Source organism: Orbicella faveolata, unplaced genomic scaffold, assembly GCF_042242905.1.
Source record: "Orbicella faveolata isolate gen_17 unplaced genomic scaffold, um_ofav_v1 contig_1, whole genome shotgun sequence".
In the NCBI taxonomy this organism is placed as follows: domain Eukaryota; kingdom Metazoa; phylum Cnidaria; class Anthozoa; order Scleractinia; family Merulinidae; genus Orbicella; species Orbicella faveolata.
In genome coordinates, this window is record NW_028301536.1 from 13797774 (window position 1) to 14050000 (window position 252227).

Here is a 252227-nt window from a genome sequence, read left to right on the forward strand (position 1 = left end):
GCTGACCAATCTCCCGTTCTGTCTTACATTGCATTACTTACGAATTAATTACTATAAATTTTACACCTGCAGCAAGCAATATACTGGGAACGACACTCATCCCAACTCAGTCTGTATGTTGATAAATCGAACTTACACACATATCAAGTCATTCAGGTCTCATTAAATGAGTAAAATGCCAACAAAATAAGGGATAGTTCTACGTGTTTAGGCTTAGGAGTCGAAAGTACAAGGCTTAGTCTAGAATTGTCCATACCAATGAAAACATCTTGCCTTAAGCATAGAACTTGCTCGTAAAATAGTGGAAATGACACTGAAGTGATAAGAGAGGTCAAGCAACACGAGCAATCACTTAGTGGGCCACGAAAACCACCTGCATCCTTAACAAGTGTTTTTACTAAAAATACCAGTGCAGGCGACACAGACCTTGTCGGTACGTGGCGCTTGTCGTTATTTATGCAAAATATATTAGCTTTGCGGAAAGTCAGTAAGCACAACGACCACTTACGAACTGTGTGGCATTGCACAAATGCAGTGAAATATAAAACGCTCTCGTAACGGTCTGTTTCAGTAACTATGTGATTTAGCTGGTCGTGTCGGCACTTACTCCCGTATCACTTACTTATCACGCGACTTTGTTGCTCACACGATCCCATGGAATGATCACCTCATTTAAAAAGTTATTTTTGGTCTAGCTGTGTGGTAAAGGTGCTTAGAATAGTTACGACTTTTGAGACCTTTCCCAGTCGTAACTCTTGAAATGAAAAAAAAAAAAACAAAAAAAAAAACACAGTACCATTCTGTATCGATCGCGTGACCTGATATATGGGCTCTGGAAAAAGCACCAAGGAGAGCTCTTAACTGAATAAGAATACGTGTTTCCGAAATACGCACTATCTTGTGTTTGTAAACATAGTATGGTAGATCAGTTGAGAAGCGGACAGCACGTGCTTTTCGAAATACGCACAACTTTGTTTGTAAACAAACTTGCGTAGACCGTCGCGTAGTTAGTTGGCTGCTCGGAAGTCTTTATAATAGTATTTCCTTGTGGCTAATACAACAAGCGGTATTTTGGTAAGTTGCACTGCAGTGGCCCGCAAAGTCAAATGACAACAAACCGTGTGTGGCCTTCTACGCGGCCCCATCGACAAAGCTTTACAGATACCCCTTTAGAGGAAATAGCTTGCGTACCTTCCGCCCGATAATCGATGACCGGAAATACGGTAAAAGCACGTATTGATTTAGCGTGCGCAAAGCGCTATGACGAATGTGCCTCTCTTCCCCGTCAAAATATTGCGCAACACTGCTATTACTCAGCATTGCGCAGCTTTTTGGCGGGAACGAGAACACGTCCATAAACAAAGCTGAAAATGACTTGATCAGGTCCAGCGCAAGCCAGTTTTACTTAGAAACTTGACGAATGCACTCCATTAACTCCATTAATCTGTGATACCTGTACCGTTATATAATTGGTTGAGCTCAGATTAGGACGTTGTTGCCATGTGTAGAGTCACTTTCACTTTTATCCATTTAGAAACTGAAGACACCTTAGTAAGGAAACGCGATAGTGAATTATGATAATGATTAGAAAGTTGAGGAAACACACACATCTGAATGATGTGTGTAGCGGAACAATTCCTTGCAAGATATCATAGATGTCTCCGGCAACAATCTCAGTCTCAAGCATATAAACTGTTTCCATGATGAAATCGAAATCGCTGTTGAAAAGCGTTACTTTGAACATACCTCTAACATTCGATGCTAAGCCATTTAGTACAAAAATTAACGGCAGCTAAAAAATGTTTTTTATTGACGGGAACGGTGTGTCTTGACGCCACTGCCTTGAAGAACGTCACGCACAAGCAAGAGAGCACACAGCCATACTCATTCACGGTGTTATAATTCCCGATATTGACCTTACTACTTTCCTAATTTGATAATTTTTTAAGTTCCAAGCCTCCGCACAAAATAACGCGATCATATATTTGCGAGCTCTCTCAGGTTATTCCTCGACCCCACCCCTACAGCAGCATTTGGCGCCGTAAGGATTTGTCATTTTGTTTAGCAGCTCCGTCACGATAATTGTGAGTAAAATAGTATTCTGGCAAACTGGCATCTGGTTAACCCAGAGCTGGGTTGAACAGAGAATTGAGATATTTACAGCATACGAGGATCCTCCAAGTTGCTCTTTAGCTCTAGTTACTTCCCATATATCTACAACGCCATACTGTGGACATTGTGTAGACGGACTAAACATATTTATTTAGCATTAACCGAGTTGTTACCGGAAGCTACAACCACAACACAGTGCTGCGTGTGGGAGGCGATTTACGAATGTTTTTAAATAGGTGAAGAGTGTTTTTTTTTTTATCATCAATAATTGAGTCTTGCTAAGTTGTAGGTAAATTTTGACTACAGTAAATATAATAGTAGTTTCTGAAACCTTTTATCACATTTTGTACTATTTTTCATCACATTTTGAAGTGACTCTCGTCCCATAAATATTTAAAGTTGCACTCCTGTGTATTAGCAGTTCCATGGGAGAAACGTTACGCAACAGTAGCATATTTTATCAATAGCAAACGTGAATAGCATGGTCGCTTAAGAAAATATCCTACAGTAGATCTCCGTGCCACCTGTCATCCATCAAGGGGTGTTTCCGCCTTACCGATCAACCCTTGGGGGATCCTCTTTATTCAGAACGGGCCATTCAGCGCGTCAGCTTACTATGAAAAGAATACCGATTGAACTTTGAAAGAGGGATTCACTATTGACAGAGTTGCAACTGCTAAATTGATTTTCCCCACCATATCTAGTCTATTTTACGTTATCTGGGGCGCCATACCACAACGTATGGTATCGATTTTCGGCATACTTTGCGAGCCGCCAACTATGTAATGCCACAAACAAGTACACCTATAATTCAAAGGATCTCTTATTTTAACTCAAGCATCTCTAATTTTTATCCTCCTTTTCCTTTTGACTGGGAACAGTACTACTTTTTAAAAATTGGTATAACAAGAAAACAAACGTGTGGATTTTGCCGCTAAAATATTAAAGTACTTCAAATAATCTTCTGGTGATTGATGTTATCTTCCTATATGCCGTCATTATCATTTTTTCCGCACCTTCTGTATTCTAAATTTTGAATGTAAATATTTTAGGTGTTATCAGGTGTCATAAACAGCTCCGATGAAGGCCACCATTTATGCTCAGTTCAAATACCTGCTAAATTTCCCATCACTAACTCATTGATTGAATTCTAACCCAAACTAATTATGGCACAGGAATCTACTAGGAACTTTGGTGTTTTAAAAAGGTTGGGTAGGTAATTTGGGATGCATTCACGCACACAAACCTTGGCCAAGAACAAGTATTTGGTTGTTTTTGACGGTCATATTGATAACACTACGAGCTAGTAACACAAATAAAAGTTCAAATAAGTTTCTTGAACCCTCGTTAGGGTCCCGTTAGAGTAACAAGATCTGTTATCGCTGTATGGCTAGCATACCACACAATTAACGTTTAATTGATCAGATCAAAAGCAGGCTTGATCGGTCATTATGATTTAGTTTATGAATACGCTCGGGCTCGAACAGAGCAAGAGAGCGGGTGCCCGGATAGAAAACACTGCCCCACGGCTGCAGCCTCACAGTAGGGACCTTCACGGCGGTTGAAACCCAGAAGCCCCGAAAAGGTACGGTGTTTATGACGTGCAGTAAAAAACCATGGACACTGCAATTAGAGTTATGATCCTCTTGGTATAGAGGCTTGCAGCATGAGCAGTTTGAAATGTTCAGATGCAACAGTCAAAAAGCAATTTGTCGTGAATATGTTACACTACGATAAACGTTTCAGCGTTAACTTTACCGTTTCGTGCCAGCTGTTAGCAATTATTGGTGTTTCGACGTTTTGCCGCGCTTAGGCAGGCTTAGGGTATGCAAATTAGTGCATAATTATTAACAGACTTTTAAGGTTTCTCTCCCAGAAATAAAAGACTCTTCATTGTCCACACTCCTCATTTGCCACTCTTCTTGTTTTCCATACTCCGCATTTTGCACTTGCCGTACTCCTCTTTCCTTTCTTTCGTATAAGGCTGGTAAGAACAAACACATCATTTTAATTGGTTAGGACACTTGTGTACAATGTCACCGATAGATCTTGAATTGTTATTACAGACCAGAGTATGATGATACTGGTTTCATAGCCTGCATAGCAGGCTTTCATTTCCAAAAGCACACAGAGGATACGAAACTGCAAGCGAGTGCGAAACTTTTAAGGAGCAGGGGAAGGGGATCGGGGCAAAAAAGTAATTTTCCTATTGGCCTCAAACTGCGATCTTGATTAAAGTGAAAGGCCTTATCCCAAAGAGCTGATTTTAGGTTAAAAATGCGCTATTAAATACTCTCAATACTATCTGCAATATTTATTATTGACATGTGCAAGCAAATCAGTAAGGGACATTAATTAAGATGAAGGGAGAGAGAATATACGGACAAAAATATACATGTAAACAAAGAAGACTTTTATTGACAACAGGAGTCCAGATTGACAATAATTTCTAGTGGGTGGCTGAAATTGTAGACAAATTTCTATTACCTTGCTGAAAAGTTTCATTGAAAGCCTAGAGAGAGGTAAAATGCGAATAAAGTGAGCCTGTTTTGATCCACCTATCAGATAAAGCCACACAGACTCCTGGGAAATAAGCCGCGGGAGAATTATGCTAACAGCCAATAAAACCCTGTGTTGTAACATTATCCCCACAGCGAAAGCCGCGTCGCCAATACTTAATTGAAGTCACTCGTTGATTTTATAGACTTCAAGTGAGACGGGTATGCACAACAACGACACTGGAAGACTTTAAGTGGAATAAATCAAACGACAACACTGAAACATGGAGTTAGAAATATATCAAGTGGCAATTTTATTGACGACGCTGTTTAGCGGATCTGACACGAGGCCTGCCGCCTCAAGACAAACTTCAGTGATTCGACTGCAATCTACAGTAAGTATAGTGCTAGTTGTAAATATTGAAGTTTAACAGGGTCATGATTGCTGCCGCAGTACTATAACTGAATGACATGGGTCATGATCGCCTGACATCACGTCAAAATAACGTTCATAAATTGCTCTGATTTAATCCGATTTAGGAAAATCAACGTAGCTTACAACTTCAAAACCTACAAGAAAACACATCCAGACATGCACGCCCGCCAGTGGTGGAGAACACCATCCATAAATCATCGATCTTGAGACGAGCAGTTACACAAAAGCTAAAAAGATCTGGAAATTTACGTTCAGAATTTTTCTTCTCCTCCAAAACTGGGCGCATTTTACCGAAAAGAAAGATAGCCACACAGAAGAAATTGCATTATCTGGCTAAATTCAATCGGCGAAAAGCCACCGAAAATGTGGTTCGCAATGGAAAATTAAGACGCCGTCGTTATGTGCTGCAAGGTTCCAAGTGGCCTGTGGGGTCTTCAGGCAGAATTACCTGGAATATCGTTCAGTGGAGCGCCAGCCTATCTAATAATGACGTTGAGAGCACTCTAACGAAAGCATTCAGGAAATGGGCAGAAGTTTCTCCACTTGTATTCCGAAAGCTTGATTCATCAGCCACTGCCGACATAACAGTAAAGTTTGTCACAGGTAAGGAAGGATCTTTTTGTTTGATAAGAATTTCCTTAGCCGAATAATTATGCAACCAAGTGCAGCGTTACTGACCTACGGTGTATTTGTGCCAAACGCGAACCTCATACCGCCCATCTTCTCCTAACCTTAAAACATCAGTTATTGGTATTTTTGCACACTCACTGAATCAGTCCTTATCATAGTGCACGTAGCACAAAGAAAGGCCAAACATGCAAAGCAGTCAAATGAATTGTCCTGGCATCTCAAACCTTATGCCTTTCTAACGTCTTTCAATAGCTTCAGTTGTTGGCTCAACAAGCTTCTTAATTATCGAAACACCTTTAAAACGACAAAAAACGGACGAATCCAATAACTTCAACTGAGTTTTTTTTCACTGAAACGTTGAGTTTTTTTAGTTAAAAGATAAAGTTTCTTTATACAAATCTATGACATCTATGTTTGTTGTGGTTTGCAGTTGCGACACGGTGTAAATGTCTCCGTTTCCGTTCCCGCCATGAAGGTATATCCCGGTTAGTGTTTTGAGACCCGATATTTCCGTTGTTATAATACGGTCGTTCCGGCAGAAAATCAAAACCATTTCTATATCTTCATTTCAATCATAACGTTTTCTCGAAGTTTGCAATATTTTTCTCGCTGTCTTTCCCACGCCCGTTTTACGATATCACACTAAGAAGAAACTATCTTTGCCAACAGTTTTATTTCAGTTTTCTTTCACAGCCTGTAAACGCCCACTTTCTTAACTTTGTGCGATGAATGATGCAATAATCCGGGAATGAGGTTTTCCTGAATGCAAGGATTTCTCTTGCTGACCTGAAATATTTTGGAACGCAGGATACTTAACTAACAACTAAATCACTAATACCACAAAAATATTGTCTAACGCGTTGTAGGCCTTGCCAATCATTTCGGAGTGTTCTTAATAACCCCGCCCTCTGTCCAGTTACGCAACAATATTGCCCTGTGATGTCTCTGTATAACATTTTTATTTCTCGACGGGAAGTCTCAAAATACGGAAACCAGCACGAGAAGCCCTTTTCAAATACACATCAAGCCAAGTTGATGGTTGAGAAAGATTTCTAATTCTAGCTTTTATATCCGGTAGCTAATTCTTCAGTCTGTACCCGGAAATTTTCTTAAACAGTTTGTCTAAATGCCTTGTTATTTTATCCAAATCCCTTCATCGACGTCATCAGCAGAGCCATGAACTACTGCTTGGCACCAACGTGAGGGCAAAACAGGGCAAAACACCTTTTTTCGTGTCATCGAAAGTATATCCCGGTATTTATTAGGTTTTCCGATATATTGTAAAGAAAAAAAAGCGCCAGCCTATGACGTGAAAACATTCATCCTCTTTCCTCGCCCAGTATAATCTATAACCTGGTAAAAACTTCTGGATTGTACGTTGATACTACCTAATCGCTTGCATTCTTTCACGATTTGCGGATTTCGTGAAAACCATGGGTAGCCTGCGTCAGCTAACGGGGTAGTGGGGGGATGGAGGGCAAGAAAACGCCACGAAACTGAGCGCTTGTTGCGAAAGCTACGCATTCCAGGCGTATTACTCTTGACTATGTTCAACTAAGGTGTAAGCTCTACATATTGCATAGGAGATAAATATTCTCAATTTTTGCTGGATAAGTAAAGCAACTAGATTTCTATATGATTACTATCTGTGCTAATTTTCTTCATAATTGAACACAGTGTATTGATCGTTTTAGTCTTTTATTACAAAGGTATGTCAGAAAAGGTAACCATGCAAAGAACCCAGCAGTTCTCAAAAACCGAAATTACGTTCTAATTTGCTTCGCTCACGCGAACGTATAAATTATTTTACCCTTAGATTCCCTTAATACAATTAAATCAGACAAGGACTATGGTAGGATGCAGCACACGCGTAGTAAGTCAAAAAATTGCGATTGAATGCGGAATAGCTTTCTCGGAAATACGCCTATTTCTCGAGAACCCCACATTAGAATTTCACGAAATTTGGCACGAAAACACTTTAGGAAATAAGTAACTGGAGTATTGAAAAAAAAAAAAGAGAACTTTAACAAAGTAAATTCTCGATATTCCGGTGAACCTTCAACAAGGGATAATTAAAGATCTCTCTGCTAAATTATTATTAAAATAGTGTTAGCTTGTGAGCATCATTACAAGCTTGTTGCATGCACATTAATTATAATGAAAATCTAATGACCAGATTTTCTGCAAATTAACAAAACTGATTTGAAAAGCCTGTTTATATTTATGCATGTGCCATGGCAATGGCACATACGTCAGCTTAACTATAAAAAAACCGATGTTGTGTTGTTAACTTACTTGCTGCCATTTTTGGCGACCAAAGGATCAGGAGTTTTAGAGAAAAAGGTGAATGAAACACTGGTATCAAAAACTATGTTCAGCCACTATAACATTTTCTGGAGCGATCGTAGAGAACATATGGGAATCAACCTCTAGCTAGCTTCTTCACGTCAAAACGCGTATCCAACTCAGTGCAACACTAATTAGCTTTCAATCTGTTAATCAAATTTATTTTCATGTCGGTCAATACATGTTACATTAAATTGAGACAAATATGAATAAATGAGGACTAAAGAAACCTTTACAGGCCTTTACATCATCACATCGTCACATTTTCAAATATGTAGAGCAGGTGTCAAACTGCCTTCCCGCTTTATTTACTATATTTGGCTCGAACTCTCCCGCACCTTTTATCGTATAGTTATAGTCATAATAATATAATTATGGTTTCGAAAACGCAAGGAAATTACTCACAGACACAGTTCCCATATCTTCCGGTTTTGGGTAGGTTTTATCAAAACTGGCAAATTGCTACGTAAAGTATTTTTTCTTCTCAAAGCTGGATGAGATTCAGGATTACCGGTTCCGATCTCACTTATGCACATGTGTTGTCAAAATCAACCTGGCCCAGCTCCACCGACTTTGTTGCTTAACAAGTCTGGTCGCTTCAGACGGAAGCAAGCCTCGCTCAGGAAGCAAGTATTTATATCAAACAATAGCTAGATATAATCATTTGCACAAGTGTCGGAAGCAGTCTTAGTATGGTGTTACTAACCGCTCTGTCTATAATAATCCCTGAGATTCTGTAATAACGATATGAAAAGTGTTGAATAATGGCATCTTGCCATTGACATCTTCATTCTTTCTCTCCAAATACCTTTCTGTTTAGCTCGCGTATATGTAATATGTAATATTCCGATTGATTCGAGTATGAAATCAAAATAAATCTAGCCTTATTTTTATCCAGGTCAGACTGCTTCTTACCTTATTTCGAACTACGATTTTAGAACCACGGGAAATGAGTGATACGTTATTGATCTGGACTACACCGTTGCCATTTTTGAAGCTTGAAGAACACACTCAAACCTCAAGGAATGTTTTCAAGACCGTCATTAAGCGAACCCACATACACTCTTTTTCTTTGTATAAGAACATTTAATTTTGGAACTGAGTCTGAACGTTCTTATATTTTTTTTTGGGATTTGAGGCTGAAAACATTCTTAAGATGTCCTTAAATTTACGTGGTATAAAAATAATGAGGACAGGTCAGCACGGACTCCCCACATGATAGATGTGATGTGATTACATGTCTCTCATAATTTGGCTGTTACGAGCTTGTCTTGGAGAGATCTACCTCTTTTGTAGGCTATGATAGGTGGATTTTTGAGGATGGGCTGATTTTGTATTAATGCCCCTAAGTATTTGGGTTAATTTACATTTTTTTTTTTTTGCTACCTTTGTCTTATGCTTGTCATTTAATATACAGATTAGCAAAATAAAAACGTTCTTAATCGACTCTCAACCTGAGGAATGTTCTTAATACGTTCTTAAAATTTTGGTTAATCTCAGCCTCAACGTTCTTATAAAATAGGTTCTTGTAAAAAGAAAGAGTGTATATTTACTGTCATCAGTGACTCAAATCTTTTTCTTTTTGTTAAACCACCCAGTTTGATATATGAAAAAAAGCTAGAGACCTTGAGATTGGACTGAGGACGAGTATGAAATCGAGCCGATTAGTACAACTTTCAGTCTTGTTTTGTTCTCACCCAGAGTGCTACTCCTCTCTGCCAATCAGGATCTACTGAAATTTCGGTCTAGCTGGTCGCCAATTCGACTGAAAATTGACTGTTGGCGACCAGAATTTCAATCACTGATGCTAGTCGCCAGCAGACGACTATCTTTTAGCATCTTTGCCAATGTTTTGGACCGGCGCTCAAGGAATTTATTTCGTCTTAAATCAACAAAATTCGTGCGGAGTAACCAGCAAGAAACTTATCTCTTGCCTGGTTGAAGTTTTGAACCTCCAAATATTCCCGCTTAATGACCTTCGCAATCTCGTACCTCAAGTCCTTAATGCGCAAGCTTGACGAAACGAGTGACTACCGAGAGATCTGTTACAGGCTCGATTTTGATTGGTTTTAAAAACAATGGAAATGAGCGGAAGTTAAACACCAGCGTCTCGATTGAGCCACAGCTTGGGCCTGCGTAATTTAACCGAACGACCGACATTTTCGGACTTCCAATCGCATCTTGTCGCTCGTTTTCCAACTGCTGGTAAACATTGGAACGAACTTGTGAGCTCCACAGTTCAACAGTTGTAATCAACGCATGTAGGCATAAAAAAATTAATTTCGGACACCGGTGTTAAGGACACCCTAGACTCTACACTAAGCTTAAGGAGTCAATCAATCCTGTCGAAGAAGAACGAATGTTTTCTTCTGATTCAGTGTGTATTTAGACACTCCCAATTTGCAAATTGCGCATACTTGTGTCTATCAGCGTGATTTCGAGTAGGGTTTATTGTCTTCCTGCTAGCTGTCACAAAGTAATAAATGTCAATAAAGCATTAAATTTTGATAAAGAAATGAAAACATTTTTTATTGAGCCAAAAAAAGTTTCCTGGTTCCTTCAACAGGTGATTAAACATCCATTCAACCTTAGATTAAAATTGGCTCGTTCGTGTTTTCAATGGTGATGAAGCCAATGGCCGTACCAACGACACTTGTTTGTCATATGAGCGGATTCGTTATATTCCAGTTTATTATTCCCGTGCTGCACTATGTTAATTTCCGCATAAGTGGGTCAACAACCAAACTTTTGGAAGACTCGGGAATTACATCATTTTTAGTTGAGACAAACAAAGTCCGGCATAGATATGACCTTCCAAGAAGCGAAACGAGTTGCTTTAGTTTAAAAATATATCTCAAATCTTTCCTTAATTTATGCTGTTAGGATACCACGGAGACATGAAGGCTTTTGACGGCCCGGGCGGTGTTCTAGCTCACGCTTTCTACCCCAGTAGTGGAGGAGATATTCACTTTGATGATGACGAGACGTGGACTGTCGACTCTTTACTTCCGATTGCAGTACATGAGATAGGCCACAGCCTAGGACTGAATCATTCCGATGTGCCTGGTTCCATCATGACTTCATCTACAAGTAACTTAAACAGCAATGCCGTACTTTCCAGGGACGACGTCGACGGTATACGTGCGATATATGGTATGTAACACTCCAGTTCTCGAACTTCTTTATGTATGTATGCATGTTCTTGAACTCGCGTCACTTCCGATTGGAGAAATGTTGGTCTTTTTTTTTTTTTTGGCGAGGTGCTGAAGCAAATTTGTAAGCCACGAGAAAAAGAGAGATTAATATATAATGTACCTTTGGTTGATCGTAAACAATTGTCTGAATCATGCTGAAATCCACATTGATAGAGTGAGACGCTCATGGGCCATAATTGGACACGCCTAACACGAAATATCAATTCCGGTTCGGGCTCGTTTCACCATCAAAAACCTTGCTTGAAACGATGTTTTATGGCAAAGCGTTATTTGATTCAAAAGTGCTGCGCTGCATATGGCATATTTTGCATACATACATATTTTGTCAGGTCTAAGAAGGTGTTCCATTCTTTCTTTGAAGGTTATTGCAACCCTAGTGTGACTGCCATTGAATCCTGGATGGGTGATGGTAAAAGTTACATTTTTAAAGGGGATCGTTTCTGGCGCCTCAACGACGCCGACGCAGAGACCGATCGTGGTTACCCCAAAACGATATCTTCGAAGTGGATAAACGTGCCAGATGACATCGATGAAGTTTTTCTTTGGGGTCACAACTGGAAAACCTATTTTTTCAAAGGGCATCTGTACTATAAATTTAACGATCGACTAGGTCAGGTGGACAATCGGAATTATCCCAAAAGGATCTCCGAGGGATGGCCTGGACTGCCGGTAGATGGAATTGATGCCGGGTTCAGTTATAGCAATACACAAAGCTACTTTTTTAAAGGCGATAAAGTGTACTTATACGATAACTTCTTGGACCAAGTCAATCCTCATTACCCCAGCGACGGCAAACTAATTAGTGACGTATGGCGCGGTCTCCCTAACAACATCGATAGTGCTTTCCGGTGGTATTGGGATGGTATCAGCTACTTCTTCAAAGATGATAGTTATTATTGGTGGGATGATTCTATACAGAGTGCACGTGGTCCTTTTCTAATCGGGGATACGGCATGGAAGAACATATGTGACGTTTAGGTGAGGTTCTACCTCGTTTTAATCATATTACGTGCGGTTACTACTTCATTTAATCTTATATATTCTGTGGTAAACTGTCTGAATAATGCTGAGTTGCACGGTCTGCTGATGAAGCTCAGGAGTACCAAAGCAGCCTTCTAACTGTTGGATGCTAGCACTGAATACTTTGAAAAAGCCTCTCTCATCAAGCCAGGAGTGTAAATGAGACCGGTGAGTTTTTGGGAAAACCCAAAGCTAGGGGAACGTCAACGACCCAACTTTTTTACTTTTCAATCATAATTTTCCAGATCAATTACTGGTCTTTCTTTTATTACAGCTAAGCGTATGCTACTTCTTTCCTTTGAATAATAACACACAAGATGCGTTCGACATTGCATGAACATCTGATGCTAACGAATTCAGGAATTCTGACATTTTCGTTCAGGAAAACGGCTTTATGAGGTTTATAAGAAGTCATACCGTCTTGTAAGTTGTTCGTCTATTGCTGAAGGGAGAGGCTTATACAGAGGAGTTATGGGATAGTATCTCGAGGCATACCCACACGTGACTTGAGGGTTTTCTTTGTACTGAAAAAATCATGTCACACAACCTACCACAAGAAAACATTGCGTAGCCATTAATTAGGAGTAAATTAGTTAAGTGAAGTGAGGGATGCAAAGGCAATTTTTTCCCAGTCATCTTCGTTTTCTAGAGGTTTTGGCAAGAACTCTCCGGACTAATGAAATTCGATTTTCCTTCACATGAATACGCTCTACATTTCTGTCTTATATGTAAATAGTGACACTCGTTGCGAGGCAACGTAAGAAGACTTTCATCGAGATTTATTTTATATAACATCCTTAACAAAATATCTTAATATGAAAACAATTGTGCCATGGAACTCCCGAGAGGTTCATCAGATTACTAAGACGACGCAACAGTTTCGTTGTAAGTTGACGCTGTTTCTAATAAGTGGCAGACCACTTCTAGAAACAATAGGTTATTTCAGCCATAAGCAGCTAAATATTCGGAGAAACTCTCCGTCATTCAATTGAATATGCCTAATACCTTATTTATCTAAACAACCGACGAACGCAGATTCTGCGAAAAAAAAAATATAAGAATCTCAGGCTGTGGGTATCATGCAATACTCAGGGTAACGAATTATAACTGAACAAAATATGTTTATTTAATTAGCGAAGAGTGATTCGTTTTGCTGACAGTACTGAATGAAGTATGATGCAGAGTAGTGATGCATTTCAAATAACGAGTACAATTACGCAGCAGTTGTACGATGCAAATTTCCAAAGCATTGACAGTTCAGTTAACATCGTCACAAGAACAAAGTTTAAACAAAAATTCAAGGTAACGTCTTTTGAGGTTAACTCTTAGTGTTCTTCGACAAGAGTAAACCATTAACATAACGCTTCATTTAAGTCACATAAACAATGTCATTCATATGACTGATCTAAGTATTAATTCGGATATGCACATTTTATGGCAATGTGTTTTTTGAACCAAGAATAAAATCGATCTGCGGACAGTTCAAGTAGAGATAGCTTTAAATGCCCATGAAATGTTCACAATGCCTTTGTGAGTTCATATGTTTCTTTACTTTGTAGTAAAAACAACTCAAACTGTTCGTAGATTACAGACGACAATTGGAGTACAAACCTTTTCTAAGGTCGTTTCCTCCAGCTATTTCATACATATATTTAACTGCTATTTAAACACGTTAACGCTAAACCTGGGCATTGGAAAAACAATTTCCATTGTTTGCAAAAGCCGACTGGACTTCTGTCGTTTACAGTTGCCATTCATATAATAAAGCGATTATCTTATGAACTATCGATACAACTTCTATATTCAGTTTTTTTCTATAGTCTGTTTACACTGTAAATAGCTTATTTATGTTCCAGTAATCACTTATTGTATACGCACATGTATTCTGATAATTGTACAAATAATTACAACTTAAATATATTGTATACAATTAAAGGAGCTCAGTCAAGGTGCTTTGAGTTATTTTGGCCAAGTACAAAATTACATTTTTAAAAATTGAAGGAAACCTGGAGATAGTAGTTTACTAAGATAGAAAAACACCAATGGAAAGAGATAACAATTAACTAGACAGGGACAAGGCTGGTCAAGGATTGTGAAAGATTGACACGGATTACAAACGACGAACTTGAAAAATTTAGCCTAAACTTTTCAAGGTGCGCAAACTGTGACGTAGCTCCTTTAAGGGGTGGTTTCATTTATGTTTACACATTTTATGGGCAATGAATTGATGCATTAGTAAGTGGAGAGGGACGTTTTCCGAACGATATCAAAATGACTTTGGTTTTGTTATAACCTACACGTCAATATAAACCTTCAATACTGTATCAGTAAAATCATGGTAACTTTTAATCAAGTCTAATGTTGTGTGATTAGTACGTTTATGATATTATAAATAATCATGTAATTGCGAATTTATCTTTAGGCTTTAGGCTTTAATTCACAACGTTCATATGGCGATGCTAAAATGAGGGTGGTAAAGGGTATTTTCGTGATTCGTGAATGGCCTAATGTTTTTCTCGTGAAATGTGAAATGGCTTCTTTTCCCGTAAATTGTGAAAGGACCAATTTATTTTCCGTGAAACATGATCTTCACCCCCCCTTTACCACCCTCTAAAATATTTAAAGCGATATTTACCCATCTTAGTTCTGTACAAAACAATGTATCTAGTTACTATTCTTATCCCAAATTAAATATTATGGAAAAGAAAAAGACCAATACGTTGTCTTGTCTGAGTTATGTACCAATCAGTTCTTCAACACCACTTGGCAACCCTTGACCATTTGTTTTTTGAAGTTTCGTTGTTCAAATTTCCATCTACCAAAAATTCGTGGAAAAAACGCTCATGGAATAGACGGGAACCCTCCCTCGCGTCGAATGCCCGATATGAACCTCTAAAATTTTCGAACAAAAAGAGTAAAAGGAACCAGAATTTCACAAGCAAAACTGTACATTTGCCTTCAAACATAGCACCACCATTAAAGGCCCTTCTTTTCAAGCCATACTATTACAAAAGAACGGAGTTGTTTCTTGACGTCTTCAAGCTTCTTTCGTCACATGATTTCAAGGCAAGTTGTCCAAATACTCACAACCACGCCCCCCTCCCTTCAATTTGGTGTCCAAATACAACCCCTGATGTCAAATTCTTACCTTTCTGGGCACACTGCAATGGTTACACGCCCGAGTAAACCCGGGGGATATTACTGAGCTGTCTTGCTTTAAGGGGGAAGGAAAGTGCCTGCGCTGACCATTTGTAACTTATTAAATATTTAAAAAAGGCTGCAAGATCTTGCTTCTCGGCGTTGTATACCAACGCGGTTGGCCTTTGGGTTGTCACCTTACTTGTTCTTTTGCGTTGTATACCAAATAGTCTGCTTCTGTTTTCTCTTTGCAATTGGTCTTTGGGTCGTCACGCTTCTTGCTTCTTGGCGTCGTATAGCAAATAGCCTTCTCCTGTTGCCTCTTTGCAGTTGGTCTTTTAGTTGTCACGATACTTGTACCTTGGCGTTGTATGTATGGGTTATTGACCAAGCTTGTTCGGTCAAGATGGCTGGATACTGGCCAAGTTGTTTTTTTGCAAGTTTATGGACCAAGACGGAGTCGAGGTCCATAAACTCGCAGAAAAAGAACGACGCCAATATCAAGCCATCTTAACCGAACAAGCTTGGTTAATAAAGGATTTATTATATAGCTTTCACGGAAAATTTTCTTGCGGGTCACGGCGGGTAGTCCCGTGCGGGCAAGATAGCTCCATCTTGCCCGCTCGGGTAGCCAATCACAGCGCAGGATTTGATTCACCTTGCCCGCTCACGGAGCTAGCCATATAATAAACCAAATTATCTACTGCTGCTGTTTCTTTGAAGTTGGTCTTCGGTTTGCCACGCTACTTGTTCCTTGTCGTTGTATACCAAATTACCTACTGCTGTTGTTTCTTCGAAGTTGGTCTTTAAGTTGTCACGCTACTTGTTCCTTGTCGATGTATACCAAATTATCTACTGCTGTTGTTTCTTTGAAGTTGGTCTTTGGTTTGTTTCCAATAATCTCGGTAAAAAGTTTTAGCCCACTTGTTACTCGAACTTTTGGTGGATTCCTTAATGCCTAAGCTAGCATATAACTATAACTAAACTGAACGACTTTAATCTGCATTTGATAATGGCGACAAGATAACGCCGAAACGTCAAGTTATAGCATTTATTTTTCTTTTAAAATAATTTTTCTGTAACCGAGTATCTTTTGGGATTTGAGAGACAAAAGAAACTTGAAATTTTTGTCCTGAAATCCTCGGAGACAGTGCTAGAATATTGATATAAGGTATATCGAACGTGACCTATTACCTGCCCGTTTTGTTGAACACGTCCATTTACACGAACAGGAAGCACTTTTTGACCAAAAGATGAAGTATACAGAGCACGTTCTTGGTAAATGGTTCTTCGTAATATGTCCTTGAATCTCCAAAACCCTAATAAATTTGAGACTTGTCATATTGTCAGATGGCGATCGACATGAACAATGGCTTACCTCTCCAGAAACAGTTGCTGTTCATTCATGCTCACATACCAGTTCAGAATCTTAACAACGAACTAAAGTACTAATAGGTACTTTCACACCGTATCAAATTGGGGAAAAAGCAGAACGTTTGCGAAAAATCGACACCTTCTTGAAGAATCCAATATGGCGGACGGAGTTCCAGAGAGCGTGGTAAATGTATGCCGGCATAAATTTACATGCACAAATGTGACACCAAAACGGAGAAACGGAGCCCAATCCTTAATTCATGGCCCATACTGCGCATGAGTAATCATCTACTACCGTTGTTTCTTTGAAGTTGGTCCTCGGTTTGTCACGCTACTTGTTCCTTGTCGTTGTATACCAAATTATCTACTGCTGTTGTTTCTTTGAAGTTGGTCTTTGGGTTGTCATGCTACTTGTTCCTTGTCGTTGTATACCAAATTATCTACTGCTGCTGTTTCTTTACAGTTGGTCTTCGGGTTGTCGAGCTACTTGTACCTTGGCATTGTATAACGAATTATCTACTGCTGTTGTTTCTTTACAGTTGATCTTTAGGTTGTCACGCTACTTGTTCCTTGTCGTTGTATACCAAATTATCTACTGCTTTTTGTTTCTTTGAAGTTGGTGTTTGGGTTGTCACGCTACTTGTTCCTTGTCGTTGTATACCAAATTATCTACTGCTTGTTGTTTCTTTATTTGAAGTTGGTCTTTGGGTTGTCACGCTACTTGTTCCGGATCGTTGTTTTCCAAATTATCTACTGCTGTTGTTTCTTTGCGGTTGGTCTTGGCGCTGTCACGCTTGAATATAATAGGCTGCTGCTCTTCCCCCTTTGCAGTTTAGTGACTCTCCGAGTCTCTCGTACGCACGATCTCAGTTTAGATAACTCCAAGACTACCCAAGCAAATAAATTCACGCAAGTTCATTTATGTTACATAAGAAGCTATAAGACGGGTGCAGGTTTTATTTTTCTCGCTCCGAGACAGGTTAAATCGAACGAGGTTGACGTTTTGATAGCTATAAGCCTAAACTTTTGCTGATCGAAATTTTCAATTTAGTTGAAATTATCGAGCGGATGAAAGCACTTCTGCTGCCACTAAGTATTTGACATTTCTCAATGTCCTGATATGTTGGTACCTACCACCATACGTTCGATTATATAAATTGGTTTTGGCAACGTCTAGCACTACCTATAAGGAACAGAATAAAGCGAACGCGAAGAATGCGTAAGGTGCAGAGGAAATTCGTCCGCCGTAGCGTCATTAAGTTCGCATTCCCCTTCCTCTTTGCCAAGCGCTGATTCGTAATTGATCGTTTTACACTTTAGAGTATTCATACAAACCATCGCACAATAAGTCAGGGACGGCGTGGATGTTTTGTAGATCACGTGGTAGAGAAGGGCTCTCTGCTCGTAATTGATGAAAGTCTGTTCTTTGCTCATCACATCCCTATCTAAAGACAAAAAAAGAGAAGCTTTTTATCAGGCTACTCATGGAGTACAGTGGAAGCCCGCCTTACGATCACCCCGTTGATACGGCCACTTTATTCTGGCCCGAACCAAAGCTCAGTCAGTCATTTTTTATTTATTTAAATGACCCCTTCAGTTTAATACGGCCACCCCGTTAAATACGGCCAGCTAAGCCCATAATTATATGTTAATAAATGTTTCTCATAAATAAGGAAGGACCACACTCATTTGAACACGCCGTAAGCACCTTTTCCACTCAAGATAAAGTGCGCCTCAGTAACCTAAATTCCTATTTTACCACGTGTATAAAAATCATCTTAGACCAACCTGAAAGGAATCTCGGTGATTTTATCTGGATGTTTACTATATTAATTTCAGATTTTTTTCCGTTGGGTCGGGGGAGGGGGGGGGGGGGGGGGGCGTGAAATTCGATATGAGATGAAGGTAGATGGGATCGGATGGGATGTATACATATAGTAATGCTCCCTCAAGGAGAAATAGAAATAATGTTACCTTTCCCTCCTAAAGGTTGCGCGTCTGTGAATTTACACATGAACTCATACCACATGATACACGGCGTGTCATTCCATTTGCCACTCGTTCCTATAACAATCACGCAGTCACCCATGCCATAGTCATCATCTGGTTCACTAGCTTCCCAGTTCGTATACGTAACAGTGCTTCCATCGACCCACACAAACGTTGCCTCGACATCACTGTCACTAAAGCCAACGAAAACATCTCTATTCCCTAACAGACTTCGAACAAATTCGTTTTCTTGGGCGCTGTGTATTGACACAAGGTTCGCACTGTCGTTTTTACAAGTAGCGGAGGCTTCCGAGAAAGGTTTTTGATCAGTGAATAGTTTATAGCAAGCGTCATTCCATTCCTGCCATCCTGTTTTGCACTGGATTGAGTTGCAGCCCCAAGAGAATCCAAGAACTGTGAGAGAAAAACAAAAAGGTGGGAGGGAAGGAAGAGGGAGAAATCATTTAATGGTGAAATATCCTCGGAGGGGGTACTCCGAAAGACGTTGGGTGAGGGTGTGCGGACTGCAGGCCAAACCCTTTCCCTATTTATGACCACAATCACTTTCCCTACTCTATTGTGACCGGACCATAGTTTACACCGATGTTAAAGGCATTGTGAAGTTCCTTTTATTGATCGATCTTATCGATGATGATGAAAAAGTAGCTTTTCTAAGAAACATACCGAATTCAAGACTAGAGTGCAAAAACCATACCTTGCTTTTGACCAAAATGACTAAAATGAATACCCTCTTTATGACCAAAGCGGCTGAAAACATACCCTTTGGGTCCGCACATACCTTTTTAGTCCATACAAGGGATACCCCAACCTCGTTCCCAGGGTCTTTTCCCTGGCCCCAAGCCAAGGAAAAGACCCTGGGAACGAGGTTGGGTATGCCCCTGGGGGAAATATCTGACTTGATAATATTATGACCAACTAAAGTTTTGCTATACGGAACGCTAAGACTGGCCGAATGGATTTCACCTAGTTCAATGTTTTATCAGCTTGTCGTATAGAAGAAAGCAGTTTGTTGGTCAATTGAAATCTTTCTTGAGCATGTCTGGCGGATAATTTCGGCTGGACGTTTACAAAAGCGTCCTGTTGTATTATGGCACACGGGTACGCCAGAGTTAGTAGGTGTAATAGCGGAAATGAACTGGTATAATAGAATCTTTAACGAGCTGACTTGTTTGTGTTGCTGTTTTAAAGAATACTGCCGGGTCGTGTTTTTTTTCCTGTTGAGTCCATGGATTTGGATAAAAATAACCACCAATACTGACTCCACGCTAGGTGGTTTTTACATCCATGTTACGACTGGTGTGAACAGCTTGAAAAGATGTTAAAGGCTTGTGGTAAAATGTGAAAAGCAGAGTGACTAGATTCAGAGAAGTTTAATGGTCTGGAGTTGATATGTGCCCAAACCCTAAAATCTAAATAAAGCCATGTCAATTTAAAGGTGCCGACCTGTCGAAATATATATTACAAATCCAAACGGATCGTTTTAAATGTTTTTCGGCGATTCAATCAAGTTATTGAACTTGCTGAGATCTTATTAGGGCGAGGAAAAATGATAACAATGACAATAACTTGAGCTCGGGTAAATCATTATTAATATTTAAGGTTTTCTAGGTTTACCTAGGGCTAATATTTTATTTCGCCACATCATCCGAGAAAACGAACCTCTGTAGCTAAATTGTAGTTTAATCTCTCACATCAAAGGAAACCTTTACTCAATTTAGATTTAGATCATCCGTTTAACGAAATACTGTAAAAAATTAAAGCTAAATGTGGTGAGAGTGTTTGATGAAAATCTGAATTTGTTTTTTCTGTAACAGGTGATAGCTGAGCTATTTTCAGAACCCATTTAAATGTCTCCGGCCAAATCAAGAAAATCATTTCAAGGCAAAGAAACTGTCACGTTGAGGGATCATTTAACACTTATAACGATCAAACGTGTTTTAAATGTTGTGCAATTTTATTGCATCGATGCTAGAACACTAAAATGCAAGAGTTTTGCACATAAGTATGTATTTAAATAAATCGAAAGTCTGTATAACCCAGTAGTCCCATTTTCTTTCAACAACAAAGTCTGTTCTGAATAACTGGAATTGCGCTGAGTGTTTAAAGTAGCACTCAAAATCGTTTTTCGAGGAAACACTTTGCTCTCTTTGTTTCAATCCATTCATGACAAGCCTCACGCACTTCAAAAAAGAAAGCACAATACAAAAATACTGGACTCAGTCACAATATCTAGCGATTATGCATTTCTTCTTGTTTTGAAAGTTCTCTCCCTTTTATAACTAGAGAATCGCTATCCCCTGAGAACAAATGTAAAGTTAAAATGCGTCAATCACAAAAATGTCTCATTATTTTTACAGCAGGGTATCATTTTCCGGAAGAAGTGAGACAAACGTTTACCAAAATTAAAAGGAACCCTCGAGAAGTTTTGCTACACTGAAGAAACGAATCGATCCTATCAATATATACCTCGAACTTAGAATCTGTGTTCTTTTTGATTTTATACCGAAAATATAGAAATTACCTATTAACGTCTGTACTTGCCTGTAACTAAGTAAAAAAACTATTGTACAAATTCGTTTGGGCAAAACACGGCAGATGTTTGTTCAAGAAAAAATTTGGTTTGCCCAATTTTTTCGCCCTTGTCATCGACGGAAATAAACTGTTGTTAACTGATTTCTCCGTCGGGCACACTGTTCGGTTTTCCCAGGTTAATCTCGTGCATAGGTTCAAATACTTTTGAATTACTACGCTTACTTCGTTTGTACAAGCTTGCCAACGATCTTTTTGTTTCTAAAGAAATAGCTTCAAACGCAAGTCATTTTTTCTCGGATTTTTACAACTTTCCGAAGCTCTCTAACATTTTTAACAGAAACGCAATTAGATATTTTTACGGCGCATAGTTGAATGAAACTTATTCTTAAGTAGGGAAAACATTTAATTTCAAGCAATAGTAAATGAAGGAAGTTTAAAAGCTGAGTGCAATGTAAAAAGCAATAATAAAAATTCTTACTTGTAATCACAAGGCGAGCCACTGAAATCCATGTTCGCCGAGCCATCCTACCTTAAGGAATGACCTTCGCTCTAAATTGAACAACTCGCCAGATCATTTCAAAGTGAAACAAAATCGTCCTGCTTAATCTGCATGCTGAATTAAATTTACAAAGGAACCGCTTGGGTTTGTAACTAAGACTGAAATGTCAAATATATTTCTGAAGTACCCGCTGTCGGAACATATTACAACGTTACCATTAACAATACTTGAGGTAGCTGACGTCATTGGCTAGTAATCTTTTTCATTTTTAAATTCTTCGTTCCTGTCTCTCTAAACTTTTAACTGCTTTTGGTCAATGTACTTGAATTTGAACAAATCGTAAAATGTATGTATTTATGAGACGCGTCGTCAATGCACATTCTCCACGGATGCAAGCAAAAAAAAAAAAAGACGAACTAGGCAATTAAGTTGAGAATTTTAATATCAGGTAATAAGAATATAACGCTAAGAGGAGATTAGATAAATCTTTTGTTCCTTCCGAACAGATCATATTAAAAAAAGAATGGGAATAGCATAGTAAGATAGTAGTTAGGTAGTAGTTTGTTGGGGAGCACTAATAGAAACTACCCCCTCCCCCACCGCCGTTCTCCCTCTTTTAAAGGCGCCAGAATGAATTTTTGACATCTTAAAGTTTTGGCAGCACGCCAAACTCGCACCCAAAGCCCCTGATTACGGGACTCGTAGCGTGCAAGCAATCTCAGACATCTTAGAGCACACAAACCCAACCACCACCGTTAAAACATGTCGGCGCCAAATTTCATCCTCGACTTATACCCACATTGTTAGAGGTTAGAAGTTAATCTCAATCGGAAGGGCTTCTGTAACCACCGTCGTAAAAAAAGCCTTTGTAAACACATTTCAACGCTCAAACACGTTTCACGTCATTTTAGTGAAATCTTTTGTGACTCCAGTCGTGGCGCATGCGCAGTTTTCTAAAAATATAGCCGCCAATTGATGTATTTTTTTCTATTAAGACGGAAGATTTTCTTTGCGTCAATAGCTAGTTTCCGTGAGAACTTTGAACCACTCATTAATTGGTTATGCTGGTAGTTCGCTAGATTTTCCTTGTAAAATTGTCTTTAACAGGTCCAACTCAGATTCAGATTCGGATTTTTATTGTTTTGCACTATCTATTTCCATTACTTTTTACAATCAATCTACATCTTTACAATCAAGTTATATCTCAACGTGTGTAAATCAGAAAAACAATCCAACATTTTAGCGGTTGCGCATCGAAAACCTTTGCTGGTTTGAGGTACTCATTAGACCCTTCATAGCATGTAGTGCTGTCGCGGCTAGGGCGAACACTCACATGGAATAATATTGTTTTCCGTTGGTGGGTCGTTGGCAGCGTCTCACATTTCTCTTTCATTAGCTGTTGACTTCGTAAGCTTAGGTCAGCGGTTTGACTGAGGTGTTCACAGCACAGGAAAGTACATGAAATGACTTTTCTGTAATAGTTACAAACGAATTTGTATTTGCTCGTCAGTCATACGTGTATATAAACCACAGTAAAATGAGATAAAGGAGCAGCATATGAATTCCCTGCATGCTGCCACTCCGGTATATACGGCGCGTTCCTTGGAAACGGGGAGGGCGGGGGCGGATAGGGGAACTCTCTGCTCATTCTAAAAGTAATATCTGGGGATTGTCGAAGGGTCATTTGTGGCATCTGCCCAATAACTAATCACGGACACAATGGGCGCAGGCAAGACAGCCTACCCTCTGATCAGGGAACATAGGCGTGATGAGCGGAGAAGCTGGGGTCCCGTTAGCTGCAGTATGTACAACCCACTGGTGTGTGGATATGCTCTGCTGCTCATCAACCCCAGTCAAGAAATCGTCTTCGCTTGAAAGAATCTTATATTTAAAACACAATTATAGGAGAGCGATGCGATAATTCCCGTTCGCTCTTACAACTTCTTGTCTCATCAGACATAAAGCCCATAAATCATCGATCTTAAACAAACAGTCGCTCAAATGTCTCCAGTAGGCGATCGAGCGCCATAAACGCTCCATATCCGAGTTGCAGATGATGTGTATTCCTGTAGGTTTAAACGCGGTAATACCGTCGATCTTTCCAAACTGGAATAATTCTCTTAGCCTGCCATTTCACAGAGCGTGTGATTCACTTTGAACTCAGCGGTGCTCAACAACCACCCACTAGAAACTTTTCTCGATAAAACATTTCTTGTTTTTATTTTTGGCACCAGTGGGATAACTAATACCCTACCCTCTGATCAGGGAACATAATTCTGATGACTGGAGAAGCTGGAGTCCCGTTAGCTACAGTATGTACAACCCACAGTGAGCATATGCTCTGCTGCCCATCAATCCCGGCAGTCACAAATATAGGTTAAGGACGTTCGTGCGAAAATGTTCTACTCGATAGATTTTCTTCAAACTTCTACTGCAGACAGATAATGAATTGCTTGTTTCAGGAATGAAAAAAGGAAAATGGAAATCGCCGAATTCGTTTCAGAGTTAAAGCGTGTGGAAAACTAGTCTGATTTTGAAAAATTGGCGCGTGTAAATCAGCATGGTCTCCAGGATTTTAGCTTAAAATATCAAAGATAAATCAACGGAGACAAACCATCCTAGTAATATTTTATGAGTGAATTCGTTGCGTTAATAATTCCAAATGTTGCCACCGTTTTCACAAAACTTAACCCTTCGAGAGGCATTTGAAACCGCCGCACAGATAAACGAAGAGCTAAAAGGAACGAAATTCGATGGTGCATTTAGCAAAAAACTCAAACTTCTTGGGCTCCTGCTTTTAGTCGATGGATTTTCTTATGGATAGAGAAAATGATCCATCAAAATAAAAACAGGGCTCATCGAACGTCCAAGATCGTTAATTCCAGGCAAAGTTATAGCAATGGCCATCTGCCCTATCATTGTTCATTTATTACTCAACGCGCGCTCGATCCATGACGTGGCGTGTGAATTTGCGTGCGCAGTAAGGATGCGTAGAAACAATTAGCACGAACGTCCTTAAATAGTCGGAAAGACCAGCTTTGTTAGCTGAATAAAGGCAGCTGATCTACTAAAGGGTCACTCAGAACAAAAACCTGACTATGACGTGCTGAGGAGACATTCCCACACAGTTCGGACGGCAGAGGGTTGACGGCCTACTCCGGTGCGACTTTATCCTTGCAGAAACGAGTACCACTAACCAACCTCAACGTGATGAGGCAACTACCTGCGGTGACTCCTCGCATGACGCTGAAGGGAAGACGCCGTCTTGATGGAAAACTGCAGAAGGGAAGGTGCCGCGCCCGTTGGAGAGATACTGTACATTCTGTCTACAAAACTGCAAATATTATTCAATAAAAGCATTAACTACTTTAGTTTGAGATCTTGCCATAATTATCCAGTCTTTTAGCCAGAAAATTTTACTTGAGGGCCAAAGTGGCCCCTGAAGATCTTTTTAGGAGCCAATTTTTTAGGAAAGGGGCCACTAAATTGAAAGCTACAGAAGGAAAAAATGCATCAGGGTACCAAGGGAAATAAAACAGTTTATTAGGATCTATGATAAAATTTAATAGCACGAGCTTTTTGAAGGGTTTCTACTCAATAAAGTTTCTTTTGAACCAGATACTAGTATGAAGGATCCGTGCGTTACAAGAGAACAATCCTTAGGCCTACATGACGTAGTCAATGATCAAGGGTTTGCAATGCATTATAAGGCGATTTCAAACACGGTCAGCCATTTGGAAGTTTTCCGATATGAGAGAACCAATACATCAGAGCAAAAGGACGGATTGACTTCTTTTCTTATGATGAATGTTTTAGAAGCAAAGATCTTTCAATATGATTTTTCTAGAAGGACATAATGTGTGACAAAATAACCGTTATTGATCGTCAACACAGAGAAATGTAGTCGTCATTATGCCGTATTATGGCGACTAAACCAGAATTTTTGGTCGCCAAGGATGAAATGCTTGTTGCCTTGACGACCGTATCTATCACAGTTTCGAGCCCTGGGATGGCTTTTAAAATATTATGCCTGCGTTAGGCCTGCAGTCTTGTAAAAGGAAAAGGGCCAAATTGGCCCTTTTTTCGTTTTTCTGGGGACCATCTCTGATTGTAACGCGGGATTTCCGCAATGGCGCGCTCTGGCGAAAACACTGATTATCTATCAGACTTGAATCAGCACGGTCACTAAATCGGCATAAAAAATCAAGAAAATTCCTTGGGCTTCTGAAGACCTATCATCCCACATAGCCTGACTCGCCCAGCATGTGCATTCCCCCAGACTCATTGAAGTTAAAATTCCTTTTTTTAAATGAGAATCCATCTTTTCTACATGCCATATATTAAGACACATTTTCCTGTTTCAACTTTCTATTTCTATATAAAGCTTAAAATCAACAACTGAAAATAATTTAGGCTTATCTATTAAATCTGAGCACTCATCTCCAGTCAATCCTCTAATCTGAAACAAGCAAGAAATCGCCTTTGCTTGAAATAATAAATTAATCTTACATTTAAAAGCGCAATTTTAAGAGAGCGATGAAAAGCTCTGTGTGTAATTATAAGTTTCCTGTTCTCTTTCACAGCTCCTCGTCTCTAGATTGATGACTTAGAACATGAAGTCCATAAATCATCGATCTTGAAACAAGCAGTTGCTGAAATTTCTCCTGGCAGGCAAAAACTTGGGAATAGCGTCGAACTTCCAAACTGGATTGTATGCACAAGTCATACAATAATAAATTGTGTTGATACATGTAGTCTTAAAAGTTTTTAATAGCAACCGCTTTCGCCAGAATTTTCTGAACGGAAATCTCAGGTTTTAAAACATTAAGAGGAAATACGCCTTCTTCATTAGAAGCGTAAATCGCATGATAAACGCCAAATATTATCGCTACTTCAAACAACAGCAAACTATGATTTGTAAGAATAAAAACCTATTTTCGCTTTTACCTGACTTAAATCATTAACTGACCGTGACATGCTAAGTTGACACGACAACTCAGGCCTACAATGCGTAAGGTGTTGTGTATTTGTGATTTAGTTGTTAGTTAGTATCCTGCGTTCCAAAATATTACTGGTCAGCAAGAGACATCCTTGCATTCAGGAAAACCTCATTCCGGGATTGTTGCATCATTCATCGCGCAAAGTAAAGAAAGTCATCGATTATAGGCTGTGAAAAACACTGAAATAAAACTGTTGGCAAAGATGTATGGGTTATTGACCAAGCTTGTTCGGTTAAGATGGCTGGATATTGGCCAAGTTCTTTTTTGCGTGTTCATGGACCAAGACGGAGTCGAGGTCCATAAACTCGCAAAATAAGAACGAGGCCAATATCAAGCCATCTTGACCGAACAAGCTTGGTCAATAAAGGTTTATCATATGGCTTTCGCGAAAATTTTTCTTGCGGGACATGGCGGGAAGTCCGGAGCGGGCAAGATAGCTCCCTTTTGCCCGCTCGGGTAGCCAATCACAGCGCAGGATTTGATTCATCTTGCCCGCTCACGGAGCTAGCCATATAATAAAGTTTCTTCTTAGTGTGATATCTTAAAACGGGCGTGGGAAAGACAGCGAGAAAAATATCGCAAACTTCGAGGAAATTTTATGATTGAAATGAAGATATAGAAATGGTTTGGATTTTCTGCCGGAACGACCGTATTATAACAACGGAAATATCGGGTGTCAAAACACTAAACGGGGTTAGCCTTCACGGCTAAGCTGACACGACAACTGGTGTTTTCCGCCCCTCAAGTTGGTTCCCTGCTGACAATTCATTTGACAATTCATTATTTTAAAAAGTTTTACATTTTTCCTTTCGTTGCTACGTGCTTTTTAATGACAGGGCCACCCAAGGTCTTCTCTCAAGAGGATGAATATTTGCACTCCACGGTATGCTATACAAAATATCGGAAAAACCTAATAAATATCGGGACATACTTTCGATGATACGAAAAAAGGTGCTTTGCCCTCACATTAGTGCCAAGCGGTAGTTCATGGCTCTGCTGATTACGTCGATGAAGGGAATTGGAAAAAGAACAAGACATTTAGACAAATTGTTTGAGGAAATTTCCAGGTACAGACTGAAGAATTAGCTACCGGATATAGGAGTGGCGAATGGTAAATGCGAGACTTTGCGAGACTGCGAGACCAGCGTTTTTCTTTGCGAGCCCGAGATATATTGACTGTTTAGATTGCGAGACCGAGACTTCAAAGTGTTTTAGGTGCGAGTACGAGGCGTTCAGACTCTTAAAATTCGAGCTAGCCCCAGAGATAGTTGAGAGCTATGAGAATGAGCTAGAATGTGCTTGTACAGAAGGAGCCTTGTGTCAAAAATACTTGTGCTTTTACACAAATAAGTTCTCCGACTTCGTGGGTTTCATCATGAGCGGTTGTGTGTGGCTTCTTGATTCCCCTTTTAGCCTTTTGGTCAGCTTCTGCAAACAAGCTGGAACTGGAAATTCGTCTATAACACACTACGTTACAATATCCTAGAACAAGATAAATGTTTTTCTGGCGCCAAACTGACGTTACGGTAGGTTTTGTAGCTTTTTGTGGAATTCAGACAATTTAGGAGAAGTTAGGATTAACCTTTTCTCGGAAATTTGAAAGTTGCTTTATTGAAATTCAATATCAGGAGACGAGAAGACGTCATTTATAAAAACAAACAAACGTATCGGGACTTCGATGCGTTAGCCTTGCAAAAATAGAGACTCCGAGAGAGCTTCGTATAAAAATGGAGACTGCGAGACGTACATAAACCGCCGAACAACGAGACTGCAAGACCCGTGAAATTCGACGAAAATTTTCCGAGAAGCTGAGATTTTGAAAGACCATTCGCCACCCCTGGATATAGAAGCTAGAATTGGAAAGCTTTCGTAACCATCCACTTGGCTTGATAGTTTAAATTAAAAGAAAGTAAGTAAGAAAATAATTCAGTAGGCTGAACACTTAAATCTAAGCATTTACCTAAAATCAAGCTATTTTGAATGTAAGAAATTGTCCTTGTTTAAAATAAAAAAAATCAATTTTTCATTTGAAACGCGATTTTAAGCGACGAGATGAAAACTGACAGTGAGTAAAGTCCACTTTCCGTTCTCTCTTGGAAATTTTGTATTGGCTAAAACGTATCGATCCCATTTAGACAAGAGCTATAAATTAAATAAGATCTAACTGGTTTGAAGTATGACTTTCAAGGATTACCATACAACTACATCACGTCGTCGATTGAAACGTGACATAACCCAACGAGCATTTGCAAGACAAATATCATAATAAATATTACCAGCAGCGGTTCGGAAAAGAAGCCAGCACTTCTCTTCGGGAGACAGGAACGGAGATTGGACTCAGAGGGCTGTGAAATGACGCTTAGACAAACCGGTCTACTGACAAGTTTCTAAACTACCTCCCCGGAAGGAGTAACAATTCTAGCCATGAGTTATCAAGCCGACCACGCTCCAACGAAAAGCTCACCAAGGAAGTCCTAAATCCGACCTCGACCGACGAAGCAAGAGTAGTACTTCTCTACTTTCCTACCTCTGCATTCTGCAGAGAGGAAGTCTTTCTACATTTAAAGTGAAAGTGAAACCACAGAAAGAAAATAGAGCGGTTTTCCTTTGAGCGACACGATTGGCTTATATAACCACAGGCAGCCCAAGCTCTCTCTATGAACCACACAAGCAACACAATATGGCATCGAATTATAAGGGTTTATATGGGATTTTCTACAAGATATCCATGGAAGAGAAAATTCTCAATAAAAATGGCGTAACTTATTCCATGCGTGTGTTGTTTGCTCCTGGTGTGGTTATTTTACCGATTTAACGTGATTTAACCGACTTTTTTGAATTCCGGTTTCCCCTTCATTAATGAGCTAATACTGTTAGCTTAATACTGTTAAAGACTACTCTAAGCAACTTTGTTTACAATTATCTTCAAAGATATTGCTTATTTCGAAACGCACGGGTTTTCCGCTTTTGAACTGATCACGCGATAGCCTACGATACTTTGTTTACAAACATAAGATAGTGTGTATCTCAGAAAGGACGTGTTCTTATTCAGTTAAGAGCTGATAAGCCCCAAGTACCTTACGAGCGATTGATACTAGAATGGCACTCAGTTTTGTTCTTCAAGTATTTTACGTGCGAAAGATCTGGAAAGTCGCATTAAAATATAGTAAGCTTTATTATCACACAGCTAAATCACAAAAATTCTTTAATCAAAAAAACTCTTTAAGGGGGGTGGACTTTCCATCACGGAATCGTGTCTATGTTAAAAGCTGCGTGATAAGTAAATGATTTGAGTGTAAGTGCCGAAACGGCCAGTTAATTTAAATAGTTAACCCTTCGAGGTAGGAGACAGTTATAAAAACGTGTAAGATTTCATGCCACACAGTATGCAGAGCTTCGGTGCTTGTTGTGTTTACATACACACTCTGCTAAGCTAATATTTTTCAAATGACTAACGAGAAGTATCGCATAAATAGCACGTACCGACAAGAGCTGTATCGCCTGCACTTTTCTTTTTTTTAGTAAAACATTTGTTAAGGATGCAGGTGTTTTTCTTGACAGCACGTCTACTTGGCAACCTGTGTGCAGACTATATCCGTTTGTTTCACTATTTCCGCGTAAAACACGGGAAATAGGGGTACTTGACCCCTCTTGCGTCAGTCATCATTTTCCATTCAATTCACAAGCAAGTTCAAATGCTCAAGGCAAGATATTTTCCCAGGTATTGGCAATACTTGAGTAAGTCTTCGTTGAGAAGCCGGATAAATTTGTTCATTTGTATCATGCGCGGTGTCTTGTTCATTTCGAACAGCGGGGCGACAGAGCCAAGGACGAGGCCAAAGTTTAAGTTGACCGCTAAAAACGAGAGGGAAAAGATTTTCTTTTCTCTCCCTTTGCTCGTTTTATTTTGCACAGTCAATTTTGAAACAGCAATGTTGGCAATTCATCGAAACTAAATACCTGAGGGCGGTCCGTACTAGAAAAAGTTAGACTGCTCAAAGAGCCAATCAGAATTCTCCTTTCCATCGGTGGCCAGTTCACCATTTAGTATTAAACAAGCCATATCTTTCTATTTTTTCTAACTTTCTATTCCTTCTTTTCTGAAACCAGAAACACGAGAAAAACCTAAGTTGGCTCTTAGAATTGCGCGCTGTACTATAGGAGTATTGGCCCTTGGTCTTTTTCGAGACGGATCTCTCTGCCTACTGTCAGGGTCTGTCAAGACCGGGGGCCGATATTCTTCCAGTAAGGACCAGCAAAGCATTCACGTTTGTTTTAACTTTGAAATTTAAAAGTTGAGTTTTGAACTTTTTAAAAGCTATATTTGCGGTATGTAGCTAAATCACGATTCGCTAAGCGACCTATGTACCCAAACGCAGAAAACGTTACCTGTTTCGACAAGAACAACATGACGTAACAACCTGATTGTTTTTGAATACGCTGGCCAGTGTTTCCGTCTGTTCATAAACAAAGATGGCGACCAGTTTTGGCTGGAAGAGAAAACTAGATCAAAATGTTGCTCGGAAAAGGGCAAGAGCATTTGATGAAAGTAACCAGATACCTGATGATGGTGAAGATGAACCATTTGAATTGGACTGGCGAGTCCTTTTAGTTAAAAGAGGAGCACTGAGCATCGAAGATAAGGTCGTCAAAAGCAAGCGACTTCAAGACGAAGGAGTTTCCCTCGCGGAACAGCAAAGGTTTGGAAGTTATACATTCCTCTGAAGTCTTTGTTTTTAGCTCTTCATTGGATTTCTCAGTCTGGCTTTCTCAGGATTTTACCAAAGGTAATAGGCCCTTGTTACCTAGGGTATACATTTGTGAAAAGCTTGCGCTGGGGTGTTAACGTTGGCGGGTTGGTGGAGGGGAAATTTCAAAACATTGCGAGGTTTATTCGGATTGGTTTCTATTTAATGATAATAATGACTTTATTACTGTGTCAATTACATCTAGCAGTGGAGAATCCCCACTGCTAATAAGAATTATCTAAAAATAATATACAGAAAAGTCCTACAAGAGAAATTAAAATTATAAGCTTATCATAGTTATTTAAGTGGGTATTGAGAGGAGTTTGTTTTTGCGCCTCCCTCTCTTTCTTTGATTACCAACATGCATGCCTGGTGATGTCCGGTGTGTTATCCAACATTTATATGCAACCCGCTGAACTAAAATTTCGCAACTTACAATTTGATTGCGTTTTTGATGTTGATAGGTACTGGGAGGCAATCACAAGGTGGAATGAGGCCATATCTTTGACACCGAGTAACGAAAAGCTTTATGAAATGAAGTCACAGGTATTAAAGAAATAGAAAACAATTTCTGTTTCTATAAAGTTAAATAAACACAAGTGAAAGTTAGAGTAAGACATGGTGCAGGAACATGAGCTTCAGGTGAGGGTGTCCACAGCCTTTTTGAGTTCTTCCAAACTTTTACTTGTGTTTCCATTTTATAACAACAATAGATTGTGAGCTCAAGATTTCTATGAGATGAGAGTTGATGACGCTGAAAAGAATCATTGCTTTAGTGGAATTGTAACTAAAGCTCCTTCAAATAGGGATTTCCAATTCTGTCCCTAAGTAGTATTTAAACTTCACGCTTTAGCAAAGTTGAGCAGTCAGACTTACTATTATTGTCACCTCAAACTTGCAATTGTGTAGGTGCACTCCTGAGTTTTTCATCAGTTTCAAGTTTTTAAATTCGAGAAATGGTGATAAGTATGCCCTTCTTTTAATCCTGTATGGTTCAGGAATTAGACTATCCAGTTATGTTTCAAAATCCTTATTGTGTGATGGTAGTAGTCATAGTAGTAGACTTTATTGGAGAGGGTAATATTTGACAGTAACAAAACTGATAAACTAATGGTCCTTGAAATAAACACAAAAGAAAATTAATTAAAATCACTCTGTACAACCTATAAATATGACTAATTTACAATTTCTAAGTAGTAAAAATGTAAAACTGCTAGATACTAATACATAATTGAGTAGTAAATTGACTTTTTAAAATTGATTTAAAAGGTGATCCTTTAAAGTGCTTTGTGCTTAGACTATGCTTAAGATTGACATTCAGCTTGTTCCATTCTTGGATTGCTCTTACAGTGAACGTCGGCCACCTTCCGTACATCTCTTGTAGCGAGGGCAGGTTAAATTTAGATTACAGTATCTAGTTGTTTTATTATGGATATCAGAGTTGACATACATGTAGATAATGATAATCATGGTAATGATACATGTAGATATTATTATTACTGAACAGTCATTGGGAACACATGCCCAAATAAACAGTTTTCATTGTACTGATAGGAAAATTGTTGTTGTAGTAGAAGAATTCTCCGTTTCTGACTCACTGAATGTTCTTATTGGGTAACCACAGCTGTATTAAATATTTGCAAGTTTAGAGATACATGAGTACCTGTGCTTTCTGTAAAGAGGTGGAGATGATTGATGTCTGCCAGAACTCAACTTTTTGTCTAGACTTTTCAGTCAGTGTGAAATGCAGACTGCAGACTGAAGAATAGACCAGGGGTAAAATGCAGACATTGGGTGAAATACTTGTTTCATACACAGTCAGGGTGTAAATGAATGAGATATCTGACAGGACTCTCTTTGCAAGCCGACAGTGTAGACTGATCATGGGGTGTCAAGTTTTTAACAGATTATTTTTTAAATTGCACAATATTATCTAGATACTATTGGAGTTGCATGAGTTATTTCCTGCTATACAAGCTGCAGAAAAAGCTGTCTCACTGAACCCTCATTGGCACATCGCTCACCAAACACTTGGCCGTGCACAAATGGGGTATGGTGATGTTGAAATGGTGAGTTTCATAATTTTTATTCTCTCAAGTCTGTCGTTTGTATTCCATGTTTTTCTTCTCCATCCTTGACCATCCTTGTTCCTGTATTGATTATTATCATCTCTTTGGTGTTTTCCTTCAATTTAAAGGACATTTTTAAGCTCCTTAACTGTTGCTCATGTCAAATCATGGTAAAAACAAACAAACAAACAACCAGACAGACCAGCACTGTGAAACAGAACAGGTGGGATGAAGGGATCCAACCTATCTACTTGGCTCCCTCCAAGTATCCATTTTATATTTTGTTCAGAACACTTGCTTAATTCCAATCTGTCGTATTCTTTTCCTCCTCTGGGAGAAACGTGCCAGCAAACTACATGCAGTGCTGGCATAAAGTTCTTCAAAAATACTAATCTCCTAAAATTTTCTCTCAAATTTCTTGATGCCATCTTGGGGCTCAATTTTCTTTGCAAATGTCAAGATTATCAAAAGGTGAATAATAATATAATTGTATTTTAACTTTTAACTTTATGGTAGGGTGTGAAAAGTTTTTCAAGAGCTGTCCTGTTACAACCTGATGATTTAGACGTAAGAAAATCTCAATAGTTTTTAGCAATCATGTTGTTATATGAGTTGAATAAATTAATGTTTACTTAATAGTTTGTGGAATTCTTAGACTGAAATTGCCTTTTAAATTTATTATTTTGGGAAATTAATTGAGGAGAACGTAAGATAATAATATTGACAAGCCATGTCAAAGATTTACTTGTTGCTTTTCCCTCTGTCAGAAATTTAAATACTGCTACATGTACAAGAGACTTTTTGTTGGACTGACTATAAATCCAAACTTTATTTTATACTTTGCATACAATTCTTACTGCAGATGTGGACTGAAGACTTGCACTGGGCCTGGAAACTGAGAGACCAAAAACGGAAACAGGAAAAAGATAACAGCAGCTCTAGATCTATTCAAGATACCCAGGAACTTCAGGAATTATATGCTGAAGATCTAGATCAAGATGATGACTTTCAAGCATTAATTGGATGCAATGTCAAGAAAGAGCCATGAAAGATGTTACCAGATGATAATGATTATTATAATCAACCATGTTTGTTTCTGGAGTGATAGGTTCCTGTAACAAGTACATTCCATTTGGGGATTTGAATTCAGGTCACATTTCAAGTCACACCATGACAACCTGGTGTACTTGAAGTCATGTACAGAAGCTTAGAAAGACATGTCATACCTGTAATCTGGTTGCAAACTAAATGTGAGACTTGTCATACTTGTAATCAGGCCACAGGCTTAGAAGAGAAGACACTTGTAGTCAGGATGTGTCACGATTTGTAACTACTTGACAGGAGAATTTAGCTTGTTACATAACAAGGCTGTGGTATAAAAAAAAATTGTGAGGTGCCCTTATATGAAAAAAGTAACTTATTCCAGTCACCCAGAGGCAAAGGTTAGTTACCTGTGGCATCCGGACACTTCTAGAGCACAGCTCTGCACAACATGTCACACTAACTTGTAATCAGGCCACAAGATTGGTTTAAGACCAGTCACACTATTTCTTGTGATCAAGTTGCAAGCTCAAATTGCAAGATGTGTCAATCTTGTAATCGGGTTGCAAGTTTAGTACATGACATGTCGCTAAGCCCATTGCAGGACCTCTCGCAGTTGTCGTTAGGTCTCCAGTGAAGTGCAAGACCTGTGTGTGACACTTGTACTCAAGTCTCAATCTTAGTGCAGGACCTGCCGCACTGGTAATCAGTTCAAAAGCATAGACTTAGTGCAAGACCTGTCACATCTGTAATCAGTTCAGGAGCTAAGTACTGGACCTGTCAAATTTTTTTAGGTCACAAGCTTGGTAGTGGGGGTTGCGTCAAATTTGTCACTTGCGTTACGACAAAGTTCATTTCTCTGTTATGGTGGTTTAACACACTTTTCAGTAAAATCCATTCTTTGTCTCTGTCTATTGAGAAAATCATGTGTGCTGTGTGTTAGCTACTCAAAAGTGCTTAGGGTATTAAATCTGAAGGTTACTCTTGGAATCAGTCACTGTTACGGTCCGGGTTATTAATGTTTTATGAATATCAACAAGAGAATGTGAAAGGTAACTTGCAACATCTGTAGAAATCTCCGGTCCTACAGGCTAGTTTAAGCTTGCCAGAAAATCACGATGAAAATTAATGGCAAGGCAAAGGAGGCCAAGAACCTCTGACTTTTCTTGCTCTACAATCTCGAGAGACTTAAAGTTAATTATACAACTTAAGGGCGTAGCTAGGGGTGTCCTGGGATGCCCGTGATCCCCCTTTTGTAAGCCTTTTTTAAGCAAACAACCTTCAACAGCTGGCGAAAATGCCATGACAATATCTTGGCAATTGTTGAAAAGTCAGTGTGACTCCGCCTTTGAGTAATCCTGGCTCCGCCACTAACTGTCACAAACAAGCTCATGACGAATGTAGAACACAATTTTTTGTGCAAATCAAACTTACATCTTTGCAAGCAAGTTCATTTTCAGTCTAAAATAGCCCCAAGGTTACTGATAACGTGAACTAGAAAAACAAACAAATCAGAGACAGTTCTGGCCTTATGACATTCTTTTATTCATTGAGTAAAACCATTACATTATGTAATTTTATCTTTTATAGTCTCTGCAGCGAAATAAAATAAAATTCCTAAGCTAAAATCTCCAGTAAAAAGTGTTGTACCAACTCTCAACAGAAGGTGAATACAGATGTCTTGTTTCGAGGGGTAACTCAGTAAATACAGCTAACTAAATTATTGCTAAGTTATACATTATGGTATTACTTCTGTCTCAAGATTAACTGAAATGATACATTTTTTATATTATTACAGATAATTTGTCAAAGAGGAGTTGCTAAAATTCACAATTTTTTTTAACTAATCAGGTTATTGGGTTGTGGTGTCATCTTTTCAGCAAACGTTTGAAATAAGCACAACACAAACATGACATCAGTTTATCTTGCACTGAAGCTTTCTTCATTTGTACACCACATAACACATGCTGTGAAACAAGTACAGAAAAAAATCAAACACATTTTTCCCTTTACTCAATGTAGTTTTTGATGCAAAAGAAAAAAACAAGAGTAATATAGAACACAGAATCTTAGTCGAGGTAACATGAAAAATACTGCCTGCAATTCCCTGTTGTGGTAATTGAGTAATTATAATATAAGGTAAAAATTACTGAAATGGAAGTTCATCTTTCATGCCATACTGTTTGCTATACAATTTTTCTAGGCTGGAATTTCAGACACTTTCGGGAATTAAAGATGCTTATGTTCAGATGTAGATCAGTGTTGGTCTAACAGCACACAAATAATCACATTTGTACGTGTGGCAGTGGTTAAGTCTTAGGGTGGGAAATCATTCTCTAGAGATGTTAAAAAACATATTTGTTGGCATAACTTGACTTGCACACTGGCATTCACACTTACATGCACTGTAGTGACATTTAATTTAACAAGCTCAATAGTAACGTTTAACATGTTACATGTATATATTTATGTATATCATAATCAAACTTCAAAACATCAAAGAAAAGTTATTGCATAAATCAAATCCTTTGCTACTGCCAGAACACTATGAAACAAACAACCCCCAAGAAGTCTCTTTTTACTGACTGAGACAAAGACAAAATGGCAAATTTTCCTGTTCATGGACATTGAGCCAGTCCTTAGATGCAAATAGCCTTACAAGTTTTACATAATACACTCTTACTCGGAACACTAAAATGGACATCAGTACCAGCCTGTCAATTCCTTACACTCACTAACTTAACTCACTCACTTAAACTCACTATCAGTTCATTGTTTAGTGTGTTGCATACCCCCTAACCCTTTCAGTTCCACAGCTCAAAATTAACATCAAAGTCTCCTTACAGAAAGCTACACATTTCATTTAATGACAGTGTTGAGAATTTGCTGGAGTGTCAAGATGATATCCCTTGTCAATAATAATTTTTGTCATTCTCATCACCTATCTTCTTGACTATGAATTTCTATCGTAAGAAAAAAGTCAGCTCTTGATAAGGCTTGGGACTATTAAGAGTTATGACTACTTTCATTTGCTCATGCAACTTCAAGGATAAAAATCATTTACGTCAAAAATAACTTACAATTAAAAAAAAGTTCTATGACATTAAAAAAAAGGTAAATCATATTTGATGCCTACAGACAATAATTGCAAACTGAAAATGCCACTTAAATTGATGAGAGACCTGAATCGAGAAAGACTTTGCTCACACAGATAAAGTTCAATTAGTTACATGTACCAAAGTCTGTACGATACCATGTTAACCATGCATTCTTAAAGAGAAAATAAAACTTGCATGGTTTCTTTTTCTTTCATTTCTGCATTCCATGTAACATTATTTTGAAACTAACTCTCTGTTTAGGTAGGTGCACGTCACTAACACATAATGCTGGGCTTTTAATTTCTCATCCCACAGGGGGCTTCATGACCCTTCAATAAGATTTTCAACTTTTTTACATTTCAAAACAAGCAGATTTCTTTGTTACTGTAATATTGCAACTAGTTGAGTTGCACTGTTAAGTCAGTGCCAAATAAAACTTGACCCTCGCTGTGTCTTGATCATCGGGTACTGGTGCTAATCAGCCTTCTCTCCGTCAGTCTTCTCATATTTAGTAGGTCGCTCACCCTTCTTACTGAACTTCTTCACCAAAGCATCTTTAAAGCTCTTCTTCTTCTTCACTTTTGTCCCCTTCTTCTTTGTTGGGCTCTCTGGCTCAGGGGAATCAGCATTGGGAGCCAAAAGCTCGCCATCTGCACCATCCTCATCTCCATCCTCTGTGTTCTTTTCATCACCAGCATCACCATTCACTTCTGTTGTGACCACAACTGTCTTCGACTCCTTTGTCTCATCACCATTGATCCCTTTCTCAACATGGACTGACTCTGTGATCACAACTTTCGATGACTTCACAATCACTTCTTTGTTTTCAGGGGTCTGATGAAAGAGAAGAATTAGTTTTTGATTTTGTGTACAATCTCAACCCCATTAGACAGTGCTTTTTCAATTCATCACACAAAATTAACAGTTTTTGTTTAGTAGAAATCTTTTTATATTTACCTTCATGTTTGGAGGACAATGTTCAGTTAAATGCCCAGAAAAGCAAAATGAGGTACATAAGTAAATGTTCATTTACTAAGACTGGATTGCGGAGCTATGCTTAACTTACCAACAAGAGTCATTAAATATATATATAAAAAAACCTTTTAATTTTCCATTTCAATTTTAAGCTTGTGTTGTCCGTATTGGATAATATTGGTCTCGTTCTTTCTTTTTGCAAGTTTATTGGACCTTGTGGCTTGGTCCATAAACCTGCATTAAAAAAAAAAAAAAATAAAAATAAAAAAAAAAAAAAAAAAAATAATAATAATAAGATTTTCAAGGCCAATATTTCTCCAATACAGACCTCATGCTACATGTAGTTCAATAACAAACATACAGGTGTATATCACCAACACTAAAGTAAACAAATTACTAGAATGGTCCAGGGGATAAGTACCTACAATCCCTGACAAAAGTAGTTGGGACAGTTGAGCTAGATCATGTATCCCCCATCCCCCCTAATTAATGTTGAAAAATGTTGTGTTTTTCTCAACAAAAAGGGCCAACATCACCTGATTATCAACATTGTAAGTGGGGGGAGGGGTGAATTTACTTTGTGTCCCAACTTTTTTGTCTGGGATTGTAGATTATTTTCCAAGCAAGCAACCAAACAGGCCTTTACCTGCTCCAAGTCCTTGTCAACCCTCTCTGGTATAAGATCCTTTATCGTAACAGGTTCATCACTTTCCAGCTCAACTTTCTCCTTGTCCTTCTTGTATTCAGTTGATTTTACTGGGGTGTTCAGCCATTTCACACGGTTTCTGTATGTGTTTGCCCGGCCAGTGGAGTGTGCTCTTCTGACAGATGTTCGTTCAATTTCTGGAGTGTAGTACAACTTTGCGCGAGTGGATGACACTGTTGAAGGAGTCGTGACCTCTCTTTCAGCTGGCTTTTCACCATGGAAAAGTTCTGGATTTCTGTAAATGTAACCCGACTTGTAGCCCTGCAAATTAGAAACCAGACAACAGTCAACAATTGAATTGTGAAAGTGACAGCATTTTACTACAATCTGGACATGAATTCCTCTACAAACTTCCAACAGATTGAAATGCTTTTCATGCCAATAGTCAATAACTGAAGTATAAATTAATTACAGTCTGTACATCACCCTTGGGCTCAAGTAACATTTTTCTACAAATTTTCAACATAAATGCTTGTCATGCCAACAGTGAATAAATGAATTATAAGTGATAAAATCACTACAGTCTACATTTTTCTTGATTTAGAAGTAACATTCCTCTACAAATTTTCAATAGAAATGGTACCATTGCCTTTGTATTCATGTACAGGTTGAAAGTTTTAAAGCTTGTAGGATCAATTTGGTCCACTTTTAACTTATGTACATGAACATTACGTCACAAATATAATTAAAGGGAGGGTTTCACAGTTCGGTGCATGTCTGTATTATTTATTCACCTGTGCACACTTTTTGGCACAGGTCCAGTTTTTCATTGTTTATGAACCAATCCTAAGCAAGTTACCTAATTTCCCATCTATAGATGTAAAGTCATCAACTGTAGAATAAATGGTATGGGTCAACACTTAATTCAACGGTTGACAGTGTCAGTAAAATCCACTGAATTTGGTCATCTGTCATCCTGCCTAAACTAACTATACCTGTAGCATGTGATTACTGAACTACATCTATGTGGGGTTTTTAAAGCAATAACATTGATAAGAAGTGCACAAAAGTAGTTTGATATAGGCCCATTCCAAATGCTGCTCCATTCATGCACCGAACCTAACTGATGAGTTAAGTATGGCAGAAGAGCGGTGTTTGAATCAGTTTGGTTTGGCAGGTTAGGTTTGGTGTGGCAAACAACATTAAATTTGGCAGGGTCTGTAGCACTATGCGACGTTGGAGCGGCAGCTGATTCATACGGCATTCTCCTCATATGTTGAACCTAAAGCATAAATTACTGTAATGTATTTTTCATACAATGGGACTAATGATTGCCTCAAAATTGAGTGGCATGACCAGTCAAGCATGAAGCTCAGAGTCGTCACTAAAAATACCAGTATGGCCTCGATTTATGAGAAATGGGACTGTATAAGCGAGTTCCTCTAGCGCAAATTCATTTTTTGCTTTTTCTTCGTGGTAATAGCTCAGCTTATGAGATTTCCCTTTAACAAGTCGAATTAACCGGGAGAAAACCTGTCTAAATACAAACAATGAACCTTGAGTTTGAATTTGCTTCCCTAAATATTGCTATAACAGCGAAATGTTAGTCACAGCTTTTCTATTTGGACAGAGTTCTTGAATATTCAGAACGCATATTTTCTCGTCGAAAATTGTTCCCACCGGCTTCCCGAATTAAGTTCAACACAAGTACGCCATCTGAACCAGTCATCGCTTCAAAGTCGCTCTTAAGTCGAACTTTATCAAGTTTGGTTCGGCACATGAGTAGAGCGGCATTTGGACCGGGCCTTAGAGACATGCACCGAACTGTGAAACCCTCCCTTTAATACTAATGTATGTCACACATGCGGCAGACCAAGGTGTACAGGGTTAGTCTGGCTTACTGCTTATTTACAAGCTGTATGTGACTGTTAGTAGGCCATATTTAATTTTGTATTCTTGGAATTGGACTGGACTGGCATGTAATGTAGGCTCATGTGGGGAAATAATTATCATTAAAAAGAGATTAAAATGTCAATTGAATTGAAAAGACACCCCATATTAGCCTCAGTTGGAAGCTAGTTCCAGTCTAATGTCAAGTAAATTACATGAAATATGAGCTGTTATATAATTGCCACATGTTTGGGATGAGGGGTTCCTTGCCTTTTAATGTGGAAGAACAAACTACATATATATGGGTTATTGACCAAGTGTGAAGTCAAGATGGCTGGATATTGGTCAAGTTCTTTTTTTGCGAGTTTATGGACTGAGATGAAGTTGAGGTCCATAAACTCGCAAAAAAAGAATGAGGCTAATATCCAGCCATCTTGACTGAATAAGCTTGGTCAATAAAGGATTTATTATATGGCTTTTGGGGAAATTTTTCTTGCGGGACAAGGCGGGTAGTCCCGAGCGGGCAAGATAGCTCCATCTTGCCCGCACACGGAGCTAGCCATATAATAAATGCATATACAGTGTGGCTCACATAGTCTACAAGATACAGTGTATACATGTACAGTACTCCACAAAAGTGGGTTTCACCAAACTTGCTGTACTTGAACATACCATAGAATCCAGTAAACGCATATATGCTTCAAACTCCATCTCTCCTCTTTTCCATTTCATTTCACTGGAGTTCACTCCCCCGCCACCTTCTTGAGTTGTCTCCTTTACTTGATCTCTTGCAAAATCTTCGCACTTAATCAGGTTGTCAACTCCAGCAGCAACAGCTTTCACCTTCAGATATATTATATAGTATTATGAAAAACTGGATCATAGGATAATGCAATTCAAGAGTTTTCATTGGCTTAGCCATCATGGTATACGTGCAATTATACCATGCTCTACAAATATGGTGAGCAAAAACATTTTTCGGGGGCGTTTTTATCTTTAATTTGTTATAGTTTTCTACATTTTGGGGGCGTTCTTAACAAAACAATTATTCCACTCGTGCTTGTTGGATACAAGTGTGGGATGATCATAGCCAACTTGGCACTGTGTACCTTGTAGGCTATCTATCATCTCAAATCCAATGCAAGCTTGTGGAATAACTGTTAAATAGTTTAAAAAAAAAACATACAAGTTGTCTATGTTGTGAATAACTATTCAAGCCACTGAAATTACAGTGCCACCCAAAATAACAATACAGTAATGGTGCATAATTTATCATGGTTTGCACGCTTGTGTCACTGACAAACCACAGGAGGATTCAGTTAGTGGAGATTCAACTTAAATGCAGTGGAGGTGCCCTGGCTCATGGTTAGTGTGCTTGTCTCTGGATCAAGCCGTCCGGGTTAGAGACGTTGTGTTGTGTTCTTGGTCAAGACACTTTACTCTCACAATGCCTCTCTCCACCCAGGTGTGCGAATGGGTACCAGCGAATTTAATGTTGGGGGTAACCCTACGATGGACTAGCATCCCATCCAAGGGGCAGTAGAAATACTCCTGGTTGCTTCATGTTATGGAAACTGGGACAAGCTCCTGCCCAATGGGCCACTTGGCTCGTATGCAGACTTTTACAACTATAACGTACATGTATCTTTTACTGTTTAGAGTAAAACTTTGCTACTTTCAGTGTGATCATCATGCAGTAACTTCCAATTTTTTTTATTTTTGGGGGGGGTATTGCTTTCTGAAATTACATGTACAATAAAGCCTAGTTTACACTAACAACATAACGACATCATGACACAACCACATAACGACATAATTGCCTTATGTCGGTAATGTGAACATCGACATGACTTTTAGCTAGATGAAAAATGGAGCTGGAGATTGCAATTGCAATAATGTTGCTTCTTTCTTCTTTTGTTCTTTAAATTCCTTCATACTTTTGACATATAATATTAGATAGCATCGAACCGCTTTAGCAACTGCTTCTTCATCTATCTGAGCTGTCAATATTTCCTGCCTGGCAACAGTCAATTCTTGCTCAGCTGCCGCCATTTTGAAAATAGTGCTGGTGGCAGACTGGGTTGGACAATTCTTGCGCCGCTCTGATTGGTTCTTTGTTATGTTGTTATGTCGATGATGTTCACACTTGTTCTAACAGAAACATAATGCCATATTGACATAGACATAATGACATAAGGAAAAGATCAGCTTTTTCCTTATGTTGCTATGTTGCTATTACATGTATGTCATTATGTCAGGATGTTCACATTGCCAACATAAGAACACAAGGTCCTTCTTATGTTGTTATTTCACTATGTTGCTAGTGTGAACTAGGCCTAAGAACTCAAGAATGCCAAGTCGTGAAGGTGCTAGTAATAGTACGCTTTTAGGAGACTGTTATCTGTAGAATTCTATTGCTGTGTAAGGTGTAAATCAATTTCTAGATTGTGTCCAGTGTCCCAGATAAGTGAGAGATCTCAGGTCAAAACCCCGACAAGATCAGCTACAAGACCCAACAAATTAATTGGAAATTTATCAATAATGATTTGGTGGGAGCAGTGGGAATTGACCTGTTGGAATTCCTTTTTGACACCCTACCTTAAAAATTTATCTGGAACCCTGATTGTCTCTTCTCTAATCAGCAGACAATGTTAATAGTGATTTACAAAGAGTGCAGAGTATATACAAGGACATAAATGTAATTACCTGGAATGAACAAGCCTTCACAGCACTTTGAGCCAGAGAAAATGCTTCTTCTATGGTCTCCCCACAAACCACAATACCATGATTCCTCAGAATCATAGCCTAAGAGAGAAAAGTTTGTTCAGAAGTGTTTGCTATAACACAATAATTAGTTCCAAGTGGAATTGATAAACTTAATAATAATGATTATTATTAGCTGCAAATTAATACAATATTGCACCATGTACAAAGTGCCCCAATTAGTAAAACAGAGCTGTTGATGAAGGGTGCCCACAACCATGCATGAAACAAGCTATTTTAAAGCAATTTGGTGAATCACTTCAACACAACAACAACAGGCTCCCTGGTGAATAACTGACTAACAATGTCAGTAGTTGAAGTTTGATGATACTTTGCTACCTACATAAACGTTAAAAAAAAGCAAAGCAAAAAGATGGAGGGATAATAGCAGGGGAGAACAAATTCCATTTCAAGGTCCACTCACCTTTCATTAAAATTTATAAAGTAAAAACCTAAGTGTATATTATAAAATAAGTAACATGATTTGCCGAAACAAATTTGCAAAATAAAATTGATAAAATACAAAAAAGAATTAATAAGTGCTAGTTTGAGTATAGGTAACTTCAGAAGGGAGATTTAAAGGAATCAATGCTTGATTTACACATGACATGAGAGGGGAGAGAGAGTTCTACTCATTGACATAACAATACCTTGCTTTCTTCACCCAAGTCTTTCACTATTGATTCTTTTTCTTCTTCATTAGAGAAAATGCCTCTAAAATCATGGTAGGCTATTTCACCCAACTGAAAACAAAACAACAAGATACCAGTCATGACACAGCAAATATGTCATAGCAACCACAACAGTGCAATTATCGCTTTACATTGACAATGTTTAGATTGTTTGCTCTCTCTCAAGAAACCAAGATGAATAGCGTTTATACAAGTATCTGCAGCAACATGAACAAAGTTTGTTTTCAGAGCAGTCATTTACATTAATGTAAATTTTACATTTATGTAGTTCTCATTTCTTTTTTTCTATTATTTTATACTTTCACCACTTATTTTGACCAATCGGATATAAACCAAATGATCACATCTGTGCAGGGTGCAAAGATTTTCAGGCTAGCCCTTTGGGCAAACTAACTCTAACTTACTAGTCTGAGAAACATTTTTATGTACCCCCCAAAATTACTCTCTTGCTAACTGTACTCCTGTGATTGAATTTTATTAAATTCTCTCAAGAAAATTTACTTGCTCTTGGAGCGAGTGAAGGATAGAATCCACTAACTAAATTGCAAAATCCACTAGTTTCAGGACACCACTTTCTTTGCATGTTGTCTGTCAACAGCACAACTAATGACAAGGACTTACAGAAAGTGCTTCAATACATATTGGTAGAAGTCCACATTTCATCGCCGACACCTGAAAACAGCATGAAAAACAACACAATTGAAACCTACCAGTCGAGAACAATTCAGCATTGATGTCAATGTACAAATTGATTTAATTGCTGATTTACAGACATTGTAGGCAAGGATAGAGATCTTTTAGCTTAAGTTAATTTAACTCCTGAGCATGCTCCCAAGCCCACATTTACAAAAGATATACAAATGTGTAGTTCCAGAAAATATCCATACCTCTCCCACCCCTCTGGAAATTCCAATTAAGCTTGAAGTATTTCTTTAAATTTTACTCGTTTTACAGAATCCCCCATCCCCTGAACATTCCAATCCTTGCTGCGTGGGGGGAGTATGGATATTTTCTGGAACAGCACAATGTATCATGGTCAAAGGAAGATAAGCATTTCCTGCCCTTGTTTCTTGGCTACCATGGGATTTTAACATTCACTTTCAATTTTGTTTTTCTAGCCTTGGGCTAAGGTGTGCCTTATTTTGTAGCAGAATTTGAAATCAAGAGAATTCCCTGGTTGGGACTTCCACTGATCATCTTGTAGAACAGACTCCAAAAACACAAATATGCACAAGAACTCAGGAAAATTTCTGTTCATAGGTGGGTGGCTGTGCAAAACCTTAAGCTTGTGAAGTATCTTTCTATGGTCATGGGCTATGTTATGGCTGTCAGGAATATTGAATACAAAACACTAACACTAACATTTAAATAGGGGCAAAAAGCATTTACAATTTTCCAAGATCTAACAAGTCTAAAATTAAGAAATTGAAGAAGCTAGTCATAAAAGGGGATAAGTGACGATTTTGGTTGCTTTTCTTTTTTCTTGCTCCAAATTAGCTGAATTTTTGCATGTGGTCTTCAATGTAATAGAAAAACGTGTTCCTGTATTTTTGCCGCTGGTTTTTGCTTCGCTTTATAAAGACGCCGCTAGGAAAACCGAGTGGTTTTTTGCATACGCAATATCCTGAAAACGAAGCAAGGTTTAGCGCAAAAACTACGGGACATTGCTAAACATACCTAAACAAAACTCTATGCGAAATTTGGAGCGTTTTCGACAAAGTTCACTTTTGATTAAAATACCTAACGCCCTTTTCCCGCCGAGGCTGCAAATAAACGAAGCCGGGCCTTTGTTATGATAAACAGAGCCGATCCTTTGTTATAATAACCAAGCCAAGCCTTTGCTATAAGTCGAAGTCTCGCCTCGGTTTATCATAACAAAGGATCGGCCCGCCGCGACCGCAGGGACTTTGATCTCACTTAGAAAGCAGCAAAATGTCAATTTCACGCAACGTATAAGCTCAAAAATGTTGATTTCAGGTCAAAAAAGGTTTAAATGTTGATTTCACGTTAACGCGTGACGGCAAGGATGTTGGTTTCACTTAGAAACCAGCAAAATGTCAATTTTACGCAGCGCATAAGCTCAATGATGTTGATTTCAGGTCTAAGTAGGTTGAAATGTTGATTTCACGTTAACGCGTGACGGCAAGGAGGTTGATTTCTCTTAGAAACCAGCAAAATGTCAATTCCACACAACGTACAAGCTCAAAAATGTTGATTTCAGGTCAAAAAAGGTTGAAATGTTGATTTCACGTTAACGCGTGACGGCAAGGATGTTGGTTTCACTTAGAAACCAGCAAAATGTCAATTTTACGCAGCGCATAAGCTCAATGATGTTGATTTCAGGTCTAAATAGGTTAAAATGTTGATTTCATGTTAACGCGTGACGGCAAGGATGTTGGTTTCACTTAGAAACCAGCAAAATGTCAATTTCACGCAGCGCATAAGCTCAATGATGTTGATTTCAGGTCTAAATAGGTTAAAATGTTGATTTCACGTTAACGCGTGATGGCAAGGATGTTGGTTTCACTTAGAAACCAGCAAAATGTCAATTTCACGCAGCGCATAAGCTCAATGATGATGATTTCAGGTCTAAATAGGTTAAAATGTTGATTTCGCGTTAACGCGTGACGGCAAGGATGTTGGTTTCACTTAGAAAACAGCAAAATGGTAGGAGCCCATGATGGGCTCCTGAAAATGGTAATTTCACGCAACGTATAAGCTCAAAAATGCTGATTTCAGGTCACAAAAAGGTGTAAATAAAAATAAAATGAAACAAATAAACATTTCAATAAACACTTTTTCAAATACGGCAACGTCTTCAATGGCTAAAAAATCACGAGATAAAACATAGTTTTCGACAAACGCGATCGTAGCTTTATGTCACGCACCGCCATAACTTCCAAGTTCAAAATGCGCTGGTACCTCTTATGCCTGATGAGGACAACAACTTTGGCGGCTGTTTAGTTTTGGATTTAAGAATTTGATGACTCCACGTGAAAACACTCTATAAATAGGGCTGACAGATTAACAGATTAACCCTTCTGCGCAACGTACGGGTCTCCATACATCTGCATGTCCCCTGATCCCAGAAGCTCAAAACACTACAAATCATGCCGATTTGAAATAAAATCAACGCAAACTGGATCACAGATCTGTTACAATCGATCGCCACTTGCTGGCCATTATTATGTTTAAATCTAGTTACCAGTTCGAGAAACGTCCGCAGAACGTAATCGCAATGCATGCCGGGAAGGGTCTTTACACCTCGTGCGCGGGAAGACATGGCGGTCGATACAAGACAAATTTTATAAGTCTAAAACCAGTTCTCGCTTTCCAAACTTTGACGCTAGCAACGCTTGGCAAATGGGCCACAACTCACCAGAGGGTATTTTTCTTGGGCAAGAACTGCTCTTGGACTTTGCTACCTGGCTCGATCTGACTTCGAACGCCGATAACACGATTATGGTATATCAGCTGCCTTCGAAGTTTCAGAACACATTTTGATTCTTTAAAATGTGCTGATGACTTACGGGTTTATCGAGGCTTTATGATGCCTCTCAACCACCAGGTAGGCACACAAGGTACTTTAAAACAATGCTTAAGATATTAGTTGACAGAGCTCTAATACGGCACATCTCTTTTTTGTTTGATGGCATTTCGTTTGATGCTCGATTGATTCACGTGTTGTGTTCACGTCACAATAACCGGTGTAAACAATCCGTTCCCAGATTTCCGCTCTATATGCTGTGGGATTTGGTTTTGACTTCATACACTATAAACAGTCTGCCTGTTTGCTGTTCAACAAACAAACTCCTAAAGACATGGCTAGGAAAAGCCAAGTTTTTTGCCTACGTTTTAACTCGAAAACAAAGCAAAAACCAGCGACAAAAATACAGAACCACATTTTTCTATTACATTGAAGACCACATGCAAAAATTCAGCTAATTTGGAGCAAGAAAAAAGAAAAGCAACCAAAATCGTCACTTATCCCCTTTTATGACTAGCTTCTTCAATTATACATGGCATCATGCACACATATATAAATTTCTGCATTTATAAAACTAAATAGATCAAATTTGGTGACACCCTACTCTAGGTTGGCTTAGCAAACTATTTCAGACATAACACCACAAAGAAATTGAACATACAATCTACAAAGAACATGCATTTATGTTTGCAAGCATAATTGCCACTGACATTTTAAAAACAAACAGGGTGTATAACTTTCAAATGAGACTAAAGAAACCTGTTGAAGTAACATTATCATCCAAGTTTAAATAGGAAAATGAGCTTTCTCTAGAGTTGGTGAGCTTACAAAAGCAATATCAAGATAAATAAAAGGCTAGTAAGGATTCCTCTGAAAAGAAGGCTTCCTTTAATGTACTTAGACAATTTGTCAACTAAAACAACTGAGCATAATAACTTTCAATCTAAAATCATTTACACTAAAACAAGTGTCAAATTAAAGGATGAAAAAGAACTTTGAGAACGTTCCAGAATAGTAATCAGCTGACCATCTTACAAATGAGACATGCCTCTAAAGATCTCTAGAAACTTTGCCAATTTTTTTTAAACAACGGACAAAAAAGCGAAGATAAACTTAAAAAAAAGGATACAATTTACAAACACAGAAATAAGAAAACTGTTTATTGAAGGTCTCGGCTAAGCCCACCTCGCATCCAATGTAGATGTTTAATTTATAGCCTTTTCCAAAGCCATGAATAGGAGATTTATTCAAATCAAGGAAGCCCCTGGTCTAGCCCTGAACAGGTGCTAAACGGTAAACAAGAGGGATTAAGCTTAAGGAATACTCCAGACTTGACCCATCCACGGATTGTACTGCAGCCAATACAGCCCCAACCGTGAAATATTAAATAAAGAATTTAGAACGGTGACGAGCTAGTTCGAGTGAAACATTCGTTATCAATATAATCAACCACAGAACGCCTCAATTCAACAGCATTCTTTCCAATCATTAAAGTTTCATTTTTATTAATCGAACTCGACATTTGATTCCTTGCCTTTGGTTCCACAGACATGAGTGATATCATTGCGACAGAGAATGCTCCTGTGTATGTATCGACCGTATGAAATCCAACCCATTATTTAATGGTAACATGATGAAAGCGAAATGTACTCGTACGTGCGACCGTTTTCGCTTTCCCCACAAACCAACCCTATGTTCGGTTTTATTGCTAGGTTTCGTCCGCATGAAACGCCTCAGAAAAGCCATAAAGCACGGGCAAATTGCTATCGATAAGAGAACATTTAATTTAGGCGTTTATAAGGCTTTTTTAACATGGGAATTACAGTAATGCTGCATAGAGTTCACCAATTTGTGACGCGCGTTCGAATCCAAAACGCGGTTACCTGCAAAAACAGTAGACCCCTGCCGCTGAAATCACAAAAAGTCACGCGAAAAGCAAAACTAACTTTGCTCTGTCTTCAATGGACATTTCAACAAGGTCGGGAAACAAAATGACAAAATGAACAACACTAATTTTGCGCACAAGGATATTGACATGAGCAAAAATATGCAGCGCATACCGACATGACGTATCATAATCAAGACTAGTTTGTCGAAAAAAACGCGCATAAAACAATGCAAACACCACGACTGTTGCAGGTCACAAAACTGGTTTCCTAAATTGTAGTTTAAAACTTACCGCCACTATAGCGTCTTGGTGTAGATGGATAATGGCTCTGGCATCCTTCCTTGCTCCATGGATCGCAGAATGGAGCAACATACCAGCTTTGTTCACACCGAGATTGGTGCTGCCTTGATCAACCACACTTCCATCGGGATTAACTTTGAGCAGACTAGACGCTGTCACTTCATTGTACAAGAGTCCAAAGGGATGAATCAAGAAGCTCTCTTGGTCAGCCGACGGGCGAATCTAGCAAATGAAACCGACAACGCTTATTGTTACAATCAATTTCTTACTATGAGCACGCTAGCGGCTATTCGCGACAAACAACCCTCGACAACTTCAGAAAATGTCTTATCTAAGTATTAGCAGCAGAACAAACGTAGAATTGTGCACAGCCCTTCGAGAAATAAGGAATTAACAGCTAAATTCAAAGCAGTCACGTCTGCGTCTGCAGCCATTGAAAACAAGCTATTGTGACAGAACGTCCGCGCGCGAGACAAAATAAATATTCCACTAAAATAGACTTATCCTAGTAGTACTCACAGTTATGAAACTATAAAGGCCGGTATTCCATCCAAAAAGATCGACTAGGCGGTATGTTGAGGCCAGTTTACAGCGCAATAACCTCTCTTGCTTGGAATAATTCAAGGTATCGGAGCCTCTGATGTCTGCTATCGGGGTGACAACGGCCGACATACCTCCTCCGTAGTAACTACTGGAGGGAATGAGAAAATCTTGATAAGTACGAACGCCTTCGCCGCTGGATTTAGGCCCATTCTGAACATAGGTTTGAACAAGGTCTTCCAGTTCATCGCGAAGAACTTTGTCATTCAGAACAAGAGAGACACGCTGTCGAAGCTTCAGACCACGGACATCGCGAACAACATCTTCCGGCCTTCGCACCGCTCTGCCTCTCGAAGGGGCGCTAAATCTCCTCGCTTTGCCATCGATGAGCGGTTTGTTAGCCTTCCCTGTCGACATGTTGGCAAATACGGCTTAGGTTGAGAGGCCAAACCGAGAAAGAAGCGTTTTCTGAATGGCGATCACACCTTCGTAAAACGCCCAAAGCACGCGCAGAAAAGTCGGGAATATTCACTGCTCATGCGTTACACTGGGAAAGAGAAAGTAAACTAATTTCATTGGCTAGAATAAGGGCACGTGGTCACGATCATTAGATCGCGCGCAGGAAAATTTCCAAACACGCACGAAGACTTTTTGGCTGAAAAATCGCGCTTTATGGAGATAATGCGATTACTTACCCAGTGTTTCTTAAACTGACTCGAAAAAGCAGATCAATTTCAACTTACTTTACTAAATTAAGACACTGCGATGTTTATAGCAAAATATTTGGAAATTTATTTGAGGGCTCAAAACATCAAAACCTCAAAACACCAAAACCACCAGATTAAATCCACTTAGTGAATTTCCGATATATGCAGCAAAATTGCGATTGCAAAAAAAAAAAAAAATAATAATGCTTTACGTATATATCTTGTGGATTATCTAAACCACGATGGACGTTTATATTTCCGGAAAAAAAAGAGAAAAAAAATTAACTCTAAGGTATAGTCCAGAAAAGGAATGTTTATCTTGAATTTCCAGATTTTATTAGCTTTTATTGCAGCAGATATCGATCTGATTCAAGCATTTTCCTTTATTTAACACGTAAATATAATGATTCTAAAATGGAAGCATCCAGGAAGTCCTTTGCGGCGCTGGCTATTGAGGTGGTCACATGCAATCAAGAATATCAAGGCTTAAGAATATTTTGACTCGCCCCTCGTCTTCTCTTTTCATCAATATCCTATTTCTGTGTTTTACATTCGGTTTACAATATTCCATATAGCTAATGAGGTTGTCAGGTCCTGAAGAAATCCTGGTGATGATTGCGAAGACCAAATTCCTGTGCATTGATTGGTGTTTTGCAATTTGCTTATTTAGCGATGTGAGACTTTAACAACCACTTCTTTTATGACCTTCAGTTGTGTGCGAGTTGTTTGTTTATTAATTTCAAAGATTTTTTGGATCATGTGCGCGTTATCTTCTACTATACTATTACAAGCCTCAGCAGATTGGATCACTCTATTATTATCTGTTGTTCCCGAAAGATCGCGAAAAATATGAACGGGTCAATCAGCCCTTGTTCACCTTTGACCACACGCGCGAGACGCGTTTGTCACGCAAATAGAGCGCGAGTATGCGAAGGGACCGCAATTCATAACACAGTCAAGAGAAAATGAGGGACCTGTCCCTCATTTTCTCTTGCACAGTCTGTCACTGGATGGAATTAATAGGAGGCGAACGAAAACAATTTGGTAGGTATTCAAACGCAATCGTGCGAGGCAAAAAAATTCAAAAATTGCACGTGAATGTTTCTTCAGGCATTTTAAAAAGAATTTACTCCGCATGAGGCCTCCAGTCGCTGAGCTCATCGAACACAGATGGGATAAAAAAAGGTCCGCTTTAGCCTAAAACCGTAGAAAAAGTGTATGTTTTGTTGGGTCGAGTGCAATTTTCCCTCAGACCGTTTCGGGTGACTTCGTCTCGTTTCAGTTTGTTTATAAGTCGCGACAAAAGAGAGGTGAAACTCAAAGCTATTAAATGAAGAGTACAGTCAAGCACGGATAGATATTCGAACCCTGCGGGTAGGCTAATCACTCTCAATATTATTTGTCGTGAGGGATGAGTCCCTAAGGACCAATTATGGAGTCAAACAAAGAGTAAGACGTGGGACGCAGAGAATGGACAATTAGACAAGACTAACCACAACTACTGTATTAAAATTATTGTTTTAACACGGCGAAAAAAGACTTTCCCTTCAATAACCGTAATTTTTTCGTCGTCATTATTTTGGCTTCCTCAGTGATCACCGCGTCGCTGTAGGATCGATTTCATGTTTATCACATTAAGCAAATTCAAGTCTTGTGATTAGACAGTATGAGCAGCTCTTGAGATTCAACGGAGATAAACGAAGCGAAAAAAAGAAGTCAACTTCTCGACAAACCGCCGAGGGACCAACCCGAAATCTTCAAACGGAGGTGGACGCAAATGGTTACTCATGATTGCAAGGTGCAGAAACCACATGTGACATGCATACCGACTCCTGTGGGTTTTAGTTTTGTGATTTTCCCACGAATAACGAAAGCAAGATACAGGTAGCAAAAACAATTCACTTCATGATATTTTACGCGAACTTCCGCACGAAATGCTTTCGCACCTTACGTCGAGATCCTAACAGACTGATTAATAGTCTGCTGGCGGCTGGTTTTTTCTCTAAGGGTCACTTAGACAGTGTTTAGTCATCGCGAGCGCAAAAGGGCGGAAGAAAGCGGAAGAACGCAAATATGGGGACTGAAGCCGATGGGAGTAGCGATAAGGACACTGCAGAGAAACAGGACGACAAGGAAGAACAGGCTGGAGGAAGCGCAGTGGATCCGGAAACAGATGCGCAGGTTCAATTCAATGTTGGATAACCCCAGCTGAAATTTCGGGACAAAAACAGACTGCCAGCAGTCTAACTGATTAAAGGCATTTTATCAGGGTTTTAAATGCGTGTTTTTCTAAAGAAAATCTGGATTTAATACAAAACAACACCAGCAACAAAGATATCAACTTCCACACGTAATAACTCATTTTAAGTGCATCAGTGATACCCTGTTTCCGTTATAGCTCGTTATCCATCCATCCATCCATCCTTAATCTGGCAATCATTCTTTTCACTGTGGGGGGTCTATGCAACCCCTCTTGAAGTGTTTTTATCGTATGGTACTTGAATCATAATTGAATTGCCCAAAACCTTTACATATTTCTACTAACAAAACCGAGGATAACCTTTGTAAGAATGACACCTAGAAAAGAGCTCAGTCAAGGTTCATTCAAAGAGGTTAACCGAGACATATGCATCAAGAGACTTGTCGGGGCTTGCGCTAAGGAACGTAATTGGTAATGATTTAAATATAGTGATTGCAGCTTACCATAGCATTTTTTTTCCTCCGAGGTAGCGGTAGTTTAGTTAGGCCCACTGGTCGCTCAGATCCGGTTATCAGCTAAATTTGAAAAGCATCCAAGACTTCAAAGCCAATGATTGAACGAACTATGATTGAACTACTTGATTGATGTTATTACTACCGGAGCAAACAATAAAGTACATAGCGTCCAATGTTGAAAAAATATTTGTTTTGCTCTCCGATTAAGGGTTAAATTTAAAAATCAGCTAGCACAAAAATTTTGCCAAGTGAAATAAAGACCGATTAAGATGGAATGAACGGAGCTGAGGAATTGAAAGGAAGACTAAAAAAATACTAAACTCTACCATTCCCTTGTGATAGAGTTACATGTAAAGGCTTGAATCGGCGACTGGATAAATGCACGACAAGACACTTCGATTCCACCAATTGTTGACAAGCTTGGCAAACACTGGGTGAAAACTGGCAAGAACCCGCCCTGCCCCAGAGAAAAACATAAGGTCACAAACTCCTGCAATCCAGTCTTCGAGGTGCATTTCCCAAGTATATCATCAGCCGCCCGACTCATATGCCAGACTCGATTTCCGCCGCTCTCTCGAGTCCGGCTACGTTCCTCCTCGAAAATAGACTTCGGGGGTGGAGCCCAGGTTCCTTTCCCGAACAGCGGCTGGTAATCAATGCGTGACTATGTAAAACCAGCAAGCCACCCTACTGTAGTGTTTTGTGCCTTAAGGGCTACAAGGACCTCGTGGAGTACCACGTGGTTAGGGTATTGTCTATGTGGAAAAACAATTAGTGTTAAGGACGGGTGGTAAAACGGTGAGACGGCAATGTTTTCGTGTGCAAAACAGCTACAAAACCTGCAAAACTGGTTCGATCACAATCACGATCTCAAGTCGGCGCACGAATTGAGAGTGTTCTGCCATAAAGTGGTATGTGATCAGCACCTTTTCTACGAACCACAAGAAATTGTTTTCATTCAACAAACTACTGAAAACTTAAAAATAAAATTGACTTTCATCCCGTCAGCGTGGAATAACGAGTTAAGCTACAAGCATCGGAACTTTCCGATTAGAGGGAATTTTTGCCCTGCATTGGCGCGGCTCTGGAAATCGCTCTGGATAAAACAAAACTTAAACAAATCGAGATTTTTTGTACACTCTTGAAACATTTTGAGTCTTCTGATTCAGTTGAATTTCAAAGAAATAAAATTGTAAGGTTAACCTTGGGAGGCGTGTTGGAGGCTGGGATCATGGCACTCTCCTTTGCGCGACGAACGCGAAACACGCTAGAAACACGCGCGATTACCTTTTGCCTCTATCAGCTGGCGACCCGCTGAACGCGAGATAAGTAAGTTAGATTGATCACGTGCTTTGCCGCAAAACGGAAGTTATTGTTAAGGTACAAAGGACTGATTATTACTTGCATGTATTCGGCTGTTTTAATTTTATAGTTCTTTTGTACAACATGACCCATATAATTATCAGTGGTACTGATATAGACGTGTTTGACATTATTGGATACCATATGCGGTCAGAAAAATAATTTTGAGGCGCTTTTGCATTTTCGCACTGTTGACGCCCAAAATGTTTTGTCTAGGACGAGAATTAATCCGTAGGATTACCTCTGTTGGCAGATCGCGAATTTTAATAATCCACAACTACACCCAACCTAAACAGGCATAGAATCAGCGGTATTGTAACCCATGTAATGTGTAGCACAGTTTTGTCAGGAGCTTAGCGCTTTCTTGAACAGTATCGTAAATACCATCTGCTGGGAAGCAAAATTGACTTGGCTTGACGTTCCATTTTCCTGTCAAAAAGGCGAATAATTGTTTAGAAAGACTTCCTAATATTTATTATGGCCCATTTGCAACTGAGAGCAAAAAGCTAATCAAACATAGCTTTAGTTGTAAACACAGATACCTATATAGTTGATAACGAATACTTCACGCACCTCATGTAGTTTGATCTGCCAGTTTTCTCTTGTACATCCATCAAGCCTGGTAAAAATTTTGGCATTTGTCCACAATGTTTGGTACTTTCTATGAAACATCCTATTTCGTACAGAAACATCTGTTTGTTGTTCAGTTGTCTTTTGTTGCTCTTGTCTTGCATTTTTACAGAGGCGCCAACATGGTCTCGGAAACAAGTGTTTGATTGATCGGTATTCCCGGCTCAAGTAGTAGCTATCGAGTCTATACCAGTATCTTCACAGAATATCTGCTGCTAGTGCCATTACCGAAATGGGCAGGTGGAGAGGGTAAGAAATTCGACAAGATAATCATGATAATAAGAAAAATTATTTATACAAGATAGCCTGTATCAATAATAACAACGTGAGCCGTGTTATTAATATAAGAGTTGTAGTAAGGTAATGAAATCAAGGGAGACCCTGTATATCCACGTTTGTTTTTACACATCTGTTTCAATAATACAGAACCTTGCATTTCATATATATCAAATGCAACCGCTATAACTCCTCTAAGGTTATTGTTACGTTAACGATTGCCACTGTGTTAGAGCGATTAGCACCTCATGTTGGGTGACATTTCACTAAACGTTTTCCTTCAATGCCGGAACGTTTGGCAAAGTTTTGTTTTCGATGAAACATTTTGCCCAACACTTTGTTCGACCCAATAATGCTGGAACGTAAAGACGGCTTGGCATAGCAACAGCCAATCACATTTAAGGTAATTCCCCTGAAATAAAACTGCACATAGATTTTTGTTCAAACTTTGTCCAATGAATATTTATCATATGAGAACTTTAAAAATAAAATAAAAAGGGGGGGGGGTACCCATGCTCGTTAAGGAGCAGCGAGGCATTGAAAATGTCCCATTTTAGCGTTATTTAATGCTTATTACAAAAACGCATTCCAAGTTACTGTAAACTCTTTGTGAGTCCAGACTCATAAAAACACGCTTCAAACTACAGCCAATACTTGTGTCGGACACAAATAAACTTTTTAAGTTTGATTTTGACAGACAGCTGAATCCTTGTTAAAATATTGGAACCAAATTGCTTGCCACGGCTATCAAACTGCAAAATACAAAAAAAAAAATATACAGTGCAGCTGCTGTTTTCCTTATTTATTCAATTTTCAGCAATAGAAATCAGATCAGTCTTTTCTCACGCAAAGCTAATGTTAGTTGATTAAAATGACTGGAAAAAAATTTGGGGTGCCCGAGCTCGTTAGTGAGCTTTAGCCATTTTTCAACTGACAGAACTCAATATCAAGGTAAATCCGCCATGTTTTCAATGTGCGCGTGCACGAAGCGCGCTAATGACGCCATAAAATTATGCGCAGTAAGGATGCGCAATGCAAAATTGGGGAATGACCTTAAGTACCCAGTCCCCAATCTGATAGAATTTGAGCTTTTAAAAAATTGAAGACTCGCAGAAACAAATAAACAAACGCAACATTTATAATTGCCGACGTGATGTTGGATGACGTGCTGCGCATGCGCCTCCAACAAATGTTGGCCAACAACGTTAGAACGTTCAGACGGCGCTTTAGTGTTTTGAAAATGTTCTACAAAAATTAGTAGCCCCCTGAAAAGTGCGTTAAAACTGGAAAGTATGTTAAAGCTGTTAAAACAGCTCAAGATTTTTTTAAGAGGGAACTGATCGAGTCGGGTGAAATCAATGCGTATTCAATTTGTTTTTTGAGAGGGTTTCAGGGGTATGGAGAAACTGGAGTTTGGTTTTAAAGACTTTCAGACACTTTTTCGTGAAATATTCCACCTCGAAATCCTTTTGGGATGCAAATTACCTTCGTATTCCCGGGTACAACAGGTTTGAAGCGTCTTGTTAACAGTTCAGGACGCATGGAGATATACTTTGGGAGAGTTCCACTTGTCTCGGGGCGAGATAAAAGGGGAGGTGTATTGAACAGAAAATGCAAGCTGATCTACAGATCAGACCGGGCTCGGGCTCGAAGGGTCTTACCGCGACTGGAAGGCCTGAGAAGGAAGAGAGCAAAATGGCCGATCGAGGGGAGAATGGGGTGTGGGTTGCTCTCCACTAAATCTTCGACTAGAGAGCCTGTTCACAGGCTAGGCATCGGTGGGATACAAAACTGTCTTCTTTTTCATAATTGTTCTCGTTTACGACATGTTTTGTTTTTTTCATCACAATCTGAGATTAAGTAATTCTGGATTAAGTAATCTCCTTAATATCACTGAGAGGAGTGGAGAATGGTCGAGGAGGTGAGGGGATATGAGAGACTGAGTGTAACAAACAGTTATCAAACAATACATTCATTTCAAACAATTTATTTAGCGCAGAAGGCGAAAAATCCTCTGCATTACCTGACTTGAGGAAAATTACTCCATTCTATAATTTTTTGCAATGTTTACTCGAAAAGCAAAAGTATGTACAAAGAATGTTTCGTTATTTCTTGTCTTTTTTCTTGTCTTTGCTGGACTCCTCGTCCATGGGCTCATCTTGGTCCTTGCTTTCGTCACTGTCCTGCTGAGCGAGGGACACCATGACCTTTTGAATGGCCTCGCTGCTGGGGTCTACGCCAGGTAACGTGCTAAGGACGTTCTTGATAAAGTCCGGATCGGACATGACCCCAGTGATGTCTTGAGTGTCATCTCCCTGTTTGCAACAACAATGCAGATAAAGATTGTGCTCTTTTCTATTAACTCTACGTTAAGATATCGCTGATTACTGTGATTGGTTCATAAAATGCGTGCAATGCGCTCTAACCAATCAAAGCTCCGGCCCAATCAATCGTCGTTTCTACCAATCAGGTGATTTGCCTACCAGCACTTTTCCCGCGCATGAGAAGATGGATCGCTTACAAGTTGACGTAGTTCAGAATGTTTTTTTCTGCATTTTCCGCTTCCATGATTGTTTTCGTAAATGCTTTAATTTACAAACCGCTGTAAAATTTGCAGCAATTTCGGTCACATTGACCGAATCAAGTCAATTATTATCTACGTCAGTTTATTTCTGATAAAGGTAAGAAGCTGCGCCAGGAAGCGGGTAGTTCAACCAAACATTTGTCGAAGCTATAAATTTGATCCGAAGCTACATGTACGAACACTATTACACCCAACATTTTAAATTGATTTATTCTCGTAAAAGACTTTTTGTTGATAGAGGAAAATTTTGAGATCTACACAGAAATAATACGTAACATTTTAAAGCACTTTTCAGCAGTCAAAAAACTGTCACAAAACAGGAATAAAAGCAAGTAATTCACAATTTTCCGACGCAGAATTGAATCGAACCTGTGTATCTGTTTCCATTGCGCTCGCTCCAGCCTGTTCTTCCTTCTCGTCCTGTTTCTCTGCGGTTTCCTTCTCGCTGCTCCCATCGGCTTCAGCGTCCGCCTCTAGATTCTGCAGTGACAGCCTCATGGCATACTCAATCTGCTGTTCCTCTGTCATAGCACTGAAGTCAAACACTGGCGTCTGGGGAGTAGACATGGACAGCGCCTGCTGCAGCATCGCCTCCTCGCTGTCAGCGATAGGAGCTTCAGGGGTGGGAGCCTCCTCCCCGCTGGCTGCTGTGACCCTGCGCGCTTCTTCCTCCTGCCGTTGCCGCTGCTCCTCCATGGACACACGGAGGGCCTGGAACAGAAACACATGTGCAAACACCCATTAAACCCTGCCGTAACCTTACCCAGGTCGACGTCAAAATTCTCCAAGCTAATATCATAGATTTTCATTAAGACGACTGTCTTGAAATAATCAGATAGGTCATTTGCAAATCTGCTTATCTGAATCACCTGAACATCCAAATTACGAGTTCTCCAAAACAACTGTGTTAGTTTTCATTACAAACTGTACAATGTCACACATGCAAGAAATCAAACCATCATCCTAACATCAAAACAGCAATTTTCTGCTTTTATCCACACCATTTCTACTATATTTAAGTCATACATCTGTGTAGAGCATGTTTCAGGTAACCATGCCCTAAAGCTTCCAAGTGCTACCTCTTGCCAGCCAGTGGTGACTCCTGTTTATCCATATGACAGATAGCATGAACACTCACCAGGGCAAGCTCAGGATCAGAATTAGGATCAAACCCGTATTCTGAGGCATATTCCATTCCAGGAGCGGCACCATCCTCCCCTTGCAGTATGGGTGATGATATAAGTGCATCAGACAGCAGTGGACCTGGCGGCACTGTCACCAGATGGCACAAGTTCCCGTCCTTACCATTAAGGGTGTTGATGAATATTGTTAACTTCTCTGAATTTGCAGTCTGAAGAATTGGAAAAAATTTCACACTTTTCAGTCTCAAGTTTTCAACCTCGGAGGTAATGTAAAGACCTTGGGTGTTTTCCAATCAAACAAAAATTAGGCCACATCCCTTGCGAGGTTGTCTTCTTTTCCGGAAATTCTGGAAAATGATGTTCCATTCGTCGATGGAAATTCCTGGAACTGCAAACTGGAATTTTTGGTTGAATGGAACGTGCCCCTTAAAAGTGGTTAAAATGTAGGATTTGCAAAGTCTGAAAATTATAGACAAGCACAATATTCCCATTCATTAGAGCTATTTGGTATTGAACATTTTCACAAGAGCAAACAAGTGCAGTGCGGTAGAAATGCTTATGACAGGGTTTCAGTCCTTCAACACAAAAGAAAAAAGAAAACAAAATTTACAAGCACACAGAGTTGGCCCCTCGGTGCACAGACTATCCCCTCTCAGAACACACTGTAACAGGTCATGCACTTTCTCAGAAGAGTAGTTTCTGGTATGACAGGCTAGACTGCAAGCAGTCTCTCTTTCGCTTGATGGGTAGAATGCAAGCAAATAAGAAGAGGCATGAAACCGCAAGACATGAGACACAGACACAGATCTTTGAGCAAAAGGGAGACTGCTTGCAGCCTAGTGACATCACTATAATTACCTCTTCACCAAAATTAACAATGTCAATGTTCACTTTTTCCTTTTTAAGCTTCTTGGCAAGTTTGACAAGCTAAATACAAAAAGTACATAGCAATAAGGTCACCAAGATAAAGCAAATTACTAATTCATTACATAATCAACCTGTTGTATAGCTACATGTAGAAAAGAGTACTGAACTCTCTATACACCCTGCTGCCATAGGAAAAGGGTAAATCTTGCACTCACAAAAGTGGCTTAGGGTTTCACCACTTCCCAAGATGGGCAGCCTCCAATGCAGGTGTTCTTTTGGCTCATCATTCACTCCTCCCCATCATGGAGGAGGAAAGATTGCATGGCAAGCCAAAATGATATCCTTGTGGATGCTGTTACAGGTGGCTTAAACCAAAGTCTAACACAATGCTAACTGGCCACTGTCACCCACAAAAATGATTCCTTGCCATCATACTACCCATCAATGGTTTATGTTCCAAGAAGAATGGCAAAACTCCCAAAAACAAAAACAAGTTGATAACAACTTACTTCCTTTTCATCAGCTTCAACGGGACTTCCCACAAACACAACAATCCTCATTTTGTGATTTTTCCCTTGTCTGTGTTTTAACACCAACTGAAAGGAAAGAGAACTCAATCAGCAATGAACTTAACCTATACTTGCTCAGTGTTTCAGCCAGAAAATTTTACTTGAGGGCCAAAGTGGCCCCTGAAGATCTTTTTTAGGGGCCAATTTTTTAGGAAAGGGGTCACTAAATTGAAAGCTACAGAAGGAAAAAATGCATCAGGGTACCAAGGAAAATAAAGCAGTTTATTAGGATCTAGGATAAAATTTAATAGTAAGTGCTTTTTGAAGGGTTTCTACTCAATAAAGTTTCCTTTGAATCAGATACTAGTATGAAGGATCCGTGCGTTACAAGAGAACAATCCTTAGGCCTACATGACCTAGTCAATGATCAAGGGTTTGCAATGCATTATAGGGTGATTTCAAACACGGTCAGCCATTTGGAAGTTTTCCGATATGAGAGAATCAATACAGCAAAGCAAAAGGACGGATTGACTTCTTTTCTTATGTTGAATGTTTCAGAAGCAAAGATCTTTTAATATGATTGTCTAGAAGGACATAATGTGTGACAAAATAACCGTTATTGATTGTCAACACAGAGAAATGTAGTTGCCATCATGCTGTATTATGGCGACTAAACAAGAATTTTTGGTCGCCAAGGATGAAATGCTTGTTGCATTGGCGACTGTATCGATCACAATTTCAAGCCCGGGATGGCTTTTAAAATATTATGCCTGTGTTAAGCCTGCAGTCTTGTAAAAGGAAAGGGCCAAATTGGCCCTTTTTTTATTTTTCTGGGGGCCATCTCTGATTGTAACACGGGATTCCCGCAATGGCGAGCTCTGGCGTAAACACTGCTTGCTCTGAATCATTTTGTCAGAAATGATTGATGTTGCTCTCTGTCAACTGATCTCATAGACCAACTGATTCATCAATAAAAAACACCAATAATAATGTTTAAAAGGAATGTTAATGATTATCACAATAATACTCACATGAGCTATTTTAACGGCTGTGAGGAATTTTATGTCTCCTTTTGATTGGACTCTGTGCAGAGAAGCCAGGATTTTACCAACATCTGTTGTTAACGTGACTAGCACCTCAAGACTGGAAACAGAAGGAGTAGGTTATTCAGTTCACTTCAGAAAATAGTGAAAAACAAACTTTAGAACAAGAAAGTACTGCACAATAGCCGTCATTTGAATGGACACAGGCTAGGGTTTCATCCTTAGACTAACACTGTTTGTTAGAAACCCTTTGTACACATACACCATGCAAGATTGTCCACTTTGAGATCCAGAAAATCTTATCTTTGGAAATCTAAACCAGAATTTTTGGTTGAATGCCTCCAGTGTTGGTCTTCAGCTACCTTACTGAATCTATTCTCTGTAACCCAACCACCTCTGGAATTCTTTTTAGATGAACTGATGGTACTTATCCCCATGGTGTTTGTCTTGTTTACAGCTTACAAGCATCAATGATTGTAGAAAAGCACTGATCACTAGTGATGACTTTAAGCCTATCGCAAAGAGATATTATGCTGTTTATTGATAGATTTGCACCAAAAATTGCAACCTCAGGCCGGACCCCACTTGTTGAGCATGTTCAGAGTATGAGTTTTGTGGACTCAGCCAATCAGATTTGTCAGATTTGGTGGGAGTCCAAGAATCGTAGAATTCTGGTCTTGGACCCCCAGAGAGTGCGCTTCTTGGTGCTGACCAAAGGGACCACAGCCTCTGGGAACGACAATATGATTCACCCTGCTGTGACTGCAAAGTTAAAATGGTCAACCAAATGTAGATGTAAGAGTTTGAAAACTGTTAATTAATTAATTTGAATGTGAATCGTCCGGCATCAATGCCTCACGTACCCACCTTGCTAGAGTCATTAAACCAACATTATTTTCTGGGTTTTGTCTAGTTTTCGAGTGACAAACTAAACTGACGGCATCTTGTTGTGCCTGTAACCTCGTTGGAAGGAAATCGCCATTCCTCATCCATTCGCTGTTATCAACGCTACGAAAAACACCAAATATTTTCAATATAAAACCAACTTCATTCAAGAATCGACGATCACGGGGGAAAACTGTTAGAATCTTACCATACAACTGTAGATTCCAGAACCATTCTGACAAGCAAAGACTGATAAAATTTTTACTTTTTATCGATTTTCTCTCGTCTTTTATCAATATGACTCAACGGATTTGTGCTCATACTTTACTTCGCGTAGCCGCTGACATAGCGTCTCATATTTACTGGTCAGCGGTATGCTCTTTTGTTTATTATTTGTGTTAAGAAATTTTACAAACGCGTCGGTGTTAGAGTTTGTGGTCAAATAATACTTGTTGCGTGGCGTCTAATGTGTGGAAAACGAGATTAGTGATTATGGAAAAGCTTTTTGACAAAATCGGAGACCATTTTAACAATCCCGAGATGTCTGACCGCATTTTGGTCGTGAAGATTCGAAAGGATGGCTGGGAAAAGTTGGAAGCCGCACGCCGGGTTCGAAGCATCACGAAAACCAACTCACAAGGAGGAAATGATGATACAATCTCCACACCAAGCAACAACCAGCAAGAAAAACCAGATGAGAACGAGGAAAATGAATCCACTGTCAGTACAGATGAGCAAAACTTCAATGCTGACGAATCAGCTACCACGGCTGCGGACGATTCGTTTAACTTGCCTTCGATTTCAGACTCTAGAACTGTCAGTAGCCTGAGCTGCGATTCGGGGATAGGCGATGCTTCATCTTCTGAGGCCAAAAGAACTATCAAGAGTAAAAAGAGAGAAGAATCTTGGATGGTCGTCGAAGACCAGGAACAAGAATCTGAGACTATGATGAATTCAGTTAGTGCTTGCAAGCACCTGCCGGTTGGCACCTCATCAGAAGTGGATTTAGACGTCACTTTCAGCAAGTTACTTATTGCAGACATTCGCTATGCTCATAAAGCTGGAGCTATAGGTCTTACTGCTATGAATTCTTTGGAGGACGGGGCCTCAGCGTTTTGTTCGTTCCGGTCAACAGATAACGGTGTCATGAGAACAAGTGAAGAGGATTTGACACTAGCTGACACAGTGATCCGGGAACACCAGCTGTATGTACACAGCTTTTGGTTGGCTTTGAATAGTTCTTATTTCAGAAGCCTGTTTTTTAGTTCTGGGATGAAAGAAACCAAAGTAAAAAAGGTATGATTTATAGGTAATGAAAAATGTAATCATCACAAAACCTTACACTTTAAACCCTCCCCTTCTATCCAAATATGTAGCTAGCTCAGGGAAAAAAGGACTCTGCATCCCCCATACAGAAGATCGATAGAGTGTTCTTTGAAAGGATAAAGAGGCTTTTCGAGATTGCAAACTTCATTTTTTTTCTGGAGTTTAATCAAACCAGTGGGCTTCACTTCAATCTTAGATATTGTAGGAAACAACACTGCAAACTACTTGTTCTAAGGTATATGTACATGTATGTGTACATGTTTGTGTAAAGACAGATTGGTTGGTACTACGATTATCAGTTGAGTAAAGCGGGACAAAACTTTGGTCACCAAGTTTTAATGTTGAAATCTTGTTGTTGTCACGAGCAACTGGCTCCGTATCCATTGGCAACTTGTCGGCCTTTGACATCATTGGCAGCAAAGCGCGCGACATTGTAGGCGACGTGACAGGTGATCAACGGCCATTGATATTGTTACAATGGAAATGAGGTGAGTTGCCCGTGACAACACCATAATTTTAAGGCCAAAACTTCGTAACCAAACTTCCCTCATGCCTTACTCAACTGATAATCGTAGTATGACTTAGCCTGGAAAAAGCTGTGTGGCACCACACCCATCACTTATTCATAGTAGTAGTGCTCACAACTCAAGGAGCATTCACCAAGATATTTTCAAAAGTATTGAACAAAATCATGGGCAGTAAAGGTGGGATTCTAAAATTGCTTATTGACAGAGATAGGTTAGACTAGATGGGTTGGGATGGCCATTTGGATATTTTCCATGAATGTAATGACTCTCAGTCCATGTTATGACCCAGAGACAAATATTTTCCTGTCTGGCCCTCACACTCAGTCAACAGGGATATAACAGAAAACTACAATAAAAAAATTTGCACCAGTCAGAACATACACAAAAACATGTAGGAGTGAAAGAGGGGGAGGAACTTTCTAATGAACATCATGAGGGTGATCATCAAAGACATACCTTTGAGCCAACAAATGGACTGAAATTTGAGGTTTGCAATCTATTAGCCAAGGGTATTTGAATCTAAAATTACCTCTACTTGTGTTGTCCCTGTATCTTTTACATAATTTTATTGTACAGCTCTAGGAAGAAAAAGGATGACAGGAACTAGTTGCCAGAATATAAATAATTATAAATAATTAAATTAATTAGTGTTGCTTATGGGTTAAAAATGAATATTTGGAGCCAAGCCCTCAAAACAACCAGCTAGGGCTTCATTCAAAATTTTCAACAATCATCTTTGTTGTTATACAGTTTATGGGTTCCACCTGCCATTTCCCCATTAGTTATACCTTAATGATTAAGCTAAGAAAAGGTGCCAACTTGAACACACTGGAAGGATAATACTGTAACATTGTTTCATTTTATACCTTTATTTAAACAGGTTGAAATGAACATCAGTGAATCCTTGTCGTCGATGTTCTTGCTGTTGATAGAGTCGCTTTATAAACCTGAAGTTGTCATGACAGAAAGTGTGGAGAATCTTCTTGTTCTTATGAGGCTTGCTCATGTTTATGATGCAGAGAGCACCCTTAAAACTTGTCAAAAGTAGGATATTGTTTATCATTTTTAATGTGTGGGTTGGACATCTAGTTTCTATTTACAGTTCTGATATTTTGCCATGCCGCTGGGTGATGAGAATTAGGAACATTATCAACTAGAAGGCCGTCAAAGTCTCTTGAAAGACTTGATCATAAAAAAGAAAAAGAAAACCTCACTTCCTTTACTTTTCTCATTGTTGTTTTGCTGAAAGTTTTTTTCCTACAAACTTTGTCACAAGTGCTTAGAGACTCAGTCCTTTAGAGGTAAAATTGTTGGTACGTGTAACTGAATGGTTCTGTGTTCATTATCACCAAATAACTATTGCATAAGTCTATTGTTGTGATCAATTTTCTAGACTCCTTGGGTCAGCTGAACTGACAGTTGAGATCTGTGACAAGTCACTGAATATGCAGGAACATGAAAGGTAAATAACATAACTTAACACAAATCCCTAGTATAAGTAAGGTTCTTATTAAAGCCGAACTGGCTCATATGTAGCACTTTGTTTTTAACTCCAGTTTCTGTAACGTGAAGTGGTTCCATATAGAAGTGTTGTTACTCCCCCCTGGATGGGATGCTATTATTTCAGGTTACTCCCCAGCAATCTGTCAGGCTGCCACGCTGATACCCAGTTGAACACCTAGTTGCCCAAGAACAGAACACAAAGACCCTGGCCAGGACTCAAATCTGGACCACTTGATCCAGAGTCCAGATATTGCTTAACTGTGTATTGCCGACCAAATCCCAGACAAAGAAATCTAGACATACATGCCAGTGGGAGTCTGTGAATTTCTGAACTAGAGATTTCCTGACCTGTACGATCTCGTTTTTTGTTTACCAAATGCATATGGGGAATAAGGAATTTAAAATGATTTGTAACAATGTGTAAATGTTGGCTGTTTGGTTGTTGCTTTTTAGACTCCCTGAAATGGCAGAGTTTATTAGCAGATGCGAAGAATTTCTGGTTGAAGAATTCAGTCCACTAGACTCTCAGTGGTCCAATGAAGACTTTCTCTCTTTGAGTTCTAATGGTCTACAGAAAGGTAATACTAATATCTGTGTTAAATGTTTGTTCCCTTTTAGAGTGTACAGTTACAATATTTGTAAAAGGAATTGTCTGTGTCAGTGACACACATTTGGAAAGAATAATATCCCAAACTGAAATTATCAAGCTGAAGAAGGAATCTGAAGGACTTAGTTAAAAATAGTGACTTTTTCGATATTATGAAAAGAAGAGGGCCTCATTTCAGATCTAACACTGGACAACAGTTCAAATAGACCCTTTTCAAAAATGGCTGCCAATTTAAAATTCTTTTGTATGCATTTAAATTAGCCTCACTAACTAGTTTGGGGGTAAAAATTCTTTTGAATTATCAACTCAAAAACGAGGTTAGTCAGCCTAATTTTAATACTTACAAAAGAATTTATAATTGGCAGCCATTTATGAAAAGGGTCTATAACATGTGAACAGACTCAGGTCAGGATAGGGTTAAGAGGAAGGACAGCAAGGGAGGTTAGGGTCTCCCCACTTCCTGCTGTTCTCTCTCCTCCTCCCCTCCCATCAGGTCTCTTTACTCACAGCTACCTGCTGCTCTCGCCTGTTCTTTCTAATATCCGCCAACAAGCAGGTTATATTTGAAGATCAGGAAGTCAGATCTACAATGTAAGAAAGGAGGGACATTTAATTCAAACAGCAGTGCCACTGTATTACATACAGCCTTTATTCTTAACAGGAAGTAGTGGGATATCTGTAAACTAGTCGTATGGCTAAGCATATTGCCACTTTAAATAAAGTATCCTTTCCATCCTATCCTATCTTCTCGAACTCATTAATAATTCATCAACATAGTAAACACTATTCACTTGACTCTGAAGATGACTTCCGCTCAGGTTGTCGAAACGTCAGTCACCAACAACTTACAGTTCTTTTCAGAACTACCCTCACCCGGACGATCACATTATACGAACTTATAATTCATCAAGTTAAAACAAAGAAAATCACAACCATGAAGGAGGTTTAGATACTTCTCCGTTTACTCCTTAGTTTTTGTTTCATTTGAGAAGATATCAATCCAAACACCTAGAATCTCGTCAAAAATACTCCGCTGCGCGTCGTATTTTCAACTCTCTTCTCGGTGTTTGGATATCCCGATGAAACACTGTCTCTCGTGTTAGATACATGATCATAATGATATTTATCCTAACCGGCAATTATTATTTTTCAGTTCTTTCCAGCAATGAGCTTTGTGTGTCTTCAGAGAACACTGTGTTCCTCGCTCTGATGAAATGGGCTGAAGTGAATGAAGTGTTTGATGATCAGCTTGAACCGCTGTTGGATCTGGTTCGGTTCAAATCCATGACTATCAATTATCTTCATGATGTCGTGACCAGTGATCATCCGATTGCTTCTACGGTTGTTAAATTTCCACTGTTATTTGAGGAAGCCGTGTTTTACCATGCGTTTTCAAAGGTTAGCTACCTAAATGTTTGTGTCAGAGCGCAATAAAAGGAATGGGTGGGGTTCTTTGTTAAGTTACTCTCCTTCCATGTTGTATTTAGCCTGACCAAGTTGCATTTGGTGATAGGAAAACTAAACTGCTTTCCAATGGTTTTTCAGGAAAGACAGCACGAGGAGGGCGAACCTATCGCCAGAAAAGCGTACGATGAACCTGTTGTGTTCAACTGGACAGTGGACATTGGTGAAGACGTTGAAGTTGAGAAGAAAAAGAAGATCATCAAGTCCCCGCATTTCTGGGTCAGCGGATATGAAATGTGAGCTTGACTTTTCTCCTTCATGTCATATATTTACCTGTATTGGGCTCTGTATTCTTAGACCACGTTTACACTAGAAGGGACCTTTCCGGATTCGTCAGGGTCGAGGTTTTTGTCGCTTCTGTATTGGACGGATACAAAATAAAACCGTCTTCGTTTAGTCACCTTTGTGGAGATTTTATATTCAAAATCTAAAGTGAGAACTGTTTATTAGGGTACTTTTAGATCGGGAATGTTTGATAAACGAACGAGCCACTCTTAAGAGTACTTTCACGCCGGCCCTGCTGCATCATTTGTCCAGCTAACATTATCGTTTTGTAGTTTCAAGATATCCCCCAATTACCCGAAGAAAACAACGTTATTACATGACCCCAGATTCATACATGCGTGGACAGATTCGAAGTTCATTACCTTGCGAAATCGAATACCCAAACTGCTAGAAATCTGGAAACGTTTGGGATATCCGAAATACTCTTCTCTAGTGTAAAAACTTTTTTTTAAAGTTCATTTTTATATGGCTTCTTGTACAGTCTCGAGAACAAATAACTAAACTTGTATAGTGTAGTTGCTATTCAGAGTATACCCCCAGTAGTAACAGTAAAGCGTGTCGGGGAAATAAGTAAGATAGTAAACGACAAAAGCCTTTGTCAACTTATGATTGGTTGTCTGAATAGAATTCAGAGGGAAATTCATTTTAAGGATGCATGACTTCAAAGACGTCAATTTAATTCAAAGAAAGAACAGGACTAATGCATACTTCTATTTATGGGCTCCTGGTAACGTAATGCTGCGTCTCAAATGATATGAAGGAACGACAAAGGTTTTTGCAGCGCGAGAGGCGAAGATTTTTACCTGTGTTTTCATAAATACTTTCTGTTATTTTTCTTGCAAAAAAGCTTTTTGTCCTTTGGTCTTTACATAATGTATTTGGACCATTGGGCTGAAAGTGTGTGAGGTAGAGAGTGGAAATAAAGTGGATAAAGCAGTATTATAGTACTTACTTACCAATGACTGTCGGCTTTGCAGGTTCTTGGAGCTTAAGCTGAGGACTTCCGGTTGTCAAGGTCTCTACCTGACCATAAGCACACGTGACTTCCGCCATAGCAGCAAGGGATTCGTTAAGCTGGCTTATTCACTAACGTCAAACTTCCCGAAGGCCACCCGAGTCATTAACGAAGCTGATGTGTTTGACAGAGAGGGGTCTGGGTGGGGCTACGAAGAATTCTTTCCATTATGCTGGGCGGAATTCAAAGACCAGCTAAAAAGAACTCCCTTAATAATTACTTCTCAAGTTAGTCTGCTTGAGTAGAGCCGGGATTCAAAATTACCGTCTAGCTGTTTTTACAGCTACTGCAGTGCCATGTATTGGTAGACATTTATTGTAAGCAGCCATTCTAACCAGTTATTTTCGTTTCTCTATCTTCAAAATAACATTTAACTAAGGTTGAAAAACTCCCAAACTGATAGTAACCTGCAGAGATATACGTGTCAAACTGGGTTAGATTAAAAAGGATACACTTATCCATTCGAGGAACTTATTGAGATCTCCCAGGTGCAATTCACGTTTAAAGAGGTTTTCTGATCATCATCGTAGAGTGAAAACCAAAACAATGCAAAAGCAGTCAGAGAGCTCCAAACAAGATTTTCTGGTCTTTAAATAAGCAATAGTAGAATTATAAACTTCTGGCAGAAGTTATGCATAGCTATAAAGTAACTAGATAAAGTAAGTAAATTCATTTAATGTCAATAATCATAGCTATAAAGTAAATAGATAAAGTAAGTAAATTTATTTATTGTCAATAATCATGGTAAGAAAATCTCAGGAGCTTTTTCAACTCTGTTTTACATACTTTATCTTAGACTTTGTGTACTAAAAAACGGTATAATTATATAATACTGATTGCTACTGGCTAATTCTTAGTCAAGCGGCAGCGGCGTTAACTTGCAAGCGATGGATGTCGCCATAATCTAGCTGTCAATAGAGATTTGATGCAAGGCGTTAGAGCGGTTTTCAACTGAGTGTCAAAAGCAAGCGGGCGATTACTTTGGTTTTGGTTTTACTACGGTTTGAGATTGGCCGTGTAGTCTAATTGGTAAGTAATTAGTTTGGTTTTGGTTTTACGACACTCAATGAAAACCGCTCTAAATTAAGGCTCTTATAGTGGCATGAGGCAACAGAGACCGTAACAGAAAGGTGTATATATAGATTACAAAACTACTTACAAAACATTCGTCTTTCGAAGTATAGGTGTTTTGGGTAATTCATAAGCATAGCTTGAGGTTTTTTTTCGCTTGCCACAAAACTAATGGTGGCCTAATACATTCTGATGAGAAAGATTTTGTAAAATATTCAAACTTACATATCTTGACAGAGAGCCCGCTCATCAAATTATTCAAAATCCAAATGTTCTTCACATTACTTGTCCATGGTTGTGCAATATCATTGTTCGCGTTATTTCTTAAACGAAGATTTAGTCACCCCTTAGGCCCATGATTGATCCAACGATATATGAAAATATAGTGGTCGCAATCCTAAGCTTCATCTAGCGCAAATACAATAATTCACATTTTTTTAGGTAAGAAGAACAGTGTAAAATTTATTTAATTGCGAAAGAAAAAACGAATTGGTCTACGATGTTTTGTTTGGCCCATGTGTTCAAAGACACTGAATATTTCTGTAAAATCGCTTGTCCAATTGTCCCTCTAATTCGCTGTAAGTCCGCTACTGTGCCCCACTATGATCTATTTCAGCTCTAACCTCCCTAGTGACTCTCACCACTTATTACCCTTCTCCCTTTTTCTTCCCTTATGATTCATGTAGACTTTGTCTATAACAATCCCCCTTCCCCTGTGCCTCCCTATTTCTAAGAATTGCCATTGACATTTTTCTTAGCATTACTCCTTAGATATTCTTTGCTGCCGACGCCTGCTAATCTATTTTCCGACTTGACTCTCACTAGTTTTCTTACTTTTTCTTAGCGGAATTCGAAAGAGACGTTTTCTCAGCTCATAACATGACTCGAACCTGGGAACTCCTGCTCTCGTTACGAATCTTCTTAACTACAACTCCACGTTTTACGCAGTACCCCCGACGTACTGATTCACCTCTAAATTAAAAACTTCGGCAAATTGTACACAGGCATCAAACGACGAAATTTTGAATTTGTTTTTCAGTTACAAGAAAGTCAAATTAACAGATCTCCACTTGAGCAGTGAACATGTATAACGTCAATCAAATTTATTTACAACGTTCAAACTTAAGGTCACTCTTGTATGTACATATGTTCATTAGCTAGAAGACAAAGGTGTCGCCGGGTTATTTCGTAGTTTATGAAAACAATGTAAGAGAAAGAAATCAGGTTGTTTCACCAAAGAAGTAAACCGACCCCGGGAACAAAACATTAAGTGAAGAATCATCTCTTTTCAGTTTTCGTTGCTCCATATCACGGAATTACAATAAAACTCGCCGGGCTAATAAGTTACAATTTATAAAAAGGCTTTCATCAAATAAATTGAAATAATTATTCGGTAGTATCTCAAAACATTCAGCGTAAGAGACAACAAAATTAAGTTGTCCAAAATATCATTTCTATTTCAGTCACACAACTCATTTCAAATGTTGTTGATGATTCTTTCTAAATCAACACGCATCCATTGAACTGTAATCTGTACGCTTTGCGGATCTTTGTTGCAATGGCAACAACATAACAAGGATCTATAGGCATAATCAATTATTCCTAGTGCCATATCGGTCTGTACGAGTATGCCCATTTATTAGGAGTCAGAAATGGTTCTTGCGTTATAGCCAGCACGTGAAGAGGCGTTTTGTACGGAATGTCCGGTCGCCGAAACCATTTGGTCGTTGTCGTTTCTAATGGGGCAGACCCAGGCTTTGCTTCGGGGTGTACCCGTGGGAACCGTCTATTCCGGCTGTTATCTTCCCCCTGAGAACCTTGATAAGACGCCATATAGCACGAGCGTGCGTCGTTATTTGCATTCCATGTTATCAAATTGTTGGAATAGTGTTGACACCTGTCGGGAAATGTTCTTCGTCCAAGTCCCTGAAAGTAGAATAACCGAATGAAAATATTCAGTACAAATTAATGAAAGATGCTGTAAATCGTGCTTTCCAAGGTAATGAGACTGGGTGTGACCCTTGATCAATGCACACTGGAATATTTTAAAGCAAACCAAAAGTTAATTACTATTTTTCTACAAGTTGTCAGCCTTTAATTAGCAGAGTCAGAGAAAACAAGGGCGCTCTGTCTGAAAACCGAAAGGCTGAAGAGATCGACGGTTTCTTCTTCAGCTTCCTCAGTAATGATCTTATGTACCGACTGACACAACTGAGTACTGGTGCGTAATGTACTGTCAGATCCAATGTCTTGTTGCGTTAACTTGAGATTAATGAGCTCTAACAAAGAAAAGGCAGGGACTGATTCGGCGAAAGCATTGAATTTATAAGGCTACATCTAAACAAGATTATTGCGTCTGGAATAGTCTAGACACGTGACCAGCGTTTTTGGAGCTCATTCTTATTGAGCCTTGAGACTCTCGCACAGGACTGTCGCGCAGGATTTGCATTCTACTAAGATGAAAACGAAGTAGAACAACTGGCGGAGAGAAGCTTTAATATAAAGTGGTTAACCAAATCCCTGGCCAAATGGATTTTTCTCGACGCCAATGTAAACTTTTTTTATGCTTTTTCCCTTCCCGTCCACACTGATCCACATTTTTGGTCACCGAAAACGGTACGATTAGAAAACGCATTCGAGAATGGACTCGGTCAATATCGAAAACATCTTTTCCTATTTTTGGAGAACAGTGAGGCGCAGCACCAATGTGGCCAGTGCTAGATCCAGGCCTGTTGTCATATGTGAGTTGAGTTTGTTGTTGGTTCTCGCCTTGCTGCGAGATGGTACGAGGGTTTTTCTCTGGGTCCTTTGCTTTTCCTCCTTCCTGAAAAACCAGCACTTCTAGTTTGACCTGAATAGAGGAACCATATGAGGGCCAACTAAGGCTGATGTGGCCTGCTCTCCAAATATTGTAATTTATTTTTTCTATCATTTATTTCATTGGCGTAGACGGGAGAAACGATGCCTTTCACAAACGCTAAGGTCACAATGACCATATGCATGTACTGTGTTCATAGCTTAAGCACTCGGCGCATGCTCAATTGGGACAGCACACCTTTTCATCTCGTTTTCAACTAGTTAGTGTGGACAGCAAAAATAATTTTAAAACGATGGCGTGGATATAGATTTTCTGATCCAGAAAAGAAAACGGACTAGTGTGGACAGGGCCTAACTCAGTGGTGGGCATATATAAATGTGTCTTGTTTGTTGGTAAAAACAAAAAGTGATTGCCTTACATTTCCAAAGTATTCTCCTTGATCTTGAAAAGCGTGTCTGTTGTCATGTGTGGAGAAAGCGAATCTTCTGAATGGAGTCTAGATAAAAATGATTAAGAGCATCATCATCATCATCATTAAAAGTTGCTCCCTTATAACATGATGCATTATTTATTGACTAAGAGGTCTTCTTTTTGGGCTGAAAAAGGAAAATCTACCTCATGTTTGTATTTGAAGTTCGCAGGTGGTGATGCTATTCTCTTCTCTTGTGGTTTGGTAACATCAAGTGTTCTCGGCCAGCGTCTTGTCGCAAACTGAAATGAATTAAGAAATGAAAATAATTTTTTTTTCCCTCAATGACTAGCAAACTTTTTGACAGCCTGATAACCTGCGATCAGACGTTTTTTTTCACAGGGGGTGGGGGGAGAAAAAAGGAACGAATTCTTTTTTTCTTTTCATTCTTCTTTTCATTTTCAGCGCAGTATAGTAGAGTACGGTAGGTTTTTTTAGTAGTTTTAGTCTAGTTTTCGTCCGCTGTGGTGAATTTGTTCAGCTGCCATTGTAAACTGACCAGTCATATGTATTGTCTTTATTGTTGCATGCAGAGATAGATTTCCATAAAAACAAAAACTTAGTTACCTTTTGTTTCGGTAATTTGATGTCAAAATGTGACTGTATTCTTAATTAGTTTCTTTTAAAAGAGAAAAATTCATGCAAATCGCTAGCTTTTCTAGTGAGCACTGGCAAATGTTGGCTCTCAAAATAAATTTTGTTTTCACCATTCAATAATAATGTCGTCTGTTGATTGATTCGGACTGTTTGTAAAATAAATATTAGCTTTAATATTCAAAAGCTTTTTCTGTGTGGTGCCAGGTGATGGCTTCCCGCGACATGGCAAAATTTGGGTTGATATATTCTTTAACATGTCTGTTAAGGGATTAAAAAAATTGCCGGCTAGTTTTCGTCTTGACATATCAAATTCCTTAAGAAGCTGATCTTGCTGCTAGGCCGTTATCAACTTATCAATGTCTTCTTCAGTTGGTTAAGTGTTAATGGACTTTTCAGCTGGATTCCCTTGACTGGCATTTGAGAACGTGATGTTCATTAAAAGTCGAAAGACTCACCCAATTTCCTTCTTTCTCTTTCGATGGAACAAATGTTCGGCCTTTTGCCATCTTACTTGTACAAAGAGGACGTCTATTTACTTGATCGTGATCGTTACATCCCTCATAAGTCTGCAGGGCCTAGGGGTAGATTGTACTCCGTTTGACTTACAGCTTCTTCAAGTGGTTTGTTTTGAGTGAGTATCAATTCCCAGGTTGCCAAGACGCCTTGGTAATCATGACCGCTGACCGCCATTAATCGCTGTCACGCCTGTTGATCAATGGCGGCCACTGGGGCAGTTATGTCTGCTTTCTTCTCTGTTTTTGCATGAAGCGGTTCAGAAATTTGTCTATGGAAGGTGTAGGTCTTGCTCTTCGGAGTGTCATTGCCCGGGTTAAAGCTGCGACGGCTAAGCGGTCAAGTGTAAGTGCAGAAGTTAGAATTAAATTCAAAATAATACCACTTCACTTGAACCCTAAATCTGCCTAAATACGTTTTTTAACTGTTTTTGAACTTTTTATTGCTTCCATCACTTGTTATACAATATAACTGATTAAAATGTTTTTCAGTAGCAAGGGTTAAAATCAAAAGTTACCAGGAGTCTGTAGAAAAGCAGAAATGCTTGAAGTAACACACCTCTTTCGACAGCCATTACATAAGCTTATAAACCCCTGCATAACTAAGTTGACTGCTTAGTGTTTGACAAATTATTCAATATGTCTAAGCTTATAAGAAAGTCAGAATGGTTCAATCGAGAAAATACGAATAAGCTCTCTCACTTTGCAAACTGTCATTGGTCATATTGATTTTAGGATCTTCCTAAAACCACCCCTCGTCTTGTTGCTGTCAGCAAGTTAAAGCCAGCAGATTGCATAATTGAAGCTTATGAGCATGGTCAACGACATTTTGGAGAAAACTATGTGAGTGAGTTTTTTTTGTCAAGTACTGGCAGCTTAAGCCACCACACTAATGTGTTTTTGAAATGACATGTTTCCAATGATGTGCTTTTGTATGACGTCAAAAGCTTTGCATTCATGTTATAATTTTGCTTTATTTTACCCATCCACACTAAAATGCTAAAAACTGCTGGTATGCCACTCTGGACAGCATTTTGAAATGTACGTAAGTAACTTTTTGATGAAAATGATGAGTGTGGATGATAGGCAAAAACTCATCAAAAGTTTGTGTTTTAAAATTTAATTGGATTCGTTCAGACTGGGCCTTATAGTCAGTTTATTTACAAATAATTTTTATTATAATCACCCACAATTGGAACCTGATCAATACAAACAGATATGTGGACAGATCTAATAGTATTCCAGTATTGTTTCTCCAGAATTCAGGTTCTGCACTCTAACTGGTTGCTTGACAATAAGCATTGTTAAAAGTAAACTTTGACAATCAAGATACTCAACATAATTTTCATCATGCAGCATACTTTTTTTTCCTAAGGGGGTGTCTATTTGATTGATAAACAAATTGTAGGTGAAGGTAGATTTAAGTATTACTGTGTTTACTTAATCATTTACACAGGTTCAAGAACTGATTGAGAAGTCAAATAATCCAAAGGTTTGCTATAAATGTTTTAGCTTCAAAGTTTATGACAATCAAAATTAAACTATCCTGCTTCGGGGTTTTGGATAGTTGTGGAGCTGTGTGAAAATGGCAAGTGAAAACAAATGGATGGGTTTGGAGCAACAGGATGAAAGGGATTGGCATGAAGAATTATAAGGGGGCCAGGTGTTTGGTTAGTTCTGAGCAGCACAAAAAAAACATTGGGCAAAAAAGGGGAGGGTTGTTGAACCACATGAACTTGGAACTTGGATTAGTGTGTAGAATGGTGATTGGATTCTTGAATTCAAGATGTTTGGTTAGTTCTAGAGCAGTGTCAAAGGACAAGTGAAAAAAAGGGAAAGGGTGTGGTGCAAGAAGGCAAGAGAATATCTTTCTGTCATTCTCTTGCCACAAAATCACTTACCCTTTTCTGCTTGCCATTCTTGATGCTGTTGCATTTCCTGAAATCAAGTTTCGTTCCCAATTTTTGAGTGCATACTATTATTTTTTTATGCTGGATTCCTAGACAAGTTTTTCATCAAGCCATGATTTAATGATCAAGTATGGAAATTATGTTGAATTTAATTTCCACTGATTAATTCATTACTTTGTAATTGAAAGGAACGTTTGACTGATACCGAATTTGTAAGATCCATTTTTATGTGAAATACATTCAATGACTTATAGGATTACTTGTGATTTATTTTTTGTAATGAATTACTTATTTCAGATTCAGGAACTTAAGGACATACGATGGCATTTCATTGGTCATTTACAGAGTAACAAATGCAACAATATTGTTGGTAGGAACTGAATAACATTATTGTTTCTGGCTGCAGTTCTAATACCAATTCTAACTTAGAGTTGATAATTTTTATCTTACTTATGCCCACAGGTGTCCCTAACCTTTTCATGATAGAGACTGTGGACAGTGCAAAGCTTGCAACCACACTCAACTCCTCCTGGGAAAAACAAAACAAAACCAAGCCCCTTAATGTGATGGTTCAAGTGAACACAAGCAAGGAAGAAAGTTAGTGTTCCCTCTCAAGATGAGACATTGGGTTTTCCAAAATTATCTTTCTTTTCTACAGTTGTTCTGCAGATTTTAGTATACTGTGTGTACAATGAGAAATGTGATTGGTATGAAAACAGAGAAGTTCCAAAGTGCATTATGCAAAGAAAGTCAAGTCTTACACCCTGCGATAGTGGTTTTAACAGCTGGGCTAGTGCATTCAAATCTTCACTTGTCTGATGGGCACTTAAGATACAATTTGAGGAAATTGCAGAATTAAAGAACTTATGTACAGAAGATAGGGTGGTGAAAATGACTGTTTGGCTGGTACATGATAGTTACTGCTTGTTGAAAAACTGATTTTTTTTGCATGATGCAGTGATTAATTGATTTTATTGTTGGCTGCTAGAACTCTCCAAAACACCACTCAACCATCCCACTTCTAATGATGATAACTTTGGTATGCTTAATAAGACAGACAATGAAACATCATGGCATACAAATCTAAAGAATTAGATGTACAATCATACAGTTACATGTACACGTGTTTAATGATTAAAACAATGTTACTAGCAAGTCTAGAGGCCACTATCGCCAGCCCTTTCATATATGTAGGTGCTTTAAAGAAGAGGGTGGGAGGAAGGGAGGGCTGAAAGGACCTTTGTAAGAAGGTGTGATGGGTGTGGGGAAAAAAATCAGTTACTGATTGCTTAAAATCAATTCTTTTTTTATATTGGGTACATTTCTCGTCTGGCCAGCTTGGTTCATAAGCAAGATCTACTATAAATAAATGTGTTGCAGTGTGTATAGAAACTCTACAGATTTCAATTGACATTTGATTGCTTGTTATTATATATCTTATATTTCCACTGATTTTGTTTTTTTGCAGGTAAGAGTGGATGTTCAAGTGATCATTGTGTAGAGCTTGTGGAACACATTATCTCGCACTGTCCTCATTTAAAGTTTTCAGGACTAATGACTATTGGTGAAATGAATTACGACTGGAGTCAAGGGGCAAATCCTGATTTTATTGTAAGCACAAAGTTGTTCTTTAGATTAATGAATTGTTGGGCCATTATTGTTATTTTAATATTGAACTGTTGTACAAAGTGCTGTTTCATGTACTTTCCACACAAAAAAGAGTAAGGATTGCCATTCATCATCAGCACATTTGGACCCTGGATTAAACATTCTACTCTGGAATGTAGCCAAGTTCCTGTTCTTAGCCAAAACACTTTACTCTGACTTATAGTGCTTTTTCTAACCCGGAGTATAAAAGGGGCAGGGCTTGAAAAAAAAACTTGAATTCCAGCGTGCCGTTGGGACAAGTACATGTAGCTCTCAAGTTTTGGTTGCCCTGGGCAAGTCTTAGTTTGTTCTTTTAATGCTTTAGTTGGCAGATAACTTGACTGATCCCTTGCCCATTATGCAAGTGAGAATGTAAGTTACTTGCAATTGCACAGTAATTGCAAGTAACTTTTGTCCCAGATGACTGCACGGCACCTTTCTTGAGTCCAGAGGGTGCCAACAACTTAAAGGTCAACCTGGTAAAATGCTGAGGTTAGCCTAGTAGCCTGCAAATATGTACAACCTTAAGAATGAGTATATTCAATACTTCTGGATGCTTCATGCTACAGAAACTGAGATAAACTCTTCTAGCCTTCTGTGCAGGTGTTCTTGCTGGTTGAGAACACTGGATATTTCTGTTCACCTATCAATAAGCCATCGCAAAGCTGTTAAAAAAACAAATAAATGGTTCATGTTGGGATGAAAGAACAAGAATATAGAGGGGGTGAGGCAATATTTTCTCTTCCCCTCCTCCTTCCCTGTCACTTTTCATTCAACCTTACTCCTGCTTCTCAGAACACATTTTTTTTCTCTCTCCAACCCTCCCCTATTGGTGCTAACCAGAAATGCACCTGTATTACAGGCTAAAACTCTGGTGGCGTCAGGTACTCAAGCCCCAATTAAGTTTACAGACGAGGGCAGCTGTTTTGTTAGTTCTCAACAAGTGATCTTAAAAAAAGTGTAAATCTACGATACATGTAAACCTGTGTTGTAACTTTAGTGTTCTTATTTTCTTTTCAGTGTTTAGTGGAATGCCGGAAAAACGTTTGTGAAAAACTAGGTCTTAGTCCAGAAGATGTAGAATTGAGCATGGGAATGTCAAATGATTTTGACAAAGCGGTAAGTGTATTGTTTGAAGGCTGTGTCCAGTCAGTTGAGTGACATCTTAAGGCATGTTACGGATAGTTGCAATTCTGTTTAACTGGTATTATTGGTATTTCAACATAAGGGCACATGAATGAAGTATATTTGTTTCAAGAGAGTCACTTGACTGTATCTGCAAACAGTCTTTTACCTGCTGAAGGAAGTTATAACTTTATTTTTTGTGGGCACGGGATAGAGACAAAAATCTGAGTCCCCGACAGACTGGAGCCCATGATCTTCCACACACTGGTGTGGTCAATGCTCTAAGCACTGAGATACAGGGAGACTCATGGCAAGCTGGAGCGAAAGCATGTCATGTTGTATGTGTTATTGAGTGCCAACTGTTCCAAAGAGGTTGGACAAACACTTGCTGTCAAAGAAGAAGTATTGTCAATTATCATTATCAATCAACACTAGAATGGTTTTTGATTGACTGTTCTCAAACTCATTAATAATTCATCAAGTTACAAAAGAAAATCAGAAGGTTACCATGAAGGAGGTTTGGATACTCGGGCTTAATTAGTACAGATTTTGACGAGTTTACTTCTCTGTTTACTCCTTAGTTTTTGTTTGGGCTGAGAAGATATATCAAACACTCGGGATAGTGTTTCATCGGCCATCCAAACAGCTCGAATTTCGTCAAAAATACTTCGCTGTGCGTCGTATTTTCAACTCTCTTCTCGATGGTTGAATATCCCGATGAAACACTGTCTTTCGTCTTTGATATATTACTTGAACATAAATAATAAAAATGTATTTTTTGGTCTTGCTTTTTCTGCTTGGGCTCTCTACATCATCATAATAATAAAAGATGGTTTCTAAAAACGAACTCCTGTATAAACATGCTCTAATTGTTCAGAAGTGTGAACAAACTAGTTTTTCACACTTGGCACTGGCTTCAGGATTTCTCTCTGAACTTACATTGGTTGTTAACGTTATACAAGTTCTTGTGATTGGCCATTTGTGTTGGATCATCTCTGATCATGTCTGGCCTTTCCTTCGTACTCCCTTAACTGTCCCCCAGTTCTAAACAACGCATGTTTCTTTTTTGGTAGATTTTAATGGGCAGTACAAATGTACGAGTAGGCAGTACCATATTTGGTGCAAGGCAACCTAAACAGCCAAGCAATGCCTCCACAGTGCAGGGAGCTACTCAGCCTACCCCCCAGGAACCAAAATCGACACCTGATGTATCACAACTCAACATTAGCGAGGATATGTTACAAAACTTGAACATAGACAATGAAGTCAAAACCAAAAGATGTACACATTCTGCGCACAGCAATGCAACATAGCGATAGAAATTATTTTGTGGAATTTGCTGGCGTTGATACCAGGGGTTCTGCTATAAACTGCAGCCAGGTCGTGCGACACTTCAACTCAAAGTCTACCATACTCTGCTCCTTTAGAATCATTTTTACCAGTGATTTTTTTTTTAAGGGCACAATGGTAAAAGTAAAAGAAAGCGAAGGACATAAAAATAATTACAATGCGTAACAAAATTGAAAGTAGCAGTAGTAATAATAAATCGTTATTGATAAGTCACAAAACTAAATGTGAATCTGAGGATGCTAAGTTTTAGATTGTGATTTAAAATCTAAAGATCATTCTTTGCTTAACACAGGGTTCGTATGGGTCCTGGAAAACCTGAAAAGTCCTGGAGTTTTGTTGTGGTGTTTTCCAGGATTGGAAAGCCCTGGAAAAAGGCTTCTGGTCCTGCATAGGTCTGGAAATCTATTGAAATTTACCAAATTCTCAGACCAAAGAAAATTATCTGAACTAACATTACAAGAATTGAATGGCAGACAGTAAGGGCAATTAATAGTGGGAGTGAAAGGGATTTATGTTAATAGTTTTTAAAATTATTAACAGAAATTTGAAAACGCAACAATCACCGGTCGTTTTGGATTTGTTTGAGCAAAACGCAGACAGGGAAATTACGTGATTATCGTAAGGTCTTTGTTTTGGTAGAGCTCCGTTTTTAAAATGTTTTCTACCCATACTAAAACGCAAAGCCGGCGTTTTCGAACTCCGTTTTAAAGAGCGTTTTTGAAAAGCTCCGTTTTCGTGACGGATTAGTGTGGACGGTAGGCCTAACCGTTGAAATAACGCTGCGTTTTCAAATTTCTCCGGCGTAGTGTGGACGGGGTTTAAAATTGCTGTGTATTTTAATGGAGAGTGTATTTTGACTGGCCTTGCTTGCCAAAATACAGGCCAACTCGTTTCATATACAGATATTAAATGTCTAATAAGATAGTGCATTTTTTGACATGCGTTCTTATCGCATCAGTCACAATTGCAGTCGATAACAAAACCGCGACAAGGTCTTTTCAGTTTATGGATTATGAACTTCTTTCACTCAGGGAACAGTTCCAAATGTGTAAAAGTACCAGCAGATAATATAAGCTTTCGAACAGAGGAAGCCCTAAGAAGGTGTGAATCCACTTAGTCATGTTATGTAGCTTGCATGACGCAAGGGAAAGTTTTTGGGGAACTGATTCCTGATTCTATCTTTCTCTGAATGCGGTATCGATCATTTCTATCTTCTATTGTACTTAGCTTGAAACGTAACGCTAGCACAAGACCGTACACGACACGATGTCACTGTTTTATACTCCGTCAATAATACATCTAACTTTGGATACAATATCTGATAATATCACAAACCATATGCAGAATTATCTTCCCAGACACAATAGTCTTCGATTTGATAGGTACAGTATTATTGAAAATTTAGTACAAAGCTTCTGAAACTTTTATATACCTCATACTTGATATGTTACTCTTGGTTTTCTCGTACGTGAGCGCATTCTGTTTTGAAACTTCCCGAGTGAATGGACTTCCCCGAGGGCTAAAAATATGTTTTAAAAATATTCATTTGGCTGGTCACGCAACGCTTGTCCCGGTAAGACATTTGAGGCATATTCTCCCGGCATATTCCCAAGGTTGTCAATTATAAAAAGCGTAAGCCTCTCATAAGATGTTCCATTCTTTCAGGCAATAAGAAATTGAATATTTTCTTGTTGGGAAATCCCGTTGAAACGTCGTCATATGATTATCACAGCCTCTTGCGGTAAATATGCAACGGGACAATTCCCTCTTTCTCGGAAGCTCTTTCGGTTTCTGAGAAATTATGATGCGATCTCATTGGCTCGATTACAATGGGGTGTTTTTGTTTTTTTAAACAACCAGCAAAATTTACCAGAAAATTGCCTTACTCGCTTGAAGAGTAACCGTTGTAGCTGAATACACGACTTTCACTTGGAACAATCTCAAAGAAGTGGATTACGATGGTTCAGAAATAATCGAGAAAGCGCCGACCAAAGTTTTGAAAGTCCTGGATGCTGGTGAAGCGGATCTATATATGCCTTCGTCGCCGGAGAATCGAGGTACGGCAATCATTGTCCTCGGTAAGCCTTATTCTATTTCTGTGATTTTATAAGATTCACTTAAGTTCGAATTTGGCACATACGGTGGCTGGAAAGGAAAACAACGAAATTTCTGCCTTTCTTAATGTATTTAATTCATATATCTTAAAAACAGCCGAGCCTGCAAAATGTTTCTTGTACCTTGATTAAAATGAGTTGCGTGATCGAGCGTGAAGCAACTAGTCTTTAATAATGTGCAACGAGCAAACTCACTTCAATTCTAGTTGCGATAACAGACCTTAAAGAAAGAAGAACCCAATTTGTCGATGTCTAAGGACTAACTTTGCATTTTAAACCGAAATAAAATACGATTTTCGCCATTTCCGTGTTGCGATTCGGTAGTCGCATAGATCTCGGTGACGTCACCTGTATTGTAGGTTACTATGGATAGTTTTGTCTAGCAAGTATCGAACGTTCGGAGTGCAAAGTCTATATTTTTTTCGTGGTGGGAAAGCTTTATAATGCCGACGCCGCAGTTGTAATTACATCAAGAGGAACTGATCTCAAAACGCCGGTAGAAAAAAGGAAAATAACATATTATGTTACATTAATATACATTATTATATCTCTTAGTTAGTACGCGCGCTGTGATTGGTCAATTTAGCGGGCCGTACTCTCCTGTACGGCCCGCTAATATTTAAAGTTGGTTTTGTTGCAAAACTCTTTTGTGATTTATCGCCAAGTGTTCTTAACTTTTATAGCAAGTAAAAGGTTAAAACTTTCAATTACTCTCAATTGTGTTGTAAAGCGTGCTAACGACTTAAAACGATTTCAGATTGACTCATTTTGCTTTCGAGGTGAGTCAGAAATTTGAAGTCTTTCCGAGTCCGCGTGAATAGAAATCGTTCTCGAACCCGTCAGACACACAATAGAGATATAATAAATATCTTATTAACCTCGTCTTCTCGGTCCGTACTGTACGGATCCTCGTTTTTTTCCCCTTCGATTTATGGCCCAAGCGCGAAAGTAAGAGGCAGATGATAAAGTCTGTTCCCGTTTTTCAAATGACGTTTATTTCACAAAAAAAGATCCCTCGGACATATGTCCACATTGTCCTATTAAAGGATCAAGTTTTATGTGTAAAGTTTTGTCATCTTTCGTCTTATTTCAGAAGAGTTGACCAGGAATCGAAGAAATAGAGCGGTCGCAGTTTAAATCCACAGAAACCTGTCGGGTGTTCGCTGAGAAGTCATGTTCAGCGGCTACAAGGATGAGAGGAATAGTGGAAGACCCGGAGGAGGGTTTCGTGGGAGAGGGGGAGGGGGAGCAAGAGGGGGGTGGAGAGGTGGTGCGAGGGGAGGTGGAAGAGGTGGTGGAAGGGGAGGGCGTGGTGGTGCCGGATCTTCGGGAAGCCAGCGTCCAGTTAAGCTAGGATTCAAAGCCCTTCAAGACCTGGAGACTAAAACCCCAGACGAGATCATTCTCGATTTAACATCGAGTCGATGCTTCCCAGCCACTGAATCTTTATTAACGGAACAAACGTTCATGAAAGAGGACTTTATTGTGTTGATTGTGAGCATTTTAAGCAAAGCTTGTGATTGCAGCTCTAAGGAATACCTTCTCAAGCTGCTAAACCTGCTGCCAAATTCGATGTTTTTCAACTTCCACCTGAGACCTCATCTCAACCGGTTATCTGCCAGCAGGATGCCCCCTTCTGACATAGCAGTGTTTTTGAGGAATGTGGTTAAAATAATGAATGAACTACTCCGAAGATACCCTAACTCATACGCTGATTTGCCAGTGCCTGACCTGTACTGCAGTACAACAATGCTTTTTACAGCAGGTCAGCTAGAGGATAGCGCTCTTGTGAATAATGTGGAGGAACTGATGAAATTAAGGAACGAAAAGGGCGAGGAACTGAAGAAAAAAGAAGAGGAAAAGCAACACAGAAGAAAACCTCGTAGAGATGGTGAGAATTTTTAATGTATAGGAATCGCTCTTTCTCTTAGAAATAGAACAAATGAATTTTCTTCGTGCACTAATGAAACAATTTCTTTTATGTAATTGTCAGCTGGTGAGAATGATGACCTTAACCCACCGAACGATTTCCGTGAGCTCAGTGTCATTCCCACACAGGAAGACATCTTGACAGGGGAAAGACCTTTCCTCAGGAGGAACAAAATTGATGGGAGCTACCACGATGCGGAGCACTATTTGGACGTACAGTTTCGACTCCTTCGCGAGGACTTCGTGCGGCCCCTTCGCGAAGGGATCGCCCAGTTGCTGGAGCGTATTGGGTCCGCTAGGATTGGTGCCTTACAGGACATACGTGTGTACAAAGATGTTCGCTTGTTGTACCCTCTATGCACGTCTAACGGTCTCCAATACAAAGTCCAGTTCGACAACACCAAACTCAGGCATGTACGCTGGGAGAACAGCAAACGGCTCATCTTTGGTTCGTTGATGTGTTTATCCAAGGACAAGTTTGAGAGTTTTGTTTTTGCAACCGTGGCCAACCGTGATCTTAAAGAGTTAAAACAAGTAAGACTTTATGATTTGAGGGTCTAGCAGTTAACCCTGGTACATATCTGATTTTGCATGGACATGCCAAACTCACGTCACAAAATAATATAATCACAAATTGGTTTCCATGGAAAACTGATTTGGAGCGCAGATCAGGCATAATTATTACATCTGCTGATAGGTGTGGGCCCAAACTCTTCATTCATGGAGAGTGAGAATCGCCCATGCCAACGGATAACAGTGCATGGGGTGTCACTCTGGTTTACAATTGATTGACTAGAAGAAACGTAATGAGCTAGAACTTGAGAATCCTTTTCGAAAACGCCCATCTAAAACATACTTGAGAAACCTTGATGTTCACCAGAGATTCGGTAAAAACTTGACAAAAGCAGGCGAAACGATTTATTTCTCCACTCTCCACTCTACTAAATGGTTAACAGCTCCACACCCGCAAAAGCAAACGTCCTTCAAGTACGCTAACCAAAGCAACAGGGTTTCCCGGATATCGAATACTTCTCTCAATTTTGTGGTCCAGCAACGGCTGCACCCACCAAGAGGGTGTAATGACTGATCATGGAATCGCTTTGAATTTTCCATGGCCAAGGGGGTCAAAATCTTACGAGAGATGCAAAAAAGTCACCAGGTCGGGTTTGACCAGGTCTGCTTCAGAGAGAGGCACGTCGAACCACCGCGTTGTATGTATACATACATACATTTATACACATTTCAAGTTTAGTAAGTAATTGAGCCGTCTTGTTCCTCTTTAGGGTAAAGTGGACATACAGTTCATCAAGGTTTCAGATAATGTAAGACTTGAGAAAGGTGACGTGTATCAGATGGTAGAGAGTACTGTCTACTTTGAAGCTTATCGTCACGTGCTGGAAGGACTCAAAGAAGTTCAACCACAAAAACTCCCCTTGCAGGTAACGGACTCGGTGGTTGACGCACCAAAATAAATATTGATCAGCAAGTAGGACTGGAATGATGGATAGTTTTTCATTTTCCACGAAGACAAACCTTTCCCGCGTTTTGCTTTTCTCATGTTGTGTTCTGTTATTCATTCACCCTAACTTAAAGAACCCCCTTTTTGCCGGAGTGGGTTGTCTTCTTCTTCTGAAATGCATTCTTTTTGACGTTTCGCAAATTATTGTTTTCTTGGTTCATTCAAAACAGAACTACATCGTAAATTGCCAGAAGCACGTTCGAGCTCCCGCCTACTTGAGGAACAGGCTGCGGGGACAAGTGACCTTTGATCTCACGCCTATCATGAAGAAAGGAAACATGAACAGCACTGGAAGGTAGATTAAATACACAGATACTCGACATACTCCACTGAATTTTCCACTGAGTAGAAGGGGCGGCGAATGATACTTGGGAAATTGTGATTCTCGGAACTGAACTTTTGATCCGATCTTAAAATCTTGGAATCCTTTGTGACGCGTCACGAAAGTCTCGTTTTGTGTTTTTCTCCCTTTCTCTTAGTCTGATATCGTTCAAGTCTCAGACCCGAATTTTCAACAAAGGAAATAATCGTTTATGTCTTGACGAGTCTCGGAGTCTCCCATTCGTCAACCCTAATACCTTTGAATAGCCTCTTTTTGTCCACCAACGACATGATGATAGATAACCGAGATCGGTTTTAGCTGGTGCTAATGCAGAGCATCTCGCGGGCAGCAACAGAACTGAGTGGTAGAATATGATCGCAAAGATTATAAGTGGAGATAAATGGCACTGCCACTGACATATTTACATTTTACAGCACTTCTACTCTAAGGGAGATGAGGTTACGGCTTGCAGGCTTGAACATAAGGGACGATGCTCGCAGGGGTGAGTCCAAGTTGCATTAAGATGCTGGAGCATGTAGTTGGTATTATTGTATTTATCACTGAAATGAGAGAAGCCATTCATTGTATTCTCTCAGGGATTTGTCACCTAGCTTTATCGTATTCTTTTGTAAATTATCCCTGCATTGAGACGTCGTTGGGTCATCTTTCATCTCTTTTTCTTAACCCATTCTCAACACCGTTTTCACTGATCTTTACTTGATTTTCTATTAAAGGAACTGATGTTCCACTTTTGAGCCCGGCCTCCTGGCCGTCCGCGGAAGATCTGGAACTGGATGACTCTCAGTTTAGGGCTCTACAGATGGCGCTGACCAAGGAATTCGCTGTCATTCAAGGACCGCCTGGAACTGGGAAGACGTACATTGGGTTGAAGGTAGATTAACAAACGTCCTCTCGTGAAAAGCTTTCATGTCTTTTTTCGCAAGAGCTAGTGGCCATTCCTCTTGTCTCCAATCTAGTCGTGTTATAAAGCATTTCTTGTGGATAGAAATAAGTTTGCCTTGCATTTGCACGTGCAAGGTTATCTTGAAAAACAGGTAACGAGCAACCTGGAAATGGTGACCAGTTAACGCCTTTAATCATACTCATCACAAAACTAGTAGATCCGGTTTATTCTGTAACACAAGAGGCCCAGACGTTCAACATGCCTAGTCCTATGCAGCAAAATGCTGAGATTTCAATGGAAATATTTATCGCTAGTCAAGATTAAAAGATGCCATTCGAATTCGATAATGACAGAGACCTCAAGAGCTTGCCTTGGCAGAATCCACAGAACCAATTTTGTTTGCTTCAGATTGCCAATGTTTTGTTACATAACAAGTTGAAGTGGGACACTGGAACAGAATTGCTTGGCGATGATGGTGACCAGGCCCCTCTGGTGTCTGAACGACGGCCCATCCTTGTTGTCTGCTACACAAACCACGCCCTTGACCAGTTTCTAGAAGGAATCCATCGGTTTCATCCCGAGGGGATTGTGAGGATTGGAGGAAGGAGTCAGAGCGAGATTATGAAGGCATGCAGTTTGTCGGAATTGAAACACAAAATGCACAAGGTGACTATACGCTGAAAGCTCAATGTTATTTTATCAGTGCCATTGCGATGAAAGATGCAGCCTATTAACGAGGGCTTTCGTTCCTCAAGAATAATTGGAGAAAATAAGGACAGAAAAAAATTAAGATGGGTTAAACTTAATTAGAGTACCTCTGGTCAATCCCGCCCGTCGTACCACGGTGAGTCGAGATGAGGGTTGATAGTCGAGAGGAATAGAAGCAGTCTGCATGAATTATGGGACACAAAGGTTATGAGAAAAGATGGGGTCTGAGAAAATGAAAACAAAATACAGTTGAAGCGGCTTTCAATTTAGTATGCTTAAAATTAAACCACTAGAAAGTAGTTACGTTTCACAGAGAGCTTGCACAACACAACGAACCAGTGAGAATTCTTGACAAATACACGTATAGCCGGTGCTAGACATGACTAAGTCGTTGGTATGTTTTGGTTTCGTATTTGATTGTCTGAGTATGTCGAGCGAGAGTGTAGTAAACTGGAGCAAAACCAAAGCCATTGACACTCAGTATTTCTTTTTTGAAATAATCTCACTTTGGTTTCTCTGATTTTTGGCGGCTCTTGTCTTGTTCTATATTCTGCAGGATAAGTCAGTTCCTCTACACATCAGAAGGGCTTTTTACGATGCTCATTCGGAAATGGACCACACCACGACAAAACTGCAAGGTGCAGCAGAAGATTTAAAGAAATGTCTTGAAAACGTTCTTCACGAAGACGACTTGCACAACCGTGCTCCTAGTATGACTGCTGCTCATTACCAGTCTTTAAGGCAGGTGTTTGCTGGAAGAGTTGGACATAAAGAGAGTGCAATGCTACACTGGTTACAGCTGTCTATGAACTCGGAAATTCCTGGTCAAGGTAATGAACGGATAAGTCAAGGAAACAACTATATTGTGCAGTGGTTTTAGGCTGGTTTTTAGTAGCCCCGTAAACATAGCGAGAAGAACAAGAATAAGTATAAAGACACGAATGATCATTGCAGTTATATGCACAACTTAAGCAACTGTGAAATTAAAGATAATATATGGTCTTTCGTATATTCAGTGGCAAGAATTAATATAAATTGATGACGAAAGGAGCGAGACAGTGCAGACAAAAGCTTAAAAACAACGAACACGCTCGTTCCTTACTTCGAATCACTGCGGCCTAAAGGCGGCATTGTTGCACTATGCAACTTGTTTCTGAAATTCAATGTCGGATTTCATTACTTGTTTTCTCAGCTTCCGTTCAGCCTGTTGCCATATTCCCACTCAACAAACATTGCGGTGGACTGGAAAAAACTTCACGAGCCAATCTAGCCACTCTGTCTCGCGGCGTTACATGGGCCGCTGAGTCTGATGGGATACACAATAAGCCACTACAACTACGAGGAACACCCGATTCATTCGTTGAGATTCCCAACCATCCCGGAAGTTTCATGGACACCAGGACGTCAATCACCTTCTTGATGGACATTTTCCCAACCGGAAACAGAGGATCAATCCTAAGCTTTCGAGAGTCGGGTGGGGGGCTCCAAATTTTCCAAGATGGCGTAGTGGATGGAAAAGGAGTTTTGACAGTACACTTTGCACGCAGGGATCTTTCCCAGACCCCCGCTCTCACAAAGGCGGTTCTTAACATGAACGCCTGGAACTTCATTGGCGCCTCTTATGATTATGACTCTGGGATTGCGCGCTTGTGGCATGATGGGAATGACGTGGAAGCAAAGTACATTGGGAGGAAACTGGAGCTAGCCACTCAGTTTTCTATCAGGATTGGCGCTTTAAACGTCCTTGCGCAGCGTTGTTTTGAAGGAAGAGTCACTGATCTACACATTTTTGCTGAATCACTTGGAAAAGAAACTGTGAGAGCTTTTGGCGGAATTGTCTCGCATGGTAAGCTAGTTTTTCCTCATGCATCGCTCGACGGATTAAAAGGCCAAACATTATCATTAATATTATTACAGGCACTGTGAAAAGTGACTGCCAAAACTGAGTTGAAAGAAACGCGATGAAGTTGGCAAGGCTGCTACTTTTGAGACCACTGTTATTAATTTTAAGACTTAATGGCGTTTGAAGATACAACAATTACGACAAAAAAGCTGTTTGTATGTATGTATAGTAATATAGCAAGTTTGTTGAAAAAAAGCGAAAACAATTACTGCTGCCTTAATTAAGCACTGACGCAAAATTCTCCAGCAGCCAGCGCCAGTAGTAGTGGTGGACGGGCATGCAGTTGCACAAGAAACCACTGAACAGTTGAACAAAACCGTGACCTTATGACTAGAGCCCTGACAGAGGCAATGTCTTGCAGCGCGACATGTTTACAACGTAGAGTTTTGCTTTTCTTTCAAGATGGAGCGGGAGCGGAAGGAGAAGAAGCTGAAGAGGAAGAAGAAGAAGACGAAAACCCGGATGTGCTGTACGAAGCGGATGTTATGCAGGATCAGAGAATCCTCGACGTTGATGACGTCAGAGTGTTCGGTTCCAAAGCACTGCCGGGAAAAGGCGGGAAACTCAGAATCGTGAATCCTTTTGCCTTTAGCGGAGTAACTGAAGACGGATTTCAATTCCAGAAGCCTGAGCGACTTAAAAAGAAATTGAAGAGGATCATGGTTTTCGAATTGAGCAGAAAAGATGTCATGCCTGATGAGAGAGCAAACGCGGTAAGCAACAAAAAGGTTTTTCAAAAAGAAAAAGCTTCAAATGTCGTTGTTTGTAGTGATCATTGCGCTCAGCTGCTCCTCGCTAGCTCACAGGTGTGTCACTTAAACTGAAAGAAACAAATATGTCAGCTGAACATAATAGGTTTAAAAATCCCAACTGGATGGAGACAGACCAGATTGCTATTCATCACAAACATAACCAAGGAGTTGAACTAGGGTCTGCCGAGGAAAGACTCCAGCTAAGTGGTCAAAGTCCGGCGCCCTGAACACTCGGCCACGCTGCCTCCTGATTTTGTTATTTGCTGTATTTGTAGCAAGTTACAGTGTTACATAGCAGACACACTAGTAGTCTGGGCAAACTATATTTTGGCCAGAAACAGCTGGTGTAAGTCCGGCTGCCCTCGTTCGATTGCCTCCTATTAACTCGCTAACTTTTGCAGCTTTGATATCTCTAACATAGCAAAGACCTGCTGCTCTAGCCAATACCAAATTTTTAATAAACCTCTTGACAGGTCCACTTTATGCTAAAGACGAATTATCCGCATAAATTCGGCCACTACCCTGACTATGTTTTATTTAATTTTATTATCTACCTGTTTTATTTGTTCTCAACTGCAGGTCCGAGATGTGTGGCACTTGGGCCTTAAAGATCGCTGGCGCCTGTATCGTCGTTGGCTGGTGGACGTGACTGAGGAGTACCGTCGCACTATATCGTTATTCCAAGAGCAATTTGAGGAGGGAGCCAGGCGACTGAAGGACATCAAAAACATGGAAGACTTCGAGATACTCAAGAAAGCTGATGTGGTTGGCATGACTACGACAGGTAAGCAAAGTTAGCGCAGTCCTCTGATGCCTGGTCTACGCATGGCCTATCACGCAGGTACTCTTGGAAAGATTGCGTGACAAGCCTAAAAAGAATCTGCGCGAGGCCCAGGTTTCAATATGTTAGGATTTTGGGTACTAGAGTGGTAGTCATGTTTCGTTCTCTAGGTTTCGCTTATGGGTTTAATAAGATTATTCTTTTAACTTTAGGCGCTGCCAAGTTTCGTAAGCTTCTGCAACGGCTTCGCCCGCGAATAACGATTGTGGAAGAAGCCGCTGAAGTATTGGAGTCACACATTGTTACATCGTTAACTCCCGGATGTCAGCACTTGATTCTGATTGGTGATCATCAGCAACTCCGTCCCAATCCCACAGTCTACGAACTCGCCAAGCACTACAACCTGGACGTGTCGCTGTTCGAGAGAATGGTGAAGAATGGAATGCCTTTTGAGCGACTACGTTTGCAGCATCGCATGCGACCTGAAATCTCCAAAATGCTGGAGCACATTTACGTCAATCCAAAGCTGGAAAATCACGAATCGGTGATGAATTTTGACAACATTAAGGGCGTGGCTCGTAATATGTTCTTCGTGGACCACGCTGAGAGTGAGGTAGGCAGCCAGGAATTTGCTATCGTTATGAAGTGATAGTTTTACCTAATCGTAACTCCTTAGTGAGCTTCGGCGCCATATCAAGTGAGTTTGGTGGAGCCAGGGTTAGTGGTTTGGTGGGAGGCATTCGAGCCAAAATACCAATATGCCTAGACTAAACGATCCGATGCCTTCCACTTGGTACGATTACGTATTTACCGCATCCAAACTCGGTCATTTATTTTGCCATATCAGGTCAGCGAGAGCAGGACAATAGACTCGGCTTCTGATTGACTGACTGTGTAGTTGAGAACAGTAACATTTTAATATGAGCTTTGATTGGTTGACAAGGGTACTTTCTTTCTTAGTACGCGATGGTAACTAGACTAGTTGTGGTGGGTAGTAACGTTACTGTAAATCACTCCGTTAACTTTTAGGTCTTACAAACTTAGGACTTGGCCAACCTATTCAGAAGGGTAAACAGATATTTCTTGGTAAACACATGGACATGCCTTGACCAGAAAATATTTTCGGGAGTCTGTTATATCTACTCGAGACAGTCGAGTGCAATGACGCCTCTCCGCTGACAAAAACGCCAGTAAATTGGACACGATATGGGGCCGATCAAACTTAAAGTACTTGCAAGGGAAGCTAAGAGGTGGGGGAAAGTCTCTCTGCTAGCTAGCGATATCACTCCATGGTGCTGTTTCGACTAACCTGGCTTCTAACTTTCTTCCCGTTTTTGATCACGCTACTGAAGGCCATCCTACTATCCTTTATGAACCAATGAGTTGACATGTTATTGGTATAAACTGAACACCTTTCATTCACTTCGTTTCAGGATTTCACCGAAGAGGGAAAGAGTAGGTCAAATGAACACGAAGCTAAGTTCATAGCCGCTCTTTGTCGCTACTTCATCCTTCAGGGTTACCAAAGAGAGCAAATCACAGTCTTGACAGCCTACACTGGGCAGTTAATCCAGCTCAAAAAGGAAATGCCCAAAGATTTCTTTCGCGGGGTTCGAGTCTGCGCAGTGGATAACTTCCAGGGAGAGGAAAATGACATCGTTCTTTTGTCACTTGTTCGAAGCAACGAAGAAGGCAAAATCGGTTTCCTGCAGACAGAAAACAGGGTTTGCGTGGCGCTGTCTCGCGCTAAGAAAGGGTTTTTCTGCATCGGTAACATCAGCCTTTTGGAAACTAAGAGCCAGTTGTGGAACGAAATTGTCAATGATATGCGAGAGCAAGGAAACGTTGGAGAAGCACTGATGCTTACGTGCCAAAACCACCCGCTAAACGTGATTCACGCGTCACGTGCTGAAGACTTCAAGAAGGCACCAGAGGGAGGTTGCACTGTGCCATGTGCCACGCGACTGGAGTGCGGTCACGTGTGTGACATGGTGTGTCATCCGACAGACCCAGAGCACAAGGAATACAAGTGTAATAAGCCTTGCGCTAAGACGCTGTGCGCTCAAAAGCACAAGTGTACCAGGAGATGTTACCAGGAGTGTGGGCCTTGCATGGAGCTCGTGACAAAAATCCTTCCTCTCTGTGGCCATGCTCAGAATGTCCCTTGCTCCAAGAATCCTGTTGAAGTGAATTGCCAATCACCCTGCTCAAAGATTCTATCGTGTGGCCATCGGTGCAAGAATAGGTGCTCTGAAGAGTGCAGTGTGAAGTGCACTGCCATTACAAAGAAATACTGGCCTTGCGGACATGAAAACGAGACGGAATGTCATGTGAATCCACTACACAGTCCATGTAGGGCACCTTGTGGTGTGACCTTAAAGTGTGAACACCCTTGTGCTGGTAAGTTCTGAAAGTGCCTTCTAACCGACAGAGGATATACACTGTTACAGGTTCCCAAATTGCAATCTTAGGATTTCGTTCACTGATAAAAATAACCGAGTAGAATATTCAGTAACAGTCCTGACCGGTTGTTTCGAGTAGTGAGACCCTTAAAGGAACTTCAGCTTCAATTTGATTTAATCATGTCTACATACTTTAAACTGTGACTTGTGTTTTCAGACAAAGGTTCCAAAGATGAATGAATGAGAGCGCAACTTTCTTTAAAATTCAGTAAATTGCTTTAAACATTTTAAAATTCTTCTTTTCGATCCCCTGTGGTATAATGTTAATTATGTTTATTGTTACCGCAATACAACATACTGTAGTTATAGTATTTATTATTGTCAGTATCTATGTATGTTACAGGAGAAACAAGATAGTAATTGTTCTTGGAACATAATTGACTGACTTGTTTGCGTCACAAAGTGTAGAGTAAAACCATATAATTTTATTAAGTAGTTCCTAATTCCTGCTTTACATTATAGGTGACTGCTTTCGTTGTCTCCGTGGTCGAGTCCACTTGCCATGCAAGGCTGAATGTGGCCGCACTCTCTTCTGTGGTCATAGCTGCAGTGAACCGTGCACTAAAAACTGCCCTCCATGCAAGGACAAATGCGGCAACTACTGCAAGCATAGCAAGTGCACGAAGAAATGTGGTGAGCCTTGTGATCTTTGTAACGAGAAATGCATCTGGCGTTGCGAGCATCATAAATGCACGAAACTATGCGGGGAACTGTGTAATCGTCCACGATGTGACGAACCATGTACAAAGCAACTTACGTGCGAGCATCCTTGTATCGGTCTCTGTGGGGAAATATGCCCAAAAAAGTGCCGAGAGTGTCACAAAGACGAAGTGACGGAGATATTTTTCGGAACCGAAGATGAGCCGGACGCAAGATTCGTGGAGCTGGCAGACTGCGGTCACGTGTTTGAGGTTAAAATGATGGATCAGTGGATGGACCAGGCGGAAACAACGGATGACGGGAAGCCTGCTGATGTTCAACTCAAGCTCTGCCCAAAATGCAGGGTTCCCATCCGCACCAGTTTAAGGTACGGTAACATTATTAAGAAGATTCTGGCAGACTTCGAACGAATAAAACAAAAGATTTTACTCGACAAAGGACGGCGTGACCAAGAAACCGCGAGGCTCAGATTGAAGGTGGAAAAGATTGACGAGTTCCCGGACGACAAGAAAGACATCATCAAGTCGCTGGATCATAAGAATCTCACAGATGAACAAGTCAATGTGGTTGAGAACCAGATCAACTTTTTGACTTTCCTTCAGCAACTCAAGGTAGTGATAGTTAAAGGAGAAGAGGCAGAACAGGCAAGACCAAAAAGCCATGAATCAAGATTTCTGCTTCAGGAGACGAAGGAAGACCTGGAGAGTAAGGTGGAACAACTCCGAAAACGTGTGATGAGGTTTCGAGTTCGATTTAGCGACCAAGAACTTGAAGAGCTCAACGAGGAAATGTACAGAACACGGCTTCTGATCGACTTCAGAATGCTGAAGATGCAACTTGACATCCGGGGTATTAAGTTGGGAGTCACTGACACTGTCAAGGTTGATCTTCTTAAAACAGCATTGGATTCAGAGAAACCAATTGGTAAGAGGACAGAAGTCAGTAAGTTTTTCACGCGCTATAGATAACGACTTTTTACCCGAGTAGGCGTTTTCTCTCCGTTTGTTCCTGCCTGTTTTATCCCTGTGTGTTCTGAACGCGAGTTACTGGAACTGCGTAGAATCTCAGTTCTGGTGTTGTTTTTCTCTGCTTGGGCAGTAAGAATCAGGGAAAAAGGGTGCGAGATTTTCAAGGAATTTCCAAAAACGACTCTTTTATCCTCCTTCAGGAAAAGTAAAAACCAATTTATTTCGCTATTTGCGAAATGTATTCTCTTCGCTGCACTCAACGATGTGCAAGATTGTGGATAGTTAGTGACTCAGTAATCACATTCATTTTAAATGACTACTTTGCAACATTTTCAGACAAAGATCATCGAGAGCGTTACTTTAATCGTATTAAACGTATCAGAAGAGAACAAAATCTTGATGTGAGTTACCTTGCTGTTACAAGAGAGGAGAAAGATCTGATTGTGAAGGCCATGGGGCTGACACAGGGACACTGGTTTAAATGTCCAAAGGGTAAGTTGAATGCTTTAGTGTGAGATGATCACGATAAAAATTCTCCTTACGAGTTTTTAGTTATTTTCTATATTGGCCCTTGGGAGAAAATTCTGTTGACCCTTGCACTTGCAAGCACGCATCGAGACGTGTTTCGTAACTTTGAGTTGACAAGAGTTGAACATTATCAGCTTGATATTTTGTAAATATATTTATAAATGGAAAAAGTGAAACAAACAAACAAACAAGCTGTCATTCACGTGCGATCAAACGAGGATGAGGGCGATCGAGAGTTGGTAAAATTCACGCAGTGCGTGAATGCAAGCCCTCCTCGATTCTCAAGAATATTTGAGCTGTTTTCAAATTCGTTGAATTTGCCGAGACTTGTTAAGAGCCGTATGAGAGCTTGCGGGAGTTGGCTGGCAAACAAGGCATACTTTGAAAGTTTACTTTTGTAAGCAATTTAAGCTGGTAGATATTTAAAGGCATTCTCCATTGGTGTAGCTTGCAGGAGCATCCTGTGTGTGGGCTCCTTTATACGTCTGTGTTGGCAGGCTACCATCCCTATTTTCCTACCTCAGTCCTTGTTTCATATAACTGGTTTCAATCAAGGTGAAAATTAAGCTGTTTTTCCTTTCTATTCGTAAAGGTCACATCTACTGCATCACAGAGTGTGGTGGAGCGATGGAAGAAAGCAAATGCCCGGAATGTGGCTCAAGAATTGGTGGCCATAACCATCAGCTGCGAGCTGATAATCGGCTTGCCAGTGAAATGGATGGCGCTCGATACGCTGCCTTCTCCGATATGGCTAACATCCATAACTTCGACCCGCGCGAGTTTGAGATTTAATTTCGTAATTTAATTATATGCCAGCAATCAGCTAGGGAAGCCGTTACTTAGCAGAGCTACAATCGTTGTCATAAGTCGTTGGAACACACACCCCTTCAGTCCCTCACATGTAATGTTACATAGCGCATTGTGTCCGAACTCCTTGTTCGATGCGTTTTACATTACTTGCCAAAAACTTTCGGACGATTATAGTTTCGGAATGAAAAAAGTGTCCGAAAATAAAACCGTCCGAAACGTTTAAGCGTCCGAAATATTAAGCTTTTAAGTAGCTCCAAAGCTCATAGTGTCCTTTTTGGGAGGAACACTAATTGAGACAGTGCTTGAGATACGTATAACGGCATGATGGAATTTGTGCCATTTTCATGTCTATGTATCTGTAACACTTTGAGGGGGCAGTTAAACTACTATTTTCAAAGCTGTTGTTTTAGTCTAATTGTTTTTGTACGCGTAAATTTACTTTAGCTATGTTTCAGCGAAGTGACCGAAATTTTAACGTCCGAAATTGTTTGCAAGTAATGTAGTTTTGTAGACAACACTGAACGTTGAGAGTGGAAGGAGAATGATTAACAAGCCAGTGTACCAACAACATGTCAGCGATTGTTGTACATCTCCTCACCATCATCACGCATAGCTAAAAGAGAAATGGGCCATCAGAATTCACGGTGGCAACAAGAAGAGATTAAAACGACTTTTAAGGGCGAGGGGAAGGGGGTCGTGGGGGAGGGGGGGGGGGGGGGAAGGGGAGGTGACCGTAAAGTGTCAGGGAAGTAAGGCTACTTTTCAGTTCAATGCCTTAGTTCTTCCGGAGCGATAGAATCATAATAGCTTAAAATTCGAGGCTGATTTAGTTAAGACAGCGGTTAAAGCTGATCCTATTCTTTAGATTTTTAAACTGGGATTTAACCCATTTAATTTTAATTTTGCCGGACTGCGTATTGAGTCGTTCTTTCCCTTTTCTGACAGCTTAGATTGAGGCTTTAGAGGCGTTAAATGCCCTCGAAAAGTTTTTATTGTTTTCATTTTTAAAGTTTAATTTCACTAAGGAGTCACCATGAAGTGTGTAGGGAGGGGATACGGCCTAATTCTGGGCTACTTAGTCCACTGTGACAAGGGCTTAACTCTACTGATAGAGATTCATCCTACAAAAACGTAGTTATACGTAAAATGCTTTCCAGATATTGGGGTGAAACCATTACAGTCTTCGATTATGTAAGCTTCGTTTTCATTTGATCTAGGTTATGCTTAACATTCGAATTTGCACTGATTTTGAAGATGAAAGCAAAGTCGAGAAGGACCTGGTGACGAGGTGACGTAGAGGAACTTGATTTCCCGGAAATGACTTTAGTCTTTCTGAGAATTTTGACTTGAAAATCTGAGTTCCCGATACGGAATAAACTTTGATTTCTGGATCTTATTGCTTTAAGAATAAACGTAGATGCATAATAATGAAACTGTTGTCTTTTTATCTGTTTTGATCGGGTTATTTAAAACCTCCAGAGCTTGTTTCAGGCAATTTAATTTAATAACAGAAATCTATGCTCACAAAAGTGGTGAATTCTCCCCCCCCCCCCCCCTACCCCTTCAAAATAACAACTAGTCTATCTTGATATCATTGTGTTCAATTTGAACCCGGCGAAAAAAGAACGAGGTGTTTTATTGCGAAGGTATTTTGTAGTTTTTATTGATAATTTAACGTCCTCCGTGTTTTTTTTGAAGCCCCTGATTTCCGGAAATGACCTTTTGGTTTCTAAGAAATTCTGCCTGTGATTTGATTGGCTCACGACCCATATTAAGTTTAAGTATCTTAGACACTTGCCCCAGCATATTTTCCTTCACTTGCTCGAAAAGTGTTCCTTTCTGCATTTGGAAACCAGTTTTTTACGTAGATTATTACGTAGCCGAGGTATGCGATGATTGAGGAATAACTTTGCTATCGACAAGTCCTTGCAAGTTACGCCGAAAACAGAGCACCGCCGGCATCTGGCTTCCTCCTTGGACATTTGAGGTAACCTAGCTCAACTTTAATAATGAATCACTGTAACTGATATTTAAAATACTACATCTTATATTTACTGTTAGCGGATTCGTTAATTAAATAGTCATTCACCTCTCAGCGCGGTGTCTTAAGTCTAGGCTAGCTAGAGAGAAGAAAAGAGGTATAAATAGGAAATAAATCAAAAGCGAATAATGTTTCTCCAAAAAATGGTGGCCATTGAGGAAAAGTTGCACAGAGGTCCACTGATCTTTCACTTGTGAATGAACTGTCCAGTGCCGGACAGAATTGTTAACAGAAACGTCCTCAGTTGCAGTAGGTGCCCACAGAGTAACTAAGCTGGTGTTTGTTTGAGCTAAGTTGCTGCTAAGATGTAGTCCTTAGACTTAAGATACGACGCATTGTTCATTTATGGAACATAAGTTAACTTGTATCGCTGTTTTCTTTGCGAAATGTGACATATTTTGCACGTATTTTGTACAAGTCCAAGTTAGGCGCGAATATATATCAACTCTCTGTCATTGGGAATTAAGGCCAGATGAAAAACATCACTAGAGGCCGAGAGTGCAACTGGGAAATCAGGACTAATTGTTTGCTCGTGTAGAACGTAACCGATTTATGATATGACTCGCTGGAAAGAGAGTGATTGTGGGTAGGTAGTCAAAATTACCCTGGTTTTTGGAAGTTATTTAACTCGAATTACTTTGAAATTACAAGTTGAAAATGAAATTCGTGGGTAATTATTAACGGAACACTCCACCATTACCAAGGATATTGCAACTTCCCATCGTCGTCGAGATCCCCTCGAGTTTCTCGTCGCTACGGGGAAAGTTTTTTCTCTGCTACTTTTCCTACCGAATCGAATCGGCTTAATATGCCGGTACAAGTCCCTATGAATAGTCCACGTCGTCCAAAGAAAGTAAAAACCAGACAGTGTCCCAGCAACCCCAGTTTCTTCGTTAAAATACTCCTTAATGACCTTTGGAGTCGAGCCAGAGACAGCTTTTTTCCTACACACATCTCTCTTGTGTGCTGATTAGTACAACACTGAAATACCTGGTGACCATACTTCGGAACTGCGGTGAATTGAATTGATATGTGACATATACCTATCTGGTCCTTTTAAATGCTGTTTTCGACCTTTTACGCGTTCTATACTATGCGACTTCGGCATACCGTGGAATTCAATAACACACTCATCAGTCATGCTTCAATGCAAAGTTGCATTCATAGCTGTCTCACCATTTAAAAATGCAGAGTTTTGGCAATGATCAGATGCTGTCCAGGCTTTTGGCAAATTGTTTTCAGATTCTAGTTTGGAACGCTTCGTAAATCTGATTCCTCAGCTGTAGATTGATTTTCTTCACAAGTTAATGCATAGAACTCTTTAAATTGGTTCGGCTGCATTTGCAAACCAACTAAATCAATAGCACAGGATTCCCTACAAACGGGAACTAGCGACAGGGAGTAGAAACGAGGAGTAGTGTTTGAAATTAACAAATGAGTGAAGAGTGGAGGCTTCATAGGTTTTTCAGCTGCATAGAGTCCTGGACTTTGATCGGGAAGATTTTGATTGAAGTGAACGATGCCGTTCTCGGGCAACTAAATCAGACTAGCTTCTTTGTCATCAACATTTTTCTAAAATTTATATAATTATACATGTAGCGGAGCAAAGGCGTTTTACAGCCTCACAGCCAATTAAAAATTCTCATAATCATTTTTTTCATTCTTTAAACTCTATTTTGTTTCAGAGGTGCTGTCAATGGACGACTGGCGAGGCCAAAGAGGCAGAGGAAGTGGGGGTGGAAGAGGCCGTGGGAGGGGCGGTGGAAGAGGCCGCGGAAGAGGGGGTAGAAGGGGTCGTGGTGGCGGCGGAACTCCGAGAAACCAACCTGAGCTTAAGCTAGGATTCGGGGAACTTCAAGCCCTTGAAACCAAAACCTCGGACGAAATAATCCTCCACTTAACATCGAGTCGATGTTTCCCAGCCACAGAGTATTTATTAAAACAGCAGTCAGTAATGGAAGATCGCTGGATTGTCTTGATCGTTAGCATTGTTACGAAAGCCTGTGACTGCAACTCTAAGGAGGACCTGTTAAAGTTACTCAACCTGTTACGAGGGTCGTCGTTTCTCAATTTGCAACTCAGACCATATTTAAACATGCTATCTGCTAACAGCTTACCTCCTTGTGACGTCGCAGTGTTTTTGAAAAATGTTGTCAAGATAATGAGCGAATTGCTCCGAAGATTCCCGAGCTGTTATGCTGATCTTCCGGTGCCCGACCTGTACTGTGGAACAAAAAGGCTGTCTGACACGGGACAGTTGGTTGATGGTGCCCTCGTCACAGAGGTAGATGAACTAATGAAATTGAGATCCGAGAAGGCCGAGGAGCTGAAGAGAAAGGAAGATGAAGAACGTCAGAAAAGAAGGCAGCCTCGCAGAGATGGTGAGATAAATAAGAAACATTTCCATTCTTTGTATTTCTCATCTATTCGTGCACTGATGAAATATCTCTGTACTTTTTAGCTGAGATGAACGATGATGTTGATCCACCCAATAGTTTCCGCTGGCTCTCTGTTGTTCCAACTCAGGAAGACATCTTGTCCGAAGGACGGCCCTTTCTCAGAAGGAACAAAATTGATGGGAGCTACAACGATGCGGAACATTATTTGGACGTACAATTTCGACTCCTTCGTGAAGACTTTGTGCGGCCCCTCCGTGAAGGGATCGCGCAGTTGCTGGAGCGTATGGGGTCCACTAGGATTGGTGCACTACAGTCCTTACAAGACATACGTGTGTACAGTAATGTTCGGTTGTTGTATCCTGTATGTACCTCCAACGGCATCCGCTACCGGATCAAGTTTGACAACTCCAGACTCGGGCATGTACGCTGGGAGAACAGCAAACGGCTCATCTTCGGCTCACTGATTTGCTTGTAAAAAGTCAGCAAGGCTCAGGGTTGTGCACTACGTGTACATCTGCGTCTGCAAACGCCTGCAATTTGTTTTTGTCCACACGAGTTAATTCGGCGATCTTTTACGCATAATCAACACGCAGGTAGCCAGGTGGGTTCAACTGGACCCTGAAAAGTTAGAAACCTTGAATGAGAATCAAAGTAAATTAATGTTTTTCCTGGATTACCTTAATCCTGCTTTGAGAAATAAAGAGATTTCAAAACTTTACGTTTCTTTGCGAACGGCAAAATTTCCACTTGGAGTTTGTCTTAAATGATCACTTAGGGGAGCAGTTTTGTGAGTTTTCTAAACGTTTTTTTGTCTTTTCTTCTGAAAATGACAATGCAACTTTTATTAGCTCTTACTACCCTATCTGCTTACTATGTGGGTGTAAAATAGTGGCAATTGTTCCTGTCTAGGGAATACTGAACATTCAGGTTATACGTCTATACGATCAAGTAAGACTTGAAGAAGGTGACGTGTACCAGATGGTAGAGAGTATTGCCTTCTTTGAAGCTTATCGTCATGTGCTGGAGGGCCTGAAAGAAATTGATCCAGCAGAACTGCCCTTCCAGGTGACATATCAATGCCATTTTTATAACCAATTTCCCGCAGTACATTATTCGGTCGTTTATTTACATTGAGCCTCCTTATGTGTATTGAGGTAAGAGACTGTACGAATCAATCGTTGATGATCTACACAGTTGAAAACATTGTGATTTTGTTGGCCTTCGTATCCATCACGCTTTCCCTGAACAAAACCCTGGTGCACCATCGCACAAGTAGAGCCGTTAGTCACACAGGTTAAAAGGAACAGCTAGTGTTTATTTTTCATTTTTTACTATGTATTGTGCAAAGTGCCTTTGATCATCATGCGTGAACCTTTCGCTTTACTAATTTCAACTATTATTAGAAATTGCTCTGAAATCTACTTAGATTTATAAAGAAAACGCTCCTCCAACCCTGATTTAACATCCGTATGATGTGGTTCTATCAAAACAGAAGTACATTGTAAATTGCCAGAAAGAAGTGGAACGTCCTGCCTATGTAAACTAACACGGGACCTTTGATCTGACACCCATCATGAAGAATCCACACCGGACCCCCACTGCTAGGTATAACAAGCAAAAATTGAAGAAATTGTGATCGACTATATTGTGCTCTTGGACATGCTGTACATGTTGACATGTCTAGCAAGATATATATCTACCTCATTCAATGCAGCACAGCTGGCGAAATATCCGTGTGTATGAGGTGGACATATATCTTACTAGACATCTTATTAGTAGCTGGTGTTTAGGCTTTCATAGTGCGGAACGAGCCGCGAAGACCATGCCGCGAGAAGAATGTCACGGCTTCGCTCACGTTCCGCGACACGAAACCCCACTGAAAAAGCACACCAAAACCGCCAGTTACGCAGGTTAGGTCGCTTTATATTTTTACGATTCTTACGAAATTGCTGTGATCGTTGTTATCGCTCTGGCAAAATATTGAGTGATCCTTACGACTGGCAGTTTCCATATGATATACAATAAAAAATGTCGGAGAGGACTCGGATAAAATAAGAACGCACTGCATTCTGGTGTATTTGTCATCGCAGCTATTGCTACAATCTCTCGAGAGTGGTTTCCATATGATCGCAACGTTGACTTCAGTCTCTACAATCGTTGAGGTAGATCTGAGGTTTATCTCAGTGAACGTTATCCATGATCGCTCGTTTAAGAGTAGTTCCCATTTGCATGGCAACGATCGCTGTTTTTTTTTTCCCTCAATGATAGAAGCGATCAAAAGGAAACCAGCCTACGCGTTAATGGTTTTGTTCACTTCTTTCTATTGCACTGCAACACCGCTACAAAGGCTGAAACTACGGCGTTCACTCGGCTTGGGCATTAGAGACGCGGTTGGAAAAGGTAATTTTAAGTTTTAGCGTGTGTTGAATGTTATATGTCCTTTACCATTAGAGTTGATTTACTCTCAGATTAAAGGTCACAAAAATGGCCCTACTCCTAAAATACTGGGCGTTGTCCTCGAGATCACCTTCTTCAATGATTTGTTTCTGATCTCTTCAGCTAACACCGCTAACACTTTATTTCTATCGAAGGAAAAAATATTCCACTCCTGAACCTAGCCTCCTGGCCGTCTGCGGAAGATCTGGGTCTAGATGACTCTCAGTTCAAAGCGCTTCAGATGGCGCTGACCAAAGAATTCGCTGTCATTCAAGGACCGCCGGGGACTGGAAAGACGTACATTGGTTTGAAGGTAGATTGATTCTATGGATCCTTTTTGTAACTTTGCCAGTTTTGGAGTAGCTGTTGGAGAAAGATGATCATATGTTCTTTAAAACTTGGCATGTTAGCAAAACGAAGACAGGACGAATAGTTAATAACAAACAGATGAGTCTGCGGGAGAGAGAGAAAAAAAAATTACCATAATAATAATAATAATAACAATACAAAATGTTAGTAAAAAAAAAGTTTTTCACTACCAACGTTTTCATTCAAGGCTGGCTTTAAATCACGAATTAACAATGTTTCCTTAATTTTACAATGTATATCTGACCTACCAGTTGCTAAGATATCAAAATTGGTTATCCCCGTGGTATCATCACGTAGAACATGAACGATGTAGTGAATAGACATCAAAACAAACCTAAAGACCCTACCACTACAGTTCCCAAGAGAGAAATCTTCATTGTTTTACCATTTTTAGGGTTCCAAAGTAAAGTAATTACCCAGCAACTTAAATCTTGTATCTTCAAGTTTTATGGTTGTTTAACGTTAAAATAATTTTCCGAAACACCCGCCGAATTAAGTCTTTTTTCCCGTACAAGGACAGGTTCAGCCGTTCTCAGATGTCTAAGGTGGTTTACAAGGCAAGCTGCTGGGACTGTGATGATTTTTATATAGGAAAAACAAAGCGTCGACTACACGATAGAAAAACTGAACATTTTAAGGCCCTTGCTAAAAGCAGTCACAGCTCAGCCATTGCGGATCACGTTACTTCCACGGGTCATAATATTAAATGGGACAATTTTGATATCTTAGCAACTGGTAGGTCAGATATACATTGTAAAATTAAGGAAACATTGTTAATTCGTGATTTAAAGCCAGCCTTGAATGAAAACGTTGGCAGTGAAAAACTTTTTCTTTACTAACATTTTGTATTGTTATTATTATTATGGTATTTTTTTTTCTCTCTCCCGCAGACTCATCTGTTTGTTATTAACTAATAGTCTTGTTACATATTATTAGATACCAGTCTTTTTCTTTTTCTTCGCGTTTAAATTAAGACAGGACGAATTCTTTTCTTGCAGATTGCCAATGTTATATTGCATAACAAGGAGAAGTGGGACAGTGGTAGAGCGTTTCGACTTAACGCCTATCTGTATGGCCACCGAGTCTCTTCTGGGCATCGCCCAATCCTTGTTGTCTGCTACACAAACCACGCCCTTGATCAGTTTCTGGAAGGAATCCATCAGTTCCATCCCGACGGAATTGTGCGAGTTGGAGGGAGGAGTCAGAGTGAGACTATGAAACAGTGCAGTCTGTCGGAATTGAAACACAAAATGTATCAGGTGAGTTTCACCAGCAAATTTTGATAACGTTCACTCCAGCGATCGTACCAAACAAGAATTCACTGAGAATGGAGAAATCACGATCAATTCCTGAAAAACAGAGTCGTTAGTTACATTATGGATTGTAGTCCTTTACGCCATCCTTGTCCCAAGCTCTGAACATTTGGTTGGAAAGACTCTTATCGGAAAAGTTGCTAATTAGACCTGGAACAATTCAACCGGGTTACTTCTCGTTCCAGCTAACAGGAGCCTCCGTTTGCTCGCTAACTTTGTTTGCTAAAACGTGCACTCGTTTCGAAAACAAAAATTTTGTTCAACCGTCTTGAGGCTGAAATGCGCTGAAGTTTTGCGACAGTGTGGTCTTCAGTTTGAGGTTCTTTTGTGTTTTAGTTTCCTTTGTATGCGTCCAAGATTATACATATTTACACAACTGTGTCTACATGTTGTCCATTTTATACCACGGGTACCTTTTTCACTGCTACTTTTGTTCTTTAAAACTTGCGATAGCGTTCTAAGCTGTAGTACAATCGTTGAAGGCAGCTGAAGTTGGTCGGTCGGTTAAGATAAATATTGCAATATTTCAATTTCCGTAGGGATATGCGAAATATGGACGAAAGTATAGAAATAGGTTTGCTTGTTTTTCGCAACCGTGGTGGGTAATGAATTTGGTAATTTGAAGAAGACCCTCCAAAGGTAGTGGTTGTTAACCAAGAGCAACATACCATTGTTGCCCGTTTTCTTGTCTCCATATCAAGGATTCAAATCGATACGAACCAGCGGATGTTTTGTAGAGCTAAAATGCTATGTTTGATTTTCATCCGTTTTGAGAGTTCGGTTGTCAGTCAACCTGGATGTATCCTCCTCCCAACGCGTGTGGCACGGAACGCGCGCTCACTAAAGGGCCGGATATCGAGTCTACTACAACACTTGACATGCAGCTCTCGGTAAAACTCAAAACATGCAACGCCATTTCCAGTTTTTACTGCAGCAAAGTTTGTGAGGATTTGAAGGGAAAATGTGCAACACTTTTGTAAGAAAACGTTGTAAAACGAATAGTGGTAAATCAAATCACAAGCCGATAAACAAGGTGGATAAAAATTATTTTTTTCTATGTATATGTGGGGACAAGATCATAATCTCTTATGGGGGAGTAAAACGTTACTTCTCCAGTGACTGTCTTCACTTCTGGCTTGAAAGTAGAAGAGTTCTAAAATTCATAATAAGCGTTAGTTTAGGCTGAAACCGTGCGTGCGCAGTGGGTTTAATTGTTGTGAACTAAAACAAATATTAAATTGTCCACTAACCAGCCATAGCAGACATTGTTTACAAGTAACCCTATGATGACAAGGAAAATAAGCATTCGAGTTTTATTTATGAAATTACCTCGGGTATTAAAAAGAGTTTTTCTGTTTCGCTAATGAAAAGTAGTTTTCAATCATTACAGCATGAGTCGATTCCTGTTTATTTCATATATATAATAACATTTTTCCAACTCTTTGCTCGACAGGACAAAAACGTTCCCGATGACATCAGATCTGCCATTAGCGACGCTCGTGCGAAAATGGACATCACCCAGTCAAAAGTGGACGATGCATCTTACAGGTTACGGAGATGTCACGAAAACGTACTTGATGAAGACGAGTTGCGTAACCACGCTCGAAGCATGACGACCGCTCATTACGAGTCTTTGAAGCAGCCATTTGTTGAAATAGCTGAAAATAACGAGAGCTGTATCATGCACTGGTTGCAGCTGTCCATGGACTTGGCAAATCCCAACCAAGGAGGTAATGAACAGTTATAGATGCAGGTGAAAATAAACGCTCCTTTGTTGTTCTTGAAGAATGATTGACCATCGCAGTTATATAAACAACTTAAGCAGTTGTGAAATTAAAGCCTGAAAAAAATTCAGGCTTTAACGGAATGCGAACCCATGACCTCAGTGATAGTGGTGCACTGCTCTACCAACTGAGCTATCAAGCCAACTGGGAGATGGTCACATTGTGAGTTCGAAATATACCCGTAGATGGTGAAGAATGCAAGTGAATATATGAAAGATCATATATTTGAACTGCGGAGAAAGGTATGAAGACATGCCGGATTGATCATCGCAGTTATACACACTTTTTTCCGGCTTTAATTTGACAGCTGCTTAATTTGTGTGTATAACTGCGATGATCAATCATGTCTTCATATCTTTCTCCGCTGTTCAATGATGATCTTTCATATATTCACATGCATTTGTTGTTCCTGTTACTAGAACTTAGTATCCAGCCTTTCTCAGACGTAGTCATCCCTATCACAGTCGAGTCCAGGGTCCAAAAAATGAGCTGCTACATCTATCTTTCTGATCTTTGGATTTCCCGAGAAGCCGCTTGAAGAGAAATCGTTATTAGTGGAGGATGCTTTTAATATGCGAAGTCTGCATTTTGATTCTACAGTCGAACCTCCCGTAAGCGACCACCCAAAATGTCAAGCCTTGGTAGTCGTTTAAGGGAGGTGGTCGCTTACAAGATCTTAGACCATAGCCAGAAATTCCGAACCAAAGTGGGTGGTGCTTATTTCTGTTATGCTCCAGTACACATGTCAGCCTGTCAATAAAGCTAGCGTGTGATCGGCCCGTCTGTTAACGCCGAAGCTGTAGTCAAACCAAAATGGCGTCGCGCGATAGACCGCCTAGAGGCTACTTCTCGGTCTTAAATTCGATTTCATCCGCGGACGCCGACTTTGGCCAGCCAAAAATAATCAAGTACAGAAGATCGTCGTATTGGAAAGTTGAAAGGCTCGTCGAAAGACGGGAAAGAAATGGAACGGTAAGTGTTTAGTTGTAGTGCCTGTTTTCGCACGTGCTCGCTTGGTTGATATTAACTGAATTCAGTGTTTACCCGAAATCAGCACGAGCCTTTCTTGCCTTTCATTTAATTAGGTAGAATATTTGGTGCAATGGAAGGGCTACTCGCCCTACGAAGCCTCGTGGGAACCAGAGGAGGGTATCTTACCTCGATGTGTGGAGCTCTTCAACAGGCCAAGCCCGGACGTGGCAATTGTTCAAGAAAATGTTTGTTTTTTTAGGGTGGCCGTCGAACGGCACTTGAAGTCGCGGTCACGTTTGCCTGTAAGGTTGTTTTTTCGGGGGGATGTTTTTCGTTTCTTGTTTACTGGTAAGGGAGTGACGAGGGAGGGATGGACATTTTTTGAGAAAGAAGATTTCAATGCTGTTTATTTTCCTCTTGGGTGGGATTCCTGGGTGGACTCTCATGGTCAAGGAATAAAAGCTTTTTACCCTATGAGGGTTAAAACGTTCGTTTCTTGGTCCCCAAAGAAATATGAAATGGGTATGGGTGGGATTCCTGCTTTGTTACCAAGAGCATATCAGGAGAATATTTCTTTTAATTTTACTAAAGTAGCTCTAAATGATTGAATCATGAAGGGCTACTTTAGCAAAATTAAGAATGGTAATTGAACTGAGCGGAGTGCAATTTGGTCTGTAATCATACACGTGATTTAAAATATAAAAAAATATCCTCCGGATATGCTCTTTTCATGTTAAATCAAAAATTATATGACTTTTGCATGCAGGGCTATTTAAGTCTAAGTGATTGGAAAATATTTTGAGATAGATATGCCAAGTTTAAGTGGTCAGTAAGTACATTCACCTTCAAGTGTGCATTCTGTAATTTTTTTACATTTGCATTCAATGTTGAAATGTACACTTACTGAGGTAGGTGAAAGGCATGCATACAAAGATAAATGTTCACGTACAAAGCAATTTACCTTTAACAGATTTGAATGTACACTTACAAAGATTTATGTACACAGCGAACAAAGTTAAAATTTACAGAGTTTAATGGCTACTAATGAAGATGTATGCACAATAACAATGTTACAATTTACTGAGTTGAATGTACACTTACAAAGATGTATGTACATTTAAAAAGTTTATGTGCCTTTTTAATACAGAGTTGAATGAATACTTGTAACAAAGTTGTACATACTAATATTAAAGTATGTTATTTCTTTCTCTTTTGTTGAGGTTTTCGTTGTTTTTCTTTAGAGTTTTTAGCTTTTTTAGATACATGTTTTTCAGTTGGGGAGACTGCTGATGGAGTCATATTCTTTAAGTAGCTGATTCCCCTCTTTGTTCCCCTTTTTGTTTCGATAAGTTCATCCCAGTATTCCTGGGCCCTTTTTGTGTATTTGCGATGCTGTTGCTCTCTGTGCTTCAGAGCTTCCAATCTATACTCAGTGCGTAGCACCTCAGCTGGATCATCATTGTGGTTGCTCTTCCTCTGTATTAGAAATACATAAAGTTTCAAGTCGTAATGGATTGTTTTGTACCTGTGCTCGAAATAGTTCTGTAGAGAATGGCTCCCATGAAGAAATGTATTTGAAGTACAGATCTGCAAAGTCCTAAAGACAGAACATCGAGACAAGAAAATATTAAGATAAGTAAAAACAGCTAATTGCCCAACTTGTCTCTAAATTGGGATGTAATAATTGATAGGGATGAACTGATTACTTGGACTGTGATGTTATCTCAATTGATTACTTTATGAACAGATAAATTGTGTAGAATTTAAACTGTACCTACCTTCCATAATTGATTGACCATTTAGCATGTGGTCTTCTTATTTGCTTCTAAAAATACATCTTTAAATGACTCCTCCAAAGTCTGGCGGCTCTCGCTGCCATTTACAACAGCAACAGTGTGATTTCCTGAAAAAGAAGGTTATAAATTAAAGATATATTTATTAAATTGACACCTATTCAAAACAATAATTAATAACCAGTTGCATATGTTTGTGTACTTAACTAACCTTTTGATGACAAAATATCATCCACCTTCTGAAGGATGGTGAAACCCCGAAGTATGAAATTAGTCATCCTGCTCATACTTGCTCCATCAACACTTAATTTAACTTTTACTGTTTCTCCATCCTTTAATGTTCCTTTGCTTATCTGTAATTAAATTGAACATCTTTCAGTTCCAAGAACTATTTTTATTTGCCTGTCTGATTGATTAAAAGCTCACAATGCAGTTGTTATGTTAATACATATTTCACATTACATGAAATTACTAGACCTTACAAGTGCATCAACAAGGATGACATGATACACAACTTACATTTAAAAAAAAAAGAAAACTTAAGATATATATATACAGTGTATATATATTTTAATTTATTTTGCACACTATGGCTACTGAATGAATAGTATAATCTCCAGCCATTAAGTACTTTATTTTTGTGATCAGTTTTGCTGTTACACTTTAATTTTGTTTTTCTGTTAAATAATTTACAAATAAATGTTGGGTCCCTCACTAGACTCTTGCTCAATTCCATAGGGAACCAATGTTATTTGTTGTTATCGATTAAGGCAGGAAATGAGCATGAATTTTCTCATCCTCTTCTTGGATTACTGCTCTAGGGTAAAGTAAATGTTTCAACCATAAGATTTTCCATTAATGGGTTTGTTTATGTGTGTCAATAGCTGGATGGCATTAACACTTGATGAAGCTAGTCCAGTAATGAGTACTTGCCATGGCTCTCACTTTGTCAGTGAGCAACTCTTTGAAGGACTACTGAGCTCCAGGTGCCAAACCAGGCGTGGTAGAAATTTTAACTTGCTTATTTAGATCAGATCGACATTGTTTTATTAAATAGGATTTAACAGGAAAATCATCAACAGCCATTGACAGCTCATGAATGAATTCATCCCCAACTCCAAATTTATCCATTAAAAAGAGTATGCTCTCCACTGTGTTTTTGTCATCGGGATGAAGTTTTTCATATTTTGATTTTGGGGATGCCACACTACCATGTAAATCCAGGCCAAATATTTCAACAAAATTAAGTGCCTTCTGTGTTCGAGTCTTTAGTTCTTTTAATTTTCTGTTTTTTGCTTGTTTGGTTTTGGGGTCTGGAATTCCAGCTCCTCTGTGACTCCCCAAGCTTTCATTCTGTAACCTGTTAATGTAGTTAGTCAGTTGTTGATTTTCATTGTTCAGTTCTCTTGTTCTTTCTTTTTCTTTAGCATAGTCTTTTTCAATCTCTGAAAGCATTTCTTCAACTAGTTTCTCCTTTTCTTCCTCAAGATTTTCATATTTTGCTCTCCAGTTACAGATTTCATCTTCTGCTCTTTCAAGTTTTGACTGAATGGAACGCAGATCTGCTTCCCACTTCTCTACCGAGATCACTTCACTTCTCAAAATAGCCAGCCTACACAATGTTTCCTCATGCCTTTTTTCTGTTTTTACAATTTCCTTTTCTGTTCAGGGTCTTATTTGTGATTGAAGCAACAGAACAGCGATTTGAAAGTCGGCGCTCAATTCGATCACTCTCTCGACTGATCTTAAATGCTTGTCCAGGAATGATTCCATTGAACACGTCAATGTATGCAATACCTGGCGTTTCTTTTTTCAATTTGTGCCACTGTATCAGTGCGGCAGTCTTAATTGCCAGCCAGAACACAACTTCATTGCCACCTTCACGTTGTTTTGTCACATATTTTAACTGTGCTTCTGGTGGATTGTAGATAGATACGAGGGGATCACGGACCGGGTAGCGATCAGACATTTTTTAACCGCGCGGCCATGGGCCGAGCGCGGTTCATGGTTTACCCGTGGTTTTTTTTTTTAACCGCGCGGCCATGGGCCGAGCGCAGTTCATGGTTTACCCGTGGTTTTTTTTTAACCGCGCGGCCATGGGCCGAGCGCGGTTCATGGTTTACCCGTGGTTTTTTAACCGCGCGGCCATGGGCCGAGCGCGGTTCATGATTTACCCGTGGTTTTTTTTTTTCGCAGTTTTGTCTGCGACCAGACCCAAGCTTCCACTCAGCCAAATTTTGAGTCACGCAATCTGTGATGTTTACTCGCCAAAAGCTGTTGAAACATTAATAAATCTCATCTCCGATACTGACTTTCGCGGGAAAAAAATTAAAAACCCAGCGTTCGTCAAAAATTATATTTTTCAGCAGAAATTTAGCTCGGAACATATACATATTTATATTCGTTTGAATCGTCGATGAAATGACCTTTTCCGGATATTTTTTCCTTCGGGGTCAACAAAAACCTCCGATTACAAAATCACGCCGAACCCACACGTTGCAAAAAAATCTCGTCAAAACCCTGACTTCGAAGCGATATATCACTTAAGCGTTAATAGCTACCACACATCGGCAGGCGGTAAATCTATTTGTTAACAATCAAGCCTTATCGTGTTAAAATTTCAGCGAAATCGAACAAAACCAGAATTAATTAGAATTTTTTTGTGACCTCACTCCCTAGACTTGACCTAACAAAGGAAGCAACGGTCGCCCATAGCAACCGAAAAACACCAACATAACAAAGCCGAACGTTTCGGCCAAAAATCTCCAGAATTATCGTATAAGAGCTTAAACTTGAATGGGAACATCTTTTTCGAACTTTTTCAACTGATTTAGACGAAAGACTGGCCTCGGCGGGCTACAAGAAAGACCAAGAGATAAACAGAACAAGACAGCAGAACAAGCCGATAACATTTCATCGCACGGCTTTCGGCACGAAAACGAAAATACAGCTTACTTCTGGATAAATTCAGCCTTAGAAGCCAGCAACCGGCCCCAAATTGCTTTCTGTATCCTTACAAATGTCCTGATTTCCATCTCCGAAAGATTTTGCCCCAATTTTGAGCAAATAAACATTTCGTCGACGGTGACCGCCATTACGGTGGCTTGCATACTAAATTAGCTAACTTGACAAAATTCTCCCGAGGGGGGGATATGACGAAAAGAGCTGAAAGATGGCCTATAATTGGCTAATGATGAGATCATCGAAAGTAACGCCAATTTTCTGTCACGTTTTCAATCTGTGGTCACTGGAGTGACCAAAATCGATGCATCGGTCGGGATAGAGTTTTATTATTAAATTATATGACTTGTGTGACTACTTTGCTAGCCCTTTACTCGTGGAAAACACCAATTAAATTTAATCATGACTTTTAAGAAAGAAAGCTGTTGTTAATAGTGTTATTATCGTGTCATTCATATCGCTCATGCCCATACATATCCCGAAGAAAGTTCTACAAAGATTAAGACCATTACGTCATCGGAGATTTGTCAATGGCTACTACTGATGGTGCAATAATACAGTTTGTGTTGATCAAGTGATGTGATGTCTACAGTAAGAAAAGAATCATCAATAACTGCTTTGGAATGTGCACTGCGTTCCGACGGTAGTGCTAAGCAAGCAGTTAAATTTTAAAAGCTTCTTGTTTCGTTTTGTATGCGACCAGAGCCAAGCTTTCACTCGGCCAAATTTTGAGTCACGCAACCTGTGATGTTTACGCACCAAAAGCTGTTGAAACATTAATAAATCTCATCTCCGATACTGACTTTCGCGGGAAAAAAATTAAAAACCCCGCGTTCCTCAAAAATTATATTTTTTCACCAGAAATTTCGCTCGGAACATATACATATTTATATTCGTTTGAATCATCGATGAAATGACCTTTTTCGGATATTTTTTCCTTCGGGGTCAACAAAAACCTCCGAATACAAAATCACGCCGAACCCACACGTTGCAAAAAATCTCTTCGAAATCCTGACTTCGAAGCGATATATCACTTAAGCGTTAATAGCTACCACACATTGGCAGGCAGTAAATCTATTCCTTAACAATCCAGCTTTATCGTGTTAAAATTTCATAGAAATCGAACAAAACCAGAATTAATTAGAATTTTTTTGTAACCTCACTCCCTAGACTTGACCTAACAAAGGAAGCCATGGTCGCCCATAGCAACCGAAAAACACCAACATAACAAAGCTGACGTTTCGGCCAAAAAACTCCAGAATTATCGGCTGAGAGCTTAAACTTGAATGGGAACATCTTTTTCGAACTTTTTTCAACTGATTTAGACGAAAGACTGGCCTCGGCGGACTACAAAAAAGACCAAGAGAAAAAACAGAACAAGACAGCAGAAAAAGCCGATAATATTAATTCATCGCGTGGCTTTCGGCACAAATGTCTTGACTTCTATCTCCGAAAGATTTGGCCGCAATTTTTGAGCAAATAAACATTTCACCGCGGAGAGCGCCATTACGGTGGCTTGCATACTAAATTAGCTAACTTAACAAAATTCTCCCGAGAAGGGGATATGACAAATTTGGTGAGAATCAAAAGTAACGCCAATTTTCTGTCACGTTTTCGATCTGTGGTCACTGAAGTGACCAAAATCGATACATCGGTCGGGATAAGGTTTGTTTTATATGACTTGTGTGACTACTTTGCTAGCCCTTTACTCGTGGAAAACACCAATCAAATTTAATCATGGCTTTTAAGAAAGAAAGCTGTTGTTAATAGTGTTATTATTGTGTCGTTCATATCGTTAATGCCCATACATATCCCGAAGAAAGTTCTACATTAAGACCATTACGTCATCGGAGATTTGTCAACGGCTACCACTGATGGTGCAATAATACAGTTTGTGTTGATCAAGTGATGTGATGTCTACAGTAAGAAAAGAAGCATCAATGACTGCTTTGGAATGTGCACTGCGTTCCGACGGTAGTGCTAAGCAAACAGTTAAATTTTAAAAGCGCGGTTATAAGATCTAAGAGATCTTCTTGTTTTCGCAGTTTTGTCTGCGACCAGACCCAAGCTTCCACTCGGCCAAATTTTTAGTCACGCAATCTGTGATGTTTACTCGCCAAAAGCTGTTGAAACATTAATAAATCTCATCTCCGATACTGAATTTCGCGGGAAAAAATTAAAAACCCAGCGTTCGTCAAAAATTATATTTTTTCAGCAGAAATTTAGCTCGGAACATATACATATTTATATTCGTTTGAATCGTCGATGAAATGACCTTTTCCGGATATTTTTTCCTTCGGGGTCAACAAAAACCTCCGAATACAAAATCACGCCGAACCCACACGTTGCAAAAAAATCTCGTCAAAACCCTGACTTCGAAGCGATATATCACTTAAGCGTTAATAGCTACCACACATCGGCAGGCAGTGAATCTATTCGTTAACAATCCAGCCTTATCATGTTAAAATTTCAGCGAAATCGAACAAAACCAGAATTAATTAGAATTCTACTTCGTCATTGGTCAATGTCGCTAAGGAGTCACGTGAGATATGCGCGCGAAACCAGAGCGGTCACTTGCAAGCGAACTTTAGAGTAGTTGCACGTAGAAATATTTATCATGGCGAAAACAAACCATCCAGAAGATCCCGACGAAATACCGAAGGAAAATCCCACTGAGGAAGTCGAAGACGACCTTCTAGAGGATCCTGCACTCGACAATAGCGACTCGCTATTGAGAGTACTCACTAATTTGGACCGAAACATGGATCACATGGCGGGTTCATTGTCCGCCATGGGCGAAGCTTTCGCTGCTTTGTCGAAGCAGCGCCCAGCGAAGCGAGACGCTCGCTCTGGGACTTTAGACCCTTTAAATGGGGAAACAAAGAAACCTAGAGTTGATGCCGGTGATGCTGTTGAAACTGGCGGTGAAAGCGATGATTCGGACGTTCAAAAGCTTCTTGCAACCAGCGCTGAGAACGACTCCGAAGGCGCCAAAACGTCGTCCGCCAAAACGCAGGACTCCTGCAACAATGAAGGCGAAGACGATCTTTTAAAGAAATTGGCCCTTGACTTCTCAAAAGATGACAAGGTGAGCAGCCCAACATCCAAGCAACTTGCAGATATTATCAATAAGAGATGGGCTTCGAAACTGAGTGAGAACAAGGTCAAAGAGACGGTCGAGAAATACGCTCGCCCTGAAAACTGCGAGAAGCTTGTTGCCCCCAAGGTGAACCCAGAGATTTGGGGAAAATTAACCCATCATGGGAAAAAGCAGGACCTCAGATTGTCCGCTATTCAGAACATGATAGTGAAGGTTGGAGCCATTATTGCTCAATCAACCCAGAAGCTCATGGATTTTCGAGGCCAGGGCACGCAAAGTGGCAAGCTCGACACGGGCGCCTTAGTCACAGCACAAATTGATGCCATTGCCCTGTTGGGTCACACCAATTACGAGCTCTCGCTTCGTAGACGGGAAGCTATCAAACCCAACCTTAACAAAGAATACGGCTCGCTGTGTTCTTCGCAAACGCCGGTTACCAACTTGTTATTTGGCGACGAGCTTCAGTCGCAGCTTACTGCAATTCGAGCCTCAAACCGAATTAGTCACACGGCAGTGCACAATAGCACTAATAAATCTTTCACCAAACCTCCTTATCACCAGAAACAGGACCAGCCTTTTTTAGGCAAGGGCCATTTCCAGTCCAGGTGGAAGCCCCAGAAAACCTGGAAGAAAAAGGAGGAAACCAGCAAGAAATAAATACTGCCGATGACATTATGTCCAAGCTCCACATGTTACAGGTAACCCAATTTGAAGGCTTTATTCCTACACTCATAGCTTACCTTGTTGCCCAAACAAGTTGCTTCAAAAGCGGTAGGCTGGCACAATTTGTCCATTGTTGGCAAAGAATCACCTCAGACACTGAGATTCTTCAAATGGTGTCAGGACAATACATTGAATTTGACACTAAGCCTTGCCAAACACGCCCCCCTGCAGTGAAATGTTTTAGTGTAGAAGAAAATGCTATTATTTCCAAAGAGGTTGCAAGCTTGCTTCAGAAGGCAGTTGTTGTTGAAACCAGTCATGAACCAGGGGAGTTTATCTCTTCTGTTTTTGTGCGACCCAAAAAAGATGGATCTCACCGAATGATCCTGAACCTTAAAAACCTGAATAAGCATATGCAATACAACCACTTTAAAATGGATACCCTTCAAAGTGTAATAAGTCTTATTACCCCTAACTGCTATATGGCCTCTGTTGACCTCAAGGACGCATATTACTGCGTACCTATTGCGGTTTCAGACCAGAAGTACCTTAAGTTTGAATGGGGTGGCAAATTGTATCAGTTTACCTGTTTTCCTAATGGTTTAGCTTTCTGCCCAAGGAAGTTTACTAAACTAATGAAGCCAGCCTACTCTGTTTTGAGACAACTTGGGCATATAAACTCACCGTATATTGATGACTCGTACCTACAAGGTGGAAGTTATGAGGAATGCCTAGCTAATGTTCTAGACACTGTGAAAATGTTCCTCTCATTGGGTTTCATTATTCACCCTCAAAAGTCAGTTTTTATCCCTTCACAAAACTTATTATTTTTGGGGTTTGTCTTGGACTCAGTCCAGATGAAAATTTATTTGACCAATGAAAAAGTCAACAAGCTCAAATCAATTTGTACCAAGCTTATCAAGGCCAAAGAAACCACTATACGGGAGGTTTCAAGGGCCCTTGGGTATATGGTATCTAGTTTCCCAGGTGTCATGTATGGCCCGCTCTATTTCCGTCAGTTAGAGAGGGAGAAAACTCTTGCTTTAAGATATAGCAAGGGTGATTATGATGCTTGTATGGTAGTATCAGACAAAGCTGGTACAGAATTATTGTGGTGGAACACACACCTTGAAGCCAGTTACAATGTCATTAGTCATGGTGAGCCTACTGTTGTCATGTCAACTGATGCCTCATCCACTGGCTGGGGCTGCGCCCTAAACGATACCAGTACAGGTGGACAGTGGACTGCAGAGGAAGCCAGAAACCACATAAACTATTTAGAGCTCCTAGCCATATACTTGGCTCTTAAATCTTTTTCACCTATCATTAATGGGCAGCATGTGAAGGTCATGGTGGATAATATGACTGCCCTGTCTGATATTAACCATATGGGTACTAGTAGCTCTGAAAAAAGAAATGACCTAGCCAAAGAAATTTGGTTATGGTGTGCCCAAAGAAATATTTGGCTGACAGCTGTCCATATCCCTGGTGTAGAGAATGTGGAAGCTGATAGACAATCTAGACGGTCTCACTCGCAACTTGAGTGGACACTAGACAGAACTATTTTCAGGGACTGCATCAATGCAGCAAAGGTTGAGCCCAACATTGACTTATTTGCTTCCAGAATAAACCACCAGCTTCAGCCCTATGTATCCTGGCATCCTGATCCAGGGGCTGTGGCAATTGATGCATTTCATTTATCATGGAAGCAATATGTGCCTTACATGTTCCCTCCATTTTCTCTTATCTCCAGAGTATTGCAGAAGTTCCAACAGGAGAAAGTTCAAGGAATTATCATTGTGCCAAAATGGCCAACCCAAACGTGGTGGCCTGTCTTGATGAGAATGCTGATCGACAATCCAGTACTACTACCCAAAAGAAAGAAACTGCTGTTTCTTCCGAGCAGTCCAGAAAAGATTCACCCTCTGTATCCAAAACTGGAGCTGCTGATGTGCCACTTGTCTGGAGATCCCTTGAAAGCCAAGGAATTTCGACAGCAGCTTCCAGAATCATTATGCAGTCCTGGAGACCGGGCACCACAACCCAGTACCAAACTTACTACAAGAAGTGGGAATCATTCTGCTGTCGACGGAAAATTAATCCCCTTCAGGCCACTTTACAGGATGGCATAAATTTCCTTGGAGACCTCTTTGCTACTGGTGTGGGATACAGCTGTATTAACACTGCACGTAGTGCCCTGTCCTCTATTATTGTGCTTCCTGGGAGTGTTCATTTTGGCAGCCATCCGCTCGTTACCAGGTTTGTGAAAGGCGTTTTCGAAAGTAGGCCTTCCCTCCCACGATACAAAGAAATATGGGATGTAAACTCTGTCCTAAAGGTACTTGCCACTTGGACTCTTGGAGTGGATTTAAGTCTGAGAGATCTGTCCTGGAAGCTTACCATGTTGCTTGCCCTCTTGTCTGGCCAGAGAGTACAGACGCTGAAGGCGCTTAATCTGACCTCAATGAATTTAACTGCAAACACATGTGTATTTACCATTGAAACACCACTGAAGACCACTCGGCCGGGCAAGCACCTAGGTCGAATTGAGTTTTTGGCATACGAGGCTGACCGGAACCTGTGTGTTGTACAACATTTGCACGCCTATATCGATAGAACATCTCACTTACGAGGAGAAACTGACCAGTTGCTGATTGGCTATCAGAAGCCTCACAAGCCTGTGTCAACTGACACTATCGCTCGCTGGATCAAGAATGTCATGGCCAAAGCAGGAATTGACACTAGTGTATATAAAGCACATAGCACAAGAGCAGCCGCCACATCAGCTGCAAAAGGGAAACAGGTCCCTATTGACACTATCTTGTCTGCGGCAGGTTGGAGTAGTGTGAGCACCTTTGCTCGGTTTTATGATAAGCCTATCCAAGACACTGCCGCAAACTTCGGACATGAACTGCTGCATAGTCACCGTTAAATGCTTTTTACACAGCTGTTTCAACCAGAATTGTTTACCATATTGTTACTGTTACTGTAAGGTTACTTGAAGAGACATGACATTTTGATGTGGTGTGTACCTTGTTACAGCACCCTGTTGTCATCTATATTGCATTAAATAGATTGATGTTCATGGTTTTGCTCATGATCATGACGCTTTAAAGTCTCACGTGACTCCTTAGCGACATTGACCAATGACGAAGTAGAATTGTAAAATTAAACGAAACTTACCTAAGTTGAAGTTTGATTGAGATTCTACGAAGTCATTGGTCTGGAGCTAGGGAGTCAGGTGCCCTCCCATCTGGGCTACCCACCCTACTGATTTACAACAGTCCTGATCATTCGCCTTTAAAGTGTGACCGCTCTGGTTTCGCGCGCATATCTCACCTGACTCCCTAGCTCCAGACCAATGACTTCGTAGAATCTCAATCAAACTTCAACTTAGGTAAGTTTCGTTTAATTTTACAATTTTTTTGTGACCTCATTCCCCAGACTTGACCTAACAAAGGAAGCAACGGTCGCCCATAGCAACCGAAAAACACCAACATAACAAAGCCGAACGTTTCGGCCAAAAATCTCCAGAATTATCGCCTGAGAGCTTAAACTTGAATGGGAACATCTTTTTCGAACTTTTTTCAACTGATTTAGACGAAAGACTGGCCTCGGCGGGCTACAAAAAAGACCAAGAGAAAAACAGAACAAGACAGCAGAACAAGCCGATAATATTTCATCGCACGGCTTTCGGCACGAAAACGAAAATACAGCTTACTTCTGGATAAATTCAGCCTTAGAAGCCAGCAACCGGCCCCAAATTACTTTCTGTATCCTTACAAATGTCCTGATTTCCATCTCCGAAAGATTTTGCCCCAATTTTGAGCAAATAAACATTTCGTCGACGGTGACCGCCATTACGGTGGCTTGCATACTAAATTAGCTAACTTGACAAAATTCTCCCGAGGAGGGGATATGACGAAAAGAGCTGAAAGATGGCCTATAATTGGCTAATGATGAGATCATCGAAAGTAACGCCAATTTTCTGTCACGTTTTCAGTCTGTGGTCACTGGAGTGACCAAAATCGATACATCGGTCGGGATAGAGTTTTATTATTAAATTATATGACTTGTGTGACTACTTTGCTAGCCCTTTACTCGTGGAAAACACCAATTAAATTTAATCATGACTTTTAAGAAAGAAAGCTGTTGTTAATAGTGTTATTATCGTGTCATTTATATCGTTCATGCCCATACATATCCCGAAGAAAGTTCTACAAAGATTAAGACCATTACGTCATCGGAGATTTGTCAACGGCTACCACTGATGGTGCAATAATACAATTTGTGTTGATCAAGTGATGTGATGTCTACAGTAATAACTGCTTTGGAATGTGCACTGCGTTCCGACGGTAGTGCTAAGCAAACAGTTAAATTTTAAAAGCGCGGTTATAAGATCTAAGAGATCTTCTTGTTCGACTTCTGTGCGAGCAGACCGAAGCTTCCACTCGGCCAAATTTTGAGTCACGCAAACTGTGATGTTTACTCGCCAAAAGCTGTTGAAACATTAATAAATCTCATCTTTCGCGGGAAAAAATTAAAAACCCAGCGCTCGCCAAAAATTATATTTTTTCAGCAGAAATTTAGCTCGGAACATATACATATTTATATTCGTTTGAATCGTCGATGAAATGACCTTTTCCGGATATTTTTCCTTCGGGGTTAAGCGAAACCTCCGATTACAAAATCACGCCGAACCCACAGGTTGCAAAAAAATCTCTTCAAAACCCTGACTTCGAAGCGATATAACACTTCAGCGTTAATAGCTACCACACATCGGCAGACGGTAAATCTATTCCTTAACAATCCAGCTTTATCGTGTTAAAATTTCAGCGAAATCGAACAAAACCAGAATAGCTGGTTTTCACATGACGTCACTAAAATTCGAACTACAAAACTATTGATCTTCCTGAGATTTTACTTAAATGATGTATAAGAGCAGCTGAAAACTAATATTCATACAAATTTTCGCTCCGAATGGGTTCTTGGTTTGGTGATACACTACGCCTGAATTTCTAAGCTTTTGTGTGAGGCGGCATTTACATGACGGCCTAGAGAGCTGTCATGATGGTTAAAAAAGTGACTTATTTTGAGAAACTTGGCTATCTGAACAGTTCATGTCTTAGAAAAAGTATTATTTTGATGTTTTAGAGTTCCTCAAGGGATAAATTTATGTTTTTGTAGAAAAACTCAGTGACAGATGTTTCTGTTGGTTTCCGGCCGCCATGTTGGTGCCCATACGGATGGGCACCAGCATGGCGTCTCCATACAAATCTCTATAAATTTGGGTAAAAAATTTCTCCGCATATCTCGCATACGAAAAATTGCTGTGACTAGAATTTTGGCGAGAGTCTTTGCATATTTACCTTCTTTCATTTCCCAGATTCCGGACTTTATCTATTGACCGGTTTTGATATTTATTTTGATCTATTTTGAATTGCGTGACACTGAAAACCAGCAATTAATTAGAATTTTTTTGTGACCTCATTCCCCAGACTTGACCTAACAAAGGAAGCAACGGTCGCCCATAGCAACCGAAAAACACCAACATAACAAAGCCGAACGTTTCGGCCAAAAAACTCCAGAATTATCGCCTGAGAGCTTAAACTTGAATGGGAACATCTTTTTCGAACTTTTTTCAACTGATTTAGACGAAAGACTGGCCTCGGCGGGCTACAAAAAAGACCAAGAGATAAACAGAACAAGACAGCAGAACAAGCCGATAATATTTCATCGCATGGCTTTCGGCACGAAAACGAAAATACAGCTTACTTCTGGATAAATTCAACCTTAGAAGCCAGCAACCGGTCCCAAATTACTTTCTGTATCCTTACAAATGTCCTGACGTCCACCTCCGAAAGATTTTGCCCCAATTTTGAGCAAATAAACATTTCGTCGACGGTGACCGCCATTACGGTGGCTTGCATACCAAATTAGCTAACTTGACAAAATTCTCCCGTGGGGGGATATGACGAAAAAAGCTGAAAAATGGCCTGTAATTGGCTTATGATGAGATCATCCCACTGTCCAAATTTGGTGAGAATCGAAAGTAACGCCAATTTTCTGTCACGTTTTCAATCTGTGGTCACTGGAGTGACCAAAATCGATACATCGGTCGGGATAGAGTTTTATTATTAAATTATATGACTTGTGTGACTACTTTGCTAGCCCTTTACTCGTGGAAAACACCAATTAAATTTAATCATGACTTTTAGGGAAGAAAGCTGTTGTTAATAGTGTTATTATCGTGTCATTTATATCGTTCATGCCCATACATATCCCGAAGAAAGTTCTACAAAGATTAAGACCATTACGTCATCGGAGATTTGTCAACGGCTACCACTGATGGTGCAATAATACAGTTTGTGTTGATCAAGTGATGTGATGTCTACAGTAAGAAAAGAATCATCAATAACTGCTTTGGAATGAGCACTGCGTTCCGACGGTAGTGCTAAGCAAACAGTTAAATTGTAAAAGCGCGGTTATAAGATCTAACAGATCTTCTTGTTCCTTCTTGTTTTGATTTTTTTTTTTTTTTTTTGCGCGAAAACAAAAAAAAAATTCTGAAATTCCCTCCAAAAAAAGCCTGTGCCACCGAGCCTCTAGCCTCGTAATCACCCCCTGTAGTTACCAGCCTTTTATCTGTCATTGAGCTGTTGGTATCAAAATGGCGATCGTTTTTGCACAGCATTTAATGCGAAGAAGAGGGGCAATCAAGACTGTTTTTTGCGCGCGATCGAAGCAAGATTAGTGTTCATGGATGCGTTTATATTTGCTGAAAGAAGGCTAAAAAAGCCGCAATACTTTCAGGGTATACAAAGTCTTAATTGCCGTAAATGTTGAATGACATCTTTGAACTTAAAAAATTTGATTGGGATGGATCGATACCAGGAGAGGATTTCGGCTGAGTCAAGATGTGGAAAGTGACATTTATACAGGTAGGCGCCATTTTGTGTGTTCCAAAGGGCATTTCTTCGGAATGAAACGCTGCAATTAATAACCGTGAAAACCGCAACGAGTGTTTGATTTATCAAAACAAAGTAATTCTGCAATGAAAGTACTAATTTGTATCATTAGAACTGGAATTCGGATGGCGGGGATATGTCCATAATACGAATTTTAGAAACTGGTTTTATATGAATCTCCATACTGATCCTTCTATTCTTTCGCAAGTTTAAAATACCGTTACGTTTTCGTATCTAATTGGTTGCTTGACAATAAGCATTGTTAAAAGTAAACTTTGACAATTAAGATACTCAACATAATTTTCATCATGCAGCATACTTTTGTTTCCTAAGGGGGTGTCTATTTGATTGATAAACAAATTGTAGGTGAAGGTAGATTTAAGTATTATTGTGTTTACTTAATCATTTACACTGGTTCAAGAACTGATTGAGAAGTCAAATAATCCAAAGGTTTGCTATAAATTTTTTAGCTTCAAAGTTTATGACAATCAAAATTAAACTATCCTGCCTCGGGGTTTTGGATAGTTGTGGAGCTGTGTGAAAATGGCAAGTGAAAACAAATGGATGGGTTTGGAGCAACAGGATGAAAGGGATTGGCATGAAGAATTATAAGGGGGTCAGGTGTTTGGTTAGTTCTGAGCAGCACAAAAAAAACATTGGGCAAAAAAGGGGAGGGGTGTTGAACCACATGAACTTGGAACTTGGATTAGTGTGTAGAATGGTGATTGGATTCTTGAATTCAAGATGTTTGGTTAGTTCTAGAGCAGTGTCAAAGGTAAAGGTAAAGTCTGCATACGAGCCAAGTGGCCCATCAGGCCGGAGCTTATCCCGGTTTCTGTAGCATGAAGCGACTAGGAGTATTTCTACTCCCCCCTGGATGGGATGCTAGTCCATTGCAGGGTTACCCCCAGCATTAAGTTTGCCGGTACCCATTTATACACCTGGGTGGAGAGAGGCACTGTGAGAGTAAAGTGTCTTGCCCAAGAACACAACACAATATCCCCGGCCAGGGCTCGAACCCGGACCGCTCAATCCGGAGATGAGCGCACTAACCATGAGGCCACCGCGTCTCCCGCAGTGTCAAAGGCCAAGTGAAAAAAAAAAAAAAAAAAGGGAAAGGGTGTGGTGCAAGAAGGCAAGATAATATCTTTATGTCATCCTCTTGCCACAAAATCACTTACCCTTTTCTGCTTGCCATTCTTGATGCTGTTGCATTTCCTGAAATCAAGTTTCGTTCCCAATTTTTGAGTGCATACTATTATTTTTTTATGCTGGATTCCTAGACAAGTTTTTCATCAAGCCATGATTTAATGATCAAGTATGGAAATTATGTTGAATTTAATTTCCACTGATTAATTCATTATTTTGTGATTGAAAGGAACATTTGACTGATACGGAATTTGTAAGATCCATTTTTATGTGAAATACATTCAATGACTTATAGGATTACTTGTGATTTATTTTTTGTAAATGAATTACTTATTTCAGATTCAGGAACTTAAGGACATACGATGGCATTTCATTGGTCATTTACAGAGTAACAAATGCAACAATATTGTTGGTAGGAACTGAATAACATTATTGTTTCTGGCTGCAGTTCTAATACCAATTCTAACTTAGAGTTGATAATTTTTATCTTACTTATGCCCACAGGTGTCCCTAACCAAAGCTTGCAACCACACTCAACTCCTCGTGGTAGAAACAAAACAAAACCAAGCCCCTTAATGTGATGGTTCAAGTGAACACAAGCAAGGAAGAAAGTTAGTGTTCCCTCTCAAGATGAGATGTTGGGTGTTCCAAAATTATCTTTCTTTTCTACAGTCATTCTACAGATTTTAGTATACTGTGTGTACAATGAGAAATGTGATTGGTATGAAAACAGAAAAGTTCCAAAGTGCAGTATGCGAAGAAAGTCGCATCTTACACCCTGCAATAGTGGTTTTAACAGCTGGGCTAGTACATTCAAATCTTCACTTGTCTGATGGGCACATAAGATACAATTTGAGGAAATTGCAGAATTAAAGAACTTATGTACAGAAGATAGGGTGGTGAAAATGACTGTTTGGCTAGTACGTGATAGTTACTGCTTGTTGAAAAACTGATTTTTTTGCATGATGCAGTGATTAATTAATTTTACTGCTGGCCACTAGAACTCTCCAAAACACCACTCAACCATCCCACTTCTAATGATAATAACTTTGGTATGCTTAATAAGACAGACAATGAAACATCATGGCATACAAATCTAAAGAATTAGATGTACAATCATACAGTTACATGTACACGTGTTTAATGATTAAAACAATCTTACTAGCAAGTCTAGAGGCCACTATCGCCAGCCCTTTCATATATGTAGGTGCTTTAAAGAAGAGGGTGGGAGGAAGGGAGGGCTGAAAGGACCTTTGTAAGAAGGTGTGATGGGTGTGGGGAAAAAAATCAGTTACTGATTGCTTAAAATCAATTCTTTTTTTATATTGGGTACATTTCTCGTCTGGCCAGCCTGGCTCATAAGCACGATCTACTATAAATACATGTGTTGCAGTGTGTATACTTAGAAACTCTACAAATTTCAATTGACATTTGATCGCTTGTTATTGTATATCTTATATTTCCACTGATTTTGTTTCGTTGCAGGTAAAAGTGGATGTTCAAGTGATCATTGTGTAGAGCTTGTGGAACACATTATCTTGCACTGTTCTCATTGAAAGTTTTCAGGACTAATGACTATCGGTGAAATGAATTACGACTGGAGTCAAGGGGCAAATCCTGATTTCATTGTAAGCACAAAGTTGTTGTTTAGATTAATGAATTGTTGGGCCATTATTGTTATTTTAATATTGCACTGTTGTACAAAGTGCTGTTACATGTACTTTCCACACAAAAAAGAGTAAGGATTGCCAATTTATGCAAGACATAGTGCCTTCATCATCAGCACATTTGAACCCTGGATTAAACATTCTACTTGGGAATGTAACCAAGTTACTGTTCTTAGCCAAAACACTTTACTCTGACTTACAGTGCTTTTTCTAACCCGGAGTATAAAAGGGTCAGGGCTTGAAAAAAACTTGAATTCCAGCGTGCCCTTGGGACAAGTAGCTCTCAAGTTTTGGTTGCCCTGGGCAAGTCTTAGTTTGCTCTTTTAATGCTTTAGATAACTTGACTGATCCCTTGCCCATTATGAAAGTGAGAATGAAAAGTTGCTTGCAATTGCACAGTAATTGCAAGTAACTTTTGTCCCAGATGACTGCACAGCACTTTTCATGAGTCCAGAGGGTGCCAACAACTTTTAGGTCAACCTGGTAAAATGCTGAGGGTAGCCTGGTAGCCTGCAAATATGTACAACCTTAAGAATGAGTATCAATACTTCTGGATGCTTCATGCTACAGAAACTGAGATAAACTCTTCTAGCCTTCTGTGCAGGTGTTCTTGCTGGTTGAGAACACTGGATATTTCTGTTCACCTATCAATAGGCCATCGCAAAGCTGTAAAAAAATAAATAAATGGTTCATGTCGGGATGAAAGAACAAGAATATAGAGGGGGTGAGGCAATATTTTCTCTACCCCTCCTCCTTCCCTGTCACGTTTCATTCAACCTTACTCCTGCTTCTCAGAACACATTTTTTTTCTCTCTCCAAGCCTCCCCTATTGGTGCTAACCAGAAATACACCTGTATTACAGACTAAAACTCTGGTGGTGTCAGGTACTCAAGCCCCAATTAAGTTTACAGATGAGGGCAGCTGTTTTGTTAGTTCTCATCAAGTGATCTTAAAAAAGGGTAAATCTACGATACATGTAAACCTGTGCTGTAACTTTAGTGTTCTTATTTTCTTTTCAGTGTTTAGTAGAATGCCGGAAAAACGTTTGTGAAAAACTAGGCCTTAGTCCAGAAGATGTAGAGTTGAGCATGGGAATGTCAAATGATTTTGACAAAGCGGTAAGTGTATTGTTTGAAGGCTGTGTCCAGTCAGTTGAGTGACATCTTAAGACATGTTACGGATAGTTGCAATTCTGTTTAACTGGTATTATTGGTATTTCAACATAAGGGCACATGAATGAAGTATATTTGTTTCAAGAGAGTCAGTTGACTGTATCTGCAAACATTCTTTTAGCTGCTGAAGGAAGTTATAACTTTATTTTTTGTGGGCACGGGATAGAGACAAAAATCTGAGTCCCCGACAGACTGGAGCCCATGATCTTCCACACACTGGTGTGGTCAATGCTCTAAGCACTGAGATACAGGGAGACTCATGGCAAGCTGGTTCCTAAAAAAAAGCATCCTGTGTGGAGCGAAAGCATGTCATGTTGTATGTGTTATTGAGTGCCAACTGTTCCAAAGAGTTTGGACAAACACTTGCTGTCAAAGAAGAAGTATTGTCAATTATCATTATCAATCAACACTAGAATGGTTTTTGATTGACTGTTCTCAAACTCATTAATAATTCATCAAGTTACAAAAGAAAATCACAAGGTTACCATGAAGGAGGTTTGGATACTCGGTCTTAATTAGCACAGATTTTGACGATTTTACGTCTCTGTTTACTCCTTAGCTTTTGTTTGGACTGAGAAGATATATCAAACACTCCGGATAGTGTTTCATCGGCCATCCAATCAGCTCGAATTTCGTCAAAAATACTTCGCTGCGCGTCGTATTTTCAACTCTCTTCTCGATGGTTGAATATCCCGATGAAACACTGTCTTTCGTCTTTGATATGTTACTTGAACATAAATAATAAAAATGTTTTTTTTTTTGATCTTGCTTTTTCTGCTTGGACTCTCTACATCATCATCATAACAAAAGATTGTTTCTAGAAACAAACCTCTGTATAAACATGCTCTAATTGCTCAGAAGTGAGAACAAACTAGTTTTTCACACTTGGCACTGGCTTCAGGATTTCTCTCTGAACTTACATTGGTTGTTAACGTTATACAAGTTCTTGTGATTGGCCAGTTGTGTTGGATCATCTCTGATCATGTCTGGCTTTTCCTTCATACTCCCTTAACTGTCCCCCAGTTCTAAACAACGCATGTTTCTTTTTTGGTAGATTTTAATGGGCAGTACAAATGTACGAGTAGGCAGTACCATATTTGGTGCAAGGCAACCTAAACAGCCAAGCAATGCCTCCACAGTGCAGGGAGCTACTCAGCCTACCCCCCCAGGAACCAAAGTCGACACCTGATGTATCACAACTCAACATTAGCAAGGATATGTTACAAAACTTGAACATAGACAATGAAGTCAAAACCAAAAGATGTACACATTCTGCGCACAGCAATGTAACATAGCGATAGAAATTATTTTGTGGAATTTGCTGGCGTTGATACCAGGGGTTCTGCTATAAACTGCAGCCAGGTCGTGCGACACTTCAACTCAAAGTCTACCATACTCTGCTCCTTTAGAATCATTTTTACCAGTGATTTTTTTAAGGGCACAATGGTAAAAGTGAAAGAAAGCGAAGGACAAAAAAATAATTAAAATGCTTAACAAAATTGAAAATAACAGTGGTAGTAATAAATCGTTATTGATAAGTCACAAAACTAAATGTGAATGTGAGGATGCTAAGTTTTAGATTGTGTTTTAAAATCTAAAGATCATTCTCTGCTTAACACAGGGTTCTTATGGGGCCTGGAAAACCTGGAAAGTCCTGGAGTTTTGTTGTGGTGTTTTCCAGGATTGGAAAGCCCTGGAAAAAGGCTTCTGGTCCTGCATAGGTCTGGAAATCTGTTGAAATTCACCAAATTCTCAGACCCAAAAAAATTATCTGAACTAACATTACAAGAATTGTACGGCAGACAATAAGGGTAATTAATACTGGGAGTGAAAGGGATTTATGTTAATAGTTTTTAAAATTATTAACAGAAATTTGAAAACGCAACAATCACCGGTCGTTTTGGATTTGTTTGAGCAAAACGCAGACAGGGAAATTACGTGATTATCGTAACGTCTTCGTTTTGGCAGAGCTCCGTTTTTAAAATGTTTTCTACCCATACTAAAACGCAAAGCCGGCGTTTTCGAACTCCGTTTTAAAGAGCGTTTTTGAAAAGCTCCGTTTTCGTGACGGATTAGTGTGGACGGTAGGCCTAACCGTGGAAATAACGCTGCGTTTTCAAATTTCTCCGGTGTAGTGTGGACGGGGTTTTAAACTGCTGTGTATTGTAATGGAGAGTGTATTTTGACTGGCCTTGCTTGCCAAAATACAGGCCAACTTGTTAGCCGCGCGGCCATGGGCCGAGCGCGGTTCATGTTCTACCCTTGGTTTATTTTTTTTAATTAATCGCGCGGCCATGGGCCGAGCGCGGTTCTAGGTTTACCCGTGGTTTATTATTATTTTTTTTTTTGTCGGTGACCAGACACAGACCTCAGCTCGGCCAAACTTTGAGTCACGCAACGTGTGATGTTTTTCCGCCAGAAGCTGTTAAAACATAAATACACGGACAATTTGACGGATATTGTTTTCTTTTTTGTGGGTAAAATATATTTTCTTTTCGTTTTATCAAAGCGTTGGATTTAAAGGGAATGCGCTGACGTTGCAGCTTTCACTTTCGCTACGTGACAAATACGATCGTGTTTACTTTGAAAGTTTATTTCGGCAGAAGCGACGGTCATTAATTTATTTGTAATTTTGTGAGTATTTCTTGTGGTTTTACGCAAATGAAGTAAATCCTTTGACTGTTTCATCGCAGCCAGTTCATAGATCGGAAGGAAAATTAAATATTTGCAAGCCAAGCAAAGAACATGTCAGAACGTGCAAAGATTACGTCATTGGTAGGGAAATAACCACCGTACTAAAGATAGCCGTAGATAACGCAATTCTTGACTTATGTGACTCGTGTGACTTCTTTGCTAAACCTTGACTCAAGGGAAAAAACCAATTAAATTTAATCGTGACTTTAAAGAAAGAAAGCGGTTTGTAATAGTGTTCGTATCTTCATGCCCATACATATCCCGAAGAAACTTCCAGATTAAGACTAGTACGTCATCGGAGATGTCACAACGGCTACGACTGATGGTGCGATAATAGAGTTTGTATTGATCAAGTGCTGTGATGTCTACAGTAATCAATGAATCATCAAAGATTGCTTTGGAATATGCACTGCGTTGCGACTGTAGTAGTACTAAGAAAACAGTTAAATTTTAAAAGCGCGGTTATAAGATCTAACAGATCTTCTTGTTAACCGCGCGGCCATGGGCCGAGCGCGGTTCTAGGTTTACCCGTGGTTTATTATTTTTTTATTTTTTTTTTTTTGTCGGTGACCAGACGCAGACCTCCGCTCGGCCAAACTTTGAGTCACGCAACGTGTGATGTTTTTCCGCCAGAAGCTGTTAAAACATAAACACACGGACAATTTTACGGATATTGTTTTCTTTTTTGTGGGTAAAATATCTTTTCTTTTCGCTTTATCAAAGCGTTGGATTTAAAGGGAATAATAAATACGCTGAAAAAAGGTATTACGTCAGCCATGGAATGCGCTGACGTTGCAGCTTTCACTTTCGCTACGTGACAAATAAGATCGTGTTTACTTTGCAAGTTTATTTCGGCAGAAGCGACGGTCATTAATTTATTTGTAATTTTGCGAGTATTTCTTGCGGTTTTAGGCAAATGAAGTAAATCCTTTGACTGTTTCATCGCAGCGAGTTCATAGATCGGAAAGAAAATTAAATATTTGCAAGCCAAGCAAACAACGTGTCAGAACGTGCAAAGATTACGTCATTGATAGGGAAATAACCACCGTACTAAAGATAGCCGTAGATAACGCAATTCTTGAATTATGTGACTCGTGTGACTTCTTTGCTAACCCTTAACTCAAGGGAAAAAACCAATTAAATTTAATCGTGACTTTAAAGAAAGAAAGCGGTTTGTAATAGTGTTCGTATCTTCATGCCCATACATATCCCGAAGAAACTTCCAGATTAAGACTAGTACGTCATCGGAGATGTCACAACGGCTACGACTGATGGTGCGATAATAGAGTTTATGTTGATCAAGTGCTGTGATGTCTACAGTAATCAATGAATCATCAAAGATTGCTTTGGAATATGCACTGCGTTGCGACTGTAGTACTAAGAAAACAGTTAAATTTTAAAAGCGCGGTTATAAGATCTAACAGATCTTCTTGTTTTTTTTTTTGTCGGAGACCAGACGCAGATCTCCACTCGGCCAACTTTGAATTACGCAATCTGTAATGTTTACTCGCGAAACCTTGTTTCTTCAGGGTCAACAGAAATCTCAGATTACAAAATCACGCCGAACGTACACGTTGCAAAAAAATCTCTTCAAAACCCTGACATCGAAGCGATATATCACTTTAGCGTTAATAGCTACCTCATATCGGCAGTATTAAAATCTATTCGTTAACAATCCAGCTTCATCATATTAAAATTTCAAAGAAATCGAACAAAACCAGAACTAAATATTATTAGATTTTTTTGTAACCTAGCTTCGTTGCTTGAGTCGACAAAGGAAGCGACGGTCGCCCATAGCCACCGAAACACATTAACATAACCAGTGAACCTACGTTTCGGTCAAAAAAATCCAGGATTATTGCCTGAAAGCTGAAAATTCAAGAGGAACATCTTTTTCGAACTTTTCTCAAGTTATTTAGACGAAAAAATGACCTCGGCGGACTCCAAAAGAGAACGAAACAAAAAACAGAACGAGACAGTGAGAAGAGCCGATAATTTATTCACCGCGTGGCCTTAGTTACGTTCAAGTTAAAAAAACCTTACTTCTGGATAATTTCAGCCTTACAAGTCAGCAACTGGTCCCAAATTACTTTCTGTATCCTTACAAATGTCCTGACTTCCATCTCCGAAAGATTTGGCCGCAATTTTTTAGCAAATAAACATTGCGCCGACAGCAATCACCATTACGGTGGCTTGGAACTAATTCGCTAACTTTACAAAACCCTCCCGAGGCGGGGGTATGACGAAAAGAGCTGAAAAATGATAGCCGGAAATAGAGTAATTTTCTCAGCTTCCAGTGTGCCAAATTTCCTGGAAATAGGTTCAAAACCGATATTTTGTTTTCGTTTTTTTTTTCTTCGGGTCACTCATGCTACCAAAACAGTTAACTTTTAAAAGCGCGGTTGTAAGATCTTAAAGATCTTCGTGTTTCATATACAGATATTAAATGTCTAATAAGATAGTGTATTTTTTGACATGCGTTCTTATCGCACCAGTCACAATTGCAGTCGATAACAAAACCGCGACAAGGTCTTTTCAGTTTATGGATTATGAACTTCTTTCACTCAGGGAACAGTTCCAAATGTGTAGAAGTACCAGCAGATAATATAAGCTTTCGAACAGAGGAAGCCCTAAGAAGGTGTGAATCCACTTAGTCATGTTATGTAGCTTGCATGACGCAAGGGAAAGTTTTTGGGGAACTGATTCCTGATTCTATCTTTCTCTGAATGCGGTATCGATCATTTCTATCTTCTATTGTACTTAGCTTGAAACGTAACGCTAGCACACGACCGTACACGATACGATGTCACTGTTTTATACTCCGTCAATAATACATCTAACTTTGGATACAATATCTGACAATATCACAAACCATATGCAGAATTATCTTTCCAGACACAATAGTCTTTGATTTGATAGGTACAGTATTATTGAAAATTTAGTACAAAGCTTCTGAAACTTTTATATACCTCATACTTGATATGTTACTCTTGGTTTTCTCGTACGTGAGCGCATTCTGTTTTGAAACTTCCCGAGTGAATGGACTTCCCCGAGGGCTAAAAATATGTTTTAAAAATATTCATTTGGCTAGTTACGCAACGCTTGTCCCGGTAAGACATTTGAGGCATATTCTCCCGGCATATTCCCAAGGTTGTCAATTATAAAAAGCGAAAGCCTCTCATAAGATGTTCCATTCTTTCAGGCAATAAGAAATTGAATATTTTCTTGTTGGGAAATCCCGTTGAAACGTCGTCATATGATTATCACAGCCTCTTGCGGTAAATATGCAACGGGACAATTCCCTCTTTCTCGGAAGCTCTTTCGATTTCTGAGAAATTATGATGCGATCTCATTGGCTCGAGTACAATGGGGTGTCTTTGTTTTTTTAAACAACCAGCAAAATTTACCAAAAAATTGCCTTACTCGCTTGAAGAGTAACCGTTGTAGCTGAATACACGACTTTCACTTGGAACAATCTCAAAGAAGTGGATTACGATAGTTCAGAAGTGATCGAGAAAGCGCCGACCAAAGTTTTGAAAGTCCTGGATGCTGGTGAAGCGGATCTATATATGCCTTCGTCGCCGGAGAACCGAGGTACGGCAATCATTGTCCTCGGTAAGCCTTATTCTATTTCTGTGATTTTATAAGATTCACTTAAGTTCGAATTTGGCACATACGGTGGCTGGAAAGGAAAACAACGAAATTTCTGCCTTTCTTAATGTATTTAATTCATATATCTTAAAAACAGCCGAGCCTGCAAAATGTTTCTTGTACCTTGATTAAAATGAGTTGCGTGATCGGGCATGAAGCAACTAGTCTTTAATAATGTGCGACAAGCAAACTCACTTCAATTCTAGTTGCGATAAAGTTGGTTTTGTTGCAAAACTCTTTTGTGATTTATCGCCAAGTGTTCTTAACTTTTATAGCAAGTAAAAGTTTAAAACTTTCAATTACTCTGAACTGTGTAGTAAAGCGTGCTAACGACTTCCCGTTTTTCAAATGACGTTTATTTCACAAAAAAATCCCTCGGACATATGTCCGCATTGTCCTATTAAAGGATCAAGTTTTATATGTAAAGTTTTGTCATCTTTCGTCTTATTTCAGAAGAGCTGACCAGGAATCGAAGAAATAAAGCGGTCGCAGTTTAAATCCACAGAAACCTGTCGGGTGTTCGATGAGAAGTCATGTTCAGCGGCTACAAGGATGAGAGGAATAGTGGAAGACCCGGAGGAAGGTTTCGTGGGAGAGGGGGAGGGGGAGCAAGAGGGGGGTGGAGAGGTGGTGCAAGGGGAGGTGGAAGAGGTGGTGGAAGGGGAGGGCGTGGTGGCGCCGGATCTTCGGGAAGCCAGCGTCCGGTTAAGCTAGGATTCAAAGCCCTTCAAGACCTGGAGACTAAAACCCCAGACGAAATCATCCTCGATTTAACATCGAGTCGATGCTTCCCAGCCACTGAATCTTTGCTAACGGAGCAAACGTTCATGAAAGAGGACTGGATTGTGTTGATTGTGAGCATTTTAAGCAAAGCTTGTGATTGCAGCTCCAAGGAATACCTGCTCAAGCTGCTAAACCTGCTGCCAAATTCGGTGTTTTTCAACTACCACCTGAGACCTCATCTCAACCGGTTATCTGCCAGCGGGATGCCCCCTTCTGACATAGCAGTGTTTTTGAGGAATGTGGTTAAAATAATGAATGAACTACTACGAAGATACCCTAACTCATACGCTGATTTGCCAGTGCCTGACCTGTCCTGCAGTACGACAATGCTTTTTAGAGCAGGTCAGCTAGAAGATGGCGCCCTTGTGAATGATGTGGAGGAACTGATGAAATTAAGGAGCGAAAAGGCCGAGGAACTGAAGAAAAAAGAAGACGAGAAGCAACACAGAAGAAAACCTCGTAGAGATGGTGAGAATTTTTAATGTATAGGAATCGCTCTTTCTCTTAGAAATAGAACAAGTGAATTTTCTTCGTGCACTAATGAAACAGTTTCTTTCATGTGATTGTTAGCTGGTGAGAATGATGACCTTAACCCACCGAACGATTTCCGTGAGCTCAGTGTCATTCCCACACAGGAAGACATCTTGACAGGGGAAAGACCTTTCCTCAGGAGGAACAAAATTGATGGGAGCTACCACGATGCGGAGCACTATTTGGACGTACAGTTTCGACTCCTTCGCGAGGACTTCGTGCGGCCCCTTCGCGAAGGGATCGCCCAGTTGCTGGAGCGTATTGGGTCCGCTAGGATTGGTGCCTTACAGGACATACGTGTGTACAAAGATGTTCGCTTGTTGTACCCTCTATGCACGTCTAACGGTCTCCAATACAAAGTCCAGTTCGACAACACCAAACTCAGGCATGTACGCTGGGAGAACAGCAAACGGCTCATCTTTGGTTCGTTGATGTGTTTATCCAAGGACAAGTTTGAGAGTTTTGTTTTTGCAACCGTGGCCAACCGTGATCTTAAAGAGTTAAAACAGGTAAGACTTTATGATTTGAGGGTCTAGCATTTAACCCTGGTATATGTCTGATTTTGCATGGACATGCCAAACTCACGTCACAAAATAATATAATCACAAATAGGTTCCCATGGAAAACTGATTTGGAGCGCAGATCAGGCATAATTATTACATCTGCTGATAGGTGTGGGCCCAAACTCTTCATTCATGGAGAGTGAGAATCGCCCATGCCAACGGATAACAGTGCATGGGGTGTCACTCTGGTTTACAATTCAATGGGATTGACTAGAAGAAACGTAATGAGCTAGGGCTTAAGAATCTTTTTCGAAAACGCCCATCTAAAACATACTTGATGAAACCTTGATGTTCACCAGAGATTCGGTAAAAACTTGACAACAGCAGGCGAAACGATTTATTTCTCCACTCTGTAAAATGGTTAACAGCTCCACACCCGCAAAAGCAAACGTCCCTCAAGTACACTAACCAAAGCAACAGGGTTTCCCCGAAATTGAATACTTCTCTCATTTTTGCACCCACCAAAAGGGTGTAATGACTGATCATGGAATCGCTTTGAATTTTCCATGGCCAAGGGGGTCAAAATCTTACGAGAGATGCAAAAAAGTCACCAGGTCGGGTTTGACCAGGTCTGCTTCAGAGAGAGGCACGTTAAACTACCGCGTTGTATGTTTCAAGTTTAGTAAGTAATTGAGCCGTCTTGTTCCTCTTTAGGGTAAAGTGGACATACAGTTCATCAAGGTTTCAGATAATGTAAGACTTGAGAAAGGTGACGTGTATCAGATGGTAGAGAGTACTGTCTACTTTGAAGCTTATCGTCACGTGCTGGAAGGACTCAAAGAAGTTCAACCACAAAAACTCCCCTTGCAGGTAACGGACTCGGTGGTTGACGCACCAAAATAAATATTGATCAGCAAGTAGGACTGGAATGATGGATAGGTTTTCATTATCCACGCAGACAAACCTTTCCCGCGTTTTGGTTTTCTCATGTTGTGTTCTGTTATTCAGTCACCCTAACTTAAAGAACCCCCTTTTTGCCGGAGTGAGGTGTCTTCTTCTTTTGAAATGCACTCTTTTTGACGTTTCGTAAATTATTGTTTCCTTGGTTCTTTCAAAACAGAACTACATCGTAAATTGCCAGAAGCACGTTCGAGCTCCCGCCTACTTGAGGAACAGGCTGCGGGGACAAGTGACCTTTGATCTCACGCCTATCGTGAAGAAAGGAAACATGAACAGCACTGGAAGGTAGAATAAATACACAGATATTCGACATACCCCACTGAATTTTCCACTGAGTAGAAGGGGCGGCGAATGGTACTTAGGAAATTGTGGATCTCGGAACTGAACTTTTGATCCGATCTTAAAATCTTGGAATCCTTTGTGACGCGTCACGAAAGTCTCGTTTTGTGTTTTTCTCCCTTTCTCTTAGTCTGATATCGTTCAAGTCTCAGACCCGGATTTTCAACAAAGGAAATAGTCGTTTATGTCTTGACGAGTTTCGGAGTCTCCCATTCGTCAACCCTAATACCTTTGAATAGCCTCTTTTTATCCACCAACGACATGATGATAGATAACCGAGATTGGGTATTTTAGTTGGTGCTAATGCAGAGCATCTCACTGGCAGCAACAGAACTGAGTGGTAGAAGTTGCTCGCAAACTGAAGATTATAAGCGGCGATAAACGGCACTGTCACTGACGTATTTATATTTTACAGCACTTCCACTCTAAGGGAGATGAGGTTACGGCTTGCGGGTTTGAACATAAGGGACGATGCTCGTAGGGGTGAGTTCAAGTTGCATTAAAATACTGGTGCATGTAGTTGGTATTATTGTAGTCATCACTGAAACGAGAGAAGCCGTTCATTGTATTCTCTCAGGGATTTGTCACCTAGTTTTATCGTATTCTTTTGTAAATTATCCCTGTATTGAGACGTCGTTGGGTCATCTTTCATCTCTTTTTCTTAACCCATTCTCAACACCGTTTTTACTGATCTTTACTTGATTTTCTATTAAAGGAACTGATGTTCCACTTTTGAGCTCGGCCTCCTGGCCGTCCGCGGAAGATCTGGAACTGGATGACTCTCAGTTTAGGGCTCTACAGATGGCGCTGACCAAGGAATTCGCTGTCATTCAAGGACCGCCTGGAACTGGGAAGACGTACATTGGGTTGAAGGTAGATTAACAAACGTCATCTCGTGAAAAGCTTTCATGTCTTTTTCGCAAGAGCTAGTTGCCATTCCTTTTGTCTCCAATCTAGTCGTGGTATAAAGCATTTCTTGCGGATAGAAATAAGTTTGCCTTGCATTTGCATGTGCAAGGTTATCTTGAAAAACAGGTAACGAGCAACCTGGAAATGGTGACCAGTTAACGCCTTTAACCATACTCATCACAAAACTAGTAGATCCGGTTTATTATGTAACACAAGAGGCCCAGACGTTCAACATGCCTAGTCCTATACAGCAAAATACTGAGATTTCAATGGAAATTTTTATCGCTATTCAAAACTAAAAGGTGCCATTCGAATTCGATAATGACAGAGACCTCAAGAGCTTGCCTTGGCAGAATCCACAGAACCAATTTTGTTTGCTTCAGATTGCCAATGTTTTGTTGCATAACAAGTTGAAGTGGGACACTGGAACAGAATTGCTTGGCGATGATGGTGACCAGGCCCCTCTGGTGTCCGAACGACGGCCCATCCTTGTTGTCTGCTACACAAACCACGCCCTTGACCAGTTTCTAGAAGGAATCCATCAGTTTCATCCCGAGGGGATTGTAAGGATTGGAGGACGGAGTCAGAGCGAAAAAATGAAAGAATGCAGTTTGTCGGAATTGAAACACAAAATGCACAAGGTGAAGATACAGCGATGAAGGATGCAACCTATCAACCTGGGCTTTTGTTCCCTCAAGAATAATTAGAACAAATAAGGACAGAAAAAAAAATTAAGATGGGTTAATTAGAGTACCTCTGGTCAATCCCCCCTGGCCTGCCACGGTGAGTCGAGATAAGGGTTGGCAGTCGAGAGGAATAGAAGCAGTCTGCATGAATTGTAGGACACAAAAGTTATGGGAAAAGACGGTGGCTAAGAAAATGGAAAAAAAAAAAGACCGTTAAAGCGGCTTTGAATTTAGTATGCGTAAAATTAAACCACTAGAAAGTAATTACGTTTCACAGAGAGCTTGCACAACACAACGAACCAGTGAGAATTCTTGACAAAGAAACGTATAGCCGGTGCTAAACATGACTAAGTCGTGGTTTGTTTTGGTTTCGCATTTGATTTTCTGAGTGTGTCGAGCGAGAGTGTATTAAACTGGAGCAAAACCAACGCCATTGACACTCAGTATTTCTTTTTTGAAGTAATTTCACTTTGGTTTCTCTGATTTTTGGCGGCTCTTGTCTTGTTTTATATTCTGCAGGATAAGTCAGTTCCTCTGCACATCAGAAAGGCTTTCTACGATGCTCATTCGGAAATGGACCACACCACGACAAAACTGCAAGGTGCAGCAGAAGATTTAAAGAAATGTCTTGAAAACGTTCTTCACGAAGACGACTTGCACAACCGTGCTCCAAGTATGACTACTGCCCATTACCAGTCTTTAAGGCAGGTGTTTGCTGGAAGAGTTGGACATAAAGAGAGTGCAATGCTACACTGGTTACAGCTGTCTATGAACTCGGAAATTCCTGGTCAAGGTAATGAACGGATAAGTCAAGGAAACAACTATATTGTGTAGTGGTTTTAGGCTGTTTTTTAGTAGCTCCGTAAACATAGCGAGAAGGATAAGAGTAAATATAAAGACACGAATGATCATTGCAGTTATGTGCACAACTTAAGCAGCTGTGAAATTAAAGATAATATATGGTCTTTCGTATATTCAATGGCAAGAATTAATATAAATTGATGACGAAAGGAGCGAGACAGATAAAAGCATAAAAAAAAACCGAACACGATTGTTCCTTTCTTCGAATCACTGTGGTGTAAAGGCGACGGTGTTGTACTCAACAAACATTGCGGTGGACTGGAAAAAAGTTCACGAGCCAATCTAGCCACTCTGCCTCGCGGCGTTACATGGGCCGCTGAGTCTGATGGGATACACAATAAGCCACTACAACTACGAGGAACGCCCGATTCATTCGTTGAGATTCCCAACCATCCCAGAAGTTTCATGGACACCAGGATGTCAATCACCTTCTTGATGGACATTTTCCCAACCGGAAACAGAGGATCAATCCTAAGCTTTCGAGAGTCGGGTGGGGGGCTCCAAATTTGCCAGGATGGCGTAGTGGATGGTAAAGGAGTTTTGACAGTACACTTTGCACGCAGGGATCTTTCCCAGAACCCCGCTCTCACAAAGGCGGTTCTTAACATGAACGCCTGGAACTTCATTGGCGCCTCTTATGATTATGACTCTGGGATGGCGCGCTTGTGGCATGATGGGAATGACGTGGAAGCAAAGTACATTGGGAGGAAACTGGAGCTAGCCACTCAGTTTTCTATTAGGATTGGTGCTTTAAACGTCCTTGCGCAGCGTTGTTTTCAAGGAAGAGTCACTGATCTACACATTTTTGCTGAATCACTTGGAAAAGAAACTGTGAGAGCTTTTGGCGGAATTGTCTCGCATGGTAAGCTAGTTTTTTCTCATGCATCGCTCGACGGATTAAAAAGGCCAAACATTATCATTAATATTATTACAGGAACTGTAAGAAGTGACCGCCAAAACTGAGTTGAGAGAGACGCGATGAAGTTGGCAAGGCTGCCACTTTTGAGACCACTGTTATTAATTTTAAGACTTAATGGCGTTTGAAGATACAACAATTACGACAAAAAAGCTGTTTGTATGTATGTATGGTAAGATAGTAAGTTTGTTGAAAAAAAGCGAAAACAATTACAACTACCTTAATTAAGCACTGACGCAAAATTCTCCAGCAGCCATCGCCAGTAGTAGTGGTGATCGGGCATGCAGTTACACAAGAAACCGCTGAACAGTTGAACAAAACCGTGACCTTATAACTAGAGCCCTGACAGAGGCAATGTCTTGCAGCGCGACATGTTTACAACGTAGAGTTTTGCTTTTCTTTCAAGATGGAGCGGAAGCGGAAGGAGAAGAAGCTGAAGAGGAAGAAGAAGAAGACGAAAACCCGGATGTGCTGTACGAAGCGGATGTTATGCAGGATCAGAGAATCCTCGACGTTGATGACGTCAGAGTGTTCGGTTCCAAAGCAGTGCCGGGAAAAGGCGGGAAACTAAGAATCGTGAATCCTTTCGCCTTTAGCGGAGTAACTGAAGACGGATTTCAACCCCAGAAACCTGATCGGCTTAAAAAGAAATTAAAGAGGATCATGGTTTTCGAATTGAGCAGAAAAGATGTCATGCCTGATGAGAGAGCAAACGCGGTAAGCAAGAAAATGATTTAAAAAAAAAAAAGCTTCAAATGTCGTTGTTTATAGTGGTCATTGCGCTTAGCTACTCCTCGCTAGCTCACAGGTATGTCACTTATACTGAAAGAAACAAATATGTCAACTGAACATAATAGGCTTAAAAATCCCAACTGGCTGTAGACAGACCAGTTGGCTATTCATCACAAACATAACCAAGGAGTTGAACTAGGGTCTGCCGAGAAAAAACTCCAGCTAAGTGGTCAGAGCGGTACTTAAACCCGCAACCTCAGAATTTCAAGTCCGGCGCCCTGACCACTCGGTCACGCTGCCTCCTGATTTTCCAATTTGCTGTATTTGTTGCAAGTTACAGTGTTCCATAGCAGACGCACTAGTAGTCCGGGCAAACTAGATTTTGGTCAGAAACAGCTGGTGTAGATCCGGCTGCTCTCGTTCGACAGCTTACTGTTAACTCGCTAACTTTTGCAGTTTTCGTATCTCTAACATAGCAAAGACCTGCTGCTCTAGCCAAATACTAAATTCTAATGAACCTCTTGACAGGTCTAGTTTATGCTAAAGACGAATTATCCGCATCAATTCGGCCACTACCCTGACTACGTTTTATTTTATTTTATTTTCTACCTGTTTTATTTGTTCTCAACTGCAGGTCAGAGATGTGTGGCGCTTGGGCGTTAAAGATCGCTGGCGCCTGTATCGTCGTTGGCTGGTGGACGTGACTGAGGAGTACCGTCGCACTATATCGTTATTTCAAGAGAAATTTGAGGAGGGAGCCAGGCGACTGAAGGACATCAAAAACTTGGAAGACTTCGAGATACTCAAGAAAGCTGATGTAGTTGGCATGACTACGACAGGTAAGCAAAGTTAGCGCAGTCCTCTGGTGCCTGGTCTGCGCATGGCCTTTCACGCAGGTACTCTTGGAAAGATTGCGTGACAAGCCTAAAAAGAATCTGCGCGAGGCCCAGGCTTAAAGCTTCAATTTATTAGGATTTTGGGTACTAGTGTGATAGTCATGTTCCGTTCCCTAGGTTTCGCTTATGGGTTTAATAAGATTATCCTTTTAACTTTAGGCGCTGCCAAGTTTCGTAAGCTTCTGCAACGGCTTCGCCCGCGAATAACGATTGTGGAAGAAGCCGCTGAGGTCCTTGAGTCGCACATTGTTACATCGTTAACTCCCGGATGTCAGCACTTGATTCTGATTGGTGATCATCAGCAACTCCGTCCCAATCCCACAGTCTACGAACTCGCCAAGCACTACAACCTGGACGTGTCGCTGTTCGAGAGATTGGTGAAGAATGGAATGCCTTTTGAGCGACTACGTTTGCAGCATCGCATGCGACCTGAAATCTCCAAAATGCTGGAGCACATTTACGTCAATCCAAAGCTGGAAAATCACGAATCGGTGCTGAATTTTGACAACATTAAGGGCGTGGCTCGTAATATGTTCTTCGTGGACCACGCTGAGAGTGAGGTAGGCAGCCAGGAATTTGCTATCGTTATGAAGTGATAGTTTTACCTAATCGTAACTCCTTAGTGAGCTTCGGCGCCATATCAAGTGAGTTTGGTGGAGCCAGGGTTAGTGGTTTGGTGGGAGGCATTCGAGCCAAAATACCAATATGCCTAGACTAAACGATCCGATGCCTTCCACTTGGTACGATTACGTATTTACCGCATCCAAACTCGGTCATTTATTTTGCCATATCAGGTCAGCGAGAGCAGGACAATAGACTCGGCTTCTGATTGACTGACTGTGTAGTTGAGAACAGTAAAATTTTAATATGAGCTTTGATTGGTTGACAAGGGTACTTTCTTTCTTAGTACGCGATGGTAACTAGACTAGTTGTGGTGGGGAGTAACGTTACTGTAAATCACTCCGTTAACTTTTAGGTCTTACAAACTTAGGACTTGGCCAACCTATTCAGAAGGGTAAACAGATATTTCTTGGTAAACACATGGACATGCTTTGACCAGAAAATATTTTCGGGAATCTGTTATATCTATTCGAGACAGTCGAGTGCAATGACGCCTCTCCGCTGACAAAAACGCCAGTAATTTGGACACGATATGGGGCCGATCAAGCTTAAAGTACTTGCACGGGAAGCTAAGAGGTGGGGGAAAGTCTCTCTGCTAGCTAGCGATATCACTCCATGGTGCTGTTTCGGCTAACCTGGCTTCTAACTTTCTTCCCGTTTTTGATCACGCTACTGAAGGCCATCCTACTATCCTTTATGAACCAATGAGTTGACATGTTATTGGTATAAACTGAACACCTTTCATTCACTTCGTTTCAGGATTTCACCGAAGAGGGAAAGAGTAGGTCAAATGAACACGAAGCTAAGTTCATAGCCGCTCTCTGTCGCTACTTCATCCTTCAGGGTTACCAAAGAGAGCAAATCACAGTCTTGACAGCCTACACTGGGCAGTTAATCCAGCTCAAAAAGGAAATGCCCAAAGATTTCTTTCGCGGGGTTCGAGTCTGCGCAGTGGATAACTTCCAGGGAGAGGAAAATGACATAATTCTTTTGTCACTTGTTCGGAGCAACGAAGAAGGCAAAATCGGTTTCCTGCAGACAGAAAACAGGGTTTGCGTGGCGCTGTCTCGCGCTAAGAAAGGGTTTTTCTGCATCGGTAACATCAGCCTTTTGGAAACTAAGAGCCAGTTGTGGAACGAAATTGTCAATGATATGCGAGAGCAAGGAAACGTTGGAGAAGCACTGATGCTTACGTGCCAAAACCACCCGCTAAACGTGATTCACGCGTCACGTGCTGAAGACTTCAAGAAGGCACCAGAGGGAGGTTGCACTGTGCCATGTGCCACGCGACTGGAGTGCGGTCACGTGTGTGACATGGTGTGTCATCCGACAGACCCAGCGCACAAGGAATACAAGTGTAATAAGCCTTGCGCTAAGACACTGTGCGCTCAAAAGCACAAGTGTACCAGGAGATGTTACCAGGAGTGTGGGCCTTGCATGGAGCTCGTGACAAAGATCCTTCCTCTCTGTGGCCATGCTCAGAATGTCCCTTGCTCCAAGAATCCTGTTGAAGTGAATTGCCAATCACTCTGCTCAAAGATTCTATCGTGTGGCCATCGGTGCAAGAATAGGTGCTCTGAAGAGTGCAGTGTGAAGTGCACTGCCATTACAAAGAAATATTGGCCTTGCGGACATGAAAACGAGACGGAATGTCACGTGAATCCACTACACAGTTCATGTAGGGCACCTTGTGGTGTGACTTTAAAGTGTGAACACCCTTGTGCTGGTAAGTTCTGAAAGTGCCTTCTAACCGACAGAGGGTATACACTGTTACAGGTTCCCAAATTGCAATCTTAGGATTTCGTTCACTGATAAAAATGACCGAGTAGAATATTCAGTAACAGTCCTGACCGGTTATTTCGAGTAGTGAGACCCTTAAAGGAACTTCAGCTTCAATTTGATTTAATCATGTCTACACACTTTAAACTGTGACTTGTGTTTTCAGACAAAGGTTCCAAAGATGGAGTTACTGGAACTGCGTAGAATCTCAGTTCTGGTGTTGTTTTTCTCTGCTTGGGCAGTAAGAATCAGGGATAAAGGGTGCGAGATTTTCAAGGAATTTCCAAAAACGACTCTTTTATCCTCCTTCAGGAAAGTAAAAACTAATTTATTTCGGTATTTGCGAAATGTATTCTCTTCGCTGCACTCAACGATGTGCAAGATTGTGGATAGTTAGTGACTCAGTAATCACATTAATTTTAAATGACTACTTTGCAACATTTTCAGACAAAGATGATCGAGAGCGTTACTTTGCTCGTATTAAACGTATCAGAAGAGAACAAAATCTTGATGTGAGTTACCTTGCTGTCACAAGAGAGGAGAAAGATCTGATTGTGAAGGCCATGGGGCTGACACAGGGACACTGGTTTAAATGTCCAAAGGGTAAGTTGAATGCTTTAGTGTGAGATGATCACGATAAAAATCCTCCTTACGAATTTTTAGTTATTTTCTATATTGGCCCTTGGGAGAAAATTCTGTTGACCCTTGCGCTTGCAAGCACGCATCGAGACGTGTTTTCGTAACTTTGAGTTGACAAGAGTTGAACATTATCAGCTTGATATTTTGTAAATATATTTATAAATGGATAAAGTGAAACAAACAAACAAACAAACAAACCAGCTGTCATTCAAGGGCGATCAAACGAGGATGAGGGTGATCGAGAGTTAGTAAAATTCACGTAGTGCGTGAATGCAAGCCCTCCTCGATTCTCAAGAATATTTGAGCTGTTTTCAAATTCGTTGACGTAGCCGAGAGTTGTTAAGAGCCGTATGAGAGCTTGCGGGAGTTGGCTGGCAAACAAGGCATACGTTGAAAGTTTACTTTCGTAAGCAATTTAAGCTGGGAGATATTTAAAGGCATTCTCCATTAGTGTAGCCTGCGAGAGCATCCTGTGTGTGGGCTCCTTTATACGTCTGTGTTGGCAGGCTATCATCCCTATTTTTCTACCTCAGTCCTTATTTCATATAACTGGTTTCAATCAAGGTGAAAATTAAGCTGTTTTTCCTTTCTATTCGTAAAGGTCACATCTACTGCATCACAGAGTGTGGTGGAGCGATGGAAGAAAGCAAATGCCCGGAATGTGGCTCAAGAATTGGTGGCCATAACTTTCAGCTGCGAGCTGATAATCGGGTTGCTAGTGAAATGCATGGCGCTCGATACGCTGCCTTCTCCGATATGGCTAACGTCCATAACTTTGACCCGCGCGAGTTTCAGTTTTAATTTCGTAATTTAATTATATGCCAGCAATCAGCTAGGGAAGCCGTTATTTAGCAGAGCTACAATCGTTGTCGTAAGTCGTTGGAACACAAACCCCTTCAGTCCCTCACATGCAATGTTGCATAGCGCATTGTGTCCGAACTCCTTGTTCGATGCGTTTTACATTACTTGCCAAAACTTTCGGACGATTATAGTTTCGGAATGAAAAAAGAGTCCGAAAATAAAACCGTCCGAAACGTTTAAGCGTCCGAAATATTAAGCTTTTAAGTAGCTCCAAAGCTCATAGTTTCCTTTTTGGAAGGAACACTAATTGAGACAGTGCTTGAGATACGTATAACGGCATGATGGAATTTGTGCCATTTTCATGTCTATGTATCTGTAACACTTTGAGGGGGCAGTTAAACTACTATTTTCAAAGCTGTTGTTTTAGTCTAATTGTTTTTGTACGCGTAAATTTACTTTAGCTATGTTTCAGCGAAGTGACCGAAATTTTGACGTCCGAAATTGTTTGCAAGTAATGTAGTTTTGTAGACAACACTGAACGTTGAGAGTGGAAGGAGAATGATTAACGAGCCAGTGTACCAACAACATGTCAGCGATTGTTGTACATCTCCTCACCATCATCACGCATAGCTAACAGAGAAATGGGCCATCAGAATTCACGGTGGCAACAAGAAGAGATCAAAACGACTTTTAAGGGTGAGGGGAAGGGGGTCGTGGGGGGGGGGGGGGGGAGGGGAGGTGACCGTAAAGTGTCAGGGAAGTAAGGCTACTTTTCAGTTCAATGCCTTAGTTCTTCCAGAGCGATAGAATCATGACAGCTTAAAATTCGAGGCTGATTTAGTTAAGACAGCGGTTAAAGCTGATCCTATTCTTTAGATTTTTAAACTGGGATTTAACCCATTTAATTTTAATTTTGACTGCGTATTAAGTCGTTCTTTCCCTTTTCTGACAGCTTAGATTGAGGCTTTAGAGGCGTTAAATGCCCTCGAAAAGTTTTTATTGTTTTCATTTTTAAAGTTTAATTTCACTAAGGAGTCACCATGAAGTGTGTAGGGAGGGGATACGGCCTAATTCTGGGCTACTTAGTCCACTGTGACAAGGGTTTAAATCTACTGATAGAGATTCATCCTACAAAAACGTAGTTATTCGTAAAATGCTTTCCAGATATTGGGATGAAACCATTACAGTCTTAGATTATGTAAGCTTCGTTTTCATTTGATCTAGATTATGCTTAACATTCGAATTTGCACTGATTTTGAAGATGAAAGCAAAGTCGAGAAGGACCTGGTGACGAGGTGACGTAGAGGAACTTGATTTCCCGGAAATGACTTTAGTCTTTCTGAGAATTTTGACTTGAAAATCTGTGTTCCCGATACGGAATAAACTTTGATTTCGGGACCTTATTGCTTTAAGAATAAATGAAGATGCATAATAATGAAACTGTTGTCTTTTTATCTGTTTTGATCGGGTTATTTAAAACCTCCAGAGCTTGTTTCAGGCAATTTAATTTAATAACAGAAATCTGTGCTCACAAAAGTGGTGAATTCCCCCCCCCCCCCCCCGCCCGCTACCCCTTCAAAATAACAACTAGTCTATCTTGATATCATTGTGTTCAATTTGAACCCGGCGAAAAAAGAACGAGGTGTTTTATTGCGAAGGTATTTTGTAGTTTTTATTGATAATTTAACGTCCTCCGTGTTTTTTTTAAAGCCCCTGATTTCCGGAAATGACCTTTTGGTTTCTAAGAAATTCTGCGTGTGATTTGATTGGCTCACGACCCATATTAAGTTTAAGTATCTTAGACACTTGCCCCAGCATATTTTCCTTCACTTGCTCGAAAAGTGTTCCTTTCTGCATTTGGAAACCAGTTTTTTACGTAGATTATTACGCAGGCGAGGTATGCGATGATTGAGGAATAACTTTGCTATCGACAAGTCCTTGCAAGTTACGCCGAAAACAGAGCACCGCCGGCATCTGGCTTCCTCCTTGGACATTTGAGGTAACCTAGCTCAACTTTAATAATGAATCACTGTAACTGATATTTACAATACTACATCTTATATTTACTGTTAGCGGATTCGTTAATTAAATAGTCATTCACCCCTCAGCGCGGTGTCTTAAGTCTAGGCTAGCTAGAGAGAAGAAAAGAGGTATAAATAGGAAATAAATCAAAAGCGAATAATGCTTCTCCAAAAAATGGTGGCCATTGAGGAAAAGTTGCCCAGAGGTCCACTGATCTTTCACTTGTGAATGAACTGTCCAATGCCGGATAGAATTGTTAACAGAAACGTCCTCAGTTGCAGTAGGTGCCCACAGAGTAACTAAGCTGGTGGTTGTTTGAGCTAAGTTGCTGCTAAGATGTAGTCCTTAGACTTAAGATACGATGCATTGTTCATTTATGGAACATAAGTTAACTTGTATCGCCGTTTTCTTTGCGAAATGTGACACATATATTTTGCACGTATTTTGTACAAGTCCAAGTTAGGCGCGAATATATATCAACTCTCTGTCATTGGGAATTAAGGCCAGATGATAAACATCACTAGAGGCCGAGAGTGCAACTGGGAAATCAAGACTAATTGTTTGCTCGTGTAGAACGTAACCGATTTATGATATGACTCGCTGGAAAGAGAGTGATTGTGGGTAGGTAGTCAAAATTACGCTGGTTTTTGGAAGTTATTTAACTCGAATTACTTTGAAATTACAAGCTGAAAATGAAATTCGTGGGTAATTATTAACGGAACATTCCACCATTACCAAGGATGTTGCAACTTCCCATTGTCGTCGAGATCCCCTCGAGTTTCCCGTCGCTGCGGGAAAAGTTTTTTCTCTGCTACTTTTCCTACCGAATCGAATTGGCTTAATATGCCGGTACAAGTCCCTATGAATAGTCCACGTCGTCCAAAGAAAGTAAAAACTAGACAGTGTCCCAGCAACCAGTTTCTTCGTTAAAATACTCCTTAATAACCTTTGGAGTCGAGTCAGAGACAGCTTTTTTGCTACACACATCTCTCTTGTGTGCTGATTAGTACAACACTGAAATACCTGGTGACCATACTTCGGAACTGCGGTGAATTGAATTGATATGTGACATATACCTATCTGGTCCTTTTAAATGCTGTTTTCGACCTTTTACGCGTTCTATACTATGCGACTTCGGCATACCGTGGAATTCAATAACACACTCATCAGTCATGCTTCAATGCAAAGTTGCATTCATAGCTGTCTCACCATTTAAAAATGCAGAGTTTTGGCAATGATCAGATGCTGTCCAGGCTTTTGGCAAAATTGTTTTCAGATTCTAGTTTAGAACGCTTCGTAAATCTGATTCCTCAGCTGTAGATTGATTTTCTTCACAAGTTAATGCATAAAACTCTTTAAACTGGTTCGGCTGCATTTGCAAACCAACTAAATCAATAGCACAGGATTCCCTACAAACGGGAACTAGCGACAGGGAGTAGAAACGAGGAGTAGTGTTTGAAATTAACAAATGAGTGAAGAGTGGAGGCTTCATAGGTTTTTCAGCTGCATAGAGTCCTGGACTTTGATCGGGAAGATTTTGAACATTTTTCTAAAATTTATATAATTATACATGTAGCGGAGCAAAGGCGTTTTACAGCCTCACAGCCAATTAAAAATTCTCATAATCATTTTTTTCATTCTTTAAACTCTATTTTGTTTCAGAGGTGCTGTCAATGGACGACTGGCGAGGCCAAAGAGGCAGAGGAAGTGGAGGTGGAAGAGGCCGTGGGAGGGGCGGTGGAAGAGGCCGCGGAAGAGGGGGTAGAAGGGGTCGTGGTGGCGGCGGAACTCCGAGAAACCAACCTGAGCTTAAGCTAGGATTCGGGGAACTTCAAGCCCTTGAAACCAAAACCTCGGACGAAATAATCCTCCACTTAACATCGAGTCGATGTTTCCCAGCCACAGAGTATTTATTAAAACAGCAGTCAGTAATGGAAGATCGCTGGATTGTCTTGATCGTTAGCATTGTTACGAAAGCCTGTGACTGCAGCTCTAAGGAGGACCTGTTAAAGCTACTCAACCTGTTACGAGGGTCGTCGTTTCTCAATTTGCAACTCAGACCATATTTAAACATGCTATCTGCTAACAGCTTACCTCCTTGTGACGTCGCAGTGTTTTTGAAAAATGTTGTCAAGATAATGAGCGAATTGCTCCGAAGATTCCCGAGCTGTTATGCTGATCTTCCGGTGCCCGACCTGTACTGTGGAACAAAAAGGCTGTCTGACACGGGACAGTTGGTTGATGGTGCCCTCGTCACAGAGGTAGATGAACTAATGAAATTGAGATCCGAGAAGGCCGAGGAGCTGAAGAGAAAGGAAGATGAAGAACGTCAGAAAAGAAGGCAGCCTCGCAGAGATGGTGAGATAAATAAGAAACATTTCCATTCTTTGTATTTCTCATCTATTCGTGCACTGATGAAATATCTCTGTACTTTTTAGCTGAGATGAACGATGATGTTGATCCACCCGATAGTTTCCGCTGGCTCTCTGTTGTTCCAACTCAGGAAGACATCTTGTCTGAAGGACGGCCCTTTCTCAGAAGGAACAAAATTGATGGGAGCTACAACGATGCGGAACATTATTTGGACGTACAATTTCGACTCCTTCGTGAAGACTTTGTGCGGCCCCTCCGTGAGGGGATCGCGCAGTTGCTGGAGCGTATGGGGTCCACTAGGATTGGTGCACCACAGTCCTTACAAGACATACGTGTGTACAGTAATGTTCGGTTGTTGTATCCTGTATGTACCTCCAACGGCATCCGCTACCGGATCAAGTTTGACAACTCCAGACTCAGGCATGTAAGCTGGGAGAACAGCAAACGGCTCATCTTCGGCTCACTGATTTGTTTGTCCAAGGACAACTTTAATAGTTTTGTCCTTGCCACTGTGGCCGATCGAGAGCTGTGGGACATAAGCTGGGTAAGTTCTGAACATTATTCATTTTGATGAAGGTTTGTTTAGCATTAAGTGGGTGATCATTGCAGGCCCTCTCTGCCCTACAGAAGGCTTCTTTTGTTTTCTCTTGAAAGCGGTCGAGGATATGCAAGTAGTAGTAGCTGGCGAACGAGACCCAAGAGAAATCGTCAGCTACGCAGGTTGATATGCAAGAAAAGGGTGGAAAGATTGGAGAGAGGCGGCAGATTTCCTTCCTCATGACGACGCTGTGTTCCCGATCAATAGTGACATCTTTACGAAATAAGTTATACCGGTCTTTAACACGAGTGAAGAGGACCGAGTTGTTCGAAAAGCAGATTAACACTAATCCAGAGTAAAAAGTCAGCAAGGCTCAGGGCTGTGCACTACGTGTACATCTGCGTCTGCAAACGCCTGCAATTTGCTTTTGTCCACACGAGTTAATTCGGCGATCTTTTACGCATAATCAACACGCAGGTAGCCAGGTGGGTTCAACTGGACCCTGAAAAGTTAGAAACCTTGAATGAGAATCAAAGTAAATTAATGTTTTTCCTGGATTACCTTAATCCTGCTTTGAGAAATAAAGAGATTTCAAAACTTTACGTTTCTTTGCGAACGGCAAAATTTCCACTTGGAGTTCGTCTTAAATGATCACTTAGGGGAGCAGTTTTGTGAATTTTCTAAACGTTTTTTTGTCTTTTCTTCTGAAAATGACAATGCAACTTTTATTAGCTCTTACTACCCTATCTGCTTACTATGTGGGTGTAAAATAGTGGCAATTGTTCCTGTCTAGGGAATACTGAACATTCAGGTTATACGTCTATACGATCAAGCAAGACTTGAAGAAGGTGACGTGTACCAGATGGTAGAGAGTACTGCCTTCTTTGAAGCTTATCGTCATGTGCTGGAGGGCCTGAGGGAAATTGATCCAGCAGAACTGCCCTTCCAGGTGACATGTCAATGCCATTTTTATAACCAATTTCCCGCAGTACATTATTCGGTCGTTTATTTATATTGAGCCTCCTTATGTGTATTGAGGTAAGAGACTGTACGAATCAATCGTTGATGATCTACACAGTTGAAAACATTGTGATTTTGTTGGCCTTCGTATCCATCACGCTTTCCCTGAACAAAACCCTGGTGCACCATCGCACAACTAGAGCCGTTAGTTACACAAGTTAAAAGGAACAGCTAGTGTTTATTTTTCGTTTTTTACTATGTATTGTGCAAAGTGCCTTTGATCATCATGCGTGAACCTTTCGCTTTACTAATTTCAACTATTGTTAGAAATTGTTCTGAAATCTACTTAGATTTATAAAGAAAACGCTCCTCCAACCCTAATTTAACATCTGTATGATGTGGTTCTATCAAAACAGAAGTACATTGTAAATTGCCAGAAAGAAGTGGAACGTCCTGCCTATGTAAACCAACACGGGACCTTTGATCTGACACCCATCATGAAGAATCCACACCGGACTCCTACTGCTAGGTATAACAAGCAAAAATTGAAGAAATTGTGATCGACTATATTGTGCTCTTGGACATGCTGTACATGTTGACATGTCTAGTAAGATATATATCTACCTCATTGCACAGCTGGCGAGATATCCGTGTGTATGAGGTGTACATATATCTTATTAGACATCTTATTAGTAGCTGGCGGTTTCGACTTTCATAGTGCGGAACGAGCCGCGAAGACCGTGCCGCGAGAAGAATGTCACGGCTTCGCTCACGTTCCGCGACACGAAACCCCACTGAAAAACCACACCAAAACCGCCAGCTACGCAGGTTATGTCGCTTTATATTTTTACGATTCTTACGAAATTGCTCTGATCGTTGCTATCGCTCTGGCAAAAAATTGAGTGATCCTTACGACTGGCAGTTTCCATATGATGCACAGAATAAAAAATGTCGGAGAGGAATCGGATGAAATAAGAACGCCCTGCATTCTGGTATATTTGTCATCGCAGCCATTGCTGCAATCTCTCGAGAGTGGTTTCCATATGATCGCAACGTTGACTTCAGTCTCTACAATCGTTGAGGTAGATCTGAGGTTTATCTCAGTGAACGTTATCCATGATCGCTCGTTTAAGAGTTGTTCCCATTTGCATGGCAACGATCGCTGTTTTTTTTTCTCAAATATAGAAGCGATCAAAAGGAAACCAGCCTACACGTAAATGGTTTTGTTCAATTCTCTCTATAGCACTGCAACGCCGCTACAAAGGCTGAAATTACGGCGTTCACTCGGCTTGGGCATGAAAGACGCGGTTGGAAAAGGTAATTTTAAGTTTTAGCGTGTGTTGAGTGTTATATGTCCTCCACCATTAGAGTTGATTTACTCTCAGATTAAAGGTCACAAAAATGGCCCTACTCCTAAAATACTGGGCGTTGTCCTCGAGATCACCTTCTTCAATGATTAGTTTCTGATCTCTTCAGCTAACACCGCTAACACTTTATTTCTATCGAAGGAACAAATATTCCACTCTTGAACCTGGCCTCCTGGCTGTCTGCGGAAGATCTGGGTCTAGATGACTCTCAGTTCAAAGCGCTTCAGATGGCGCTGACCAAAGAATTCGCTGTCATTCAAGGACCGCCGGGGACTGGAAAGACGTACATTGGTTTGAAGGTAGATTGATTCTATGGATCCTTTTCGTAACTTTGCCAGTTTTGGAGTAGCTGTTGGAGAAAGATGATCAAATGTTCTTTAAAACTTGGCATGTTAGCAAAACAAAGACAGGACGAATTTTTTTCTTGCAGATTGCCAATGTTTTACTGCATAACAAGGAGAAGTGGGACAGTGGTAGAGCGTTTCGGTTTAACACCTATCGGTGTGGCCAACGAGCCTCTTCTGGGCATCGCCCAATCCTTGTTGTCTGCTACACAAACCACGCCCTTGATCAGTTTCTGGAAGGAATCCATCAGTTCCATCCCGACGGAATTGTGCGAGTTGGAGGGAGAAGTCAGAGTGAGACTATGAAAGAGTGCAGTCTGTCGGAATTGAAACACAAAATGTATCAGGTTTAGTTCACCAGCAAATTTTGATAACGTTCACTCCGGACAGCGATCTTCCCAAACAAGAATTCACTGAGAATGGAGAAATGACGACCAATTCCTGAATAAAAGAGGCGTTAGTTACATTATGGATCGTAGTCCTTTGCGCCATTCTTGTCCTAAGCTCTTTTAAAACATTTGGTAGGAAAGACTCTTATCGGAAAAGTTTGTTAGACCTGAAACAATTCAACTGGGTTACGTGTCGTTCCAACTAACGGGAGCCTCCCTTTGCTCGCTACATTCGTTCGCTACTGAAAATGTACTATGTTTTCAAAAAGAAAAATTTTGGTCAAACGTCCTGGATTGATCGAAGGCTAAAACGAGTTGACATTTTTACATGCAAAAGGCGTAGTCTTCAGATTGAGATTCCTCGGTGTTTTAGTTCCCTTTGTATGCGTCCGTGATTATTCACATTGTCACAACTAACTATGTGTACCATTTATTAATTTTATATTACGAGCCCTTTATCACTGCGCACGCTACTATTGTTCTTACTTAATTCTTGGAGAACGATAGTGTTTTTAGCTTTAGTAAATTCATTCAGTATTTCAATTTCCGCAGGAATATGTGAGATATACACGAAAACATAGTAATGGTTTTGCTTGTTTTTCGCAGCCGTGGTAGGTATTGAATTTGGAGTAGATCTTCCGAGGGCAGTGGTTGTTAACCAAGAGTAACATATCACTGTTATCTGTTTTCTTGTCTCCATTTCAAGGAGTTAAATCGATGTGAACCAACGGATGTTTTAAAGAGCTAAAACACCAGGTCTGATTTTCGTCCCGGTTTGTAGAGCTGGTTATCAATCATCTTTCTCACAATGTCCGAGTGCGGCAAGGAGCGCGGGTTCACTAAATGACTGGAAATTGGGCCTACTCAACGCGTGACAACTTTCGGTCAAACGCAAAAATGCAACACCACTTCCAGTTTTCGTGACATCGACGTCTGTGCGGATTTGAAGAAAAAATGTGAAAATGTGCAGGACTTGTATAAGAAAACGTTTTAAAACGAGCAGTGGTAAACCAAATTACAAGCTGATAAACTAGGTGGATAACAGTTATCTTTTTCTATACGTGTGTGGAGTAGTACAAGTCTTAACTCTTCAGCTCAGTGACTGTCTTGGATGTAGAAGAGTTATAAAAGAAACGTTTTGGTGGGAACTGGGCGCGCATAGTGGGTTGAATTGTTGTGGACTAAGACAAATATTAAACTGTCCACTAACCAACCATAGCAGACAATTATTTACAAGTAACTCTGTGATGATAAGGAAGATAAGCATTCTTTTTTTTTATTTATAAAACTACCTCGGGTATCGAAAAGAGTTTTCCAGTTTACCTAACGTAAATAGCTTTCAAGCATTCTGTTTATTTTAGACAATATCTTTCTAACTCTGCTCGACAGGACGAAGAAGTTCCCGATGACATCAGATATGCCATTAGCAGTGCTCGTAAGAAACTGAACGACACCCGGTCAACGGTGGACGAGTCATTGTATGGGTTACAGAGATGTCGCGAAGACGTACTAAATGAAGACGAGTTGCGTAACCACGCCCGAAGCATGACGTCCGCTCATTACGAGTCTTTGAAGCAGCCGTTTGTTGAAATTGCTGAAAATAACGAGAGCTGTATCATGCAGTGGTTGCAGTTGTCCATGGACTTGGCAAATCCCAACCAAGGAGGTAATGAACAGTTGTAGATGCAGGTGATAATAACCGCTCCTTTGTTGTTCTTGTTACTAGAACTTATGCATCAGTCAATTCCAGCCGTGCCCATCCTCCTCCCGGGCAACCGCGGAACATTTGCTCACGTTGTCAGTCCCGAGGGTGGGGCATCCGCAATTTTATCGCCGCCCGGGGGCTGGACATTTGCGTACCCCGGGGCGACCCCGGGCATTTGACACACATGTTTTGGAAAGTGCCATGGATGAGTTCATCGGGAAAGACGAGTTGTTTGTCGAACAATGGCTTGTCCGTCAGGGACTAGAGAAACTTGTAGATGTTTTTAAAGGTATGTTTTCTCAATTTTAGATATTTCTTCATTACTTGTAAGCATATAAATAAAAGCGACAAGGTGAACTATATTTTGTTTATCACAAAACAATCACTGACGTGAACACGACTATTTCGCATTTCGCATTCAAAACTAGCCTAGCATTTTTTAAATTCATGAAAGTGGAGTTAAAATACTTAAGGTTTGCGAATTCAAATGATGCGATCTTCAAGAAAGATCTTGTGAGCTTAAAATGCAATGCATCATCATTTAAAATGTCTTGATTCTTCGCAGAAAAAGTAGCCTGCGAATGCAGGCGCCTATCATCGCTCACGGCTGGGGGCACGTCCGCCGCAATCCCAGCTATCCTCTAGCAAACTGTTAAAAACAAATATAAAGAAATAAATATAATCAGAATAAACTGACACGTACTGTTGTCCTTGAAGTCTTACTGTTGCATTAAAATACTGAACAGTTGACCGTTTTATTAATTGATTAATTAAAAAACTGCGGAGGTGTTGGAAGGCGACGATCGCGGGGGCGGGGCATTTGCCCTCTTTCTTCGTCCCCACCCCAGGGCATTTAGACAACTTATGTGTCCTCACCCCGGGGAATTTGCCCATTGTTTTAAGAAAATGTTAATGCCCGGGGGTTAGCCCGGGGGGGAGGGGGGATGGGCACTGCTGGAATTGACTGATGCATTAGCATCCAGCCTTTCTCAGACGTAGTCATCGCAATCGAGTCCAGAGTCCAAAATTGAGCTGCTACATCTATGAAGGCACCCTCTTTTGATTCCCCGAGAAGCCTTGAAGAGAAATCCTTACTGGTGGAGAATGTTTTTAAGTCTGTATTTTGATACTACATTCGAAACTCCCGCAAGCGCTTACGGGAGGTGGTCGCTTACGAGAGCTTAGACCATGTTGGGTCAAAATTTTGCCTCATTAGCATATGGTAACTGCAGAGACCAAGAGAAAATGAGTTAAATGTGTTATTCGTGTAAAAAGTCCATTTCAAAAAAAACTCCGGTACTTCCCATTGGGACATTTCCGTCTCTTGTATTATCCAGGAATGCGATAATGTTACAACCCCAAGGGGGGGGGGGGGGGTTACTCCCCTACATGGACTATATAGGTATGTGCGGCCCCAAAGGGTAGGGTTTTTCAGCCGTTTTGGTCATAAATAGGGTATTCTTTTTTGCACTCTAGCCTTGATATCAGTATGTATTTAAGAGGACGCCACTTTTTCATCATTATCGAAAAGAAAATCAACAAAAGACCTTCACAAATTATGTTAACGGTAATTTAACATTGGTCTAAACTAGGGAACTAATTGTAACGCAGATCTGGAACAGGATTTTGATTTAAGGGTCAGGTCATAAATAAGGTAGGGAATATAGCAGATTTTGGTCATAAATAGGGTAAGGGTTTTGGGAAGCGGGCCGCACAACCCCGCCCAATTTTTTCGTTGTAACCCCCCCCCCCCGGGGGGGTTACAACACCTTATTATCCACTTTCCTCTCTATTATATGTCAAGTGGTCGCTTACGGAAGGTTAAAAACAAAAGAAAATTTCAGACTTTTACCTCTAAAAGTGGTCGTGGTCGCTTACGAGAGGTGGTCGCTTACAAGGGGTGGTCGCTTACAACAGGTTCAAAATATGGTGATTTGACTTGGAAACTTTTGGTATTTTGGAAAACTGGTCGCCGAGGAGGGGTGGTCGCACTCGGAAGTTCGTCTGTAGTTTTTTATTAAGGTTTTCTTTTTCGCTTTTAGAAACAGTGTTGAGTATGTCCATCACAGATCACATCTGAAAATTTTGCAATGTATGGGTAAATTTGGTACACCTTAGAAGGGGCGAAAACAAGTACGTTAAAGAGGAACGCAACTTTGTTGTGGTACTGCGCGCCCTTGGTGATTGTTGTGAAGAGGATATAACTTTAACATAGAAGAACATTGCACTCATACACGGAAATATATACCACTGATCATGAGGGAGAATTTCATAAGCCGACAATAACTAATATACTTTGGTATTAATCAAGGGGGAGAAAATACGGGAGCAGAAGCGGAAGCGGAAGTGGAAGGGGAAGAAGCAGAAAAGGAAGATGACGATAGCAATCAGAACCCGGATGTACGGTACGAAGCTGACGTCATTCAGGATCAAAGAATTCTGAACGATGATGACAGTGATGATGACATTGACGATGGGCACGGTTCGAAGCCAGCTAGGAAAAAGGAGGAACTGGGCGCTGTGGATCCTTCCGATGTTAGCAGGAAAAGCGAGGATGGATGGAAAATTCAGAATGCTTATCGACTGAGAAGGAAAATAAAAAGGATCACGATTCGCGAAGTGAGCAAAAAAGATGTCATGCCAGATGAGAAAGCGAAAATGGTAAGCAACTAAAAGCAAGGCTATGACCATGAGAGAAAAAAGGAAAAGTCCAAGTCATTTATCAACCTACCTATAGGTGATTATTAGATTACAAATGGAATGACATCTCTAGTGCACGGTAAAGTATTGTTAAGGACCCAAGTGCTAACATCTATGCTAGCAGAATCTCAAAATTTGAATGAGAAAGGAAAAGGAAAAAGCTCTGGGACTAGGATACCAGGAAGACTAAACGAATTCATTGTAGAGATTACTTCCTCCTTTTAGTATATGTGATTAACCGAACTATATTGCCATCAATACCGTTACAACAGTTATTTTGACCATTATTTCCCCTCACACACTGCAGGTTACAGATGTTTGGAGTTTGAGCCTTGAAGACCGCTGGAGTCTGTACCGGCGATGGCTGATGGATGTTCGCCAACACTACCGTCGCACCATATCCGACCATCAGTATAAATTGAATTGGGATGTCATGCGACTGAAGGAAGAAAAAGAAAAGTTAGACCTGAACATACTTATTGGTTCCGATGTAATTGGGATGACCACGACTGGTAAGAAATTTAAAAAGTTACAATTAAAAGAAAAAAAATGAATAAAGCAACTTCACATATACTCTGATATACATTTTTTTCATGTCTACATTCTTAATTGTTGTGAATTGTAATTTAGCCGGGCGTTGTAAAAATATTCTAAATAGTGCAAGATAAAAATCTGAAATCTAGTGGAATTCTACTAATTGTACACAGCTTCTACGTTCTGTTTCGTCAACAAAAACAGTTTCCTAAGTCCTTCGGTTCTCAGGCTGTGCTGTAAATGAAAGGCCCATCAGATTATGGCTTGACGCAGAAACATATTGTTCTTTCACTATCGTCGAAATGGCAAGATTTAGCTCTTTGCATAAAACAGGTGTTTTTTGTTAACTTCCATCAGAAGAGTAATTAAGGTGGCCGAACACAGTTTTCAAGAGCCTCTGCCTAATTCACCATTACTTTAAAGCTATTTATGCTTTGGCGCCCGTTTTTTGCAAGAGTCAAGGTTAACCACAGAAGGGTTTATTCTCACATTTTGGCTAAGGTGAGTGCTGTTGCCATGGCAACGGGGCTGGTTAAAAACAAGGCTTAAAAAATGGTTTTTGTTTATTTAAAAAAAATTCAATCGTTAGATTTTTTTCATCATTTGCCCACTATAAATTGACATTAAATCCCTTCTGTCAACACTGTTCTAATAAAATTTTGACATAGGCGACTTTCGTAATTCGCCGTAAATCATTTTCACTGCATGTTCTGTATTATCAAAAATTCCCTATGTGAAAATTCAGATTTTTTGCGATAGATCATTCGCGTGGTGTCTGAATTATTTTTTTGCCAAATTTCTTGAAATTCTATCGACTGGATCGTTAGAAATCGGCAAGTTTCTGCAAAAGCAATCGGTCTCAATTTTTCGAGCAACTGCGCATGCGCTGCATTTAACTGGGTTCTTTCGTTAACAAAGAAAAGCTGAGAATTGCTGGGTTCTTTGCGTCGTTAACTTTTCTAACATAGCTTTGTAATATAAGACTAAAGGCATCAATACACTGCGTTCAATAAGGGAGAAAAATAGCGCATATAGTGCGGGTGTTGAGTAAATAAAATGATCGCTCTACTGAAGGCATGTTTGTTTTTCAATACTTGTGCGCGCGCTGAATTGCATCAGCAAAAGCGCGCGCGAAAACTGTGTTCGGCCACCTTAATAGCCTTTTCGCGGATATCCGTCATAATTTAGTTTTCCCTTCTTACTTATATCAAATCATTTTTTTAAATGTAGGCGCTGCCAAGTATCGCAAGCTTTTGCAAGAACTGCGACCGCAAATTACCATTGTGGAAGAAGCTGCTGAAGTACTGGAGTCGCACATTGTGACATCGTTAACTCCTGGATGTCAGCACGTGATTCTGATTGGTGATCATCAACAACTCCGTCCCAATCCCACAGTCTACGACCTCGCCAAACACTACAACTTGGACGTGTCGTTATTCGAGAGAATGGTGAAGAATGGGATGCCATTTACAAGACTGCGTTTACAGCATCGCATGCGACCTGAAATCTCCAAAATGCTGGAGCACATTTACTTTGATCCCAAGTTGGAAAATCACGAATCGGTGATGAATTTTGACAACATTAAGGGCGTGGCTCGTAATGTATTTTTTGTGGACCATGAAGAAACTGAGGTAGGTACCCGAGCACGTATTGTCTCTATGAATAGGCTATATTTCTATTCTTGGTATTGGATTGGAACTAGCTAGCCTTGCAACTGAGACTAATGCAGGGAGCCTTTTCTAATACGAATGATAGACATAAATCTTTTTTTAATAATATCCCCACGCACGAGCCTCCGTTGCTACAATCCTGGCCAAACAAAAGTCCTTGGGACACTTGACAAAATAATAATTCAATTTTCCTACCACACCCCCTCCCCCCAAGCAATGTTGGAATAGTTGGTCTACTTTGGATAAATCAATCAACATCAACATTGTACTGGGGAGAGGGAGTGGGGGTAGGTTGACACTGAGAAAGGTCATATGTTGGCAAAAGTGTAAAGTGTCCCAAGGCTTTTGACCAGGATGATAGTATGTAATTTTCGATGGTTTGACAAGCGGGCTCGTGTTCTTTTTGAGTGATGTAAACTCGGGAGCGTATTTATGAACAAACAAAGGGGAGCCCTTCAACTCACGAAATCTGTTACAATTGTTTTTTCATGAGAAAATAGAACAAGCATGCCAGCTTGCTGCCTCAGTCGTGTTTCGTAATTTGCACTCAAGTAAGACTAAGAACAAAATTCGCTCAGATATTTTTTTTTCAAACAAATGGCACCTTCATATACAGTTCTGGTTGATCGTCTAGCATAGGTACTGAAAGTAAATATTGAATAAAATTGGTAAAACAGTTCCTCTTTTTTTCGTCAACCCCTTATTGTGTTCTTTCATTTTGGGATAACTGCTACTAACAAACTACGTTTACTTTTTATGAAAACATTACAGGCAACACGAAGCCAGATTCATAACCGCTCTCTGTCGCATTACCCTACTTAAGCAATTGCCATCCCTATCTCCTTTCCTTTTTGAACTATTGACATTCTGATAACACGTTGTCTCTTAATTCTCCAATGCAGGATTTTACCCCAGAAGGAAAGAGCAGGTCAAATGAACACGAAGCTAAATTCCTGGCCGCCCTTTGTCGCTACTTCATCCTTCAGGGTTACAAAAGAAAACAAATTACAGTCTTAACAGCTTACGTTGGCCAGTTAACACAGCTCAAAAAGGAACTTGTGCCTAAAGATTTCTTTAGCGGAGTTCGAGTCTGCGCAGTGGACAATTTCCAAGGCGAAGAAAGTGACATCATTCTTCTGTCACTTGTTCGAAGTAATGAAGAAGGCAAAATCGGTTTCCTCCAGATAGAAAACCGGGTTTGCGTGGCGCTCTCACGCGCTAAGAAAGGGTTTTTCTGCATCGGAAACATCAGCCTATTGGAGGCAAAGAGTACACTGTGGAGCAAAATAATCAAAGACATGCGAGAGCGCGGGAATGTGGGAAAAGCATTAACGCTCACGTGCCAAAACCACCCGCAAAACGTGAGCGACGGGTCATGTGCTGATGACTTCAAGACTTGGGCACCAGACGGAGGCTGCACCGTGCCATGTGCCAAGCTACTCAAGTGCGGTCACGTGTGTGAGATGTTTTGTCATCCGACAGACCCAGAGCACGAGGACTACGACTGTAAAAAGCCATGCACCAAGAAAAAGGCGCACTGCCCACTGATTCAGAAGTATTCCGGGAAATACTACCAAGCGTGTGGGCCTTGTATGAAAAGGTTTAGAGAGAACCATTTTCAGGGTGGTCCTTGCTACATCTGCAAGAATCAGTCTACATCGATGTGCTTCCGTGTGTGCTTAAAAAGATGGCCTTGTGGACATGAAAACGAGACGGAATGTTACGTGGATCCACTTCTCACTCCATGTAAGGCACCTTGTGGTGTGACATTAAAGTGTGGACACCCTTGTGCCGGTAAGTCTTTCAGGAACACAGTCACATCTATGAACTTTCGGATCAGGGTATCGGGAGGTCAAACTCCAAGAAGTGAAGTAACAGTATAACAATTCAATCCAGTGCTTCTCTTCTAGTTCAAATTAAAGTTTGTTTCAAAACGAGCTTGTATTCGTAGCTGTGAATAAAACCAGAAAATTTTAATCCTACTTCGTCTCAGGGGCGGATTTGGGGAAGGGGTGGATGGGGTGGCTAGCCATCTCACTCTTGGGGCAGCGAAAATGAAACAAGAAGATTGCGAATATTTGGCAGAAGTAAAGGCAATAACTCAGGACCGGTACCTCATTGTAATTTCTAGTTTGTGGCATTGCTAGTATTTCTGTTGTAACAGTTTTAAATTGGGTTTTAATTCTCAAATTGCAACATTTTGGAGCCATGTTTCATTGTTCTGCAACCCCAAAGTACTAACCACCCTTCCCCTCTTGAAAAATACTGGATCCGCTCTTGCGTCTTCCTTGGAAGTTGAGCTGAGACACTCTCAGCGTTCCGAGTGTTTAAGTTCACGCGTGAATGACCATCGTATTTGTAGAGATTCCTCTGTTACAAACGTTCAACTTTGAAACTTGAACGGTGATATTGAGATTAATATTGACAAGTTTAGAAGTTTCAAGTCTAACTCTGACTAAATACTGATGTGTAGCTTTTTTATGTATATTAGGTGACTGCAGTCGTTGTTGGTGTGGTCGAGTCCATGAGCCATGTGAAGCAAAGTGCGACCGTACCTTGTTTTGCGGTCACAAGTGTAAAGGACGGTGCAACAAAACCTGCCCTCCGTGCAACGAACACTGCGGCAACTATTGCAAACACTACAGGTGTAACAAGAAATGTGGTGAGCCTTACGAACCTTGTAACGAAAAATGCATGTGGCAGTGTCAGCATTACACATGCACGAAATCGTGTGGAGAGCTGTGCGACCGCCCAAGATGTAACATGCCATGTACAAAGCTACTTTGGTGCAGGCATCCTTGCGTCGGTCTCTGTGGGGAAGTATGCCCGAAGAAGTGCCGAGTGTGTCACAAGCAGGAGTTGACAGAGAGTTTTTTCGGCACCGAGGGCGAACCGAACGCAAGATTCGTGGAGCTGGCAGACTGCGGTCACGTGTTTGAAGTTCGAATGATGGATCAGTGGATGGAGCAGGCGGAAACAACGCATGACGGGAAGCCTGTTGACATCCAACTCAAGCTCTGCCCAAAATGCAGTGTTCCCATCCGCATCAGTTTAAGGTACGGCAACATCATTAAGAAGATTCTGGCAGACTTCGAACGAATAAAACAAAAAATTTTACTCCGCAAAGGGCAGCGTGACCAAGAAGTAGCCAGGTTCAAATTGAAGTTGCAGGAGATTGACAAGTTCCCCAAAGACAAAGATGTAATCGGGAGGTTGCTGGATCATAAGAATCTCTCGGTTGAACAAATCAACGTGATTGACAATCAAATCAGTTTGCTGTCTTTCCTTCAGACACTCGAAAATGATATAAGCTATTTTGAAGCTGATGAACGGTCTCAGGAAACGAAGGAAGACCTCCAGAGAAAAGTGGAACAACTTCGAAAACGTGTGTTACGGCTTCAGGTTCGATTCAGTGACCAAGTAATGGAAGAGCTCGGAGAAGAAATGTACAGAACACAGCTTCTGATCGACTACAGAATGCTGAAGATGCAACTTGACATCCGGGGTATTAAGCTAGGGGTCACTGACACTGTCAAGGTCGATTTTGTTAAAGAAGCATTCGATTCAGAGAACACAATTGGTAAGAACAGAAATTGAAAGGAAATTAAGATTTAGGAGCTGTTTTGTGTAAGTAACTGCCGAGAAAGACTAGAAAAAAGGGAGTTATTGCCAACCAGAAGAATTTTCGTTTCCGCTTCTACCTGCCTAGCACAGAAATGCATCATAATGGAAGGAAAGGCAAGTTTTGGTCTCTCGCATTTAAGTTTGGATTCCGCTGTTTGAAAAAAAGTGTATTTGTACGCGCAAGCGCAAGATTTTACTCTTACAGTAGTCCTTGCAATATTGAATCGTCTGAAAAATTGGAAACTCTTGGGGCGGTTTTACTCCAGATCCACCATTAAAAAGCTACATGTGTTGTCCTAGCATTTTACTGTACTACAGGCACGCTATCCCGATATAATCACGTACTATTGGTAAGTATAAGAAATTTAATAGTTTTTTTTTTGCAACATTTTCAGACAAGAAACGTAGAGAGCGATACAGGGCTCGCATTGAACGAATAAGACGTGAACAAGGCCTTCAAGAGCTTAACCAGACTGTAGCAAGAGAGGAGAAAGATCTGACCGTGAAGGCCATGGGGCTGACACAGGGACACTGGTTCAAGTGTCCAAACGGTGAGTGTGACTTTAACATCAATGTGCAAAATTAAATTAATGCTTTTCATACAAATTCTCTTTGGGAAAATTTGGATAGTAACTTTTTTTGAAATGACTCGTTCGTTTTTGACGTACAGGTCGTGCAGGAATGTCCGTTTGCCGAACTCGTCACACAGACAAGAGAGTCAGACATATTAAAAAATATCGTATTAGCCCTTGGTCCGTATACTGAAAGTTACGGATCCTCGTATTTTCCACTTCGATTTATGCCCACGCGAGATCAGAAGCGCGCGTGCCGTAAATCAGGGTCCGTAACTTATAGTACGGACCTCAATCTCGGTTTGTAAGAGGCATCAATCTTCTTTATTTTGTACTCATAGCTGCATTAAAGGTCAGTTACACTATATTTCAATCGACTGATTAGATCTTAGTTGATTTCACTGGCTTTCCAGTTATGTTCCTTTTCTCTCTGCCCCGATCTTCTCTCTTTACTCGTTTTTTGTTTCCTACCCATAAAGGTCACATCTACTGCATCACAGAGGGTGGAGGAGCGATAGAAGAAAACAAATGCCCAGAATGTGACTCAAGAGTTGGTGGCCATAATCATCAGTCATGAGCAAGAAGCCAGCTACTTGGAAAACGTCCTATGCGACGACTTCTTCTTGGCCAACAAACACAACAGTTTGTTAACACCCAAGAGACTTTCTGTGACTTTCTGTAACTAAGGTACCAGCTTAGGCATTATGACTGATCTAACAATTAATCATTTAGCAAAAACTAGCCAAATGTAAGGAACTTTTCCTCGCGCTTTAATTTGATGAAACGGGTCTTTGTTTCGATTTTTAAGTGGCAAACTGAAAAACTTGTTCTCCTGTGTGGCAGCTTTTAAAATTGCTTGTATTTTGCGTTGAAATTTTAACAGTTCTGCTTTAAAGTAAGAAATTTCATCTACATTTTTCAAGCAAGAGTCCTATCAATTGATTTTTTCGTTGCTTTTTGCAATTTTGCCGGGCTAAAATCCAAGCAGGGTCTTGAGTAGATAATGTTCTAATCGGCGTAGTTAACCGAATATTAAGCGTGTTAAGTCGTTTCATTTGTGATTTTTATCACTTGAACATAGCGAATAACATAGATAGAGATTAAGGTTGAATTCAAGGTATTCCTTTAATTTGAAACATATTGGTTACCAGATTAGATTGCAAAGAAGCCCTGCAGGTTGGGAAGCTAAGAAGGGCTTCTCGACTAAAGTTATTCTCAACATAATACCGGATTCCGATTAAACAGTTGACGTTTACTGTCAAAATGACTGGAGATGTTTTTTCACTGGAGCTCCTTCGCTTTACTGGGTGCAACGAGAATTGTCCGTTTCTTTTTTGGATCGAAAAGTGGTGTAATTGTCCTTAAAAAACGTCCAAAACAAGATTCTTCAATGTCTGTTTTTATTTTAATTCGTATTTTCTGTACTCCTCAGAGCTTCAAAGCGAGTACCTCAAACACTAGCTAACCCATTATGTGGATGATCACTTTACACAATTACTGTGTATACTACATGAATTAACAAGAAAAATATTAAACTCCTCTGTCTTCCCTCACTCCAGAAACGTCGGCGTTATTGGTTTCAAGCTTTGGTGGGCTTTTGATTGTTAAAAAAAAAAAAATGTGATAGGTGAAAGTTGTACACCAATTTGAAAAGTTATTGTTTGTCTTCATAGAGGTAAAGGAAAGTTTTTAATTTGTTGTGACTTTTTTTTTCGGTGAACTCGTTCCAAATGTGGAGTGAGAGGGGACTAAAAGAGGAAAGATGTTGGGAACAATATTTTTCTTTCCTATCCGTGTTGTCGCGATTTGAACTTTTTTCCTCACCCACCCAAATGATCTCAAAAGCCTCCAAAACACCGTGTTTCTGGAGTGGTAAATAGTCAAAGTTCAATTAGGAGTCCACGACAGCCTTGGTAACAGTGATCTGTCTCATGTGACGTCGGTTGGAGAAGTTGTTATTGCGCGTGCTCATGTAACAGTACTCCCCAGGCTTCTTGATGCGGAAACACGGCGGGTTGCAGGAGGCTGGGGCGTTGTCAAGTTGAGCCCGTAGTGGTTTCTTCTCATCTGTGTAACATCCCTTGTTAAGGCGAAGATTTAACGTAGCAGCGTCAAAATCAACTGAATCAACCACTTCAAGAGGCAAGCTGTAACACGCTGCTGGCTTGAGAGAGCTGCATCCTTCCTTTACCCAACACGTTAGTGCGATCCGTACCTGAAATGAAAACGAAGTCAATTTCGTCTTATTGGTAGATTAGGTACGTGTTGTTTTGTGAAAGTTTATGTTTGATTGATGCCTCCCTGCAAGGCATGCGAAATGAAATTGCCCCACTATCAAAGCTAAGTTTTTAAGGAACACCTTCAATGACATACTGAATCGGACAATTAGGAGCCAGTCGAAAGGTGTTAATGCTAGAAACTCTAAACAATAGAACACTTTTTTATAACACCTTCGTTTTAGCTGAATATTATTTGAACTATCCAGTTAAGTGTATAGCACCCCGAGGTGGTGTTACTGAGCAAGTTATCTCAGATACTTGTCAATAAACGTCCGTATGGTAATGATATTCTCAAAATTGTTCGATAAATTAACTAAATTATTCCAGCAAAGGTCTAGGGAAGGTGAAGGAAATAAGCAGATAATTGGGCGCATTTCTTTCAAAATTGTTTACTTTAGTTTCTTCTCTTTTGATCTTGTTTTCGTCTGTTGTGTCAAATCAAGGATTTTAATTTCGTTTCGCGTGTTAATTATCTTTCGGCAATTGCTTCCGTGGTTCTGAAATTGTCATTTGCTGCTCAGTTTTTTTTCCCCTAAAATCAGTGTTTGCAAAGTTCGTCTTTTCCACTTAGATGTACTTTGGATTGCAGTGTTTTTTGTTCTTGATTAGCCTCTTCCAGGAGTTCAGTTGGTTGGGGCGGAACGCGAAAAACGGTCGCGCTTTTTTTATTATTATTATTATGTTTTCGCGCGCTGTTTTTCGCGCTGCGTCCCAACTAACGGAACGCCTGGAAGAGGCTAGTCGTAGATGAATACCTAGCTCTTTAGAGTGCACAAACCCAAGCAAAGCTAAAATTTAGGCTTTTAACTTGGTGCATTCGTATGCGTTTAAGCCCAATGCAATTGGAAGTTGGAGTAGAACAGAACTTGAGTAACAGAAATAAATTAGGAATTCTTCTTACGTGCTGTTCCTTCTCCGTCGTTGTTGGCATTGTTGTTTGAACCTGAAAGATCATACAAAAACAACAGTAAGACCCAGTAAGCCATAGATTGCGGGTGGCTATTATCAATGCACAGACATTACATGTACATAGGTTGAGCCAGTAAAATTGCAAGATAGGACACCAACCGTAATAATTGTTTTAAAAATCACTTTAAAAACACTAAATGAATCTAATAGAATTAATGGCTTTTTTTCAGAAAGCTCTTTCCCAAAAAATCAGTTTCGTATAGCTTGTTCTCACCAGACCAAACGAAACACACCACATCATCCGTTGTAACTGTAATGCGTTCAGGAGTGAAACGATATTCCATGGCTCGATAAACGTGCGCAATGTTTCCTCTCTTTCCCATTTCTCCGATGTAGAATATGTTGGAATGCTGGAATTTTGGAGGAAGGAAACTCCGCGGTTTAAGGAGAAACACGTGACTTCTGTCCTGGAATGTTCGGCCGAGCTGCGCGGTGTTCAAAGCGAGCTGTAGATCGGTTTTACCATCAACTGCTTTGGTTTTAGGGTCATTCTGGACTCTACAAAAAGTGGTCACATCTTTACAAGAATGATTCAAACGGTGAACGACAAAAAGGCGTGGTTATCTTTATTAAATCGATTGATCTCTTCATTTGCAGGGAGATAAGATGAATTAAGATCTAGATATGGCGGGCCGCGGAATCTGCTTTTATAATTAGCCACTTATTACAGGGCATAAGACTAAGAATTAAACAATTCTCAGGAGTTTCTGGTTGATTAAAATGCAATTCAATAAAATTCTCAGCAAAATCATTCGTGATATGCTTCTGATTATAACTAACGATAATTTGAACTGAAGATCTTTGGTTTAGACAGCCCTAATACTTTTAGAATATGTGTTACAAATCACTTACTGATCATTTTTACTGGCATTAAATTCTCGTGGGACGTCAGCGGTTGTAATATTGTACCTGAAGCAAAGATTCACGAGTTATCTTCTCCAACAGAACAGTCAACCATACAGAGAAAAAAAAAACACTGTGTCACGCTAGATGTCACTTCTGAGAACAAAGGAGGCGACGGCTTGAATAAAAGCGGTTCGATTTAATTCTTATGCGGAGCCTGTATCTTGAAAAAGCATTCAAGTCTGTTGAATTATCCGCTTTCTACTCTATTTAATAACTCAGTCTTTATATAACTTTCATCATCAGAAAAGAGTTCCTGGCCGAAAGCTTATTGTTATCATTCGTTGCCTTTAAAATTGGAAAGACTCGGAAAAGGATTTCAGTGAAAATATCTTCGTTCACATAACATTGCTGGAGATGTTTTAGTCTACCTGTTTAATTTACTTTGCAACCGTAGAAATGAAGCTAAAGCCACTGATTTTAAATTTGAGAGAACATGGCGTCTACACACCATTTAATATCTTTCCTCACCTTATTCATAACCGGCGCAACGTTGAGTGGTGTTGGTTGGGAAACATGGAACCTTTCACTTGTACGACGAAAACTTTCCCTCCATGTTCATTCCGTTGTGGTTAACGACAGTGGATGGGGCGTAGATCACATCCGGGGTTTCATGAAGAACAACATACTTTTCCTTTTCGTCCGATCCTTGCGAGTGCATGTGAGGCTCGTACGGTAAACCTTTCGCCAGCCTCTTGTAGCCCTTCTTCTAGCACGTTTCCAATACGCCCTGGGTTTTTTCCAAGTAGTTAGTGATAAATTTAACCCACTTTCCCCCGCTCAGTTTACACGATGTGGCAGTAATGTACTTGGCAACGCAACTAACAGCCGGGCGATTGTCTTCTTTTTTTGGACAGTCATGGTTACCAGATAGCTTTGATGGCATGATACATAAATCTAAAGAAATGTAAGCAAACAAATGCCAAGTAAAAAAGGTATGCTGCAGTATATTTTGATTGTCCAAAAGACCTGCACGCATAAAGTGGTTAGGGGTATTTATTCTTGCTATAGATGTTCTCTTTCAGCAATAACAGCAACAAAAACAACAACGTCCAAAACCTGTCTATCTATTTATACTCGTAGTTACATTTTATAGTCAGAAAAAAAAGTAACATTGAATTAAATAGAGTCATCGCTGCCTGGAAAAACCATAGGGGCTAGTGAAGTCAGGGAGCCCATTAGGTATTATATATAGATAAACTGAAATAAAGGTCGGTTGACTGAATTCACATGTAGTGTACATGTAGCTTAGGGCTGAAAACAAAAAACACCTACACAACACTCACAGCACCCGCGCAGCCAGTATCATACATTCGCTGTCTGAAAACGAAAGACACATGTAAATTAGCAGATCGCTGATGGTAGCCATTTATACTCCTGAAGAAAGGGCTCAGTGTACAATAGAGAAGTCCTTTGCCCGAGATTACGGCAAAAGCAGTGTTCTCAGTAGATGCTTGAAGTCAGATCCCCTCGGTCTGAGATCCAGTGGTCCAACCACGATGTCGCTGCCTATCTCTTAATTAAGCTAACTACAGCAGTGATTTGAACTGCTCAATAAATACTCACATTTGTATCCATATTCAGGACTGTTGACGTAATTTTTCATCAAATCCTTGGTCTTTTTATCACTCACCATGATAGCAATGTCCTTCCACGGGGTGGGGCCCCAGTAAGGATAGTAATCGCGCTCCTCGGGGACCTCCAAGCCCCTCCTTGTTTCAGCAGGGTTTTGTCGCGTGTAAATCGGAAAATTGCCTCTAAGTTTCTGGTCAGCAGTGAACAAACCTAAAACATGAATAAAGGCATTGCTTGTATTTTCTTTTAAGGCGCCTTTCAAATTTATCCTTTCTCGGGCTAAACGAGCTAGGCAGAATACCTTTCTAAAAAGAATATAACTTAAGTGAAAGGTCGTGCTGTTTCTATGGTAACCTCTGTACATGATAACCTATAATGCCATGAAGAAAATAACAACTTGGGGCAATTTGTTCACTAATGATCTGGTGCAATACCAAGATTGTAGCATCACCTGATAAAGCGTCGTACTATTGATCCGTCTAATACCACAGGTACTTTTTATGACGTCGATTTCTTATAAGGCCTTATTCATTTTTGCTGTAAACGTTTATCAAACGCCGAGGTCAGCCGGAAAACGGGGGGTGGCGTTCGATTTTTTATTTTAATTTCCCCTTTGCGATATCTTTGTTTCTTTCTCTGCGGTATTACGCCTGATAGTAAGAGGCTGGCTCGTGAAGTCCACGGTCTCTTGCAATGTAAGCATTCTCTCTCGCTCCGTTTGCAAAGCCCTGAGTATTCAGTGTTTGACCGTTACGTATGGTATGATACGCGAACTCTTTGTTCACATCCGCTTTCAGCGGTAGCTTGCCGTCGGGGAACTTCACGTCAGGAAAGGCCTGACACATGAACTGTAAGATAACTTGTGTTTCCACTCTGTCATCAGTTTTTGGGCCGGCCCGTGTTGATTTCTCCACATGATTTCTACTTCGGATTTGGCCTTGGCTTCACATCCACTCATGTAGAACACCTTCATAGGGAGGCAGCGTGGCCGAGTGGTTTAGGGCGCTGGATTTGAAATCTGGAGGTCCCTGGTTCAAATCCTTCACCCTACTGCTATCTGGATTTGTTTTCGGTAGTCCCGAGTTCAACTCCTCGACTGCGTTGTGTAAGTAGCCAACTGGTCAGCCTCCCACCAGTTGGGATTCTTAATAGTTTATTTTCTATTTGCAATATTTGGTTACTTATTTACAGTGTCCCCAATTAGCACAATAGTGCTAAATACATTCGACACTTAAATAAAGTTATTATTATTATTATTATTATTATTATTATTATAACGAATGGTGGCAAAAAACAAACAAACAAACAAACAAACAAACAAAATAATTCCTATCTGTGAATTCAGTAGATGTATAAACACTAGTATGTGACCATTCAAAGACAGGGATTGAGGACGATATAAAGTATTTCTTACACAACTGAGATGGTTCTAATTTTTAAGTTTGTGGATAAAATATATATCCACTGTTTATTATGCAAAATAATCAAACTTGAAAGAGAATACTTTTAAAACCGAGGAAAGAAAACGAAAAGTCCTTCGCTGTGGATAACTGAAGAGTTCTCAAGCATATATTTATCAACAATTCAAAGCAAGAAAACCTACGAATTGAAGAGGTCCAGTCGAAAAGTCAGTTCTTGCAGACAGTGAAATGAAAAAGTGGTTGGCCTTGAACAGTTCTGGAAATAGTCCAGTTACATTGCCATTTTTTGTGTGTTGCATGACTAGTAAAAATGTATTTAATTGATACTACTATTGGTAACTGTCTGTACTCTTTAATATTATCTCCAGGGTTAGTATGCTCAGCATCGCCAACATTGTATCCAGCCTTGCCGTTATTCTAGAGAGAAAGTAAATCTTATCAACAGTTTCTGTTTTCAACAAAAGATAGAATATAGAATAAGGGTAACTATTATTGTTTATTGTTATCAGATATATTCTCAGTAAGGCCTTTTCGTTCCATTCTAAAGCAGTTTCACGAACAAAGGTCGTAGATGTTCTCTCGTGACGTTTTTTATCTGACAGATTGCGTGACGAGTCCAAAGATCGTTCGCCGGGATTCTGGGTAATATAAGATCATAATGGGTGAGGTGAAGACGTCAAAGAACAAGTACTTGGCCAGCTCGAAACAAATAACTACTATGTATCTTTGAAATTGCGTTCTACCTGTGAATCAAACAATCTGTTTGCGTTCCTAACGTTATCTTCAATTAACTGCAATCAAAAGAAATGCTTTAGCTTAAGTAACGAGAATTACTACCTTGGAAACGGACAGATTAAATATTCTGAGAACTTGATTTCTGTTATGAACTTTACGAACTCTGAAATCACCCCTCTCGCCTTAGTATGAGTTTTTTGTCCGCGCGCGTAACTTCAGGTGATTTTAATTAGCCAATCGTGGCTCAGAATGCGCTCGCGCGTACAATTGAACTTCGCTGTTCTAATTTTGCAGATTTTCATCTTTGTTGTATTTTCTTGCCGTGTTTAAGATTTTAGGCCAGCCTTGCCGCTGTTTTTGGAGTTTTGAGTCTAGCTTCTTCACCGTTTTTAGCCATTGTGATTCGTTGTTTATTGTATGTTCTGGATTACGTGGCTGGTTCATTAAATAGTTCGTTTATTTGGAGTCTGAGCCTACAACTCACTGAATACAATTTCCAACGATTTCGATTTTTTTTTTAAGTTTCCAACTTGTTAGGTGCTGGCGGAATTCTTTTTTAAGGTGCTGGGCAATTACATTCTGGCTCTAATTTCAAGTAAAATGTTAACTCTTTTAACTGAACTGAACTGACGCTATCTGCCATCAAATTTTTAAAATTCACTTACAGAAAAGTTCCGTAAGGAAAATTAACGTTTGCAGGCTTGGGAGCAAATGGGCAAGAATGAAAACGAATAAAATTATATCAAATTAAATCGATCTTACCTTTCACTTGAATAACAATCCGTAGTTTCGAATTTGAAGTTTGGCTCGTTGAGTTAGTCACAGCGAAAATGAGTTAAACTAAGCTTGCTAGCCTTTTCATTATCAGTATTTTGCATAAGTATGCGATAAACCACTTGCGTCAGTAGATAAAACAAAAGTATTTAACAAAAGATGTTAATCTAGATGAATGAAGTTAAATGCTATCTACTTGCCCAGTTTTGACGAAAACGTACATTTATCTTTAATTTTCAGTCTCGGTTTCCCACATGGCTTTTAAAAGTGTACAAATTCTTTATAATCAACAATGATTTAGATAAACATATACAGGCAAAAACTAACGATAAACAAATCCGACGTTTCGACAAGCGAACCTAAGCCTCAGCTCATTGATCAACAATGCGTTGTGTATAACTTCAAGTGTGACCAGTGCGATGCTGGTTATGTCGGTTACACCCGTGGCCATCTGTTCGTACGCGTTGATGGACATAGAAGCAAGACCTCGTCAGTACGCAATCACTATGATAATAGACACGCAGGCAGGATTCCGGATGACCTTCGCAATTGTTTTAGGGTGTTGAAAAAATGCCACAACAAGTTTGATTGTCTCGTTAATGAGACGTTACTCATTAAACAATTACGACCGTGTTTAAATGTACAATCAGACTCAGTTCGCGCTAAAGTCTTTGTCTAACTTATGCAAATTAGAAACTCTGAACTCTTAGTTACTCTTGAAATCGCATATTTAATTAGTTTCCCTTGACAATGGCGCCAAGATGTCGCCGAAACGACAAATTCTTTAAGACTCTTTAATAAGGAAACTCTTCGAAACATTCCATCGACAAGCGTTTTTCGCAATTTTCTATGACTTTGGAAACCACAGAGGTTCCCTAGTCAAGTTTTTAATAACTATCCAAATCAAGCTTTTTGTTCCTTCTGTAAGGTGACACAAAAGTTTTCCCGCATTCTGCGCGTTTGAAATAACTTGTGACGAACAACAATTTTTCACTCCCTTTTTTTTTTGTTCGCGGCGCGAGTTACACAGAGGTACCCTAGTTAGCATAACAAATGAGACCACATAACAATATTCATTGTGGACAAGATTAAGTTATAATAAACAAAACAAAACGTAACAATAAACAAGTGTATAAGTAGAGTGTGTCGAATAATACGTTAATTAAACTCTTCCTTCTCAATTCATTTAGCTTTCCTGATTATTATATAAACCTAGCATCTTTGAAGCCATATTCGTCATATCAATATATGTGTTGTTTCAAGGTCCTAAGCACATCGTTCTAGAGTTGTTCCTGCTGTTAATTAATAGTCTAATTTGCGAAGATCAACCACAGTCGATTTCTTTTTTACTTTCATATATATAATGTTAAACCCAGGGAGTTTTAAACAAACCACTTTCTTTAAATCTACACTGGCTAAGCTCCTTTGTCCATTGTACCACTTGCTGGTATAGTTGCCTTTTGCACAATAGAGTGTTTGCGCATTCAGACGAAAATAATTCTGGGCACTCTGAGGTTTAATAATCCACACTAGGAAAATAATATTTGCCAAAAGAACACCCTTGTACGCTTACTTATCTGATGTCTCTATCTTTTCAGTTTTTTTATACAGTGAAACTGACCCCATTAAGTTTAAACACACGAGCCCCTCGCTAGTGTCCTCTGTTGTCGCTTATAATTATAATTAAGCCAAAGTATTTTTCAGTAAAAAAAATGAGGGATAGGGTTTGGAACCTAGCGACGGCTAGTGTACGTTTAGTTAATATGGAGTTTAAAAATTGAAACGCGGGGTGGCTAAAAAGCTAAAGGGTGCTAAAGGATGACTATATTGTAGGGTGCTTGGCAAGGAATCTTTAAACGACCAAGCCATTTTGTTGATGCATACTATTTGCAAAACGTTATTCTTACGTTTTTTACGTTTCAGGCTTTTGAAGCCACGGGGTTTTGTAGCCTACATCGATCAGGTTTAATAAATACCTTTGCTTTATTGTTCTTGCTGTCATCTGCGTAAGTGTTCCGTATACGTTCACCGCAGTTAATCTCGTCCTCGCAGGTTTCACAGCGGTATGTAAACACAGCAGCACGGTGAGAGTCAAGTCTGATTAATGTCGATATTAGACCTTCGCACGAAAGCTTTTATCAAACTATCCATTTTCTTTCAAAATTGCGTAGAGCATCACACAACAGCTTAGCGTTTGTTCAGAAAAGTTTATAAGTTTTGCAACTTTCTTGTCACATAATTCTCAGTTACATAATCTTTATTGTCGAATACAGGCGAGAGTCCTACTGATCATCAATAAATCTTGTTATCGGACCTCGTTTTAGATTAAACCATATGCTCACTGTTGCTGGTAAAAATGTCTAACCAAAAACAATTTTTTCCGCAATCTTTTACCCATCGGTATCGTAGCTATAAAGAAGGACACAAAGGCCTCGTGCTGTCATGCCGCTAAGAATTAACCAAGCCTTTGTGGTGATTTCATTCAAGGCGGTGCCCAATGTAATCAAAGAGTTCTCGGTACTGCCGTGGCAGGGCTATGTTTCAATATCTACCCGACACGTGAATTCCGTAACATTTCTCCAGATGGAGCCGGAGGTTTCATGACCAACGACGAAAATCCTTGTTCGTACTGTTAATACTGATATATCTTAAAACCCTTCTAAATGAGGTTTTGTTATCAATTTCTAAACTTGAGCAATATGAGATGAATTTTAAGGTACAAAGTCTCTTGAAACATCCTTTTATAATTTCAAGGGAGCAACTACACGATACAGGGGCATTTTTGAAGCTGCATAAATTGGCTCGGCAGTGGATAAAAGAACGAGGAATAATCTATATATGCGTTAAGTCCTAGCTCTATGTATTTAGTAGCTCGTTTGGGTAGGCAGTGGATGACATCTAGTCCTCCTTACTCCTTTCGTTGTTCCCGTCGTGCGCGAAAACGCTAGAAGGACTCGAGCATCCGCTACTAACTTTCCCATCTTTGTCCCAAAGAGATGTAGAACTACAACATATCAGAAATCTTTTTTTATTAGAACAACCAGAATCTGGAACTTACTCACCGGCAGAATGGACTTAGCTAATGCTACTCTTACTAGTTTCAAATCTCTTCTTTATGACTTCTTCTCTCATGCTGTCAGAATGAACTACAATCCGGACAATCCTTGAACGTTTAAATCCATCTGTTTGAATTGCAACTCCACAAGATTTCTAGACGTACCAATAATGCGCTGCATGTAATGTGGTTTTTCTTTCTTTCTTTTTACATATATTTTATTTCTGGGCCCGCAATTATTGGCTACTTAGCTGTTGGGATGTCCCTGCCAAACCTCTACATGTTGATTGTAATGTTGTTTTTTTTTTCTTTTCTTTTTTTTTGTATCATAAAGGCAAAGCTAATAAAATAAAAAAATAAAAGTAAACAAAGGAGCAAACGAGCCAAACGGAGCCGGCTCATTTGGTGGATGATTAAATTGGCCCTGTATTCTGTAGTTTAACCAATTCAAGTACAGAGCAACCCCTATAATGGGGTCCAAGCCGGCAGAAAGTTATAGACTAAGGAAGGGTGGGAGGGGAGGGAAAAGAAAAGAAAGGAAAAAAAAGAAACTGCATGAGTCCTCTTCCGCTTCTCTCCTGCAGCCCTCTCCTCTACGTACCTCTTTCCCCTCCCCTTAGTAGGAAATTGCGTAATAAGATATTGTTCTGTAAAAGAAACAATTCAGCTTTGTCTCGTTAACGATTAGCCGTTTTTTCGTAGTTTGCTTTTGTAAAGACAAACGGATAAAATATTCTCAGTACATTGATTCTTTTCCATAATTTGCACTTTTCACGCAAATTTGATTTATTCAAGATTCATCGCACGTGACAAAATTTTCGTTCGTCAAGCTACGTTTCCGCAGAGTCGCCGAGCCAAAGAGGTGGAAAGATGGACTACGACTTTTTTAACGCACAGAAGAACAAGAAGTGCCTTTTGTTTTATCCGAGAAATGTTACTAACGAGAGACACACTTGTGGAACGTTGAGCTTGGAAATGGCCTTCAAACAACTCGGGTTCATAGCGTGCAACAAACGAGTCAATTTTGCTATGGGTGGTTCTCTTTATGAGGTAATTTATTGTCTGAATATTTTAGTACACTGAAGTCCGTGTGTTTAGTTCTTTGTGAGGCCAGTGTTGTTGCTTGAATTTAGTAAGGTTCGAACATTTAAAATGTATTGTAACATGGCGGCCATTTTGAATTTTAAAGATTCGCTTTAGAAATTCTACCTGGTGAGGTAAATGAATCTAAAACATACATTAACAGATCCTTTAGAGGGTAATTTTGGCATTCAGTAAGAACTGGGTAGACACATAGGCGGAGTCGCACTCCTTTGACTCTACTAGCTGGCTACAGGCAGCCTGCTTATTGGGGACACCCAAGACTAATGTGTACTCATCATTGAAAATTGAACATATAGATTAATCTAAATTTTACTCGACGATATTTACAACATTGAGGAGAAATATGTACTTTATTCTCATCACCTGACTGCTTGATAATTTATTGTTGTTGTAAGGAGAAACTTGATTCTGATCCCTTATTTTGTGCTCTGTCAGCTGGACACTACATGTAATAACAGTGTAACAACTCTCCCTCCAGCCGTACCTCGAGAGGACATCAGTTCCCTGCAGCGTTCTTCATTCGAGCATCAGGATTGGATAAGGTTACTACAAACATTTGTGTATTGATCAAGGTTTTATCACGTGACTCTGGCGAAGTGTACATTGTGATTGATTTATTGCGCATGCTATATCTCCTCGTGGGTGTACGCTGACGTATCGGATATGTCTTTCGCGCGCCTTGAATGCTTCACTCATCGCTCACAGTCACTTCTCGCCAGAGCATCAAATTTTTGATTTTAAGCAAAGATCTTGCAACATCAATAATAAATCGGCTGTACAGACATGAGATCAACTAAGGGGAAAAAAGGACTAACTTTTCTTGTCGGTTTTTTTGACGCGGAGGTCCACGAATGCCGAAATGTAAGCTAGCCTCGGAGGGTGGCGGAAACCGAGCTTTGCCAAAATGTCGTCGGAAAGGAAAACAAACTGAAACTAAAGTGAAACCAATAAAATTGTCACTTGAACATGTCAGAGCAGTGGGTTTAGTTGATTTATGATCCTCGGACCATTATGTATTATCTACAAGAGAGGTTAGTTCAGAAACCTTGCTTCTGAAATTTACTTTCTAGTGGATGAGCTAAAGAGGAGGCAGACTCTCGGAATGAGAACAGCTGTGCAGTTTCTAGATAAAATCGATTTTTTTATTGTTTAGGATAGACTTTTGATTTCGTGAGAGAGCTGCCAATATTGACAGATTGTTTTTGTCCTTTTAGCATGGTATTAACTCCAACAAGCCACTTTGCTTCTCACACTTTGACATTGCTGGATTAAGGTTACAGTATACCTTCGGGTCGGCAATTTTCTTCAAATTTGGATTTTTGGGTCAAAATAGAGGTCGAAGAATAATCTCTAATTCCTGAAAAAAATTTTTTGAGAAAGGCTAAATATTGGCGGAGAAATGGCGGCTTTACGTTTTCACCGGAAGTAAAAGTTTACCTCTTGATTGACAGCCTTATGGCGCGTATGCAATCAACCGAGACGATTTTCGCGGGAATTACCTATATGGATGTCACGAATTGACTACTCAGTTGATCAGCATTGTTGTTCCGACTACCCAGCATTTTTGATATTAGGCGTGTCTCTATTAAGTTATAAGTAAACATAGACCACGTTTAAACCATGGACCGGTTCGAAAAAGCGAAAACAGCGAAGAACGAATGAAAATACATCAATGAGTGAAGAAGCGAAAGTTCGCCACGCGGATGAAGCTATAGTTATCGTATAAGGCGGGCAAATATTAGTGGTGAGAGAAAAGAAAGGTTCTGTAAAAATTTCGGAACTTGACAGCAATAACAGGGATGCTGACAGAGACTCTTCTGATGAGTCCGATATCGACGAATCGTCGGACTCATTGAGACCATTTGAAATATTATCCATGCACAGTTGCCCACACACAGTTGCTCTCCGCGCTGTCTTTTGTTTGTTTCCTTCGCTCAGCCACTCTAGCGTTCGTATCCTTTTTAGTCTTCCCCATTTTGCCAGACCAGCTTCAAGAAAAACCGAGCTACAGAAAAATTATCTCTCTGCCTTCGGTTCCTTGAGCGCATTGCGAAACACAAGAGTTTTTTAGAGATTCGTGCGTAAATTTCACCAGGCGGTTAACGGCAGTAAACTTTCCCTGCACTGATTGGCTTAGTTACCTGAGAACCCAGTTGAAGGCGTTTGTGGGCGGGGTTTGTTCGCGAAGCAGAAAATTTTTCTTAGCGCTGTTTTCTCGAATAAATTTTTTCACTTGAAGCAGACACTTTAAAGAGTTATAACTCAAAGGGAATTTGTTCAATTGCTCTTAAATTTCGACAGTGGCTAGTTTAACATATAAACTACAAAAGAGTGTCTGGGAATTGTTAATTTCGAAATACTTTTTCTTCGAGAGCGATTTTTGTACGATCACTCCACATTTTTTAAATCCTATTTCGAAAATGTTCTGTAACTTTTTACTGCAATCGAATATGCCAAAACGCAGACCGGTTTTTTAAGCGCTTTGGGCCCTGAAACCGAGGAAAAAATTAAATTGGCGAAAAACGAAATTCGCTTTGACTTGTAGCTTTCGAAAGGTGATTCGGGCCCTCGCATTTAGTGGTCGTGAAAAATTCGACGATTCATTTTCTTTCAAAATTGTTGGTATAGTTTGATAGCCAGCTCCATAAGCTTTAATTTGATATAGGGGTTTAGGTATCTACAGCTTAAACTGCACGTGCTACATCGCTTGTGCGCGAGACACCCCTGAAGGTATACTGTAACCTTAAGTGGCGATTTCCCACAAGTACCAACTGGTGCCCCTCTGGCTGCCATGGCGGAACACTTCTTGAAAGACCACTGCTAAATGGATCATAAGTTCACAACACAATTTTACCTCGTTAGAGTTAAAACACCGTGATAATGTCAAGCTTTTTATAGCTCAGCTGCTGATAGCTTTTGTTTTTGTTTTGCTGAAATTCTGATTATTTGTGGGTAAGGACAGTCGGGGGACAATAGAGCTAGAGACTGAAAGAGTCGCCTTAACGTTTGTAATGATCCAAAACTGAAGTTTAGATGCAAGATTTTTCAAACAATTGTACGTGAACTGTTTAAGACTGGCCTGTGAAACGAACTGTCTGGTCTAAGTTAAACCTACAACTCGCTTATGACTTTCCTGATATAAAAGTTTTAACATCTCTCAAGTCACGTAAGAAAGTCGCAGTGAAAAGTCGCACTGTCTAAATCCACTCTCAGACATCAAGAAATGAGAAATTTTGGTGTAGCGTATAATGACACTATTCAAAAGCGAAAGAAAATTTAAGATTTGAGCGATGACAACTTTTTTTTTTTTCGTTGAGTGATAGGGAAAGTGGGGAGAAAGACTAGCAAAATCATATTTGCAGATCGTATAGAAAATATGCAGAAAAAGCGCGACAAAATTTGATACAAATATATTGCTAGGCTTTTCAAGAGTTTTTTGCTAGATATTTAATGACAGGATTTGTGCTAGGAAATGAAGAAATTCAATAAAATGACAATCCTATTCTTGACTATGGAATTCACAGACTTAGTATTTATTAATTTTTTTTTACTGTCATCCCCAGCTGTTCAGATAGAAGGCTTTACAGCTTATAAATCACTATCCAGTGGATAGCTTGGTTTGTTTTGTCAAAAATCTACATGCGATAACCATTTATCCGGTGAATAACGTTATCCACTTGAAACTTTGAACAATTGGGTTTTGAAGTTGAGCCGCCCGACTCCAAGCTACCACTGAGAGGGCATGACTGAAATCGATGCTGTCTTCTTTTGAATTCAGTGAAAATCCTTTCAGGCCCCATAAATGCAAAACAAAGTTTGAACAGTTACTCCATGTCCCAAAATGTTGAAACACAAAACGAACTGACTTCTTTGTATCATTTATATGGTCGCATTAGGGTTTCACCCAATGAGTAGAACGTTTCAACCACGTAAACGCGCAACATATATAATTATGCAAGGGGGGAGAAGGAATGAACAAGTAAACGCGTGGAGAACGTTGAAGGGGTGGATTAGGAGAAGAATGATGGAGCAAACGGTGAAGGATACAGAGAACGCGCCACGGAGTGAGTGGGGAAAACCCGTAGGGAAGAGAAAGAGGAACACAGGATAAAACGAATGAGGGAAAGTATAAGAAAAGCCGCAGGGACTGAAGACACAAGAACATACGGGGAAATGTATGAAAAAACGCAACCGGGAAGTCGAGTGAACAAACGAAATCACTGACTAGAAAACGTATTGAGCAACGACTGGTGGGGAGGGGGAGGGGGGGCAATATAAAACGCACAGGGAACATGGAGAGTACGTACACGGGACGTCATTTCAGGGGCTTCCCTCAGAACTTTTCCCGTGAGTTCCCTGGTTAATCCTTCCCGAAAATATCCACTAGGTGACCTACCTCTAACGAAACCTGCTTCATTACAGCGCCAACAGACCTTTAACAGATTAAACCAAAGGCGATTTGAAACAGGAGTAAACTTCAGGCTGGAAGTGGTATTCAGTGTCTCCACAAGCACTTATTCCTCTTGTACAGGCCCTCCCGGCTAAGAGTGACAGGTAACCCAGGGGACAAGAATATGGAAAAACTTTGAACGAAACACGGAACGCGGGGGAAATATTCTCAGGGAAGCCCCTGAAACGACGTTCTCACGTGTGTGCTGTGTACGTATCCTTCACGTTCCTTATGCGCTCCTAGTAACCCCCCTCCAACCACCATATATTATCAGTAAGTTCTACGTTCGCTCACTGTAGTCCTCCCAGTTGGTGCGTTCTCTCATACCTTTCTCCATGTGTCCTTGTAACTTTTCTGCGGGTTTTCCCGATGCATTTCCCCACACGTTTCGTTGTGCATTGCTCTTGTATTTTCACTGCGGATTTCCCTTTCAGTCTTCTTGAGTGTTCCCCCTACCCATACCCCTTTTATTCCATCGTTCTTTTCCTAACCCGCCCCCTTTCAACGTTCTCCATGCATTTACTTGTACATTCGTTGTTTCCCCCTAGCAGAGTAAAATTTATCATGCAAGTTTGCGTCAAAGCACGAGAGATTCTTTAAGAGAAACACACAAGAGGAATGTATAAGTGACGAGTGAATGTACAGAGGAATGTACGAAGCATCAGACAAGGAAATTCATAAGGGAACTTATGAGGTACTCCAAAGGGAAATGACGATAGAAGTTACCAGGGAACTCACTGCAGAACTCACAAGGGAAATATGGAGGGAATTGCTGAACACCCTAGGGAACTCACGAGCAAACGCACTAGCGAACACACAGGAGAACTCACCAGAGAACTCAGGAGGGAATTGCCGAACACCCAAGGGAGCTCACGAGGGAACCCGAGGGAACTCACGAGCAAACGCACTGCCGAACTCACAGGAGAACTCACCAGAGAACTCAGGAGGGAATTGCCGAACACCCAAGGGAGCTCACGAGGGAACCCGAGGGAACTCACGAGCAAACGCACTGCCGAACTCACAGGAGAACTCACCAGAGAACTCAGGAGGGAATTGCCGAACACCCAAAGGAGCTCACGAGGGAACCCGAGGGAACTCACGAGCACACGCACTGCCGAACTCACAGGAGAACTCACCAGAGAACTCAGGAGGGAATTGCCGAACACCTTAGGGAACTCACGAGGGAACTCGAGGGAACTCACGAGCAGACGCACTGCCGAACTCACAGGAGAACTCACCAGGGAATTCATCATGCAGGGAACTCAGGAGGGAAATCTGGAGGGAATTGCCCAACACTCTAGGGAATTCACGAGGGAACTCGAGGGAATTGACGAGCAAACGCACTAGCGAACTCACGAGAGAACTCACCAAGGAACTCAGGGAGGAACTCAGGAGGGAACTCAGGAGGGAATTGCCGAACACCCTAGGGAACTAACGAAGGAAGTTATGAGGTAATTCACGATTAAACTCACTAGGGAACTCACGAGAGACCCACCGCTAACATAAGGGGAACTCAAGATGAGTGAAACGACAAGGGCTGGGATTGAAAAAGTATCTGACTGAAGAATGGTTTGTCCAGTCGCGCACTTCTCGTATTCGAGTCCCTTAGGTAGAACGCCGCAAAATAATTGTTTTATTGTCCATAAATTGTCTTGGCTCAACTTCTTGGGAACGTAATAGGGGAAAGATTCGATAGCTCTCAATAAAGCAGAGAGGAGAATTGTAAAAAAACACTTAAGTTTCACATGGGGGGTCGGGGGGGGGGGGGGGTAAAGGGCGGGAAAATTAAGTAGGCATATAAGCTCCCCGAGTAGAGCCTTTACGGGAGCCGCGCGCCCAGGGGATAAGCTATTGTGTGAAAGGGTATCCATTCTTTAATATGCGCAATCGCTTAATGTGTCTAAAGTCAACCAATTTCGGCGCTCAAAAGTAATCAACATTTCTTAATTGGCTGTCATAATGTTAAATCCTTTAATTTCGACGAGTAGCAACAGCTACATTACTATGGTAACGAGAATTTGAAAAATTCTCAGTCACGAAATATTGTCTAATGTGGGAAAATTTGGCTCAAAAGTGTCAACGATCTACATAACAGGTTTAAGTCCTAAAAGTAATAAAATACACAATTTCTTATTCCAGTAAGGTTTGTTCTGCTGTTACATGCGCGCATTTCTCTCCAGAATAAGGAACACCAATTTCGCATTAAAAAAATGTTATTCTTCGCTGTTAAGTAAGCGCGTGAGGAAATGACAATAACTAAAGGGCAATTCCTGGCTTCAGTAATGAGTACCCCTCTAAGACTGTTAATCCAGGAGCTTTCACTAATCTAGCATGAGTATCGGGCGGGTAGTATTAGCTCAAGCCTTCTACCCACCTCCTTCCATCTTGGTCTTTTCGTCTCTACCACTTTCGTCTACTATTACATTACTGTCGCAGTTCATTGGGGGTTCATTGCGCTCATCTTGAAGGCTCAGCATTTATTATCATTATTGTTACTTAATTTTTACAGAACATTCTTGAATATTAAAGTGGTTATGAGTTCTTCGCTCTTGGCCAAACATTAATCTAAACGAAAAGTTTAGTGTGTTTTCATTTTAGCCCTTCAAAACTGAGCATGCATTTTCGGATTAATATTAATATAATTCAGGAGCATTACATGAATATTCCCTTCATAAAATTCTTTCTCATTTGAAATGCAAAGTTTTACAAGCCACACAACAAATCAACTGAAAAATACATAAGAGAATGGTTAAATTATGTAGTGCGCCCATACGAAGTCTCTCTTTAATTTGATTTGATAGCCAAAAGCGTGTAAACGCATTCCGCACCAAATTTGTGGCGTATTTGTCAGTGATTGGTTCTAGTTTGTAATCCATATTCATGACAAATTGTAGATTTTGCGTCAAACCACGCTGTTAGTGGATGTGTGAAGACGTGTCGTCCCGCTGAAGGCAATTTTGTACTCTTGAAGGAAGAACCATGCTTTGTTTATGCTGGGAAGGAACTCATCGAGCTTTTGCAACAGAAGGTGAGCGTTGCTTTACTTGAATTTGTTCGGCAAAGTTGCGTTTTGTGCGTTTAAATTGAGAATCGCTTCAACTCAAATCGTTCGTTTCGTTCGCAACAAAGCAAGGGCGGAAGCCTTGGAAAACTGCATTGTGGTGGGAAAACACTCTGAAATATTTCACGAAAAATTACGAACAGTTTGATGGCTTGAATTGTATTTGCTCCGAAGAAGGCCTGACGCTCACAACATTCTTTATGAACCTCAAGTTGAACGCCAATAACACGTTTCTAAACGTATACGTATATGTGATATTTGTACTTCTAATTGCCAAGAACAACTGAGTTTTTCTGCTCTGACAAATTTCCCAGGTTTTTGTTAAATTTTCTTTTCCTGCACGCCGGAACTTTCTTTACAGTGAGGAGACTGTGAAATTTACCTTTGGAAGTTTCCTTAGCCCTCGTACATTTTTAGGCTTATGTTTCTCTCGTTTATTTAGTTTTAAAATTAACGCATTTCAGTATTAATCATGGTTTGATCTTTTTTTTTTTAGAACGACTCGCATCTTGAGAAAAACGGAAGAAGAGAATCTTCTCAAGACTGGACAAGCTGGAATCACTGATCGGAAGGAAATATATACTACAAAGATAAGAACTTTGAAATTATTAAAGAATTCAACTATCAAAAATGATGGCTGTCCAGATGTTAAATTTTTATAGGAGATTTTGTTTTTTTGTTTATTCATTGGTATTGATTGTTTGCATCGAGACGTGAAAACACGAAGTTGAGATTTAGACAATTGGCATAATGTCCTTTAAAGCTAGTACAACATCAGCCACCATTTTTTGAAGCTTTTTTCAAAGGGTACTTTTTACAAACTTTTTGCGATCGTACATGCGAGCTGCAAATGATTGGATTCAGATCACCTCGACAAACTTGTTATCTGATTGTCTTGATGTATTCTAAATTGGTAGTTTATTGAAGGTTGAATACCAAAGCAAGTGTCAATTCTTCAATTTTAGTCGGCGATCTGTAGCGTTTTTTTTCCCTGAAGTAGTTACTTTGGTGTACCCTTTCACTATAATATGCTATAGTTACAACGTAAGTTGATGGCGCAGGGAAGTGAAGTTTTTAAAGTGGCACTGCAAGACGTGACAAAAGACACGACGAAACGGACAAACAGACTAACAAACAAACAAGTTAAAGAATCAAGGTCATCGTGTTTGGAAACCATGTTTTTCAAAATACTTTGGAAAAGCCGAATTTTTACTCACCGATTCTAATCAACTTGGAAGTCACGACGATAGAAATTACTTAACTCAGTGCTTTCTAATACTGGTAAAATTTTTCTCTCAAAACTTGAAACACTATAATTGTTATTCAGCTACTCAGTAACGACACCGACTGAACACAACGTCGACGAAAATAATACTTATGACACTCACACATTGCAAGACTAAATTTGGATTCTGCTCACCATATAACAGTTTGACAAAAGTACAAACAACGTTTGGCGATGACTGTGGAAATCAAACAGAAGATAACAACCTCCACATACAATACTGACGACTTTTTGACGAACTCAACGAAACTGATGAACAAACTTTGAATTTAAGAAGAATCGAATTGTTTTACACTTTAAACGACTGCTATACGATAATACAACTACAGTGCCACGTTAAAAGATTCTCATTTTTGCTTCATCGACTTATTTATTAGTAAAAATCGACAAGAGAACACTGGCTTCCTTTACTACAAAAATATTATTAAACAATGACAACAAATCTAATTTATAACCAATTGTGCAACTCTGAATTCGTCTATACCAGCATGAACAGAAATTATTGTTTTTTTTTTCTGAATTTCGGCTCAAGTGTTTTGGCTGAAACGTTTAAAAACGTAGAGAAATAATTATCAAGTGCCTATGTTCTCCTGTCGGTTTGAGATCTTTAGTGTAAAACACAGATGTCTCGCTCTTGGGAAATTAAGCACCATTTTCGGTGAAGTTTGGATTTATTTTCATAGTTATACAGACACAAAACATAAATCAACAAACAACGATGGCAAATCAAATCACTGGCTATAATTAATGAAGGAAACAAGCAATCGAATCGTAAAAAACAAATTTATACAGTTCGCATCTTCCAAAAATGCCTTGGTTGTCGCTGAAATTTTTCTCATGCAAATTTGTATCATTGTTCTTGCAAACTTCGAAGGTTTCAGTTAAAAAACATTTGAAATGATCATCGAGTCAGAATTTTGTTTGTTTTATTTTGCTTAAGGCAAAATTATATCGGTTATCCTCAAAAGTTTATTCTTCCAAAAAACTCTTAATCAGTTAACTGAAACTGTATAGCTTTTCTTGCTACGTATTAAGATATTAAAACAACTCGTAATGATGTTTAAGATCTTGTTTACGTTGCTTGAAGCAAAACTGTATCCATTATCCTCGAAAGTTCATTTATCTGAAAAATTCTGTTAGAACATTTAGATGTATAGTTTCGCTTTCTTTCTCATGGTCTGTGTAACTATTTTAAATCATTTTCTTGTATTTAATAATTTATTAGCAAAAGTTCGTGTTAAGGGTGGGACAAAACTCGGCACAACCCCGGTTTGTTTTCCTGGAGCAGACATCTGGATTGGATTACGATTTCTTAGTTTATTTACAAGTGGATAAAGACCTTTTACTGTCGACGTTCAGTGTAATACAGGACAAAGCAATAATCGGAATTACAAGAAATACAACTGAATAACGTGGAATTTATTTTTGACCAAATGAACTTTACATTTTCAAAATATAACTGAAGAATGTTATCACGAGAATTGATAAGCAACATGGACCTAATCAATTGATGTAATTGTAATAGTTTTACGGCTAAAACTACACTTGAATTTGTCCATGTCGTCGTTATGGCTTCAGAAAGGAAACAATTGTAAATTTAAGGTGTGATTCCAAATTCGTCTTTCAGTTGGATACAAATCACGTCGATTTCTCAGCATCGCCTGAGTTCACAGTTTTAAATTTAACTGAAGAATATTATCACAAGAATTGACAAGCAACATGGACCTAAGCAACTGATGAAATAGTTCTTGTCATAGTTTTTGCCGCTAAAACCACACTTGAATTTATCCATGTCATCCTTATAGCTTCAGAAATAAAGAAAACGATCACAAATTTAAAGTCTTCACCAAAATCTTGTTACAGTTGGATACAAATTGTTTCTATTTCTAGTCGTCTAAATTCATATTTTCAAAATATAACGAACTGAAGAACTCATAAGAACTCATAAGCAGCAGCATTTGTTTGTGGCTTTAGAGAAAAATAGATTACAAATTTAAGGTCTTTGCTCTAAAATCTTACAGATGGATAAATATTGCTTCGATTTTGTTTACCATGTCCTGTATTACAAGCTAAACTCGATGGTTAAGGTCTTTATCAGAGGCAACATGGCAAGTTGTACACCTTTTAAAAGTCTAGAATTGACTGAAAATTTTAAATACTGAACGGCGGGAACACATCGTGCACTGTTGGCCAAATAATTAATGTTTGAAGTAGACTTAACTTTTTAAACTTGCCATGTTGCTTCTTTATTGTAAAATGTTCACATCTTCTCGTGCGAATTGTAAACTTTAAACGTTTCGGATGGTAATGTTTGATTCCAAATTTGATTTTTACAAAGTACTAGGGGCTTAAGAAAGTTATTCTTTGATTTTTTTCGGAGTAAGAAAGAAATTGGCATTTCAGTTTTAATTTTTTTTTTGTACGAGAAGATGTTTACATGACTTTTGGCGTAAAATTCTAAGGAAGCCATTTTGAATATTTTGCCGAAAATGTTGTCAGGGGAAACGCTGTGCAAATTTCTTCAAATTTTCCCGCCAAAAGTCTTAGTATATATAGGGCAAAATTTGTGACCGTTAGTGTCAGGGAAGTAAATTGCCCAAGACTTTACTTTTCAGTTCAATGCCTTAGTTCTTCCAGAGTGATAGAATCATAACAGCTTAAAATTCGAGGCTGATTTAGGTAAGACAGCGGTTAAAGCTGAATCTATTCTTTAGATTTTTAAACTAGGATTTAACCCATTTAATTTTAATATTGACTACGTCGTTCTTTCCCTTTTCTGAGAGCTTAGATTGAGACTTTAGAGGCGTTAAATGCCCTCAAAAAGTTTTTATTTTCATTTTTAAAGTTTAATTTCACTAACGAGTCACAATGAAGTGCGTAGGGAGGGGATATGGCCTAATTCTTGGCTACTTAGTCCACTGTGACAAGGCTTTAACTCTTCTGAGATTCGTCCTACAAAAACGTAGTTCTACGTAAAATGCTGTCCAGATATGAGGGTGGAACCATTACAGATTACATGTAAGCTATGTTTTCATTTGATCTAGGTTATGCTTAACATTCGAATTTGCCCTGATTTTGAAGCTGAAAGCAAAGTCGAGAAGAACCTGGGGACGAGGTGACGTGGAGGATCTTGATTTCCCGGAAATGACTTTTAGTCTTTCTGAGAATTTTGACTTGAAAATCTGTGTTCCCGATACGGCATAAACTTTGATTTCTGGATCTTATTGCTTTAAGAATAAAAGTAGATGCAAAATAATTAAACTGTTGTCTTTTTATCTGTTTTGATCGGGTTATTCAAAACCTCCAGAGCTTGTTTCAGGCAATTTAATGTAATAACATAAATCTATGCTCACAAAAGTGGTGAATCCCCCCCCCCGCCCCCGCCCCCCGCGTACCACCGCTTCAAAATAACAACTAGTCTATCTTGATATCATTGTGTTCAATTTGAACCAGCCGAAAAAAGAAAGAGATCTCTTTATTGCGAAGGTACTTTGTAGTTTTTATAGGTAATTTAACGTCCTCCGTTTTTTTTTTTTTTAAGCCCCTGATTTCCGGAAATGACCTTTCGGTTTCTAAGAAATTCTGCCTGCGATTTGATTGGCTCACGACCCATACTAAGTTAAAGTATCTTAGACACTTGCCCCTACATATTTCATTTGCTCGAACAGTGTTCCTCTGCTTGTGGAAAACAGTTTTTTACGTATATTATTACGCAGCAGTGGTATGCGATGATTGAGGAATAACTTTGCTGTCGACAAGTCCTTGTAAGTTGCAGCAACAACAGCGCGCCGGCCGGCATCTGGCTTCCTCCTCGGATATTTGAGGTAAGCTAGCTCAACTGTAACTATCAAACACCATATTGTCAACAATGCAACATCTTATATTTACTGTAAGATTCGTTTCTGAACTAGTCATTCACCGTCCTCTTAACGGTGCCGAAAGTAGAGACTAGTTGAGAAAATGAAGAACTATAAATAGATTAAAAGCGAACAGTGTTCCTAAAAGTTGTAGCCATTGCGGACAAGTTGCACAGTGGTCAACTGGTCTTTCCTGACACTGAATTGTTAAGTGGATCGAATTGTTGACAGAAGAGTCTTCAGTTGCAATGGTTGCCCGCAGAAACCAAGTTACCACTGGAGGCTAAGAAAACCAGTGCAACATGGAAATCAGGACTAATTGTTTGCCCACGTAGAACCGTAATCGATTTTAAAAAGATATAAATCCCAAGAAAGAGAGTGGATGTGGGTCAGTATTAGATAGTCAAATAGACGGAGTTTTCGAAGTTATTAAACTCCGATTATTATACTGAAAATGAAATTCGTAAGTGATTATTAACGAAACATTGCACCACGACTAGGATATTTCAACTTCGCATCGTAGTCGAAGAGATTTCTCGTCGCTGCGGGGAAAGTTTTGTCTCTGAAGCTACTCTCCCTGTCGAAATGAATTAGCTTGATATAGTAGTACAAGTCCCTAAGAGAAGTTCTCGTGATCCAATCAGTGTCCCAGTAACCAGTTTCTTCATTAAAACATTTCATGGGAATATCGTCCCAGGGACAAGTCTTTTCGTACACACATCCTTCGTGTGTGCTGATTTGTACTACACTGAAATACTTGGTGGCAATGTTTCGGAATTGCGGAGAATTTGAATTGATACATGACACATACCCATCTATTCCTTTTAAATGATGTTTTGGACCTTTTTAAGCGTTCAATACTCAAATGGAAGATGCTATATCTTGCGACTTTCGCATACCGTGGAATTCAATAACACACTGATACCAGTTATACCTCAATGCATGCAAAGGAGGTGATGCCCTTGCATTCGTCGCTGTCTCACCATTTGTTGAAAAATACAGAATTTTCATCAGATTCTCTCCTGGCTTGTGCAAATTTGTTTGGATTCTAGTTTAGAAGGCTTCGTAAATCTGATTCCTCAGCTCCAGATAAATGTTCATCGGAAATTAATGCATAAAACATTTTAAACTGGTTCGGTTGCACTAACAAACCCAGTAAATCAGCAGCATAGGTTTCCCTTCAAACGGAGAGTAGGAAGTGTTTTGAAATTAACAACTGGTTGACGAATGAAGGTGATTCCAGAGGTTTCTCAGCAGCAAAGAGTCCTGGACTTTGATTGGAAAAGTTTGTTTGATGCAAACAAATGCTGTTCCCGGCGACTAAATCAGAATAGTTTTTTTTTTTGTCATCAATTAAGTAATTATTCATATAGCGGAGTAAAGGAGTTTTACGTTTCACAACCAATTGATAATTCTTATAATCTAATTCTTTCTTGATCTCTATCTTGTTTCAGAGGTGCTGTCAATGGATGCCTGGCGAGGACAAAGCGGAAGAGGAAGCAGAGGCGGAAAGGGAGGTGGAAGGGGAGGTGGAAGAGGCCGTGGAAGAGGCGGTAGAAGAGGAGGTAAAAGAGGAGGTGGAACATTGGGTCGTGGTGGTGACGGAACTCCAAGAAACCAGCCTAAGCTTAAGTTAGGATTCGGGGAACTTCAAGCCCTTGAAACCAAAACCTCTGACGAAATAATCCTCCACTTAACATCTAGTCGATGTTTCCAAGCCACGGAGTATTTATTCAAACAGCAGTCAAAAATAGAAGATCAGTGGATTGTCCTGATCGTGAGCATTGTTACGAAAGCCTGCGACTGCAGCTCTAAGGAGGATCTGTTAAAGCTACTAACTCTGCTACCAGGGTCGTCGTTTCTCAATTTGCTGCTCAGACGATATCTGAACAAGCTATCTGCTCACAACTCGTCTCCTCTCGATGTCGTAGTATTTCTGAGAAATGTTGTCAAAATAATGAACGAATTGCTCCGAAGATTTCCGAGCTGTTATGCTGATCTTCCGCTGTCCGACCTGTACTGTGGAACTATGAGGCTGTCTAACACGGGACAGTTGGCAGATGATGCCCTTGTCACAGAGGTGGATGAAATAATGAAATTGAGAATCAAGAAAGCTGAGGAGTTAAAGAAGAAGGAGGAAGAAGAACGACGAAAAAGAACGAAGCCTCGAAGAGATGGTGAGATATAATGGCGTATAGGGCGCATTCCCTTTGATTTTATTTCTTATCTACCAATTGTCGGTTTTCATGTGAGGTCGTCATTTTCCAAAATCAAAAATTACCATGTTGGTGTCCCTTGGAGCGAGGGGCACCAACATGGCGTCTCCATGCAAAGCTAGTTTGTAAATTCGGGTGAAACACTTTTCCGAATAACACGCACATGAAAGACCGCACGGACCTAAATTTTGGCGAGGTTGTTTATGTATCAATCATCTATTGTATTCCAGATTCGTGACTTAATTTATTAAATGATTACGATTATTTTTTTGATGGCGTGACAGTGTAATCCAACAATAGAAAAATCGAACTTTCACTCGTGCACTGACAAAAAAATATCTGCACTTTTTAGCTGGAGTTAACGATGATGTAGATCCACCGGATAATTTCCGCTGGCTCTCTGTTGTTCCAACCCAGGAAGACATCTTGCATGAAGGACGGCCCTTCCTCAGGAAGAACAAAATCGATGGGAGCTACAATGACGTGGAACATTATTTGGACGTACAATTTCGACTTCTTCAAGAAGACTTCGTGCGACCCCTTCGGTAAGGGATTGCGCAGTTGTTGGAGCGTAATGGTACCGCCGAGTTGAGTGATATTCAGGACATATGGGTGTACAACAACGTCTCTGTTTTAGAACCTATATATACGTCCAACGGTCTCCGATACAGAATCAGTTTTGACAACTCCAAGCTCAGGCATGTGCACTGGGAAAACAGCAAACGACTCATCTTTGGTTCATTGATTTGTTTGTCCAGGGACAGGTTTGAGAGTTTTATGCTCGCCACAGTGGCCGACCGATCTCTCGCAGCCATAAGAAGAGTAAGTTCAACATAAATACTTGATAAGGTTGAGAGACGGTGAGCATTTAATCTCGATCGTAAAATAATTTTAACAGCTAGCTAGCGCTATTACTGCTTAGAGGGTATGTATGGGGTTTACAGTCTGTAACGTAAAGCTAAGAATCAGTTAAAATGTTAACCTCAGCTGAGAATTGACGCTTTCACTCCTAGCTGAGAACTGCAAAAATGATACATAACCAAGACATTCCGTGGCCATTCTCAAGTTCAGATGTTAATCAGCCACTCTGGAATCCACCAGAAGTTCGAACAACAAGTGGAAAAAAGCTTTGCACCAAGATTATTTGATAACAAACTTCTGTGCGACTGTTTTAAATATCTTCTCAAAAGAAATTATTTCTAGCAACACCAAATGTCGAAAACAAATTTTGAAGTTCACAGGAAATCCTTGAAAGTACTAGTAAAATGAAAGTGATGTTGAGGCTCTGATTTTTAAAATTTATTTTCCCGAGATTCCATGGGAAATTGTCTTTGGTGTTATTTCAGACTACTATTTGTATCTTTAGCTTTTATAAAATGCAAAAGGGTTTGTAATATACTTAAAATTATTCTGGTACTAGGTTTTTGTCCACGGAAAACCAAAATTGCTCGGTCCCCTATCGGATTTTGACTTAACAATCTACGTATTTCATACAGCAATACGGATAAGAATAGCGTTCATTTTTACTCAGATTCTACAGGTAAATTATTACATATCAGTATTCTCTGTAGTAAAATTTGTTTACCTGAGATTTTGACGCATGCACTGTTTGCAGAACCATTAAATCCACAAAGTAGCAAGCCTGCAAACGGTTCAAATTTGACTTTGTAGGAGGTACCATGGCTTTTAGAGCAAAACTACCGAAATGATAACGTACCTAATATTTGGTTAAAGAGTGGCAATTATTCTTCTCGGCTGCAGGGCGTAGTGGACGTACAGTTCATCAACGTATACGATCAAGAGAGTTTTGAAGAAGGTGATGTGTATCAGATGGTGGAGAGCACTGCCTTCTTTGAAGCTTATCGTCACGTGCTAGAGGGACTGAAAGAAATTTATCCAGGATACCTACCTATGCAGGTGACGGAAGATCGGCCTTTTTCGTGCTTTATACTCGGACTTCTCCAAATGAGCATAGTTTGCTTGTAGATAGCGTTGAGATAATAATTAACAATTACTGGACGAGATAGAGCAAACTATCGTGATTTGTCACGTAATGACGAGCAGATCAATTATTTGCCGAAGCCGTGGGCCGAGGCAAATAAATGATCTGCGAGATACTGACATATCACGTTATTTTGCGATAACCGAGTTCAATAATTGTTTTATCGTTCGATCACCAAGGTTGTTTTCATACTTAAATCACTCTCTGTTCTCTGTACTTCAGGGAAGTGCACTGTCATTTTTCACACCAGAGAGTGGTTACAATTACGCATGAGCAGAATATTATTTGCAGCAAAACGCATTTAGACGGTATTATGCATGAGCCGACCATTATTTGTAGGCGATTATTTTCAGGTCACGTGGTCGGCTGTCGGCCAATGCAAAGGAAGAAAAAAATGCATCCGATGATAATGTTCTTTGTTGTTCTCATGGCTTCTTTATTGAATTTATCACTAAGTAAAGAAAGTGTAATCAATTGCATTAATCACTGACTAGGATAAACGCAATAAGATCAATTTTGTGCTTTTTTGCTGGCAAACATTTATTTCAACACAGACCTTTACGCCATCTAGAGAACATTGTCACCTGATCATGATTGTTATTAAAGACAGCTTTTGTTCTTTAACAAAAATAGAATTACATCGTAAACTGCCAGAAAGAAGTCGAACCACCCGCCTACTTGAGAAACCCTAGAGGGAACCAAGAACAAGTGACATTTGATCTGACACCCATTATGAGGAAGAATAGCTACACTACTGCACGAAGGTATTGCAAACGAAAATGATACCTTGCTTGGTTTCATCTTTTAGCGAAAACACACACAACTGGAAGCCATTGTGACAGAATTGACATTGAAATAGCACTACATTTTTTACATTTTTCTGTTATCATTGTGATTACGGTTTGCAGGCTTAAACGTTAAAGAAGGAAAAGGTACATGTAAGTCAAATATTTTAAGAGTGACATAAATCCTGCACCAATGTTACCAGTTACCTGTTACCTATCCTCCTCGTGCCTCGTGGCACGTAGGGCCTTCACAGCCGAGGTCCTCCACTTTTCTCGGTCTGCTGTGATCGTCCTCGCTTCCTCCCTTGGGTTCCACCCTGCCTTTTTCGGTTCCTTTTCTACTGTTCGTCTCCATGTTGTGTTGGGCCTTCCCCTTCTCCTTTTCCCTTCTGGCGCCCAGGTTACTGCGATGTTACAATCATTATTGCGATCTTGCCTCAGGATGTGACCAATCAGTCCAATCTACGATATTTCACTTCCTTACTCAGCGGTTTCGTGCTGGCTCGATCTTTCCAATCTTTCCGATCTTACCGACATGATCTTGCCATTTAATTCGTAGGATCTTTTGTAGGCACTTGTTGTGGAATACATCTATTGCTTCGTTCATTGTTCATTTTCCACGTCTCGCATTCATATAACAGTATCAGCACCACAAGTGTCTTAGACAGTCTCTTTGTTTTGTTTTCCTTGGGGTGCTATTGGAACTAGAAATTCTGACGTCATAATATTGTATTACGAAAAACGAAACAGGAGCAGCATTTAGTGTTAACAGTGGTCTTACCATGTAGTTATGTACACTATACGTTTTCCGAAGACCATGCGAATACTTCCAAACATTTTTTTTTATTATGCATTGTTACACACGCTGGTTACGATACTTACACAGCTACGCTACTTACAAGACTAATAGATATACTTACGTTATTTATTATACTTCGCATTCACTGTAATTTACAATGCAGTACACACATTACATACAATACAATACGATAACTCAAATTGCTTAACGATACTAATTAGCATTACTTACGCTACGATTACTAACGCCACTTGGAATAAAATTCAATTTCTAATGCTACTTAAAACTTTTAAACCTTGACAAAAAGCATATTTCCATTATTGCATTATACAGGCCAAGCTGTATTGAGGGGGAGAATTGCAAAATCAAGTCATTGAGCAATGCTCGATTTTCCATTGCATTTGGAGTTTGGTTTGAAGTTCAGAAATATTGGGGTTCTTAGAAAAAATCTTACAGGAATAGACATAATGTTTCATTAGAAGCAAGAGAAGATCCAGTCTGCGCTTTTGGATGGAGGTCAACGAAGCTATTTCATCAGTCAAGTTGAATAAAATCTGTTCAGCAGAAGGACTCACATTTAATTTGTGTATATCTTTAAACCACTTTATGGTACTTGAAAATGCTGAAATAGAGACATCACTCTCTAGAAATGTATGCATTATAGAATCTCTCCTAGAACAGAAATTTCCAAACATTTTAGAATTTTTAGGAAGACTTCTGAGGAATTTCCGAAAATCCCTTGACTTAGTTTCAAGAGGTTTTCACTCATTAAGCAAAACCTCAGCAAACGTGATATCATTGGAATCTTTACATGGAAAGGATTCAGTCTCTATCACGCTCAATGTACATGTAACCGATACGATGCAATTGTTCTCATGGAACGAGACTCTTATAATGCGCTTAGTTTATGTAATTAAGTAACGGTCCATATAAGAAGGAAAGCACCACGCGGCAAGGAATGCAAAAAGGTGCTAACTTTTGTGCAACTTTGCTATTGTTGTATCATACTTCTGATTGGCTCAATCAGCAAAGTCTGACAAAACTTCAGGTAGCTCTATATATGCTTATCCGTAATTGATCAACTGTCTTCCTTCCAACAAAATTTCTTCCGAGTCTAAATACCACAGTAATCCTATGTGGGGAACACTGGAAAATTGGAAGCTTTTATTGTCTTTGTTTACGACTCTTGTGATTGGTTGAAATGTTTTAACACAAAGGAAACTACCTTTCAAAATAGAGTTAAAATACATTTTATTTCATAAACCTGCTTTCCATCGGTTGATACATTCTTCGTATGAAAGCACAACCGTTTCAATGTGGGGAAAGCGCATTGCAGCAGAACAATAGAAAATGCGACAGTTCTAATCTGGATCATTACTTAAATAAACTTTTGTTGCAATTATGAGATAAATTATTTAGCACCGGTTGCGTTAAAGCTGCATCCGAAAATGCTTAAAAGTTTTGATACTTACAGAGGGTAACTAGCATGACATTTATCTAACTAAAGAACAAAGAACAAAGAACAACTTTCGTTAGAAGTGCCTTTTTTGAGCGACTTATAAGCAACATTTTGACAAGTTTCGAGCAACTCAGTTGAGAGGTGTCCAACACCTTGTGGACATCCTTAGATAACAGTGATACTGTATGTTCTTATTATTGCTGGAAGATCGAAAACATGTAAAATAAACTCATGCATGACCAACATTTTTGTTTTAAAGCTCGTCGATCCCTCTTCTAACCTTGGTCTCCTGGCCTTCTGCGCAAGATCTGGGTCTTGATGATTCTCAGTTCAGGGCTTTGCAGATGGCGCTGACCAAAGAATTCGCTGTTATTCAAGGACCCCCGGGGACTGGAAAGACGTACATTGGGTTGAAGGTGATCTAATAGTTTAATGATACGAGTTTAATTTTAAAGAAACATGAAATCTCATCTCGTTACCCTAAACGGCAGAATGCAAGGATTCTGTTTCTGTTCAACGATTATAAGCTCAAAATTTCGAAGTTATAGTTGTTATTAGAAATACAGAGAAAGAATAGAAATCGAGCGTGAATAATGTTTAACCAAATTTCTTTCAAATGAATAATAGTTATTTCCAATAAGTCATCTATGTTTTAATTAAGTACTCTTAAACTTCATCGGCGCTTAGGTGTAAACGCTTGGGGCTGAATTTCGTTGGTAGCAAGTCGTGTACTTGCGCTCATCAATCCGATCATTCAACAATATACCTCCGAAATTTTTGAGAAACAACAAAATATCGCCTTTTTCTAGATCTTCTCAAGCTACTGCACACTAATGGTTGATAATATGTCATGATTCAGCCAATCAGATTGTAGCAGTTGCGTAAGTAGAATAAATAGAATTCTTCTAATGACTGGTAGTGTGCCACACTATCATGTCTATCATTTGCATTAGCTTTAGACTAGTGGAAAAAGATGTTATGATGACTGAAAGATAGCTGTTGAAAAGAGATGGTAAAGAACCTTAATAGCGCTACATAGCAGCAGCACATCAATAAGAAATTTCATTCGTTTCTTACAGATTGCTAGTGTGTTATTACATAATAAGATGAAGTGGAACACTGAGAGTGTCCGTTTCTACGGCACAAAGCATCGCCCAATCCTAGTTGTCTGTTACACAAACCACGCTCTCGATCAGTTCCTGGAAGGAATCCATCAGTTCCGTCCTGAAGGAATTGTTCGAGTCGGAGGAAGGAGTGAGAGCGAAATTTTGAAGGCATGCAGTCTGTCGGAATTGAAGCACAAAATGCGCAAGGTAAGGTTTCACTTTTAAAGTTTGATGAAAGAAGACATATCTAGACAGTCTTACAAATAGAGGTCAATTATAACGGAAGGTTCCAAAGGAATTGCTATATGAGAAGACTGAACGGTGATAATACTTTTCATGTCGGTTTAAGCAACTAATCTTCATGCCTTAATATAATGACGTTAGTGCTATCTCTGAGCATGAGACTACGGAGACTATAGAGCCCGCTCAACACTGAATTGGGGTGGAGGTAACTATTTGAGACAAATCGATCGATCGATCGATCAATCAGTCAGTCAGTCAGTCAGTCAGTCAATCAATCAATCAGTCAATCATTTATTTTAACACGTTTCGTCGAGGAGCTAAGTACTCGGTCAAAATACGAACGTATATAAATGAGAACTATAGTAACAACAGCTAATAATATTATTATATTCTAGCTAACAATGTTATTCTATTTTAAAACAACTTAATAGATATATAAAAACTAGTAATAAATACATAATATATAAATTGCTAAGCCTTACAAAAAAGAGAAAAAAAAGGAAAAAACTATATGATAGCTCAAACGTGACAGAGAAGCTATAAGACACGTTCTACAAAGCTACAATCTTGTAATTTACTTATGAAGTCATTTAAATTTAAGATTAAAATTAGGTAATTCCAAAATCGATCCCTCTCCTCCTGGCCCATACGATGTATGCCTATATTTAAAGAGGTTTGCAAGATAGGTAGGTCCCAGACTACTTAAGTGACATTTTCTTAAATCGTCAAGTGATATTTTCTTAAATTTGTCGCTATCGTAGCGTCCTGTTCATTTCGTGAGATATGTCCTACGCTTTGCTTGGCAGGACAAATCAGTTCCCCGCAACATAAGAAAGGATCTTTCCGAGGTTCATAAGGTGATGGAGGGGACTTTAAAAGAGCTAGAAAATGAAAACGAAACTTTAGACCGATGCCAAGAAAACGTACTTCATGAAGACCAGTTACGTTATCGCGCACGGAGTATGACTGTTGCCCAGTATCATTCTTTAAAGCAGCCGTTTGTTGATAAAGACGGACACGAGGAGGAGAATGCTATAATGCATTGGCTACAACTGTCTGTAAATCCAAGTCAAGGAGGTAATGAATAGTTATAGATACAACAGATAATGAGCGTACTTTCTGTCTCACTACTAGCTAGGGCTGAAATGGTCAGTGAAAACGTTCCTTCCTCCATCGAAATCCAGAATTACTGAGAAAGAATGACGAAGCCATGATTGATATCATCATTTAGGGTCTGCCTTAAGTTGGGAATTGCGAATCTACTTTATCTTAGCCAGTAAAAGTGGGTGCCTTGGGGACAAACTGCTAACCATTGCTTTGCTAATTTAGGGTTTTAAGTAAGTTTTCTACATTATTCCCTTACTGTGCGCGCATGCTCACACATGGCAGAAACACATGTTTAGTCTGATCACGAATCAAACATGTTTCACTTCGAGAACGCTTACTATCAGGCGGTGCGTTGCGCGAATGCGTTGCTCGAAACACGTTTATTGAAAATACCCACCTCACAAGGTAGTTTCGACCTAAGACAGACGAAACACGTTACATCTTGCAGCCGAAAGTGGAAAAAAAAAAATTCCCGAAGTATTTATCAAGCGATATTTCATGCAGAAACCACAGAATAACAGCAATTCCAGGTTCCATTTGATGGAGAGCGCTAAAGTGATTTCAGTGTTTCGTTGATAAAAAATACACCATCTTATTTATTATCATTTGTTTGGTTGTTCATCAAGAGGGAGATGGTACAGTTGCGGAAGCGGTCCCAGAAACAAGAATAGAAGTAGCCGAAGCAGAGGAGGGAGAGATAGATGGAAATGAGAACCCGGATGTGCTGTACGAAGCGAATGTTATGCAGAACCAAAGAAACCTGGACGATGATGACGTAATAGTGTACAAATCAAAGACAGCGGGGAAAGCAGAGGAAATGAGTGTCGCGAGTGTTATTGTTTCTAACGAGAAAGGTGAGAGCGAATGGAAAGTACAAAAACCTTATCGGCTAAAATGGAAGTTAGAGAAGATCATGCGTCAGGAGCTGAACAAAACAGAAGTCATGCTAGATGAGAGAGCAGCAACGGTAAGACTATGGCGCTTACTAAATGTCCTATGTTAAATCATAGTTAATAGAGGGGAATGGTTATTAAACTCGACAAAGTTCTTTGTTGTATGTTTTTGTTCTCTTTTTTGGTCTTGACCGTGCACAAAACACATTAGTTGTTTACTTGTCTACTGATCGAGGAACTAACCAACAGAAATGTTTTGATTACCTTGCTTTACCATATACAATACAATACAGTATAAATCGTTCTTTAGTCGTGTATTTGTAAACACGCAAAAGAAGAACTTGGCCAATATATAGCCATCTTGACCGAACAAGCTTGGTAAATAACCCATATGTACATGCTTATTAGAGGATTACATGGGAAGTTTTAGCGGCGAGGAATTATGGAGTTATAAGAAGCTACGACGGCGACGCCGAGGACAACGTCGTTTAAATAATGACTTTATATTTTACCCACGAATCTCGCGATACTCTTAAGTTATTTAGTTTGTTTCTCTTTGTCAAAACTACTGCGAAACTGGTCATGGAACACGGCATAAAATTCAAAGTATAAATTTTAAAAATTATCCGTTGTAGTTCACGTTCCCTACACAACGCAGAATTCGATCATTTCACGTTGTTGTTTTGCATAGGACGGCAAAGAAATGTGCCAAGAATTATTATGTACGTGCACAGCCATTGTTTTGCTCATTAAACCTTTTGTTTAGCGACGTTCCCGTTGTTGTCGTGGTTTTCTTAAACTCCTTATTAATAAAATTGTTAAAAACTGTACAGCTACTGGAAGCTAAGCATACTGAGAAATCGTAAATGGTTAGGCAGATAATCGTCCGTTACCCTAACCATAAATTCCAATAGTCACAGATTTGATTATTGAGCTACTTAAAGTAACTTGTTTTAACTGCCTGATTTTTTTTTCCATTGTTCAATTCAGGTAACAGATGTTTGGAAGTTGAGCCTGAAAGACCGCTGGAGTTTGTATCGGCGATGGCTGATGGACGCGCGTAAACGTTGCCGTTTCACAATTACATCACTCCAGCAGGTATTTCAATGGGGTGTTGAAGACCTGAAGACAGTTAAAAGCAGATTAGACTTGGAGATACTCAAGAAAGCTGATGTCATTGGCATGACTACAACAGGTAAGTGTGGCGAGGGCGCGCCGAGTTTATACATGGTAATTTATGTAACGATTGGTGGTAGCGCCTACACGTATAAGCGACCCGAAATAGTTCCGTACACAAAAGCCACGGTACGTGCTTTGCTTGGACTCAAACTTGATTAAATTGATGGATAAAAAATCAGAGCTGGTTTACGATTAGTTTCGAATGTACTAGCGGGCAGGGATGTATGAAAAAGGCTTAGACGTTGTAAGTATGATAAGAACCAAATTCTACGATAACTAGCAGAACGTTTAACACCCGAAGAAAAGAACGCATAAGAAATGTCAAAACAGCGGCTAAAGGCTCCAAAATTGCCAACCATGCGTGGTCCCATGAACATTCTATTGACTTTAACAACACCTCCTTAATTGACAAAGGCAGTTTCCGAATAAGGAAAACATTAGAATCGTGGCATACTATGGTGACTCCAAATGCTGTCAACAATTCCTGCCCACTCCCTGGGCAATACAACATTCTTTTTACACACATTCATAATTAATTTACATAGTCCATTCTTTTTATTTTTACTCATTTATATTCATATTTCGTCATTCATCTTTACCCGTCGAAGACTGTAGATCTAACAGTCGAAAGTTCGTATATCTATAAACATTTTTAGCCAGAGATCGTTTTTAAATTTTTATTATGCTCAACCCTGGCTACGGTCCTTCAATATTTTTATATAAACAACGTCTTTGATATATCCCAAATGTTTCTATTTGCCGATTGTCATCTGTATGACCGCTTTTGCATTTGGCCTTTAGGTGCTGCAAAGCACCGCGATCTTCTCTACCACCTGCGACCACGTATAACGATTGTAGAAGAAGCCGCTGAAGTACTGGAGTCGCACATTGTTACATCGTTAACTCCCGGATGTCAGCACTTGATTCTGATTGGCGATCATCAGCAACTCCGTCCCAATCCCACAGTCTACGACCTCGCTAAACACTACAACCTGGACGTGTCACTATTCGAGAGAATGGTGAAGAATGGAATGCCTTTTGAACGACTGCGTTTGCAGCATCGCATGCGACCTGAAATCTCCAAAATGCTGGAGCACATTTACGTCAATCCGAAGCTGGAAAATCACGAATCGGTGCTGAATTTCGACAACATTAAGGGCGTGGCTCGTAATGTATTTTTTGTGGACCACAATGAAAGCGAGGTGAGTACCCAGCTGTTTATTTGTATTGTACAAGCTGTGATTGTTTGACAATAAAAATACATGTAGTAAAGACAATTCCTTTGTGACGAAAAATTATCAATTTGATCAAAAATTAAATAAGGCTTGCTTAAAATTATTTTGTGACAGCTATTGGTAAGGCGAACATGCAGCAGGTGTATGACCGTACATACAGAATTATATATCAGTTTCTTCAGTTTGATAACTGAATTAATCGGTTGTTTTGTTTACTGACTACTCTAATTTTAAAGACACTGCTCGTGAGCACGAACAGTGTAATCGAGCCTCGTGATCGAGCTCATTATACGCGATCAAATCGCTCCCTAATATTCTCTTCTTTTGCTGCTGTTGCTGTTGTTGTTGCAACACACGTTTTGTTCTGTTCGTTTTTACAGGATTTTAATAAACTGAAAGAAGGAAAAAGCAAGTCAAATAAACACGAAGCCAAATTCATGGCCGCCCTCTGTCGTTACTTCATCCTCCAAGGCTACGAGAGAGAGCAAATCACAGTCCTCACAGCCTACACTGGGCAGTTATTCCAGCTCAAAAACGAAATGCCTAAAGATTTCTTTTGTGGAGTTCGAGTCTGCGCAGTGGATAATTTTCAAGGAGAAGAAAATGACATCATTCTTTTATCACTCGTTCGAAGTAACGAGAAAGGCAAAATCGGTTTCCTTCAGATAGAAAACCGTGTTTGCGTGGCGTTGTCTCGCGCTAAGAAAGGGTTTTTCTGTATCGGTAACATCAGTCTTTTGGAAGCTAAGAGTGCATTGTGGAGGGGGATCGTCAGTGACATGCGCGAGCGTGGGAATGTAGGAAAAACATTGATGCTGATGTGCCAAAACCACCCGAAAAACGTGATCCAGGCGTCATGTGCTGAAGACTTTAAAAAGGCACCAAATGGAGGCTGCAGCATACCATGTGCCACGCGACTCGAGTGCGGTCACGTGTGTGACATGATGTGCCATCCAGTAGACCCAGAACACAAAGAATACGAGTGCCAGAAGCCCTGCACTAGGAAACCGTGTGCGCTGAATCATAAGTGCCCCAGGAAATGCTATCAAGAGTGCGGGCCTTGTATGAAGCCTTTAGAAAAGACCCTTCCAGTTTGTGGCCATCTTCAAAAGGTTCCTTGCTGCATGTGCGAGGATCTTTCCCAAGTCAAATGCCAAACGTCCTGTGTGAAAACCTGGCCATGTGGACATGAAATTGCGACAAAATGTCACGTGGATCCACTGCGCACTCCATGCGAGACTCCTTGCGGTGCGACCTTAAACTGTGGACACCCTTGCACTGGTAAGTCTGACGGGAACAAATAACGTCACAGGTCACAAACTAAAATTTGTGTTTTTTACCACGAGAATTTGCAACTCATCGTTGCACTTTAAAAGAATAGACTTTATCATATCGTATTATTAAATTCAGGCTACAAATTTTCCAGCTTTTCTGTTCGTCCTGTTCTCGTATGTAATCAGCGAATGACAAACAGTTGACCGTATGTGGTAAGAGACGATTCTTTTCAAATTTTGTCTGGCTTAACAAGAAATTTCGTAAAACAATGGCTGAAATCATTGATTAAATTAGCTTAAACTGTGTCAAATTGAAGGGCAAAAAAATTGTACATGGTTTTGTAGAGGATTTATTTTCTAATCTCTTATGTACTTTAGTTTTTCATTTATACTAGATGACTGCAGTAGCTGTCTGAGTGGTCGAGTCCATGTGTCATGCAAGGACAGGTGTGGTCGCACACTGCTCTGTGGGCACAACTGCACCAAGTCATGCGCCAAAAACTGCCCTCCCTGCAGAGAAAACTGTAGCAATTACTGCAAACACAGAAAGTGCACGAAGAAATGTGGTGAACCTTGTGATCCTTGTTTCGCGAAATGCATCTGGCAGTGCCAGCATCATAAATGTACGAAACTATGCAGGCAGCTCTGCAATCGTCCACGATGTGACGTGTCATGTACAAAGCTACTTCCCTGCGGGCATCCCTGTATCGGTCTCTGTGGGGAAATATGCCCGAAGAAGTGCCGCGAGTGTCACAAAGACGAGTTGACGGAGATATATTTCGGAACCGAAGATGAGCCGGACGCAAGATTCGTGGAGCTGGCAGACTGCGGTCACGTGTTTGAGGTTGAAATGATGGATCAGTGGATGGACCAGGTGGAAACAACGCATGACGGGAAGCCTGTTGATGTTCAACTCAAACTCTGCCCAAAATGCAGGGTTCCCATCCGCACCAGTTTAAGGTACGGCAACATCATTAAGAAAATTCTGGCAGACTTCGAACGAATAAAACAGAAGATTGTACTCGACAAAGGACAGCTTGACAGAAAGGTAGCGATGCTCAAAGGGAAAGTGGAGGAGATTGGTCAATTCCCCGAAGACCAAGAAGAAATCAAAAAAAGGCTGAATTATCCGAGTCTCACGGATGAACGCATCAACGTGATTGACAACCAGATCAGGTTATTGTCCTTCCTTCAGCCACTCAAGGCTAGCATGGGCTATTTTGAAGCTGACGAACGGTTCCAGGAAACGAAGGAAGACCTCGAAAGTAAAGTGGAACAACTCCGAAAACGTGTGATGAGATTTTGGTTTCCAGTCAGTGGCCAAGAACTTGAAGAGCTCAACGAAGAAATGTACAGAACACAGCTTCTTATCGACTTCAGAATGCTGATAATGCAGCTGGACATCCAGGGTATTAAGCTTGGAGTCACTGACACTGTAAAGGTTAATTTCGTTAAAGAAGCTTTTGATTCAGAGAAGGCAATTGGTAAGAGAATAGAAAAAGGGCGAAAACTTAAAAGGAAATTAATATTTGAGAGCTGTTTAGGTCAAGTAACGGCCGGGAGAGACTAGGGAAAAGGGATTTATTGCACCTGGGAGAACCTAGAAAGTCCTCGATTGGCTGAATGGCCCTTAGAAAAATTCACCTCTCAACTCGACTGTGTCTCCACCTTTCAGTTAGCGTGCTTAGCTGGCGGAATTTTCCAGGCTACCCTTCAATTGATGTTTACCGAGGAGCGTTTTCATTTTTCACTTCGTGGAGCAGTCATGTGCATATGGCCCCAAATGAAATTCACGTTTGAGCCTGCAGGAAAAAGTGCTTGGTTTGCATAAAAAGAAATGATTTGAAATGATTCGTTCTACCAGTAGTAAAGTAAGCTTGATTCTCATCTCGAAGTGGTACTGAGAGGTGAGAAACAAACGGCAAGGTGCTACGTCAGGCGCTTGTTCATATTTTTGCTCAGTCTCCCCAGGCTTGGGCTGACTCTTGGGTTCTGTCTATCGTCGTTTCCGCTTCTCCCTGTAAGGAAAGGCAATTTTTCCGCTCACATTTACGTTTGGATTCCGCCATGTGAAGAAAAGTGTAATTGTATGCAAGCGCAAAGTTTAACTCGTACAGTAATCCGTGCAGTATACAAGGTTAGCTTATTAAATTGTCTGAAAAATGCGAAAACTCTTGGACTCGTGGGGTGTTTTTACTAAGGATTCACCATTCCGATGTGTTGTCTAAGCCTTTTAGTGGACTTCTGGCAAGCTATCGCAGTATAATAACGCGCTATTGATAAATGTAAGACATTTTAATTGCTAGTATTGTGCAACATTTTTAGGCAAGAAACGTCGAGAGCAATACAGGGCTCGTATTGAACGAATCAGACGTGAACAGGGCCTTCAGGAGCCTTACCAGGCTGTAAAAAGAGAGGAAAAAGTTCTGATCGTGAAGACCGTGGGGTTTACACAGGGACACTGGTTCAAGTGTCCTTACGGTGGGTGTGACTTAAGGTGGCCGAACACTGTTTTCGCGCGCGCTTTTGCTGATGCAAAACATGCCTTCAATAGAGCGATCATTTTATTCAGTTACTCAACACCCGCACTATATGCGCTGTTTTTCTCCATTATTGAACGCAGTGTACTGATGCCTTTAGTCTTTTATTACAAAGCTATGTTAGAAAAGTAACGACGCAAAGAACTCAGCAATTCTCAGCTTTTTCTTTGTTACCTAAAGAACCTAGTTAAATGCAGCGCATGCGCAGTTGCTCGAAAAATTGAGACCGATTGCTTTTGCAGAAACTGGCCGATTTCTAACGATCCAGTCGTTAGAATTTCAAGAAATTTGGCAAAAAAAATATTTCAGAAACCACGTGAATGATCTATCGCAAAAAATCTGAATTTTGACATAGGGAATTTTTAATAATACAGAACATGTAGTGAAAACGATTTACGGCGAATTACGAAAGTCGCCTATGTCAAAATTTTATTAGAACAGTGTTGACAGAAGGGATTTAATGTCAATTCATAGTGGGCAAATGATGAAAAAAATCTAACGACTGAATTTTTTTTAAATAAACAAAAACCATTTTTTAAGCCTTGTTTTTAACCAACCCCGTTGCCATGGCAACAGTACTCACCTTAGCCAAAATGTGAGAATAAACCCTTCTGTGGTTAACGTTGACTCTTGCGAAAAACGGGCGCCAAAGCATAAATATCTTTAAAGTAATGGTGAATTAGGCAGAGGCTCTTGAAAACTGTGTTCGGCCACCTTAAGTGGATCAATGTTATAATTCACTGCCTAGGCCTATGGGGGATTTGGTTAGCAGTTTCCTGAACTCGTCAGACACACAGTAGAGATCTAATTATATCTTATTTACCTCGTCCCCCGGTCTGTACTGTAAGTTATGGATCCTCGTACTTACCACTTCAATTTATGCCCAGGCGAGAAGAATGCGGGACATAAACCAAAGGCGAGAACACTCGGTCGGTACCTTAAACTATGTTAACGAGAGGTATTTAATAATTAGTAGTATAGGTGCCTTTTACGCGTCTCCAAGAGACCATGATTTCACAGTTATTCGCCGTTTTTTTCTCTAGATCTGCCAGACATTTGTCTCCTATTTTAAATTTTATTGCAGTTTCAACTTCTTGTTTTTCTTTTTTTAATCTATTCTTAAAGGTCACTTCTACTGCATCAAAGAGTGTGGTGGAGCGATGGAAGAAAGCAAATGCCCGGAATGTTACTCACCAGTTGGCGGCCGTAATCACCGGTCGTAACCAATCACCTAGCTTGTGACTCGGATAACTCCCCATGGGACACCTTCTTCGATACACTTTAACCGATACACAACAGCTTGATATGACACTTGTGACTTTCTGTGAACTTAGGTTTCGAAGTTTTTGTAAGGTACCAACTATCAGATAAGGTATGATGACTGATCTAAAACAACTGTTAATTAATCATTGAGCAAAAAAAAGAAAGAAGAAAAGCCAAAGGAGAGGAAAATTACTTTTCACTTTTATTTTGATTCAATTTGATAAGTGTAGAAACTTGACGTTGTTTTCCTTTGTTGCATGTAGGTTTTTAAATTGCTTCTAGTATTGCCTTGAAATTCATAGTTCTGTCTTAAAGTAAGACGCTACTACATTATTCAGGCAAAAGTTTTATTAGTTAATTTGTTCGTTGGGTTTTTGAAATTATTCTTGGCTAAAATCCAAGTCCAGTCCTTAGCAGATAATGTTTTAAAATATTTAAATCCAAAAAGTTTGCTAAGCCGTTTATTTTTCGATTTTTTTCAATAGAACTAACCGAGCAACATAGATCAGAGATTATGGTTGACTTTAAGACATGCCTTTGAACCATATTGGGTCGGGAAATTAGATTGCAAAGGAACCTTTGAGTTTTATAATTTGATGGACAAGATGGGGCTCCATCGACTGAGGTTATTCTCAACACAATGGGTGGATTTCGTTGAACCTGTCTATGGGCGGCCGTCACCACCAAAAATACAAGATTATTAAACGGCACAGGCCAAACATAAATGGTTTAGTGATGGTTTGCGAAATGGAATAAATGATTGACAAATGATACTGTCTAAATACAAATAGTTAGGTGTTCTTGTGTTAAATGGTCTACTGAAACAGTAAATGATTTAGACAATTTAGAAATGGCTCAGTCACCGATATCAAAATGGAACAAACTAATAAGAATCAGTTTATTTAAATGAGAATCCATCTGACTACGATACGTAGAATGATCAGGTCTGACAACAAACGGTCAGGTGTTCTGTTTCAAATGGTGTAATTAATGGTGGGACGGTTGAAGTAATCGACAAATCATTTAATTCACCAAGAAATGGTTCAACTCACCGACCAATGGTTTAGTGTAGTGCCAACTGATTTAATGCAGACACAAATAGTGCAGTACGAGGTCAAGTCATTCGTGCAAACAGCAAATAGCTTAACTTAATGTTGAGCTGTTCAGTCATAGAAGGAATGGTCCAGTGTAATTAGAAATGATTGAACGAAATTAAAAGTGATTTAGCGTGGCACGAAACGAAACAGCCTTGTTTGCGCGCCGAACCGCAAAAAATACAACAGTGAAGTGGGCAAGTCAAGATTGAAATGGATCAGTCAATGTGGGGTCTGACGTAATACGTATACCGTCATATTTGGCGTCAAATTAGCAGAGTGAGTGAGCGTGACACGGGTCACACCGACTCGGCGAGCTTGGTCAAGCGTGTTGCGGACAACTTCGGTAAGTTTGCTTCTTTTTATTTCATTTTGCAATGCATTTCTGTCCAGAAGATGTGTCTTTGAGAGTGCCAGAGGGAACCTAGAAATTATGACAATATTTATGAGATCAGATAGGATATTATATCAAGGTCAAAGAAGGTTAAAGTCACGAGCCTGAACTCAAAGGAAATGATGACACCTCCAGTTTACTCACCTTTGTTCTTTGTCTTGTTTCAGATTTAATTTTTTTGGACTATTTTCCACTATGGTACGGATTTTGCTCTATATTTTAACGCTATGTTTTAAATTAACAACGTTGATTGTATAGATATATGCTCAGGCAATTCGATTACATCAAAACGATTGTCGTCGGAAATAGTGTAACAAACGACTGAGCCGCCTACTCACCTCTTTGCTGATCTTTATCTGAAATATGTGGTACTTGGCGATGCCTTGAATGAAAACTTTATTCACGTTACTCTAACAGTTGATTGTCGTTAAGATACCTTGGTTCTTGGGCAGCCGCTTTATAGGAAAAAACTAGTCCTGTTATTGACAATGAATTTCGTCATAACATTGTCAAACTACCTGTGGACAATGTTATGAGGAAATTCATCATCAATAACAGGATAGACGCATGAAAAACTGATAACAAATTGTCAATAAATTATAAATTATAAATTATACATTCTAGTGTCTGTCCGCTTATTGACGATAAAAATTTAGCCCTTGAGCGCGCAAGAATTTCTGCAGTCATCGTAAAATAAGAAATTCATAGTTGGAATTCGCAAAAGAAAAATTTCAGGCAAAGAAAAATAGTGTTAAGAAATATCCTAGAAAATGATAAGAGAAAAACACGTGCGCCACAATTAGAAGTGTACAAAAAAAAAAATGTACACACCAACCCCATCAAAATTGACTAGTTTTTTCCTATAAAGCGACTGCCCAAGAACTAAGGTATCTTAACGACAATCAACTGTTAGAGTAAAGTGAATAAAGTTTTCATTCAAGGCATCGCCAAGTACCACATATTTCAGATAAAGATCAGCAAAGAGGTGAGTAGGCGGCTCAGTTGTTTGTTACACTATTTCCGACGACAATCGTTTTGATGTAATCGAATTGCCTGAGCATATATCTATACAATCAACGTTGTTAATTTAAAACATAGCGTTAAAATATAGAGCAAAATCCGTACCATAGTGGAAAATAGTCCAAAAAAATTAAATCTGAAACAAGACAAAGAACAAAGGTGAGTAAACTGGAGGTGTCATCATTTCCTTTGAGTTCAGGCTCGTGACTTTAACCTTCTTTGACCTTGATATAATATCCTATCTGATCTCATAAATATTGTCATAATTTCTAGGTTCCCTCTGGCACTCTCAAAGACACATCTTCTGGACAGAAATGCATTGCAAAATGAAATAAAAAGAAGCAAACTTACCGAAGTTGTCCGCAACACGCTTGACCAAGCTCGCCGAGTCGGTGTGACCCGTGTCACGCTCACTCACTCTGCTAATTTGACGCCAAATATGACGGTATACGTATTACGTCAGACCCCACATTGACTGATCCATTTCAATCTTGACTTGCCCACTTCACTGTTGTATTTTTTGCGGTTCGGCGCGCAAACAAGGCTGTTTCGTTTCGTGCCACGCTAAATCACTTTTAATTTCGTTCAATCATTTCTAATTACACTGGACCATTCCTTCTATGACTGAACAGCTCAACATTAAGTTAAGCTATTTGCTGTTTGCACGAATGACTTGACCTCGTACTGCACTATTTGTGTCTGCATTAAATCAGTTGGCACTACACTAAACCATTGGTCGGTGAGTTGAACCATTTCTTGGTGAATTAAATGATTTGTCGATTACTTCAACCGTCCCACCATTAATTACACCATTTGAAACAGAACACCTGACCGTTTGTTGTCAGACCTGATCATTCTACGTATCGTAGTCAGATGGATTCTCATTTAAATAAACTGATTCTTATTAGTTTGTTCCATTTTGATATCGGTGACTGAGCCATTTCTAAATTGTCTAAATCATTTACTGTTTCAGTAGACCATTTAACACAAGAACACCTAACTATTTGTATTTAGACAGTATCATTTGTCAATCATTTATTCCATTTCGCAAACCATCACTAAACCATTTATGTTTGGCCTGTGCCGTTTAATAATCTTGTATTTTTGGTGGTGACGGCCGCCCATACCTGTCAACGTTTACTATTACTGAGTCGAATGTGAGATGTTTTTTTTTAACTGGAGCTCTTTCACTTTAAGAGTGCAATACGAATCCGCCGTAAGAAAAAAGATGGCGACTGGTACATTTACCCATAACTCTTAGCGCACGGAAACTTAACGCTCATAAAAACGTACAGACGCGTTCTAAAATCTTCAAACCTAACACACACAATGTCGATAGCACAGGCACAAATACCGCAAAAATCTGGCTTTCCTTGTACTTTACGGGCTGTATTAGGCTCGCATGGTATTGTGGTAAAACGTACAGCCGCCATCTTTTTTCCTACGGAGGATTGCCGTCCATTTCCTTTTTGGTCGAAAAGTGGTTAAATAGTCCTGTAAAAAAAAAAACCTTCCAGAAAGGACTGTCGAATTTCTGCGTTTTTGTTTTAATTCTTATTTTCTGTACCTCTCAGATCTTCAGAGTTAGTAACTCAGACACAACTCCTCCCCCCACCCAAGTTAAAAAGTGTGTGAGGAGGGTAGGTGGCTAAATGCGTGTCTGCTGGACTTTGGAACCGAACGCGAGTGATCTTCGTCCGAGCGAGCCTGGGGTCATGGGCAATACAGGTTTTTTAGACGGGTACTAGCGTAGCCAGTGCAGGCTTTTTCCGTACATGTGTTCACGAATTACCGGTGTTAGCTCGCGATCAAGTAGATTCACCACCATGTTCGCTTTACTCCTCTTTCAGCCTAACTCCCACTCCCTAGGACGTTTTTCATATCTCCCAAAGCCTTTGCAGAGTTTGAATCCAAGATACGCTCCCGTGATCAAAATACGCTCGCCCTCCAAAAAAATGGGTATAGATGGGTAACAGCAAGTTGCTGTTGCCCATTCCCTTGCTATGGAAACTGGGATTGGCTGGGTCTTAGTCAGCCTTCATCCGCCGAGACTATGCATTACCTTCCCTGATAGAGTTTGATACTGCTAAAAAATGTTTTCCAGATACAAGGGTTATGCATAACTTTTCTTTTAGATATTTAATTGTGCCAACGTTTTTATTGGGACTAAACGATGTTTTTAATCTGTAGACATAGTAGTCTCCCAGGGTCAATCTGGCTTGATTTCGAAATTGAGAAGACGATTTTCCCGGAAACGATTCGAATCTTTCTGAGAATATTAACTTGGTGTCTGTCTGCACTCCTGATACAGGGTGTCTTGATCTTATTGTTTTAAGAATAAACGTGGATGCAAATAGTTGACCCGCTGTCTTTTTTTTTCTGGTTTGAAAAGGTTAAAACCTCTGCTGGAGTTTCACACTCATTAAAACAAAAACAGGTTATTTTAGAAATATTAACTTACCACTTCCTGCACCCCACATTTCCGGAAATGACATTGCAGTTTCTGAGAAATTCAGCTTGTGATTTGATTGGTTCACCATGCATACTAAGTTGCAGGATCGTATTTTATACTTGCCCGAACATACTTACCTTCTCTTGCTCGGAAAGTGGAACCAGTTAATACGAAGATTATTTGCCCAGCATTGCGGTATACGATGATTGTGGAATAACTGGGCAATCGGCAAGTCCTTTGAGGTTATACGGACTACATTTCACCGGACGGTATCTGGCTCAGTTGACTTCGTCGCACATTTCAGGTAACCTAACTAGCTCATCAGTTATCACGAATCTCTGCATTATCCCTAATGACTGTATAAAAGGACCCTAGTCAGCCTCCGCCATTTTCGAAGCCATCGAAACCCAATAAAGCCTTTTTCAGTATATAAGAAAAGAAATTATTGATATTGCATGGTGAAGCGAAACCTAATTGCTCTACTGTGTAATAGTTGTGTTCCTGAAAGTATGTTTAATTATCTTTAGTATTTTCACAGTGAGTGATAGATTTCGTTCATTTCGGCATGCTCCGAATAAAATTTAATAGCCAAACTCCTGCGTGTAAACGAAGGTGTGGCTGACTAGGGCCCTTTAAAGGCACGATTTGTTTTTGACATAGTCAGCACTTAAGGGTAAGAGAACAAGCAAGCCAGAGAGACAGAGTAACTTAGATTAGAACAATGTTCTGAATTCACAAACCTAGTCGCAATTTGTGTGTGACGATTTGAACAACACCGCTAAATGAACGGTTGCGATGTCTCTGAATCGCGGCGAATAGAGTTTTTATACAATCTAAATTATGTTTTCTATACTGAAATGGGAGTTCAAAACGCTGAACGTTTTCTTAATTGACACTTCCGCCTGTACACAGAGTTCGATAAAATATTTATTCCTTCAATGCAAATGCAATGTAAATGTTTTTCTGCAGGTTGCAGGTGGAAAAACCGAATTTAAGTTCGAGCGAGTCTACTTCGGACTAGGGCCTCTTCAAATGAGCCCGGTCAACAGGACTGGCTCTCGCCTCACCGCTCTTTCCTTCGTGAAAATTTATGAAAAAAAATTTACTTACTGCTTCCTTCCCTCTAGCCCGGGTGACCAAGACGAAACTTTTTTGACAAAATACTGTAGCTTCGCTTACGCAACATAGCGGCCAAAATGGCGCAATTTTTGCCCTGTATGTGTTTCCACTTCAGAAGCATGCGAATTAGCTTTATGAGTAAAGTAACAAGAGTGAACAAAGCTACGATAGTCGCGAACGATACACAGGTATATGTTCCACCATTTTGGTTTTGTTTCTTGAACTTCATCCCGGTCAACAGGGCTGAAATGAACAGACAACAAATTTTGTCCCGGTTCCCGGGTTCATACGAAGAGGCCCTTAGTACTTCTGATAACCTGAAAAACACTCCGGTTAGGCTAAATTAGCTTATAGAATGTTTGCAGATAGCCTTTACATTGGCTTTTATTCCACCTCAACTCGAATAAACATGTCATTTCAACCTGCAGCCTGCAAATTAGAAAAAAGATCATTAGCGTTGGGCGGATGTTGAAAGGATTTCGGAATTGGCAAAAAGAATTGAATAATAAAGACTCTGAAAGAGATGTTTCTGAACTTCACAGAGTTCTTTACTTTGATCATGATTAGATTGGTTTTGCTTGATGTGAACGAATGTTGCTCGTGCGCGACTAAATGATATGGTTTCATTGTCATTAATATTTTTATTAAATTTATAACTGCAGTTCATTTTTAAATCTGTGTTTCTCAAGTTTAAAGATTACATTTCACAGAAATAGAGTTTTAGGCTTCACTGACAACCAATAGTTACAAATTCTCATCCTCAAAGTTTTTTTTTTGTTCCGGCCGCTCTATCCTGTTTCAGAGGTACCGTCAACTGATGGACAAATGGCGAGGCCAAGAGGTAGTAGAAGGGGAAGTGGAAAGGAATATGGAAGAGGCAGTGGAATAGAAGGTGGAAGGGATGCTGGAAGATGGGATGGAAAAGCTGGTACAAGAGGAGGAAGAATAGAAAATGGAACATTGGGTCTTGGTGGCGACGGAACTCCGAGAAACCAGTTTGAGGTTAAGTTAGGATTCACGGAACTTCAAGCCCTGGAGACCAAAACCCCGGACGCAATCACTCTCCATTTAACATCGAGTCGATGTTTCCAAGCCACGGAGTATTTATTCAAACAGCAGTCAAAAATGGAAGATCAGTGGATTGTCCTGATCGTGAGCATTGTTACGAAAGCCTGTGACTGCAGCTCTAAGGAGGATCTGTTAAAGCTACTAAACCTGCTACCAGGGTCGTCGTTTCTCAATTTGCAACTCAGACCATTCCTAAACAAGCTGTCTGTTAACAGCTTACTGCCTCCTTCTGATGTGGCAGTAGTTTTGAGAAATGTTGTTAAAATAATGAATGAATTGCTCCGAAGATTCCCGAGCTGTTATGCTGATCTTCCGGTATCCGACCTGTACTGTGGAGCAAGAATGCTGTCTGACAGAGGACAGTTAGCAGATGATGCCCTCGTGACGGAGGTGGATGAAATAATGAATTTGAGAATAAAAAAGGCCGAGGAGTTAAAGAGAAAGGAAGAAGAACGACAAAAAAGAAGGAAGCCTCGCAGAGATGGTAAGATGACAACGTTTATGAAGTATTCCTTTTTTAGATGTTTTTGTCTGTCAATAGAATAAATGAACTTTCACTTTTGCACTGATAAAACATATTTGGATTTTCTTTAGCTGGAGTGAACGATGATGTAAATCCACCGGAAAATTTTCGTAGGCTCTCTGTTGTTCCAACTCAGGAGGACATCTTGTCAGGAGGACGACCCTTCCTCAGAAGGAACAAAATTGATGGAAGCTACAATGACGTGGAACATTATTTGGACGTACAATTTCGACTCCTTCGTGAAGATTTCGTGCGACCCCTTCGTGAAGGGATCGCGCAGTTGATGGAGCGTTTAGGCTCTGCTAAAATAGATGCCCATCAGGACATTCGTCTGTACAATGACGTTCGGTTGTTGTATCCTGTATGTACGTCCAACGGTCTCCGTTACCGGATCAAGTTTGACAACTCTAAACTCAGGCATGTGCGCTGGGAGAACAGCAAACGACTCATCTTTGGCTCGTTGCTGTGTTCATCCAAGGACAATTTTGAGAGTGTTTTGTTTGCCACCGTGGCTAACCGGGAGCTTTGGAACATAAGACAAGTAAGTTACAACACAATATAGAATACATGTTTGTGAGAACACAATTAGCATTTTATTGGGTGCCTGTGTCCTCGGTAAGCAATGTTTCCGAAAGACAATTGTTTTTGGAACGTTTACCCTGTGAAATAAAAACCTCTAAGGATGTGATTATTTGGCGGTGAAGCTAAGTGAAAATGAGCTCGCCAATTGTCACAGCACATGTATAATTCAAAGGTGTCGTTTGCCACCATTAGAAAGACAGCATTTGATTTCTCTGTTTTTCGTGTACAACTTGTGAATATTGTAGGAGACCAGATTTACACTTCTATAAAGGCAATCATCAATTATGCGATGCCAGTGCAAAAGAAGGCTTTGAATATCGTGTACGTCGTTATCGGGAACGGCAAACACCCATAAACACAATGTTAAGTTCTTTACCCCTTCCTGCCTTTCCTGTCTAGACTTGCTGTTATGTACTTTTACCTTGGTGTTAAAAAGCGACAATTGCTTCTTTCTAGGGTATGGTGGACATTCAGTTCATCGGAACATATGATTTCGAGAAACTTGAAGAAAGTGACGTGTATCAGATGGTGGAGAGCACTGCCTTCTTTGAAGCTTATCGTCATGTGCTTGAGGGATTGAAGGAAAGTACTCCCGGAGAATTGCCTTTGCAGGTGACTAACGAAACATTTCTCACGTTTTATAAGTACATAGTTTTCCGTTAAAGATAGAGTCATTTGGTTTGTTATTTGCATGCAACCATGTGACGCATAAAGTCAAACGAGACTAACAATCTCTCCATCTAGTTACTTAGCGTGGCTCCATTTAAGGTTTGAAAAGCTGCTCCAGTTCTGTAGCTAACCATTGGAGACAGTGACTATTTTTTTTCAGACAGAACTTTTGTTTTCTTATTTGCTTTGTTGTCAGCCTCTACGGCTGCAGGGGATATGGACAACTGCAGCGCCAAGATAGCAACAGTACTAATATAAGACTTTGAATAAAGTAGTCTAGTTGTGGTAACGAAATCAGTTTCCTATATACCCTGACAGAAAATCCCCACGTTCACCTCTGAGCTCACCATCGTATTCTGTGCATCCCTCCAAAACTCCACTAAAACGTATCACGAATATTTTTCTTTGGTCCCGTTTTTTTAGTATGGTAATGTTACTTTATGTTGCAATGTGCTTCTCTTAAAACAGAATTACATCGTAAATTGCAAGAAAGAACTTGAACCACCCACCTATTTGAAGAACGGGCTTCAAGGACGAGTGACCTATGATCTCTCGCCCATTATGAAGACGATGAGGTGGGATACTAGTAGTACTGTGGGCAAAAATTGGAGGAAATGTCACATTTTCTCCGATTTGGGCCTGCTGTTGCGTCTACGGGCAAATGAAAACAGTAGGCTCATTTATTATCCATTCACTATGAACTTGGTTAATTCTTTATACACCTTCAATCGCAATTGATATGAATTTCGATGATGCGCCCGCGTTTTTAAAGTGGTAGACATTCTTCAGCACAAGTAGGGAAATAACTGATTCGATTTTTGCATGGTTTTAGCGAGATCTAGCGAGCTAAATGCTGCCAATAGTTTGATTCCTGGCCTAGAACTGGAAAACGAAAGTTAAGATTACTGGACTGACTGAGTACCTCGTTCTCCTGCGATGTATTTTATTCCTATTCCTTACGATGTAAGAGCCTGGAAAAGAATGAGATAATTTTGTTCGCGCCATGTGAGGTAAATGAGTGCCTTGCAGTAGCAAGGTTTTGGTAAGCATGCTTAAGCTAATGGATTGTCACGCGAGTTTTAAAGACCAGTTACAAGTGAGAGTCATTGTCAAAAGAAATGGTATTGAAATATTGCTTTTCTGCAACAGTTGCCGTAAATTTCAATCTTTGAGGAAAGATTTTGCACACCTGGACATTACAGTTAACTTGAAGGGCAAGTCTCGAAGAGGTGATCAAAGTTTTTTTTATTTGATTAATTATTCTATTAATAAGTAACAAATGACAGAAATTATGCACCAGTAGGATTAACATCTCTTTTTGACCATTGACACGATCATAAATTATCTTGCCATGATTTTGTATCAGGTAACGTCACCAGATAGTATAACATTAATGAACTGCATGTTCTCATTGACGCCGTTTACGTAGTGGTAATTGTGTGCTTTTATAGCGCCGTACCCTGATTTTAGTTTTGACTGAAGTAAACACGACCGATGCTTCTGTTTTGAAACATTTTCCCCAGTCTTACTGAATACCTCTTCCTTTTTATTTTGTCTTGAGCACCTACTGCTGTTCCACTCCTAAACCTGGCCTGTTGGCCGTCCGCGGAAGATCTCGGTCTTGATGACTCTCAGTTCAGGGCGCTACAAATGGCGCTGACTAAAGAATTCGCAGTCATCCAAGGACCGCCAGGAACTGGAAAGACATACATTGGGTTGAAGGTGGATTAGAATGGGCCATTTGCGAGTTCCTTTTTGCCTCTGTGTCAAAACAAGTCTTTGTGTGAAACCATTCATATGAAAATGAGTTCCGCCTACAGGTTCATTTTCATGCTAGTCAAACTCATTTTCATATGAAAGGTTTTGCGCGAGGAGTCGTTTTGAAACAGAGGCGCAAGGTTACTCGGAAATGGCCTGTTGATAATAGTTCAGTTTGATGTTAAACATAAGGAATATCTATTCGTTTTTCTCCTATAAGAGGGAAATTAATCGCAACAGTAATTCATTGCGGTACATGAAACAAAAACCGTAACTGTAACTGTAACCAGACCATAACGGAAGACAGAATCTCAGACTTTAAACTCATGAAACATGGGTCAGTAAAAACAATACAATTAACAGTTTCTTCAACAGAAATTGACAAGGTAATAAAATAGATATTGTTTCACCCTCGACTTGTTCTGTGAGAGTGATGATATTGATAAAACAATAGAAGAGCCTACATCTGGGGGTCTTGCAGTCGGAATGGGTCAAGGACGTTCGCGCTAATTGTTTCTGCGCATCCTTACTGCGCACGCAAATTCACACGCCACGTCATTCAGCGGGCGCGCGCTCTAAGTAATAAAATGAACAATGATAGGGCAGATGGCCATTGCTATAGCTTTGACTGGATTTAAAGATCTTGGACGTTCGGTGACCCCTATTTTTCTTTTGATGGATCATTTTCTCTACCAATTTTCTACGTTTAGCAAAAAAATGAAGAAAATCTATCGATTAGAAGTTTGAGATTTTTGCAAAATGCATCATCGAATTCCGTTCTTTTTAGCTCCTCGTTTACCTGTGCGGCGGTTTCAACTGCCTTTTAGGGTAAAGTTTTGTGAAAACATTGGCAACATTTGGAATTATTAACGCAACGGAATCACTTATACAAAATATTACTAGTATAGATTCGTCTTTGATATTTTAAGCTAAAACCCCTGGAGACCATGCTGATTTACGCGCGCCAATTTTTAAAAACCAGACTAGTTTTCCACACGCTTTATCTCTGAAACGAAGTCCGTGACCCCTAATTTTTCTGATACAAGTAATTCATTATCTGTCCGCAGTAGAAGTTTGAAGAAAATCTATCGAGAAAAACATTTTCGCGCGAACGTCCTTAAACCAGGGGACTTGTAACTGTAATTGTACATTATAAGGATTTCTATGGACCTTTACCGCTACTGAAGATTCCTATTTGAGGTCGTTTGAAATGTATGATTTTTTTAAAAGGCCTTCATAGCGTTGCTCATGATCATACGAGCAAAAACCTGAAGGACGAACTTTTTTCTTGCAGATTGCCAATGTACTGCTACATAACAAGGAGAAATGGGACACTGATAGAGACCCTGGTGATAGAGCTAAGCATCGCCCAATCCTGGTTGTCTGTTACACAAACCACGCGCTCGATCAGTTTCTGGAAGGAATCCATCAGTTTCATCCTAAGGGGGTTGTCCGAGTTGGGGGAAGGAGTCAGAGCGAGACTATGAAGGCCTGCAGTCTGTCGCAACTGAAGCACGAAATGCACGAGGTGAGGGTGCACATTCAAAACAGTCTAGGTAAGTCCCCTACCCCCGCCGGAGGGGAGCGGAAATCTCATAAAAAAGTACAGGGGTACTCGTCGGATATTTTTAAAAGAACCCTTAAGTAAGAGGTACCAAGATTCTGTTTTGCGGGCGTGGCTTGAAATTTTTTTCCACCCCTATGAGGTACCAATTCTAAAGCAACACATGAGCTGACACTGACATTTTCTCGGTTTAATACCCCAAAATTAAGGTATCGTGATAGCTCCTGGAACCTTGGAACCTTTGAACAATTTTTTCGGTATCCACTTTTTTTTTATGTTCCGAGAGACACTGTGGATACTTTCCATGTCTATCAACACGGAAGCCTATTTGTGTGCTGAATTTATTTGACCGTTTTCCAAACTTTGCTTCCTTCACGTTAGTTTCATTAAACATTTGAGGCGTTTTTTGTGAGGGTTACTGACTATTTCCTTCACTCACCTTGAACCCTGCTTCACTGCTGCTTGATGCTGATTTCTACCTTGCGTGATAAAGTTGTGGAACTAAGTATGGTAACACAACGGCTGATAGAGAGAAGTCGGAAACACCTGACTGTTAAAAAACCGCGAGCCAAAGTTGTTTCGGTTTCTGATCGAACTAGACGCCCTAAGAGCGTTCACTCGGGCTCCGAACCACAATCTCAAATCGTACACTTCGAAGTTCTGTTTAAGACGATTCTTGATTTTTTCAACATCTGAGTTGTTCTTCTCAGTATCATAGTTTGTTTTTAAGTCAGTAGTCATAGCTTTTTGTCAGTGTTTTTCCTAGATTGAACTCATACATGGCCATGCATACATGGCTCATTTGTTATCGAACGAACATGATCTTTGCTTATTTGGCAGGATTTTAAGCAATATAATTGGTGTACTGACCTGTTCTGACAACGATCGACAGTACAAGTCGTGATTCTTTGCAAACTGTCTTCTCAAAACGCAGCATTCTGTATATAACGTTCATGTTCACGAAGAGTGAGAACACGATAAAGCAAGCTGACAGCTTGCTTTAAGTTGCTACTAATTAAGAAATAGTAAACATGTATCGTGTTTCTATCGAGTTCTAGAACCACTAGTGGAAGCCAAAATGTTTAGGAGAACGAGATATGTTGTGGGATCACGAGCCGACGGGTGAGTGTTTCCACAGTTTTTTCGAGTCCTCCCAAACTTCCACGAGTGTTTCTATAGCTCGATAGAAACGGAGAGAACGTTTTCTATTTTTTTTCGAAAATTCCGCAACGGAAAGAAGAAAAGAATTTGTTTACTTTAAATATCAAAATTTAAGCTCTCTTTGCTCCCGCCATCATTACGTCGACCAACAGCTCGTGCTAGTTCTGTGTTTCTATCGAGTTACAGAAGCACGATGTTAAACCAATCAGCATGCGCATTTTCTTTGAGCAATTTTCAAATGGCTGATGGTGTACGATAGCTCAGTATGAATAATTCAGCTAAATTTCTGAAGAGACAAGGATGGGGAAAAGGTTTGAAGTTCGTTAATGAAATATTCAATGATAGCGGTGCGACTGTGTCCTGTTACATGAAACTTTTGAACTTTCTCTCTGCTTGATAGCGCGGGCAAGTTCCCCGTCACATCAGAACGGCGTTTTATGAAGCTCATGTGCTAATGGACAACACTATGGAAAAGTTACATGCTGAAACGCAAGCTTTACAGAAATGCCATGAAAACGTTCTTCATGAAGATGAGATGCGTTATCGCGCCCAGAGCATGACGGCCGCTCATTACGAGTCTTTGAGGCAGCCTTTTGGTGAAATAGCAGGGCATAAATGGAGTGCTATGTTGCAGTGGCTACAGCTGTTTGTGAATTCAGCCAATCTGGGAGGTAATGAGCTCAATTATGGGAAGAAAAAAGGCTAAATATATCAGAAAACTAATACAAAAAAAAAATATATTTTTTTATCTGGCTGCCGTTTCGGCGAGAAATAAAAATATTCGCTTTTTTATCGGTAGCAGAGGAGATATTGGATTATGTGTGCACCTGTGAGTCGCTTTAAGTCTCTATTACGTTTAACGTATTGTTTTTGTCACTTTTTTTAATGCATATCTGAGTTGCCGAAAATCCTCACATTCTGTTCAACATCAGAAAGGGGTTTCAGTTTTCTTATACCGTACACAGGGACATTTGTTTCGAGCAAGCTTCGGGAACGTAACTGAGAAATTTAACCCCTGTTTTTGAAATTTATACAATCTTTAAATATCTTCTACTCAAGGTTTTTCCTATGGCATGTACTGGATTGCAAAAGATTTCACGCCAGATAAATCTGAATAATATTCCTCAGTGTAGCCTAAGGGAAATAGCCTTTTGGCCTATTACCATCGACTATTACAATCCGTCTATATTACTTTATTCACTAAAATAACACAGATCCATAACAAAAACACAATGCTTGCTACAAAACAGTCTTATTTTCTTTCAGAAGTAAGAACAAATTACAGACTATTCAATATAAGATTTCAAGGTCCATTGGTACGGAATTCCATCGATTAATATTTGAAACCATCTTTTTTGTCTTTGTTTGTTTGAAAAGAAAATGAAACACCACTTTATTAAAGATTAATAGATATCTGTACATCGCTCTTCCTGGTTAAAAATACCGTTTAGCAATGTAAGTGTGTGTGTGTCTGTATTTTTTATATTTGTTTGTTTTGTGTCCCTCAAGTCACCTAGACGTGTAAAAATAACTTTTCTTTTAATTGGCTGTCTGTCATTTTCAATTCTTAGGAGTGAATGCCTATAAAAATGGACCTAAATCGCCTATCAATGGCACAAGTCGAAAAATTGATTTCGCTTGTATTTTGTCCATAGATAGGTCCTAGTAAGAATAGAAACGGACCATAGTTAGTTTCTGCTAATACAGCTTTCTTTGGTAGAAATACGCCAAAAACGATTTCGACCCGACTGGGCTCAAAATCTACTTCCGGTTTTGCTGAATTTTCCGAATATTTGATTGCTTCGCGCTCCGCAGAACAACTACTTGAGAATCTTTCAATGGATTTTATATTCAGTTCAGGTCTTCGTGGTATGACTGAGCGAAAAATAAAATAAATCAAAGTTAGTTTTGAGCCCGAAAAGAGATAAAACTGACACGCAAAATTTTACTGTATGTCGCGAGAGAATTATTGCATAAAAACATCGCCATATTTTTCTATGGGCTGTAACTTTAAATACCATAAAAACACTTTCTACGGGTTAAATATACACCCACCTGTTAGGATATCAAAAAATATCTCTGGGCAAATGGTTTCAAGTCGCCCGCCATGGCCTGTGTTTCTCATAGATTTTGCCCAAAATCCGCCGTTGGAATGTAAGCAATTGCGTGACGCGGATAGCCACTCTCGAGTAAAATATTCGTTTCCAGCAATCCGATGAAAGCAATTTTTGAAACGTTGTGTGGATAAAATAATGGAAAATGTTTTTTTGTTTTGTTTTGTTTTTTTGTTTAAGTTAGTATAAATATATGTGTTTTTTCATTTGCATTGCAACACCCACGACATCCATGATAAAGAACGTTACTACAGTACTCCGGGAAATGATTTTAACACTTGTTTATTCTATTGATTTCATTGATAACTTACAATACGGTGGCAGTTTTAGAGATACACGTAACCAATCCTCTATGGTTTAGTATGGCAATTGAATCATTGACTGACAAATAAAGTCAAGTAGAAATACCATAATTTCTATAAACTACTAACTGCGTGACGGCATTTCAGCTCTTCTAGCTGTGTAGAAAATTTGTACCTACACAATATGCTCAAACTCAGCTAGAAAACCCGGAATTTCTTGAATTGAATTAGCCGAGGAAGAAATTGCGTTTAAGTTTCAATCATACTGGGAGAAAAATCCATCTTTTCTACTTTGGTTGTTTGATCAATTAACTGAAATTTGCAGATCATAACACTGGTAGACAAATAAACATTACAGTGGTCGATCTAGGACTAGGTTTACAGTAAAGGAGTTCCCGGATTCATCAATTTTAGAGTATTCGGATTAGTAGGGGTTTACAGTGAAAGGATATTCGGATTCTTAACCGTTTATACGCGACGATAACTCCGGGAACATTCATGATGGAATGGTCAACAAGCAGTTTGTTGCCTCGACAACGAGAAACAAAATGCCTCCGAAAATAAGGCTAGGGGTAGGTTGAGACAGTCTGAAGTTTTCTCTCAACTCGCTGACCACGGTACAGTTGTCCATCATGTCAGGTCCCTCCAGGTATATATTTAGGGTTTAGGGTCGAAAACCGTCGAGGTTTTCGATCGTGCCATCGTCGTCATCTTCGCAGTAAAGTATAAATTGGGTTTCTGAGGAGTATGGCATTACCCATTATAAAAGTGATTACCTACACCTGAAACAGCACGAGGCAATCACCCAGCGACCGCCATCAAATGGCCGTCAATGTGCCTACGACTCGACTACGACTGGATTGTGTAATCCGCCATTTGTGTAATCGTTCCACCGCAAACTCAAAAGATCACAGGCGGAAAAATATCCGGTTTCGAGAGAAAATCGTTCACACGACAAAACTCTCCGAATTCAAAAGTTTTCGGATTCAAAGTTCCCACTTTAAATTCCGGATTCAAAATCTCCGGAGACACGACCAAACCGGGGAGTTTTTATTTCGGATTCGTCCACTTTTGTGTAAACAGCAAAATCAATCCGGCACTAAAACGTTCCGGATTTATCACGAATCCGGAACAATTTCCTCTAGTGTAAACCTACAATCCTGGCCATAAGTTGTTGGGACACCTCCCCTTTTTGCGCGCTAAAACCAACGATTTCAACTATGTCCTTAACGTTTTAGAACAAAAGATGAATAGAAGCAAGTACAATTGACCCCCCCCCCCCCCTCTCCCCTAGCAATGTTGCATGAAAATGAAGCTATTCTGAAGACTAGATCGGATGTGGGAAAAAAGGAAAAAGGGACAATAGAAAGTGGTTAGACAGTTGTGTTGGAACCAAACGCGATGGCTGAAAAATCGCTGTTATTGGAATAAGACGTGAATATCTATCTTATCGTCTCTTTAGTTCGAGAATACTGTTCTAGGAGGCGAACAATTCTTGAAACGTGGCTATGCTGAAGCTATTGTCAAGGATTTTTTTTCTTCAAGATTTTTATCAACATTGACGGGGGGGGGGGGGGGTAGGCGGGCTTGCGAGGTTTTGGTCTTAAGAGAGGCTGCCTGTGAAGTCATCTGCCGTAACTGTCCCAACACTTTTGACCAGGATTGTAGTCTTAAATGAACAGCGAACATCCATCTTGTTTTGTTCGCGGAAGTCGGTCACAGAGGAGCGAATTTCAATGAAATATATATATAATTTGATTAAGCAATTAGCCAAAAATAGGCTGGCCGGCAAAACAGTTTAGGGTTTAGCCTAACGCTAACCTTAAGTTTTAAGACTGAAGAAAAAAAGAAAAAAAAGCATTGAGCATTTCAGTTGTTTGAAACAGAAACATTCGCGCACAATGAACTATGTATAGTACGTGGGTAACCAGGAAAGCAATCCGTCCAGCACAGTAATTCTTCAAATTAACAGCTTACCGAGACACTCGCACTGTCGATGCCTCTTATTTATGACTTTTAGGATTTGTTTACTTTACTTTTTCCGACTTTTTAGCAGGAGAAAAAGCACTAAACGTGCTGGTACAAATAAAAAGGTTTAACCGAAAATCGATCCGTCGAAATCAACAAATACAAATTTAATCATTGTAGCGTTCCTTCAGATCACGTAAGGCTACAAACCAACAATATCAACTTGTCATTACGCTTAACAAATGAACTTAGGACGATTTTCTTTCTAGAACTCGTTCTTGTAATTAAAATGATCAAAGAAAGAACGACAGCTTAAAACGACATAGCATTAACACCTGAGCTCCGAGTAAATTGGTTTTAATTGGCGTTTTTAATTAACGAAATTTCCAAAGCGATGACTTTCAAAATATCAAAGCTAAAAGTGGTCCATTATGTTTTTCTTTTTTTACCCAAATGTTCTAAGATAGCCATCTGCGGTTTGTTGGAAACGAATTATGTATTCAGGGTTATCGCCAGCGTCACGCAATTGTTTACATTCTCACGGCGGTACAGGGAAAAATTTATGAGAAGCACAGGCCAAGGCGGGCGACTTAAAACCATTTGCCCAGAGATATTTTTTGATTTTCAAACAGGTGGGTGTAAAGTTAACCCGTATAAAGTGTTTTTATGGCATTTAAAGTTATAGCCCATAGAAAAATATGGCGATATTTTAGTGCTATAATTCGTTTGAAACACATCGTAATATTTTGCGTTTGTGTTCGATCTCGTTTCGGGGTCAAACGAAACCTCGATTTATTTTATTTTTCACTCAGTCATACCATGACGACCTGAGCTGAATGTAAAGACCATTGAAAGATTCTCAAGTAGCTGTTCTGCGGAGCGCGAAGCAATCAAATATTCGGAAAATTCAGCAAAACCGGAAGTAGCTTTTGAGCCCAATCGGAAAAAAATCGTTTTTCGCAAATTTCTCCCCAAAAAAGCTGCATTAGCAGAAACTAACTATGGTCCGTTTGTTTACTAGCTAGGGCCAATCTATGGGCAAAAAATGAGCAAAATCGATTTTTCGACTTGTGCCGTTGTTTGGTCCATAGTTATGGGCACTGGCTCTTAGGTTATTTACGGTAGCCAACACCCGTATCATTTTTAGTTTTACTCTATAACACTGAAATAGCCCATTCCCGATTTGCCATCAGCCTCTCTATCAAAGCAAGGCCTGGTGCACAACCATTCATATATGAAAATGAGTTTAATTTGCATGTGAATGAAATCTCATTTTCGTATGAAAGGATGGGCACCAAGACTCGCCTTGAGAAAGTGGCTAAAGGTAATTCGGAAATGGCCTAATTCTAACCCTGGGGTGGAATATAGCAAAAACGAAATTCATTCATTGTTTTCCTTATCTATCAAGAAGGGTCTTCAATGTTAGCGGAAGCGGAAGTAGAAGAAGCAGAGCCACTAGAAGCAGAAAATGAAGAGGACGATGACGATAACGATGAGAACCCGGATGTGCTGTACGAAGCGAATGTTATGAAGGATCAGAGAATGCTGGACGATGATGATGTTAAAGTGCTCGGTTCGAAGTCAAAAGGAAAAACCAATACACAGCTAAAGGTTTTGAATCCGTTTGTTTGTATTGGGGAAGGTGACAACCAATGGCAAATACAAAGGGCTCATCGACTAAAAAGAAAATTAAAGAGGACCATGATTCACGAACTGAGGAAAAAGGACGTCATGCCAAATGACAGAGCGAAAATGGTAAGAAAGGTTAAAGGAGCTCAGTCACGGTTTGCGCATATTGAAAAGTTTAGCCTCAAGTTTTCAAATTCATCGTTTGTAATCCGTGTTAATCTTCTCCATCCTTAGCCATCCTTGTTCCTTTATGGTTTATCATTATGTCTTTGGTGTTTTTCTATCTTATTAAACTGTTATTTTCAGGTTTCCTACCATTTTAAGGTAATTTTGTATGTGGCCAAAGTAACTCAAAATACCGTGACTGAGCTCCTTTAAGATTATGGAAGGGAAAGGAAATGGCTATGACGTTTACTAGCCTATCGGTGCTTGTTTGGTAGTCTACCTCAGTGCTGGAAAAAATTTTTCTTCTTTAACAGGACATATGTCCTTTCAAATCTTCATTTTGGTCGGACATCTTATCAATTTGACCAGACGTTAATTTGCAGAATTGATTTGCATAAGTACTTGACATAATAAAATTTATTAGCATACTGTAAAGACTTTCAGTACAAATCGTTCAAAACTGCATTTAAATTTGATTTATTTATCATTTATGAGGATTAGATGACTTTATCTACAAGATAACTGCACCAATCTCTCCTGGTTATCTCCTGATTATATGCTCTTCAAGCAAAACTAGTTTTCTAATGAATGCTACCATTAAAGGGACACAGTCAGCTTTGGGACCGCGCTGACCTGGACACTTGTTTTCTCACTTTGAAAAAAGTTCACCTCAACCTGAAATCAAAGTACATCTAGAAATCCACTTCAATCTTCGTAGTGTTTTGCTTGATTTTCAATTGTTTACTGAAAAACCTGTTTTTGAGTGTGCTTTTGCTCATCCTATGATATTACTTTTATCATATTTGGTTAAAAACAGTATGGATCACGTCTCGGTGATATGCAAATTAGCTAAGCAATGGTATCTAATGTGCATGTGCTCCAGCTGACTGTCCATTTAAAGCAGGAACCCATCACTAGGAGTGTGCAACTTCCCCAATTATTCCCGTCCCGGCCTTTTCACAGACCCATCTATTTTTAGTTTGAATTTACCGCGAATTCAGACCCCCGCAGGAACCTTAGTGACCAATCACAAGCCGGTGGACTTTATAATGTCCACCTGAGGCCGCCAGTTTTCTCCTTACCGATTCGCGCTCATATAGACCAGAACTGACCTTTTTCGTGCGAGAAGAAGCCTTAAAATGGACCGGTCTGTAAAAATACCGTGACATAGGCTTATTATGGGAGTTGCAGGCTCTTAGTGATGGGCTCCTGACCAAAGTTGACTTTAGGGTACATACATGAAGGGCTAACAGCATATCGCAATGGACGTAATGCATAATAGGGCGATTTCTGAAGAGTATTTTATTTTGTAAGTACAGGCAAGATGAACACTTCTGCTTTATGATATGGCAGGAGCCGAGGATATGGCTCAAACTGTCAGAGTCAAGGGCCCAAAATTTAAAAAAATTCTTGAGTAGCCATTTGGCGACTAAGTAATAAAAATTAAGTGGGAATTTTATTCAGAAAAGAACTCCATGCATAAAATCTGTAAAGAAAAATTTCCAAGACTTTTTTGGCCGCTAATTTTCTATACGTAGCTAATGTAATGTCTATGAAAGATTCATGCATTCCAAGAGACACAATGGGTAGGCATACATGACGTACTCAATCCTCAAGGGTTTGCAATGCATTATAGGGCGATTTCAAACACGATCAGCCATTTGCAAGTTTTCCGATGTGGAGGAATCCTTCACAGCAAAGCAAAAGGATAGATTGCTTTCTTTTCTTATATTGAATGTTATAGAAGCAAAGATCTTTGACTACGTATTTCTGGAAGGACGTAATGTCTGAGAAAATAACCGTTATTGATCGTCAACACAGACAAACGTAGTCGCCATTATGGTAGCCTGTGAACGCAGACGTATTTTCGGCTGTCGACTAAACCAGAATTTTTGGTCGCTAAAGATGAAAGTTTAGCCGTATTGGCGACGGTACCGGTCGCAATTTCGAGCCTTTTAACAAAGTATCTAACTATATTTTACGGAAGGACAATAACGTGGTGTTGGTGAAATGTTCGGACATCATGTCCGATCATAATGTGAAATTGGCCGGACATATTTAAAATTTGGTCGGACAATGTCCGTTGACCGACTGTTATTTCCATCCCTGTACCTGCACTGAAAGATTTAAGATAACTTATTTTACTCTACTTTTATCGCATTCAATACAGGTGACAAATGTTTGGAATTTGAACCTTAAAGACCGTTGGAGTTTGTACAGACGATGGGCGATGGACGTGCGTCAGCGTTACCGCCGCGCGATCTCGTACCTCCACCGTGAATTTGAATGGGGTGTCGAGCGTCTAAAGAAAGCAAAGGCCATGCAAGACTTGGAGACACTCGAGCTTGCTGATGTCATTGGCATGACTACTACAGGTGAGCGTGGCCTAGTGAGTGCAGTGATTTTGGAGGCGTCAAGGTTCTTTTAATTAATATACAGCTCCAACTTTACCATGCTTTGTATACAGTTATGTCCTCGACCGACACATTGAAATTGATTCCTGTGGTTTGTCATGTTTTATAATGCACGGCAGTTTTCGTCTTTGGTCACTTAACTTATCTTTATATGTGACAAAGGTTACATAATACTTGAGGGAAAGGACACACACTGTAATAAATAATTATAAACCAAAAAAAAGGAGAGGAAAAATTGTGAATAAAGTTGTACATTAAAGTAAAAGTGTTAAATTCACATGTTTGAGGTGTTTGTACCTATTATTATTATTATTATTAACCTTTTCTGCAAGGTGCAGGAATTTGTCCTAACTTCGTTTCTTCGTTATTTACATGAAATCATTCTATCCTAATTTAACGTTTGCCAGGTATTGCCTGTATTCGTATCGTGCTCGCGCGTTCATTGAAATGTTCATTGGAATTATTCTCTTAAATTTAGGTGCAGCTAAGTATCGCAAGATTTTGCAGAGTTTGCGACCGCGAATAACTATTGTTGAAGAAGCCGCTGAAGTACTGGAGTCGCACATTGTTACATCATTAACTCCCGGATGTCAGCACTTGATTCTGATTGGTGATCATCAGCAACTCCGTCCCAATCCCACAGTCTACGACCTAGCCAAACACTACAACCTGGACGTGTCGCTATTCGAAAGAATGGTGAAGAATGGGATGCCATTTACAAGACTACGTTTGCAGCATCGCATGCGACCTGAAATCTCCAAAATGCTGGAGCACATTTATTTTGATCCAAAGTTGGAAAATCATGAATCGGTGATGAATTTTGACAACATTAAGGGCGTGGCTCATAACGCATTCTTTGTCGACCACGAGGAAAGTGAGGTGGGTACCCATAAGCCATCGTCATGTTAATAAAATGACTGCTTCGTTGGCTCACGCAAAAGTATGAGCAATCCTTCACTAGCTGGGGAAGTAAGTCAACTTTCCAATATTTCAACCAAGAATGATTTTTGCTCCGTCCCTCTCTTGATGTCTTCTAATTAGAAAATAGGGTCAAGTTCTTTGCACACGACATCTTGCTGCCATCTGGCTCTCATGTTTCTTAAAATTCTACGGCCCATAAGCCAGGTTTACTCTTGTGAAACGAGCAGTCGTATAAGCACAGGAAATCCCAAGCGTACACCGAGGTGAACTAAGACTAAGTAAAAGCGTTTCATGCCTATACCTATGGTCATGGTTCTTATTGAGCCAAACCGACCTGAAGTGATCGGGAATGCCCGAAACCCACATCATTTCCTCCCAGCCCTTCACTGCCTTTAGCATCTAATAGTAGCGACTGGGAAAGAGTCTGCTGCCACTTTTAACTTGATATGGTACCTTCGAGGTTGCAGTCCTATTTACTAGCACCAAGAATCGTTCCTTATTCTTGGTGCTAGATCGTGGCCGCTGGGGACGAAAATGTACACAGTTGAATTGCACTCCACGTAAACCCTTGTTGTTGCTCTGTGTTTGCGCTAATCGTAAGTTTGAACGTCTCTATGCTTATGGCCATGCTTATCTCTGAATTAGTTTTAAGTAATTTTTGTACCGATATTTCGTGGGCTTCGTCAAATCTCGTCGGTTTTCACTGAGAAAAGTGATCTGGCTTAAGTCCGGATGCCCTTTTCCTTGTTCTTTCCTCTTTCATTTCTCGCCTAGTTGTTGTGACACACATTTGTACTGTTCTGCATTACAGGATTTTACAGTGGAAGGAATGAGCAGGTCAAATAAGCATGAAGCCAAATTCATAGCAGCCCTTTGTCGCTACCTCATCCTTCAGGGTTATGAAAGAGAGCGAATCACAATCTTAACAGCTTACGTTGGCCAGTTAACACAGCTCCAAAAAGAACTTGTGCCTAAAGATTTTTTCAGCGGAGTTCGAGTCTGCGCAGTGGACAATTTCCAAGGCGAAGAAAATGACATCATTCTTCTGTCACTTGTTCGAAGCAATGAAAAAGGCAAAATCGGTTTCCTGCAGATAGAAAACCGGGTTTGCGTAGCGTTGTCACGCGCTAAGAAAGGGTTTTTCTGTATCGGTAACATCAGTCTTTTGGAAGCAAAGAGTACATTGTGGAGCAAAATAATCAAGGATATGCGAGAGCGTGGGAATGTGGGAAAAGCATTGATGCTGATGTGCCAAAACCACCCGAAAAACGTGATCCACGCCTCATGTGCTGAAGACTTTGAAAAGGCACCCGATGGAGGCTGCACCATACCATGTGCCGCACGACTTGAGTGTGGTCACGTGTGTGAAATGATGTGTCATCCAGTGGACCCAGAGCACCTAGAATACGAGTGCCATAAGCCCTGCACTGAGACTTTGTGCGCGCTGAATCATAAGTGCCCTGATCTATGCTACTTAGAATGCGGGCCTTGTATGGAGCCTTTAGAAAAGACCCTTCCACGTTGTGGCCATCTTCAAGTGGTTCCTTGCTACATGTGCGATGACCTTTCTGAAGTAAAATGCCAAACAGCCTGTTCAAAGATCTGGCCGTGTGGACATAAAAACGAGACAAAATGCCACGTGGATCCACTGCACAGTCCATGCACGACTCCTTGTGATATGCCCTTAAAGTGTGAACACCCTTGTGTTGGTAAGTCCGTCGAAAACATTCAATAAAATTTGTGTACAATCACAATTTAATTGAAGAGTATTTTAGTTTTTAACTACCTGTGTATCTTATTTTTCATTTGTACTAGGTGACTGCGGTAGCTGTCTGCGTGGTCTAGTCCATGCGTCATGCAATGCACAGTGTAATCGCACGCTACTTTGTGGTCACAACTGTAGTGAACCATGCAGCAAAACCTGCCCTCCATGCAAAGAAAGCTGTAGCAACTACTGCAAGCACATCAAGTGCACGAAGAAATGTGGTGAACCGTGTGATCCTTGTAACGAGAAATGCATCTGGCGTTGCCAACATCATAAATGCACAAAATTGTGTGGGCAGCTTTGCGACCGTCCTCGATGCAATTTGCCGTGTACAAAGCTACTTCCCTGCGGGCATCCCTGTATTGGTCTTTGTGGGGAAATATGCCCGAAGAAGTGCCGAGAGTGTCACAAAGACGAGGTGACGGAGATATTTTTCGGAACGGAAGATAAGCCTCGTGCTAGATTCGTGGAGCTGGCAGACTGCGGTCACGTGTTTGAGGTTGAAATGATGGATCAGTGGATGGACCAGGCGCAAACAATGCCTGATGGGAAGTCTGTTGATGTTCAAGTGATCCTGAAGCGCTGTCCAAAGTGTAAAATTCCGATCCGTTCGAGTTTAAGGTACGGCAACGTTGTCAAGAAGATCCTCAGAGATTTCGAAGAGATAAAACAAAAACTTTCACACGACAAACGTCGGTGTGACCAAAAGGTAGAGAGGCTTAAATCGAAGGTGGAGAAGATTGACGAGACTGACCGATTTCCCAACGACCAAGACAAAATCAAAAGGATGCTGGATCGTGAGAATCTCACGGATGAACAAATCAACTTGATTGACAACCAAATCAGGTTTTTGGCTTTTCTTCAGACACTAAAAGCTAATATAGGCTCTTTTAAAGCTGATAAACGTTCCCGGGAAACGAAGAAAGACCTAGAGAATAAAATTGGACAGCTCCGGGACCGTGTGATGGGGTCTCAGGTTCAATTCAGCTACCAAGAACGAGAAGAACTAAAAGAAGAAATGTTCAGAACAAAGCTTCTAATCGACCTCAGAATGCTTAAGATGCAGCTTGACATCCGGGGTATTCAGTTGGGAGACACTGACACTGTGGTGGTTGATTATATTGGAGAAGTATTGGATTCAGAGAAGAAAATCGGTAAGAGTACAGAAAAAAGGGGTATAAATGTGTGATAGGAAATAAAGATTTGGGAACTGATACACGGTCAAAGTAACGGCTGAAAGGGACAGAGACGATGATCTAAGAGAACACATTCCCCACACATGGGCCACTTCTTATGGTAATCTTTTTCAATCTTAATTTAGCGCGTAGTCATACTGCGAGGCTATTTTAGGAAAGATACCTGATTGGTCGATCTGAATGACGTAATAAGATGAAAAGTTTGGTTTTAATAGTCAATCGAATATGCAAAAAATCTGCGTCGGGATTTTCGGAGCGCAATTCGTAAGGGAAGGGCGAGAACAATTTTAACTGTCCGGCGCTTTAAAAGAACTTTCCAAAGAGATACAGAGAAATGACAATTATTTTCGCAGTAAACTTACGATAAGGATTTCCTGCCCAAATGCTTTCTAAAGAGACCTCAAATATTTTAGCTGTTTTAGATGTTTTTCGCCTCAATCCGTTCGAATTCAGTACTTTCAGAGAAATGTCTTTAGAGTGGTTTCACACAAGTATTGCTGCTTCGCTTCGGAGAAGAACGTATAAGATAATTTTGTTGCCCAGCGCTTTGAAAATGCTTTCCGACATTCCACAATGCAAACAGTGCGGTAGTTCAAAGCAAACTGATTTTTTTTTCTCTTAGACCCGTTAGATTTTCATTTTCGGATTTAGATGAACGCGGCGCGATGACCGTTGGGCATGGGCTGCGCAATCATGGGACCGAGACTAACAACTTTGACAGGGTGACGCGAAGCTGAAAATAGTTTCAAAAAGATAATCATGGGGCACGGGGATGTGTTCTTTTGGATCATGGTCTCTTGGAGGGACTTGGAGAAGACGAAATCAAGGAAATTAAGCGCAAAGAAACCATTCACGGCTGATCTCGATTCGCCCTCGTTCTTTAAGTTAGCCTTTTCAGCTTGCGGGATTTCGCAGACGAGCTATCACTTTTCGTCCTACTCCCTACCGGCCGAGGAGCCTTTTCAACGGCTGAAGAACCTGAGACTCGCATAAAACCCACCACACAGATTACATGATCCTAAATTGGACTCACTTTTGTGTGAAATACTGTCAGGCAGCTGCAGGTAAAACGGCCTGGTTTGTTTTAGGAAGAGATTGGATAGCAGTTTATGGGCTGGATTTAGTTAATTAAGCTTGCTTTCACAACTCTGAGGGTGCGTTCCTTTGGGGTGATCTGGACCAGGATTAGTGATCCAAGATCTGTCTGGATCACGGTGCATCAAAGGAAACGATGAATCCATGACCAGAGTGGATTCATCGGTTCCTCTGATGCATCGTGATCCAGAAAGATCTTGGATCACTGATCCTGATCCAGATCACCCCAAAGGAACGCACCCTAAGTAAAGCTGATGAAGTGAGAAACAACCTCCTGCATTCAGTTTTTAACTTCCACCATAAATGGCGACTTTGCGATGGCAACCTCACGGAGGATCTTTTGGGGTATTTCCAGGCAGGTTGTGTCGTTTCCTTCGTTTCCGTCTCTCCTCCCACAGGGTTTAAATCTGTTTTTTTAATTTTTTTCGTAGTTTGGATAACTTCGTTTCTAGAGATATACGTACTTTTTCTATTTCGATAACCTGAAAAATGAAACTTTTGAGATTGGCTAGCTTACGATTCACCGTGGAAGAACTGCAAATGTCACTTGGCTTTAATTTATTTGACTACCGGCCAGCTATCTAAAAAGAGATATATACTAACTATAGTATTTTGCAACATCTCAGACAAAAAACGCCGAGAGCGATACAGGGCTCGTATTGAACGGATCAGACTTCAACAAAAAGGGGTTCACCAGGGGGCTGCAAGAGAAGAGAAAGATCTCATTGTGAAGGGAAGGGGAATGACACAGGGACACTGGTTCAAATGTCCAAACGGTGAGTGTCCATGTCAAAGTTCTCCTTACATATTATAGTCGAACCTCTCCACAACGGCCACCTTGGAACAGAGAAAAGTGTTCGTTGTAGAGAGGTGGCCGTTAAGGGGAGGTAGGGGTGTAACATGACACCTGCTTTTTTTTTTCGCGGGTGCAGTTTTTTTTCCCAAAAATTTCTTAATTTAGCATATATAAATCATAAATGTATCAATAAAACAGAAACAGAGACCAACAACGCGTGGTACGGATCGAGTTTGGTGACCTTTTGCAATAAAAAACAAATGGGTTTTGAATACACTTTTCGTCAGTCGTTGATTAACTGGCCTTTTTCGAGAGGTTATTTTGGCAGTTGGTACATTTTTGTGGCCGTTGCCGTTGTGGAAAGGTTAAAATAATAGTGAATGTATAGACCAAAAAAAGTGGCCGTTGTAGAGAGATGGCCGTTAGCTGACTAAAGGTTCCACTGTATTTCAGTATCAGTTTGCTCAATGGAAGAATTTGGCCTCAATCAACATGTTTTTCCCGAGGTCATCTGGTCATTCGCCATTCTCTTTGTACTTCCCTCGCGTTCTTACTGTATAATTCCTGCTGGCTTTTATATATAATTCAACACTGCACCCGGGAAGTAGTATCAGTCATCACATCTATCAATTTTTTTATGTCCTGCTTGCTTTTTATTTCCTATCTCTAGGGTCACATCTTCTGCATCACAGAATGTGGTGAAACGATCAGAGAAACCAAATGCCGAAAATGTCTCCGCAAAACAGTCGATGACCGTAATAACTGGTCACGAATAACCACACCGCGTGTCTGGAGAAAGAAATGATCAAAGCTCAATTAGGAGACCGCGACAGCCTCGTTAACAGTGATCTGTCCCATGTAATGTCGATTAGAGAAGTTGTTATTGTGCGTGCTCATGTACCAGTACTCTCCAGGCTTCTTGATACGGAAACACGACGGTTTGCAGGAAGCTGGGGCGTTTTTCAACTGATTCTGAAGATTTAACGTAGCAGCGTCAAAATCAACTGAATCAACCACTTCAAAAGGCAAGCTGTAAGACGCTGCTGGCTTGAGAGAGCTGCATCCTTCCTTTACCCAACAAACGTTTGTGCGATCCGTTCCTGAAATTAAAGCGAAGTTAATTTCGTCTCATTGGGAGATTATTTGTTGTTTATTGAAAGTTTATGTTTGATTGAAACCTCCCGAGATGAAATTGTCCCACCATCAAAGCTCAGTGTTCAACGAACACATTCAATGAAATATCGAATTGGACAAATAGGAGCCAGTTGCTGAAAGGTTGATGTTAGAAACACTAAACAGTAGACCATTACTTGATAAGACTATATTTTTTAGCTGGATATTATTTGAACTATTCAGTTTAGTGTGTAGCTCACCGAGATGGTGTTACTGAGCAAGTAAACTCAGATACATGTTAGACGTCTACATGGCGGTAATTACATTCCTCGATTTTTTTTATGAAGGTTCGATAAATCAACTACATTATTCCAGCAAAAGTCTAAGGAGGGTGAAGGAAATAAGCAGATACATTTGCGCATTACTTTTAAAATTTTTTACTTTAGTTTCTCTTTTTTTGATCTTGTAATCGCCCGCGCGGTGTCAAAACAAGGCTCTCAATTTCGTTCCGCGTGTTAATTATCTTTTGACAATTGCTTCCATGGTTCACTTTGAATCTTCAGATACACCTTGGCTGAGACCTTTATGAAAGTATAAAGTTATGATTTTTTGATACGTTTGTTCTTTGAAATCAGTGTTGTTTATTATGTTCGTGTAGTCCACGTAGATGTACTTTGGCTTGCAGGGTTTGTTTTTCCAGATTAACACTTAGTTCTTTACAGTTCAGAAACCCAAACAAAGCTGACATTTAGGTTTTTAACTAGGTACATGCGTATATGGGTTTAAGCCCAGTGGGAAGTTGAAGAAGAATAATACAGAAACACAGTAACGCATGGATTGCGGACTCGCGAGTGGCAAGTAGATCATTATGAGATGGAGATGCGGGGGGTTTGGGCAATTTTCTGGGGCATTAATTTTTTTTCTGACCTTTAAATTGTGCACGATTTTCTTTTGGTGGGCAATAACTTGTGCCAATTTTTTTTTTAAGATCAGAAAACGGGACCTGGATAGTAGAAGCACCTGCTCGAGTTCTCCTTGCACGATTATATTTTTCAGCAGTTTTTGTAGTACTGGAATTTTTTTGGTAATTGCCCAGACCCCCCCTCCCCCCGTCCGTTATCAATAGCCTGACATTACATCTTCATAGGTTGAGTAATAACTGTTTGAAAAAAAAATAACCACTTTAAATACACTTACTAGATCTGAAATAATTACTTAAAAACCGTCGACAGTTTGGATTTGAAAGAACCTAAGAAACTAGAGGTAGCTATCTCCTTGGGAAGGCAGTTCCAGTCGGCGATAGTATTTGAAACATTAATACTTAAAAGTGTCCTCAACGTATCGGTTTTTTGAACTGAAGTTGGTGGCTACTTCTTGTGAAGTCATCGGGGTGATTTACACCTGCTCGAATATTTCCAAACAGTCGAGCAGACAAAGCAAAGAAACCTGCTTTTTTCAGAAAGCTCTTTCCTAAAAATCAGTTTCGTATAGCTTTGTTCTCACCAGACCAAAAAAAGCACACCACATCATCTGTTGTAACTGTAATGCGTTCAGGAGTGAAGCGATATTTCATGGCTGGATAAGCCTGCACAATGTTTCCTCTCTTTTCCATTCCTCCGATGTAATATATGTTGGAATGCTGGAATTTTGGAGGCAGACCACTTTCATGTTCGGCCGACCTGCGCGGTGTTCAAAGCGAGCTGTAGATCGGTTTTACCATCAACTGCTTTGGTTTTAGGGTCATTCTGGACTCTGCAAAGAAAAAGAGGTCAAATCGTTACCAGACTAATTCAAACGGTGAAAACCAAAAGGGCGTGGTCATCAAATATTTTCGCAAAACGCAGGATGTCAATTGAAAATTTGGGAATGTCACTCTATATTACATATTATTATATGGCTGTGTCTCACAAGGACTGGGAACTACCGAATTCACGAATTTGATTGGCTGAAATCGATATTGACCGCGGTCTAGATTTTCCCATCTAGACCGGCATCTAGACCGGCTTCATTTTGCGTTGAAAAAGTAGCAAACTAAAATACAAAAATGTTCACCGTTTTCTTTTATTTTCTTCTCAATCATTTATGGAAGTGCCAAATAGCCTGATGACAGAAAAAAAGTAAAGAGGACGAGCAAATTTCGGCAGGTTTAAGTTAAGTTCATCTCCGTTTGCAAGTAAAATGTCAGCAAACCAGTTAAATTAAACGAATTAAAGTTTTCTTTTTTGCCATAAAATAAACATCTTATTAACCGAGCTAAGTCGGTCTGTATGGGAGAATCTTGACCTCGGTCGTGTGTACAGACCTCACTGCGTTCGGTCTGTACTCACGACCTCGGTCAAAATTCTCCCATACAGACCTTCTGCTCGGTTAATAAGAGCTAAATATTAATTGTCGAATGTAGGCGGGAGTCCTACTGAGTATTAATAAATCTTCATATCAGTCTTCGTTTTAAATCAAACCATATGCTCACTGTTGCCTTAATAAACATGTTACCAAAATTAATTTTCCGCAATCTTTTACCTTTCGGTATCGTAGAGAAGGACACAAAGGCCTCGTGCTGTCATGCCGCTAAGAAATAACCAAGCCCGTCTTTTGGTGACATTTAGGTCGGGGTGGTTGACTCAAATAGTTAGAATAGTTTATTGCCAAAATAACTTTAACGCGTATACGTGCAAAGTATAAGTAAGCTCCTGTGGCAGGAATATGTGTTTCAATATCTACTATACCCGACACGTAGATTCCGTAACAATTCTCGAGTTGTAGCTGGACGTTTCATGACCAACTGTTATTGAAGTAAAACAAAATCCTTGTTCAAGTGACTTTGATCGAGATCGATAGTCTCTTGTGTTAACTCATATCTTAAAATCCTTCCAAGTGAGGTTTTGTTATCAATATCCCAACTTGAGCAATATGAAACTGACATTTTAAGGTACAAAGTCTCTTCAATTATCCTCTTATGATTTCAAGTACAGAACATTTACTACAATAGGGTCCAGGCGATCATATAGAGTAAAAATCCGCAAGCAAGAACCTAGTGGTTTAAGAACCTGCTGGCCAACATTTGCCATTTAATACCCAGAAATGTAAGACCCTGCTTAGCCAAGCAAGATCAAGCAGGTTCTTTTATGTCGGTTGCAGCTAAATTATGATAAAAATTTTAACCAAGGAGTATGACTTTGAGATTGCAACTTTGTATTACAAGAAATTACATAATACAGTTGTGACTAAATACTGTAAATTTGAGGACCAAACCCAAGTTTATTTATTTTTCTGGTAATCAACTACATTATCTCCTTCATAGAAATTAAGAAGCTAAGTAATAACCTACTTAGCTTAAATTGCCAATGACTACACCACATTACAAGAACCTATTTTGTCAGATTTCAAAAAATGTAGGTTCTTACACGCGGGTTTTTACTTTATAGCGCAGAAAATTATAGGCTTAGTATCATGCTTTTTGAAGGTAAAGTGGGAGGGGAGGAACGAAGAATTTAAGGAAAAAGGAAGAAACTGCATTAATCTTTCTCCGCTAGCTTCTCTCCTGCAGCCCTCTCCAGTCCCCTTAGTAGGAAATTGCATAATAAGATATTGTCCGCCTTCGTTTCGGTGATGTTTAGCCCTTGTTTCGTTATCTGCCTTTGTGGAGACGAACGGATAAAATGTTCTCAGTAGATGTAGCCCGGTTATTGACAAAATAATATTTTTTTGCAATTCAAACAAATACCCGCGCTTCTTTCATAATTTGCACTGGCCAGTCACAACACTTTTTGTGCAAAATTAGTTTATTCAAGATTCGTCGCACGTGACAAAATTTCCTTCATCAAGCCGCGTGCCGAGGTTATAGAATTGGAAAAGGTTTTCTGTTGCATACAAAGAGGTGGAAAAGTTGGACTATGACTTATAGTCCACGGAAGAACAAGAAGTACCTTTGGTTTTGTCCGCGAAAAGTAAGTAACGAGAGACTAACCTAGACTACAATCATCCTCCCTCAAGTGAGAGCATTCTCGTTCCCAGAGCCGTCGTTATCCTTGTCCAGCGGAACGGGAAAAAGCTGGACAAGGGTAACGAAGGCTCTGGGAACGAGATTTAAGTGAGTGAACAATATTTTGTGACGAAGCCCAAAGAGCATCAGCGTAGCAGGCTATAGAGAGACACGCTTGAGGAACGTTGTGCGAGCAAATGCCCTTCAAGCAACTCAGGGTCATGGCAAATGCAGAAAAAACGAGTCAATTCGCTGAGGATGGTCCACTTTATTTGTGAAGTAATTTAGTCTTTAGATCCTTTAGTACACTGAAGTCCGTGTTAGAGTTCTTTGTGAAGCCAAGGTTGTTGCTTGCATTGAGTAAAATTCGATTATTTAATTTCTGCGAGAAGATGGTCAGTAACGTTTTTGCACACGAAAAGTCGATAAGCAGTAATAGACTTCATTTGTGTGTACATTTGCAATTATGATTATCACTTGGCTTTCTCACTCGTTACGTTTTATTTGTCTTCCTAAATAAATGAAATATTTCATAATTGCTCGTTAAAATCACAGAGGCCCGCAAACGGAATGACGAATAAAATATATATTTTGTAACGTGGCGGCCATTTTGAATTTTAATCTGGGGCCCGAAAACCGCCGAAAACCGCCGATAACAGCCGATAGATATATAACATGTCGAATTATTCTCACATTTTGATTGGTTCTTAAGATCAATTGGAGAACAGATGCATGGGTGATATCATTAACTCATGTGCTATGTACCAGTTCTTACTACATTTTGACGTCATCTTTGATCAATCACTGAACAGACGCATGGCAACTGGAATTTATTCGTATGTTTGATCATGCACAAAGAATAGTATCTTGAAAAGCCCAGGGGAGGTAAAGGCCATCCCGTAATGCAAGTAAGGTGAGCACACGCTAGGGGACAAAAGGGCCACGAGCACGATGTTGAAAGCAAAGTTAGCAAAAATCGGGAGAAAATGTGCATAGGTAATCTCATGAATGCGATGGCAATTAAGGATTTACACTACGAGTGATATTTGAAAATTCTCCCAAAATTGCTCGAGCCTTAGGACGAGTGCAAATTGAAAGAATTTCCATAATTACGAGTAGTATAAATCCTTAATTGCTCGAGCTTTCGTACTATTACTTATTTATTATATGAGTGGGAAAATCACGAAAGCGCGCGCGTTAATTTGCACTGCAGTGCAAATTAAAAATTAACGATAAATTGGCCTGCTTTCAGACAATCACAATGAAGTTATTTTCTCAGTTATATAATAAGCTTTAGAATTGCTGTAATTCGCACGTTATTTAGTTCTTCCTCTTCAAACGAGCAGCATTTTGTAGCTAGTTTAATGTAGTTTTCTTATATCTGAGAAGTGAATGTATTAGTTACTCTCTATTCAAAACTTCGCAAGCAGCGTAACACATCGAGCTGTATGTATTTCGCGCTCCTATTATCGCGCCCATTGCAGGTGCAATTTGCCATTTTTACCCTTTTGGCAAAGTTTGCATTTTGCCCAATCGCGCACATTTTTCTTTTGGTGGTTTTTGCTCTAGCCTTTCATGCCAGCAACTGAAAATCGTGCCTTTTTGCTTTTTGCGTATTTTGCCTTTTGTCTGAGTACTGAACAGTGCCCGGGGGGGGGGGGGGGAGGACTCTCATACAAAAAAAAAAAAAAAACAAAAAAAAAAACGGGGCTGCTCGTCGGAAATTTTGAAAAGAACCCCTGAGAGGTACCAAGGTATATCGCGGAGTTTATCCCCTCGGCTACTTAATCCGCTGTGAGTAAGCTTTGCCTCTACTGATAGAATTTGATCCAGTTTGAAAGTAGTTAGACGTAAAATGCTGTCGAGATACGAGGGTGAAACCATAATATAATTTAGTTCATGTAAGCTACGTTTCCATTTGACCTAGATTATTGGTAAACACTCTAATTTGCACTGATTTCCAAGGTGAAAGCAAAGTCGAGAAGAACCTGGTTACGAGGTTTTGCTTTGTTGTGACGTCACAGGAACCTCCCGGAAATGATTCTAGTCTTTCTGAGAATTTTGGCTGCGCTCCCGATACTGGGTAAACTTGCTTTGATTGCTTGATTTTATTGTTTTAAGAGTAATCGTGGATGCAAAATAATTAAGCTGTTGTCTTTGTATTGTTTTGGAAAACAAATTGTTATTAAAACCTCCTGAGTTTCTCTCGGGCCGTTTAGTTTGATAACATACATCCATTCTCTCAAGGGTCGCGGCTTTTCCCTCTCTAATTCATAACTGGTCTATATTGTTATCATTGTGTTCAAATTGAAACTGGCGAAAAATGAACGAGCTGTTTTTATTACGAAGGTATTTTGTATTAAAGATATATAACTTAACTTAAAGCCTTACCTATTTTTTAAAGCCTCTGATTTCCGGGAATTAGACAATCTGTTTCTAAGAAATCGTGCTTGTGATTTGATTGGCTCGCAGCCAAAATCAATTAAAACATTTCAGGAATTTTATAATTGCCGCAGCAAAGTCAAACGTTTTGGCGATCGAAATCAAACTTTTACGTACTTACGCAACTGGTATACGATGATTGAGGACTGAGCTGTCGACAAGTTTATGCAAGTAACATCGCGACCGATATCTGGCTTACTTGGACAGTGAGGTCCTGTGAGGTAAACCTGTTATGTTTCGATTCGATTAACTCAGTAATCACTAAAGTTATCTATGTTACTGCAACTGTATATCGTTGTCCTAAAGGGAAGTTGTACTATTTTCCAAAATAGCCCTTTCAGCTCTTTACGGTGCCGGGAGTTTAGGGTAGTCAGGGAGAAAAGGAAATTTCAATAGAAGCAAACAATGTTTCACATAACTGGTCGCCATTTCAGGACAATGAAGTTGCTGTGGCGGTACATCGAACTGTCGCATGACTATAAAAGCATACAGCTAGTGTTGCAAAAGCTTTTTTACGAAAACTAAAACGGTAATGATTTTCGTGAACATAGAATAAGGTTATGATATAGCGATCAAGTCATATTGGTTTGATTTGAAAGTGGAATATTGCGTAGATCAAAGCAAGAAGAAATGAAATTTGCTAATTGAATATTAATATAATGATTTGTAGAAGCCATTGTTAACAAAAACGTCCTCCGTACTGTGAACATGAGATGGTTGCCAGCAGAAACTGGTCATCCCACCGTCGAATATTGTATTCCACATTGTAGCTGCTTGTGTTGTGACAAGTTCGCACACTTTACACCGAAAGTACAGTATGTTACACGGCCCGGAGTCCGTCATTTGTGGACTTCTGAACAGACGGTGCATTGTTCATTCTTGGAGCGATATTGCTGTTTTCCTTGACAAATGTGACATATTCACCTCGTATTACAAGCCCATATTAGTCCTGAACATCTTTCAGATCGTTTTCATTGGGTGTTGAAGGCCGATCACCACAGGCTAATAAGCTGAAAACTAATGAAATATGGAAATCACGAATAATAACTTGTTAATGTAGAACCTTAATCGGAGAACTCGCTAGAAAGAGGGTGATCGAATGTGGATAACCAAAAATGAACAAGTTTCTGGAAGATATGATGTCAAATTACTTGGAAAATGTTTCTGAAAATGAAGTAGTGAGTCATAGTAATTTAAAATGGCATACTGCTATCTTTACTTTTGGTCGCGATTTCTTGTCGCTTGGAAAGGTCGCTCCTTGCTACATACCCTATCGAATCGAATCGGTTTGCTTTAAGGATACAAGTCTCGTATGAGAGGTGCTCGTCATCCCATGCAAAAGAAAACCAATTACAAGACTACTCGGCAGAGTGTTCTGGCAACTAGATTCTTCCGGCGTTGAAATACTCCGTGAGATTTGTCAGGCCCAAGGACAAAGGTTTTAGTACACACATCTTTCTTGTGTGCTGATTTGAACCTGGTGGCGTTGCCTCTGAATCGTGGTGACTGGATACGAGGCGGTAGACCTTTTTGCATTCTGTTAACTCTCGTGTGCTGAAATGAAAGAAACAATTTCTTGGCACTTTCGCCTAATGTAGACTGGGGTACGATGTTTTGTTTGATGTTCTGGAGTTTTGTTTGATGTAAACAAATGTTCGTGGGCTGCTAAATAATATCTTTTCTTGGTCATAAACACATGAAAATGATATAATTGTAGTTCATTTTCAAATTTGTTTTTGGATTTCAAACGTTAGATTCTGTTCAAAAAGGAGTACTGGACTTTACAACCAATATATTGCATTCTGACTCTATCTTGTTTCAGAGGTATTGCCAATGTCCGTCAGGCGAGGCCAGAGAGGAAGAGGAACTGGAAGAGGCATTGGAAGAGGAGGTGTAAGGCAATATGGAGAAGGCAATGGAAGAGGAGGTGGAAGAGGCAGTGGAAGAGCCGGTGTAAGAGGAGATAGAAGGGGAACGGCGAGAGACCAGCTTGAGGATAATTTAGGATTCACGGAACTGCAAGCACTGGAGACCAAAACCTCGGACGAAATCATCCTCCATTTAACATCGAGTCGATGTTTCCCAGCCGCGGAGTATTTATTCAAACAGCAGTCAGTAATGGAAGATCAGAGGATTGTCCTGATCGTGAGCATTGTTACGAAAGCCTGTGACTGCGGCTGTAGCGAAAACCTGTTAAAGCTACTAAACCTTCTACCGGGGTCGTCTTTTCTTAATTCTCATCTGAGACCATATCTCAACAAGCTATCCAATAGCGGCTTGTCTCTAGCTGATCTCGCAGTGTTTTTGAGAAATGTAGTTAAAATAATGAATGAATTGCTCCAAAGATTCCCGAGCTGTTATGCTGATCTTCCGGTATCCGATCTGTACTGTGGAACAAGAATGCTGTCTGACACAGGACAGTTAGCAGATGATGCCCTCGTGACGGAGGTGGATGAAATAATGAATTTGAGAATAAAAAAGGCCGAGGAGTTAAAGAGAAAAGAAGAAGAAGAACGGCAAAAAAGAAGGAAGCCTCGCAGGGATGGTAAGATGACAACGTTTATGAAGTATTCCCTTTTTAAGAGGTTTTTTTCTGTCAATAGAATAAATGAACTTTTACTTATGCACTGACAAAACATATTTGGATTTTCTTTAGCTGGAGTGAACGATGATGTAAATCCACCGGAAAATTTTCGTAGGCTCTCTGTTGTTCCAACTCAGGAGGACATCTTGTCAGGAGGACGACCCTTCCTCAGAAGGAACAAAATTGATGGGAGCTACAATGACGTGGAACATTATTTGGACGTACAATTTCGACTCCTTCGTGAAGATTTCGTACGACCCCTTCGTGAAGGGATCGCACAGTTGCTGGAGCGTTTAGGCTCCAGTAAGATAGGGGCCCATCAGGACATTCGTCTGTACAATAACGTTCGGTTGTTGTATCCTGTATGTACGTCCAACGGTCTCCGTTACCGGATCAAGTTTGACAACTCCAAACTCAGGCATGTACGCTGGGAGAACAGCAAACGACTCATCTTTGGCTCGTTGATGTGTTTATCCAAGGACAATTTTGATAGCTTTGTGTTTGTTACAGTGGCCAACCGGGAGCTTTGGAACATAAGACAAGTAAGTTAAATTAACATCGTATAGAGAATACATATCGGTAACAACAAGACTACAATACTTTTAGCCCTGGAGGGGGTGACTATGACTGTGTGAGTACTGTATCCCAAGATGAATTGTTTTCACAAACCCTGTGAAAAAACATTCTAAAAATGTGATTTTCCTGTATTTATATACGGTCTTTGAAGCGAGATCATTGTATCAACACGCTATGGTTTTAACGTTTCGAGAATGCGCTGAGTAGGGATTTTTTGTGGAAATGTGAGACTCGATGGATAATATCAGTGGAAAAAGAAATTAATGACAGATAAGATAACTAAGAAGCCCAATCACTAACTGCACAGATCAAGCTCACGAGAAGCATTCCTCATTATTAGGGGGTGAAGTGAGTTCGCGTTGGAAAAAAATTGATTGACACAGCACAACTAGCCAAGGTATATTCACTGCGTGGCCTGCACTTGTCGGCGCCGTTTTGAATTTCGCACTTGAGATTGAAATCGTCGTCGGACATTTTCAAACTCTGGATCGAAAGCTCGCACATGCGCAACCCATAATACCTTCCCTTTAACAAGACAGTAGTTGGCTTCTCTGTATTAAATGTACAGCTTGTGAATATTACTTGAGATCCGATTTACACGTCTTATAGAGGTAATACTCAACCATGTCAATCACTCATGAGTTTTTAATATAGTCATGGCCGTGCGTAGAAAGACTTCGAGCATTGCGTCCGTTGTTTTTGGGAAAGGCACGCTCCCGTAAGCGCAATATTCTCTACCCTTTCCTATCTTTTATGTACTGTAACAAAGGTATTAAAAACCGGCAATTGCTCTTGTCTAGGGTATAGTGGACATACAGGTCATCCGCTCATATGATCATATGGAACTTGAAGAAGGTGACGTATATCAGATGGTGGAAAGTACTGCCTTCTTTGAAGCGTATCGTCATGTGCTTGAGGGACTCAAAGAAATTACTCCCGCAGACCTACCTTTGCAGGTGACCTTCGCAACCTTTCTCCCGTTTTATAAGAACATATTTCTTTGCTTAAAATGTAGTTATTTGGTTGTTATTTGCATCATGTAATCAAGTGAAAGAGAAGGCCAAAAACAACACGAATTTTTCCATTTCAAGTTATACTTAACTGACTAGTTGGGTAATTGGAGGGCTTACTAAGGTTTAAAAACCCATTGTTCACTTTTCCTGTGGTTCTCCGGTATACGTAGCTAGCTATCGGAAACGGAACTTTTGTTTTCTTCAGCCCAGTGGTATGTAATTTGTTGTCATGTCAGCCTTTCTGCAGAGCATTGATGGACAACAAAATCTCCATATTAGTGTAGTTTACGTCTAAGCTTACATGTACCATCGTACGTTGTGAATCCCTTCAAATTATTTCAGTGAAAGGTATTCTTCTCGTCCCGATCTTTTTGGGATGACAATGTTATTCTGTATTGTCCCCTTTTTTAAAGCAGAATTACATCGTAAAGTGCCAGAAAGAAGTGGAACCACCCTCCTACTTGAATGACAGGACTCAAGGACCAGTGACCTTTGATCTAACGCCAATCATGAAGAAGGCAAGGTGAGATACTATCTGAAGGTGTCGTAGGCAAAAATCAGAGAAAATGTCGCAGGCTCTCCGATTTTTGCCTATTGTTACCTTCACAGGCATTCGTTACCTACCGTAAATTGCAATTGACATGAGTTAGATGATGTGCCCGCGTTTTTGAAAGTGGTAGCCATTCATGAGGACAAGTAAATAAGTGATAACACTTGATGTGTTGTTTAAGCGAGCTGATAATTGTTGCCAATCCTGCGATCCTTGGCTTTAAAACTAGGAAATGAGATTTAAAGGCTGATAAAGGTTACTGAACTGATTATCTCTTTTGTTCTCTTGTGATTTTAGTCCTTTTCCTTGCCAAAATAGCCTGAAGAAGAATGAGAGAAGTTTGCTGCGCAAAACATACGTACATGCATACAGGGTACCGTTCCAAAGGAACCGGTTCCTTTGATGCACCATGATCCGAGTGATCTTGGATCACTGATCCTGATCCAGATCACCCCAAAGGAACGCACCCGCGTATACCTACATACACACAGGACTTTATTCAGGGGTTAAAACTAAAATAAATAAAAAAAGCACCCTGAAAGGGAGTTTAAAGAGGTGGACCCTATATAAAAAGTTTCCCTAAAATATGATATGTATTAAAAACCTAATGCTGAAGATTCCATTACAAATACAAATAAGTGCTAAAAATTTAAAATTTAGATTATAAATACGTAAAAAAGATTTCAGAGCTTTCTTAAACAGATTCAGGTTGCCAACCTCTACAACATTTGCAGGTAAATCGTTCCACTCGCGGACGATTGTCGTGCGAGTTTGAAAGATAAACCTTAACTGGTAGTCATTTTGTGAAATAATCTATTTTGATACTGAAATGTTGCCTTACTTCAACAGTTCTCGCCAGTCTGTGAGGTCACGGCTTGCAGACCTAAACATGAGAGTTAAGTCTCGACAGGGTAAGTCCAAATTATTGTGATTTGTATAATTATCCCAGTAATGCACAATAAGCGACAGACAAACATCTTGTTTTCGTCATCCAAACGGCTGGAGATTATCGTCCCATGATTTTATAGTACGTAACGTACCGGGTAACCCAGGACTTGACTACTAATACTATATGCTCTTATCAGTATAGCGCTGGATCGAGAGTTTAGTTTTGACTAAAATAAACATATATAACGGATGTTTTTGTTTTGAAACTCTCCAGTCTCGTTGCTTACCACTTTCACTTTATATTCCATGAAGCATCAAATGTTCCAGTCCTGAACCTGGACTCCTGGCCGTCTGCGGACGATCTGGGTCTCGATGACTCTCAGTTCAAGGCTCTACAAATGGCTCTGACCAAAGCATTTACGGTCATTCAAGGACCGCCGGGAACTGGAAAGACGTACATAGGATTGAAGGTAGAATAAAAGCGACAGCAGTTTAGATTGATTTTAAAGACAATTTAAAAGTTCTACAATATATTGTCAAGGCCAATTGTTAACGTTAAATCCGATATACAACGGTGGAACCTCTTCACAACGGCGACCTTGAGGACAGAGAAAAGTGGTCGTTGTAGAGAGGTGGCCGTTATGGGGAGGTAGCGGTGTAATATGAAACTTGCATTTTTCGTGGGTGCAACATTTTTATCTTTAAAAAAATGCTTACTGTAGCATGTTAATACATAACACAATCAAAACATATCGATAAAATATTAATCAAGCAGTATTAAGCAATTTTCGTCGCCTTTTACAATGCACCGTTCGTCAATCGTTGATTAACTGGCCGTTGCCGAGGGCTCATTTTGGCAATTGGGACGCGCTTTAGTGGCCGTTGCCGTTACTGAAAGGTGGCCGTTGTTAAGTGGTTAAACTGAATACTGAGTACTGAAGAGTGAATGTATGGAACGTTAGGCGGGCCTGAAAAAAATGAACGTTGTAGAGAGATGGCCGTTAGTGGAGGTTCGACTGTAATATTATTTCTTTAGAACTCAACCACTAGTACAGATTCCTGTTTGAATTGAATGATTTTGTTAAGACGTCTTTATAGCGCTGCACTAGCCAGCAACACAGGACGAAATTTGTTTCTTTGCAGATTGTTAATGTATTGTTACATAACAAGGGGAAGTGGCATCGCCCAATCCTGGTTGTCTGTTACACAAACCATGCACTCGATCAGTTTCTGGAAGGAATCCATCAGTTTCATCCGAAGAGAATTGTTCGAGTAGGGGGAAGGAGTCAGAGCGAGACTATGCAGGCATGCAGTCTATCGAAATTGAAGCACGAAATGCACGAGGTGAGGGTACACTGATAAATTTAGTGGAAACGGGGGATGGTGGGAAGAAAACACGCTTGGTAAGCCATTTAGTGTAAACTCCATTCTAGTGAACGTCGCAGCAGGGTGGCTCTAGCTCAAGATCTGGTGGCTCCAGAGCTCGATCCAGCTAACTCAGGTTTCACGGCGTGAGGTAGCTTCTCCCTTAATGTGATACTGGTCTATGATAAGATTTGTTAGACTGCCGCAACAGTTTTGGTACCATTTATATTCCAGTTG

At 40.1% G+C, this 252227-nt stretch overlaps 22 protein-coding genes and 4 long non-coding RNA genes across 39 annotated transcripts in view; 17 read left to right on the forward strand and 9 right to left on the reverse strand.

Moving 5' to 3' along the window:
• The window catches only part of LOC110061326 (matrix metalloproteinase-14-like), a 16982-nt gene extending 2015 nt beyond the window's left edge, over positions 1–14967 (forward strand). Inside the window, exons 1-5 of one of the 3 annotated variants that reach the window (XM_089290623.1) lie at positions 1–3697; positions 4817–5005; positions 5151–5649; positions 10906–11175; positions 11599–14967. The exon at positions 1–3697 is cut by the window's left edge and continues 1548 nt beyond it. In XM_089290623.1, coding sequence (XP_089146749.1) covers positions 4895–5005; positions 5151–5649; positions 10906–11175; positions 11599–12215 — 1497 coding nt within the window. In that variant the 5' untranslated portion in view covers positions 1–3697; positions 4817–4894 and the 3' untranslated portion in view covers positions 12216–14967. Of the gene's footprint in view, positions 3698–4612; positions 5006–5150; positions 5650–10905; positions 11176–11598 lie in introns of those variants that run through there. The other 2 variants (XM_020768166.2, XM_089290613.1) reach the window with 2 other exon arrangements.
• A 1465-nt stretch (positions 14968–16432) lies between these two features.
• On the reverse strand, positions 16433–22712 carry LOC110061210 (C-type lectin-like). The gene is made up of 3 exons (XM_020768039.2): positions 21790–22712; positions 18744–19172; positions 16433–18214 (listed from the first exon to the last, which is right to left on the reverse strand). The coding sequence occupies exons 1-3, from the start codon at positions 21833–21835 to the stop codon at positions 17949–17951; spliced, it is 741 nt and encodes a 246-aa protein (XP_020623698.1). The 5' UTR covers positions 21836–22712; the 3' UTR covers positions 16433–17948.
• Positions 22713–31253: 8541 nt separating this feature from the next.
• LOC110061217 (tetratricopeptide repeat protein 33-like) lies at positions 31254–35658 on the forward strand. The gene is made up of 5 exons (XM_020768048.2): positions 31254–31510; positions 32023–32104; positions 33496–33627; positions 34144–34194; positions 34490–35658. The coding sequence occupies exons 1-5, from the start codon at positions 31284–31286 to the stop codon at positions 34673–34675; spliced, it is 678 nt and encodes a 225-aa protein (XP_020623707.1). The 5' UTR covers positions 31254–31283; the 3' UTR covers positions 34676–35658.
• A 534-nt stretch (positions 35659–36192) lies between these two features.
• On the reverse strand, positions 36193–51473 carry LOC110061216 (alpha-adducin-like). Its single transcript, XM_020768047.2, has 8 exons — positions 50927–51473; positions 50399–50629; positions 45354–45404; positions 44691–44783; positions 43984–44082; positions 41950–42120; positions 39388–39708; positions 36193–38600 (listed from the first exon to the last, which is right to left on the reverse strand). The coding sequence occupies exons 1-8, from the start codon at positions 51362–51364 to the stop codon at positions 38241–38243; spliced, it is 1764 nt and encodes a 587-aa protein (XP_020623706.2). The 5' UTR covers positions 51365–51473; the 3' UTR covers positions 36193–38240.
• Positions 51474–58608: 7135 nt separating this feature from the next.
• Positions 58609–64019, reverse strand: LOC110061353 (26S proteasome non-ATPase regulatory subunit 4-like). The gene is made up of 8 exons (XM_089290773.1): positions 63876–64019; positions 63650–63790; positions 62771–62882; positions 61740–61826; positions 61222–61290; positions 60360–60572; positions 59591–59932; positions 58609–58952 (listed from the first exon to the last, which is right to left on the reverse strand). The coding sequence occupies exons 1-8, from the start codon at positions 63899–63901 to the stop codon at positions 58743–58745; spliced, it is 1200 nt and encodes a 399-aa protein (XP_089146899.1). The 5' UTR covers positions 63902–64019; the 3' UTR covers positions 58609–58742.
• Positions 64020–64032: 13 nt separating this feature from the next.
• On the forward strand, positions 64033–71965 carry LOC110061354 (uncharacterized). The gene is made up of 7 exons (XM_089290760.1): positions 64033–64963; positions 66401–66564; positions 66914–66982; positions 67477–67601; positions 68784–69028; positions 69176–69330; positions 70357–71965. The coding sequence occupies exons 1-7, from the start codon at positions 64160–64162 to the stop codon at positions 70637–70639; spliced, it is 1845 nt and encodes a 614-aa protein (XP_089146886.1). The 5' UTR covers positions 64033–64159; the 3' UTR covers positions 70640–71965.
• Positions 71966–72553: 588 nt separating this feature from the next.
• Positions 72554–76023, reverse strand: LOC110061228 (testis-expressed protein 36-like). Its single transcript, XM_020768058.2, has 4 exons — positions 75805–76023; positions 74899–74994; positions 74702–74779; positions 72554–73391 (listed from the first exon to the last, which is right to left on the reverse strand). The coding sequence occupies exons 1-4, from the start codon at positions 75853–75855 to the stop codon at positions 73068–73070; spliced, it is 549 nt and encodes a 182-aa protein (XP_020623717.2). The 5' UTR covers positions 75856–76023; the 3' UTR covers positions 72554–73067.
• Positions 76024–76055: 32 nt separating this feature from the next.
• LOC110061355 (pyridoxal phosphate homeostasis protein-like) lies at positions 76056–82822 on the forward strand. The gene is made up of 8 exons (XM_089290793.1): positions 76056–76207; positions 76597–76704; positions 77318–77353; positions 78069–78141; positions 78234–78368; positions 79240–79382; positions 80439–80537; positions 81617–82822. The coding sequence occupies exons 1-8, from the start codon at positions 76112–76114 to the stop codon at positions 81854–81856; spliced, it is 930 nt and encodes a 309-aa protein (XP_089146919.1). The 5' UTR covers positions 76056–76111; the 3' UTR covers positions 81857–82822.
• Positions 79342–83377, reverse strand: LOC149118167 (uncharacterized). The gene is made up of 2 exons (XR_016207635.1): positions 83326–83377; positions 79342–80083 (listed from the first exon to the last, which is right to left on the reverse strand). It is a non-coding gene; the product is annotated as an uncharacterized LOC149118167 (long non-coding RNA).
• Positions 83378–83473: 96 nt separating this feature from the next.
• Positions 83474–98863, forward strand: LOC110061391 (NFX1-type zinc finger-containing protein 1-like). Of its 4 annotated transcripts, none has more exons than XM_089290650.1 (17): positions 83474–83971; positions 85101–85898; positions 86001–86470; positions 87220–87375; positions 87626–87750; positions 88212–88279; positions 88512–88669; positions 89090–89347; positions 89946–90219; positions 90582–91235; positions 91695–92005; positions 92624–92828; positions 93038–93438; positions 94259–95225; positions 95750–96871; positions 97252–97407; positions 98036–98863. In XM_089290650.1, the coding sequence occupies exons 2-17, from the start codon at positions 85181–85183 to the stop codon at positions 98233–98235; spliced, it is 6243 nt and encodes a 2080-aa protein (XP_089146776.1). In that variant the 5' UTR covers positions 83474–83971; positions 85101–85180; the 3' UTR covers positions 98236–98863. The 4 variants fall into 4 exon arrangements, with proteins under 4 accessions (XP_089146776.1, XP_089146791.1, XP_089146784.1 ...); XM_089290665.1 differs by having other exon boundaries at positions 85104–85898; XM_089290658.1 differs by having other exon boundaries at positions 83474–83950.
• Positions 98864–99939: 1076 nt separating this feature from the next.
• Positions 99940–103411, forward strand: LOC149118168 (NFX1-type zinc finger-containing protein 1-like). The gene is made up of 3 exons (XM_089290786.1): positions 99940–100240; positions 101980–102675; positions 102756–103411. Exons 2-3 carry the CDS (start codon positions 101991–101993, stop codon positions 103166–103168), a joined length of 1098 nt encoding a protein of 365 aa, XP_089146912.1. The 5' UTR covers positions 99940–100240; positions 101980–101990; the 3' UTR covers positions 103169–103411.
• Positions 103412–103487: 76 nt separating this feature from the next.
• LOC149118169 (NFX1-type zinc finger-containing protein 1-like) lies at positions 103488–126699 on the forward strand. Its single transcript, XM_089290790.1, has 6 exons — positions 103488–103758; positions 104186–105093; positions 105285–105442; positions 106497–106757; positions 108265–108541; positions 126541–126699. Exons 2-6 carry the CDS (start codon positions 104817–104819, stop codon positions 126552–126554), a joined length of 987 nt encoding a protein of 328 aa, XP_089146916.1. The 5' UTR covers positions 103488–103758; positions 104186–104816; the 3' UTR covers positions 126555–126699.
• LOC149118170 (uncharacterized) lies at positions 109397–110251 on the forward strand. The gene is made up of 2 exons (XM_089282372.1): positions 109397–109567; positions 109681–110251. Exons 1-2 carry the CDS (start codon positions 109409–109411, stop codon positions 110173–110175), a joined length of 654 nt encoding a protein of 217 aa, XP_089138498.1. The 5' UTR covers positions 109397–109408; the 3' UTR covers positions 110176–110251.
• LOC149118171 (uncharacterized) lies at positions 110844–111616 on the reverse strand. Of its 2 annotated transcripts, XR_016207602.1 has the most exons (3): positions 111572–111616; positions 111346–111470; positions 110844–111164 (listed from the first exon to the last, which is right to left on the reverse strand). It is a non-coding gene; the product is annotated as an uncharacterized LOC149118171 (long non-coding RNA). The 2 variants fall into 2 exon arrangements; XR_016207596.1 differs by having other exon boundaries at positions 111346–111610.
• On the forward strand, positions 116830–119970 carry LOC149118172 (uncharacterized). The gene is made up of 2 exons (XM_089290781.1): positions 116830–118119; positions 119838–119970. Exon 1 carries the CDS (start codon positions 116939–116941, stop codon positions 118076–118078), a length of 1140 nt encoding a protein of 379 aa, XP_089146907.1. The 5' UTR covers positions 116830–116938; the 3' UTR covers positions 118079–118119; positions 119838–119970.
• LOC149118173 (uncharacterized) lies at positions 118043–121169 on the forward strand. Its single transcript, XM_089290767.1, has 2 exons — positions 118043–118119; positions 119838–121169. The coding sequence occupies exons 1-2, from the start codon at positions 118096–118098 to the stop codon at positions 121014–121016; spliced, it is 1203 nt and encodes a 400-aa protein (XP_089146893.1). The 5' UTR covers positions 118043–118095; the 3' UTR covers positions 121017–121169.
• Positions 126700–127154: 455 nt separating the features above from the next.
• LOC149118174 (uncharacterized) lies at positions 127155–134797 on the reverse strand. Its single transcript, XR_016207613.1, has 2 exons — positions 134704–134797; positions 127155–128534 (listed from the first exon to the last, which is right to left on the reverse strand). It is a non-coding gene; the product is annotated as an uncharacterized LOC149118174 (long non-coding RNA).
• LOC149118175 (pyridoxal phosphate homeostasis protein-like) lies at positions 127695–131802 on the forward strand. The gene is made up of 3 exons (XM_089290805.1): positions 127695–127829; positions 128888–128986; positions 130095–131802. The coding sequence occupies exons 1-3, from the start codon at positions 127773–127775 to the stop codon at positions 130227–130229; spliced, it is 291 nt and encodes a 96-aa protein (XP_089146931.1). The 5' UTR covers positions 127695–127772; the 3' UTR covers positions 130230–131802.
• On the forward strand, positions 134797–147827 carry LOC110061358 (NFX1-type zinc finger-containing protein 1-like). 4 transcript variants are annotated; one of them, XM_089290744.1, is made up of 16 exons: positions 134797–135349; positions 135839–136636; positions 136739–137208; positions 137917–138072; positions 138323–138447; positions 138917–138984; positions 139217–139374; positions 139794–140051; positions 140616–140904; positions 141181–141819; positions 142280–142590; positions 143240–143444; positions 143661–144061; positions 144882–145848; positions 146349–146504; positions 147142–147827. In XM_089290744.1, the coding sequence occupies exons 2-16, from the start codon at positions 135919–135921 to the stop codon at positions 147339–147341; spliced, it is 5121 nt and encodes a 1706-aa protein (XP_089146870.1). In that variant the 5' UTR covers positions 134797–135349; positions 135839–135918; the 3' UTR covers positions 147342–147827. The 4 variants fall into 4 exon arrangements, with proteins under 4 accessions (XP_089146870.1, XP_089146856.1, XP_089146866.1 ...); XM_089290730.1 differs by lacking the exon at positions 141181–141819 and having other exon boundaries at positions 140616–140889; XM_089290740.1 differs by lacking the exon at positions 141181–141819 and having other exon boundaries at positions 135842–136636; positions 140616–140889.
• A 1311-nt stretch (positions 147828–149138) lies between these two features.
• Positions 149139–167403, forward strand: LOC110061356 (NFX1-type zinc finger-containing protein 1-like). Of its 2 annotated transcripts, XM_089290701.1 has the most exons (16): positions 149139–149340; positions 151026–151721; positions 151802–152280; positions 153068–153223; positions 153651–153763; positions 154478–154551; positions 154743–154900; positions 155032–155292; positions 156724–157000; positions 159351–159700; positions 160047–160251; positions 161504–161904; positions 162846–163737; positions 164435–165523; positions 165963–166118; positions 166619–167403. In XM_089290701.1, the coding sequence occupies exons 2-16, from the start codon at positions 151037–151039 to the stop codon at positions 166714–166716; spliced, it is 5394 nt and encodes a 1797-aa protein (XP_089146827.1). In that variant the 5' UTR covers positions 149139–149340; positions 151026–151036; the 3' UTR covers positions 166717–167403. The 2 variants fall into 2 exon arrangements, with proteins under 2 accessions (XP_089146827.1, XP_089146832.1); XM_089290706.1 differs by lacking the exon at positions 166619–167403 and having other exon boundaries at positions 164435–164999; positions 165963–166100.
• A 627-nt stretch (positions 167404–168030) lies between these two features.
• On the reverse strand, positions 168031–172710 carry LOC149118176 (protein DD3-3-like). The gene is made up of 7 exons (XM_089282130.1): positions 172620–172710; positions 171857–172075; positions 171061–171187; positions 170240–170296; positions 169621–169885; positions 169320–169361; positions 168031–168354 (listed from the first exon to the last, which is right to left on the reverse strand). Exons 1-7 carry the CDS (start codon positions 172708–172710, stop codon positions 168031–168033), a joined length of 1125 nt encoding a protein of 374 aa, XP_089138256.1.
• Positions 172711–178684: 5974 nt separating this feature from the next.
• On the forward strand, positions 178685–181778 carry LOC149118177 (putative aminopeptidase W07G4.4). Its single transcript, XM_089290806.1, has 4 exons — positions 178685–178900; positions 179433–179496; positions 180169–180227; positions 181703–181778. Exons 1-4 carry the CDS (start codon positions 178896–178898, stop codon positions 181776–181778), a joined length of 204 nt encoding a protein of 67 aa, XP_089146932.1. The 5' UTR covers positions 178685–178895.
• A 9502-nt stretch (positions 181779–191280) lies between these two features.
• LOC110061359 (NFX1-type zinc finger-containing protein 1-like) lies at positions 191281–209880 on the forward strand. Its single transcript, XM_089290713.1, is given in 15 exon segments — positions 191281–191574; positions 193062–193784; positions 194176–194645; positions 195585–195740; positions 196459–196589; positions 199128–199284; positions 199948–200181; positions 201024–201294; positions 201951–202291; positions 203208–203412; positions 204198–204598; positions 205012–205912; positions 206301–207389; positions 208231–208386; positions 209571–209880. Coding segments are annotated over 14 exon segments (5322 nt in total). The 5' UTR covers positions 191281–191574; positions 193062–193072; the 3' UTR covers positions 209669–209880.
• A 3743-nt stretch (positions 209881–213623) lies between these two features.
• On the forward strand, positions 213624–239205 carry LOC110061274 (NFX1-type zinc finger-containing protein 1-like). 3 transcript variants are annotated; one of them, XM_089290681.1, is made up of 16 exons: positions 213624–214972; positions 216590–217339; positions 217450–217919; positions 218417–218572; positions 219098–219204; positions 219779–219858; positions 220191–220351; positions 221682–221915; positions 223513–223783; positions 228905–229251; positions 231461–231665; positions 232183–232583; positions 233437–234334; positions 234441–235544; positions 237308–237456; positions 238148–239205. In XM_089290681.1, the coding sequence occupies exons 2-16, from the start codon at positions 216613–216615 to the stop codon at positions 238280–238282; spliced, it is 5445 nt and encodes a 1814-aa protein (XP_089146807.1). In that variant the 5' UTR covers positions 213624–214972; positions 216590–216612; the 3' UTR covers positions 238283–239205. The 3 variants fall into 3 exon arrangements, with proteins under 3 accessions (XP_089146807.1, XP_089146815.1, XP_089146812.1); XM_089290689.1 differs by having other exon boundaries at positions 228908–229251; XM_089290686.1 differs by lacking the exon at positions 213624–214972 and having other exon boundaries at positions 216510–217339.
• On the reverse strand, positions 237201–241282 carry LOC149118178 (uncharacterized). Its single transcript, XR_016207624.1, has 2 exons — positions 241111–241282; positions 237201–240342 (listed from the first exon to the last, which is right to left on the reverse strand). It is a non-coding gene; the product is annotated as an uncharacterized LOC149118178 (long non-coding RNA).
• A 3755-nt stretch (positions 241283–245037) lies between these two features.
• LOC110061361 (NFX1-type zinc finger-containing protein 1-like) overlaps positions 245038–252227 on the forward strand; it is a 16708-nt gene continuing 9518 nt past the window's right edge. Inside the window, exons 1-8 of one of the 2 annotated variants that reach the window (XM_089290721.1) lie at positions 245038–245235; positions 246837–247559; positions 247671–248140; positions 248975–249130; positions 249604–249710; positions 250587–250648; positions 250938–251095; positions 251769–251969. In XM_089290721.1, coding sequence (XP_089146847.1) covers positions 246848–247559; positions 247671–248140; positions 248975–249130; positions 249604–249710; positions 250587–250648; positions 250938–251095; positions 251769–251969 — 1866 coding nt within the window. In that variant the 5' untranslated portion in view covers positions 245038–245235; positions 246837–246847. The remainder of the gene's footprint in view (positions 245236–246836; positions 247560–247670; positions 248141–248974; positions 249131–249603; positions 249711–250586; positions 250649–250937; positions 251096–251768; positions 251970–252227) is intronic. The other variant, XM_089290726.1, reaches the window with a different exon arrangement.

Excerpts from the sequence above, each read along its gene's own strand:
- LOC110061210 (XM_020768039.2), bottom strand. The coding sequence starts at position 21,835 with ATGGCTCGGCGAACATGGATTTCAGTGGCTCGCCTTGTGATTACAA. Across the intron at positions 19,173-21,789 it reads GGCTCGCCTTGTGATTACAA|TTCTTGGATTCTCTTGGGGC; the intron begins GTAAGAATTTTT and ends TTTCTCTCACAG. Across the intron at positions 18,215-18,743 it reads GCAACCTTTAGGAGGGAAAG|ATAGGGATGTGATGAGCAAA; the intron begins GTAACATTATTT and ends TTTTGTCTTTAG.
- LOC110061217 (XM_020768048.2), top strand. The coding sequence starts at position 31,284 with ATGGCGACCAGTTTTGGCTGGAAGAGAAAACTAGATCAAAATGTTGCT. Across the intron at positions 32,105-33,495 it reads TTTATGAAATGAAGTCACAG|ATACTATTGGAGTTGCATGA; the intron begins GTATTAAAGAAA and ends AATATTATCTAG. Across the intron at positions 34,195-34,489 it reads TACAACCTGATGATTTAGAC|ATGTGGACTGAAGACTTGCA; the intron begins GTAAGAAAATCT and ends TTCTTACTGCAG.
- LOC110061216 (XM_020768047.2), bottom strand. The coding sequence starts at position 51,364 with ATGTCGACAGGGAAGGCTAACAAACCGCTCATCGATGGCAAAGCGAGG. Across the intron at positions 50,630-50,926 it reads GCCTTTATAGTTTCATAACT|ATTCGCCCGTCGGCTGACCA; the intron begins GTGAGTACTACT and ends TTCATTTGCTAG. Across the intron at positions 42,121-43,983 it reads TGAAGGCTTGTTCATTCCAG|GTGAAAGCTGTTGCTGCTGG; the intron begins GTAATTACATTT and ends ATATATCTGAAG.
- LOC110061353 (XM_089290773.1), bottom strand. The coding sequence starts at position 63,901 with ATGGTTCTGGAATCTACAGTTGTATG. Across the intron at positions 62,883-63,649 it reads GGTTTAATGACTCTAGCAAG|TCTTGAGGTGCTAGTCACGT; the intron begins GTGGGTACGTGA and ends TTCTGTTTCCAG. Across the intron at positions 61,827-62,770 it reads CAGCCGTTAAAATAGCTCAT|TTGGTGTTAAAACACAGACA; the intron begins GTGAGTATTATT and ends CTTTCCTTTCAG.
- LOC110061354 (XM_089290760.1), top strand. The coding sequence starts at position 64,160 with ATGGAAAAGCTTTTTGACAAAATCGGAGACCATTTTAACAATCCCGAG. Across the intron at positions 66,983-67,476 it reads AATATGCAGGAACATGAAAG|ACTCCCTGAAATGGCAGAGT; the intron begins GTAAATAACATA and ends GTTGCTTTTTAG. Across the intron at positions 69,029-69,175 it reads TTTACCATGCGTTTTCAAAG|GAAAGACAGCACGAGGAGGG; the intron begins GTTAGCTACCTA and ends ATGGTTTTTCAG.
- LOC110061228 (XM_020768058.2), bottom strand. The coding sequence starts at position 75,855 with ATGGCAAAAGGCCGAACATTTGTTCCATCGAAAGAGAAAGAAGGAAAT. Across the intron at positions 74,995-75,804 it reads AAGAGAAAGAAGGAAATTGG|TTTGCGACAAGACGCTGGCC; the intron begins GTGAGTCTTTCG and ends AATTCATTTCAG. Across the intron at positions 74,780-74,898 it reads ACTTCAAATACAAACATGAG|ACTCCATTCAGAAGATTCGC; the intron begins GTAGATTTTCCT and ends ATTTTTATCTAG.
- LOC110061355 (XM_089290793.1), top strand. The coding sequence starts at position 76,112 with ATGAAGCGGTTCAGAAATTTGTCTATGGAAGGTGTAGGTCTTGCTCTT. Across the intron at positions 78,142-78,233 it reads CAAATGCAACAATATTGTTG|GTGTCCCTAACCTTTTCATG; the intron begins GTAGGAACTGAA and ends TTATGCCCACAG. Across the intron at positions 80,538-81,616 it reads CAAATGATTTTGACAAAGCG|ATTTTAATGGGCAGTACAAA; the intron begins GTAAGTGTATTG and ends CTTTTTTGGTAG.
- LOC110061391 (XM_089290650.1), top strand. The coding sequence starts at position 85,181 with ATGTTCAGCGGCTACAAGGATGAGAGGAATAGTGGAAGACCCGGAGGA. Across the intron at positions 87,376-87,625 it reads CACAAAAACTCCCCTTGCAG|AACTACATCGTAAATTGCCA; the intron begins GTAACGGACTCG and ends CATTCAAAACAG. Across the intron at positions 89,348-89,945 it reads TGAAACACAAAATGCACAAG|GATAAGTCAGTTCCTCTACA; the intron begins GTGACTATACGC and ends TATATTCTGCAG.
- LOC149118168 (XM_089290786.1), top strand. The coding sequence starts at position 101,991 with ATGGACGACTGGCGAGGCCAAAGAGGCAGAGGAAGTGGGGGTGGAAGA. Across the intron at positions 102,676-102,755 it reads AAGGCAGCCTCGCAGAGATG|CTGAGATGAACGATGATGTT; the intron begins GTGAGATAAATA and ends TGTACTTTTTAG.
- LOC149118169 (XM_089290790.1), top strand. The coding sequence starts at position 104,817 with ATGATCGCAACGTTGACTTCAGTCTCTACAATCGTTGAGGTAGATCTG. Across the intron at positions 105,094-105,284 it reads TAGAGACGCGGTTGGAAAAG|GAAAAAATATTCCACTCCTG; the intron begins GTAATTTTAAGT and ends TTTCTATCGAAG. Across the intron at positions 106,758-108,264 it reads TGAAACACAAAATGTATCAG|GACAAAAACGTTCCCGATGA; the intron begins GTGAGTTTCACC and ends TTTGCTCGACAG.
- LOC149118170 (XM_089282372.1), top strand. The coding sequence starts at position 109,409 with ATGGCGTCGCGCGATAGACCGCCTAGAGGCTACTTCTCGGTCTTAAAT. Across the intron at positions 109,568-109,680 it reads GACGGGAAAGAAATGGAACG|GTAGAATATTTGGTGCAATG; the intron begins GTAAGTGTTTAG and ends TCATTTAATTAG.
- LOC149118172 (XM_089290781.1), top strand. The coding sequence starts at position 116,939 with ATGGCGAAAACAAACCATCCAGAAGATCCCGACGAAATACCGAAGGAA.
- LOC149118173 (XM_089290767.1), top strand. The coding sequence starts at position 118,096 with ATGTCCAAGCTCCACATGTTACAG. Across the intron at positions 118,120-119,837 it reads CCAAGCTCCACATGTTACAG|AGTATTGCAGAAGTTCCAAC; the intron begins GTAACCCAATTT and ends TCTTATCTCCAG.
- LOC149118175 (XM_089290805.1), top strand. The coding sequence starts at position 127,773 with ATGACTATCGGTGAAATGAATTACGACTGGAGTCAAGGGGCAAATCCT. Across the intron at positions 127,830-128,887 it reads GGGCAAATCCTGATTTCATT|TGTTTAGTAGAATGCCGGAA; the intron begins GTAAGCACAAAG and ends TTTTCTTTTCAG. Across the intron at positions 128,987-130,094 it reads CAAATGATTTTGACAAAGCG|ATTTTAATGGGCAGTACAAA; the intron begins GTAAGTGTATTG and ends CTTTTTTGGTAG.
- LOC110061358 (XM_089290744.1), top strand. The coding sequence starts at position 135,919 with ATGTTCAGCGGCTACAAGGATGAGAGGAATAGTGGAAGACCCGGAGGA. Across the intron at positions 138,448-138,916 it reads AACATGAACAGCACTGGAAG|CACTTCCACTCTAAGGGAGA; the intron begins GTAGAATAAATA and ends TATATTTTACAG. Across the intron at positions 140,905-141,180 it reads TCAAGGTAATGAACGGATAA|GCGACGGTGTTGTACTCAAC; the intron begins GTCAAGGAAACA and ends TGTGGTGTAAAG.
- LOC110061356 (XM_089290701.1), top strand. The coding sequence starts at position 151,037 with ATGGACGACTGGCGAGGCCAAAGAGGCAGAGGAAGTGGAGGTGGAAGA. Across the intron at positions 152,281-153,067 it reads AGCTGTGGGACATAAGCTGG|GGAATACTGAACATTCAGGT; the intron begins GTAAGTTCTGAA and ends GTTCCTGTCTAG. Across the intron at positions 157,001-159,350 it reads GGCAAATCCCAACCAAGGAG|GGGGAGAAAATACGGGAGCA; the intron begins GTAATGAACAGT and ends GTATTAATCAAG.
- LOC149118176 (XM_089282130.1), bottom strand. The coding sequence starts at position 172,710 with ATGTGTCAGGCCTTTCCTGACGTGAAGTTCCCCGACGGCAAGCTACCG. Across the intron at positions 170,297-171,060 it reads TGTAAACTGAGCGGGGGAAA|GTACAATATTACAACCGCTG; the intron begins GTGGGTTAAATT and ends TCTTTGCTTCAG. Across the intron at positions 169,362-169,620 it reads CAGTTACAACGGATGATGTG|GTTCAAACAACAATGCCAAC; the intron begins GTGTGTTTCGTT and ends ATGATCTTTCAG.
- LOC149118177 (XM_089290806.1), top strand. Across the intron at positions 179,497-180,168 it reads GAGCATCAGGATTGGATAAG|CATGGTATTAACTCCAACAA; the intron begins GTTACTACAAAC and ends TTGTCCTTTTAG. Across the intron at positions 180,228-181,702 it reads TTTGACATTGCTGGATTAAG|TGGCGATTTCCCACAAGTAC; the intron begins GTTACAGTATAC and ends TGTAACCTTAAG.
- LOC110061274 (XM_089290681.1), top strand. The coding sequence starts at position 216,613 with ATGGCGAGGCCAAGAGGTAGTAGAAGGGGAAGTGGAAAGGAATATGGA. Across the intron at positions 217,920-218,416 it reads AGCTTTGGAACATAAGACAA|GGTATGGTGGACATTCAGTT; the intron begins GTAAGTTACAAC and ends GCTTCTTTCTAG. Across the intron at positions 218,573-219,097 it reads CCGGAGAATTGCCTTTGCAG|AATTACATCGTAAATTGCAA; the intron begins GTGACTAACGAA and ends CTCTTAAAACAG.